Source organism: Copadichromis virginalis, linkage group LG19, assembly GCF_057382275.1.
Source record: "Copadichromis virginalis isolate Kocher_CV1m ecotype Utaka linkage group LG19, C_Virginalis_male_GT1.1, whole genome shotgun sequence".
NCBI lineage: Eukaryota > Metazoa > Chordata > Actinopteri > Cichliformes > Cichlidae > Copadichromis > Copadichromis virginalis.
Window position 1 is genome coordinate 29,371,740 of NC_140636.1, and position 209,226 is coordinate 29,580,965.

Genomic DNA, 209,226 nt, shown 5'->3' on the forward strand with positions numbered 1-209,226 from the left:
TTTGTTCCCGACAAAGAACCATCCAAAAAGAAAAAGGGGAAGGATGAAAAACACGTGGACACACAAGAAAGGTAAACAGCAAGTTTGATAAAGGACGGAGGAAGAAACACAACACTTTCAAAGAACAGGTGGAAGGATGTTGGACAGAGCAGACAAAGGCACCACTCTTTTTCAAATGTGAATAAGGTGTTTAGTAATAATTGAGCTCCATGTTCCATGTATCTACTTTAGTTAATATTTTTCTTAGTGTGAAATGTTAACAGATATGCTTGTACACTAACTTGAAGAAAAACATAAAATGTAAGTGAAAATAAGAGAAAAATGTATCTGTATAAGAAAAAAATCATATTACATCTTGAGTCATGCCTTTGTTTTACTGGCCCACCTTTCTAATGGATAGCAAGCTATTTCATTCCAGTTTGTTTCACTGGTATAAGGGCTCTCTCATTGTAATTAATATCTGTGGAACAACAAACCGTCACGAGTGCGTGCCTTGTCTCTGATTTATGAAGCATTTAAAAGGTTGCAGGGGGGAAAAAAGACAAAAGGTTCCCAACTAAATAAAGCAGGCCTGAGCCAAGCTCTCACAGCCAATGTCAGAGAGAGAAAGGAGAGGTGAGGGACTGAGAGAAAATTCATGATTAACTTTCATTTCCTATGCCTTATTATTCCTTGCCCAAATGAAATTTCAGAGGAGGAGATAAATCTTCCGGCAGTGCCCGCTTTTTGTGCACCTAATGTCCAGGAATAGCTTCTGCTCGCCATTCCTCAGCTTATCGCTTTAAATTCACAGCAAACTAGCTGTCTAGTTTGGCCTGGCAAACTATGAAAGTCTGCATCACGCTAGTTTGTGTGTGTGAGTGTGTGTTACTGTGAGGAAGACGAAATGATATCAGTCTGACCACCTCTGTTCTGATATTTATAGACATCTATATAAAAGGGTAAATTAGAAAATATCAAAGGATGATGCTAAACAATAACCAAAGGTAATGCTAACACATAGTAACTGCAAAAGCTGTTATATTGCAACAATTTTGTTACGCTTTACGAGCGTCATTGTGTGTCTGTCATGAACATGCAAATTCCAATAATTTTTATGCAGGAGCGTCAATAAAAGTGAACCCATGAAGCACACAAGCTTAATCACACTTTTCTTGGCTGATTTCTGAACGGATGCATGAATAAGTAAGTATCGATGTCATGACTCAACTGTCCCTCCTGCTCATTATTCTATTTTAGTGGAAAAGCCAACTGCCTATTGATGTCTCTAACTGTCGTCTCGCCTGCTTTTTAGAGCAAAATGGGTAACAAGCGCTTTCCTGTTTCTCACTTATTCCAACCAGAGAGTTAGATGGCTGAAGAGAAGATTTGCAAGGTAAACAGACTCAAAATATGATATGTGAGACTGCAAAGTTTTTACTATCTAAGTTTAACTTTAATTCACTGAAAGCTGGAAAATGTGTTGTTTGACCTCCTGGACAAACAACAGAAGCACACTTGCATCTTTTGAGGACTGACTGTGTCTCGCTCATGTCTCGATTCCTTCTGTCTGTTTGGTCCTCTGCACATGCTCATTATAATCCCTCTTCCTGGCTCGGTTCACTTTCACCCACCAAACTCATTGACTTCTACTGTGAGACGACATCGAGCATACATCAACAGCTCTTTTGGAACCTTTTTGATGTGTTAATAATTTAACAAGTATTACTTAGAATATTGGTGAGAGTTTACAGAGCTCTTTTACAACAGTGCTCTGTGGTTACAGCTTCTTTTTTTAATAGCAGATGTCTTTCCTTTTCTCACTGGGTTTTCCTAGCAGCACAGCAGCCATGCAGAGATGTTTTCTTGCCTCTAAATTAGGGCTGCCACGATTTGTCGACTAGTCACGATTACGTCGACTATCAAAATCGTCGACGACTGATTTAATAGTCGACGCGTCGTTTGAAGCTTTGTAAGATCACAAAAGACGCAGGAATAAGTGGCAGGATTTAAGAGTGTAATAACGGACTGAAACAGAAGATGGCAGCATTGCATGTACAAGGATGTCAGCTACCGTTAAACCCCGAAGAAGAAGAAGAAGAAGCAGCTGTGTCCCAGAATTCATAGCGCGGCCCAGCGCAGTTTCCAACAATGGCGGCAGCTAGTTAGTTTTAATGTTACTCTTATTATTCTTTCTGGGTCACAAATTAAACGTTTAACATATTTTCAGGCGAGAATGTAGCTGTGTAAACCTCAAATATCTGCTCAGTTTATCAGGACACCACATATTTTCAAAAGCGCTCCAACGTTTTCGGAGACATCTGTTACCCACTAGCTCGTTAGCGAGCCGGGGGCTAGGCTCACTAGAGCCGTGAGAACACCGGACTCCCCGCAAATCGTTTTCAAACCCACCGCCGTCTTTCGCTACTCAGGTTAAATATATATGAGTCACTTAGATAACTTAAAATGTTATTGTTTGGCTTTTTTTTTTGTATTTTATTTGTTCCTGAGTAAATCAGTTTGTCTGAGATTAAAGTTATAGTTTTTACACAGCTGAATAAACGTCAAGCAGACAACTGATTATCAGAAGTGTGAGATGCTCCAGAATATACTCCAGTGTCCTGTTATATTTTAGATAGCAAGGAGTTTATTAAACTTCACCGAAACAATCTGCAAATTTCATTAAAATTTAATAAACTATCTTGTCTTTATTTTTAGTTAGCACCTTAAAAGCTTAAAGCTGTAAGCTAATGATAGTTATATAAGAGCAGATGCTGCTGGTGCAATAAGCTGTAGTTTTACATCCAATGGATGATGATCTGATTAGTCGACTAATCGCAAAAATAATCGGTGACTAGTCGACTATCAAAATAATCGTTTGTGGCAGCCCTACTCTAAATCCATCCACAGCCTTAACAAGAAGCTTTTGTCCTGAGTTACAGCAGGATTCAGGGACAGTTGAGCTTGTACGGGTGCATTGTGGGTCATTAGCTTGTGTTTGGCACACCTTGTAGCGGTTGGTTCAAGCTGGAATGAACCAACCACTCAGGTATCCTCAGGGTATCTTCAAGGCAAAATTAAGCTTATGATAATCAATAGTTAAATTGTGTAGTCACCTTGAGGTAAATTGGAAAAAAATCACAACACACATTATCAGGTCCCAGCAAGTCCTTCAGCGAAAATATATTGGTTGTTTTGTTTCTACTTTATGATATTAACCCTTTAAGTATAACTGAAACGAAGTGTAATATAGTGCAACAATGTCCAGCTGCCCTAAAGAAGGACAGATTTTCAGCCAGATGTAAAAACATGTATGGGAGGAAGTTTTGCTCACTATTTGCTTGTCTTTGAGTCTGTTTTTTACAGCCTTGCATTTAAGGTAAGTTTGATCGCAGGGCGATCGTGGCTCAAGAATTGGCAGTTCGGCTTGTAATCGGAAGGTTGCCGATTCGAGCCCTGGTTCCGACAGTCGCGGTTGGGCAAGACACTTCACCCATTGCCTACTGGTGGTGGTCAGAAGGCCCGGTGGCGCCAGTGTCCGGCAGCCTCGCCTTTGTCAGTGCGCCCCAGGGCAGCTGTGGCTACAATGTAGCTTGCCATCACCTATAGATAGATAGATAGAAGTTTTAAATAGTGAAGTATGATAAGGTAATATTTGATATTTGTCTAAACTAGTACATAACTTGTGCTTTGTGCTGTTCATCATCAACATTAACTCATATAAATTTATATTATATACTGGAAAATAATCTGATTTTACACAGGTAAAGCCAGTTTTGGTTGTACCTCCTTACTCCTAGTCTGCTAGACTGGTAAGTTTCATCCTGTGTTAAGATCACTGCACATTAAATATTGAAATATTCTCACATTTGACATTGCTTAACTTTATAATTCAACAGTAGGTTTCAGTGACAGGTTTTCCATTGTGCATAGAGGATAAACAATGAAAGAAAGGGGATGTTTTTTCTTTTCTTTTTCCATATCAGCCTTTAACTTTAACCTACATTTGCCGGTGGGATAACCTCTCAGAGAGTTTGCTCTCGCCTTGAAGAAAGAACAGCAACCACTTTTCCACATTGCTTTAAAATAAATTTGCAGATTTTCAGCAAAAACCTTAACAAAAGTTCCCGATCACATTGTCAAACTTCTAAGCAATGACTGAGACTACTAAAGCTAAATTATTTGTTTTGTCTTCTGAAGGAGGATATACTACAATCAGGCTGCAGTCAAGTGATTTAACATTTGAACATTTAAATCAATATAATATAACACAATTCAATTTGACTGAATCTCAGCAGGATGCTGATTACTTCTCTATATCTAGGCTTACCATAAACTCACATTTGATTAGGGCTCTGTTGTAAAGACTGTGAAAAATATAATTAAGACACACTGCAGAATGAAACGGGAAAAGTCATCATGAGCCTTGGGAAATTTTGTGATCCAGTTTATGGTTTGGAAGTGCCCGAGATTTGCTTGCCCAGCGCCTGCTTTGTCAGGACAGTCATATTTCCCATCGTTCATTGATATTCATGATGCCTGAGACTGAGCCATTTGTTCACTTTCTGTGCCAACTACGGTCCACCCACCAGTTATGAAAATTTATGGGCATGTTTGGAGACCGTGGAGACTCATTACAATATCAAGGAGAAACAGCGGACCAAGTATATGTCGTCTCCGAGCACCTTTGAATTATCTATCTTGCCTCATCCTCCAGCCTCGCCTGCACATACGGTGCACTATTTGTGTGCTTGCTCATACTGTACCGCTGCAGTGGGAGGATGGCTCACACCAACAGGCACTTCTGTCAAATATGTGGAAATACATTCAGCTTGGCATTATCTCTCTGTAATTATAGGTATGGAGGAGATCTGTACACTATCGGTGCTGCAGGTGGTAATTAATCTCATACATAAATGGAAGTGATTGACAGACAACAATGGACATGTGAGATAAATATAGTAGCTCTACCTCAATTACTCTTACTTTCTATCAGGTGGCTACGTCTAATGAGTGAGCATAATGATTGACTGCTTGTGTTTGTTAATTACCTCCTATTTTCAGTGTACTATAAATAATATATGCATTTTACAATAACAAAATACATCAGTACATCAGATTTTGGTTTTCAGATTAACCTGATTTACCAGATTAAGATTGGTGGTTCAGGCTCTCAGTCCATAGGGGCTGGACCCTGGCGTGCTGCAGCACATAAATGGAGGGATGTTTTATTTCTTTCCCTGTGTGCATATATAATTTGCGTGTGGGTGTATGTGTTTTGCATATGGCCCCCTGTCATACTGTGGGCAGCAGAAACAGGGTCCCTGTGGCTCGCTGTATGTACTGTGTTTGCGTGAGTGTATGTTTGTGTCCTTATGCCGCGACTGCTAATTCTGCCTGCAGTTATGTCTTTGCAAATCCCCCCATATTCGCAGACATTTGCAGCTCTCTTCTGTTTGACTTTCTTTGTCTTGGCTGCCAGTTCAGTCAAACAGGTATACACGAGCAGCGTATCCGCTGACACAAAAACAAGCGAACAAAAACAGAAAATGTCTCTGTGCACGCAGCGTCGGCAGATGCTTTTATGAGTGTGTTGGCAGTATCTGTGTGGGTGTGTAATTGCCATCAGACTTGGATCAAACAAATTCATAGATTTTGGGAAGACTGAACTTGTTGATGGTGTGTGCTGCCTGCAGCAGGCTCATCTCAGCAAGGATTTGAAACGCTGCTTAAATCTGGGAGAGAGGATGGGCAGGGCGCAGAGAAGGCCTTTAAGGGATGTATCACGTTCTCAGGCCATTAGCCTTCTGGGGTTTTTGTCTGCTGCTTCTTGGTTTCTGTTGGTGGCACGGTCAATAGTTAATTAAAGGCTGACACAAGAGAGGAGCCTTCATACTCCTGGAGTGTGGAACGGTTCTGATTTACTTCACTTTCTCTTTTTTTACTTTTAATTTTATGGTAATTTCTGATTTCATACAACTTATTAAAACTAGTTTCTGCTCACCGATAATAATAATAATAACACTGCAGGGACTTAGCTACTCAGTTTACATCCAAAGCTGATGATTCATGTTTTACACATTTGTAAAATTTCATTGACTTTGCCCTAATAGTTTAGCCTTCATGTCTGAAGGCAAATGGTAAGTCATGATGGAGGATGGGTGTGCATTCTGCATGTTTGACTGTTATTCGGGAGACTGGAATTAATGCCACAAACTTATAATTAAAGAAAAAAAAACTGATTAAAATTACCAGGAAAAAACATCGTACTGTCAGTACGAGAGCTGACTCTTTGTAACCACCTTACCTTGTAGCTTATGTATTTCTGAGAGTTACTTTCTCATGTTTTGCACACATTTACCGATCAAGAAGCACACTCTTCTACATAAATTTAGACTTTAGAGTTAATTTAACTAAAGAAAAGTAAAATCCACATCCTTTTCCTGTTACTACTGGAGTCCCCCAGGGATCTGTACTGAGCCCTCTTTTATTTCTCATCTATGTACTTCCTCTTGGTCATATCTTCCATAAATGCAATATCAGTTTTCATTATTATGCTGATGGCACCCATCTCTACCTGTGTATCAAGCCTACCTGTGCTCTACCACCCACTGCCCTCTTTGTTTGCCTCCAAGAAATCAAATTGTGGTTCTCATGTAACCTTCTCAAATTAAACAGTGATCAAACCAAGGTCGTCCTCATTGGCACCTTGTATTAATGTAACAGTTGACAACTGTTCAATTTCTCCTTCCCCTCAGGTCAAGAGTCTAGGTGTCATCTTTGACAGCGTGCACTCTTTTCAAGAGCATATCAGTAACATCACTGGGTCCTCATACTTCCATCTTCATAACATTAATCACCTCTGTCCATCTTACGTTGATTACACATTGATTGATTACTTTAACTCTCTTCTTTTTGGTCTTGCTCTCAAGTCCATACATAAACTTCAACAGGTCCAGAACTTTGGTGCTTGCATCACGAGATCTCTTTCCATTATTCACATTACGCCTGTCCTTCGGCAGCTCCATTGGCTTCACTATTGTGATGATTTCAAACTTCTGCTCCTCACCTTTATGGGAACCCATAACCTCATTCTGCAGCACCTCTCCAAAATGCCATTAATACTCACAGTTTTTTTTCTCCTTCTTCTCTTCATTTCACCTACCTACATCTACTATGTGGTCTAGCCTTCAGTTGTTCTGCTTCTCCCCCCTGGAATTCCCTCCCACCAGATATTTCCAGCATTAACTCGCTCAATTTTAAAATCCTGTCTCACAATGCACTTCTTTAAACTGGCTTATTCACTCTGATTGTCTTCTTCATGTAGCACGAATCTTCTGTTTGCAGTGATTTTAAATATTTTACATCAGTTTTTTTAATTTGACAGATATTTTTGTCTGTTCTTACTATTCATCACCAACATAATTATCCAGAAACAGACAATCTTGAGTTTACAGGGAGTGCAGAATTATTAGGCAAGTTGTATTTTTGAGGAATAATTTTATTATTGAACAACAACCATATTCTCAATGAACCCAAAAAACTCATTAATATCAAAGCTGAATGTTTTTGGAAGTAGTTTTTAGTTTGTTTTTATTTTTAGCTATTTTAGGGGGATATCTGTGTGTGCAGGTGACTATTACTGTGCATAATTATTAGGCAACTTAACAAAAAACAAATATATACCCATTTCAATTATTTATTTTTACCAGTGAAACCAATATAACATCTCCACATTCACAAATATACATTTCTGACATTCAAAAACAAAACAAAAACAAATCAGCGACCAATATAGCCACCTGTCTTTGCAAGGACACTCAAAAGCCTGCCATCCATGGATTCTGTCAGTGTTTTGATCTGTTCACCATCAACATTGCGTGCAGCAGCAACCACAGCCTCCCAGACACTGTTCAGAGAGGCGTACTGTTTTCCCTCCTTGTAAATCTCACATTTGATGATGGACCACAGGTTCTCAATGGGGTTGAGCTCAGGTGAACAAGGTGGCCATGTCATTAGTTTTTCTTCTTTTATACCCTTTCTTGCCAGCCACGCTGTGGAGTACTTGGACGCGTGTGATGGAGCATTGTCCTGCATGAAAATCATGTTTTTCTTGAAGGATGCAGACTTCTTCCTGTACCACTGCTTGAAGAAGGTGTCTTCCAGAAACTGGCAGTAGGACTGGGAGTTGAGCTTGACTCCATCCTTAACCTGAAGAGGCCCCACGAGCTCATCTTTGATGATACCAGCCCAAACCAGTACTCCACCTCCACCTTGCTGGCGTCTGAGTCGGACTGGAGCTCTCTGCCCTTTACCAATCCAGCCACGGGCCCATCCATCTGGCCCATCAAGACTCACTCTCATTTCATCAGTCCTTAAAACCTTAGAAAAACCAGTCTTGAGATATTTCTTGGCCCAGTCTTGACGTTTCAGCTTGTGTGTCTTGTTCAGTGGTGGTCGTCTTTCAGCCTTTCTTACCTTGGCCATGTCTCTGAGTATTGCACACCTTGTGCTTTTGGGCACTCCAGTGATGTTGCAGCTCTGAAATATGGCCAAACTGGTGGCAAGTGGCATCTTGGCAGCTGCACGCTTGACTTTTCTCAGTTCATGGGCAGTTATTTTGCGCCTTGGTTTTTCCACATGCTTCTTGCGACCCTGTTGACTATTTTGAATGAAACGCTTGATTGTTCGATGATCACGCTTCAGAAGCTTTGCAATTTTGAGACTGCTGCATCCCTCTGCAAGATATCTCACTATTTTTGACTTTTCTGAGCCTGTCAAGTCCTTCTTTTGACCCATTTTGCCAAAGGAAAGGACGTTGCCTAATAATTATGCACACCTGATATAGGGTGTTGATGTCATTAGACCACACCCCTTCTCATTACAGAGATGCACATCACCTAATATGCTTAACTGGTAGTAGGCTTTCGAGCCTATACAGCTTGGAGTAAGACAACATGCATGAAGAGGATGATGTGGACAAAATACTCATTTGCCTAATAATTCTGCACTCCCTGTATTGACGTCACAAGCAGTTTACTGGGTTACCTTAAGCAGCCACTATATCGAGCAGACATGAGAATAACAATGAAATAAGTTAGAATTCTGAAGGTGTTAGAATTTGTAAATACATAAGCAGTAAACCTTCACAGCAACGGGGTGTTTTCACAGTAGATATTTTGACTTGTCGGAGCATGAACAGCATAATAACACTAAAGATGGCTCCGTTTCATGTCTCTCTAAACCATATCAATAAAGCAGCATAAACATCCACATTAAATTCAGCCAATATTAATTACCCCTGTGTTTTCCCTGCTAAGACACATCAAAATGTTTGCCTGAACAATACCCTCTCAAATGTATGTTCCTTCGCATCCCTTAAGTGCTCTTTGTGAGTTCTCCATACCTCCACTTTCTCTTCACCGTGCTCTGGTTTATTTATCTACAGAACACAAGAGCTCCTCATGGGAAATAACAGCAATTAGACCTCTGGCTGTCAGATCCTTTGATATTTACTTTTGATGGGCTGCCCTCTATATGTACTTGGTTTGATTGGCTCGCAGCCTGCTGGCCGCTGCGGTTTGATGGAACGTAAACCATTGTTCAGCTTTTTAAGATCGACAGGCATTTTGGTGCCAGTTTATCCTCCATCGGCCCTGAATATCTCAGTTGTTACTGACCACAGAGCAATCCAGGGTGCCCTGTTGATTGCTTGCCCACAACACCAGTTCCCTTTCAGTGGGGAGCAAACATCTTTCAACTAATGATCTACTTTACATTTGTTTTAATTAGGTGTATTTAAATAGCTCCGAGCAATAATTAACTAGCCAGAGCATCAAAGTGGGAGTAAGTGATTGAGTAAGGCTTTTTTCTGTTGTGGTGTGTTGTTGTTGTTTTGCTTCTGCAGCTCGTTCCATCCGCCAGGGCATGGTGCCAACACTGCATTAAAGAGGAGCTTGTTCTTTCTCCCCCTCTTCGTCTCCTCTGAACATCTCCAGAGGAGAAAGGGGCCGCCTCTGGTAGCCTCCCATCACCTGTGTGACAACAAACAACCCTGCTGCGGAGCAGGTGCAGAGTGAACGGATGGGACAGGCTAACACAAATATGATTGAAACGACAGATGAACAACTGAAGGAAAATGGGAGGGAAAGCATGACACAGGGAAGGAGGGGAAAGGCGGGAAGAAAAGAGGAGGAGAAAAGAGGTGAAGGTGGGTGGATGCTTCCAGGGCACGGCGCAAGATGGTGTTTGAAGTGCTCCGGGGTTCTCTTCCCTTTATTGTCTCTTTTAATGAGCCTTTTATGTTCTTGTGTATTTTACACACCATGCGATGGTCGCTCAACGCCTCCTTCACGGCCATCTGATGGATCTGTTCTTTTTTATCCCGCTATTCACCACTGCATGTAAATTTAATTATAAGCATCTGGTTAGCGAATAGAGCTAATTAGCAGATAGGGGCTAGAACATCAGGTCAGAGGCCCTCCTCTCCCTACCACTCATCCACTCACCCTCTTTCCCTCAGGCAGAGATTATGCCGCTTTTTTGGACCGATGTCTTGGCTGTGTTTATGTTTCTAGTTATCAGTTTTTAGGACAGAATAGATGCAGCAATAGCAATTTGCGTGGAGAAAAATAAGGTTAGGATAGCTGAAAAGCACTTCAAAACATAACTAGGACCGAGCTGTCAGGAAAATGAGATGAATAACATTCAGAATTCAAAGGCACTGTGGACTTATAGGAAAACAAGAAGTGTATAATTAGAGGATATTGGTGAATTCTGATTGAGGTGAGCGCATAGTCCATTAAAAGGGTTAAGTAAAAAAAAAAGGAAAAAGACAGTGATTCCAGAAAGTCCAAAGAAACACAAAAGTTTGCTTTCAAAGATTCTGTGTGATTTCAAACAGTGTTCGCTCAGAGCCAGGAGCTTCTCCTTGGGCATGTTTTCCACCAAAATATTGCCTATAATGATGCAGCCTGCAGGGCCTAGAGGTATCCCCACAGACTTTTAAATTAAGCTCTTTTTTCTGCACTCTTAGTACTTCAAAACTTAAAAGAAGCCCACCCACTCAGCGAGATATTTTCTTTTAGTTTAGCTTGTGGATAGATGGTCCTGTTATATTTTTTTCCTTTTTCTAAAAAGTCAGGGCTATTTGTCTTTTCTAAATTGACAAAGACTTCTTGAAAGATTGATTCATTCATTTGTTCGGTGGTATTTAAAGGCTCGCAGGAAGAATAAATGCGCCCCCAGTTTCTGTACCATGAAATGATCTGACAGCTGATGTTCAAATACTGATTCTCTTACTGTCTCTTTGTCATGTGATGGAAAGCTTCGACTTGCCCCATTTCAGCAATCATTGCGTCCTTTAGCAGCAGGTTATAGCTCATTGTCTATTGATGTTTTGCTACCAGCTAGAGCATCCGGGGATCTTTGGGCTGTTATTTGACCTTTTTTATCAGCATAAAATCACCAATTAGTGGTTAACATGAACATTAGCCCCCTGTCTAACCCCTCTGCCTTCCCGAAGCCCTGAAAGAAATAGCCTTGGTCAAACAATGACAATTCTGTTCAATATGTCAGTTTAGACCCCACTAAATAGATGTGATGTTTTAATGAGGAGCAAAGGGACGAGACAGGCGAGATGGAGGAGGGTGGGAAGCAGGAAAACATGTAAGGAACAGGAGGAAGTGCTTTCTTACCTTGAAGGAGGACACGAGTCATTTAATTGTGTTGTAATGGAGGTCATTGCTTACATGGTCTCTTGGCAGCCACCAACCCCTCGGTCCCCCCAGCCAGTCCCATATTCTCCAAGGCTGCATGACTGAAATGTCGGACGTCTGTTGAAAAGATGAAGAGCGATCACGGAAGAGGGTGAAACAGAACACAACATGGAGGACATCTAAGTCCTTGTTTCATTTAGTCCTCTGGTCACACGGGGGGGGGGTGGTGACTGACAGTAGAGGTGACTCGCCTGTCTGCTCAGCTGATTGTCTTGCTGACTGACTTTGTCAGTCTTGTCCTTTTCTTTACAATACTTGAAAAAATTAAAGCTAAGTCTAAAGAGAAGCTTAGACCCAGAAACTGAAGTGAAATAAGGTTGCACTGTATGTATTTGTAAAGGCACTTTTGGACAAAGAGGTCGCTGCCACAGAAAAGAGGTCAAACTCAATATCACACAGGGAGTTAAACAGGAAACACACAGGACAAGTTACTTGTTTTTTTTAACCTACATGTCCTTATAAAAACAACAATTAAAATGTTTTTTGCGCAATGGGCCGCAACTTTTTGATATAACCAAAACAACACACAATAAGTGGCAGCCTAATGGCAAATAAAAGAAGTGGTTGTGGACTTAACGTTTTATTTAATTCATTGAGAAAGAATTGTGTGACATTATGAGCGCTCCACCTCCCCCTCTCCCTGTAAATGCAACATATGCAGAGGCCTCAAACATTAGGCGAGGGGGCAGAATGAGAAAAGGAAGTGGAGAAAGCATAAACAAGTCAGGTCTGGCTGAGTGAGCAAGCTAATTAACTCGAAAAACTATAAAAATGTAAATTGCAATTTGCTTCCGTGGGCATCTAATTAAAGCCACTGGAATGTTAAGGACCAAATTGAATTTGCTAAAGAAGAGGAAAAATATATGATTTTGCCACATTGTCAGGTATTGATCGCCTACAGTGGTCTCCCTCACAGCAGAAAGGGAGCGAGTGAGAGAGAGACAGAAAGACACGGAGAGTGAGGTGTGGATGTGAACGGGAAGCAAAGAGAGAGGAGGGAGGTGATGCAGAGAGGAGGGTGCTGATGAGGAGGTTTGTACAGCGAGAGCTAGGGAGACTTCTACGGTGAGCTAAGTGTTCCTACAAAAGCAAAACAGTTTGGCAGAGAAAATGTGACAACAAAACACAGTGCTCACCAGAGACAGAGGATGTAATCAGAGCCAAATGGCCCTCCTAATACTCCACAGGTGCTCAGCGCAGACGGTTACCTGATACATGGAAAAATAATATGAAATTACTGGGACCTGCTACAAATCCTCATAAGGTTCACCAAGCCTCTTAGATCCTCCATGGCCCTGGAGTTAATTGTGTTAGCTTAATTGGTACAGTGTATGTATGATACTTCGTTGTAATTATTGTGCATGGAAAATTATTGTGGTTTATCTCGTTATATCATGTCCTCTGGGCATGTGATTAGTGTGTATACTTGCTGAGCTGGCGTGTGCACGCCAGCGCGTGAATATATCTTTGCTGGTGTGTGCGTGCACTTGCATATGCCCATGCATGCAGGTAAATAAAAGATTATCCCTCGTGCGTTACCGCTGAAAAGGAGGAAAGCAGCTGATTCTAAATGCCAGTCCATTTCTCAACCTCAAACTTGAGGTGAATGAGGGCAAAAAAAAGAAACCCAAAGGGAAAGCTAGCCAGCAACTACACACACTTTATCTTTTACACATTCTGTTTTTATTTTATGGCTGCGCAGCTCTGAATATTTAAGCTGTCATTATACCAGATGGGCACAGGAAGGCTGAGGATTGTATGGTTTTTATTGAGGTAATAAACAATAATCACTAGCTTTGCCAACAAACAGAGCAGGCCAGCTGAATGCTGTGGCTTTCTCTGCCATGGTGTTAAATTCATAAAGCTAATGAGAGGGATTCTCATCCAGCAGAAAGGTGTGTTGTTGGGTTTTTTTGTGGCTTTGCATACATTTTCGTCACCACATTTAAGCCCCCTTTTCTGTTACCTTTCATTTACCCCACTTATTCCAACTTATGTGTGAAACAGGATCCATCAAACAATGAAATAGCAGCTATAGAAGCTTGGAAACTATTTTTTTCCTCCTCCCGCATCCAAAAATAAAACATCCTTTCATTTAAAGTTAAATATTCCTTGTTTAAAGGGTTACAGTGGAAGTTAAACAGCTGTGAAGCCAAAGGGCGCAAATGTAGCCGATAAGAACGGAAGCTTTGATGGACACATTTACAAGCTGCTATAAATCCTTCCTTTTTCTTCTCTCCCTCCCATCCTTGGCCCACCAGGGTACCTGTCGACGGCTGCAGTTTGCTAGCCCAGTAAAAGTTTTATACGTGCAGAAGATAGAAATGATCTGTCTGCTGATGACATGACTTATGAGCTGCAGTAAACAAACTTAAAAAAAAAGGCAATAAATAGAGTGAATCCGAATGGCAGCTTTAATAACACATTAACAAGAGTTGCTGCCACAAGACATGCTACTGTATGTTTAATGTAAGAGTATTTCATGTGAGCGTACACATTTCTGTTTAAGGCTTGAGGCTCCAGCATAAAAACATTCTGAATCCCCCCCCCCCCCCCCCAAAAAAAAACAAAAGAAGAAAAATGTACAGAATAAACAAACCTGTCTTTGGCTCTGCTGTGTCTCTTTGATAAATTTGGGGTCTGGCAGTGTAATGCTAAACTGTTCAAATAAAGAAATCAAGGTAAAAGCTACAGTTTACCATGCAGTTATGAAAGCACTTATTCTTCTCATCCTTTATATTTGTTTTCACTAAAACTGGCATTCATTTAATTTTGCAGATGCTACAAAGTCACATGGCACATTGACTGATTGATCCCGGATGAGACCCCATATGTTGCAGCTCTGGCTCATGGGTTAGCAACACAGAGAAGGAAAGAAACTAAGTTTTGTATTTATTAAGAGAATGATCAAATAATGTGGCGCGAGGAAAATGTGGTCCTGCAGAGCCTGCTGACTGTGAAGAGGAGAAATATGTGAATTTTAAAGGGGGAACTATATATCAAATCCATATTGTATTTTTATTCAAGCATTTTATATTCTGTTAGAGTAGAATTGTATGTTATCTCACACTGGGCCTTGGCACAGCCTCTCAGTTCATCTATGTTTTAAACAAACCATTAAAGCTCCTCTTCTTTTAAGACTATGCTACTTTTAAGCTAGCTTTCTTCTCACTGGCTGCCCCTTTCAAACAGGTTTGAATACCAGCTGGGTAAAGCCTAACGACCAGAGGTCTGTGCTTGTGTTGACTATAGCCATGTTTAGTATGAGCACTCTGTTTCCTCCCACAAGCCAAAAATGTGCATGTCAGATTAACTGATGATTCAAAGTTGGCTGTAGATGTGGATGTGAGAGTGTGGAATCATCTGTGGCATTGCATTAGCCCTCTAATGGACTGGTAATTCTACATCTTGCCCTGTGATGGACTGGTACCCAGCCCCTGCAGTTCCAGCTAAGAAAATAGATGAATATCAGATCAAATTTCCATGAAGTGCCCTTATTAGTCAGTAACAGTTTAGCCTATCTGAAACAGCTAACCAGGTATGCTGATATACTCATGGATGTAACATATTTCCGGAGCACCTTTGTTATCTGTATTTACTTTACACTGATTTAATCTTCGAAAAATGTATTTTGTCAGTTGCAACCCATTTTTTTTATTACACATACACATTCATACATACACAGTTATCGATCACAAGTGAACCACTCAGGGAGAAACCTGATTGAGCACGACAATATAAATTTATGAGTTGTAGCAAATGACAGTTAACGATTGCTTCAACATTGTTTTTTCAGCAAGTGAATAAAGACATATTTTTCCTCTCTGCTGGTTGTGGCACCTCAGGGCATTTCTTTTCGCCAAGTGCATTCCAACTTTACATATTTCTTGCCTTAAGAGTGAAATAATTTATTACGACAAACAACTTATTAATAAGAAATCAATAAGAGACTCCCAGGAGTGTTTTGCACAAAACGTTAATGAATTTTTAAAAACCTGGTAGGTGAAACAGATTGAAAAACTGAAGAAAGTAAACTAAAAGAGTGCTGAATGCCACATACAGATTATGAAGTAAATGATATGGAAAAAATGCAAAATTTATTTATATTTTGTCTGCATCCAGTCTTGGTGATGAAATTGTTTTGTATGTAAATGTGTAAATGTGTGGGTGAGCAGAGAGGGAGGGTGGAAGTTAAAAAAAATATTGGTCCTTCTGGAGAAGCGAAGCCATTATATATCATATTTATTGCTCCCCACATATCATTTTAATTTACATTTATGGCGTTGTTGATATCTGTTAAACATGTATTGATGTGTTGTGAGTTTGTGTTTCATATTGCCGGCCTCATTTCCCTTTATTTGACCTCCAAGTGCCTTTTGACTGCTGCATGTCTGGAATGAAAATGAATACATAAGTCACATTAGTGGCATCTCCACTTTCCCATGTTTTTTTTAACATATTATGTAGTCATACAATAAAAAGAGGATGAATGTTTGCATAAAAATTGTAAGGATTTTTTTTTATACAGTGCTATGAAAAAGATATTCACCCCTTCCCAAATTCTTTCTTTCTGTCACACCTACATGTTTCAAATCATCAAACACATTTTATTAAATTAGACAAATATAACCTGAGTAAATACAAAATGCAGTTTTTAAATGATGATTTCCTTCATAAAGGGATCATGAATTTAATTCTCTACGTTTTGAAAAGGAGTTCAATCTCACTATCCACACCAAGGCCCCATTACTACCAGACATGTTGAATCAAGAAATGGCTTCGATACAAACTGTCTGACAAACTAACCCAAATGAACTCAGAAAAACATCTGAAGGACTGCACGCCTCATTTGAGTCAATTCATGTCAGAGCGTATGATTCAATGACAAAGACAGCGTTTCATAAAAAGATCACTTTACCAACAGTCAAACATGGTGGAGGTGGTGCGATGGCCGATTACTTTTTTCAAGTAACGAGTGAAGTAAGGGATTACTATTGCAAAAAAAGGTAATTAGATTACTGTTACTTTCCTGTAAGCATGCTGCGTTATTGTGTTACTAAAACCTTGATTTTTTCTGTGAGAATGTCTCATGATTGTGACGTAAGCGAGTGCGACATTCGTGGCAACAGCTGTGTGCAGATCAACAATGGATAATACATCGAGTGCGGGAGAGAGTATGAGTGTGCAGCGTTTAAAGCGTGGAAGTACTGACCTTACTTTGAGTTTGATTCCGTAAAAAGTAACAAAAACATTAGCGTCCGCTGTTCACTGCGTGGGAAGAAAACCTCTTTTTACAGTGAAAAAATTCCTTAACTTCCAAGCAAGCACTGAGTGCGCTGCCACGTAATGGGAAATTCACAGACAAACTTGTGGATTCTTCAACTGACTGCTGCGGCACACCTGCACCAGGGCAAACATCCGCCTTCTAAACAGGTGAAAATAGAGCAACAGAACCGCTGAGTGTTTGATTTTATTTATTTTCTGCTGTGTTTCACTTGCATTTATTTGAAAGACTGAGTGTAAACACAAAAATTTTTTTATTTTATGTGCTGGAATGTGCAGAAAATAGGTTTAAATATTAAACAAATTTCTTCCAGTCAGAGAATGTTGCATATAATTTATTTTTTGATTGATGCATAAAGTTAAAAGATTAAAACTGATAAAACAAGTTTTAAAAAGAGACTTTTCCATTTGATTACATTTTGTATGATGGATTATGCAGAAAAAGTAGAATTGGGCTAAAAGATCTCTTGCTTTATCACCTATTCAGGTTGTAAATCGTGTTTTTAAAAAGTAACTAAGTAACTAAGTAATTAATTACTTTTGAAAATAAGTAATCAGTAAAGTAAAAGGATTACTTTTGGGGGGAAGTAATCAGTAATTAGTTATTGATTACCTTTTTCAAGTAACTTGACCAACACTGTTCAGGACCTGGACAACGTGCTCTAATTGATGGAACCTCTACTACAAAATCCTGCAGGAGAATGTCCAGCATATGCAGCAGAACAATAATCCAAACTCACCACCAAGTCCACCTCTGAATGCCTACAATATCTAAATTGAGTGACTTAGTTAAGTCTGGATTTAAATCAGATTGAGATACTCTGGCATGACCTTAAACAGGCCATGCAAGCATATAAACCCTCCAATATGACCAAATTAAAACCATTCTGCAAATAAGAGTGAGCCAAAATTCCTCCGCAGTGAACTGAAAGACTGACTGCCAGTTATCACAAATGCTTGACTGCAGTTCTTTCTGCCAAGAATGGCACAACCATTTATTAGGTTTAGGGGGCAATTACTTTTCACACAGAGAAAGGAAGGTTTAAACGGCTTTTTTTCCTCCAATAAATGAAGTCATCGTTAAAAAAAGAAGAAGCATTTTGCATCTCAGGTTGTCTTTTTCTAATATTAAAATCTGATTGATCATCTGAAACATTTAAGTGTGACAAATATGCAAAAAAAAATCTCTTTTCACAGCACTGCACGTGTAAAAGTTTAGGCTTCAGCTCAACAAGCCACCACCACAATTTCACAATCCCTCTTCAGCAACTGATTTAATTTTGTTCTGGAATAATGTGTCCATCTCTGTTTAATTTTTTTGGTGTAGAAGACAGTGATGATCAGATACAGTGCTGCTGGCATTCACTTAACAGTCGCCCATTTGACGTGTAATTTTGCTGAATCTACAGGGAGTGCAGAATTATTAGGCAAATGAGTATTTTGTCCACATCCTCCTCTTCGTGCATGTTGTCTTACTCCAAGCTGTATAGGCTCGAAAGCCTACTACCAATTAAGCATATTAGGTGATGTGCATCTCTGTAATGAGAAGGGGTGTGGTCTAATGACATCAACACCCTATATCAGGTGTGCATAATTATTAGGCAACGTCCTTTCCTTTGGCAAAATGGGTCAAAAGAAGGACTTGACAGGCTCAGAAAAGTCAAAAATAGTGAGATATCTTGCAGAGGGATGCAGCAGTCTCAAAATTGCAAAGCTTCTGAAGCGTGATCATCAAACAATCAAGCGTTTCATTCAAAATAGTCAACAGGGTCGCAAGAAGCGTGTGGAAAAACCAAGGCGCAAAATAACTGCCCATGAACTGAGAAAAGTCAAGCGTGCAGCTGCCAAGATGCCACTTGCCACCAGTTTGGCCATATTTCAGAGCTGCAACATCACTGGAGTGCCCAAAAGCACAAGGTGTGCAATACTCAGAGACATGGCCAAGGTAAGAAAGGCTGAAAGACGACCACCACTGAACAAGACACACAAGCTGAAACGTCAAGACTGGGCCAAGAAATATCTCAAGACTGATTTTTCTAAGGTTTTATGGACTGATGAAATGAGAGTGAGTCTTGATGGGCCAGATGGATGGGCCCGTGGCTGGATTGGTAAAGGGCAGAGAGCTCCAGTCCGACTCAGACGCCAACAAGGTGGAGGTGGAGTACTGGTTTGGGCTGGTATCATCAAAGATGAGCTCGTGGGGCCTTTTCGGGTTGAGGATGGAGTCAAGCTCAACTCCCAGTCCTACTGCCAGTTTCTGGAAGACACCTTCTTCAAGCAGTGATACAGGAAGAAGTCTGCATCCTTCAAGAAAAACATGATTTTCATGCAGGACAATTCTCCATCACACGCGTCCAAGTACTCCACAGCGTGGCTGGCAAGAAAGGGTATAAAAGAAGAAAAACTAATGACATGGCCTCCTTGTTCACCTGATCTGAACCCCATTGAGAACCTGTGGTCCATCATCAAATGTGAGATTTACAAGGAGGGAAAACAGTACACCTCTCTGAACAGTGTCTGGGAGGCTGTGGTTGCTGCTGCACGCAATGTTGATGGTGAACAGATCAAAACACTGACAGAATCCATGGATGGCAGGCTTTTGAGTGTCCTTGCAAAGAAAGGTGGCTATATTGGTCGCTGATTTGTTTTTGTTTTGTTTTTGAATGTCAGAAATGTATATTTGTGAATGTGGAGATGTTATATTGGTTTCACTGGTAAAAATAAATAATTGAAATGGGTATATATTTGTTTTTTGTTAAGTTGCCTAATAATTATGGACAGTAATAGTCACCTGCACACACAGATATCCCCCTAAAATAGCTAAAAATAAAAACAAACTAAAAACTACTTCCAAAAACATTCAGCTTTGATATTAATGAGTTTTTTGGGTTCATTGAGAACATGGTTGTTATTCAATAATAAAATTATTCCTCAAAAATACAACTTGCCTAATAATTCTGCACTCCCTGTATGGTGTAATTTTCAGTATATATGAATAATTACCCAAGTTTTTTGTTTTGTTTTCGTTGTTTTTTTTTTTAAAGGACATAGAAATTATATATTGTTTTTAAATGAGTGCTTCAATGGTTTTACAAAACAAAGATTATGCTGTGATGTACACTATACTGTTAATGCTTTTAAGTTAATTAGTTCTGCATATTTTAGATGAAAGAAAAAGTAATGTTTCATCCTATTATTTATAATTTGTAATAACAGCTGTTTAATAGACTGTCCTAGCTTCCACTTCTTGCATTATATATCAATTTACGGCACAGTAGCATCTTTTACATAGTCTACACGGTCTAGCATTAGAAAAAAAAGATCTATTCAATTTTACATTACTGACCAAACAAAACCAAAATAATGTAAAATGAAGATATATAAAGGGGATGTTAGGATACTCTCTGATACAGCCCACATCCTTAATAACACTACAACATATGAAGAGGAAATAATTTTTCTCTAAAATAAAAGCAGGTTTTATGTTTTACATAAAATACTAATTTCTTCTAAAATATAATTTACAAAAAAAGCTATAGCAGCTAAAGTATTACAAGGAACACATGGGGTATTTTTATGGACTGAAAATTACAACCAAATTGACCAAATACGTTACATGCTGCACACCAGACTCTGTTGTTTATTTTATTATTAACTTTGAGCTCTACTTCTATAATTTAGCCATAGATTTTTAATGAAACATGCAAGCAACCACCGCAGATACACCACACAGACACATACACAGAAAATGGCAGACTATGAATCAGCTGCTGCAGCTGTTGTAAAATCTTTTTGTTTGTACTGGAGGGCATCGGGCTCCATGCGGCCCTTTGTGCATCTGTGTGTGTTGTGTGTGCCTTGGAGGAGATGGACAGACTCTCCCTCTCTCTCCCTCTCTCTCTGCTTGCAGAAAGACCATACAGAGCCTTGGTACAGAAGGACACAATGAGGTGGCAGCTCCGCTTGGCTGACCAGGCATAGCCGGAACAGGAAGAGAGATTACCTCCCAGAGGGTCTCTTTGGGTGCGTGTGCATGTGTGTGCTCACATGAGTGTGTGAATGCATGCATGTGTGTGTGCATGTGTGTGTCTATGACATTGCCTTCCAATTAGGGACACATTCCTCTCTTTGCCACCAGGGTCATTAGAGCATTATCTTCCACAGCCCTATCGCTGCATACTTTCTAAATGTTGGAGCAAACAATGTGACAGGGTCAGTTCAGGTATTTTTAATACATAGTGTGTGCACTTTGAGATAAGATGGTACAAGGCTATACAGAGTCTGGGTTGAACAAGCCTTACATTTAAGGTTAGTAAAAATAGTAAAGCTGTGATTTAACAGCTCTACTATTTCTTTAAAAACAAAAACAAAAAAACACACGATACTATTGCATGCATAGTAGCAGGACTGGGATTGTATTTTTCAGTGAATTTCATGTATGTTGTGGCTGAAGCCTGTCACTGCATGAGCAGAAGGTAGCGGTGGGGAGGTGGGGGGAATCAATGACGCAACAAATATTGATATTTATGTTAAATAAATTAAAATACTCTAGGAATACTACAAACAGGAGGGCTCATCTCATAAGCCATCCTGAAACAGTTAAATAATTAGCAGCAACGCTACCTCCTTATTCAAGCTTATGCAAGCTAATGGCTATCTTGGTTTTACAGGAGTAAAAACAGGACAGCGACTTCCTCAGTAGCTGGCTGGTGATTATATTTAACTTTTTCACATTCTGCTATCAACCGCAATGTGTGGTGACTAAATGGTTTGGGGTATTGCGCACTCATGCAGCACTGCAAGATAGGTGCACAGGTCACCTGATAGGAGGCGAACTTTCTGCGAACAGTCCCATTCTCACTTGGACCAACTGCAAGGAATCTCAGAGAGATTTGCAAATAACTGCTGTCTAATTTATAAATGTTGCTGATCTGTCTGGATGAGTCTTTGTCAATGAGCACAACTTTAGGGAACTCAACTTAACTGGCTGCCTTCTGGTTGCATGGTTATATTCCCATAGTTGGGAATAGTTGCAAGTAAAGTATTGTGATAATATTGCATCGTGGGGTATTTCACCTCTAGTAAGAAGTGGATTACACAGCTGATACTCCAAAGAATACATAGCTGAACATCTGAAAATAGGTAAAAGACACTTTCACCTCAGCTGCTGTGCCTCTCTGTCCCACTTTATACTTTTTTCTTGGCATCTTAGGCAATCAGATAACAATCACTCAAGTATTTGCCTAGATGTGCAGTCGAATGTAAACACTAAAATGGCCCGATGCTTACCCAACAAGGATATATCAAGAAAATGTAAGCAGTGTAGGACGTGATGGCTCTTTTTCATCTTATCTTATGACCTTTCCCAAATTGCAAATGACTTTGTCCTCCTAATTGCAAAGGCTGAAAGAAACCGTACATGTGTATTAGTTCTTATTTTTAATTTTCTTCGCAAGCGCTCCCAAAACAAATCTGGTGCTTGAACGGCGACAGACGGTCGTAATAATAACTGTGTGCTATACTGTAACTGTCCATGATGCTCTGGCATTTGAAATCTCTTTTTTTTCTTCAACATATGGTTGATAAACTCTTTAAACTCACCCAAGTCAGAGGAAAAAAGGCAGGACTCTGACAGGCACACACACAGAGTGGGAGTCCAGCTTTCATAAAGGATAATAACTACTCTTTTAGCTACTCCGTTTTCTGTGACATAGCGCCAAAGGCTAGATAAAATACCACGCGTTTCCCACTAACCCGATTTTCATGACGCCGAACGTACATCTATGAACGCCATGCAGACAAACAGACAGATAGACAGAGAGAGCAGTAGACAGACGGGACATGTATCTGGAGGGGAGAGTGGTATTCTGTGAGGATTGATAGACTCCATATTGTGAGCTAATGATCTCCCTAGGGCGCTGGGGAGAAACGATGAAACCAGTCTCCATGACACTGTCACACTCCCTATGTCACGCTGCCACCTTCATCTCTCAGTCTTTTCTCTCCCTCACTTGCTCTCACTCTGTCTTCCTCTCAACCTGTCTTTTTTTCCCCCCTTCCTTGGGGAAATGCATCGATTCACCTTTGTTTGTACTGTCACCCACACATATTCTGCTGTCACGGCGAGAAGCGGAGTTCACTGAACTGATGGAGCTGATTTAGAATAAGAGTCATAAGCTGTCCCCATTTCCCAAAAATGTAACTCCGTGACATCTATTCTCATTTAGTTCAATCTGGACAAAAAAAATGACAGAAATGTCTGTAGGAGGTGTTTAAAAGATGGTTGAGAATAGGTGGGAGATAGCATCATACTCCAGGCTTTGCAGACATAATAGGGAAAAGATCTTTTTAAATCAATTGTCAGCGCTCTTACAATCACGGGCACAATGAGCGCATTCACCAGTTGTGTTGATGGAAAAGCACAATCATTTCCTGCAATCTGATTCACACTGCCTTGCCAAGCTGTCACCGCTCCAATAAAAAACAAAGCGGGAGAGGAGGCAAACACACAAAAGTATAGGGGTTTAGAGCTAACTGGAGGTGGAATCTTACCTGTTCCCTCTGACACGTTATATTCACCAGTATTGTTGCTGAATTGTTGCTATTGGAAAAACCAAAGAGTGTGTTTGCATGTGCTGTGCACTAGACAGATTATGAAAGAACAAACCCTTGTGCACAGACCCAGACGCACAAGAGCAAGACACTAGGTGTGACAATGACATTTTGCGTCTCTTTCAAACTGTATTTTTGCCTTTGTATAGTCATTTTTCGTGTCTTTGAATTGTTGCTGTTTTGTATCTCTTTGTAGTTCATGTTGGGCTGTTACACTGCGATTGTTACACTGACCTCTCGTCTCAAACGGAGGCTGCGGCCCACACGCTCCCTTACTCCTTGGTTTCCATTAGAGATGGACCGATCCGATATTACGTATCGGTATCGGTCCGATACTGACCTAAATTACTGGATCGGATATCGGAGAAAAATAAAAAATGTAATCCGATCCATTAAATATCACGAAAGCACCTCACAAAACTTGCAACACGCCGTAACTCACCTCAGAACGTTAGCACGTCGGAGCAGTATGCATCACGTGATAGAGCGGCTGTGGCATGCGGGACCTGTCGGTGGTCTGGATAGCATGTGGAGCTTCGCTAGCAACCCGGCATTTCATCTCTGACAAAGTTACCCCGAGAGAAGTAAAGCAAGTGTGTAAGTCCATCTCTGAATGTTTGTAAAGCATTCCTGCGTTAAGCTTAACTAGCGACTGCCTCTCGCTCTCCGGCTGCTACTTCAATCATGAAACTGCTTAATGATCAGCTGATCGGCTTTTCTGTCGCAAGTCCGTGTCTCTTGTTTGTTTTTGGCCCACTTTGCACCAGAAAGAGGAAACCAGCGGCTGAACAACAGCAGCACGTTTAAGCTTGATAAGCTGTTGTTAGGATTTATTTAATATTACTTTCTACACCAGGATCTTTTTCTACGTAGCTGACGCTGGTAACTGTGCAGGGGCGGATCTAGCAAAGTTTAGCCAGGGGGGCTGATAGGGCATTAACAGGGAAAAGGGGGGCACAAAGACATAATTTTCTTTCTTATTCTCATTTAAAATGTCGAGCTTTTAATTATTTAATATTTATCTGAATCTTACACCCAAAGTTTTAATCTGATGTAAAATGTATAGAAGTCCATTATTGTATATAGTAACTGTTAAGTCTAATATACCCTAGTAAGCTATAGTACTTTTTCCTTTGGGAAGGTACCATCTGTGCAGTCTGCAATTTTGTTGAAGAAAGATGTTGAATCTATTTAATATTTCTTGAAAAATAATTGATTTCTGTGCATTTTTTTTTCACACTGCATCAAATTAAGGTTGATTACGTCGATTAAGCATCATGAGGTGGAGCGTGAGGGGTGGTTCCCTATTTTTTATTTATTTATTTTTGTTGTTGCTGGGAGTTGGAACCCTATTAGTTAGGTTGCTTAATATTTATGCTAAGTACTCTTTAAAATACCAGAATAGGGAGGATGGTGCAGGTTTGAGTTTATTAGATTGATCAGTATTGCTGAACTATGAAATATTTTTTTTGCATACAGGTATAACAGAATAGCTTTAGTGTAGTTGTTGTTTTAAACTTGAGTATGAACTTATACAAAATGCAGCAAGATATTTAAAAAACAGTTTTGTTGATTAAAAAACATTATATCGGATTCATATCGGTATCGGCAGATATCCAAATTTATGATATCGGTATCGGTATCGGACATAAAAAAGTGGTATCGTGCCATCTCTAGTTTCCATAGGCTCCTCCAGTAATCTATCTGTAGCTGTGCCTGTGCTTGTAGTGAAGACAAACAGGCTGAAAAGAAAATGATTTTTCCTGGCATCTCCGCATCAGCTCTCTGCCTCTTAACGCGGGCCTTGTGCTTCTGCCCTCATCCGGCTCTGAAAACAAATAATCTCCTTTCGGTGCTGACACCTTGGCATCTTCAGTTCATTTCTACTTTTCCTGTGAGAAAAAAAAGCCCAGAATTACAGTTTTCTCAGCTTCACCTCTCGTCACCTCGCCTCTCTCCTTGATCAAATGTACACAGCTAGGGCTTTGTTTTGATTACTTTGCAGCCTTCATATTGTCGACTTGCTTTATACAGATAAGGACGCTTAAGAGAGAATGACAGAGTAGGTGAGCCACAGCCGGTGACGTCTGGGTAGTTGTCGGCTGTATTATGTCTCGGTTCTGTTTGAAACGGCTAAGACTGTCTGAATTTCTCTGCTATTTCAGCCATAGTCTGTGCACTCCAGTGTGGACATGACTGACAAAGAAAGTGCAGCATTTGAAGAGATTTTCGTACCTGGCCTACTGTTTGAGAGTGCACAAACGCCCTCTCTACATCTGACTCAGCATGCCATTTTTTGATAATGGTTTGCTTTCCTGCGTCATTCTCTTAGCTTCTCTGACATTAAAAAAAAGTGAGTAAAAAGTGTCATTATGCATGCCATTACAAATCTCAGAGGAAAAATAACATTGATTGAAGGCCCAGGGGACTGTGAATCACTTACTGAACAAAATCCATCTCAGCGGCTTCATCTTGTCACATGCAGGTGCCAGCATGTTGTCCTGTTTGTGCCACAAAAATAATGGCATTTCTGAGTGTCTGGAAAACATATTTTGTTTCACTTGAACGTTAAATTATTCTACACTGCAAATTGAAGTAAAGTCCTCTGAGTAAAAAGCTTTAGTATTTCTGCACCAGACATTATTTTTTAGCCATAAAGTTTACTGACCAGACAATAAGATTTTAATATATTCTTTACCGTCCAATCACACAATAATCATAGGATAGACTATTTGACAGTGTTATTGATCAATAACAGCTCTGCCATTAATTTGTCATGCTTTCTAGATTGCACTTTAGTTTCTCATAAAACCACAACCATTATATTTCATGCCTACTCATGTATTTATCTGCCAAAATATGCAGCCTCGACCAGTAAACCGCTATGGCAAAATAAAATGCTTTTATAGCAACTCTTCTCAGGAAGCTTTAATCACTATAATTTCCTGGGCCCTTATGACTGCTTGCTTGGATTGTACCAGTTGGGGAAACTGATCAATATGGAGGATATAACCTATACAGGGCATTTACTCAGTAATAATGGCTCTTTAATTTGCTAGCTTTGTCATACACTGTGTCAGACAAACTGCAACTTTCTCCAGCGATGGATGACACAAATTATTCTTCTTAGAAAAACACCAGTGGACGGATGTAAATGTGAAGAGGGGGCCCCATTGAGAAGATGATTGCTTCCACAGACAGATGATAAAAACAATGAAAGGCCAACATCTTGCCCAGTTAGTATGGGCTGCTGGATACAGACATATTGATTCACTGTGTCTCATTTTGGACACTATACACTTAATAGCACAGTGGGTGTATTTCACATGAGTGATGTCTAAGTTGTGAAGTTGTCTAAGATGACATATCCAACATTTGACCTTGACTCACACACTTGCTGCAGCATTTAACAAACATTTACAACTTGTCAAGCATTTAACAATCTCTTAAAACCCATATTTTACTCACAATAGAAGGTAGAAAACATCAGATGTTTAAAAATAAGAAAATGCATTTGTTGCTTTGAGCACTGATAGTGCTCTTTCAGATACCCAAGCAGCCAATTCCATTCACACAGATGAAGTTATGGATCATGTTCACATAGGGCTTCTTCTTTGGATAATAGAGCTTTAACCTGCATTTGCAATTTCTGGAAGTGTTCCACAATTTGTAGATGCCATCTTTGCAGAATGATGAAATTTGCCCGTCTTTACTTCTGAGAAACTCGGCCTACGTGAGATGCTCTTTATACCCAGTCATGTTGCTGGCCTGTTGCTAATCAACCTGATTACGTGCAATTTTCCTAAAGTCATTTCTTTTTTGTACCTCTTACTTTTTAAACATTTTTATATTTTGATTTTACAGTGTCCCAGATTGTTTTCTGAATTTGGTTTGTTTCTGTAATTTGTCTATATTGAAGACAATAATTAATATACATAAACACAGTGTGTTAAACTAGCTAGCTAGCTAATAATCCTGCTAGCACTGGAATCATCATTGCAGATGAAAGTGTAACCTCCTCCTACTAGCAGAAAAGGGATTGGTGATCATTCCCCGTCTGCATCACTGCCTGGATGGAGATCAGCCTTCCACCCTCAACCTTTAGACTATTATAAAAACACCATCCAGGTAGCTAGTAGTGTAACACTTGTAAATACACACACTTGTGCACTTAAAATAGCAGGTAGATATGCATGATTTGAGTCACAGTAATAATGTTCTTGAGCACATGAACGGTACCAATTGCTTAGTTGGGGGGAAAACTCTTTGTACATGATAGCATCGCTTGGAAAAACAAAAGTGACAACTGGGAGTAAAAGTCTCTGTGGTGTTTGCTATACTGCAAATGGGACTGTAAATATGCATCATTAATGAACATCTGTTATGGTCCCTACAGAGACAGAAATGGGATAAACAATTTGTTTTGGACTGTACATATTGTAGATATTACAGGTGGGAGGAGATTATTAATTAGGCAGTGCAGCAGTTTGTAATAATTTCAAATGATGAACCTTTTCAAACAAAGCCATTAATTTGTGATCTCCCAGGTTGTCTTATAATCTACTTTTATATTTTTCTATCTGACAATATTTTAAAGTAAAAGGCAAAAAAGTTTCCAAAAGTCGGGGTTGCTATAGTCTCCAGAATTAAATTGATCTTCAGCAAAGTGGATTTTTAGTACATTACCATCTTTCTTCTACACACACACACACACGCACGCACGCACGCACGCACGCACACACACACACACACACACACACACGTATACACACTTATTCTCACTGCTAAAACAATTACAGGTAATGTCACCTCAGAAAACAATTTAGCCCATATGGTTTTCACTGCCCTATGCATAGCCAAGAAAACTGTCCTCATGAACTGGAAAAATAAAAACAATCTTAATTCTAACCAATATAGAAATTATCTATTAGATTACATTAGTTTTGATACAGCCTCGGCCACCACATCAGATCAATTGCTCTGGGCTCCTTTGATCGGCTCCATCACCTAGTGGGGGTGGGGGGTCATAGTTTGGTCCCGCCTTCAATGTTGTGATTGGTGTGGGGGCAGGGACAGGCTTAGGGCGTCGGGGGGTTCCCCGGAGGCATCTTCCTTGGGGGGCTCAACCCGGGGTAGCGGTCATGTCCGGTTGGGGGCCTTTTTCTGACCATTTCCTCGTGGCTGCGTGCAGCGGGGCTAGGGGAGGGTCTGTGGTGATGGACGTGGGTTACTGACCTGGTAGCCTGTCTGCCCCTGGGTGGGTCCGGGATGGGCGTGAGGGTCTGGGGGCGCTCCATCTCTGGGCCGGGGCCCTGGCTGGGCCTCGGGGCCTTGGGTCCTGGTTTGTGTGTTGCCGGGGTTGTGGGCGGGTGGGTGCATGGGAGCCCATCCCTGGCGCAGGGTGCCGCCGGCGTGTCGAGTCGCCTGTGGGGCTCTTCAACCAGTGGGGGAGATTGTTACACCTTGCAGGAGCTTTCTTCCCCTCAGGAACTCTCTGCAGGAGGGGGAGATACAGGAGAGGTGGAGGAAGATCTCAGCCTGGGCGTCTATTGTCTCATGTAGTCTGGAAGATGAGTGGATGGTGGGGTGGGTGCAGTTTTCTCTGTGGTGGGGTTGGGTGGACTGTCCCGGGCTCTGTGGGGCCGGGGGGCGCTGCTGCGCTGGGCCCCGGTCTGGATGGGCCTGGGCCCCCCTTTCCCTGGCGGGTCGCGGAGTGTGGGAGTGCCTACTGGGGTCAGCGGGGGAGCTGGCCCCAGGGAGGGGTCACCTGCCCCCCCCTTCCTTCCCTCCCCATCTCCAGCTGCCTCCCAGGATGCAGAGGAGGCTACCCCCCCCCTCTGTCCCCTTCTGGCTGCCTCTGCCTCAATTTTATCCCACAACTTAGACATTCACATTACTCACACCCTCATTACACATACATATAGGATCTTGGGGGTGGGCACGATACACGGAGTCCAAGTTACCATCAGGGTGTACGCCTCACCCCTGGCGTCGTTGCCCACCTCTCAATTTTAAATACATGTAGACATTGAGGGCTAGCAGGAGGGACTATGCGCTTACCTGCTGCTCTCTGGCAGGTAGCTCTATGCCCTCCTGGGTTTTAATTGCACCTTAGAACACACATGCATCAACACTACAATGAGCGGGTGGAGGGAGGTTTGGAGTCTTCTCTCACCCCCATTCTCTGCGGCCTACTGGAGCGGGGGGGCTAGGAGGAGTGGGCCATCCGACTGCGGTCTGGGGCCTCCCTGCTGCTGCGGAGTCGGGGCGGTCTGCCTCTCCCCACCGCAGGGAAAAGGGTAACACCACCTGGGTCTGGGTGCAGTTCCCCCCTCCAGGGGCAAGGGTACCTAGACCCGGTTAGTAGAGTACGCTTGGGGAGTGTGATCGTGTATACAGCGTCCCTTTATGTCTGTCTCCACGTCGGTTGAGTGTGAAGTACATATGAGAGCATGAGGGTGGGAATGGATGTTTGTGTCTGTGTGTGCCTGTATGTCTGTGTCTATATGTCAGGTTGGGTATCAGACGCCACCTCTCTGGGGACATCTCGGGCCCTCCAAGGTTTGGAGGCCTATCTCCACCCACCACCACTTCCCCTGCCGGTGGCGGACTCCCTCAGGTATCGGTGCGTTGGTGGTTCTTTGTATCTGGGGGTGGGTGTCCGGGTACACACCGGCTCACTCCTTGGCGGCCGCTTATTGGGGCTCGCTCGGGCCACTTTGGAGGTGGGGTGCCCCCGGCCTCTCGGCCTGGGGCTCGGTCACTCAGGCACAGCTGGCTGCCGGCGGAGCTCACGGGCGCGTCACTGCAACTCCCCCTGGCTTCTGCTCCGCGGCTGCTAAATGAGCTCTCATCTGGGACTCTCCTTAGCTCTTACTGGGACAGTGGCGCGGCTGCCCCTCTGTGGGTCTTCCTTGGTCTCTTGTGTTCTGGGTGCCTCTGGATGTCTGGAGTTTTGATCTCCTCCATACCTGCTTGATACCATAGAGGACAGGGCTGTGGCTCCCCACACTCTCTAGCAGATCATTACATGGAGAAACCTTTGGAATGCAAGCATGCTGATCCACACAGGTATGCACACAGGTGTACACATGGGTATTCACAGATGCGGACTACAGCTTTCTTGGCTGCTGCCTCAAAGCACACTGTGCGCTGTCTATCTTGCGTGCTGCACAATATCGTTTATTATTTAGTAACTATTGATATCTATGACTAGCTAGTTTATTGTGATGGTGCTTTTTTTATTATTATTATTATGTTGCTCTTTGTTGTTTGCTGTCTCCCCTGTTTTTTTTGTTTTTCTTTCTCTCCATACAGGTGACCCAGGAGTTTTTTTTTTTTTTTTTTTTTTTTTCTCTCTTCCCCCCCTTCTCACCGTCTCTTCTCCCCTTTGGTTTTCTTTCTTCCTCTCCCCCTCTTTCTTTCATTCTTTCCCCCTGTCCTATTAAAAAAAAAAAAAAAAAAAAAGGATGACAAAGGATGAACTGAAGCTCCGCCATCACGTGATGTCACATGCTGCTGTTTCTGATGTCACTTCCAAAAAAAAAAAAAAGAGAAAAAAAACAAAAAAAACAAAACAATTACAGGTAGTTTCCCTCTGTGTTAAGAGAGCGACTGAGGTGTTCTTGTTCTATAATTACGACTCTCATCATGCACATCCCACCGCAATGCCCCACACCACCATATCTGCCTCAGCCACTTTGTTCAATGGATGTCAGATCTCACTGTGTGGTCTATGTTGAGAGACCACTGTATTTAAAGCACTGTAGGAAGTTCTGAAACAGCAGGGCCACTCGGTTCCTTTGTTCTAATTTCCTCTCTTTCTCTGAGAGGAAAAAAGACAGTGCCAAGAAGGCACTGTCTTTTTTGTGCAGTGACACTTGCTCCTTTCCTCCTCTCTTTATTTTCTTTTCTTTTTTCCTAACCTAGTCTCTTTAAGCTTCTCTTTTTATACCCCAGCCAATCTGTATGCCTCGTGTGCTTTCACACCCCATTTTCCAATGCTGGCTCTAGGTATTCTCACTGTGGAGAAATCTGTCTGTTTCATTTGGGTGTGGAAAGAGTATGCTAATATTGCCTGCTAATGCCCATTGGGTGGGATAATGGCAGCCATCACTCACTGATGCAGCACAAAAACTGACAATTTGCTCTCCTTACGCTGACAAACAGCATATACTTCCCACCGTTCTGTCACTCTGTCTTTTGTTTTTTTACTCCCTTTGTTCACACTGAATCTGTCTTCCCCCTTGACTGTCTCTCCAAGCCTCCTTACTATTCTGTTTTCATCCACCGTTCAGTCTTTCAAGTTGGTATCGTACAACAAGACATAGGCCATGACCCTTGAAGGATGCTATTGCAAAAATGGAAACTGCACTTGGATCTAAAAGCTTTACAACTGATCGTTTTACTCATGCATAAATTATTCAGTCAAGTCCTGAAAAGAGGGACACACTAAGAGTCATGGCTACAATTACAAGTCAATCATCCTACAGGGAATTATTTTTTGCTGTGATGGAATTATTGGCAGGATAAATGGCAGATATATGACCAATATGCATGCCCTTAAATCCTACCACAAATCAAAAAGGAAATATAGTATTTCTTCTCTCTGTATACATTTCTTAAGAAGCAACTTTACACAACAATGCAGGATGTTTAAGTATCGACCTGCCAGTGTATATAATTTCATTCGACAGTGAAACGCTGTTCTTTTAAAGCTCAAAATCAAAGTCATAGTCATTGTATCTTTATTGGGTTATTTCCTTTATAAATGCTTGAAATTCCCATAAACTGAAAAGTGATGACAAGCTGCAAATGCAATGTGGGAATATAATCGCTTTTCAAAGTTAATAGGTAAAGCAATTTCTTATTTAAATGCTATACTTTGCGTACTATATCTTAAATTTATTGTCTTAATTCTGTAACTCTCCTATATACAAACCTGAAAACATTTTGCAACTTCATTAAGCTCATATGTTCATATATTTTTCATTTACCAAGGACAAAACATGAAATCTCGTATCAAACTGACACAATTCTTGTACAAGATCACGACAGTTGATGAGAAGTGGGTCTTTGCACCACCTTTAGCTAAGAGGCCACACATCAGGTCACAAGAGTGAACAGAAGCATGCACTGAAAGTTTTCTGCACACCAACAAATTCACCATCCCCTCTACATTCCCTCTATTTGGAGTTCTGCAACTTTTTCCTCTTCCTCTAAATTAAAGTTAAAGGATCAGTGGTTTCTTAGAGTGAAGGAGAACCTCAAGCATATAATCAAAAAAGGACTTTGTATTGAAAAACAGTGGGAGGACTGTTACTATTATATCAGAAAATGTTTATTCCCTAACCTATCGGCCAGTATTGGAGGTTGCTGGTTGTTTCCAGGTAAAATTGGCCATAGAGAACACAATGCACCCAAAACCTTCTTGTAATTGCATTGGACTCCAGTAGATTGTCACAGCTGCCCATAGTTTTTATAGAAGATGCCAAATTGTCTACAAACACTTTCCATTCTAATCTCCAGGCTGCAGTGGAATTTGAAAAAGTGTGACTCAATCACTTTCACTTTCAGATTAAAAATTACAGCCAACAAATTTCAAGAGGTGCAACTTTCACTTTGATATCTCTTTTTCTGGTTTGCAGTGCACTTTTCACAATTTCAGTGCTGCTTGGTAAGCAGCTTGGAATTTTTGCAGACAAAATCTTCCATGCAAATTACAGGCAACCACAGCAATGTCTAGCTGGAGGTTTGCTGGCTGATTTGTGTAATTACTTTGACAAGTGACCAAAGTACTCGCAAGGAGCTGCACTGTACACCCCTTTTTGACCAGTTTCACACTGGTGCGATCACTTGCCAATTGGTCTTGGAACATACTTTTCCCTAGCACCTGGTGATTGCCAGATGGTTGCCAGCAGGTCTCTAGGTCTGTGTAACTTCATGGATAGTGCAACTTAACATTCTGATCACATGTAGCATCTGACTAGTGTTGGTATATTATGTTGCATGCATGGTTGGTTACTGTGCTGCGCAGATTACAGATTATTGCTAATTAAATTAAAGCCACGTATGGTAACAGCACATGTCGGACTATTGATTCGTACCAGAAAACAGCTTTTAACCCCCTGTCTATAAAAAGGCAGTTAATGAAGAACTGATGTACACATATGAAATAAAGGATAAAAAAGCACTGAAAACAAACATCAGCCACTTTTTACGAGGGGGGCCTCGAGTAGGAGGCAGTGGTGATAATAGGCGAGAGCTTGCAATATGTTTCTATCAATTAGAACTGTGAAGGTATCTGGCATGTCTGGTCATTGCACACAAGGATAAACTGCAGAGGCTGATTTGCGTAATTACTTTGACAAGGAGCCCAGAGGTTGGCCCAGAGAAAACATCACATTGTCCAGTCTGTTTATCCAACTGCACTGACTGATATGATAATGTAGTGAGTTGTTTTAAGTTGCACCATGGGCAAAATCTGAACTCTAATCTGATTACAGTAAAACAATATCACCTCTAAGAAGAAGGTGTTTGTTTGTTAAAACTTTGGAGCTGATTTGGATTAGGATTCAGGAATTTTGCACATACACACACACAAAATCACAAAGTAATCATGATCCAAGATCTGGATCAGGATTCTGGATCCAAGGATTCAAGTTATGAAGGAAACTTTCAGCCTTTCATTGTTTTCCAGTAGCTCAGTAATAGCCTTGCTACTGAGGCATACTGTCTAAGCACCACTTTGCAGCTTAAACACAGTGATTGCTGTAAATTGACATATCAAAGATGCCTACAGTATGAAGCTATAAGTAGAATAATAGATGCTTTTTGCCTATATAAAGTCTGAACAGTAAATAACACATGAGTCTGGGGAAGGAGCTAAGCATAAGAGAATTCAGGTGAGGCACAGAGCTACCGTCTGTTTGTATTGTTTAGAGTCCATTTAATGCACAAGGTTTCTAAGCTTTAAAATACAGCTATTGTGGAAATTGATACAAAGATTGCACATAAATGTCCAACAAGGTGAAATAAACATAAAGCAGCATTTGCTTGTCTCATGTGAAGCTCAAGGCTGTCACAAAATGTCATTTTCTGCTGTGGCAGCATGCACTTTACAGCAAAGCTTAGCCTTTTCCCATTAACCCGACTGATCTGGGAGCGGATTCGTCTGCCCTTTAAAATCGCTGTCTCCAGGGTAACTAAAGCAGTTACTCTTGCACCTGTTAAGAACTGAAAAGGAAGAGCAGATGATTCACCTGAAGCCAGACTGCAATCACCTCTATTCATAGATTAATAACCTCCTATGGTTCTAGACCGGCAGCATTTCAGTGGGTGTTCTGCATTGTTGACGGGGAATGCTCAAACAGCATTGTACTTGCTCAGCAATTAGCTGAAAATGATTGCTAATTTTGATGGGGAATTTGATGTTTTGCTGTTTTCAAATTTGTGTTTGGTTATATCTTTGTTGTAACAATGCAAAAAATTTTATACCATTGGAAAACCTGTTTATTTCCCATTAAATGATGCCACATTTATAAGATCTCTGGGTTGATCAGCAGAATTGAGCATGTGGGTAACAAGCATAAAAAACATGCCAAATCTTCTCTGCCAATGCCAAACAGCTTATTACGCTATTGACTCTTGTTTTTAGGTTCTGGTACCCCAGGTGCTGACAACTAGGTGCCTGACTGGCACCTGATTATCAACACCAGTGGGAAATGGACCCCACTACAGTGGTCAGTTGAAATCTGCTGCCATGTTTGACTGATCTGGATGAGGCCCATGCCATAGAGGTACTTCAAACTGGTGTCCTGCAAAACCACGTTGCAGAATTATTTGAAGTGAGCCCTTGTACCATCACCAACTCAAAGGTCACGTTCCTTCTAGCAGGGGATGTCAGAGACAGGCTGCAAAGTCCCAAGAAGACGACACAACAAGAAGACAATTTCTCCACCCTGTGAGTTTTCAGGAACTGTAGGCAGTCCTCTACAGATCTGCAGAATCTCCCTGACTGCAAAAACAAGGCTTGTCATCACTGGGGTCAATCTACGTATAGAGAGATATCAAGATGAGATTCTGCAACCAGTGACAATCCCATATGAGTCTGGGACTGAACTCGCCCCCACAGAGCAGGGAGTTCTTCCAGAATTTGGGAGTAGGGATCAACTTGAGCATGTTCTTCATGCCAAAGTAACCAACACAACCACATTGGCTGACTTACAACAAATGGGATGCAATCCCACAGCAGTGTGCGAACAAGCTGATGACCAGCATGTAGAGGGTGTGCAATGCTGTTTGATTGTTGATGACTGTTTCCGGTCTGCAGCTGCATAGGGCCCCATTTATTTTGGACTGTCTCCCAAGTTTAAACTATTAAATAGCAAGTCCATAGAATTTGAGTTTTGCCTAATTAGTATGTTTTTGATATGACTTTTCAGGAATGTATTGACAGGTGTCCTGCTTCTGTAGTTGAAACAGAAAGCGTACTGACATCTCATTATATAAAACATCAGCTACATGTTTAGTTATCTGTCTCCTTGTAGTCCTCTGAAACATCTTTTTTTTTCTTTTTTTTTAGGGGTGTGACCACCAGCCCTCTTTGAAGATTTTAGTTAGCTAGTAATATTTTTTTCTGTCTGAGAGAGCAAAACTTACGTCACTGAAACACAAGAAAACAAAACAGACAAGGACGAACAAATATCGTATATTGTATTTATTGATTTTTTCTGACTTTTTTGAGGTTGTTCCTGCAACTTTATATTAATGTTGCACAATACTGTAATTGCAACTGACCAATAACCTTTGATTTCACAGCTCTGTGATTCAGAGAAAAAGAGCATAAAAATACAATATGGTAGTAGTAAAAGTACGAACAAAATTGGAGACCGGGTGGAAAAACTTTTACCCAGGAAATTGGGGTCAAAAGTAATAGAAAAGTTGATTTACTATTTTTGGATGTTGTTGACTGTTTTCACTGATTTTCAGATTTCAGGAGTAATTTTAGACCCTGTTACAATGTTTCACAACTATATGTTGGAAAACCATTTATCCAGAAAGCCCTAAAAAACACACTTTTCCCATGTTTGTTGTTTTTCCCTCAAGTCACAATATCAGTCAGCTGATCAATTGATTGTACTAATGGATCTGAATTAACTATGATGTTGCAGAAACACCAACAGGGTGATAGCAGGTCACGCAGTTCAATATTCAGTGAATTTGTCATGAGAAGAAGACAGTTGTTGGGCGTTACAGTAATGCCAGTGGGGTTGCTGAGGGTCACTGATCTGCAGCCCCGCAGTCCCAGAGATGGTGGCTGTTGTGTGACTGGAGCAAGACAACACTACCCAACTCTGCAGGGTCAAGGCACAAGGGACTACGGGGTGCTCTCCCTTCAAATGTGACAAATACGATGTGACATGTCAGTGCGTGCTCAAGAACATCGCCCTCTTTCACTCATATTGGTGTATTATTTTTTTTGCTTCTGTTCCTTTCCTTGGTACACAAACACTCCCACACACTGGAACAGACACATACATCCAAAAAAAAAGGAGTTCACTCTGTCTTCCTCACAAAAGCAGACACAGAAACACAAATACACTCAAACAGGGAAATATAGTTACTCACTCTTGCATGAATACACACACACGGAGGTACACACACTCTACTCCCCCTGTGGCTGTCATCAAAAGCAGCCACTCTGCCCTACACTGTGTAAAAGTAACAGTGGCTTTTCGGAGTCGTTTTTCCCTCCTTCAATAAGACATTTTTGAATGTCATGCTCTCATTGTCAGCGTAGCGTGTAAGTGTACTCGTGATTTTGTGACTTTCAAAGTGTGCAAATAAAATATTTCACTTTTTTTCCCCATTAGCTCTAAGAAGACATATTCACTTATCCAAAAGGTAACTTTTTTATTCCTTTAATTAAAGGGATCTCTTCAGTGTCATCAGCAATATTTGCTGCCTTCTCTAGATAACAAATTACTCTTAACATAAATAATGATGCACAGATTAAACATGTGAAAATAGAAACGCTGGTGGTTGTGAAAGAAAAAGCATCAAAGCAAGTGGTGACACTTGGAAAATAACCCCAATTTGTATTTTCTCCTTTGATGCTGGTAGATTAATTGTGCTCATTTCACCTGCATGTTTGCTTGTCCTCATAACCCCCACACCCAGTGCCGTGAATTCTGGGAAGTGTTAATAATATTTAAAGTTAAACGCCATCTGTTCCCAGGGTCTAACCTGAATACCAATACGGCTGCAAATGTTGCAATTAACAGAGCCAAGATGTCAGAAACACCAGAGAGGAAGGCTTTAAGCCTCCTGCTCCAGGAAAAGAGAGGCAGATGTGATGTGAGCAGAGATGACTTTTCCAGTTCTCTCGGGGGGGACACACACTCCTCTTGTCCCCTTTTCACTACCTCCATCTGCCCTTATTTGATGAGATTCTCAGTATCATCTTTACTTAGGGGAATCTGCTTTTTAAAAATACAGGCCTTATAAAATGCTTGTCTCTCTCCATTTGAATGTTTTAAACAGCGAGCACAGGCAGATCAGTCAGGTGAATGAGAAGGCTGCTGTTATTTTTTTCCGAAATTAAACCAAATTGCATTTGCTCCGCCGTACGCAGTTTGTCGCCACGGGGATGTTCTGTATGCACATGTGCTGTTGTGAATGACGAAGAGCAGGATCCATATGAATAGTTTGATTAAAACAAAATGTAGACTATCAAACTGTGTACAATGTGTTAGACTTACGCAAACGCGGATAAATCTGAAAATGTAATTTATGGGCGGAAAAGTTTTATCATCCACAATCCTGTTTTTAGATCATTATCGAACTGTTTGCTGTCAATATTTACATTTCCTCTTCTTCTTTCACAAACAAAATGGTGCATTAAAGTCAGGATCTGCTAAAGCTGATTTGGCCATGTCACATCGCGCTTTCACTGTGATTATGTTGTTTTTCAGTTGGCAGACTGCATAACGAGTGACATATCGTTCTGTTTGCTACCAGCACTTGCACACACATGCAGGCTGAGACTGCGAGAGCCTCAGACCCACAGGAAGAGCAGGTGATTGAACATTTAGTTGACTTACATTATGATCTACAGAAACAGCCGTCTTCTAAGTAAGCTTTGACCACTGATTTTTCCTTTTTACCCAAATTTGGGTTTAACATCTTTACATTTTTAACTTAATCTAGAGCTTAACACACTTATTAGACCATCTAACATAAAAAAAATAAAAATAAAACACAAATATTTTAGAAATTCTAGAAATTTTACCATTTAAAATATCTTTTTAGTTAAATAGCTTGCACATACTCGTTACAAAAACACTAGAAATAATTTTTATATTATTTGGTGGTGGTCTAATGTGAAATAACCCAAAATTCGTATGTATAAATGGTAGAAAACAAAAAATAAATGCAATGAAATAAATAATAACAATCAGTGACAGAAACAAGCTTTCATAGACTTCTGAAAGAGATAAAAGAAAATCTTTCAGTAACAAGACGACACAATTTCCGCTTCCTAAACATGTTTTTATGCTACAAATTAGACTTAAACTCAACATATTTTCTAAAAACACAACGCCTGCCTGCATTCGACTACATTCAATTACATCTGATTACATTCAACATCCACTAGTTAACCAAAACAAAGCGGAAGAAAAATAGAAAACTGCAATGCATGTCAGGCATGATCCTTGAAATTTCATCATCTGACAGTTAGTGGCAAGGCTTTTAGTATTGACAAAAAAAAAAGCTCACCTTTCCTCACCCACACATTCACACGCCAGCATAAAGCAAGAATTTCAAAAGTGAAAATACATTTGAAATCACTCACCCTGGCCTTCTATTCACATTAAGCTGGTGGTTTTGACCCTTAAAGATGAGCTCTCAAAAGCAGATTCTGTCAATATCAAACTTCCTTTATCCCTTTTCCTCGCTCTCTTTCACTCCCCGCACTTCACTGAGTCCACAGTGGAGTGGTGGGGAGAAGAAGCTGGCTGTCCCGGTGGGATCATTGGTGTCACTGTTCACACATTCAGGTTCGTGTGACATTGACCTGTGGGCGACAGTGAAGCTGCTTTCTCTGGAGACTTAGGTGTTGCCAAGGCTGCTGAAAGCACCACCAGCGAGGTCACACTGTGAGGCATGTGGCATTTGATGCATTTACTTTAATGATTCAGGCAGAAAAAGTCTAGCAGTCCCGCTGTGACCCAGTGACCCGGAATCTGTTTAGATTAAAGTCTGTCGATGTTTGACAGTATCAAAGAGAAACATGCCACATGTGAATCAAAAATCTGTATTACCAACGAGAAAAATAATCAGGAGAACACTTATCAACCAGAGTGCTTTGATACTATAAAGAATTTATTACCCATATGTTTATAATCTGGGCATGTGTCCGATTATTGCTGGGATGGTCCAGTGGGCATGTTAGATTGTATGCTCTTCGGGGATGCAAGCCATGACTTCCAATATCAGCTGGCCTCAAAGCTGCTTCTATAATGCATGAAGATCAATACACTGTGGCTTTGTGACTGAGGCCTTGCAACTCTGTGCCCATATCAAGTATTCTCGGCAACTGCCCCGCCGTTTGAAGAGATCTATGCCTTTGGATTTATCAGGGCTCTGGGGATAACAGACTACAGGCTGGATACCCAAACTGCTATTGTTTGGTACAAAAACAAAGCTCGCAGTGCTGTGTTTAGGGTATTTCTGACATTTGCAGTTTTACGACAGTATTTGATGATGGCTTTCAGAGAGGCATTTTCAAGAGATCAGAACAAAAGGGGCATTACACCAGTAATCCATCGCTTCTCCAAACTTTGTGCTCTAAAGCTTCCCCATTAAAGAATATGGTTGGTGTTTTTATTGGATTATTTATCTATTTTTTTATAAATTGTTTTTACGTCATGGTCATAATGGAAGCTTGGGCAGTATCAGCACATCAGACATCTGAAGCTACAGTTTCAAGAAAAAGACTAGTAAAAATGTGTGGTCTGATCTTCATAGTTCACAGTAATAGTCAAACACAACCTGACTACAATGATGATACACAAACTCACTTGTGTGCTTTTAATGTCTTTACTGAATAAAGTGATCAAACAGTCCCGGTGCCGGCTGAAAAAAGTACTGGGAACAGTCAAAGCTGGTCAAATCTGCTTCTCTCACATTCTCCAAAAGCAGTTCACCCCCCTTCCCCTGGTGTGGTGACAGTTTTGTATTACACTGAAGACACTCCACGCTCAGCATAGATTAGTTAAAGATTCCCTGAAGATTTTTATTTTTTATCTTCAAGAAATGAAACCCATTTATGTTCAGCTATTTTCAGTGGAATACATTTTGTTCATCTCCTACCTCTCAAAATTGGTGTAATGCATAAGTACATTTATTGTGAAGCCTTATGTCCAGAAGAACACATTACATTATGCAAGTGATTTTTCTAACACATCTACATGTCGTTAAAAACTCCTCTGGAGTGAGAGAATGGATGTTTATCGAGTCAGTCAGTCGTACTATTTCATTTCATATCTAAACTTTTCAAGGTCAGGGTCATGGGCTGGAGCCTATTCCAGGATACACTGGGCACCTGGCGAGTAAACACAGTGGCCCTCCATATTGAGAGAAACCAGGTAATAGACTTGCCCATTTGGCATCATGCAAACTCCAAACAGAACCACCTGGCTTCAGACTGGGGTTTCAGTGGCCATTAGGACACTGTTCTGCCAAAGAAGTTATCAGTGTTTGTTTTCACATACAGCTCATAACACTATTAAAGCAGAGGAATATAAAAGCAGGACTTCTGGTGCTTAAAACTGTATATTTACTGATGTTTACTTTTCAGTGCACTTGTTCTGAACCTTCTGGGCTTGTGATTCTTAGACTTATTAAAAGCTGAAAATCTCTACTTGTGATCAATTTCAATAGGACTGCACTATTTTAATAGCACTCTTAAGTCCAATAGATAATTTAGTCCTCCCAGCAGGAATGTTATTAAAATATTGCAGTGATTTGTGTCCTGCTCTCTGCCATGTCCTTACTACACAGACTCACACAGACACACACAGTTTGTGGGAGAGATACACACATGGCCATGCTGGAAACAAAGGTAGAAACACCAGGAACATGAGGGGAAAGAAGTAAGGATGTGGCAGAGATCAGGACACAAATCACTGCAATATTTTAATGATATTCCTACTGGGAGGACTAAATTATCTATTGAACTTAACCAAGTTATTAAAATAGTGCAGTTCTATTGAACTTCGCTTTTTTTTTAGGTCTTAGTATCTAATATATCTCTTCTATAGTATTTCTATAGGACATAAATATAGCTTGGGTTGTATTTTTCATGTCTAGTTAATAGTCATAAAAATGTAACGGTGGGAAATAGAACATGCAACTATCCAGATTCACTCCTACAGTGGAAGGCATTTATCTCAGCCACATACCTTGTATGCTTTGTGTGACTTTCACAACCTGATGAAGTGTTATACCCAACAAGGCCCTGGGCGCTCTTCCCTACTGCCTAATGGCCTACTCTAATGGCTGTTTGTCTTGTTTCATTGTAATTGGGGGGCAACTGACAATGCAGCAAAGTCTCTGCTGTCGCTTTTTACTACTGAGATTCGTCTGCTGGCCCCCTCTGGGTCCTGTGCTTTGTAGGTACCAGTTTCTTCTCTAATGATATCATAATTGCTGTTTTCTCACACAGTGGACAATGGTTGCCAAGCCTGAAGGTGGCCTAGAAAATGAGCTGGAGATCAAACCGGGGACACCACGACAATGAAGATAGTGCAGATGCATAAAAAATAAAGACATACTCATCAAAGGAGAATGTATTGCGGTCCCTTTTTAATGCTGATGTGTCTCCCTCATTCTTTCCCTACCAGCCAAACCATATGGTTATCCACAATGCATCATTAGTGTAAAAAAGAAAAGCAAATGTGCTTTCTCTGTGTCAGTCAATGTCACTGCAGTCCTTGAACAGGGTGTAAGAAGCTGAGATATTACCTTGACCCGTGTATTGATCCACACTGTTAGCCTGACATCCAGATGCACATTTACATACATGTACCAAGATGAACTAGCAATATTTTTCTTTTTTACGCTCCTTTCTTGAAAGGTCTGTTTCTACAATTAAAAAAAAGACCAGCTCCAGTCCTCTCAGCACACTCAGAAAAGTGAGATAGCGCAGCCAGCGCTGTTTGAACAATCATTTCTCAGTCCAGCTGAATTCATGCTGACGCTCCAGTTTGCTCAGTTTGCTTTCTGAAAACTCCCCTCTTCCTCTTTTTAATCCTCTGGGTGGTGAGGTAGTGAGATGGTGAGGGGGGAGTGGAGAAAGAAGGAGAGACCAGCATTGAATGCTGACAGGGACATAACTTGCCTACCCTGCATACCTTGTTTACAGTCTCCCTCCCTGCTGCTATACCCTCCTCTCTCAATGGAGCCATAAAAAACAAATAGGGGCTTTTAGAGAAATTGCCTGTGCACTGAAGATTAATAACAGTTGCACAAGTTCACCCAAGAAAGTCTCCAGAAGCAAAAACGATATTGGAAGATTAAAAGTGCCACATCCCTAAATTGGAATGATTCAGTGCTCGGGCCGCTCTCTAACCAGCTTATTGGGAGTCAGGGCTTTGGTCTACCTGCCAGACAAAGAGCATCATTAAGTATTTACTTCTGGATGAGCGTCTACTGCATGATGAGCTGAGGGTGTTATCGATCCCGCGTGTCTGAGATTGAAGTGGCCTGGGAGTTGTGGCAGGAGCACAGAAAAGACAGGTCATCCTGTTTGAGTGCAGGTCAGCTTTTTGACATTTGCAGCAGAGTAGATTAAAAAGAAGCGATGAGAACACCAATTTGCCTTACTGACATCAACAACATTGTAGATCTTTTGACGGGTTGTTTGACCCATTCAATGCACATTTACTATGCATTATCCCTTTATATTGAAGACTGTGGATTAACCCACCAACCAGAAAGAGTGGTAAGAGTTTGTCAAATCAGTAACTTTTGATGAACTTACTGCTTGTCATCAGCAAAACTGAGAGGCTGGTTGATGAACTAAGAAGAAAGGAGGACAAGATACACACCCCTGTTTGCATCAGTATGGCTGAGATGGAACAGGTGAGGCTCAGAATAGTAAAGAACCAGTCATGCTGCCATCCCATCTACACACTGGTGTAAGAAAGCTCAGACATGACCCCACCTCTTAAGGAAACCAAGGCTGATCATTTTAGTTGTTTTTAACATAGATGAGGAATAAAAGTCATGGCAATTGTAGACATCACAAGCCCATACAACCCAAGGCTCTGCAACAGGTCCAGAACATCACAGATAAAAGCATTAATGAGGATGAGAGATGTCTGAGCCTGAAGGACTTTAAAATTATCGAGCAGTATCTTTTATAAGAATTTTTCACAACGACTGAATTCATCCTCAACACTTCACCATGAAAAACTCTGTTTTATTAAAAAAAAAAAAAAACATGTTTTCTAATCATGGAAAAACTATATCTGCATGCTCTTGAAATGAACCATCTAATGTCCATCATGAAAAAAAACCACACTAAAAATAAGTTATTTAAGAATAGCTCATTTTTATTTTATTTTTGAGTTTCCAGTAAGGTCAAGTAGCCTCGTTTCCTTCGTCGCTGTAACAGTATTATCGTAATAACATTATATATTACTAAGGGAAAAAAAAAAACCTAAATCTATTATTGTGAATATTCAGCCCCTGGTTAACCACGACACTTTGATCTGCATATTTTCAGCGGCGCCCCATAGTTTCTATGGTAACAAGGAGGCGCACACGTCTCCGGGGCAACCGGGTCTAAGCGTCTCAGAAGTTGATAGCAACCACTACAGAACGCAACAGGCGTCAAGTTTTTAGAGCCGCGTAGAATAATTAGTAATTGCAGCAACACTGCCCTTCGTTAATTTGGACTTCCACCAATAAAAGCTGTGGCAATGTCGATGAGGAGGAAGACGGAGCTAAACGCAGAGGGCTTCACCGTAAAGGCCACTTTGAAGAACGCAGTGGTGAGTGTAGTTGTTTCAGTTAGCACTAGCTATAATAGCAGTGGGGAGCGTTCATCCTGGAAGCCCAGGGATGGAGAATTTACGGTTTGCATTTTATAAGCAATTTTGTGAGAGAAGTGCCAAGCCCATTACGGAAGAATGTATAGAGCTGGTTACAGTTAGTCACATTGAATGTCATTATCATTGTAACTTTACCTGCTACAGCTGGAGAGAACTGGCATATAGTCTTATATTCAGGAAGTAACTGAATCTAATTCACCTCATTGGCTAGTTGAATCTCCTCTCTTCGCGATTGGCTTGTACTTGTCATGTTTCTTTACATTAAATAGTAAATGGACTTGTACTTATATAACGCTTTTCTGCTATAACTGAGCACCCAGAGCACTTCTTTGACACACTGCTTTTATTCTATCCTTTTAAATGCTATGTCTAGCATTAAACATAACACAACTTTCTGATTAGTGGACAATCTGCACTACCTCCTGACAAATGTTTGTCTCTGTCTGACAAATGCTTAAATATGACTATAGGGATCTGCTAGAAATGGTGTTAGACACATTTTAACCAATTTAAAGTTATTTATAAATGCTATGGGAAAAGAAAACAAATGTTTTCAAGATATTGATCTAATTCCAGCTGAGATCATACTGCAGTTTTAGACTATTTAAGCTGTCATTCACAATTCAAAGAGCCTCCTGTCTGCTTCTTTCTCACACACATACTGATGGACAACTAGCAGTAAGGAACCTGGCAGTGACTAACAGCAGGGAACAGGTGACTGTCAAATTTTCAGAATAAAAGAACACAGTTGATCAAAAGAAGACCATTTTATCCATCCATGTTCTTCCACTGAGCCATTTAAGGGTTGCGGAGGGACTGGAGCCTATCTCAGCTGTCATAGGGGTGTGAGGTAGGGGTACCCTCTAAACAGGTCGCCAACCTATTGCAGCCCTTAATGAATAGCCAATATGCTTTAAAATTTTGTAATCTACTAAAAAAACCACAGTTTCACACAGGAAGCGTTGCTGTTGATTACAGCCCGGATAAGTATAAGAGTTGAACAGGAGTCTCACCTTTTCTAAATAAATGTCTTCAGTTATTTAGTGGATGTTATCATGATGCGTTCATGCTGTGAAATTTAAAAGAAAAATAAAGCAGCCACAGTTAACTTCAGACAATGAGCACAATACTCAGATAATTTTGAAAACAGCAGACCTCAGTTATACACATTTATCCACTTCAGGGGGTACAGATTTTCAAAATAAATACCCCCTATTGATTTATGTTTTTAATATCAAGTGCTATCTCTCTTCAGCTTTTCAGTCTACCTATTTATCTCCAACTTTTTTGCAGCAAGCCACAGAGTCAAGACTGGTGGTAGCAACAATCCTACCGCCATTTTTCCAGAAATTGCATGGTCTGTTATTTTTTGCTCTGCGTCAAAATCTCTGTGCGCAAATCAACCCAGAGAGTTGAGGTAGCAATAGGAAAAATCAGAATGCCTGAACAAACTCTTCAACCATTATTCTACTGTATCTGTCTTCTATGTATGTGTGTGTGTGCCTAACCCTTTTGGTCAGACAAGCCTGAGTGGGTTTCACACAAACATGGACATTTGGGAACTCTAAAATTATCCAATAACATTTATGGACTAAAATGACACGTATAAAGCCCATTCAGAAGCTATATGGCAATGATTAGATGCTATGAAACGCAGAAACCGTGTGCTAAGAAAAATGCAAATGCTGTTTTTTTATAACAGCATTTTCCTTTTATAGACTAACGGGCTTGTGGGGTGGTGGAGTTGTGTGTAGCACGTGGTTTGAGCTTAAAAGCTTATAGTTTTGTTTTTGATTGCCTTGCTACAAATAGAAAAGGAACTGCATTTATTTTTGTACATCCTCTTGTCTTACACTGAGAAAAACAAGAAACCTCCTGAATCTTGATTTCCTTGTCGAGAAGTCCCTATTTGGGACCTCAAGTGTAGTTAAACTGTTGAAGGGCTTGACTAATTTCCAAAGAAAGACTTTCTTCTTCTCATTTACTGCAAATGAAGATGGATCAGGAACGTGTAATAGGTTGTATGGCAGTAGACATTAGTCTCTATTGACTTCATGGACTTTATTGATTGGTCAGTAAAACTAGTTTTTGTCTGGCCAGAAATAGATTATTATTTTAAATCCAAATCTAATTTTATTTGGGCTTGACTGCTGTCTTGTGCAGAACTCCATATCATTTTACTTAAATAACTTATAGTTTACTGGAGTCTTTTTAATGAGTTTTCCAAAAACTACTGTGTCTGAGGAGTAAAGTTATGCTGTGCTTTGCTATTCTGGGATGTCTCACATTGAACATTTAAATGTCTTTCCTTTTATTTCAGTGACATATACAGGGGTTTTACTGCATCACAAACAATTTCAGTGCCCGGCAAAGGAAAAAAACAGTGTATTAAAATATTTTTAAACATTTTTAAATTACTTTTCTTTATCAGTTCCCTGAAATAACAGTGAAATGCATAGACTTCTGTTAAGCAGATAAAGCAGATAGACTCATTGCTTTAACTATATGCAGAACAGTGTGCCTAATCAGATGCATAATAATGACCCAAACGTATGTGGTATACATATAGCCATGCATATGCATTTATGCTTGTTTAATTAAAACATTGTCAAACTTTCAAAGAATGAGGCCAGAATTAACACTTTACAGTTTTTTTTTTACTCTTGGGTCCATATTATGTCAAAAAAGGTTGAAATCCCAAAAAGGGTGATCTTATTGGTCAAGCCTTCTGTTTACAAATGGAAGCAAATGTAAAGGAAGTTGGTAAAAGGCTGAATGTGTGTTTCACACAAAGGATAAACTGCACCAATGACCAGCACAACATAAGTAATGATTCATTTTGAATGCTGAGTGCAAAGCTACTCTAGTCCAACAATAAAAATTCTGAGCTAAAATGAGCATAATAGGTCTTCTTTAAACACAAGCAGTGGTGTCATAGTCACACATTGTCAGATTACTTAAATGTAGCTTTAATAAAAGTTGCTCCAGTTCACCCACGAAAAGTCTCCAGAGTCAAGCAAGGCTGGAAGATTAACTGGAATGATTCAGTGCTCAGGCTGCACTTTAACCAGCTTGTTAAAAGTCAGGGTCTTGGCCTACCTGCCAGACAAAAAGGATCATTAAAGGTAGGGTGTACGTTTGTAGAAGCCAACAAGAGTAAACTATATTTTTTGAAAGCAAACAGCCAAATGATCCCACAACCTTCCCCTCCCTCCTGACTTCAGGAGCGTCTGCTCTGTCATTGTAAATACAGGGTGTATCAAAAACAAAAAACAAAACCTGTCCCTTTTCAAAGGGCTATTGTTGCCTTTACAGTCGTTCTCGGTTGGCACAAAGGCAGTGGCAGCTGGTTAAAGGCAAAGCATGTCAGAGGCAACCACAATGTTTATATTTTGCTTAAATCTGACTGTTTTCCCCCCAAACGCTCTGACAATTAGCCCTATTTCCTAGAGAACACAAAGCTCTTCATTAGAGCTTATTTCTTAAAGGGTGCATACTAAAAAACATGACAATATGCTGAATGACATGCTGAATTAGTAAAAAAATGAAAACTTTTCTTTCATCTGTAAGTTCAAAGAATTCCTTACATTTAGATTTATTGTTGTAAAGCTGTTATGTTGACAGCTTTGAGTTGGTTCATGGCCGTTTATGGTACTGTATTGGAAAGTGTGGCATTCTTGAATGAATATGAGCATCATTTTAAAACATTTTGTCAGAAGGTTTTTGGTTCTCAGGTCTGAGACATCTTGCCTATATGTGATGAATATTTGCAGAAGGGCTGCACATTTCTGATGACAATGACAAATACTTGAACCTGAAGCCACAGCTGCCTTTTATTTTTTTGTAGCCGCGTCCACCTTGAGATGCAAAAGAGGCTGTGTAGAGCTATCATTGACTCGCTCTTCCTTTCTTGAAGGTCATAAACAAATCTGTTGTCAAGAGCTTTCATGAGGAAGGCTCCTGCAAAGCCCTTTAATATTCACCATCTCCCCAGAGGATCTGCTGTGTCTGGAACATGAATGATGCGCGCACACCGGCATACCACTGGCTAAATCTTCAACAAAAACCATTACATTTTTCAGGGGCTTGCTTGTGTCTCTTGCTCCCTGTTTTTTTTTTTTTTTTTGTCCCCCGTGGTCACGGACATTTCACTCCAGAGAGGGCAGCTTTGCGGAGAGCTGTGATTTGTAGGTAACGACAAGGCCATTTCAAGCCTTGAAAGGATATGGGGACTTGAAGCATAGGCTTATTATGCTTTAAAGTATTTGTGGTTATAGAAATTGAATCAATAGCACAGGCCCCTGAAACCCTTCCACCGTTTTTTTTTCTTTTTTCCAGTGATTCATCCTCAAGCATTTAAAGAGAAATAAGATGCACTTTACATTCTGGTGGGAGGTCGTCACTGTACGCTTCATACAGAGAGGGCAACAAAGCTGTTATTTTCTGTGTCAGAGGCTTATTCTGGCTTGATGACAAAAAGAAATACCCAAAACAAACAAAAAAAAAAAACCAAGAAAAAAATAACAGGTTGGAGAGCGACTGCAAACAGCTGCGCAGTGCAGAAAAATGAATGGATATGACTACACACACTTTACATGGAAAGTAATGCCCCCAAAAATGGTGTGAGTGAATGATACACATCACAAATTATTTTCAGCATCGTATGGAAATATTTTGTCATAAAATATTGTCATAAAAGAGAAATAAAGCATGAAAACAATAATTAATATACTCTTCCACCACATTCTTTACATATATCTTTATATATATCTGGCACAGGTGTAATCAGTCCTTAACAGTTAGAGCTTAGTTTTTCGTTCAACCGTTTTAAAACACAGTTAGCATCTGGCTCGTTAGCGCTAATGCTTCGCACAGTGGAGCTATGAACTGTATTTGGGATTATGATTCCAAACTTTGTGGCACATGTTGTTCTGAGTGGCAGAGTGTCCCGTTACCTTTGCCTCACCTTCTTCCCTGTCATAAGGAGAAGCTGCTTGAGCCCAGAGGACAGTCAATTCCTCCTCTCAGGTGTTTTTGGTTCAACTTTGAGCTCCTGTTCATCACCTATGCTGTGGCTGAATGGAATGACAGAGCAAGTATTGCAGTGAAATTCTGGAGATTCACAAAACTAAGTAACTATGTATATACTTGGTAGAAGCAGATTTCTGTAGTCAACCTTGTTTGAGTTGTCAGAGTCAGAGATGTGGGCAACCAGTCAAAGGTGTTTAATCAGGGCATGTTATTACATCTCGCTGCATGAATACCATTCTGAAAATAAAAACATTGGTCAATAACTATTGAGCTCACAGATCTGTCTTCTGGGTTGGGTATTGATTTATCGAATACTGAAGATTAAATTAGAGTAGAATATATGACCTCTGATGATTGTCATGCCCTGAGAAAGAAAAGATTCATTCTTATATCTGGAGGAATAAATATAATTCAATAAATATTAACGTTAGCCCGCGACTTTGTTCCAGTTTTGAATTTTGGCCCACTGTGTATTTGAGTTTGACACCCCTGCTTTAAAGTAATGATTCTTTTATGAGCAATAAAGTTTTTTAAAAAGCACCAGGCAATTTTTGGAGGTACCTTTTTTTTTTTTTTTTTTTTTTTTTTTTTTTTTTTACATTTGCACAAAATCAAGATCTAAATCTGGAGATTCGTGTGCCAAGGGACGTGCCAAAGGATGTGCAACTAGGGCAGGACAATATGGCCAAAAATATTTATCACGATATATATTTGAAAATTTGCGATAACGATATAACTGACGATATAATTGACGCAAGACAAAATACCCTACTCCACAACTTTATTAGTGCAACCCCCCCGGGCCATATCATACCATGAACGGTATGATATGGCCCAGCCCTAGGTGCAACCACTCTTTCTCAGATTAACTAATACTTAATACTTCATAAACTTAAAGAAATAACAGCACAATAACCAGCTGCATCTTCAGTGTGTCCCTACAGTTCCACCTAGTTTTAAAAAGTTTTAATTTTTGGCTAACATATGAAACACAAAATGATGGCATGTCTTTTGGAAACAATGTGTTGCATCCTTGCAAGTAGAAGAAGAATCAAGGGGCTCAAATCCATGTGGTCATCCAACACCTTACAGCGACAGTTAATGTTGGTTTTTCCTGTAATATGTCACCTGTCTGAATCTCTGCAACGTAATACATGTTCAAGTACATGAACACAACCCTCTCATGCTCTGCTGCACAGTTCACCTTAGAGGGCAAATTGATACAATCTACACTAGAGCCCAACCTCAACTTTTGTGTAACAAGGCTCTGCAGATTGCTGAGATGATAGATTTTGAAAAATCACAACTCATTTACTGCTTACTTGGTCTCTATGGTAAAACCAAGGCCAGCAAACAGTGTCCCCAAGACTCATACAAGGCTCCCCACTATCCGCTAACTCCAATCCCCCAGTCCTGCCGTCATCCTGCCTTTTCACCCCACTAACCTCAGGGGACAGATAGGATACTCCATGCCAGCAAACGTGACCTCCATATCTTATCCTTCCCCCGCAGCATAATCATTATATACCTGAGCAGATGTCTCAGCCCCTTATACAGTCTCCCCTGCTATTCTCTTGCTCTCCCTTGTTCTCTCTTTCTTTCATTTCAGAACCTTTATTCAACCAGCCAGCACTCTGGAGATGAAAACATTTATGTAGAGAAACAATGGGCTATCAGACTATTACTTCATATGCACTCTAAATCGTAAACTAAATCAATTAAATAATAATGACAGTAAATTAAAAAGCAACAGAGCATAGATGCATTTTGATTTAATTGTATTGTATCATAGTAATTTGCTTTAGTGGATAGTTTGGAAGGATGCTTTGTAGAGAGTGTGTCAGAGATGTGTATATGCACATCTTAGCTATTTGTTTTCGATGCTCTAGCCCCAGAGTGTCATCGTAATAAATGAATCCATCTGAACAAATTAAACAAGTGACAGCGTCGAATTGATCCTTGATTAGGGCTTTAAATGAATGTAGAATTTCAGTACAACTCGATTAAATGTAATCTCACTTTAAAAATGTGATGTAAACTTGGTTAAAATGCTGTCTCAAATTTGATTTGTTTAGAAGATTTCAAAGTTTTTCTAATAGCTTTATGTGCATTAGTTAAAGCTTGATTTAAAATGATTAAACCCGAATCACTGAAAAACACCATAGGGTGGAATAATCATAGCAAACACAATAAGACAACAATAAGAGTCTGAAATAAAAATGAGGCTATTTCAGATAAACGATAGCAGCAGTTTTTTTCCTTTTTGACCAAGATTGAATCCTTGAAATTTTTTATGAAGATGAATCTGCCTATTTACTACTCTCACTTGCCATCAAAATCATTCTTCCCCATCACTCTGAACACGTTTACTGACACAGAGACTCATAATGTGCCCAGCATGAGCCATAAATTGCCCATGCAGCACAATCAGGTATTTTGTGTCTGTGTTGTGTCTTGCCTATGCAAGGCAAGGCATACTGAGCAAAGTTGGATGTCCTCACCCATCTGCTTGGCCGCCACACTTGAACTGCCTCCCGGAAATGTTTTCTAAACCAGCAGTACTTGTAGGGACACATGCACTATTTTTCCGTATCCGTCTTTCCCTTCCCTCGCTCCCGTGTGTTCATCTTATCAGCACCACAAGCCTGCAGTCCATCCCAGCAAACAGCTGGGTTATTTGAGGAAGAATTGAGTCATGGTACAAAAAAGGTTAAATTGGCAACAGACTCTGGAGGCCTGCTGGCATTTCCATTACTATCGATCAACCACGGAGCCTAAAGGTCTTAAGCGCACAAAACATTGGCTGACTTGGACATCTTACAGTTTTCCTCATAACTTAGTATGTTGTTCTTTGCATGAAATACTGCATAGAAATGACAATACATTTTAAGCATTATATAAAGATGAAATCCATGAAATGCCGCTAATTTAAAGTCACCTTAAAAGAGAAAAAAAGTTTACTTCTGCAATGCCCATTTGAAACTTTGCTTTGATCCTGGATTTTAGATCACATTGAAAATCTACATTCCTGCTCAGGGTAAATTTGGCAGAACTTACAAAAAGCAGTTTCTCTGATTCATGTTCTCTCGCCAGGTATCAACAAATAGATTAGGTTATAATTGATAGCATGGCGTCTGAACTGCACGTCTGCTGAAATGTCTGTGACCTTTTCCGCGATTGAGGAAAAACACCGTCAGTAAACTTCAGTCAGATATGTGGAAGTATTTCCACAACATTCTATCATGACCTTACAGGAAGTGCTCAGCTGATTATATCTATTATGTTTGCCTTCCTCTGAGCTTGGTTGACAATTATACTGGCCTCTGTGTTTGTTATGTTCTCCTTCATGCCCTTGTAGCTTGAATTCTAATTAGATAGCGTTTAATAGCGAATGTTTATTGCTCCTTGCAGGGCCCCTATTTTCGGCTCAAGAGTTAATTAGCCCTATGTCATGTGATAACCATCACTGAGGGCATTTAGACCTACGCCATTTCTATGAGCAGTGTCCTTGTATAAAAACAGCCAGTTTTTTTTCTTTTTGTTCGTTAGGTACAAAATTGCTAGAAATGATCAGGAATCACCATAAAATGTGTTTTCTTAACATATTTTGCTTAATATGTTGCCAGTGAAGTCTGTTCTAAGCTGTAAGACAGGGTATTTTACAGCTTTCACATTGATTTTCTCCCAAATGGTTGTGAGTGGAAGTTGCTGGAAGTCACTGTAAAATTGATTAATAAAACCCCAATCAAGCAGGCCTAGAAATCAGTCAGTGATAACCACTGGGTCACCAGAAGAACCAGTTCTGTTTACATGGTACATGCTCAGCTTAGGTAGCATTATTAGAAGACATAGGCATGGCACGGGTGTGGTCTCTGGCTCTGCGGCAGTGGAGGGGTGGTACAGTAGGCTCATGAGGCTGTGCCGGGAAGACGGTGGGGACAGGTGAGAGGGATTACAACTAATGAACTCTGCCCCTTTTTAGTGTGTGGTGTTTAAAGGAGCTGGGAAGCTGGCCTTGCGGTGGAATATATACAGTGCAGAAGCAGTGGGAACGCAGTATTTAAAAATAAAGGTGCTTAGAAGTGACACTTGAACACTGTGTGGGTCCTGATCATTTCACACATATATTTTCATTGATATCCAAATTATACCCAGCTTTGTCTTTCTATTTAGTTAGGTTACAAGAATATCTTAAAGACATTAAGGCCTGCAGGACCTCTAACCATGCTTACTTTGGAAGGCATTACCTTGGCCTCCAGTCACATTGTGAGGAATATTGGAGTTATTTTTTAGACACAAACTGCTTACTTGTGGTTCCTAGGATAAACTAAAGTATTTTTAGAAGTCCTTGTCACTTAACAGTCATCTTTAAGACCTTGCTCACACTTAATTGTGGAAAATTCATTTAAAACATTATTTAATAACTGTTTTAGCCATCCCCAAAACCGTATATATAAAATCTGATAAAAACAATTTTGCAGACTTTGCCATAAAATAAAATCCCTTTTCCTTATAGTTATAACTCAGTCTTTGTTGTTTGCATAGTACCATGTCCCTGGCCCATTTTGGCAGGTTTTTGCTGAGTCTACCACATGTTTGTTGTGCTTCAGGAACAATAAACAATAACAGTTTTCACTCCAGATATCCTTCCTGAGCCAGCCTTCCCATTTATCAAGGCCTGGGACCAGCACTAGGTTTTTTTTTCCAAGTATCAAACCAAGGATCTTTCACATGTGAAGCAAATGGATAAACCACACTAAGTAGCCACTTCCAGAACCTTTCATGCTACTGCCTAGAGTTGCAAGGTTGCTTGATTACATAAGCAAGTCAGATTTACAGGTTTGTCTGAGGGGGAAAAAAAATCAGTGATTTGAATTCTATTTTGCAATGAGTAGGCTTGTGTGTGGTGGTTCAGAGTGAAGGTGGCTGACTGTGAAACTTTAACATGTCGCGTAATGCTAGCTTTTGCTCACGTAATGTGTTTTTCTGTTTGAGTTGCTGTTTGGTTTATGCAATAAACCTTCTTGATTGGGCTTATACTGTGCTTTGAGCAGCTTTCAAAATATTTACTTCATGATAGACATCTGAAAATGACTGACAGTAAGGAAGCAAGAAATAAATCCTTTTAAATAAACCTTTTAAATCGCAGTGCTCTTTTCACTTTCTTTTTTTTGCTACATTCCTTTGCACAAAGCCATCCAAAATGTTATACTGACAGTATTTCAGAAGCTGCACCCTCTCTCCGGTGTCCTCTTTTGGACAAGGTTGTATTGTCGCACCGCAGTCCCTGCTCACTCCTTTAAGTCCTTCATCTTTGGTGTCATGAGGAATGGCATGGTCAGAGCATTTCCAGGCATATACCGGTGCTACTCATAAACCATAATAATCTATTTTATGTGACTTATATGACCTAAATACCAGTCCTTAAAATCATAATTAGAAATGCTCCAAATAGTTAATTTCCATTCAGCAGGATTTGAGTGGTGTACATTGTGTGCCCATTAAACTACTATTAGTTTCAGTCTGTGACCACATTTTTTTAAAATCCAGTTTGTCTGCATTTTGCCATCTTTTTTAAGCGTGTGCTTTGGCTCATTATCAGTTAAGAACTCTTTCATAGCTGAAAACAGTATTCATAATTTTACCTCAACATTAAGTCATACTGTTATGTGTGTGTGCATTTAGAATATACCTGCTTGTGACAGGGACAAACTTTAATATAAATGAGGATGCGATCAAGTGTGGTACACTGATGAGATATTAGATGACATACACACATCCTCCATCATTATCACCCGTCGCACTGACTTGTCCTTGCCAGAGGAGAATGGCCTCTTCTGAGTCTTCTAATTGTCCGATGTTAAGTGTGCGTTATGAACTTGACTACAGGGTCAGATGTGACAGCTCGCATACTGCCTACATCAACATAATGGGGACCAGTGGCAAAAAAAATCAATGTATCTGACAAACACAGTTGTTCCAATCCAATAATACCAAGTGGTGGCCTTTGTTTCGCCACCCCCTACTTTGAAAATCTCCATCTCGCTAAAACATTGGCCTGACCTTTTGAATTTTGCTGACCAGCACAGAGACCAAAAATGCCTTTTTATCTGTAACCCCTCAAGGACAATAACAAAATCTGCTATCCATTAGTGGAACACAGCAATTGAAACCATGTTATGATTTTTAGAAAACAAATGTGTTTAAATGTAAAAGAATGTGTCTGTCACAATGCTTATTAACTAGATGCTTTCTGTAAAGAGAAAAGGGATGGTAGGGCAGAGCAAAGCAGCACCAGCAGCGCAATGGATGCAGTTTAAAAAGCACAGCAGCCAACATCATAGATGGTGCTCCAGGGCTGTGGTGTTCTTCACCCGGTGCCAAGAAAGTAAACCTGCAAACCCTTTGAGATTAGAAGCAGTGTGTATGTTCCCTTCGAAATTCCACTGAGGATTACTCTGCTATTTAGCTCATGCCTTACATCCAGCTGAGCTGAAGTGCTCCCAGTTGAAGGTGTGCTGGAGGCAACAGCTCTGCTGCAGCAAGCTGGAGAAGGCAGGGAAAGGGAAGAGCTGGAAGGGAAAAGTACTCTGATACTGTCAGAAGTGATCCACATCACGGCCCAGCAACCCCCCTCTGCTCCAGCCACTTCTGCTCATTACGATCGTCGTCCGGAAACACCAAGCAAATTCCACTAACGAGTGTTTGATCAACACGCCAAGCTGTAGCAGAAGAAGACAGGCAACCTGTTCATGACTCATTCCCCCTCTCTCTCTCTCCTTCTCTGCCTTTCTCTACCTTTCTCTCTCTTCTACTTCTGTCTGTATTTTTCCCTCTATCCCTCCCACTCCCTTAAGACAGAGGAGAACAAAGGGAGAGACAGAAGAAAAGCAATATAACCTCTTGGCCCTTATCTTCGGAGCACACCAGAGCATGTCTGGCCTCAGACAAGGCTTTGCCTGTCCTTTGAAGGAGCTCATCTCCCTTTGATTTCAGCCAAATGGTTCAGCACAGTGACAGATGCTCAACTTTCCATCTGCCACTCTGACACCCATCTCTTTAGTGTTGTTGAATCTAACTGACTTTGTTTGGACTGTCTGTCTGGCTGTCTGAATAAGGTTGTGACATGGATGCTGATGTGAGTGTTAATGTAAGATATTGTGGCTAAGACCTTCAGTTATAAAAGATAAAAGAAATTCCCTGCCGCCTTTTTTCTTTTTGAGGTCGTCTGGACTGTCTTGGTTGTACTTTTATGATAACACTTTAGACTTTTAGTTGATGCTCTGATACTGAGTGATTTAATGAGGAGTCTTAAGGGTCATCATCATATTACCTTGACAATATTCCTCTGAGATGGGCCAGAGAAAGACATAAAAATTCAAGCCAAGGAGAGTCAGGCAGCCTTTTTATGAGAGGAAACTCAAGGCAGTTGAGGGGAAAGATATAGAAGAGTGATAAAATTCAAGAGGGAGAGGATGACGTAGCACATCCCGTAATGGGTAAGTGTTTTATGAGTGAAGGAGAATGTGCTGCTCAGATTGAACTTCTGCTGTTGCTAAATGAACAGGAAAATAATCTCTTCAATGATTGCGCTGGTGTGGTTTGTTTCTGACATCTTTTATGCTGACTGTAAGCTAAATCACTGGTGTTTGAGAACAAGACTGGAGGCACACAGTTTGCTATTGTAGCAAACCCGTTATTTACTATTCCTCATTCACACAGCCTTGATTTATGCCTGTCATCAAAGGTGTGAGATAGAGGAGGTGGCGCAGCAAGACTCATACTAATAGCCTAGACACCTGTTTCACTGTCAGAGCATCAGCAACCTGCAATGCAGAGCAAGAGGTGGAGAAGTAGGAGGAGTGATTGAATAGAAGGTGGGTAGCTAGATGAATGGATCGCACTGTAAGAGAATGACACTGAAGTAAATCTCTATGACTTTAGTAGAAATCGTGTTTTTTGAATAAATCAGCTCAAAAGCCAGGTGTTGCTGGCACAGCAGGCTTTGAGGTATGGCTTTGCTTTAGTTTCTTTTTATTTGTTTGTTTGTTTGACTGTCTGCATGTGTTATTGCCTCCCTGTAGCTCAACTAAAAGTGCCGCCTCTCTCTCTGAGAGAGCTGCTGAAGCAACAAGCTCAGTGTGTGATTTGAGAAGATGGAGAAGTGCCTGTTTTTAAGGCACTTGGGCAGCAAAATGTTTATTTTTTTCTTTTGTATTGGAGGGACTGCCATTCAAAGAAGTATCTTTGCAGGAGGTCACAATAGTAGCCCTCTGGTCTTTTATTTTTCACTGTCTATAACCCAAACAAAACTTTTTGCCTAAGATGCATTTGTGTGACTTGGTGAGTTCAGCTGATTTTGGCAAGCTGACCGTGTAGGGTGTTTGGTCGCAGTGATGTAGCCTTCAGTGTGCTTTCTTCCCTTTAATTTGTATAAAGGTCAAATTTCAGACCTCTGGTCTCTGTAAGCAAACTTCCAGCTTCGTTTCTAACAGACGGCCTTACAGGCAGCAAGACTGATTTCCAGGAATAGAAAGTCACACTGGGCTTGCGATAAGACCAAGGGCCTGGGGTTCGTTTTGCAATACATACTAATCACCTAGATAATGTTCTTCAGTGTTAAACAATATTCCCATATCAGAGGTAGAACCTGTATCGCTTACCATGTGCAGCCTGCTTATCTCCTCACGCCTCCCAATGCTCCTCAGGGATCTGTCAGTGCTGGGCTACCTGTGACACCTGGGAATGTGTGTGTATGTGGCTGTGGTGTGTTGTGGATGAAGCTGCAGACTGACCTGCGCTCTCCTGTCTCATCTTTATGGCTGTCTGTCTGCATCTCTGTGGTGAAATCGATGGTCTCCTGCTGCTCTGGGTCTGTTCTTTTCCTGTCCCTGCCCCCGGAGGCTTGTTAATAACCCTTCCACCGCTAACATGCCGCTCCCTTTCTAAAGTATGTGGTCATACCTGTGTTTACCTGTTGGCTGGTCTCACCATTAATCACCTCATCTCCTAGCTTAGGCTTCTTCTAGCCTTCTTGCACATCTCAGCATTTCCCTGGTTGGCTATTTAATTTCCACTAATGCGTCCTTATCTGCTGAAGTGGCTGTCTTCTTACTGCCTGCAAATAAGACACGCGGTTAGGTTTAAACTTCTGGATGAGTCATGCAGATGTTTCTGAGCTTTGGCCACAACTAACAAAGCGTGTTGTTATACTGAGTTCATGAACATTAAGTTTCTGTGAGGTGGTTTTCAGTTAGTCCTCTTTTAAATGCAGATATGAGGATGGTTATTGACAAGAAGCTAGTTATTCAGTGAGTAAAACTGGAAGGAGAGTCAAATTCCTGATTCTCGGCAGCAGAAGTGGCAATGGAAGGGATCTATAGGTCCTCTTGTGTGTATCATTAATTTCACGGCCTTGAGCTGATGATGCCATAGCCCTGACACTACACACTGCCCTGTCACACCTGGAGAAGAGAGACACGTATGTGAGGATGCTGTTTGTAGATTACAGCTCAGCATTCAATACCATCGTTCCCTCGAAGCTGGACAGGAAACTGCAGGATCTAGGACTGAGCAGCTCCCTCTGCAGCTGGATCCTTAGCTTCCTGTCTGACAGACGCCAGGTGGTCAGACTGGGCAGCATCACCTCATCCCCCATCACACTGAACACTGGTGCTCCACAGGGGTGTGTACTGAGCCCTCTCCTGTACTCACTCTACACCTACGACTGCACAGCCACTAACAGCTCCAACATCATTGTGAAGTTTGTGGACGACACTACAGTGGTGGGTCTTATCACCAACGGTGATGAGACGGCTTACAGGGAGGAGGTCAGCGCCCTGAACCACTGGTGTCAAGACAACCATCTCACCCTCAACGTCGCAAAGACAAAGGAGTTGATAGTGGACTTCCGGAGGTGCAGAGAAGTACACACCCCCATCACCATCAACGGCGCTGCTGTGGAGAGAGTGAGCAGCTTCCGGTTCCTTGGCGTACACCTGGCTGAGGATCTTACGTGGTCAGTACACACAAACAAAACAGTGAAGAAGGCGCAGCAGCGCCTCTTCTTTCTCAGGAGACTGAAAAGATTCGGCATGAGCCCCCGCATCCTCAGGACCTTCTATCACTGTGCCATTGAGAGCATCCTCACTGGATGCATCACCACCTGGTATGGCAACAGCACCGCCTACAACTGCAAAGCTCTCCAGCGAGTAGTGCGGTGCTCTGAACGGATAATTGGAGGTGAGCTTCCCTCCCTCCAAGACATCTACAGGAAGCGGTGCCTGAGGAAAGCGGGGAGGATCATCAAGGACTCCAGTCACCCCAGCCATAGATTGTTCAGACTGCTTCCATCAGGAAGGAGGTTCTGCAGCATCCGGTCCCGTACCAGCAGACTGAGAGACAGCTTTTTCCATCAGGCCATCTGACTGCTGAACACGTCATAGACACCTCAGCTTCACTACTGGAACTTCAACATTATGCACTCCACACTGTATATAAATGCCACTTGTTTTGCACATATTCAACTCTGTATATTTTATTATTATTATTATTATTATTTTATTTTATTTTTTTACTATTTAATTTGTAAAAATGTGTATACATACACACACACACACACACACACACACACACACACACACACACACACACACACACACACGTAGGAAAATATTTAGTATACACATCCAGAAATGCATACACTATTATATATTGTACATATATTTATTAGTTTCAGGTTGGCCATTCTTGTATTTTGCTCGTTTGTGTTGTTGTGTTTGCACATCTCTGTTGCTTGTGGGGCTCGCACACAAGAATTTCACTCGCATGTGCTGTGCCAGTGTGCCTGCACATGTGATGTGACAATAAAAAGTGATTTGATTTGATTTGATTTGATTTGTGTTTTAATACCTTCAGGTGTTGTTACTGATTGGAGCTGTAAACTCACAGCATTGGATCAGCGCATGTCCTGCTCTTTTAACAGTCAGAAATAAAATAAAAAGTCAGCTTGTCTTACAGAGATGTTTATATGCTTGTTTCCATGTATGTGTGTGTAATGATGTGGTCACAGTGACTCAGTTACGTAAAAGTCGATGCAGTCATGTGACTTACGGTAAACTGTTTGTGAGGGAATGGCTGATTTCCAGCTGCTTGATCCAGCCGGATTACCGGCTGGGATGCCTCATATATTTCTGTTTATGAGTTTCATACATTTAAAACACATACACAACTCAGAGCCAGCCACAAGCCAGCAGCCTTGGTATGAGCAAAGGATCCAAACATTTATAAAGTGGCACACAGGCGGAAATAAATAGCTAGAAAATGTCAGCATTAAGCTGGAGTGGCCCTACATGCACGAGACGGATGCAAACAAAGTGAACAAAACGTAAGCCCTTCATTTTGATGTTGCAACAATCAAAACTTTAACAAAGTCCACAACTGAACATGAAACAGGAGTTCAAAACATACAAAAGGAGCTTAAGATTCACCAAGGGGATGCACAAACAAAGGAGCAGAAACAAAGTAGCTCAGCAGACTGCAAACAGAGAACAAACGGGAAGACATTTCTATATATACACACACAGGAGTGACTGATCATTAGACATAGGTGGGAAATGGGAAGTAGTCAAAAGGGCATTAATACTGAAACATGAACACATGAAACATGAAAAGGAATACTAAACATTAAGACCCTGAATTGGATAAGTGAATAGGAAAACAGATGAAAGGATGATACAGATATTGGCCAATTTTGTTTGTTTGCCTTCCATTTTAAAACACTTGTATTATTAAATGTTCAGAAAATCATCTGCATCAGTCTGATCAGCATTGCACCCTTGATCTTTATCATTCTGTATTTTGCTAAACAAATGAAACAAACACTAAAGTGCAAAAATGAGAAGTAGCACTAAAAGATCTATTTAAATAAAAGTTGTTTGAGTCCATCTGCATGACGGTTTATGTGGGTTCAACACCTCTTGTGCATATGTGTTGCACCATAAGTATTCATGTGGTCTTTCCTTTCTAAAGTTTAACCTCCCAGGCTCAGTGCATTTGGTTTTCCATTCACTTAACAAGGAGCAGGAGCTAACATTTTCTGCCTTTTCCATGCAGGCTTATTCACTGTGTGCCATCATCTCAACTGTGGTTTGGTGATATGAATCATCCAATAGGGCTCCGTAAGCACAAGGCTGCCCTGCTGCCTGGCTGATAAGTGGGCCACACAGAGAAGATGGAAAATACTCAGGGCATTCTCCCTCCCTCTCTCTCTCTCCCTTGCTCTGTCTCGCTCGCTCTCTTTTCTCTCCCTCGCACAGCTCCTCTTTCATTTACACTCGTCCTCTCGCACTCCTACCTCAAACTCTTTCTTTCACATCCCCTTAACGTCTCCCCGTGTCTGTGCTGTTCTTTTAAGTGATGGGGTTAAACTAGAGGAGACAGAAAACAGTGGGGCGCTCTTCAATGCTTGACGATGCTTTTTGAAGTTCTTCTTTAAAGTTGTCCCTCTCGAGCACAGTTCAATAGTAGGTGGCTGTCACCTGTTTCATCCTCATGTCTTTGTAGTGACATGAGGCGTGTAGTGCCGTCTTTACCTTGCAGTGTCGTCATTTTTCATTACTAACATCCCTGCCCTTGTGCCTGTGTGCACAATATTGTTGACGCAAACGCCTGTGACACAATGACAATAAAGCAGCACCTCTATGTACCTGTGACTCAGAACAAAAGAGTCTGTTACCTTTCATCAGTCTGTGGTTTTCCCGTCCAGTGAGGCCGCTTTACCCATTTGTTCTCATCCGACCTTGTCTCTCGCAACACGGCTAATTTCTGCACATAATGAAACTCACTGCACTTGCTGTTTGGTCATGAGAAATTAATGAAGTGTTGCACAAATATTGTGCATTTATTCTTCTGAAAGGAATCTGCCTCCCACCAGTCTGTGCTTTGCCCTGCAGAGGGAATGAGTTAGCAGAAATATTGTGTTGAATGATTGCTTGGACATGGCTGTGTAACACTGGCTCCCTAACAGCCTAAATACCTCCATTATTTTGTCTTCTTGCTCATTTAAATTTTCAGACTAAAGTATGCATGTGTAACCCAGCGTCGCATCCCTTGTGACCAGCGGGCAGGCAGTCGGCTGGGCTATATGGCGGCGAAAAATGCTCTGTAAAAAAACCAAGCTAATTTTGTTGCCAGTGGCAGCGATGTGCAAGCTGACCTTATCAGGAGAGCCTCTGCCTTTCTGTTCCATCCTCTGTGACTCACTTACCCCGCACCCTCCATCGGGAATAGCGGCCTTGTGCATGGAAGTAGGTTTCAATAACTTCTCACTCAGGAAATTCAGAGAGAGAGAAAGAGCAAGTGAGAAAGCTAGCAACTACCTAACTCCCTTCAGTGAACAGGTGATGCAAGTTGCAGTGGCACCTTTTTCCCCATACAAATGCAAGGCAGCAAAATACCTTTCTCCCCCCAGCAAATTGCAGAAAGGTGATGGGAGATGAGCCACATTTCAGGAATTCCAAGAAGTGCAATAGCAAAGGCAATCCTGAGCTGTCAATAATTGACAAGCCTTCACCAGACATCTATCAGAAGAATTCAAGGGAGTTTTAAGGTGGTGTTGGAGATGGAGAGATGTGAGAGAGTGGTGGAGCTGAAGGCCCAGGCAAAATGATGGATCACCTACACGCTGCGGCAGCCCCGCCATGCTGAACTCACCCTCAGAATTGATGAGCCACACCTATTGTCTCCCTGTCTCCCTCTTCCTATCATATCCACAAGTCTTCCATCTCCTTCCCCTGCTTCCTGCTTCTATCCCGTATATTCTTCTCTGTCTTTCTGGTTTTTCTTATTCCAGTTCTTTCCAGCATTTTCAGTAGCTGTCTCATGCGTCACCTTTATCTCTCATTTTTGGGATTTTTCTCGGCTCAGAACGGCCCTTTGAGAGGCGATGCAACAGTAAGCACGATTGCTTTGTGTACAATAAAGCCCATGAGTGCGTCAGCTTATTTGACAGGCATCCATGCATTTTCCTGTTTTTTCTGATTATTTGATAAGGAAAAATGATAATACTCCTGAACCAAAATAACCTCCATTTGAGAAATGTCTTGGGAAATAATTTATATACAATATACAATATCGCATATATTGCTATATTGCCTGTTTTTGGGTGCTCGACTTCACTCTGTATGTCAACATTATGAGAACCATACTAATAAGGTTAGAGGGAGCATCTCTGTTTCTCATGATGACACCTTTATAAATGACAGGAGCACAAGGCCCTGCTGCTGTTCAATCACACCTCTGCTCGGCTTGCCCGTGGGGAACTCAGCATGTGTGGTGTGCGAGCGCGTGTTTGTGCTTTACTGCCTCGGTGGTTCTAACGGCAGCCAGGTTTACGGTGAATGTAGTTGGAGTGGACAACAGCATTAGGGAGGAAACAGATCTGGAGGCAGAGTGAAGACGAAGGAGAGAAATGACAGCCTGGAGCTCATCTGACCAGCACTGCCTTGTTATGACTCTCTGATATGTGCTCCAGGGGCACACAAAACAGACACTTATTGCCTTACACCACCTCTCTCTGTTCTGTAGTCTGTTGTCTTGCAGACTCTCTTTATGGCCTCTACAGAAGGGCGGGAGGTTATCTTCTTGTGCAGTTGTCTGCCTTTTCTTTTTTTTTTCTCTGTTTATGCCAGTGTTTTAGAACAGGGATGATTTTAGGTTTGCAAAGAAGGTTTCTCACATTTTCTATAACATCAAATCCTGTTCTTATATGACTATTTTTACTTTGATTGCAAGATAAACCTAAATCACAGAATGAAGAAAAGACCAGGCTAATATTTACAATTTATCAACACATTTTCGCAGATATACAGAGTTTCTCACACATAGACGTTGCTTAAGTTGCTTAAGTGAGGATTGTATAGCTTTCCTCATAGAGTATATGTTAGGAGTCAAATTGAGATAAACAAAGTTAGTGGCTAGTTATTTTTTGTGGGTTTCCTCACAGCATGCAAAAGCTTTAGAAACACTTCTGAAAAATGGCAGAAAAGCAGCAGGCAAATAACAGGAATGACATCTGGAAGACAGCAGGTGGTAATCTCCCCACAACGCTATTCCTCTTATAGTTCTCTGTAAGCTGCTGGGAATGGTGGCCTACATCAGCAACAAAGGGGAAGGGGCTTCTGTGTTTGGCAACATTCATATGCACACATGCATATGAATGTTGACGTGAACTGTCTGCCGGTGATGATAATTGAAGAGAAAACAGGGAGGTGACTTTGAAGCTTGCAACACCTCTGCTATGAACACAGGCCACTGAATTGACTGCAGCGTCATCATTCCTGACCATAAAAGCTGCTCAGCCAGTCAATGCAGTCTGGCTTCATTCTCTCCTCGCTGGACAGTCTGAGCTATTTTTAGCCTCCCCGTGCAGCGTGGCTCAACCACCGCCGTAGCTACCTGGATATGAGGGCTTTGTCACTCCTGCAGGCTGGAGCAGCAGTGATCTTGCAAGCCTTACAGCTTCCTATTTCCTCAGCTATTTCCTCAGCTGGAAAAAAGGAAAAAAAAAAAAACTCCAACAATGAAGAGAATGAGAAAACACACAAAAAAAAGAGAGAGAAGGCAAACAGATAATAGTGGTGTGTGCTTCAGAGTCTAAATGAAACAACAATCCCAGTGTTGTATTAACTTATGTGATGTGACAAGGCAGAAATAAAATTCTAATGAGGCAAGCTGACACTTTCTATTCATGAAAATGCTAAGTTAAAGCAATCCAAGCAATTATAGACTAATTGGTTTTGAATCTAATAAAAAGGAAAAGTCTCTTTATAAGGGCACTGTTGATGGGATTATTCGAAACGATAGGTAACATTTATGGTAATGTAACTGAGTTTAAACTCAAAATAACAGCCTGATAATAGGTATACATGTTTGCTGGGATTCCTTAAGACTAGTAGAGCAACGGTACTGCAGAGTGCCTTTTCTTGTGTTTTACATGCATTGTTAGTCACAGACATTTTGTTTGGGTTGTCTTTTTCCTGCAGGTATACAAACCTGTGCCTATTAATCAGCATAATATTATTCAGTATTCCCTGGCATGGTAAACAAATGCTCCAAACGGATTCATTTGAAATGACTGTGCTGCAATCCCACGGTGCATTAGGGCTGTTTAAATGCACTGAGCGCTCGACGACACTCACCTGGTTTCTCTTTTTTGTTTCTCCAGAGTCTATTGATCCTGGCACCCACTACATCGTATTGCACGCGCAGCTTAAAGTTTGATCCACGTTGCATCATTCCTTGGTGGCAGTTTTACTGAGATACATTTGGAGTTGTAATTTTTTTATAGTCCTGCTCCGAAGCGAGAGCCAGGCAGAGGTATGTTTTCGGTGCAGTTTGGTAAATGGCCTGTATTTGTATAGCACTTTTCTAGTCCCTAAGGACTCCAAAGCGCTTTACACAACCTGTCATCCACCCATTCACACACACATTCACACACTGGTGATGGCAAGCTACATTGTAGCCACAGCTGCCCTGGGGCGCACTGACAGAGGCGAGGCTGCCGGACACTGGTGCCATCGGGCCCTCTGACCACCACCAGTAGGCAACGGGTGAAGTGTCTTGCCCAAGGACACAACTTGAGGAGGAGCTCGAACCGGGAACCTTCCGATTACAAGGCAAACTCCCAACTCTTGAGCCACGATCGCGATGATTGTCTGTCAGCAAGATTATGCAAAACCTACCAGGCTGAAATTCGTGAAGCTTGGTGAACTCATTGGCCTTGGTAAAGGATACGCTCTCCTAGTGCCCTTCTAGTATTTAAATTGAACTCAAGTCACCAACAGGCAACACTAGCGAGTGATGTAACATGAAAACTTTGAGTAGCATGTAATAGCTCGGATCCTCTTTAAAATCTGTCAAGTTGGACAGCCATCTGAGGATGTCCTGCCAAAGATAACGCATCCCAGACCCACTTTTCTGTGTGTGGGTCTCTGTGGCATAATTCAGCTCCTCCAAGAGTGGTAATCTGAGGATTAATGACATCCACACATCTGACAGTCATGTGGCAGTGTGACACAGATGGCAAGGAATGCACACAAGGGACACAGATGGGGAAAATAGTGACTCTGGCTTTCTGCCATTCATCCACTACACTGTGTTGTTGCAAAGGTGTAATATTTTAGTCTTAACTATAAACAAACAAATGCAATCAAAAAATGAACCATTCACAGGGGAGGTAATGAGATGAACATAATATGAAAATCAAAAAATCTGGAATCATAACACATTTTTTTTAAACCCTACAGATGTTGTTTAACAGTATTTGTTAGTTTTGTTCAGATTTGCCCATCCAATAAAAGAAAGACAGGATACATACAAACACATACATATACGGCGATCATTATTGTAAGATTTAACAAATCTAGCTGCTTCAGCTGAAATAGTCTCTTCACTCATATCACTGAGATGATGTTTGGAAGTCCCCAAAATATGTGTCACCTATGAAAACAATAATAGGCTATGAAAAAGTTCAATTTCTTGTTTCCCAGTTGTACTGTAACATGGGACTAGGGCTGGGGCGATTTCCTTCATAGCCTTATCGCCCCCCTGTGTGATCACCAGTACCCAGTGCTAGTGTTGCCAGGGAGGGGGATGTTTTTAATCTCTACCCATTATGGTAGCACTACCCACCCTCTATAATACACAGTGTGTAGCCCAAACACAAGAAAACCCACACACAGCCTGTGTGTGTGTGTGTGAGAGAGAGAAAGAGAGAGAGAGAGAGACAGAGAGAGAAATAGAGAAAGAAAGAGAGAGACCATGGGGAGATTATTTGCCACTTTCAGCGTGATGAGAAACACGTGAGGATATACCAGCAGGAGAGCCCCATTCACATACAGAGATGAATTATTCAGCAATTCAGTCTATTGTAATTAGTGACCATAAACAGATGAATATCGAAAGACCATGTAAAGTCATAATATTAAACATGGCTTTTTTATGCTTATTTGTCTTTAGGTCTATAGTACCGCTAAGTCATTCAGCCTGTTTTTATATTGGTGTGATAAAACTCTTTACTATTCTTTCAAACACACACATTCGGTGGAACAAACTTTAGTAGTTGGGCTAAACTAGCATCTCTGTAAAGACACAGGACAGAAAGGCTGTTGTCTCTCATTTTGAGATGAGGGGAACACATCAAAGATCGCAGAGGTGTGAGCGTGTTACCGTGCGTGTCCACGCCGTTGTCACAAATGACTACAGTCAGGCATATTAAATTTCATTTTAATCTGATAATAATAATGATAATCTTAACTGAATGGATTAATGGGAAAGTTGCTGTGATTGGCCAGCTATCTGCAATCACACCAAGCATGGTCAGTCCCCAGAGATCATCATCCACCGGCACAGGTCTACATGGAAATTGTTAAAAAATAATTTTCTCTACTTGCTCTATTTTGTAGGGGTGTTGCATTTACTTACATATCTTATGTGGCGCCACCATCAATGGATCCCACAGCAATAGTGGCAGACACTCTGGCTGATGTGTTAGGAGTCCCATTGGCTTTCAGTGGCACAGTAATAGCACATATCCAATATGGAGGCAGAGAAAAGATGATCCTAACAATGCCTCTGGCAGTGCCTCTGGCTACATGGTCAATGCAGACACACACAAACGCACACACTCGCTCTGTGTTTTGCCTTCCTTGGAGGAGCAGAAAAGCAGGCACATGTGTCTCCCCGAATTACTTTAAAGAAAAGGCAGTGGGAGTGATTCTATTCTTGTAGGAGAAAACACAGTCAATTCTGATTTCATAAAACAACACTCTCACTCACTGTGCATGTCTCCTTCTGTTTAAATCTTTATTTTGCTCCTTTCTCTTAATTACCATTTTCTCTTTTCTGCCTGACCAGGTGGTGGGTCCCAGAGCTTCCAGGGTTTTTCATGAGTGCCCTGCCAAACCAAGCACATTCCGCAAATACTACGAGCGTGGGGAGCTTCCGATTGCAGTGAAACATGAAAACCGAGGGAACAGTATTGCATGGAAGGTAGGGACGCTACACTCTGATAAGAGATGACTTATCCTTGTGGTTTTCACAATCTAATGTATTGAAGCAAAGGCTGTAACGCTGTATGTCAGAAAAAAAAGATACTTTAAATAACCTTTGGGAGCAATACAAAGCTAATAGCAGCAAATTAAAGTATTGACAACCTCAGCAAGGCCATCCTTTGATAATAACCCCAACAATCTCAATTCTGGAATGAAATACAACTAAAGTCTTTTTTTTTTTTTTTGCACTGTCTAACGTTTCAAACCATCCTTGCTGTCAAATACATGTGACGGTTGAATCTGAAGACTTGATAAGTGCTGTGCAAACACCGTTTATCGTCATCATTATCGACTCGGCTGAGGTGAAGATGACAGTTTCTCACATATTCACGGGCCCAGTGTGGGCTGTTATCCTGTAGGAGGCAGTGTAGATTAGCTCACTCGAAAGGCTTCACCTGTCCCACAGCACCAGTCAGAGAATCCATCAATCACAAACTCCATAGGAACTCAGGGCAGTCGCAGCAAAAACTCAGGGAGTGACTGTGTATGCATTTGCAAGTTTATTGTATATGTGTGTCTCAACACTCCGCTCTGAACCGTTGCAGCGTGGGTAGAATTGATGCATTTTGGGTTTTTTTTTTCTAATCACCATGTTGCTTTATTTCAGCTCCCACTATGCTGCCAGCTATTCCATAACTTCACAACTGCATGCAGCCGCTATGCTTAATGGCATTTATTCATAGTAAGCAATGATAAATGAATCAAGAAAATTATGCCCTTCCTCTTTCTTTTTTTCCTACTTCAAAGGGAGAAGGAGAGGTGGGTGGGTGAGTGAGTGAGCTTTCTTGCTAGTTAGCTGTCTGTCTTCAGGTGAAAACACTGTAAAAGCATCTCCCTTTGAATGAATTATTTATGTAAAGTGTTCAAATGAATCTATGTGTTTGGAAAAAAAGTAATGGATTTCTTTTGTGTTTTGCCGATGAAAAAAACACTCAGTAAATGGGATGTGGTGTATGTAATTGTTGCTGTCATACTCAGTGCTGCTGTTATGCTTATTGATCCTCCCTCCCAGCACTTACACACAGCCTCATCATTTTTTAAATCCTCGGTAAGAGAAGGGTTTTCCTGGGTGCTCGTTCACACTTAGGGCTTGCACTTTGAAGCATCTTTGGCGGTTATGTTCGTTTTGGCTTTCCTGAAGTGATCTTTTAGTCCAGGACTAGCTTTAAGCCATGTCTGGGAAACCTGCTGAATATGACTCATTTTAGCCAGCCTCTTGTTTACTGGAGGCAGCCCATGTTGCACTGTATGTGTGGGTATACTGTAACAAAAAGTGCAGCTATGATCGGAGTAAGTGGAGAGGGGTTGCTGCGTGTTTGCACTGAGCTGCCCTCGGGGCAGGGGTTCAAGACGGCAGCTCAGGATCAATCCCGGTCTGAAAACACAGCCCCCTAGCAAATAAAAAGTCTGGGGAAGGTAAGTAACAGAGAGAGCCTTTCGCAAAGAAAAATGACTGGTATGTTTATTTAGCTTGTGTGCCCATGTATACAGACTGTGAGCATATATGTGTATGCTGTACATATCTGCTTTTACTGTCACCTGATTAGTGTGTGCATTCAGGTCAGCAGTTCAAGCCCCCTACAAAGATGTTTTTATGCTTATTTACCTCTGCAAAGCAGCAAACATCAACGCCACTCACTTCTCAAATTGACCACAAAATAGACAAACAGGCTTCATGCACAGCCAAACAAATCTTTGCCATCAATATCAGCATTTCGCTTGTAAAGGTGCAGACAGGTAGTTCCTTTTTTCCCTATTTCCACTTACAGTACATAGTCATAGTCTTTCTGAGCAGCAGGGTGAGCAGCATGTGTTACTGGCCTCTCAATGAATCACCAGCTACACGTTATTAACATTTCTCCTCTTACAGTGTAGTAGCCCGGCGCTGGGGCTGTAGGCAGTTGCACGAGTTAATATTCTGGTGGAAAATCAGATATGTCATAACTTACTGGCAACACATTTTGTTTCTGAAACATTGCTACGTGGCAGCGAAGAGGGGGCTATTCCCACTACTGGTTTTCCTACGTGTATAAATCCAGAATAAAACAATAACTACTCCCAGTTTTGCTCCTGTGATCAGACATTTTTGTGCGATTGTTCATCATGAACATGAAGCTTATTTGAAAAAAATATTTCAGATTTTGCCTTTAACCTCTTCTTCTTTGTTGTTTTAGTTTGTTTGTTTGTTGTTGTTGTTGTTTTTACATTTTTATTAGAACTTGGATTTTCCCTATTTAGCCAGCTAATTAGAGTACTTTTATGCTACAACAATGCATGTGACTCCTTTGACAGTTAGAAATCAGAGAGGAGACTCTAACTTACTTTTTACACATGGTTGTGAAATAAAGCAGGTTGGTGTTTTTGACTTTTGGAAACTTCTTTACTGTTAACTGTGAAATGTCAGACCAGAATTCACTCATGCTTTCCTTTTAGTCGGTTCAAGTACCGCTAAAAGAATGTCTCTTTCACTCACTAAATGCTTTCTTCAAGAGTGACTCAATAGATAAAACTCTCCTCCACATCTCGCTGGGCGGGCAGTGTGGAATTGTGAGCACTGCTGTGCATAACTGCAGATTATAGCGTTCACTCACAGGGGAATGGGCTCCAAACCAACCAAATAATTTAACAGGTCTTCATATAAATTAATGTTCATATTTTAAAAAGTGTGTAATTGGGTTTTTAAGGAGTAGTTGGTTGGTAACTGAAGAACAAAACTTCTTATAAATGCGTGGAAATTATTAGGCACGGGTGATCCATTATGATCACAGAGACGTGTGGCTTTGTGACTGTATGTGTAGCTTGCCGGTGTATGTATGGCTTTATAATGTGTGGTTGAGTCTATATGTTCAGGGGGAAAGCAAGTGAACCAAATGTCAAGGGCAAGTTGAAAAAGGGAAGGTTGTATCTGAAAGGTAATTTGGCTCTCCAGAGGTAAAAGCCTCAGCTGTAATGGGGCGCTCAGGTAAAAGCTTTACACGTATGGGGAACATGTGCGGCAGGTAGATAAGAGAGTGTCGAGCGAGTTCCTATCCCTGTCTATGTGTTTTTGTGTGCCTGTGTGTTTGTGTGCCGTGTTTTGTGTGTGTGTGTGTGTGTGTGTGTGTGCATGAGTGCTTGTATGGTTTGTGCTTGTATTTGGCCACTGCCATAACGTAGCAGCCAAAGGCCTGGAACAGCAGTGTAATCTACAGCAATCCCTGGTGCCAAAAAGAGAGCGACAGAGAAAGAGAGGGAACAGAGAGAGGGAGACAAAGAGAGAGAGAGAGAGAGAGCTCCACAGGGACTCAGCAATCAGGAGACATGGCAGCCGTTTGGCTCTCAGTTATAATGGATGAGTTGAGGTCTTCCCGCGTTCCCTGCGGGGCTTGGTTTGACTCCCCATCTCTACCCTCCGCTGTGCTCTGCAGGCTTACAGGCAGACATCGTGGCACTCAGATACATGCACACGCGTTCACCTCACATGTACTATAAACCCCCTAAACAGACTTGTATATTTCATTTCATTGATTGCTTATCTGTTTTATCTTGTCCCTTGATCTTATGTTCAGCTCTGTGTTTCTCTTGTATGCTTCCAGGTTGTTGTTTTATTTTCCTTTTTTTTTTTTTTTAAATCATGCTTGTCAGCCCCCTCCCCTCTCCCAGCCCATCTACTTTATCTATTCCCTTTTGTCCAAGGCCTGTTTAGGGGCAGCAGGAAAAAGCCATTTTATAAAAATATCAATGCAAACCGGATTTCTGCTCGTCCTCCGCCACCACACTGACTTTGGCCAGTATAAGGGGGCGTAGAGATGCTGGTGGTGGGTATGGGGAGGGGACAATCAATTAATCTGATCAAGCGCTTTAGGAAATGGAGAGCGTAAGCGCTCCTAGGGGACGGATATCCATCTCCTTGGGATGATTGAATTACGCACAGAGTGAGAGTTGGAGAAGAGGGAGGGCTGGAGAAATGAGGTGGTTAGGGTGACCGAGGATGAGGGTGCATGTGCTTGAGAGATGCAGTGGGAGTGCGCGCTTGATACAAATGAAAGATAGACAGAGAATGAAAAAAGAGCACGGGAAAAAGAGTGGGGTGCACGAGAGATGAGGTCATTGCAGATACAGCAGTGGAAAGGAGCCTTCCTCCCTGCACATCCTCTTTTTATACCATCTAACTATTTGCATTTTTATGTGTCATACCTTATAGTTGATGACCCCCTCTTTTTGACAGCTGTATTACATATTATCGGTGTATTCTTTTTCTTGGGAGTCAATTTAGTAAACTACTGCTTTCGAGTGATTTTTCACTTATTTAATAGCAAAGTGAAACACAGTCTGCGTGTGCACCAGCAGTAAGGTTATGGCATTTGTTCCACGGCACCTAAATTAGCTATTACATGATTCATAGTTTTCATGTCTCAGATTATCATTGACAGAAGGTTACTGTAGCATGATGCTAAAATTATCCACTGAAGTTTTATTCAGACATTAGAAACCTTAAAGTAACCCATCTAAGAGCAAATACTTTTCCCAGCCAGAAGTACGGCAGCAAAGCACTTCCCCAACAGCTGTTTCATAAATAAGCTTCAGCAAGTGGGCTTTTCCATTGTTTTTTAAGATGCACATTATGGTGCAACATCTTGCTTGGAAATACTGCTCCTTTTGCAGAAAATGACCTTCTCTTTAATTTTGGTGAATACATACCATACCTCCCTTTCTGCTCCTTGGCAATGATGTCTTATCTGCTGTGGGCACTAGAGCTTTGTCAGGGAACCTTTGAATAGACAGAATAAAATGGGGTTAACCATGCGTTTTCTACAGCTCCCTGGCTGAAAGCTGGATACTCTGGGGGGATAGTTCTGTGTCATAAGGAAAGAGATGAAACACAATAAGAGGAGAGAATATGAACAAGCCCCCCTGGGCTTTCACTGAGAGAAGAGAGAAGAGAGAAAGAGGGAGTTTAGATTAGAGAAGTGGAAAAAGCAGCATGCATCCTCGCTGAAAAATGAGAGACGAGAAGAGAAAGGAGGAGTAGATGAAGGAGGTGGAAGGAAAAGGCCTCCAACCAACAACGCTGGCTAACCATCAAGATGTGCATGGGCTGCCTCCCTGGAGGGAAAGAATTGCCGAATGACTGCTGGGAAGAAGCCCGATGAGCTGCACCACTTCCATGCTGCTGGTGTGACTGCAGGAATGAGGGGAACTGTTGGAATGGAGGCATCCAGTAGAGAGAGAGCTTGTCTGTGGATCTTGAACTGCTACACCGCCTGCCGCCCTGAGCCATTACTCATAGCAGACGAACGCCGCGTGAAGCTGATGATGGTTGTTTAGCCTGTGGGCCTTCCACTCTTGCTGTGATACGAGACAATAGGAAAAATGAATTTTGGGAGAAAATGGTGGATCATTGGAGATACTTTTATTTCAGAAGATGACTTACAATATGACTCAGTATAAAGCTGTTTAGCTCTTTGGTCCTTCCTCTGGGTCCTATACAGGACTCAGAGGTATGGCCATGCAAATGTAAGCCAAAATATTAAGGAGAAAAACATTGTTTTTAGATGCACTGTTTAATTTTGGGCTATAAAATTAAAGAAATCCAAAATTCACATGTGTATTATATTTTACTGGGCTTTGTCTGTTGAGCTTTTTCAGTTCACAAATGTCAGTGCATAATTTGCCTACAGTTGACTGGTGACCTGTCAGCTGGGAAGGGCTCCAGCTCTCCTGAGACCCTAAATTAAGTAGTTAAGAAAATTGCTGGATTGTACATATTTAATAAGTTACTATTTGCATGGTTAGACATAAATATTTAGAAATCATGCAATGCAAGAAATTATCTGGAGATGTTTCATAGTGATGTTTGTTATTCATTTTTTTTAGTTTCCAGTGAAATTATACATTTTAACAATACATATCTCTAAAGGATGCAGGGCTCTAGACTAACTTTTTGACATGGGCGCACCGGTACGCCTAACTTTAAAAATTTAGGCGTACCGGCACAAAAGTTAGGCGCACTCAAATTTTTCAACCGCATCGCTTAACACCGCAGTTTTACATGTGCACTTTCTTTGGGGGGGGGGAAGTCCATACAGACAATATTAATTTCTAAATTATTAACTAACAAACTTGTGCTTAAAGTGCTTTGTCAATATTGTAGAAAATGTTAAAAACTTAATCATCATCTTGGCCTCCTCTGACGACCTGTTTGCTGCTTTCTGCTGCTGAAAGGCCGTGGGGAGAGGGGACACTTGGGCAGTGCATTTACTGCAGCATATAATGTGTTTTCTGGATACACTGTGCTTTTTCAGCATTCAAATATTGATGGCACCGTGTCAGAGCACTGGCTATGAATTTCAGACAGATCAGGCCTTAACTTAACAAAAAAGTTATCAATAGTTCTTTTCATCTTTTCTTATTACCCACAGCTACAGTACATCCACTTCTCTCAGGCCTAGGCTGCTCACTAGGGCTGAGTATCATCACTGATTTCTATAATCCATTCAATTCCGGTTCTCAAAGTCCTGATTTGATTCAATTTAGCCTCAGACAGTCAGAAATATTATAATTCTGATCATTTATCAGTACTGATACACATGAGACTTCATCAGAATTGTGAAAATCACAGCAGATGCCTTTGTGTGAAAGTAACTGAGAATAAAACACAGGAAAACATGAAGGAGATTTTCCTGGTCTGGCTTTTTATAGCAGATAACCTTAAAAATATTCTGCAATTTTGCATAATTTTAAGAAATTTAAATTTCTTCAGTATTGAACAGCAGAAATTAGGCTTTCTTGTCCGAGGTCATTTAAGTGAAAAAAGAAAAAGCGCTGTAAACAACGCTAGACTGTTCGGTAATAAGCGAATGAATAATGCAGAAAACAGATTTGAGACGGGAAACTGTTCCTGAAGTACAGAGAGAGAGAGAGCTGTGCAGGAAGTGTGATTTTTATCGTGGTGGAAGCAAAACAGCAAAAGTCAGAGGGAATTCATGACGACATTGATCAAATGTGAAGCGCAGTTTGCTGCTTCTTTTGCTGCAGGCTCGGTGAATTTTGGTTGGAGAGAGGCAAAACCTGCAGCTCAGAATCAGCGCAAAAAGACGTAAACACAGCGCGGACCCGAAGAATCGCTAAGCTCCGACAGCGTGTCCGTGTTCAGGCCGTCGGGTGAGAAAGCCGAGAAAGACGAAGCTGATTCTGATGTGTTGGGTCCGCTCCGTGTTTAGGTCTTTGTGTGGAATCCGTTAATGAATTGATATCGCTTTATTCAAGCTACTCACCTCTCTCTTCCACCTGCACTTTCAACTGGACCACGGCCAATCAGAGAGGTCCCGCCCCTGACTATCTCTGATTGGTTTAGTCCACGATAGGGGCATAATGTGTGTCTGTTGTTGACCACACGGAGAGTTACAGAGATTTTTTTTTTGTTACCGGAACAGTTGGTCGCACCTGTGCGACCAAATATTTATTTTTAGTCGCACCACTGAAAAATTTGGTCGCATTTGCGACCAAATTGGTCGCACTCTAGAGCCCTGGGATGTCATCTCAAAATGTATTTTTTCTCAGACTCTGAGCCACAAATGTCCACTTCAGCACCACTTACTCTAAACTCTCCAGTTTTATACCCATTTATATTCCCACAGTTTTTACAGAGAGGCTTGTTGCATACTGTTCACCACCTTATTTATAACACGTTTGATTTCTAAGTGATAAACGCTATTTCCAAAATTTCCTCTGTAAAAGCATTCAGCTTAATGTGTCAACAAAACTGAACAGTGTTTTTTAACCTGGTTTTATGTAATTTTCTGGATTCTATTCCTGAAATGTATGCACTTTTGGACAAATTTATGTGGACAATGTCACAATTGCAAATACTGCAAACACTTTGCAAATATTTTTACAAATACTTTCAAAAATCCTTTCTGATTATGTCTTAGAGTGGCTCGATCAACTTCTAATTCATTTTTGTGATCTTTGGAGTCACTGAGAATCTCTTCCCCTTTGGCCCACTGCTCGTTTCCTCGTCTCCAAGCTAACATCATCCCTGTGGACACCCTATTGATCCCGGCCCTGCTACTGTCTTCCCCCCTAGCCTCCCATGCCTCCAGCACCAGATGCAACCCCACACAGCTGGCTTCCCTGTGCAGATGGTGACTAAAACAAATGCCCACGCACTCTCTTAGGGAAACATAGGATTGTGATTCCTTCTAGACAGATGGGAAGAGCCATGGATAGCTTGGGGTAAAGACGGGAGAGGGAGGTGATAGATGACATCACAGTGAAGTGAGGGAAGGAGATTGTGGTACGGGCAGGGTGGCTACCAAATTAGACAGAGACAGAGGACAAGACAGAGAGGGACATGGTGTGTCTGCCAAGGCTACAAATCATGTCCCCGAATGCAGCACCGGCACCGTTACCCCTCCCTCCCACAAAATAAGCCAGAGATCTATTGATTGGCACTCGTATTTGCTAGCGGGCTCCAGCTCAAAATGGAGCCTTTAATTAACTTAATGGACCGGCTGCAGCTGTGTGCGAGCCAGTAAGGGAGGAATAGAAATAGATAGATTGGGGTAGAGAGGGAGTGTGAGCCAGCATAAAGAATAAGTGGGGTTAACTGCAGACCCCTTCTATAATCAGTCAGGCGGGCCAGGACAGAGAAGAAGGTAAGACTGAAGGGACCAATGTCCTCCCCGTTCCTCAGTGTCCACCTTTCCTTTTTGGTGCTGATTTTCTTCGCCATTCTTCCAGTAGCGATGTCTACGACAATATGACATTTCCCCATTCAGACTGACCGCTAACAGTACTGGCATGTCTGTGTTAGTCAGATATAGCCTTTACACTCAGACTCTTCGCTGCCTGCTTGAAGTCAGGAGTGACCTCGAAATGTTAGCCCCCTTCCTGCCAAGCCCATATTTCTGCACACACGCTGCCCACTCTGTTCAACCCACCCCTCTCTTCCTCCCGCTCTCCCCTGCACCATTCTTATTCCTGTCCACTCATCCATTCTGTCAAAGGTTAATTGGTTTGGAAATGATTCGATTCATTCTCAACGTTAATGCTGTTATCATGCTTTTGTTTGAAAAAAAAAAAAAGAAAAGAGAAAGAAAAACTACCCCCCACATGCACTTAAGCCTAATTTAAAATAAAGGGGGGAAAGGAAAAAAAAAATCCAATTTAATTTTTTTTCTTACTCTAGCTCTGGCTTGTCCCCACAAGTCTTTTCCTTTAAATTATGGCAGAATTTCATTACCTTGAAAGCTTTTCTGCCTCCTCCCTCTCCTCCCCTCCCTGTCTCCAATACTTTGAATGGATCAGGACTAATGTCTTTCTTGTAACCTCAAGGTCGGAATATTTGGATCCATGGAAGCGCTCAAGGGTCTCTGTGATTAATGCACTGTACAAAGTACCTTGGAATAATGCGGTGGCTGATGACTGCGCAGAGTGATCCGTATACACACACGCCTACATCTGCTGGAGGTAGTTGTAGATAGAGGTGCCCCTGTCAGTGCCCTTGATGTGGATCACAGGAGGCATTGATATTCAAATAGGGTTACCTAGAGGCCTTCTCTCAGTTCCCCTGAACAGTGCCATATAGTACTTGCTCCCCCAAAGAGCGTCCTGCTTTTCTCTCTGTAGTGTTGGAGCTTTTCTTACATGGGCTTTGTTGGGCATAACCAGGATCTCTTCCCTCAGAGCTGCTTATAAGGATGACAGATTTTTACTGGGGCCACCTCATTCTCAGTGTAGTCCCTGTATACGAAAGTCACTTTGGGGCCTCAACAGCAGTGATTTCAAAATTCATTTAACTATTACCTATCAGAAAATTAATTAGACATCTAAATGTCAAGAAGATAATGTTTTTCCTACACTTGTATTTACAATAAAACAGCCAGGGCCTGATTACTGCTTTGGTGTTGATGGGTTTTTTCTTCATTTTTTTTTTGCTGACGCAGCTGCGATGTCTGATAAAAATGTGATTTTCTCTGTTTCCATGGCCACCTTGCAGAGGTCTTCACAGTGGCTGCTGTGCATGCTGTCCACGCCCTATTGATCAGAGAAACAGAGGCCTGTGTATTGAAGTTGTTTACAGGGCTGCAGATGCTATCTCCACTTCTGTTAATTATTTACATTCGGTTCCACAAATCTGATCAATAGTTAATTGAGCCAGCGGGAGTTGTCTGGGAGAAAAACAGAAACTTTGCGGAACCGAGGGACACAATCGCCAGTGCTGTAATGTAAAGGCCCTTTGTTTTCCCTCATAGTTTTAAGGACAGTATTACACAAGATTTGGATTTACTATATGCTTCTATATGCTCTGATCTAGCCTTCACTGCCTTAAAGCAGAAATAATTCTAAATGGCAGCGTTTTAAGGGAGTAGAGGACTCGTGGCCATTCTCTTGATTTAACTGCCATTTAAATTGGCAAGTGCAAGAAGATGGCTTTACCCTTTGTCTTTTGTGGACTTTTTTCTGGAAGTGACACCTGAAACCCACAAGCACACTTTAGTAAAGTGTGCATAAAACATAGTATATCCTACAAGTCTTCATACCTTAAAAAGCTTCTTTGCAAATACAATATATGGGGGGAAAAAAGCACTGGGCCACCTGCACATGACACCTACAGAAGCTGCTCCCCATGAAACTTTATGCACCATGCGCCTCAGGACTCAGCGACCCTGCTCTGTTACTTTATGCAGTCTTCATGGCTGAGTTGCTGTGGTTCCAAGCCTCCTTCCACTTTGCATTAATGCCAGTTACAGTTGTGGAATATATAGGAGGGCAAAGATTTCACAAATGGATTTATTCAAATGGTGGCCTCCTATTACAATACCGAGCTTGAATTAATTGAGCTCTTTAGAATGACCCATTCTGTCACACGTGTGGAGACATAGGCTTAATTTTATACCCACTGTGCCAGTGGGACTGAAAGCAGGTTGCATAGCACCCTGCATTTGGAACACATTTTGCGCTTTTATATGAAAAAAATATTATTTGTTGACTTCAACAGCGGTAAAGTCAATAACATGTTCATCAACTGTTAATCAGAGACCAGAGCTTTTAATTCCTTAGATATTTCAGAGTTTGATCAATTTAAACTCTAGTCAGAATGCTCATTAAACAAAATTCATGTTCTTGCAATTTGTAGATCATGATTTGGAGATTCATATTCATACTCAAGTTCAACCAATATTGTGGGGATCACAAAATGGAAATTAGAGCATCTTGAGCTCTGACATGGTAAAAGACATACATTTGAAAACAGCATTATATATTTAGTCATGGTGAACTTCAACAAATGTTGGGCTTTTTATGTCAAACAGGAGCAATTTTCCTGTGAGCTTTGGGCAGTAATTTTATCTATGAAGATACCGCTTAGCAGCCAAAATGTAGGATTACTGTAGAAAAGTGGGGAAAGGCAGTGAATGTAAGCTAAATGGGGTTCAACAAACAGTTGCACGTATTACTGCAGAAGTGGTGCAGAACATTCTGGCTTTAATTGTAGAAGACAAAGTAGCAGCAGTTATTTGTATTTAAAACATGCGAGAATACATCTCTGTCAGTCTCAGAGGAGACTTAATTTAGGAATTTAGCACACAGCTTATCCAACATTATCCATCCGTCATGAAACTGTGGTGCCAAATCATAACAATTTTTAAATATTGTTTGCAGAGTCATTAAAGTTGTGCTCCACACACATGTTCAAAAATTCAGAAATTCTCTAATGGGTATCTCACATGGTTTACGCAAAAAAATAAAAGAAAGTCTAATTAGTAAATGTATTTTTATATTTTCTAATTAGCAGATTTATTTTTATATTTGCTAATCTGAAAAACTTAATGCCCTATAATAATATAGGACATGTTTTTCATTTTTGAAATGCATAAGGGGAGAAATGCCTTAGGTCTTTCGGAAGTTGTTATTGTCCACAAACATTGTTCGCACTCTTTTCTCCTTTTCTTTGTTGACAGGAAAGCTCTGAAGCCTAATATCGCTTCTCTTGATTCCTGTGGACTGAAAATTGCAATCAAAGGCAGCATAGTGTGGCGTTCTTTGACTGTGGACTGTTAGAAATAATAGCTCTGGGGTGCAACCAATTCACATCATTGACCTGGAGTGTACGGTGCATGCAAAGTCATGGCAAAATTCAAGGGTCAAAATATTTATTCAGTCTTGAGAATTTTTAATGCTACAATTTTTTTTTACAATGTTCCCTAGTAGGAGAAAACATTTATAGTGTATTAAGACACAAAAGCAAAAATAGTTTCTTTTAAAATCTTGATTTTTTTTTAAATGACCACAGAGAAATTTCACATTTTATTCATGAAAAAAAACTCTGTACCTTAATCATACAGTAATACAAATAGAAGAAGACTTCTTTCAACAGGAGGATGAGATGGGAGTGGGGGGTTAAAACTTAATGTCTTCTCCACGCTATTCGAACTATTGCCTCAAATTGGCGATATTTCCAGCTGCATGTGCATTAACTTTCAAAGAGGCAGTCTGCATGAAATCATCATTCCTTGAAAATACCGCTTACCTTTTTTCTCCGAAAATATTTTGGGCATGATGTTTAACTTATGCTATATCCGTACAGCGTCGAGCACCACAGCAGACAATCAGTAATACTGACATACTCAAAGGAAATAAGTGCACAAAGAACTGTTGGTTCACTCGACTGTTAAGGGCTCTGTTATTTAGATCAGAAGCAGATGCAGCTGAATTCATGTATGCGTGTAAATGTAACTTGTGTGTCTGTCTGAGTGAGTGAGTGACAGGAACTGATTAAGGTATGCAGTGGCAGCTCCGTTTTAGTAATCTGTCCCACCATACCTCAGGGAACGAACACTATGCGCCAGGATCTGGCTGTTAAAGTTGCGAGGCATATAATGCATTATGAGGAGAAATTCATCTCATTGTTTCTGTGCCCGTTTACCAGTTTGAGCTGCACGTATGCCATTGTTAACTGACAAACATGTCAATGACTAATCTCCCTGGGTGTTCGACCACCGCACCTTGTATTGGCTTTGGCGTCTCCTTATCTCGCTTCTGTTTCCAGCCTGTCACTGATAAGAGGGAATGGAGGGAGCAGAAGCTGGGTAAAGAAGAAAAATGAGAAGAAAAAGAGAGGTGTAGTAAAAAAGGTAACCGAGAAAGGCAGAAATAGAGGAAGAAATAGGGCATGATTAAGGAGAAGGGTCTCTGTGGTGACACCCTCCCCACCCCCTCCTCTGTTTTGTGCTATATAAGTTGTTGTCATTGTCATTTTTTTCCTGGGAGCAGATAAACACCATATCTGTTTTGTCCTCATCTACCTGGGCTACAATATTGTAAGCAAATCTTGAGAGAAAATACACACTGAGCATTCAGCCGTCCTCGGGCGTCTTTCGGGTTGTCAATTTTATTCTGATTATGTGTGTGTGTGTAACTAAAGTGCAACCACACACCCTCACAAAACACACTCCAGTCTATATTTCTTAGCGAAAGTGGGAAGGTTCGGTAATTTGTGTTCAGATGGATGAGCAATGGAAGAGGACAGCAGCGCGGTGGCAGCCGTGACTCTTACTTCAGTCTGAGTCTGACCTGACCCAGCAGTATTGCTAAATCTGACTTGTTACATGGCGAGTGCTCTGGCACACCTCGCCTCGCTGAGACAACCTCTGGCCACAATCTGGGTGTCTTTGTCAGCTCGTAGCAGCTCGGCCTCCAGAATTGCTGAGGTGGTGGATTTTCCTCTCCTTCCTCACTCATTGTCAACCCCCCCGCTCCCTCCTTTATTCCTTCACAGCATCCACAGGTCAGCAATTTTTTTTTCTTTGCTGTCACCCATTCACACTTCCACGGACCAGATGCTTTCTCAGTATCAAGGGACTGCATAGTAGTAGGGAAGGAAACTCCCTAGATCATTTCCTTGCTGGCAATTAGCAGCACACAGACGTCTCACTGTTTGAGAGACCTGACAGAAACGAGGAAAGAAAAAAGGGAATGAAAGAAAAGTATGACGAGAAAAAGAAGGGGAGTGCTGGGAAAGAAAGAGAATAAAACCATACACAGAAGGTCTTGATTAAGTGGTCTTTTAAATGCGCGAGTGGGTAGCAATTCAGCAGCTCTTTAGTCCCGGGAGGACCTGTCTCAATTACCCTAATGAGGCAGAGTGACTCTGGCTTTCCTGGAAGGGTATGGGAGGCAGGGAACCCAGCAAAGCCATGCAGGAGAGGCAGGGGGAGCAAGAGTCTCGACGTGTGTGTGTTTGTGTGAGGGGGAGCACGCACTATATGGATGCCCTGTGAAGTTAAATGGAGCGTGCCGGGTTCCCAATGAGCCAGTGTTAGCTGGCAGACTGACACACAGTAACCTCCCACTGTGCGCATCACTTTTTCATCTGTGCTGTCGGGGAAGGGTAGTTAACCCCAGTCTGCCCTGAACTTTAGCCTTCACTAAACCAATACATATTTTCAATAAAGGCCAAGCACTAAGAATGCAGACATCCCAATGAGTAAGCCTACATCTGTTTCTACCCTGCCTCGTGAAGTAAGAATGAAATAATTTGCCTTTATGACCAGGAAAGCCTCGCTGTTGCTATGAGCTACAGGTAAAACTGGCAACTGTTTGAAATGTAATAAATGTTTCCCTGTTTACTGACATAAGGTAATGGAACCTGGCTATGTGTTATGTATTACAGTCTCCGTATTAACCTCATGTATCCAGCATTTCACCAGCACAGAGCACAGGTTAGCTTTTGAAATGGAATGGCAATCTTAATCAGTGCAGCGATATCATGTTTGTAAAATGACCTAAGAGACAGTTTTTCGGGGTTTTTTTTTTTTTTTGAAGATGAGAACAGCATAACCCGAGCCATATGCAGACAGTTGGTAACTTCTAACTAAGTTCAAATAATCTGCACATCCTTGAAGAAGATAATAAAACCACCAAGTGTAAAGTAAACACAGACATTTGGAGATTGCTTCTTTCATGAGTGAAATTCAAGGGTCAAGTCCAGGGCTGAAAAGTGCCAAAAGCTGCCATTCCTCGAAATGAGGCTTGCAAGGCATTAACCCATAGATATCTATAAGTAGTATGTTGTTAATTCAGTTTTATTTATCACGTCAAATCACAACAACAGTTGCCTCAAGGCACTTTGTATTGTAATGTAAAGACCCTACAAAAAGAGAACAGAGAAAGCCCCAATAATCAGATGGCTGCCTATGCGCAAAAGCTTTGGCAAAAGTGGGAATGAAAAAGTCCTTTTTAACAGAAGGAAAGTCTGGCAGAACCAGGCTTGGGTGTAATTTCAGTGGTCTGCATTTATAGAATTCTTATTATATTCTTTCCCCCTCAAGTTATGCTCCTACTATTCTGGTTTCTGAAATGATTTTAAACTTCCTCTGCGTGCATGTCAGTGCAACAGTATGATTGATGCATTTTATGTTTGCCATTTTGGTTGTTGATTAGCTTTGTGGAAAAAGGGGCAGGACAGCCACCATCTTTAGTGTTTCAGAATTCTTCTTCAGATTTCTACTCAGGATTATTTGAGCCATTTAAAAATATATATATAATTTGTTATAATTTGTCATTTAGCCAGCCTCAGCTGATTTCTCAGTAATATTAGCCTTTTGTCTGAATTTAGTCTGAATTTGAAAAACTAAGATTGTTAAAGCCAAAATGCTGAAAATTAAATTCTTAAAACACTTTTGTAAAAACCTGTGGGCAACTTTTATCTGTTAAATGCAGTCTGTGATGATATTTTATTTGATATTCTAAAGACAACTAAACACTGTTATTAGTTATTATGCCTTTTTCTCAGTGTTGGCCTATTTGTTTTTCAGCCTGGCTCTCTGTCCTTCTGTCAGTTTGTTTGTATTGCATTTTTATTGCAGAGTAAGATATCTTGGCAACCACTGGCCATTTACAGTCATATGAAAGTTTTGATAGGACCCTCTGCAGTCTGGTGAAAAACTGAATACTCCCCATGAATCAGTAGTCTAGAGAATTGCTTTTACCAGAAATAACATAAAGTAATTGTTTTCTTTATGACGTTATCGCGATTTCACATTGCGGAAGAATTGTTACCCAATCTTCTTTAGAGCTTCGTTTCGCTTCATTGAAGTTTGCAGACATTCATTTATGCACAGGTCTCTTAGGGTCCCACCACAGGATTTCAATCAGGTTGAGGTCTAGGCTTTGAAAAAGGGGCCATTGCAACAACTTGGTTCTTTTTTTTCAGCCATTCTGTGGTAGATTTGCTGCTCGAGATCTTTGACCTGTATACAGAGGAGTTCATGGTCAACTCCATGACTGCAACGTGCCCAAGTTCTTTGGCTACAAAAGAGCTCCGGACAATCGCCCCTCCACCCACCTTTTTGACAGCTGGTGTGAGGTGTTTGTACGGAAATACTATGTTTAGTTTCAAACATGGGAAAGGATGGGATGGGGTGTCCACTCCTGGGAAGATTGTGCAATTGTGTCAAGACACACATGAATGCTTCAGACGAGCAAGCTGCCAGAATTTCTGCTTTTACAGGAGCACTCACACTTGCTGATCAGTTAATTAAGTGCATTTAATTATCAGCACCTGGCTGCTACTTACCCTCTGAATTCCAATGGAAGCAGTAGTCTAAGGTGTATTTAGTTTTTTGTTTTGCAATTTGCTTTTGTGGGCCCTAAGGAACGTCGATCTAGCATTATTAACAAGTCAAGAATTTCGAATTATATTTTGGATTATGAACTTTTTTTTATATATATAAGTGGTTATATATGATTGTTACTGTAAAAGAGAACCTTGCACATTGTATTTAAGGATGCATGCTCTGGTCAGCAGTTAATTTTAAAATCTCCATGAAAAACTTTCAGCTAATGCATGCAATAAATATTTGTAAAGTTAATATAATGTAAAGGCCCCAAAGTCTTTGAGGATAAACAGTACTGAGGAATACTTTTAGGGGTTTTTTCCCCTTTTGTTTTAAAGCACTTCTTTTCCTTTACCGAACATGGTGTTATTGTGAGGCTGGAGCCCTCACTGATAGCCCTGTCACCTTTCACATTCAATTGCTGCAAAACAACTGGAATCATTTGTCATTCTTTCTGGGCCACTGAGTGAAATATGACTCATAGCTCTCAGAAATGTTGAATTTGAACAAGCACATTGCTTGGTCTCAAATCTCCTCCTTCTTTCCTTTCTTTCCTCCGCACTCTCAGTCATACAGAAGAAATGGCTTCAATTTAGACACTCCTAACGGTCTCTCTTAATGGCTCCTTGTAATAGAAGTTATTTATGGGAAGATTCATTTTAATCTGTCAGTCTGGGGAGTAAAAAATCTGCCCGTGAAATGTTTGTCCCTACAGGCTGCACCCTGTTGCTGACCGGAACACTCCTCCTCTAATAAAAGAAGTAAGGAAAAGTTGTATGCCAAGGCCAGGGATGATTTAGCTCATTAAGTTGGGGTTTGAATTGCAGCAGAGCTCGCAGGGCTTGGCTTTAGGTGTGAAAATGTCAATAGCAAAGAGTGCCACGTCTCCCTTGTCAGCCCTGACGGAAGACCAACAACCGGCCAGCCTGCCATTTGTCTTCCTGAGTGAGTTTTCTAATAACCGTAATGGCTGTGGCAGTAAATTACCAACAGCCTGTCACAGAGAACATAGTGCAGCATTTAAATCTAACAAAGAGCACCCACCCTCCATCTCTGCTTTGCCCCGATTTTATTTTTAAAACTTAGGAACTCATTCCCTTAAGGAGCACTTCAAGCTAATAGAGAATAGCCAAACCCACTGCAGAGCTCAAGTATATCACATCCTAACCTGACAGAAAATCCTTGAGTCTCCTCTTTTTAAAAGCCTAGAATAAGATATTAAGCACTGCTATGACATGCTTCTTCTTTTATGTTAAGCAGACAGCACTATAATACCAGTTAACGATTTGAATTATGCAGCAGTGTCCTAACTGCATACCTCACCTGTCTGATGGAGTCCCACTTTAGTGAAATAACACATTAATGCTGATGGCTGATTGGAATTATATGTCATCTTACCCTTGACCCCCATCATTGTGTGCCCTCACACAAGCCAGTGTTTTTCCATCCTCCTCCTATGGAGTTGACTGCAGTCCCTCTGTGAGATGAGCACGCTCGGTAATTGGAGCAGTGGGAGTCGATTTGTTCACGTCCTCTCCTTCAGTAGCAGCAGTTTGCCAGTGGGCAGCCCGTGGAGCGATGCCATCCTGTCATTTGTCAGACAGGGTGCAATTTCCCGGTCCTCTGTTTCCATCCATAACTGAAGGTGAGGGCAAAAAAATGGTGAATGATGGCGACTTTAATATGGATCCTGATGCTGTAGGAGCTTACTCCTAGTAAGCGGTGGCAAGCAAGACTCATGCACTCTCAACTTTGTGGCAAATTCCTCAGCACAGTGCTCAGTTCTCAAATACTCACCATTTAAAAATGACGCATTTGTCAGTGATGTGGTGCTCAGCTGATTATTTTTGTTTGCAGAACTGTGGTATTCTACCAGCTGGAGGGAGGGTATGTCATATTTTTTTTAAAGGAAAGCTGCCTAACATAAAGACTTTGCCTCTTAGGAGAGAGTTCAGTCATTTTTGTCCTATGCATTAACCTCTTGTTATACCTCCCTGTAGACAATTGCGTTGATTCCCTGAAAGAAAGGCACAGAATGATTCGGTCCAAAGGTTAGATAACAGTATTAACTTTTGAAACAGACCTTCTTTGGTGTCAGTAATTCACAATATTGGATTTAGTCTATGTATTTGGAGCTGTTTTCCGCTGCCGCCGCCGGTTTAACACAAAATAATCTGTCTCACTAGCAATCAAGGCTCTTCTTTGCAAAGCGCCGTAAAACAAAGAAAGCATGCAGTGTGCAGCTGTGCAGCACGATAAGCGTGTAAACTCTGCTTCCAAAACTGAGCTGACACACACTTCTATCTATCCATTTACCAAAGCCAATTATTTTTTCAATCCAAAGGTGCCCATGATACCTCTCCTCATCTGACTGATGCAGCAGGGGGAGAAGACATCTAAAGACGACCAACGGGTGGTATGGGGCAGTGCCCTTCTGATTCCGGGGACAAGCTCTGCTGTTTGTAATTACAAATTGATGTCCTTTGTAGCTATGGGTTGGTGTGATCTGTGTGTTGGGGGAGGCAGGCATCTCGTGAGGCAAGGCAGCTGCTCTTCCTTTCTTCCCTCCCTGCAGTAAAGGGTTTTCTTTCAAAGGAGCCAAATGTATCCCCTTTCAGCTAGGCAAAATGGAGTCACTGTAGTTCATTTGAGCCTTCAGATAAGATTGAACAGGTGTTAGGATGACTTTCCCACAAATATCTTTTCTTCTCCTTTTCTCGGGAATTTGGAGCTGCATGAATATGTTTTTGTGTGTTTTCTGTGCCGTTTTGTGATTCATTTATGTGTCTCAGCTGAATCCAGGATTTTTCTGTTTGTTGCTTTTTATGCAGTTATTTTTATCTTTATTTTACTAGGAAAATATGGCTCTGAGTAGAAATACGTGTATCCCGGTGAATTTTCCTGAAACCATTTTTATTTTCTCTTAAACCGGCAGATCTGGAGACATGAGTATAGCTGAAAAACACAATTACCGGTAAAGGAAACAGTACTTTAGATGTTTATCACTTTTAACTGCCGTCATCAACAGAATTAGATTTACTTTGAGTTTTTACTTTGAGTTTCGGTGTTTTCTTGTTACCATGACATCTTAAAAAATAGGAAGTGGATTTGCACAGAACATGAAGAGTTGCAGTGGTTTTTACTCTGTTTATTGAATGACCAATAACAGCAAGAAGTGCTTATTACTCTTTTGTAATGCTTCATCTGAAACAAATAAATGTACCCATTAAAAGCGCTTCCAGCAGGTGAACTTGTTTTTATTGGAAAGCTTATAGACATAAAACATGCAATGCAAATAGAATTAAACTGTCAGTCCACAAAGAGAGCTGCTGCCTTGTTTATACACAGTGCTGTGAAAAAGTATTTGCCCTCTTCTGGATTTCTTAGGGTTTTTTTTTTTTTTTTTTTTTGCATATTTCTTATAAGACAAATCAAATCAAATTCAAATTTTATTTGTCACGTACACAGTCATACACAGTACGATATGTAGTGAAATGCTTGGACAACTGCTCGTGACCTAAAGAAAACAAAAAAGGAAAGGCTATGAATAAGATAGGAAATAAATATGAAAAATTAAAAAGGGTAAATTTAACTAGGAAGGAATAAAATATAAATTAAGGTTAAAAATGAAATAACTACAACACAAATTAGAATGAAGGGTAAATTTAACTGGGAAGGAATAAGATAAAATATATAAATTAAAGTTGAAAATAAAATAACTGTACAACAAAATACACAATACACAATATAGAACTATATAAGAATGTATGAAGAAATCTAAATATATATAAATATATACACAATAACAGCAGCTGTACAAGTATTAACCGGAAATGAAGAATATAGTGACCAGTGTTGTGCAAAACCAAAGTCCAGAAAGTCCAGTGTGTGTGTAAGAACCATATGTGTGGGTCAGTACTGTGTGGTGGTGTGATTGAGAGACCGTATCGCCTGCGGGAAGAAGCTCCTCCTCAGTCTCTCTGTGTTGGTCTTCAGGGAGTGGAATCGCTTTCCTGACCTCAACAGAGAGAACAGTCTGTTGTTGGGATGGCTGAGGTCCTTCACGATCTTCCTGGCCTTGGTCCAGCACCGCCTGCTGTAGATTGAGTGCAGGTCAGGGAGCTCGGAGCGGATGGTGCGCTCAGCTGACCGCACAACCCTCTGTAGAGCTCGTCTGTCCTGCATGGTGCTGTTCCCGAACCAGGTTAAGATGTTTCCCGCCAGGATGCTCTCTATGGTGCACGAGTAAAAGTTCCTGAGCACCTTGGAGGGCAGTTGGAAGTCTCTCAAGCGTCTGAGGTGGTAGAGACGCTGTCGGGCCTTTTTCACCACGGTGTTGATGTGACAGGACCATGACAGGTCCTGCGTGATGTGAACTCCGAGGTATTTGAAGCTGTCCACTCTCTCCACTGGGCACTCGTTGATGACGGGGGTCTGGTAGTTCCTCTCCTGCTTAGTGCTGAAGTCCACTATCAGCTCCTTTGTCTTACTGACGTTTAGAAGGAGGTTGTTCCTCTGGCACCAGTTCTCCAGATTCCTAATCTCCTTCAGGTAGGCCGTCTCGTTGTTATCAGAGATCAGGCCCACCACGACGGTGTCGTCAGCAAACTTGATGATGGTGGTGGAGCTGGTAGTGGCCACACAGTCATATGTGTACAAAGAGTACAGCAGGGGGCTCAGAACACACCCCTGGGGGGCTCCAGTGCTGAGAGTGGTGGAGGCTGAGACATGTCCGCCCATCCTTACTGCCTGTGGTCTGCCAGTTAGGAAGTTGGAGATCCACTGACACATAGATGAGCTGAGTCCCAGATGCTCCAGCTTGGTGGTGAGTGTGGAGGGAATTATGGTGTTAAATGCAGAGCTGTAGTCTATGAAGAGCATTTTAACATAATTCCCCCTTCTAGTGTCCAAGTGAGTGAGTGATGTGTGGAGGAGATGAGAGATGGCATCGTCTGTGGAACGATTTGGACGGTAAGCGAACTGTAGTGGGTCCAGTGTGTCTGGTAGTGAAGAAATGATGAAGTCTCTGACCAGGCGTTCAAAGCACTTCATCACTACTGAGGTGAGGGCTACAGGGCGATAGTCATTGAGAGAAGCAGGGTGGGGTTTCTTCGGGACAGGAACAATGATGGACTCTTTGAAGCATGTGGGGATCACCGACTGAGATAAAGAGATGTTGAATATCTCAGTGAACACAGGAGCTAGCTGGACAAACACAATCCAAATAAATACAAGATGCAATCTTTAAATGAAGATTTCATTTGTTAGGTGAATGCTATCCAAACCTTCCAAGCCCCTTTGTGAAAAAGTAATTACCCACTAAACCTAATAACTGGTTGTGCTACCAGCTAGCTATATTCTTGGCGATCAAGCGATGGCAGTAACTTGCAATGAATTGTTTCTGGAGGACTTTTGGCCCAGTCTTGTTTGCAGAATTGTTTTAATTTAGCCATGCTGGAGGGTTTTCAAGTATAAATAGTATGCTTAAGGTCATGCCAAAGAATCTCAGTCTGATTTAAGCATTACTTTCACTCCAAAATGTTCATTTTGTTCTTTGAGCCATTCAAAGGTGGACTTGCTCATGGGTTTTATTTTTTTGGTGGGGTAGGATATATAAAAAATACTCAAACCAATAAGAAATCAAGAAGGGGGCAAATACTTTTTCGTAGCACTGTAGTTTCATGCTGCTGTTGAATAGTATTAAATGGAGTGAATGAATATATAGTATGAATAGTGATGTTGCTACAAGGCCAAGGATCCTGGAGTCCTGAAGTAGACCGCCATTAAGAGTGAGCGCCTGTTCAAGAAAGGCAGTCTGTGCTACTACCAATGCAATAAGGATGCACTGTGTGCGACCCCCAGAAGAGATTGATCAATAAGTCACTGCAATGAAGTGGCACATCGATTACACCAATGACAGGGCATTTACAGGTTTAATCTGTATAATGAGCGTAACCTTTTTCTTTCAGCCACCTGCTTTCTGCCTGGCACGGACCTGTCCAAGGCCAGCAGGGACCAAAGATGGGGTGAGAGCAAGATAAGATGAATGCCTCTGTGCAGGCGTGCTGTGTGGGGGACAGGAGTAAGGGTGAGAAGAGGGAGATAACATGAGATAATGCAAGAAACAAATATAGGAAAAAACAGGAAAGGGAGAGAGGAAAAGAAAGACGTTCATGTGACTCCTGGGTCTGTGATTGTGTCACAGCTGTAGGTAAGATTGTGGTGCAGAGGGGAGGATCATCATCACCACCCATTCGTATGCAGCGTAGAGGCCACCAGTGATTAATGTGTGCCATGGGTAACTCCAGGCTCTGCAGTCTCTCTAGCATTTACAGTGTGAGGCTCTCTCCTCCTCTTGCCTTCACAAGCCTGAACAGCTTCTTTTGCTCTTTCCTTGTGTCTCGACGCAGTAGATAACATCTGCTGGTCTACTTTTGTTTCTTAGACCCACAATGATAGATGTTACCAATGTTAACAAATTTGTACGGGACCTGTCTCTTCTTCTTATAAAGTAACTAAAATACTCTGTCAATTCCTTCTTTATTTAACCACAGTATATGTTGGTGTTTTTGGGGGTTTTTTGGTTTTGGAAATGACTTGTTCGCGTATGGACTGCATAGACGTTAAACCATCTAAAACAGCTGTCTTTGCAAAAAAATTCCACAACGAGCAAACCACAGAGAAATGATCGGGTTTCAAAAGCATTAACCAAACCGTTCTTGTAACCTTTTTTAGGTGTCTTTTCAGTGAAACATCTTTATTTTAAAAGTTTATTACTCTGTGCTGTAAAAAAACAAAAGGTGGTTGTTCACCACTGTGTTGTAATTTTTGTATTCGTACTGTAATCTTAGTTACAGATTTAACTAAGAAGCAAGGTGGCGACCAAATCTGAAACATGAAAGACAGTGAAAGTGAACGCAACTTAATGCCGCTTTGGGTGAAATTACCATCGACAACAGGAAGTGGGCGGGACCTGAAATAAAGTTTTCTGAACTTACAGTGAGAGTGAAAAATACTGTTAAATGACTTATAGTTACCTAAGCAACTGGAGCCTGGGGAGTCTGCAAGCTGTAAAGCGATGTGCAACAAGTGACTCACTTCCATTGTGTGCACAGCTGAAGTTGTAGCTTATACTGAACAGTTTTAAAAACCAACTTGATGCAGATGGTTAATCGCTATATGAATTCCAGGCTGTACAGTGCTAGTTAAACCTTAATGCTTTTCAGCTACACAGACAGTGGAAACCACGTCAAACATCTGCAGCAGTCAGACTGTAAATGTCAAATAACTAAAAAAAACACAGCAAAAATACAAAATTGAGCACTTTGATATTTTACACACAACTTTTAATTTCGGTGTTTTGCTTTGTTTGCTATACTTATACAAGTCAAGTCAAATCTGGCATCGCTGAAAAAGATGATGACTCTTCTATACTGAGATTGTAGAGTAGCTGTCTGTTAGTGCGCTGAGATTTAAACTAGTCACTGTACATCATTTCCTGTGTTTTCAAAGCTTATTGCAGTGGGCCATTGACTTTTTCTTCCAGTCTAATGGTGTGCATAAGCCCGACAAGATTTAACGACTTTAATCTTGGACTCTACATATGAATTAAACCTATTAAACAGAACTATCAAATAATGCAAGAAATTAAAAAAAAAAAAGAAGGTAAAATCAGAAATCATGGTGGCGTTGTCATTTAAAAGATTAGAGCTCTAAAAGACTGTCTGCTAAAGAAATCACAGCATGGTAGACGTTCTTCCCTATGGATGACGGAAAAAATGTCTCCGGGGCACAAAGTGCTCTGAGCATGTTGTCAAGGGAATATTACTGCAGTGTTATGATGTGTTTTTATTCTGTCAGTCTCATCCCCAAGGGCAGGAACCCCACTCACAACTGTGCTGCCTGCTGGTTCACTTAGACAGAAATGCTTCGACATATGCAGCACACAGACATGCAGACACAAACAAGCACAGCCACAGACAGACGGTACACACAAGCACTGTACACGTCCCACACACCGAAAGTTGATTGCACGCAGCTGAAGCCAAGTTAAATGCTGCTTTGCCAGTCCATCTTTGCTTCTGCTCCCTCCCCTGCCCTCATCCCCTCCCCACTCCTCATCTTTCTGACTCCCAAGGACAAGGAGACCTGCCGTACAATGGGACACCATTTATCACTGCAGGAACAATTACTGGAGACATTTCATTGTCAGAAAATTTCAAACCATTCTTCCCCATCCCTCTCTCTTTATCTTACTCCTCCTTTGCTTTCTCGCTGTCTTTCTTTCTTCTTTTGCCCTCCTGCCACCCCCTCTTTTTTCTCTTCTTCCTCTCCTCTGCCTCTTTGCATGGCTCCCAATGAGCTCCATTGCAGGTCAGACTCCCATTAGCCCAAGCACATCACTGTAGATTATAACACAGAGGCGGTGGTGCTCTGTATTATATCTCATCTAAAGGCCCTGACAGACTTTTCTCCCTCTGTTTCTAACAATGTGATCCTCTTTTTTTCTCAAGGAAAAGGCATGGAAAATTGCCTCTGATACTGTATCTTCAGCCCTGTGCTTTAATGAAGCCTTTCAGCATGGCACAGTGTGAAGGAGAAGGAAGAGAGTCAGTTGTCCAAATCTTTCTTTTTGATCATACATGCAGGCCTAGTCCCAGTAAAGCACAGCAGAGCAAAGCAGGGAAGGATTTTAAATGCCAGATACGAATCAGATATGTCATGTGCCGCTTGTGCTCGAGTGTTTTTCCCCCCTTTGTTTTTTTCTGCTGTGTGCTGCACAGATCCACAGCATTTTAAAAGTGGGTTAAAGTAAGTTTTCTATATTGATGACTCAATTGATGCTCAAAGCCTTTGCAATAATTGTAAAGGGTGAATGAACCACACAGCCTTGGTGCGTCACCAACTAAAAGGTTAGCATGAGTCTCTGCCCCTTCTGCCTTAGCAATTTGAACAATCTGATAATTCAACTCTGAAATGACTACTTTGTGCTTTGCCTTTATTCCAATTAAACCCTTTAACAAATATTTCATAACCGTACCAGGCTTTAGGCCTGGAAACAATCTTGGGTTCAGGTCTTTCTCATGCTTTCTTTATTATTTTTCATCTGCATGATGTTTTCATTTCTATCAGTCAGTGTTTGGATTTTACGCGGGAGTGAAATACATTTTAGCAGATGAGCAAGTTCAACCAAGCGTGGAAACAGCACCTCAGGTTGCCTGCGTACCATCCTTGACTTCCATCGGTGCAGAATGGAAATGGGCCCTGAGTGTCAAATGTGCTGTGATTTATCTGCAAGTGCTGATATGATCACTAATAGATCGTTTTTAATGACTAATGACATTTGAAAAGTGCTTGGGTCTGTGCTGAGGCATAGAGGGCAAATTACCTTTTTACAGCACAGAGCATTGTTCTCCCTGTGGTGAAAGCAGCACTTCTAAGTCAGAGTGGATTCATGCTGAGTGTATGTATGTCCATTTGTGTCACTGAGCTGCTGGGAGACCCCAAGGCACTGCCCGAGGGCTGCTCAATGGGTTCTAACATGTCCTTGACAGCCTCCAAATCTGTCTCAGTACTGGCCTTAAAGCCACAGGTAAGCCCACAGGTTAAGCTCACAGCATAATGCATACATGCATGTGTCCAAGCACACAGGCAGACCAGTCCAGTGTGTGGCTTAATGATCCCTGCATGATCTCTACAAGGCTTCTCCTTTTTTCTTCAGTTTGCTTATTTTTTCTCTCTATATATTTCCTACTCAAGACAAAGAGACAAATCAATTGTGAGATGTCTGTCTCTTTTCATTATTTTTTCTTTGCAGATAAGCTGAAATTAGCAATGCTGATACTAATGTGTAGTTCATATATCAAGGAATGGCTAATGGGGACTGTCCAGCCTTTGTAAGCAACTAGTTCTACTTGTGTCTGAAGTTAAACAACTACAATTAAAGTTTAATTTAAGTATAATTGAGTCCATTGTTAGCTTTAATGTCGTGACACTTTGCGTTTGCCAGAGAAAGTCTGGACACAGTCTGGCCAGAGAAAGTCTCTGTGGAGGTGTTGGTGCATTGATCTTCCAAAACTCACAGTTTCTAGTGCTATGTGCCAGTTTAATATTTATTTATTTTACAATTTAACATTTTAAGCCAGATCGGGATTGCTATTGGCATGCTTTACTCTTAATGAACAATATCATATTCAATAAAGTTTGCAGTGTTTAAATTACAGCTATGAAGTGTCTGTTTTGTTTTGGGGGTTTTTGTAGAGGGCATTTTTGCTCTCAGAGCAGCAGCTGGTTTCAGCTGCGGCTCGACACCCCAGGGAACTCGCAGACATTCCTACAGGTCTGTTTTTGCAATAATTTTGTGCTGACAGGGGTTAAAAAGTGTCAGATAGAGCAATATAGATCCGGCTTGCCTAAACAAGCGAGAGGACAAAGAACTCGCCGTCTGCCTACGGTCTTCACTGAATACTGAAAAAAGACACCAAAAGATCAAAAGTAAAATTGGGCACAGGCTGTTATATTCAACACAGCCTGTTCTTTTGTTAGCATACGGCCCACAGTGTTTTAACCAAAGTAGAAATTTCCAGTAACATTCAGTAAAACTACTTTGACCTTTCTGCAGCTTTAATACTGAAGTTGCCAGACAGTAAAGTATATGGACAGTGCTGCAGTACTGGTATTTTAATTTCCAACCCATCCTCTGAATCCAAGAATAGACACAAACCACAGACTATCTATACAGAGTTTAATATCACTGAGAGGTCTAGAACAATGATTTAGAGCAACTAAATAGATGCTCCACATAATCAACTTTGCATATTTGATGTGAGGCACTCTCCAAAGTGGGCAGGCTTTCAAATGTAAATTTTGCCTGCAAACTTAAATCACTTAGTGCATTTTACTTGAAGCATATCTTTGACAACAATAAATCACAAGGTTGCTGCATCCATTAGCAAATTGGCTCTGCGGTAGACGGAAGAATAAAGGGAGAGGGAGTCAGAGTGAGAGTGTGCGGCAGCGGTCTTTTATAATCAGCTGTAACAGTTTTAGAGCTAGACAGACACTGCAGCACATGGACACCCATAAACCTATGGCCGCATACATCACAACAATAGGCTCATTGATTGGCTAGCCTGGACAGTGGGTGGGATGCACAAGCTCTAAGTGATGCATGCCACAGTCAGCTCTGAAGAGTCCTCTGTTTTGTCTTGGACCCTGTCACGCTCACAGTCCTCTCTGTGAGATGCTCGCATCAGATCCCTCAATGGCCGTCCTTCATGGCTCACAGTTTGTAGCCAGCGCACATTCTCCCTGTGTCTGTCCACCGTCTCATCCCCATTCTGTCAGACTCTCTCTCACAGATACATTTCAGGACACTGGCCTTGTCTTTTCTCTTTACTTTAATTCGTGCAGTTTTGTTGTATTTGGATAAGAGCAGGGTACACTGTGTCCGTCCTTTCAGAAACATGCATCAGACAGAGTAGCTGGTGCATTCGCGAGCACAAAGGGAGAGAAAAGAGGAGGAGAAATGGGGCCAATTAGAAGCCTGCAGCTAGCAGTCTTCTGATACTACTGGTCTAGGCCAGACCTCTATGTGTGTGTGTGTGTGTGTCTGTTTGTTTCTCTTTGTGTAGGTGGATTGTTTGCAGGTACTGTATGAGAAGGGATAACTGAAAAAACAAAACAAAAGAAAGACCAGGAAATCCATTATTTCTATTTTGGTGTTCAACATTACTACATTCTGGCTGACATATGATTTATGGAAATGACTGTTGGGGGCTTTGAACCCAGAAGCTTTGTGTAAAAAAAAAAATCCCTTGTTTTCTCTGGGGATCAGATATGATACCAAACAGTGGTTGCCAGGTTTTTGGTATTATTTTTACTATATTTCACTGAGTATTTGTCTCCATGCTGCCGTGCCAAACAAAGTAGCATAAAATGAGTCCAGTGCCGTGGGAGCTGGGTGGATATTGTCTGCTTAGACCAGCTATGTAGTTAGAGCACAAATGCACCGGGAGTAGTATGAAAGCAGTATGGATCCATGGAATGGATTTAAAAGAAATAAATGTAAAAATTCAGAGGAGAAGGAGATGGAAGGAGAGAAGAAAACTATTAAAAAATCATACTGTGAGCGTTTTTTCCACACTCTGGTATGGAGTCAAATCAGACTGCCCAACTCTACATTCTGTATGATCAAAGTTAGCAGATCAAACAACCCAACTGGCAGACAACTCAGTTACCTATCCCAAGGCTTCAGGAAATATTGCTCACACCCAGCAATTACTCAGGTGTGATGCAGGGAAAATTTCCAGCCATTCACTGGAAGGTTGTTAAAGGGGCTGACCAACAATATTTGTCTTTATTATTTGAGAAGAGAAGCTTGTGTTTATATGCTGTCATTGCTCACTGTTGATTTGTTCCTGCATCCTCCCTGACTTCATATACTATGTATCTTTACAGCCCTAACTGCATCCTTGTTAATTAACGGGACCACAAACAGACTCGTTCCTGTTAGCTGTGGCGATTGCTGCATATTTCCCCAGACGCCGTCTGACTGGTAGATAGAGGCACTTTCTCCTTCACAATATGTTAATCAGCCTCCTTCATCTCAAGCTCTCCATCTTCTCTGTGTGTCTTCAAAGTCAAGAGGAGACCCTGTTCCCTCCTGTCCCCTGGCCCTGCTCAATCTCCATCTGCAGGTAGCTTAATCTGTCTTAACTTGAGAGCTTTGCTGCTTTACTTGGGTACTCACCAACCAATTACTATCCATTTCAAGTGTAGGTCTCATCAGGGTGATCTCACTAAGGAAAAAAATGGACGTTCTCTTGACCTTCTGATTGTCGTGATGCATCAAGTGCCAAGGCAAACATGAGAAGCGGCGAGCGCTGACTAACTCATCGTCAGCCGAAAAAGTGCAACAGTGTAGTCATCCCTTAAATCTGTGCTGAAAGTGCAAAGGACTGTGTAACACTTTGGGCTTTATGTGGCATGGAACCTCTTTATTTTGGAGTGGAGCGTATGGCAGTAATCCGACCTACAGATAATAAGACGGCATGTCATAAATCCCCTTAGAAAACTAAGGCAGTTAGGCTCATATTTGCTCATTCCGTCAGGGCACGCACTGTTTGCTGCTCAGAGGGGATTGTCTCCATCCGCCATCCTTTTCTTTTTTCCTTTTTTTTTTGTTCTAAGACTGAAAACTCATGAAATAGTCAGACTCTCTAAATATCAGCTGGCCTCATATACGCAGAGCAGACACCCACCCAGTTTTCAACGTAGCTGAAGTGTGAACTCTGTAAACAGAGATTGTCCTTAGAGAGCGAGAAGAAGGAACATTATCATAAGCAACTGTCAGATTTTGTCTTTGCATTGTTAAGTAGAGAGAAAAAAAATTGCAGACCATGATTTAATTAAAGCTAGACAGAGGGCACAGGAGGAATGAAAATATGATGGGGAGGGGGGGCATCTAAGTTAATAAAGTAGTGCGAGTGAGTGGGTGTGGGTGCAGTTATTGTCAGGCTCTTTTGTGGATTCTATATTTTTACCTTTGGGTAGGTAGAACAGCTGTGGGGTTATGTGTGTTCCCTGCGGCAGGTTGAAGGCGAGCAGGAGTCGGTATGCCAATCTGGTGGCCTCTTTCGGTCCTGCCAGTCCGCCCAGATCTTCAGGGCCCCCTCTGCTTTGCTTCTCTCTGGCACAAGGGCTAATTAAAACATGGCTAAATTAACAACACATTCACTGGCTGGCCTGCCTCACTTATTTGAAACCCTCCTCCCCTGCTTTCTTTTCTTTTCCCCCCTCTGCCTACTGCACACGCACAAACACACTCCCCCTCGCCTTTCCTCGTCCCGCTATCTCATTGAGGCTGCCGACTGCGGGAACATGTGTTTACCTTAAGGGGTTTTATACCAATTACACTCCTGTGCTCTCTTTGCCTGTTTTGTTTTCCATTTATGTGCTTATTTAATTGGCATTCAGTGTGCTGTAATTCTATTAGTTCCTGAAAAGGTCAGGGTCATACGAGAGCGGCTTCTGGCAGGCTTGCTCGTGAAATACCTAATACTGAGAATGCTGCGTACATACACAGAGATAATTTTTTAAAAAGGTGGCTATGCTCGAAGTAACTTCAAATCCTCATGCAGTATTAAAAATGAGCTCTGGATTGTTATCAAATCTGTAAAGTGTAGTTTGAATATAAATATTAGTTCCTACTGATCTGAGGTAATTTTTTATTCATGACTATTCTATACTTGAATTAAAGATTATTAAACATTATTATATGAGAGAGTGCTTGGGTTCTTTCCAAGTGTTTTGTTTTTCTCTATGAACACCTACCAGCCCTATTTATGGTTACACTTCCCTCCCTTTCCTTTTTTGGTAACAGTATTATGCTCAAATAACACTACATGTAATTCTTCAATGGTAATAACTGCTGAATGCATGCAGAGTGTGAGTCACCGATAAAAGCCTTAATGCTGTCACTTCAATATTAGCTGCAAGTCCCTCTGAGATTGTACGCAGTAAGGCACATTTCTGCTGTCAGGTCATCATCCAAATTACCCAGAAATTTTGAAGTATTTAAATTTTAAACTCCCATAAAGTGGCCTACATGGCCCCGGCTGCATTTGGCTGTTAATATTGAATGAAGACGAACAGATCAGCATGTGTAATGGGAACTTGGCTGAAGACGTGGCGCGAGCTGACGGGGCATTTCAGATGATTCGTCAGAATGTCGGCTGACCCCGGCGACCAGTTATTACAATTATGCAAGATGAGCTTCAGACATTTGATGGGAACAAAACCTGACAACCTGCAGTGTGTGTATGTGTGTGTCGGGGGGGGGGGGTTGTTCAGCTTTTAAATGCATTATAAACACATAGTAGATTATATCATTATAAGTGGTTGACTCTGAGGATGGATTAGACATTTTATTTTTCAGTTAGAAAAAGATCATAACATATAAATTGTTTTGTGAAGAGGAGATTCTGTAATAGCAAGACCGTGATTGTCCCGCCCCAGCCCTCTCAAAAAGCCGTTCAGCAGCCTGAATGCAACACACTGATCAGGCACAACGTTATGACCAACTGTCTTATATTGTGTTGGTCCCCCTTTTGCTGACAAAATACCCCTGAACTATCAAGACATGGACTCCAATAGCCCCCTGAAAGTATGCTGTGGTATTAGGAAGTAAGATTTTAGCAACAGTTAGCAAGCTGCTAACTTGCAAGTTAGCAAGTCCTGTAAGTTGCGAGATCCCTTCTTTCCTTCAATAGTTCTGGCGCCTGGTGTTCCCCATTTTAGTGGCACACACACACACCATCCACATGATGTAAAAGGAAACATGAGTCATCAGACCAGCCCACCTTCTTTTATTGCTCCGTGGTCCAGTTCTGATGCTCACGTGCCCGTTGTTGCACCCATTGTTGCCGACTGACTGGCTTACGGATATGCAGCCGCATATACAACAAGCTGCAATGCTATGTGTATTCTGACACTTTTCTATTTGAACCTGCATTAACTTTTTCAGCAATTTGAGCTACAGTAGTCTGTCTGTTGGATTGGACTACACGGTCCAGCCTTTGCTCCCCACATGCATCAGTGAGCCTTGGCCTCCCAAAATCCTATTCCTGGTCCTTCTGTTCCTTTCTTGGACAACTGGTTCTTACGTAGTGCTTTTCTACTCTACCTGAGCAGTCAAAGCACTTTGTACAATATACCTCATTCATACATTCACACCCATTCATACAAGCCCTTTTTTTTCTATGTTTAAGTGCTTCTAACGTTCACAGACAATCACGCTCCAATCGTCAATGCGTCAGAGAGAAACTTGGTGTTAGTATCTTGCCCAAGGATATTTGGCATGCAGACTGGAGCAGCAAGTGGTTGAACAACCAATCTCCCGATTAGTAGATGACCTGCTCTACCTGAGCTACAGCCACGCCACACGAGCCGCAGTACACTGATATTCAGCAGAAAAAAGAGACACAATCAACCATAATCATTCCATGTACTTTTTTTATGTGAAAGTACTTTTGTCTTGCTGCTCTGCCATGTTAAATACATTTTTACTAACAGCCTCCATCATCCACCTCTCTCTGTCTCTCTCTCTCCCTCTCTGAGGATGGCGCTGATTATGGTTAATTATGTTGATAAATGGTAGTGCTGAGGGTACTCCATCAGCATTTCATAATCTGTCTTCACTCTCTTCTTTTATCATGGCTAAGCTGTGCCAGTGTGCAGGTTGATGCAAATGGTAATGGTGCTTAAATACTCATACACATCATGCTTGAACTCTGACTTGTATAGGCTCTTAGAACTCAAGTCTCTCCACAGGCCACTAAAAGAATAAGAGGAGTCTTTGCCTACGTTAAATGATGTGGGCAGTTAAATTAAAATGTAAAAAAAAAAAAGGTTGTGCAACTCAACATGTTTTTAGCCACAGTTATGCAAAAAATACTTTTTAGTGAGAAGGCTGTTTGACCAGTGTCAATGTGTCCTCCTTTATTTGCCTAAAGCAGCAGGAACGGGGGCTAATTTTAGTCATGGCAAAAAATTTGCCTTCGTCATAATTCTGCTTTTTGTAGCAAAAAGTCTCCTTTTGTAAAGAGTAGTGAAGTGCTGGTTCAAAACAAGCCTGTTTGGAATGAGTACATGTAATTATACATTGTCTTTACACGACTGCTGTAGTGGTAAAATAGATTGTAGGACTGCTGCATATTTTCTGAATGTAAGAAATGTTTTTCCTGCATATAAAAATGTCAGTGCCCAACAACAGGTTTTGTTTTTTCATCAAACAGAATCAATCAATCAATCAATCAATCAATCAATCAATCAATCAATCAATCAAACTGAATTTAATCTCAAAATTCTCAGTTTGTTTATCAGATTTCAGATTTTGTTCTTACTTTTCCGAGATTTTTTTTTCTGTTGAGAATTCAAACATTTTCTGGAATTCTGACTTTTTCTAAGATTGCTGACATTTCCTATAAATTCATTTTTTTCCCCTAAGAATTAAAGTTAAACAGACACTTTGCTTCGATTCAAGTCGTACTGGTTGTACTACTATGTAACTACTAGCTGCAAAGGCGAGAGCGTTACTCAAGTAATTGTTTTAACAGAATTTACAGAAATAAAACAGAATGCAGCAGCTCCTGCAATCTGTAGGAACTACACTTCACTGATCATTCTGCAGTACCTTAAATGTAGGCTATTAGTAGACCATACCAGCGGTCCCCAACCTTTTTTGCACCACGGTTTATGCCCGACAATATTTTCACGGACCGGCCTTTAAGGTGTCGCGGATAAATACAACAAAATAAAACTAGTACCAGTACTGAAAAAAAGATTTATTCATAACACACGTGAAAAGACCCAGGAAAACCGAGTTAACGATAAAAACGATAACAAAATAACGCTGAAAACCGATAAAAAACCTGAAAACCATACATTTCACACCCGAGCCTCAACTCTCACGGCCCGGTACCAAACGACTCACGGACCGGTACCGGTCCGAGGCCTGGGGGTTTGGGACCGCTGAACTATACAATTTATAGATGTTCCCTGAATGCCTGACATTGAGCTGTTATGAAAGGACACACGTAATGTTACTATTCTGAGGAAGACACACGCACACGCAGTGTGTGCTAATGCTAATTAACACTGCTGCTAATGAAGATAAAAAGCCTGAAGAAATCCTGAGGAACAGAATAAGCTAACTGAGGCAGACATTGGTAAATAGCTACTGTGGACTGTATGTGGTGAGATCTGCTCTTGGATCACTGTGCCAAAGCAGTGTTTACCACAGAATGAAACTCTGCTTGTAGTGGTGCATATTGTGTGTGTGTGTGTGTGTGTGTGGGGGGGGGGGGGGGGGGGTGCAATTTACTGAGGTTTCCTAAATGGATCATATGCAGGCACTTGGTGGTTATGAAAAAACTAAGAGAAAAGAGCTATTCTCACATTAACTACATGAGGATCCATCCAAAGATCTTCAGAGTCACACTGCACTTCCACAGATCCTCAATAATAAACCTACAAGCTGTGATTTAGGTAAGAAAATTGGTTACTGAGAAAACAGACACACATAAAGAGATTGCATAGTAGCACAATTTCATAGGGCTACCACTAGGGTTGAAAAGTGCAGACAGGTTAAATGTTCACAAAACCTCTGTGATAAATACATAGATAGAAACACAAATTGAGATTCCTTTATTTATTGAGATCTGGAACAATTATATAATGGCACAAAGTACACATACATGCTGTAAACTGAGATTGACAGTCCTTTGTGAATGTAGATAAACAGAATAGCATATAACTTTAACTATCAATTCTTAATAATCCATTTCTCTTTCTGTGGTTTGTTAAAAAGTCTCTTGCAGAAAGTGTTTTTTTTTTTTTTCTGTGCGTGTTTTTCTGTGGAGTGAAATTTTTTCCGGCAATCATGCAGTTATTTTAGAGTTGGCTGGGTCTTCCTCTGACATTGCTCTTAAATGTGCACTCTTAACATTCGAACAAGGATTATGCCCCATCCCCAACCTGCCTCTCACTTAATTGGCTTAGATGAATATCTAAAGAGCTAAAGCTGGGTTTAAGCCATGCAATTAGCAGACCGCTGTTATTGAATTTGCATGAATGCCACAGATGCTGTTTGTGTGTCATAAACAATGTTTAAATCATAATGCATATGATGGATACTCTGCATACTGTAAAATGTTTATTTATAGAAAAGAAGGGGCAAGAAAGGGAGAGGTGGTGTGAGAAAATTGCCTAAAATTCAATATGCTGTGCAATTATCATGTGTAATAGCCTGTAAAATCCTAATATCTATTCAGCCACTTGGAAAGGCATGAAGAAATGGCCCGGCCACTTAGCCCACTTTCTCTGGCCCCTTCCCGGCCATGACAGACGGTCCTGTCTGGAGAGCAGAAAAAAATAATATAAGCCATATTTCATTCAAAGGCCCTACCATGTATTCTCATTCTTTCTGTTTAACAGACCCCCCCCCCCCCCCCCCCCCACTCCCATTTTCCTTATCCTTCCGATTTCTCCAGTGCTATATTGGTGATTACCTCCGGTGAATCAGCAGAGGTAATGGGGACTGTATTCTGGAGGCAAAATGCACTGTGGGGAGGTTGTTCTTCAATTTTCTCAATGCTCCGTGCTATTTATTCCAGGGGTCCGGGACATGCTGAAAGTCAATTTTGGACCTGTTAATACTTCTGTGACATCGCCTGTTGTAAATGTATCTATGGATGTATCTCTAGTAGTGCACAGTGCGTAGCATATATATTCTCCAAAAGACTATTTTTGAATATCTTAACCAAACATGAAAAAAACATCCTTGCTATTTGTGCTGTATTAAAGTTTAGGGCAGCATATGCAGGTTATTTGAGTTTAATTTCTAGCAAGAAAATAATGTGCCAAGAGTGACAACCAAATCGCAGTAAGAACAAGGATTGATGAGCAGAATTTAAACCAAAATTGATTGAATCTCTGCAAAATTGTTCTCATTATCTTCCCCTCTGCTGCATACCGAAGATTAGGATAAAGGTAGAAAGTAGCTGTGGGAGACCAAGTGTATGGATGGCATCTGCTTTTTGCATACAATTGGGAGCATGTGGTTGTAGCTGCAGGGCACCATCCAGACCTAGCAGGTTGCACCTACGTGTTTTGGTTTTTTTTGTTATTGTTTTTTTTTTAACAATAAACCTGTCAGAAGCATACCAATCTTCATCTCCTACCTGTTTGTTTTGTCATCTGACAACTCCTGCAGAAATGATGCTCTCCAACACACACACACACAGAGATGTACCTCACACCACAAACAGCAGAACACAAGCAAAAGAAGCACTAATTTTTTTTTTGCAGTACTATTAAAACTCAAAACCTGTCTAAACCTGTCTGTGCCTGATGTGATAGTTTGACTGCTGTTGTTTAGCAGCTTCATATCACTTTTCTCGGAGCGAAATTGGCAAAAAATTCCTATCAGAAATGAAAGGAGGGACCATTTCCTTATTTGCTATCCTCTCCACCACCACCACTACCATCATCTTCCCAATGTGTCACTTCTGAAAAGAGCAGGGAGCACTCACCCACCCCTGCTAGAAGATTTCCTCATTCTGTGGCAAAATGATAAGCTCTGACTTACTTCCTCCATGTGGGTCAGAGAGTCTTGGGGACGCACCGCTTGTATTGCCTTTTGTAATTACATCAGCTTCACTGCACTGTTTCTGCTCCCCACACTCTGTTCTTCTTCCAAATAACAAATACATTTGTGGTTGTATGTGCATGCATGCATGTAGGAGTGAGATGGGTGTGTGCGTGTGTGTGCTGGGGATGTTTGAACAAGCATATTCCCTGTACACCATCTCCGGGCAACAGCTATTTTTCTTACATCCAAGCAAACATTAAATTGAAAAAAGGCTTTTGGCTTTTCAAGTACATATATCTTTATTCTATCCATCCGTTGTAGTGCCACCCTCCACTGGCTATAATGGTTCCCCTACTGTGACTCTTCACTGTCTTCTACGAACTGTAGAATATATTTGTCCACTGTTTTCTTCCCAGAAACAGACAATCTTCGCATTCTCCAGCTGTGTGTGTGCATGCCTGTATTTTTGAGCTTGCAGTGATGAAAAGAGATTTTATGACATTGCAAGTAGTTTATTTGTATTTTATTTTTTGGACAAGTGAGTGTTTTACGAAACAGCATGAAGAAGATCCACATGTTATGTCAGTCTACTTAGTTTTGTCTCCCAGGCCAGGAGTTGGAGTGTGAAATGAGAACCAGTACTTGTGGAGAACAGTTTCCCATTAGTTCAGTTCCTGGTTGCTTATTGATTCCGCATATCGGTTCGACTTGCACTTGTGCTACAATCAGCTAATTTCAGTTAGAGTGCCGGTCTGCAGTGTGGATGTGAACATCACTTCATTACTTTTATTTTTATTGCACCAAAGGACGAGAGTGCGTTGGTTAAGACCAAAACACAGCCAGGACAGAAACAACCGTATTTTGCTGCTAACACAGCTTCAACTCTTTGTAAGGTAGCTAAGAACGAGTGAATGCTGACCCCCGGCCCATTAGCCAGACCCTGAACTTCAACTGGTAGCAAATGGATGAGTAGTCTGGATGGGTGGTGCAGCTTCTGTTTCTACCTATTTGTGTTTCTAAAGTAGAATCACTGTGCCTGTTTGTGCTTTCATCGTTCCTTTGTGTTGTGTGGTGCTTTGTGTTTATACCTAAACAATAAGAGAAGGATCTTTCTGTTCTTGTTAGGTTAGGGATTTGTGTTGGTCTGTGGGACTGTAGCCTATAAGTTTAGAATGTTCTATGTAATATGTGTAATACATTACTTTTTATAGTAATGACTCTAATGTTGATCACAACAAAGAGGGGAAATACCTCCAACATGCACAACCATTTACCACACAGCATGCAATTAATTTGCACAAATGTAATGTCTCTGATATGCTGCTTAGTGATGGTGGTGACTCTCAAAGCAGAGCCAACGAGAACCCACTGAGATAAGGAATCGAATCGATAAGTAATAATGATAAGGAATTGGAATTGCTAAATTTTCAGTACCCATAATGCTATAGTAATCCTTTGCTTTAAATTAACAGAAATTTTGAGAGATCAGTGAAACTAAAACTCCTGTTTGAGCAACAGTGATGTATTATACAGTTATCTTAGACGTTACCCTAGCCAGCACACTCTTGAACATGATATGTTCAACTATTAGCAATTAGCCACATCAGTCGTCTGTTATCATCAAGGTAGCAGCTAGCAGCTGTAGTTAATAATAAAACAATAATGTTAATGTGGGAACCAAGGAAGCAAATAATATCAGTTCTGCCCATCTGTAATATTAATAGATGGTGTTAACGTCACAGGATGGCAAAGTTATTTGTGTTTAAAAAGTGTTACATTAACTGGATGGAAAAAGTAGCAGCCTCTCTTAGCAACTTGATTTGATTAGCAACAGAAATATAGATAAATGTAAGCAGAAGCACAGCACTACCTCAGACATCCTAAAAATATGTATTCATTGCATTACATCAGACAACTTGAAAAATGTTATTAATTAATGTTTTTGTTTATATCGTTTTAGTCTTTATATTATTTTATACGGGTTTTTGTTGTTGTTGTTGTTGTTCTTTTTTCCACCCTGTGGTATCATAAATGGTGCTGAGTATAAATTGTTTCCTTGGTATCAGTATCATCTTTGAAATACTCAGTGTGCAGAGTATTTTTGCCTGGCCTTCCTGAAATGAGCAATAAATAGATCTTAACTAAAATGTAACAGGTTAATGCTCTTTTATGCATTCTTGTAGTTGTGTCTCTGTGTGGAGATTTGGGTTGCTGTTCTTGATCAGAGTATCTTTTGCAGGTGTTATAGTTTCTTTGTCCTTTGTTATGAAAGGGTTTGCTTAGGTCTGAGTGGCCTGAATTTCATCATCAGATTGTACCTGGGTGTCTGAGGCTTTTTTGTGAACTCTGTGACATTTTTGGAGAGAAAGTTCATTTTGCATGTGAACCCTACAAGCAGACTTTAGGCATAAGTCTGATTGAAATAATTCCATCTATACTTTAAATATTATAACAGCAATGGCTACTCATCAGCTATAATCTCTCGCTTAAACTGGGTGGGCAATATAGTTCTTTTTTAAATGTCTTTAGCTTCCAACTTCTTTGTCTTTGATATTTTCTTTTTGTATGAAAGCTTGCAAGAGTGGAAGAAAATTCTGTCCTTTCAGTAGTGCTGGGAATTGCTTTCCATTTAGTTATTGATATGATTATCAAAAGATAATGGTCCGGCTGTCCCAAAATATGAATCTTGCAGTAGTAGCAGCAGCAGCAATTCCATGTGTACTGGTGCATTGCTCTATTTCAAAAGCTTCCTTTCATCCCACTCGTAAAGCCCTGCATGTAGAGAGCATTAATCTCTCTGAAACAATCCTTTTCTTTGAATTCAGTCCTTCTGTCAAAGGTCTTGAGTGACTGTGTTGAACTGCAGGGCGGAAGATGCTATCATCAGCACTGGGGAAAGACATCTTTCTCCCCGCAGGTGGATGACGAACTGTGTGTTTGTGTCTGTGTGTGTTTCTTTCTGTGTGTAACACTGTAAGTAGGGCTTTTTTCTCTTTTGCTGGCCGACCATCACAGTGCCTTTTTTCCCCGCTCTTGATTGTCACCGCACGCGACCATGTTCTGATTTCTGGACCATCACCTCTGCAGCTGGCTGCCACTCATAACTCAAAAGGCTGATTCTATGTCATCTGACAAAGAGCTTTGCGCTGACATCACCACTGACCCTTGACAAAAAGGGCAGTCATGTGCTCACATGGTAAAACCCTGGTCAGCTTTGAATGTGACAACGCCTCACTTCTCCATGTTAGCGTTTACTGACCCAGCAAGTATGCCACATTTGTGGAGTCATGACTCTGTTTTGCAGGGCTGACTCTCGAAAGGTAAGAACCTCCAACCACGCACACCCATATTTTGTTTTCAAACTCCATTGCGGTTTATTTCACACCTCAAACATTTAGTAAACAATTAAGCAAATACAAGTAAACTGCAATAAATTACAGGTAGTAATAAAATATACTGCTAATTCTTTTACACTACGTCCGCACCTACGCAGGTATTTTTGAAAACGCAGCTGTTTCTATGAGTTTGGGCCTTTCGTCCTCACGTAAACAGTGTTTCGAATCACTGGAAACAGAGATTTTTAAAAACTCCTTTTTTGCGTTTACGTGTGGACGAGGAATACAGAGTTCGTCACGCAACGTCAAAGGTATGTGCCTTTTTTCACGTCACGCTGTGCGGCACGTTATTGTTTACTTGAGATGAATTGCAGAATGGCAGATAGTCAGATTAACAGTAACAGTATTTTGTCTCTATCTTCAGGTTTTATACACACACGCAGTTACTGTCCCTCTGTTTAGAAAGGCAGAGGCATCCCAGTGTCATTATTTTACGTGTAGTTGTTTTTTTCCTGTGTAATAATATTCAACATTGCTATCAATGCATTTTTCAAAAAATGCCTCTCTGTGCAAAAACATAAACAACTGTGGGATACTGTTTGTCTGTGATTTGAACCGGGGGAACAAATCGTGGCAGGATCAGCCTGATGTTATTTGTATCCCACTGTAACTTTACTGTATAAAGAGCTAACATCTCCAAAATGTCAGGAGTAGTTAGTCATTACAAGAAGTGTTTGTGAACTAAAAATCAGGAATGTGGGATACTGTTTGTCCGTGATTTGGAGAGCCCAGCGCGTGCTCCGGACGCAGGGAAAACCAATTCTGCAGGGGAGACCTACCTTGGCACTTGTGCCCCACACTTTGGGAACCTCTGCTCTGAGTGATGCTGTCTTGTGCAGTCCCAACATTGGGCTACTGCCCACAGCCTTATCAATCTCCCAGCTTTCCTGGATTAGGTTTAAATAAAACACCACAGTCCCACTTGACTTTTATAGCTGCCTTTCATCTTTTTTTCTTCCTTGTCTCTTTCCCCTCACCTTGATAGAAGCAAAAAAATATATATATAAAAGAATGGGCTATAATCTGCCTGTGAGGGTGAACAAAGGGACACAATTTTTATTTTCTTTTTTTCTCTCTCTTTTTATTCATCAATTCTTTCTTCCTTGCTTTGGTCCTTACCTGTTTTTGTGCTTCGTTCCTTTCATTGTTTCTTGTTTTTTACCCTTTACTTACCCTTTTTACTCTGTCGTCTGTTCCTGTCTTCTCCGTCCTTGCAGCCTCAAGAGCTCTGCAGAGTCCAGGCTCTCTTTGATCTCTAGTCCAGAACACAGGATGAGAGTTATCCGCTGGCAACAACAAGAACATCCCATTAGGAGCCGGACAGAGCCTTGACAGACACTCTCTGTCACTGCTGCTGTGACTACTGCTGCTGCTGCTGCAGCGGCTCGGCTCGAAAAGCACACTGCCTGCTGCTACCGATGCTCCTTAGTAGCTCAGGGTGGGCATTACTGGCTCAGTACACTTGACGCACAAGCTCAAAGTGAGGTTCACTTGTTGAATCGAAAATTTTAAAATGCAGTCTTTTAATTATTTTTTGGGTTAGTCATGGATGTGACAGCCATTGGTGTTTGTGGCTTTGAAACTTTGACTGGGTCCCTGGTTCAAGGTGTCTTAGCAGAATTTGGAACTTTAAATTAGGCAAGTACTCCCCAGGATATTCTCTTGATCACGCAATTTCTCCCCAAGGTCCATTTAGATGACCTATTTTGCACTTTGGTGACTGTTTCAAAGATATTATTTAACATCTTTCAGCCAACAGTTCCATTTTACACGTGACACAGACAGAAATCGACCTCTGTGCCGATCTCTCTTTTGCCTGATTTAAGGCATTACATGTCATAATGTGCAGATCAGTCAGACAAGTCAAGTTTGAAATGATTTAAAATCTATATATGTCTACACCCCAAGGCCATCTCCTTCCACTGATATGATAAATCTAAAAATGAAGAGTGATAAGTAATGGATGTTGTATTGGTAGAGGGCAGCTTCCTTCTGATTGGATGTGAGATGTTTTGCAGCTTAAATATGATGCATAATTGGGAAGATGTGTTTGGCACAGGTCATAAGGATAGTGAGGCATGTTAGATGTGTATCATGCCGTGCAGCTGAAGCTGCCAGCTGAAACTAGCTCACAGACTTTACTCCATGTAGTGCAGTCTAATGAACAGCTCAGGCCAATACTGAACACGAATCTATTCTCTCTGTAGAAAGACATTTATTCAACACCAAAATGTAAATGTGGTGGAAGTAAAAGCTGGGTTTTAAAAGGAATTGGTGGGCCTAGTTAGCCCTCAATTGACCAAGCTATTTGGGTCCTTTATAACTTCATGATATTTTGTGCAGAAATCCTTTTTTCAAGTTTACTTTGTGTCTGTTGTAACTGTACTGCTTCCTTTATCTATGAAATATATTTTAAAATGTTCTAATGCGGCTAATTATTATTTCAAATTAGTTTTATGCAAAAAGAGACAAAATACACAAAATAATCTATTCAGATAAAGGTGTTGGTATTATATTGGTATACTGAAACGGTGTATATATTAACTCTCTGTTAAGTCTATAACTGGATTTAAAATTCTTCTCTTCCCATACAAGCCTTGAATAATCAGGTCCCATTATATTTTATTATGATGGGTCCCATCGTAACATATTATTCTGTAGTGCACTTTGCTCTCAGACTGCAGGCTTAATTGTGGTTCATACAGTTTCCAAATTTTGAGTTTCCTATCTGCCACCTCTCTTGTGGACCCAATTTCCAGTTTGGATTCAGAGTACAGACACTCTACTCTTAAGATTAGACTTAAAATGCTAGGACTTTGGCTGCTATGGGCACTGAGCATGCACCTGTCATGGTCCTGAGTCTGAGGACTCAGTGTTTTGTTTCCTTATGCTTTTGTTCATTTCGAGTGTGTATTCTGTTGTGATTTTGCCATTTGTTAGGTTTCTGTTCTTTGCCTGCCTGCTCCCACTTCTCTGTGTTCCCTCTGTCTGTCCATGGTGTTATTGTGTCTGCTCATGAGTCTGCCTGTCAAGTTCAGTGTCCTGTCTGGTTCTCTGTGTCTGTTAGTTTCCTGTTTTATTCTGAAAGTTCTTGTCTCATGTCAGTGTGTTCAGTTTTACCTCTCCCCTGTCTCGTTAGCCTAATTGCTCCCAGCTGTGTCTCCCTCCTGTGGCCCATTCCCTGATTACTCCCCGTGTATTTAAGCCTTGTGTTTTCCTGTGCTCTCTGTCGTGTCGTCTGTTTAATTCCATGTAGTCTGCATTATTCCATGTTTCTTAGTGTCTCTCTGCTCCTCGTTTCATGTCCTCCCTTTTGCATTAGTTTTCCCAGTTTAGGTTTATGTTCGGTTCTGCTCACACCTTGGTTTTGTGCACTGTAAATAAACCCACTTGCACCTCCGCCATTGTCTGCTATTGGATCCTCCTTTCTCACCCTCCACACGACTGCCGCCCCAGCCGTGACAGCACCTCTTTTTACTCCCCAGCTGTTCATACGGTATACCACTGCTGCATGTCATTAAATTGTTTTTTTTTCTCCTTATGCTCTCCCTTTTCTTTTCTCCTAGCACCAACCTCCCAAAAGGTTAGTGCAGATAGCTGTGTCTCTCTGAGCCTCGTCCTAATGGAGGTTTCTTCCTGTTAAAAGGGAGTTTTTCCTCCCACTGTCACCTAGTAGTGCTCGTAGCAGATCATCTCATTGTTGGTGTTTTCGCTTTGAGACTGTAATAGATTTATTCCATTTCAAATCATCACACTTTTAAAACCATCCATTAGTCCTAACCCCAACCTAACCAAACGCTAAAGCCACACCTGCCACAGGCAAGCAGGGGCCAGGCGACTGGGATGATAGCCGGCAAAATGAAAGCTCCAAGAAATGTAACATATACAACCATAAAAGGAACCATAAAATCGCATGTGGTGATTTCCCACGATGATTTGAGATGGAATGACCCACGACTGTCTTTACTGTCTAGTAGTTCTGTCTTTATCTTGAAGCAAAAAGGACCTTGACGTAGCTGTTGTTGTGACTTGATGCTATACAAATAAGCTTGAAACTTAAACATGAACAAAAGTTGTATGTTTCTTCTTGCTAAGAATGAGGTATTCTTGAGTAAATTATGTATTACATTATGCAAGCACCATTTTAACACCAACTGGTGATCAGTAATATTTTGATCAACAATAAATTACACTGAATGCATCACAGTGTTTTTTTCCTCCTTTGTTACTTCTCTAATTCTATTTAAAACTAAATCTAAACAAACATCTTGTAGATGTGTAATAATTTAAATACTTTTTACAGAATCACTAAAAAAAACAACAGAAAAATGCAACAGGCAAAACCTTTTTCTTTCAGTGTTTCCCATTAGGGGTCGCCACAGTGGCTCACCTGCCTCCATCTCACCCTGTCCCTGAGCCTAGCATCCTCCTCTGTCACACTAACTCTCTACCTACCCTCCTTCACTACATCCACAAATTATCTTTGTGCCCATCCTAATGCAAACCTCCCCCATTTTTCTGTTTTTTCATCTGGCACTATTGCAACAGTTAAAAATATCACAACGGGACATTTAAATATACGGCTGAGGTCACAAATGACCCCTCTTGCTCACTTGAAGTTTAATAAAATGAAAGCCAAATCCATTATAAACCAGTATAAACATACAAATGATTATTTTTTTGATTAATTTTTCCTACTTCACTGTATGAGACAACTGACCATCTTGGCAACAGAGAGTCAAGGTCACATTCACATATGTAAACTACCCGTTTAGTTGTTTTTATCCAGTCTTTGTTGACTGTTTTTCTTGAAACGCACTGAAAGATTGTCGCTCAACCTGGTAAAGCTCCCTTGTTATCTTAAACAGGCCAAGCATTCGTCTTGGTCTCTATTGTTTTGGCTTTGTGCACAAAATCAATGGAGCTCATTCATCACATGCTCATTGAAAATGAGCATATTTGTTTGAACATTTGTGAGGATTCGTCTGTGTAGTTTGAGGCAGAGGAGCAAGATTTATCAAAACTGCAGACAGTAGATGCTGCAGTCACGGTATTTGCTTGCAGAAAAAGTATGGTTCTGTCCTCATATCTTTCCAAGGCGTCTGACACGTACAAATCACAGACACATACACTTATGCGTGAGCAATTAATGCATGCATACCCCACATGCACTTGCAAAGTCATACGCGCAGACGCACACACAAGGAGAAATACTCGCTGTGGTTTCTGTTTCCGTCACAAACAGCCGGTGATGGATAGGCCTTTTCCATTTTAAACAGGGAGAAAACACATGCCCCCGGGGACCCTTGTGTGTGGAAGTACTTTGAAGTGTCCACATTTAATTCTTCTGTATGATAAATGAGAGGAGAACTGCAGTTGTAGCCTGTGAGGAAAAGCTCTGCTTGCTCAACAAAGGGAGCGGTAACAAATGTAGCGATAGCTGATAAGCTGACTGTGTCTCTTGCTTGTTGTTCTGCTCCCTGCAGACCCCCACAGCCAGATAACAAATCCATCCTATCAATCAAACCCATCAATGGCTGGCTGCAGATTAGAAACAGTGATTTTGGGGCTGATTGGAGGCGAAATGCTGATTGCACCTCGCTCTCTCCGACTTGATTACACTCTGCCCGTGTGTTGTCAAGCTCGGCTGCTGAGCTGTAATCACTGGAAGCTAAAAGCAGACGCTGTGGCTCTGGTAGACAAGATGCAGGAACGGTCACACCGCTAGATTGTTTTAAATATCTGTACCTCACATGCAAGCGTACGTGTAGGTCTGGACTTTTATAACTCTAACGAAACCTTTGATCACATTTATTTTGTTCCACGACTCCTGTCACGGCCTCCTGAATCCCTCCAGCTTTTCTCCACTTTTCTGGCCTACTTCCATCGCAGTGGCAGAGGGTCCCGCACACCGAGCGGAGTCCTAATCCGAGCTTTATTTAGCTGCCTCACCTTTAAAACTGGAGCAGCTTCCACACCGTTTTCTCAGCTTCTTCTAACATTACTGCTCTCAATCCCCTCCACTCCTCCATCAGCGTCACTCTGTTTACATTTTGTCATCCGCTGCAGTCGTACAGTGCCTGATATGTTTTGGCAGCTCGAGTGCAGCTTGCAGAGGCAGCAGTGTATGTTTTGTTCAACACAAACGGCATGAGCTGATTGAAATTGGTAAACACATCCACCAGAGGATATTACCAGCTTTCTGCTGGCAAGTTTGAAATGTATGTGGCAAATTAATTGGTTTACTTCCTTTCTCGTTTGGAGAGGAATAATTGTGATGGGCTCTCAGTGGGACTGCGAGAACAAGCCAAATTTATTCTTTGTTTCTTATGTAAACACACAAAAAAACTGTTGAAGCACAAACTTTGTAATGATTTTCACGATGACAGTTTGTGCAAATATGCCTGTTTTAGAAAAGCCTGCAGCATTTCTTTCCTCCCTTTTTTTGCTACATATTCAAATGACACATTGTGGAGATATTATCTGAATTTCAGGAGCGGGACCACTCCTCCTTCATGCCCCCTCCGGGCTCAGGCTATAAAAACCCCCCTTCTTCAATACCTGCTGTTCTCATTTTCAGTACATGGGGTTCTGCCTGGCCCGAGAGCCGTCGCCAGTCCCCTTCAAGGCCTTCCCCAAACCGCAGCACTATTCACACTCCTCATCCCTCATCGCCCATCGTTACCAAGGATGTGGTCCCTGCTAGTGAAATGAGAGCTAAAACACTCATTTGAGTTTTCTCTCACCGTGCGATGAAGACTTTATCGGGAAAAATGGAAACGCTCCAACAGTTTGCAGCTTGTAAAATCTACCGTGAATATTCGTCACCTTTAACAACAGTGTTAATAGAAACAGATTCTCAATGGAAACACTGTCTTACAGGGTCGCTCCTTCGGCTCGCCTGGCTAATGTTTGTTACACTAATAACAACCTCCTGCTTTTAATCCTCAACACCCCATTTAAGACGACTGCGTACCTAAATAAAGTTCTTTTCATCTCAGCATGTACTTGTATGCATGTTTTTATGTGTGTGTGTGTGTGTGTGTGTGTGTGTGTGTGTGTGTGTGTGTGTGTGTGTGTGTGTGTGAGAGAGAGAGAGAGCGGTTGGTTCACATAAAATTCATAACTCACTATGTCCCAGTTTTGAACTATCTTTGAAGCCACGAAATTGTCTCATCCAGCCTGTGTTAGGTATCATTTCAATTGACACCATGCACTCGGCTACTAGTGTTTTGAATTGAGCATACTTGCATGCTTGTTAGATGGAAACAGCTATCAGGGGAGATAGCGAGAGTGACTCACTCCTCTTTCCCTCGCTTATCGTTTGCCTATTCCAGTCTTGCTCCTCTTATTGTGACCTCCAAGGAAGTCAAAATATTCTCATCCTTTTCCCTTTAATTTTTTTCCCCCCCTGTCTCGTATTCGCAGTGAGCTCACGCAGCATGCCGACTGATTTTTGGAAACATTGTGGCCACAGGTGTGCTGTGCACCTGTGGCACAGTTGGAAACAAGCTTGGATTAGTATGAATAAATTATTACTTGTCTGTGCTGTGCGCTCATGAAATGTTTCTGAAATGTTGGAGAGGTGCTGCTATAACAGCTTATTTTTAAAAAAGAAAGAAAAAAAAGCTGTGTGTAAGAGGTGCAGCATCCACCCAAACACAGTTTTGTTCAAAATAAAAGACAATATTTATGTCAAAGCCAGAACTTATGTTGCTGCCACTGTGTTAATTTAGTTAATGAGGAGACGTCAACAGTTTCACAGAGAACAGGAAGCTGGATGTACAAAAGTGCTTCAGTGGTATTTTAAGTTAGCAGCAACCTACAGTCAGGTGGGCACCAGCTGTTATTTCTCAGGATTTGTCTAACTCAGCAACCTCTACAGAAAAAAAAACGTTTGCACACATCTGTTCAGGCACGATTTTCCTATGTGTATTGTTATCTTTGTTCTGTGTGTGGAAAAAAATTGAAAGCTGAATTCATGTTTTTTTTATATATAAGATGAATCTCGAACTAAACATGCTGAGCATCTCTGGCCAACTATTGACGTTAGTATCGACTTTACAGTTTATGCATTTATAGCAGTAAGAGTGATTTTGCTATCCACACAGTATGTGTCATGTTGATGGTGAACTGACCTTTCCTACTTATTGACTTGTGTCATGGCGGATTCATCTGATCTTCATAAAAAAACCTCGGCCTCCACACTCGGGGGGGATTTAAACAATGACTGGGAAATGCTCCCCCTGAATAACAATTTAATCCAATGCTTTATGTACCTATTATTTGATAATCTAGGAAGCCAAACCCCTATGATGCGATAAAGGTCAAGGAATACCAGCTCTGTACCACTCTGGAGTTACAGAGAGATTAGCCTTAGTGATAATCCTAATTGTTGGAGAGCAGCAGACCTTCTTAGGTAGAGCAAGACGCTTTGAGTTGATTTCCATTGATAAAATAAACAAAATCATACAAAGATCATATTCTGTAATTAATAGATATTTAGTGGATGGACATGTTGAATGAATCGGTAAAACAGTTCTAAGTCACAAGATTTGTCTGGTTCTTTATTCCTTTTCTAAACTTCTTTATATTTTTATGAGCTGGTTTGATGTGTTAAAGCAGTGGCTGAAATTTTGGTCTAATAAAATGTTCTCAGTGCTTCCGCTCAGAACGGCATCTGCTAGCTTACTAGAGAAAACTCTGAATATACGTACTCTATTTTATGTATAATAATTACTATTATTTTGTTGGGTAAAAAAGGTGATTTTTTTTATTGTTATGTTATTAGTGTTAAATCATGTTTTAAAAGGAAAAAGTAAGTGGTGGAGAATTTCCAGGGCTTCTGGTTAAAGAAATATCAATGACAGGGAGCACTGATGTATTACTACAATCACATCGCATTAATGCCCGGAGTTAGTGTAACATTGTCATTATCCTGAGTTCTAGTGATTATTAATCGTCTGCAGTTTGATTCTTAGTTTGCCTATTGTGTTCTCAGGAATGATTTCCTGTGCCATTCAGTGGTGCATTATGGGTAGCCTCAGTCTCTCACTGAACCTGCTCCTGTGTTTGGCCAGCACGTCATAGAGTGGGTGGGAGGTGTCCTTATCTTAGATAAGGCCCACCTCTCCGACACCACTTTAAGGGAGTCCATGTCATGGTTCTGGGTCGGTGACCAGTGTATTTTAATGTTTTGGACTTTTTGTTTTTGGTTTCGTTCTCACGCTGTCTAGCTCCTTAGTCTTTTAGTATTTCTTGAGTTCTAGTTCTAGGTTTTGTTATGTGTTCCCCTGTGTTCTGTGTTTCCTGTTTTACTTTTTACTCTGTCGTCTGTTCCTGTCTTCTCCGTCCTTGCAGCCCCAAGAGCTCTGCAGAGTCCAGGCTCTCTTTGAACTCTAGTCCAGAACACAGGATGAGAGTTATCCGCTGGCAACAACAAGAACATCCCATTAGGAGCCGGACAGAGCCTTGACAGACACTCTCTGTCACTGCTGCTGTGACTGGGAGGCACAGCTGTCAATTAGAATCAGCTGTGCCTCCCTCCTCTTTTGCATTCCTCGTTCCCCTCCGTATGTATATATAGTGTGTGTTACCTATGCTCATTGTCGGTCCGTCTGTGTCACCTCCCTGTGTCACTCTGTGTCTCATCCTGGCGTCATCCTGTGTTTCGTCCCGTGAGCTTAGGGTTCATTTTCGTTTGCTAGTTTTTTCCCAGTCTAGGTTTGTCTTAGTTTTTGTCCTCGTCACCACCGTTGCTGTCTGTACTTCCACCACATGTCAATAAAGCTCCCTCATTGCATCTCAGCCTGTGCCAGGCTTTGGGTCCGTTATTCTTCACTCCACACAGCTTGCCCCGGCAAACCATGACAGTCCAGCTCCATCTCCACAACATTGCTGGTCTTGTGGATCAGTTTACTGAGTCTGTTGTCATCTGCGACCCACAACCTGCTGCTCCAGCATGCAACGGCATAGAGCAGGGGTGTCCAACTCCAGGCCTCAAGGGCCAGTGTCCTGCAGGTTTTAGATGTGTCCTTGATCCAACATAGCTGATTTAAATAGCTAAATTACCTCCTCAACATGTCTTGAAGTTCTCCAGAGGCCTGGTAATAAACGAATCATTTGATTCAGGTGTGTTGACCCAGGCGATATCTAAAACCTTGAGGCCTGGAGTTGGACACCCCTGCTCTATGCCGTTGCATGCTGGAGGATGTCACTGGCCATTAGTTACGTCCTGTGTTATTTTGATAGACATGTGTCTGTGCTTTTGCTTCCCGTGTCTCATTATTCAGATTTAGTTCAGCTGTATGTAGTTCCCAGCTGTGTCCCCTTTGCCCTAATTACCTCTTGTGCATTTATTTCCTCAGCTTGCCTTAATTTCATGTTGTGTACCGAGTTCTGTTTCTGAACTTCCTGTGTTTTCCTGGCACTCCTGCACTGCATGACATGTGCATGTATTTTGTTTTGCTTTCAATAAAAGGTGGTTTCATCTGCCCAAGAGTTTGCATTTGGGATTGTTCACCACAAAAACGGACAAAATCTGACAAACACGGTATCCTGAGCCGTCCTCAGTATGCTTAGCAAGGTTTGTAAATATGTGATATGTGTTATATTGCTGCAAAAAGACACGGAGGATATCAAATTTATTCACAGCTTACTATGATCATAGCAACAAGACTTCTTAACAAAATACCAATCAGGAGATAAATGTTTCTGCACACACTCAGATACACTGAACTCTGCAACTAATTTAATTTCCTTTTTTAAATCTCATGTAAGAAAATTTCAGAAAATTTGCTCAGTCATGATGATGTGGCTGCAGACTGACTGTGCTGTAATCTGAGATCTACCAAAGAAGAATGCATGCATATAAAAATGAAACAGAATCTGACTTTATTTGTGCTTTTTCTCTTATTTTTTTTTAATCTTTTCTATCTTTTCCCCAGTTTGTCATCTCTTTCATCATCATCATCTTTTTCTTTTCTCTTGCTAATCTGACCCTCCCCATCTGTCAACTTTGGCATCGGTACACTATCTGTTTATTAAAATGAATAAAAAAAGAAATTGACTAAGAAGAGGCATCTATAGAGAGTTCATAGAGCAAGGCAAGAGTGTTTGGCTCAACAGATCATGATCCTGCTTGCTGAAGCTGCCGAACAACACAGGTTATAGAAAAAAAAACCCTGACCAACACACAATGTACAGTCAGTGTTTGGTTAGTTAATTACATGGTGGAGCCCAGACTACACTGTTGTGCTGTGTGTGGTTATTTTTAGTGCCGGTTGGTTCACACCTGCCTCCTGCATCCCTCATGACTGATAGCTCTTCTAGGGTGTATTTCTCTCCTGGGCCTATCTTTTAGATGCACGCACACTGGTTTTTTTTCTGTCATGTGTGAGCTCTGTATTCTTTTTTGGTCTTGTGTAATACATTTACGGCAGAACTAATGGATGCTTGTTTGGCTACTCTGACTGTGCGGTGAATGACTCACAGTGTTAGCAGCTCCAATAGGAAACCTGTTCTCCTCTTAAAGCTGAAATAATTGACAGCACCTCATCTGCAGCTCATCTAAATACAGCAACCTGTACTTGTGTTAACAGGAGGCAGAATCCAGGTCAAGTCATTATGGCATCATCAATTAAAATAGCATCACTGTCAAACAGCTGCAGTGCAGGCTGTTTCGTGCCTGTTCTATGAGGCAGGCTTCACTAAGACAGCAAGATAAGATGACAGTGTTTTTTTGTTTCCGCGCAAAAGTTCAGTTGCAGGTACAACACCAGTGCGTCACCAGGCCAGGATTTGATCAGCTACTTTAGTTTGATTAGATGTCTGCTGCTGCTCTTTTGGAAATGTAAGTTTACACACAGCAACTCCTGCCCCCTCCAAAACCTTGGACCCACAACCTAACAGTCGATGTAATGGGAAGTGTCAGCGTGTTGTTTGTTACATCAGATCACATGTGACATAGTCCACGGCACTTACCTCAGGTTCAAACCTCCCAAAACAACCCCCCGCCATTTTCCGTGTCACTTTCACACTCCCTCTATAGCCTCTATGTCCCCAGAGTGTGTATCAGAAATAATACTGCCACTGAAAAACGGCAGCTTATCATGTCTGTGCACACTCCCGGGCTTCATATGGAGTCGCATGTACATGTATTCACACACCTCACACCAAATGGCGTCCAGGTATTATGTATTTAAAGTGGCAACCTGCTGTTTTCTGTTCCTCCTGGTCTCCTGTGGCTGTCAGGGGCCTCTGATACCGCTGTTTAATGAGCAGAGGCTGGCCTGCTTCTGTTGTTGTCTGTCTGCCGTTGCAGCGCTGACCAGAGGAGACACGCAGGTCTGAGTCCCAGGGCTAATTGCTGCTGCTGGGCTGATAGTCTTTCTGTGCTCCACTCTCATTGACTCCCCAGACTCCGGAGGGATTCCCTCAGGCACCCAAAGACAAACAAACCTGGGCGGACAATCAATAGCGGATGGAAGAGTTAGCGCTCAGCACAGTGTCTGATTAAGATTCCCCAGGAATGTATGTGTTTATGTGAAACAGTGCGAGCTTGCAGGAGTGTTTGCTGATTGTCCTCACTCTGCCGGTGCTAACTGGAATCTTCAGTCAGTCCCTAAGTGCTTGTTTATGTGCTTTTGATTATGAGCATCAGAGTTCACAACAGCAGCAAATTAATGCTTCAGGTAATTATTCACGCAACATCGCAGGTTCACAATGTAGTCGTGTGAGAGCAGATCATGTGCTAACAGTGAAAAGTAAAACTGCGTGTGCCACTTTCTGTTAGCCCCAGGTATTACTTTGACTTTTTCCTCTCCTGTGTGTCATTTTTTTGTTTCTGCAAGTAAGAATTCATTTTAAAAAGTCGCATATTACGTTAAAGCATAATTTAAAGCTAGGGGGGAAAGATATCACATAGGTTTTCACATTTTGGTGTAGAGTTCACATCTTTTTACATTTAAACTAATTGCATTTTGTGGGTATTTTTTTCTATAGGCTGTAGTTTTGTATTATTCTTTTCCATTTACTCAAATTAGGGTGTTTTTCCTCCCTTTTTATGTTATTTAATTCCATAATAATAATTCAATTTATCTCATTTACAGCTGAATGAAATATCCTACTTTATGTCTAGCATTGTTTCTAATGTAGCAGTATTTAAATAATACATTGGGAAATTCACTGCCTGCTATGTCCAGTGTTAATAGTTAAGGATTTTAAAGTTGCTTCTACAAGGCCAAGTGTACTGGTTAAAAAGGGGTTTTGTGATAGTGTTTTATTGTGTCTGCTGTTTGTGTTATTTCTGTAGCCTCATCCAGAAAAGCTGCTTATGGCATGATGTGTCCCTGTGTACCACTGACTGCCACTGGCTAGTGAGCAGCACGGTGATGTAGTGTCATCTCGCCTCTCCTCACCCTCTCATCCCCTGTCCACCCCTGCTCTCTGGGCTCGTGTTTGCTTTTGTTCTTGTCTCCAGTCAGCCTGACTCACGGTGATCATCTTGACCAAACGCGGGGAAAGGTCAAGGTTGCAAATTGCCTCAAAGCAATCAGCCTTGTCTCTCGCAAACTGTGCGCAAACTCTCCATCTCTGTCGCCATCTTTGCCCTGTCTCCATCTTTAGTCTGTCCTCCTCCATCTCTGTGTTTACCCGGGGTGGGGGGGCAGTTAGCTGTGCGACAGGGAGGTTTGGCAGCTTGAGCGAGGTAAAGGCGGTCAGCCCTGCTTTGAAGTCTCGGCTCTGACCGGCAGTGGGGCGAGGGACTTAAAAGCACACAGTGTCACTGCCTGGGTGACATTTCAGCACAGAGCAGCGTGGCCCAGTAGGGTGCGCCTGTACACACCAATCATCAACAACATTAAAGCCACTGACAGATCAAGTGAATAACACAGAGCACATTGTCACAAGAATTCATGTGAACATGCACGTGGTCACTTAAAAATTATTTCAGTACTTTGGAGTTTTAGGAAGGTGACTTTATTGTAATTCTTATAGCCTTTTTTGCCTGTGCACTAAAGCATATATTGATACACACTTGGTACCTCGGTGCACATGCTGTGTGAGCCACGGCTAGATGTAAGATTTGCGTGCATTTCGTAACTCAAGGACAGCTTCCTTTGGATCACCTGTGCATTCGAGTTCATTGTGCCTGAGTGGCTCTAGCCCAATAGCTTCTTACACATGAAAGACTTCACTTTCACGTGTCACGCAATAGACACAAACACAGCTGAACAACATCAAAGTCTGCCAGCAGCCTGTAGCCGGACAAATGTCTTCATCTACCACCTGATTGTTTCTGCACGTCTCTCTGTCTGTCCTGTAAATGGTGTAAACAGGTGTTAACATGTCAGCCCCCACCGGACGCCACATGCTGTGGTGTCGTGATCTTCTGAACAGCTGTCCCCTAGCAGTGTGTGCGTGTGTGTGTGAGAGTGTGTAAGTGAGTGTATGTGTTCACTGTGAGGGTTATAAATGAGGGCAAGAGGAGATTTAGCCCTAGTTTTGTGCAGAGCCAAGGACAAACAAAGAGAAAGGGCAAAGAATGAGAGGGGGCCTCACGGCTGTAAGCAACACATTCACCAGCTCACCGAATCCTGAAACTTAATCAGGACCTCTTTCACATTTAACACACACTACTCTTTTTTTACGTTTAAGGGAGTAATCCAGAATATAACAATGCTGTGAGAAAGTATTTGGCCCCTTCCCGATTGCTTTTTTTCCCCATATTGATCACATTTAGCCCTGACAAGGATAAGCGGTTTTGGTCACACTTGCATGTTTCAGATCATCAAACAATTTCAAAGATTAGACGAAGATAAGACAAATAAATAAAAATACGTGTTAAATTATGATTCGTTTATCAAGTGAAAAAAATGTAAATCTTCCTGATCTTATGTGAAAACAATTTCACTAGCCACAAGCAGGCCTGACTACTGTGACACCTGTTGAACTGCTTAAATATAACCTGACAAAGTGAAGAAGACTAAAAGATCTCAAGGAGAAGCATCTAACCACCATCTAATGAAAGAGCTGAGAAACAAAATCATTGGCATGATCAGTCTGGAAAGGGTTTCAAAGCCATTTCTAAGGCTTTGGGATTCCAGTGAATTATGGTGACAGCCATTGTCCCCAAATAGAGAAAACTTGGACAGTGGTGAACCTTCCCAGGAGTGGCCAGCCTACCAAAATTATTCCAAGAGTGTATCAGCAACACATCCAGGAGGTGACAAAAGAACCCAGAACAACATCTAAAGACACGCAAGGCTCACTCGCCTCAATTAGGTCAGAGTTCACAATTCAGCAATAAGAAAGACACTAGGAATAAATGGCATCGTTGAGGTAGTTCCGTCGCAAGCAGGACGCAGCGTTTACAAATAAAATTCAACATTTGTCTCATCAGTCCAAAGAACATTGGTGTGATAGTGTGGGTCCACGACAACCTGCTATAACTGATGGATCCCTGAATTCTGCTCTGTACCAGAAAATCCTGAAGGACAATGTCCATCCATCAGTTTGTGCCCTGAAGTTCAGGCACACTTATGCAGCAGCACAATGATTAAAAACACATTAGCAAGTCCATCTCTGAATGGCTAAAAAACAAAACAAAATGAAGGTTTTGGAGTGGCTTATTTAAAGTTTTGACTTAAATTTGACTTAAATTTCAAAATCTGAGCTTTTACAATTATAACCTTCTGTTACACACCCAAAGCTTTAATGAGACAAGCTTAAGATTAAGTACTTTTATTAAGTTTAATAGTAAGATTAATAGGGAGCTAATGTTACCTGTGATATAAATGTGTGTTTCTGTCCTCAGGTGGACGTGGAGACACTGGACTACCACCACTACCTGCCACTGTTCTTTGATGGTTTAACTGAGACTGCTTTTCCGTATGAGCTCTTCGCCCGCCAGGGAATCCATGACATGCTGGACCGCGGAGGCCCCAAGATCCTGCCTGTCATCCCCCAGCTCATCATGCCCATCAGGAGTAAGTCTGGGAGGGTGCCCGCACTCACGGTTTACCAACCACACAAAACAGAGCTCCTCTCTCACGTGACCCAGTGTGTCATGTCATTTTACCTTCGCTTCACTCTCTCGTTTTCTCAGGGAAATGTATAGTCACCTGGAGACAAATCCAAGTCAGTTACAGTGTTAGTAGAAGCGAGGAGCCGGATTTAACGTGAAAATCACATCTTTAAAGCTAATTAGAAGGAGAGAGAAACCACAGATGAAGTTTTAAATATGTGTAACTTGATGGTTTTAATGATTACTTTTCAGGGCTAAAGTCTGCTTTGCAATCACACAGAGTTATTATCATGGCAATTTTCTGTGATGTTAAAATATAGCAGCCTTTCAATTAGCTTTGGCAGCAAAATGTCCTCATCATCTTCATCATCATTTACATTACTTTTCCAAACCTTTGTATATGTAAATATTATTATTATTTTAACACTGATAGACAGCAGAGTAATCATCTCAGACTTGAACTGCAGCCTTAATAAATATTTTTGCATGTCATTATTTCATTATTCACTATTTGGTGGCAGCCTCATTAGCTTATGATCTCTGACACTAAAAGGCATTCCTTTTACTGAACCCATGAACTGGCTAGGAAATTGTTCACTGAGGTTTCAGGAGGAGAGAGTCATTGTACTGCAAGGCCTCTGCTTCTACGTAAGCAGAGGTCTTTTTGCAATCACAGCCAATGTTGGCTTCACTATACGGGCATGGAGGCTATATCTGCCGTTACGCTGTGGGAAGCAGGCAGGAAAGGACCCAAAATGCAGGACTCTCGGAGACGGAACTGAACTCAAAACACAGCTTTATTGCTGGAATTACAGATTACAAAACTAAAACTGTAACAAGTAACAAGTAAAGTAAGGAATTACTATTGCAAAAAAGGTAATTCGATTACTGTTACTTTCCCTTTAGCACGCTGCGTTACTGCGTTACTAAAACTGATCTTTTTGCAAGAGTGTCTCATGACAATGACGTAAGCGACTGCGACGTTTGTGGCAACAGCTGTGTGCAGATCAAAAATGGATAATATAATGAGTGCGGGAGAGTTTAATTCTGTAAAAAGTGACAAAAACATTACCGTCCGCTGTTCACTGCGTGGGAAGAAAACCTTTTACAGCGAAAAAAACCCCTAAACTTCCAAGCAAGCACCGAGTGCACTGCCACTGGAATGTGAAATTCACAGAGAAACTGCCGTATCCTTCCACTGATCTCTGCGACACACCTGCACCAGGGCAAACCTCCGCCTGCCCCACTCCTGCTATACAGGTGAAAATAGAGCAACAGGACCGCTGGGTCATTGATTTTATTTATTTTCTGCTGTGTTTTACTTGTATCTATTTGAAAGAGTGAGTGTAAACACAAAAAACTATTTTATTTTATGTGCTGGAATGTGCAGAAAATAGGTTTAAATATTAAACAAATTTCTTCCAGTCAGAGAATGTTGCATATAATTTAATGTATGCTTGATGCATAAAGTTAAAAGATTAAAACTAATGAAACAAGTTTTAAAAAGAGACTTTTTCATTTGGTTGCATTTTATATGATGGATTATGCAGAAAAAGTAGAATTGGGCTGAAAGATCTCTTGCTTTATTACCTATTTAGGGTGTAAATCCTGTTTTAAAAAGTAACTAAGTCACTAATTAGTTTTGAAAATAAGTAATCAGTAAAGTAACAGGATTACTTTTTTTCAGGAAGTAATCAGTAATCAGTTACTGATTACTTTTTTCAAGTAACTTGACCAACACTGCTGATGAGAAACTGAACATTTTGCACACAAGACAAGTGACTATCAGAATAAAACAGGAAGTGACAAGAGCACTGAGACTTGGACAAGGACATTTGAGCTTTACACTACAGGGGATAAAAAGACATGGAAGCAAGCAATAGCCAAACTAGAACATAAGAATCACATGACAGACATGACCTAAAGACAGAGAGTGAGAGAGCAAGGGACAAGAAAGAGAGAGAGACAGACATCACAGGGCGCTACAACAACACAGGAAACTAGACACAAGAGGACGGGGAACACAGAGAGGAATGATAACAGAAAACCTAAAGCCTAGATAACAAACTAAGGCTACAAACGGAGATCACAACTATAATAATGAAATACTAGGAACAGAATATTAAATAAACCTGAATCAAAAGTCAAAACACAAAATCTGGGTCATAGACTGGGACCATAAAAATGAATTTCCAACCGTGAATATCTAACTTTCACATTTGAAAATCACTCAAATAAAGGGCCTGGTAACGTTATAGTTAGGAGTAAGGGGCAAGAGTTAGAGGGTTAAGGAATCTGACCTTAATGAAAATGGATTTCTCACTTTGGTTTTATAGATAATATATATTTATTATATTTACATACATATCTTTTTTAGACTTTTCTCAGACTTTGCTTTGGAGATTCGATGCAACAAAAATAGAACAACATGCTTTACCAGGAAAAGAATCACCTGTCTTGCAGTCTGCTGCTACAGCCGCTTCTAATATTATACAACCAGTCCTGATGTGGCGTCCTAATTTGGTTTCGCTGTCATACAGTTCCTATTATTGCATTAACCCTCAGGGTGAAGCGTCCTTGTTTTTTTTTCTGTTTTTCTATTTTTCATTTGCCGGAAGACGCTGGCTCTAAAAGTATGCCTGATAATCTGCAATGAATGTGATGACATGCTACATTTAACTCTGTCATCATGCTGTGCCTCCTTACCTTTCCAGGCTGACACGTTTACACGCGTGCGCACAGTCTCTCTCACGAAAGGTTGTGCCTGAGGGCGAAGTGGTGTACGACTTCAAAAATAGACTTCGGAATTCATAGGGATGCGAACAGGAAAGGTTTCATGTGCAGCAAGAACAAGGAAGAACAAGGAAAGAAGAAGTTGGAGGAATGCAAAGTGTGGCTTTGTTGAAAGAATTTCAGCACATGCACAGGCACAAAGTCTCAAACACACACACACACACACACACACACACACACACACACACACACACACACACACACACAGAAACTCTTTTGTTTGGCGCCACTGCCAAGTGGAGTGTCAGTTTCAAAGTCGGAGCCTTTAAGTGGCGCCCAGTGAGCCTGCGGTAGTGTTCATGTCATGGGCAGTTGGCTGGGGGTGTGTACGTGTGTGTGCTTCTTGTTTATGTGTGGGTGTTGGATGTCTGTGGAGGCAGAGGGGCATGACGGCCAACACCAGGCAGGGCTGTTGGAGACACAGAGACACGGTGACAGACTGACCCTGGCAGAAAGTCGCACTGAGCACAAGCTGCTCGGTCTTAACTGTTTCACATCATACAGTGTAACAACTCCGAAGTGTCGTGTGTGCGTACGCTTTACTGCTTTATAACAACCCAGATTCCCAAAAGTTGGGATGCTCTGTGGAATGTAAATAAAAGCAGAATGCAGTGATTTGCAAATTTCATAAAACAATATTTTATCAAATGATTATGTGAAAATCTACCATTTTAAGAAAAAGAGACAGGCATATGTTTTTCGATGTGTAGCATCGCCTTCTCATTTAACAACAATAAATGAACTCAGGAGACCAGTTGGTGGACTTTTAGGAGAGCAGTGTTGTCCCAAATTTGGTCTGATGTAAGATTCTAGCTGGTCCGCTGACCTTGATCTCTGTTGACATAGTTTTCTTTTTATAATGTGACAAACATTTCACTTGTGGGAAGGTCTGGACTATAGGCTGGCCAGTTCAGCAACTTGTACTCTTCTACTACAAAGCCATGCTGTTATGATTAATGTGGTTTAGCATTGTCTTGCTGAAATATGCTAGCTCATTCCTGAAAAAGCCACCTGGGTGTGAGCATGTTACTGCTTTAAAATCTGTATTTACAGCTCAGGATTGACGGTGGCTTTCAGATGTACAGGCTTGTTTTTCCATCTGAGATGCAGCTTTTGTGGCTTCTTCTTTGCATGATAGAACTTCAACTTACATTTTTGGGTGGCACAGAAAACTGTGATTTCAGGCAGTGATTTCCATGTTTCTAATGCAGTGCCACCTAAGGGCCTAAAGATCACAGGCATCTGGTGTTGAATGTGAAGCTCGCCCTTTGTGCACAGAGTTTTCTCCAGATTCTCTGAATCTTTTGATTGATTTTTTTTTTCTCTTGTTCAAATCCACCTTCTCGTGTTGAAGCTGGTGAAGATGGCCCTTCCTTTCCTATGCTGTGAGATTGAGGGTTACTCCAACCAAAACCTGCAGCTGGTGGAGAATTGGTTCATGAGATGCCACTACACTAAGCAGAGCAAGGACTACCAGCTGCAATTCAACCCCGCTCAGCTGGAGTTTGTTGATAAATGAGATAACCAGTCAGTGCTTCAAAGTTTTTTGTCAATAAGTATTTATATTAATAATTAATTTAAGCACTGGTTTGCCTTCTTTTGCTTGCACAAGTGTGTTTGCAACCTCCTCTACCACCACAGATAGATTGTAAGTCTCTATACAGGCACGTGAAAGCAAAATGTCTATTTGGCCCTCTGTAATGAAGCACTCACTTTACACACAACTAATCATTATACACAGTGGTACTTGGCTACTCAGTAACCCAGACAGCATTTTATAAGTTCAAACCGCTCAGCAGTTTTGGCCATTTGCCTTCTGGAGGCCAGACCAAAGGTGATGGTTATGCCCCTAATGAAAACACACACTTCGCCCTGATAATGGAATTCTAAATGGCTTGCTCCTTATTAACTTTTTCGTTTATTAAAAATCAGTCCCGTTTTGCCATCCACAAGGCAAAACCGCCAGTCCGTGTCTCTGTTGCAGATTAATTACTTTTCTATGGCGTTGGAAAGAAGGAGGGATGGCAGAAAGAGGAAGAAAGTAAAAAGCCATCCACAGTTTAAAATGGCAAGATATATATTTTTTCTCCTCTGACGTTAATACATCTTCAATGTGGCTGGCAGACTCTTATCTGCAGAGCGACTGAGCCACATCAGGCCCTGGTGAATTTTGATGATGACTGCAGGTTACCCAATGAGAATACACAATGAGGAAGGCTCTGGCTGACATTATACTCTGAGGCCCCGGTCCTCAGTGACTTAAAGACTGAACTCTTTCCTACTGTACACCATGCTCCCTTTTGCTTGCTTTAGAAAGAAAACCTTACTGTGGGAAAAGAGGCGAGAGCATTTAATATATTTTTGTGGCGTTGACGCATTTCAGAAGGCTTTTTTTTTCCCGGTGTGTGTTTGAAATGACAAATGGTTTGCTATGAAACATCAATTTGTGTAAGTAAAGTCGTAAAAAATGGTTTTGTTCAGCCAAACAGATCCAAGGTGACTCAGGAGACAAGGCAGAATGTTTTTGAAACGCCGTTGTTTTGGGCTTTCTCTGGCGTCCTTAAACAAGGAGGAAGATTCTGAGCCATGCCTGCGTGCAGTTGATTGGCAGAGCATTTGTTCGGCTTTGAACTAAAATGAGACTTTCATTACAAGGAGATCCTCAGTTACGCCTCTGCACGAGAACATCTTCATCTGATCTCAGAAGTGTATTTATACCCCGAGCGAGAACAATTCACTGCTAAACTCTCCGAGGTGTCGCCCCTGCCTCTGACATTTCACAGGAAGCGGAATACGGGGTCAGCGTTGTTTTATCTCCACGCTGAATACGAAGCAGGCCTTAGCATGAATAGATGATTATTCAGATTTGTCCCAACACAGGTTTTAAACCAGCATTAATATATCAGGCCCTCGGCTGCCTTCCACTCTGGCTCTTTTAATTTTTTTTTCCTTTCTCTTTTTCTTTTTTTTTCTTTTTTGCAGTGAGGCAAGAGTGCTGATGAATAATTGAACAGTCCCGCGGTCCAAATGTCACAGCAGGGAAAATTGTTTGCGCTGGCTGGTAATTAGAATTTCATTGTTTGTTATGTAGGTTTGAAATTCCTGTCATTCCACATTCCACCTTATCTCGGTGATGGCAGATATCACTGCGCTTGTCTATCCGGGGGAGACACTAAGGCAACGATGGAGAGATGGCGTGAAGCACAATACATTTGCTCATTCAGCACACACTCATTCACTCACTCGCTCACTCACACACTCGCACATTGTCGCCGACACAGATAAAGTCACGCTCCTTCTCATTCTCCTGCTCTCAGATGGACACAAAGCAGTGGCCCTGGTTCACATAGTCTTTTATGAATGCCGTATGCAATATTCCTTGAACCTTTGAGCCTCATGTTGTTTATGTGACTCTTCTAACATTGCGTAACTTGGTTCGTGTTTTGTTACTGCCACATTCAGCACTGCCTGTGCTCGTGAATGAGGCTGACATTTTTGTCCCATTGCTTGTAAAATGCTTGCACTGGAATGTGCACTCATGTACGCGCACACGTACGGGTACGCTTGTGTGTGTGATGTGTGAGTGGTGTATGAGAGTGTGGCTCCGTGTGCTCGGGACTGCTCCATGTTTGCATATTAGCTGTTTTAACACTTGCACTGAGTGATGCAGTACGCTGTTCTCTTTGCTGCTCACACACAATCTTTTAGGGCTGGTGCCCTTTTCCTCTTTCTCGATTAGTCTTATGTGAGTTCGAATAAGGTGCTGCAGCTAGGTATGGGTAAATTACTATTTCTACTAATGACTTGAAATATATATTGATTCTAATGTACAAAAGACTTAAATAGCAGTCAGAAAAACAGAGATCCATGAATGAATGAATAGAGATTCATGGAAGAATTCTGTCATGGCAGAGATCGCAAATGTCCCTCCAATTCCTCTGAAAGACAAAGGGTTTAACTTGGCTGCACACAAACATGTAATCCCACTGGTTGGGTTAGTTACTGTTACAGGTTAGTTCGAGGCAGGTAGAACCACTTTCAGGCTCCATTCATTTAGACAGGGACTCACAGTAGCAGTTTCTGGAAGTTAATTAGTCATTATTCTCACTTCTGGAAGCCTTTGAGCTACATGCAGGGCTATTCATATAGTGTTGCTATCAATTTTGTTACAATCAATTTTGTACTCATCTTGAAGCATACACTGTAAAAAAAATGTTGTAATATAAAAGTATTTTACTGTGTATTTTACAGTTTTGTACTGTTTTTCTAGAATATCATTAAATTTACATAAATAGACTGTGATTTTACATTTCAAATGTAAAATAACATAAAATCACTGTAAATGTAATAAAACATAATTTTCTTGTTTTTTAAATATATTTGTCTGTACATATGCATATTTAGATTGTTAAAATACATTCACAAATGTATCATAATTTCACAAATATCTGTCCATTATTTGAAAGATTGAACTGTTAAATTCAAATGTAATGCTATGGAAAAATATATAAAATGATTCTTATAAACTTTTTTTACATCAAATAATGTTATTTAGGGCGATCGTGGCTCAAGAGTTGGCATTTCGTCTCGTAATCAGAAGGTTGCCGGTTCGAGCCCCAGCTCGGACAGTCTCGGTCGTTGTGTCCTTGGGCAAGACATTTCACCTACCACCTACTGGTGAGGCCAGAGGGGCCGATGGCGCGATATGGCAGCCTTGCTTCTGTCAGTCTGCCCCAGGGCAGCTGTGGCTACAACTGTAGCTTGCCTCCACCAGTGTGTGAATGTGAGAGTGAATGAATAGTGGAATTGTAAAGCACTTTGAGGGTCTCGAAAAGCGCTATATAAATGCAATCCATTATTATTATTTAAACCAACTGTTAACTGTATATTTCTGTACATTTAAGTATTATTATTCATATTGCCGCATTCATTGACCTTGTTTATAGGTAATTTCATTGTTTAATGAAATTACCTATAAACCTCTGTCAGTGCGCCCCAGGGTGGCTGTGGCTACAATGTAGCTTGCCATCACCAGTGTGTGAGTGTGTGTGTGAATGGGTGGATGACTGGATGTGTAAAGCTTTGGGGTCCTTAGGGACTAGTAAAGCGCTATACAAATACAGGCCATTTACCATTTATTTAACATTTTAATCACATTCAAATGTTCCTAATTTAATGTTTAAAAGCACTTGAAAAAGGCAAAATCCTATGTAAAATTTGGGCTACAAACTGTATTGTCATTACTGAAAATAACCGTATTTTATTTAGTTAGTTATTTAGTTATTTTCTGTTATTTTATAGTATTATTTTGGCGCCCCAGCTGCCGGAACATTACTGTGTTTTTAGGATTTTTTTTTTACAGTGTACAGTATATACACACGTGCTGCCGGTAGAAATTGTGTTCATGAGTTTGTGCTAAAAATACAAAACTCAGAGCTGCTTATGTTTATGATAATCTGTAGACTTTATCACGAAGGACAGCCTAAATAACTCCTCCACAAATATGCAGTGCTGTTTCAACACTGTCCAATCAGTGTGTGTGTGTACATATATATATATATGTATGTGTGTGTGTGTGTGTGTGTGTGTGTGTGTGTGTGTGTGTGTGTGTGTGTGTGTGTGTGTGTGTGTGTACAAACCACTGATATGGGGGTAATAATCCAGAAACCTTTTTTATTTCGTTAGGTTTTGTGACTCGAGGGCAGTGAAAAGAAATTTCACCTTTATTTTTTATTTAAAACGTATTTTTAGCAAACTTTTTCTTTTGGTGTGAAGCACTGTGCCACTCATTTTGTCATTTAGCCATGTTTCTGATGATCTTTATAAACAGGTTCAACATTTCAATAGAATTTTTGGAACCCCCAGCTTTCATGTTGTCTAAGTGCTAAGGAACATTCACATGTGGGTTTGCAGGTAAGCGGTCCATGTTGACAGGAAGAGAGGGATGCCATTTATTGCAGTAGTTTTGTAAGGATTGTCTATTACCTAGTTTTTAAATGTTTTTTTTCACTAAAAATAAGCAGTTGATGGACTCCCAGAACGGCTTTCTGGCTTCTGGTGAATGTCAAGTATTTCCTGCCTTTTAGTTCTGTTTTTAGCCTCTACCACCCGCGACAGGGAATGGTAGAGACCTGCTGTTAAAGAAAACTGCTACAACCAGTCCACACTGAACAGATAATCAAGCTGAAATTCTAAAAAGATCTCCAAAGCAAAGTCGATTCAGAGTCAGTCATTAAGTTGTGGCCTTTGTTCCCTGTAACAGAAACAAAGATCTCTTTAGTTGCAACATCAACAGTTTATGAAGAGGAGGAACCAGATACCTCCAGTTGGCCAAGATGACGAAAGAGCTTTCCTGTGAATTTGTGTCACCTCACGTTAAACAAACAATTTATTGTGTTTGAATGTTGTCATCATCAACATGACTGAAAGGCAAACCTGTTTGATTCCTATCTTGAGTGACTTGCCTGTCGACTGACATTTGTTCTGTGGCATTTAATATTACGACAGCTTTACTAACCAAAGTCAGTAGCATAACCACGAAGCAAAACCTGTGGCTACGGTTTCTCTAAATTAGCGTGGAGCAGTTGATATCCTCATTCATTGCATCTTTAAAGTCAAATGGCTGGCTTTAATACTTCTGCCGTGTCCTAGTATCTTTTACCAGATTGAAACTGTATAATAGCGGCATTTCTCTGCTATTCCTATTTTCCTCACCATCAACCACAGGCTCTCAGTGTTTTTGCACTCCGTAGCTGATTTCTTTGTTTTTGACTATTTCTTTTAAAAGGTTTTTCTTTTTTTCATGCCTTTCATATTTGTTTTTCTAAGTGCTTACAGGCAGAATAGTCAGTGTGATGGTATTGCAAACCCCTTTTTGTGAAAGTAGGCGTCAAATGACAGTTAAAGGTTTCATGAAGAGACCTAACTTTTTTTGGTGGGGATATACTGTTTTAGACTGCACAAAGGGAATTACCAGTGCTCATTCAAAGGGCCACATAAAATCCAAAGCAGCCGAAATAAAACAACAAGTATGAATATGCCAGTCTTAGAGGCTAATAACAAGTTATTTTCTAGCCCTTTCCTTTCTGTCTTTCATCTATCTTAATCTCTGATTTGACATTTGTCTTATGTTGTTTTCTCCCCCTTTTTTTCCTCTCCATATTTGTCTCTCTGGATCACGAGCTCTCCATTTCTCCCACCATCATTCTCTTTTGTTCTCTCTATCGGTGGGAGATGGAGTTAAGTGCAGCTGTAGGCCAAATAGCCCAGTGATTGGCTCTCACTTACTCCTGCCTCCCCAGTGCATTTGAAATCACTGATTGCAGACAAGCTAGTCTAAATCAAAGCTCTGCTTTAAGGAAAATTCTTTCAAGGAAAAGGGAGTCTGCTAAACCCATTCCCAACGCAGATCATCGCCTTCACTTACATGAAGAAACAATGTGTAAATTGACTGTATTTAACTGATATTGCTAACTGATATCAAATTATGTTGCTGCCCTTCAGATGCCCTGAACACAAGGAACCATCAGGTGATGTGCACCACCGTGAAAGTCCTGCAGCACCTGGTGATGTCTGCAGACAAGGTGGGAGAAGCTCTGGTGCCCTACTTCAGGCAGATCCTCACCGTTTTTAACCTCTTCAAGAACAAGAGAAGTGAGTTTCAGGCACCAAGCTCTGGAGTGTTTCAAGGACAGATGATGTGGGAGGTGTTTGTCTTTTGGAGCAGATCTTGTGTAAGCTTGTTCTAATATTGGCATGACTGCAGAGCAGCAGTCACGGGGGGAGGGGCATGAACCAGGTGATTTGACAGCCCTGAGAAATGCCACGTAGAGGTTAAGTGTCTCTTTTTATTTGAGTCCAACTAAAAAGGGATTCTGTTTTCTGCATTTTCTTTGCTGTAGACTCAAAGCTTCTGCCCTCGAGTCCTTTTTACTTTTCCTCCTTCCACTTAAGCATCCACTTGACAGAGAAGCTCAATTTTGTCTTTTCTGCTGTCAGTCAGGCGGCATTGTGCAGTGCTGTTGAGGAGGAGACTTTGTCCTTGCTCTCACTGAAAGGCTGCACCTGGGTGACACCAGGACCTGGGGAGATTGGCATCAGATAGGCAGGGCTCTTTGTGTGGCTGTGTCAAAGCACTTAGGATGGTGTGACATGATGTGGACCCATTGAAGGCTTAAAGGCACAACCAGCCCCAAACACCACAGCAGGGTGTGGAGACTGACATTGTGAATCAATCATCTAAACACAAGCTTTAACGGGAGAAAACACAAGGCTTTAGTCTCTTAATCAATATCCAATTTGAATCTGTTGTCTCTTTAATTCGCTTACATTTATCTGTTTGTTGAGATAGTGAGAAAAGACAAAGGAGGGAACAGGAAAGCCCGCCTTATTAGCGCACGGCCTTATGCAAATCTCCTCCGTAAATTAGCTGTCAAATCAATCCCCTAAACTGTTTTGAAGCGCGAGTTTCTCCGCCACACCAAAAGCTCCGGAGTCAGCCGGTGAACCTCACCATGAATATATCTGCCTGGTAGTTACCGTGGCGCTCTGTCCACCTGCCTCAACTGCTCCTCTGTCCTCCTCTGGCAGGCATCGATTAAATCCGAGCCAACCTCTCACCTGGCAGGCGTCTCTGCTATCCACCTCTTGAGACCAGCCTCTGCCAGAGAGAGGTCCATACAGCTGCCAAAGCACAGGGCCCAATCTGCTAAACAAGGACAGAGCTTCCTCTTCAGTAGTTTATAGGCATCCGGCAGAGTTTCTCTCCTGTAAAGTTTGACGAGAGTTGAGGCTGAAAATGTTACCAAAGTAAAGTATGTCGGTGCAAGCGAGCGTCTATATACTGTAAGTTCATAGATAGCTGGATAATTTCCTTGTGTTTCCCCCCCGATCACCGTCTGAAGCCTTAGATGAGCTGTCACAATTCATGTTCTGTTCTACCCACTCCCCTCTAGCAGAGAAAGATATAACTTCAAATACAGAGAATAGATGCTTCCCTTTTGGGAGGGGGGAACAAACACGGTGTGAACTAGAACTAGAGTTCTTTCTGCCTAATCCACAAATATTTCAGGGTTGTTGTTCTCTCACAGTCTTTCTCTGTGTGCCTTTGTCTTTGTTTCTCTCTTCTGTTTTATGGCTTGTTTATATCAATATCAAAGCTTTCATTGAAGTCCATCTATTATCTAATATTACTTATATACACCTCCAGGTCCATCCCACACTCAGTCGGCTGTCTCAGTGCCTCAGACCGAGCCTCTAGCAGACAGGCACGATCATTGTGTTAATACAGTAGAAGACACAGAAGGCCGGCTAGTTGTGTGTGGTAACTCCCACACTGTAACTCACAGAGCTTGCATGGCATCCCTCTTATCTCCTGCGCCACAACGGGACCACTGTCCATTTCATGCCAAATGTGTGTGTCTGTGTCCACATTTGTGTACGTCTGTCATGAATAGATCTGTTGTATCCCATATGCAGCTGTTGCCTTCAGTGCTTTCTGTCTCTCCCTGCTCACTGTTGTCTGTTTGCCAGCCTTGGGCACACAATGCTTTACTACACATCTATGACATGCCCCACATATACTTGCACATATACCATTGCACGCCGGTCCAGATGAGGCTACACAACCTGACTCTGTTTCTGTCTGCCCAGTTGTTCGAGCTCCGAATCAATAGGCTGACAGCCACTGCTGCAGGGTCAGGGCCACAGTTAGATATCACCGACATCTCATCGCGGGACAGATCCCTTAGGCTGTGTTCCCACGCTTCCGCTGTGTCGCTCCCACTCTGAGACAGGGTTGTGACCTGTTAAATTGGTCTGTATACAGCCCTTATCTGAGCCATTTTTCCAAGGTCAGAGACGGAACTTAACAGCCATCTCCAGAATGGACCCTCGGGTGTCCTTTCACTCAGACAGAGCGCTGGCCCTCTGACCAGAAGAACAGCGTTACAACCCACCAACCCACATGTTCAGTCTTTTTGGGGTCCAGGCCTCTGTCATTGTTCAAAGAGAGAAAAATATGCCTGTTTAACAGCCTGCTGGCTGCCATTCTTCCCACTGTCACAGTAATGCGTCATTTTGAAGTGCACAATAATGAGCAATCGCATAGTATCACCATCCTTGATGTACCCTTTTGTCTCCTGAATCAACGCTCTCAGCTTTTGTTTGCTTTGTGTCTTTTGTTTATCAACTGTTCTTTGTGTATTTGTCTACGTGTGCATGTGTGTGTGCATGTGTGTGTTTTAGAGACAATGTTGAGGACAGTGTAGGAATTTCTCCAATACGATTTGCATGGCTCTCTTGTTTTCTTGATGTGATGAATCTTATCCCTAATGAAATGCAACAATGTTCCTTAAGAAGGAGAGATGTGCTCCCTCATCCAGCAAATTCCTCTTCTGAGCTCAAAGGATGGGAACTCATCTGCCGTACTGTATATCATATCAGGAAGGGACTCTGCAGCGGAGTAAACAACATCGAAAATATATTGCGGGGTTGTGAATGAAGATGAAATGTATGCCAGTACTGATTTTATTTAGTAGATTAGATGTTGGCTAGATCAGTGAATACAGATTCTTTATTACTAAATTCCACTTTTTCACAGTCGGTTATGTTACCTTATGATAAATAGGACCTGGTGAGCTGAGCAGATGTAAAGAAAACTATGAACACTAACTCGAGTTTAAATTTTTAAAAAGTCCTGCATACATGGTGTCTTTTCGACACAAATCACTTCTAGTGGGACCCAAAAATGGTCACTTCAGTGCTCGAAGCATAGCTGGGACGTTAAAACAATTCAACAGACTGGTTATTTAAATAATCACCCCACAGTATACTCCCTAAACATTTCTGCTGTTAAGTTGTGCATTTATAATTCAATTAAAATTAACCTCGGTTTTCAGTTTACAGTAGCAGCCATCTCAAAGCACTTCTGATGATCCCCTATGAGCGAGCACTGGGGAGCAGTGGGAAGGAAGAACTCTGTTTTGGCAGGAAGACAAAGCCAGGTGCAGGGAGGGGCAGCCCTCTGTTATAACCGGTTGGTTATTAAGGGAAAAGATACAACTTAAAATAAGGACAAACTAAGAAGGACTGGCGAGAGCGAAGGATTTCAAACTGTGAGTTTATTGGGGATGGCTTATTTTCACAGCCAGCCTCAAGTGGCTATTTAAGTTGCATTTTTTGGACTTTCATATTTGCTTCATTTTTCAGCCCCAGATGTTGGTGCTTGGCTTCAGATGAAGTCTTCAAGTTCAGTTTTTTGTTCTTCTCTATCCATCCAACTCCTTTAATAGAGACAAAAGTGGATTTAACAGGGTGCTCCACATCAGTGGCAAGCATCTTGGTTGTGTGTTTATCGAAATTGCTCAATCATATAGCTTTTATATGCAGCTGTCGTATTAAAGCTGTTGTGTTTGGTGTAGCGGAGACTAAGCATTTAGAAATCTGTACGACCAGGAGGAGGGCCTGGCGTGCTCTGCCACAGTGAATGAAACATGAGCTCGCAGATTTGTCTGGTTCCCAGGGTAGCATTGTTGTTGTTGCCCTGATAATTTTCTTCGCTTATCTGTAAGGTGTAGGTCCTTAAACACCTATTCATCACTGACAAGCGCACTCTCGCTGTCTCTCTCTCTCTCTCTTACACACACACACCCACAGAAACACAGTTATTCACACTTATTGCTCACACACCAGTGATCTGGTTCATTTAGCCTCTTTTATCTTTCTGCTAGGAATGTGGCCAGCTATGATAGGGTCTCGCCCACATGCATTGCTGAGCCTACACACACAGACACACACACAGACACACACACACACTCTACAAGTTGTGATAGTGGCTCTCTGTCTTCTGTGTCTGGACAACTGGTGAGGTTTTTGTGTTGGTGACAGATGCAGCACTGTGTCTGTATCTTATCTCATGACCGCGCTCTATCTGAGTATCACATGACGTGGTCACAGGCACACTCACAGGTCACGTTGGGCCTTTTTTATTTATACGGCGGCTCAGTTACAGCCGATGTTTGGAATTGAATGGAAATAAACACGGGTAGGTGGTTCACCAGACAACCGCCACCCCCACCCCCTCCATCACACCCTGATACAAGGACATGGAGAGTCATGAGGAAGGAGACCTATTCCACTGTGTTCAACTATGATACTAAGAGAAAAGGCCATCTTGAGCAGAAACACAAGGAAATTAAATCCTTTTTTTTTTCCTCGGCTCATTTTAATAAGACAGAAGGCCAAGCGTATGCCTGTGTACTCAACCACCTGTGCTCCTGTCCACAATACAACATAATACTCCCATTTACTGCCACACCACTGCACTGTGGCGTGTATGATGTTGAAGCTAATTCCTGGGGATTCCCAGTCACAAACATTTGCTTTATTTAATGACCTTTTCCAGCTGCTGTTGTGAAAAATTAATTCACTGCCACGCTTTCGTTGTGTACATAGCAACGCTATGGAGGAGCCGCGCTCGCACAAACACACAAAAACACGCACATAAGCCTATGCCCCCATTATAATCCATCATCTTCCACAGGCACGGAGAGCTCCTTTTCCCTCAGTGGACATCAGAACACACACCTCATCTTCAGCTCCTCTTTCCACATAGCCCCCCTCCAACTGGAGATATCTATCAAACCATCACATCCTGCCGAAACCCCTCCGCCATTACAATACGAGATGAATGGGAGAAACAGAGAGCCAAAAGAGAAATGGAAGAAGATATAGCATGAGTGAGCAAGAGATGAAATCCAGGTATACCGAGTTGCCTGTCCTTACCTGCTGCATTGTTAGCATGCTTCACAGCACATAATGACTTTTTTTTCTTTCTTTCCTAAAGCTTAAGAAAAGACACAAAGTTGAGGAAAATAGTAGAAATATAGTTTTATATTAATGCCGCCCACTCCCCCCATTCCCCTCCCGCCTACCTCTTTCTATCTCCCTCCACTCCAATACTCCTTGCGCCTGTGGATATGCCCACCTGTCTCTGTTAATTTCTATTGTCAGCAGGTCTGAGGCGGAGCAGCCAATCAGTTGCGAGCGTCAGCCCTTGGGCCTGCAGTCACTCCGCGGCTCCAATTTAAAGGTCAGCTGATAAGCAGCCAGATTCATGCATAATCTGGGCTGCTCCGCAGTCAGACAGGCAGACTGCTCAATGAGCATGCACACACACACATATCCACACCCAGCATACACAACTCATTCTCTTGGTCTGATCGACCCTCAGAAAACGAAGAAGAAGACGTATTTCACGTGCCCTTTTCTCGCCGGAATAAATGCCTGCCTCTATTGTTCCATCAAGCCACATAATGTACTTTTACTAATTGTTTGAGAGGAGCATCTCAGAAAGAGCCCGGCTTTATGTTTGTTGATTTGTTCATCATTTGGTACATAGTGCCTTTCTTGCGATGTGAAGCACTTAGGGGAATTACGGGATCTTTAACAAAGCACAAAACCTGGCAGTGCGCTTAAAATGAAATAGAATTTGGTTATTTAGACCAAAATACTCAATTTTGCTCTACACGGGCCTGATATCCACTTACGAGGACATTATACTGCTACTGTTCTATCAAAATTTTAAATGAATATTCTCATATGTGACTCTTATTTTTCTTAAAAAAAAAAAAAAAGGTAAAAAAAAAAAAAAAATCTGGTAATTCTTTGTTTTTACATTCATTGGGCCCCAATATGCCCAAATATCAAAGAGAAATTAAAAATGCATGCTGTGGAAGAGTTCGCGTCTTAGGAGGTTAAGACTAATGTGTGACCCACCTGCCAGTAGGACACAAATGTCAAATTTAGTCAGAGCAATGAGTAATGAATAATATTACAAACTACCACCAGGGGAACCTGGCCTACACCCTGGGAATCACTGCAACAGAAGATGCAGAAAATGTTTTTAAGCTGATGGATGAAGTAGAATGGGTGTTTTTCATTATAGAAATACATCCACAGTAATTCCCTTCCCTGTGGTTCCTTGGAGTAGCTAGTTCAGCAATCTTCACTAAAATTTAAATCTTGGATATTTATTGGACAAGAATTTAGGCTCCAGACCAGTCTTCTAAAAGCTGAATGTTTAGCTTTTAGACAGCTAAGATCGGGTTACTGAACACAGTAACTTCTGCTTTGTAGATGAATGTGTAGGTACCGTATCCTTAGTGATGAAACATAAGTCTTCACTTTCAGTGGAGCTGCTCCTTTCATTCCCTCTAAATCCAAGAAGCACCCAATTACTTAATTGGATGAGTTATGAGGGTCCTTTCCTCACCCGATTCCCTCCCATCTCAATGAGATTAACACACTCTGTAATTAATGAATTTGGGGCACTGTGAAACGATTTGCAGGATTGTCCTGGCTCCGGGGGCCTGACATGTGTAACACAATTATCGAGTTGTCGAAACCAGACAAAAGAGTGAGATGAATAGGCCAGCATTAGCTGTGTTTGCTAAAAACAGGTGATCGTTCCAGTCACAGCCTGGATTAGATTCGTGGGCCACTTTGTTGTCATTCAGATTAGAGTGCATGTGTGACGATGGCTCCCGTGTATTCATACGTATGAATCCGCGTCCTCGCATGAGAATTTTTTGGGCTTCCTGACTTGGTAGTGGCAAGCAGAGAGCTCTCCTCCAGCTTCTTCCCACATCATCGTGTTTGACATCTCCGCGGGCAGGCAGCGACAGAGTGCTGGTGTGTGTGCAGACATTTGTCCGGCCCGCTTTGGATCAGCGTTCGCACCCTGCGTCAGGTTGGCTGTCGGCTTTCATAAGCGCACCTCCACGAATGGGTCCGCCGCTTGAACACGGAGAGAGAGAAAAAAGCACAGTTTTGCAAAATAAATAACAAATGGCATTTCTACAGGCTTCTGATTTTGTTGTCTCCGGCAAGGACACTCATAATAAACAATGAATAAAATAGATTTTATCACCTCTGTCTGGATTCGTGTGATACACCCGCATTTCAAACAGGTCACTGTTTGCAAAGCACTTGAGATGTGGCAGTCATATTACATCTGCGACTGTCATTTTTTGTCACCTCTGTCTTCTTTCACACAGAAGTTCCACTTTAATGCGGCCAGGAAAACCACTCGGTCACCCATAGTCATTCTCACTGAACCAAACAAAGCCAGCGTAATGCTGCCACAGTGTGCCCCCCCAACCCTACCCCTTTAGAGACCCACACCCCATTACTGCCCCTTCTGGGCATATTTCACTGACAGATATACCCCATTATTTCATCATATGCCAGCCAGTCTCTGCACTGTCTCTAACTGATGTATTTTGCTCATACAGTCAATAACACAGCTTTTTTTTGTAATGTTTCTATCATACAAGAGTGGTATGAACACTGGAATTTTATTTACTTATACCATGTAGGTTCTATTTTATTCTGTTGTTTTTTATTTTGTTTTTTCCTGTTGTCAGTCTGTCTGATCTGTCTGTCCATCTTATCCTCATTTACAGCTCGAGGGAACTTTTTTCCATTATTTTCTTCATCAACTGATGTTCAGTCAAGATCATGGTTCACTCACAATTTTTTTTTTTGTTTTATCATGACTCCAGAATTCATATTCCAATAATGCCATAATAATCAGCCTTATACAGACTCCAATAGATGGCTTTGGAAAATGTGAACGACAGCACATGTTATTGACTTTTAACTGTTTAATTTTCATATATTTTCAAGTTTTACAGCTTTTCATCCTGATAAAAGCATCCCTACATGGCCATTCATACTGCACCAAAGTAATAAAATAATACAATTTAACAATTAAATGACAGAAAAAGTCCTGTATGTTCCACTATTTCTTTTAAAAGGCTGTTTTCTGTGAATTAACAGAAACCTTTTGATTTATAATTACAGAACAGTCCGAGCAATGTGCTATCAAAACCTTTTATGTTGTTTTACACAATAATTTCTCACAATTTAAACTCAAAGAGTCATTCTGACAGATGCTTTTTTTTAAATACAGGAACATTTCTTTATCTGCTAGAAAAACCTGATAAAGAAATGCTGCTTTTTCTTGCAATCATATATTGCAGGGATCAAATTAGCAGTTAAACTTCGTTTTGTCTACAGAAAGGAGAGTTTCACTGGTTCTGCCCACTTAGGATTAAAGTGGGCTATGTGTGGCCTGTCATGTAAAATAAGTTCCCTGACATAAACTGTCATCTGTAAGCTGCACGGTGTTAAAGACGTACATGAAACAAATCTCTCAAATGTAGCACATGACTTCAGTATTCAGCTACGAGCTAACGGTGTGCTCAGAAATCAGTAGCGTCACTTGAAATGTTTTTCTCCATGGAATACGCTTCAAGCGCGTTGCCTTTTCAGTGCTGCAACATTGCTAATGGTTAAATTTCATTTAATAAAGGAAAGATTAATATTTAAATAGGCTGCTGGCGATGTACAGTATTATCATTTAGAATGCACATTGCACATTGTTTGCATAATTAATTCAGTGCAGCTTCATCTGTAAATAATATTGTTACCACACCAGTTGCACAGACACAGAAGACCGTTATCAGGATATGTGTGTGTGCTTGCGTGCGAGTGCAATAGGGCACACTGTCACTGCTGCGCAAACACTGAGAAAATTCCCACTTTAGTGCCTTATTTACTTTCAGGATCTGTTCTGTCACACAAGCGTGAGTGCAGGATACACACACACACACACTTTCTGTGCCCTTCAAAGTCAATAGAGGGGATATAAACATCAACGTCTACGTCACACTGTCACGTGGAATGTAGAATATGCAGTCTGCTTGGGATCATATTTTATAGGCAGATTCTTGACCTCTGCGGTGAAAGCTTTGCACATGCCGTGCACTTTCTAACATCTTCGCTTTGGAAACACAGGATCAAAAGATGTTAGGAGCATAAACAAAACACTGCTGTGGTGATTTATACAAATCCAGTATTCCTAGTTTTCTTTTCTATGTATGTGTTGGTGATAACAATGCAAGGTGGACCCTTCATCTAACGCCTTGCAACAGTGGCCACATAATTAACTTTATCTGACTTTCAGTACCAGCCAAGGCTTTAACATTATCTTTTATGCTCCGTGTTTGCTCCCAGTCCTCCTTTTCATAACCGAGCTGATGCATAGTTTTCGCTTTTTCCTTCAGTGTAGCCCAAGTGCTAAAAGCCTTGGCTTCTTTGTTCTGCTCTACTGTTGACCCAAGATAGATGAATTATTCACCTTGAGGTTTGTGGCAGCTCTTGTAACGTGCTGACCCGCCAACCCCTCTGCATGCCTGGGACACTTTACATTACTCCCAAAGGAGATGCACCCATGGTTCTCCTCCTCTCCCCTCAGCTTCTGTCTTCTCCACCACCTCCTCCCATCAAATATTTAGTCTGCGTGGATGGAGAAGCAAATCCCCAGCCTCTCTCGCCTCATTTCTCTACAAGCCTCGATGTTCTCCTTTACTGTGAACCACATCTATACTACACAGATGTGGTCTCACGGTGCTTTGATAGCAAACTGTTTCAGTATCTTCCTCTCACATTTTTCTTCAAAAAATTATTTTTTCTTTCATGGTTGTTTTTAAAAAAAACAAAAAAACAAAAACGAATATATGGAAATATGCTGCTACACCAGGGACATTTTATCTTAAAGGTCCAGGGAAACTTACTATTTCCTCATTCAAGGTAACTCAATGACCAATGACAAGTTAATAAGTTTCCATTTTAGCTAGTACTCTAAAGGTTTCACTTCAACAGAGGTGTACAAGGCTACTAAAAATACAGCATCTTTTAAGTAGTAGTACAATTCATCCCAAGGAGAATCTGTTTTTCTCAACAAAAAAAGTTCACAAAACAACAGTGACTCTGATGCAAGTGTAATATGTGGTGGAGCTGATGCTTCTACACACACAACTCACTGGAAAGAGGCAGCAGTAAGGAGGTGCAGACACAGGGTTAAATACATAAATCTACCCATAATCTTATGAATCATATGGAGTTAAATTTGAATTGTTTTTATTTTTTAAGCTAGGCTAAAATATGTATGTAATATGATATCTGCTGGCCTGGGGGCAGAAGGGGGCTTTTATTTGAGAGGTGACTCTAAAATAACACAATTCTCTCTTAAAGTTTTGAACACTTTTTCTTTTCTTTCGTTGTTTTCTGTAGTCTGAACTGGGTAGGGCTCATGGTTATTTGTGAGCTCACTCATCTTGGAGTTGCCTGGCAACCACACCATGACAACGAGAATCCCGGACGTCACTATAGGCGGTCAAGAAGTAGACAGCCACGTGAACTTCAAAAGCAATGAAATACAGAAAAATGCTGCTACTGTTATCATTCACTCTTTGATTTTTAGTCTTTCTGTTAAGTTTTGCTACCCGTGAGACGGTTGTGGCTTATTTGCCAACGTATGTGTGTGGTGTTTTACTTCTTATGTGACTCATCTAACTCTTCTCATCTAATGCCAAAACTATTATAGCATAACATGGTCCACAAAGATATTCCTTCAACTATTTCAGCTCTGATTGTTGTTCATTTTATCATTGAAATCCAATTTTGAAGAAATCACTGATTTGAAACAAAAGTTTTAAGGCTATAGCATGCATATATATATATATATTGTGTGTGTGTGTGTGTGTGTGTGTGTGTGTGTGTGTGTGTGTGTGTGTGTGTGTGTGTGTGTGTGTGTGTGTGTGTGTGTGTGTTGCACGCAGGTGAGCAAGCTCTGGAGTTGAGCTTGTGTTCAGAGCATGTGTGTTGGCCCCTGAGGGGTCACAGTCACTCTCTTGTGTTTGTCACCATAGTCTTTGTTTCCCACAGGCCTGCTATTCTGGGAAGAGAAAGGTCATCTTCCCCTCGGATACTGGCACCTTAAGGATGCTCATAACTGCACACTGTCTACAGAGGAAGTCAGCAGGTTCTCTGCTGATGATTTTTAGCCTCTTTGCTTTGTATTGTTTTATATTTGTATTTAGAGTAGAGAGTAGTGGAGGCAAACTTCTTATTACAGTAGGTTTACCTAATTTTATATTGTTGTGTTTTCATTTAGGATGCTGTGTATTTGCATCCATACATATGTGTGTGTGGGTGGCCGATGGCAAGCTGAAACAGATGCTGTAGGGTAATTTAAGGTAGACTGAGAACATCTGTGCTTATTGAGTACTGACGTATGCAGTAGTAGAAGCAGGGTCACTTACTTCCTTCTCTAGTTTTGTCTCCCTGTGTTTCCTGGACATATGAAGGCAAAGTAATGGGAAACTGATCCATGCGGGACCTCTTCCCCTGACCCTCTATATATAACAAAGTGACCCACCTATAGATTAACATGAGGCCTCCCCTCATTAGAAAGTACAGAGATTTAAAAAAAAAAAAAACAACTTTGGTGTAGTATGAATTTCATCACCTGGCTCCATATGTGCGGAGAGATGGGACAGCTGCTTTTCAGCCATTGGAAAATAGCTACTACGATACACACCTCCAGCTTTAGGGGCGAATAAGAGAGGAAGCCATATGTTGCTGAAGGTTATGTGAGACCATGCAAATTGAAGCTCAGCTCTCTTGGTCACAAGAATGATGCTTTCAGCTTGAGAATTGTAGTCTGGCAGTTTAGTCGCTGATAAATGCAGGCAGCAGTGCATTGATTGGAGCATTAAAGCGGGTGCGCCACCTTTTTCTCGAGAGTCTCCTGGAAACTTTCATGACACAGCGCCCTATCAATTGGGTGATGTGCATATTGATTAAGTCAGAGATACTTTAGAAGTCCTCACCAACAGGATACGTAAGAAAGGGCTAGATTTCTTAATGCTGTCGGAACAGCTATAGATGATTTAGATTAAACTGCCTGCTAGCAAGTATGATGTGCTCAATATTTGTTTGTGAGTTTTAGTCTTCCCTGTGCGTAAACAGAGACTTGGGTTCCCATGTGGCAGTATTCATACTGCTCAATGCCGCAGTCACCGCAGGGTGGGCTTTTATTAAAGAGTTGTAATGAGTGAGAGCCATCATAAGCCAGTTGCCTATTGATTACCTATAAAGAGCACTCAGTGGAGACGTGCTGTGATCCATAGATAATGCTTTGCACAGGGAGGCTCAACTTACTCTGGTTCCAAACCTCTGCATCGCCAGCCACATCTCAAATTTTGTTGAGCAATTCAAATGGATCTGGCAAACAGGTTGGAGAATGAGCCTTTGCAGGCAGGAGTACACAGCAGAGTGGTAGTGAGTCAGTTTAAGAGATTAAACATACTTACAATCAGCTGTTAAATATTTTTAAAACACAATTGCTATTTATTTGGTAGTTTGTAGCTCATTTAACAGCCACATAGTCATAGACCGGATATGGACTTGCTACAAACAGCAGTATCCCTGCTAATGCTGCCTCAGTGCTGGAAAAAAAATGACGTCAAAGCAGCCAGACATGTTTTTCAGGGCAAAATCAAAACCTCCCACAGAAAGCAGCTAACAAGAAGGCAATCAGGCAGAATAATGGAGTGGTAACAAAATGGGCTTTCAATTTGAACATCAGTGCGGGCTCAGCTACCGTACCAATAAGGCCTGAGCTTTGAAGTCACGACAATAAGACACACAGAGACTCGTGGGCATCCACATACACACAGAGCCAGGAACAACACACAGAATAAATACATTTATTCTTGTGTCAATAAAAAAATAAAAGCAATATTACATGTGAATGTTGCTATGCTAATGTATTCTGAGGCCTACTGCTAACAAACAGATGATTGATTGGTGAGTCTGTGACATTGTGCTTGTCTGTTTGTAAGACCACTGCAAGCTTTGCCTTTGTGACAAAATAGAACCGAGCAAAGGACGACATCAGTCTGGGAATGAATCTAAACAAAGTTTCCTTCTTGAATTTCTATTAGAGCCTAAATTTAATTCATCTTAGACAACGCACATAATGTCTTCCATATAATGTTGAGCAGAGAGGCAATTTCATTAATGACTTTTTCTATTACCCTAGAAAATGTTTGCATAGGCCTAATGGTAAAAATGCTCCTCTGTTATTGGAACTGTCTATAATTGATTTGACTGTCTGTGATTTCCACATTATTTCCCCCCTTTTTTATTTTCTTTTTTGTGTTTGTTTATCGCATTTGATAAATATTAGTTCTGTTAAAGGGTTTAATTAATGTATTACTAGCAATTACTACCAAAAGATGCTTTTGAGTATTTTTTATAATTGTAGTCCACCAGAATTTTGAGGCAAATGTTGGAATATATTGTTTTTACTGCTGTAGATCTTAATTGCTTTACATATTTTTGCTATCACACAATGACTAATAAAAATACAGTGCTAAAGATCATAGCTAAACTAACTTTTTTTAATGTTTTTGCTAGTTTACTCTTTTCTTTTCTTGCTTGGCTAACAACAGTATGGGTCAGACCGCTGTGTCACTGAAAAATTTCTCATTGTTTATCTGTTTCACAAGGTTAATGAACCATTTTTACAGAACAATCAGTGGAGTGAGAAATAAGTGGCAGTTTAATCAATTGATAATATTTTAAGTGGCTATATGCTGATTAAATCCTTTTTCCAAACGTGTCAGACCTAAGGTGAAGGGGTGTGGCTTTCCCCAAACAATTTAGTTTTTGGGCCTCATTTACAATATAACTGTGTGGCAGATTGTGAAGCATATAAGTATACTGCATAATGCCCAGTTATGAGAATTATAACCATCGCTATAATATCTTAACCACCCTCTTAAACATATAGCCCGCTAACTAAGAGCAGGGTCTCTGTGGGTTTGTGTGTGTGATTGCTGCATGATGCTGAAGCCTGTAAGAAAGACAGCTGCGTCCGTTCCTTGTACACAGACTCCAAGAAAGGGTTCTCTCTGCTGGAGAGGGAACAGTAAAAATGCATCATAATTTCTCAGTAATGACAGCGGAGCTGATAATGTCAGAGCTTATCAATATGAGCCTTAGTGTTTTAGCCCCAGTGCTTGTTTAATGCTGGGTTTCGGTACCCATCCCTAATCTGAGCTGATTGCTCTCAGTGGAGAAAAATATGGAGTATTCATTTTGTATGGGGGAGGGGGGGGAAGAGGAGAGCGATGTTGTATTGAGACCAAGTGTAAACTGGCAAGATTCAATAGAAATTTTCTTAGAATAACAGCACTGTCAGTTGAAATCATAACACAATCTCTCTTGTTGTGAGTATTAAGTAAAACCATGCCCCGTAGCAGATTTGCTGCCAGACTTAATCAACTATTGTTTGATGTTCTCCAAACTAATGTTGTGGCAAACCTGGGGCTTAAAAGATTTAGGCTGGCTTGTGCAAAACTACATGTAAGGTACAGAAGGCTTATGCTGCAGCATCCACTGTTTTGTCTCTTAGCTATAAGAGAGCCGGAGGTGAAATATGTGCTCTACATCCCCATGACCTCTCACATAAAATAGATCCCCAATCAAAAAAATAAATCGTCCAAACCATGGTAATTAAGGTTAGGATCTGATTTAGAACAATTACAGATGAGTGAAGAATTAGCTATGATACCGTCATTTCAATGGCATTGACACTGCTATGTTTGCCAGTACTATAGGGGGTTAATGGGGAGAGAAGGCATGGCAGTGGAGCTGGAATGGACAGAAAACACAGACTATTTGTAAGTACAGCTACATGCACATGTCCCCCTGGGGCTGGAGGCTGGGTGGTGAGATTGCAGAGTCACCCCCATCACTAGTGATCCATGCACACAAGCCAGCACCCTCTTGACAAAACACACAGAGCAAGTATTGTTGCCACACGCAGAGACATACACACACATGCCTCAGACAGTTCATTTCAATGCAAATAAGTGTTCACCCCTCTTCTGGGAGGAGTTCTTGGCAGACTGCATTTTCTCTTCTCTATCATATGGAAGATCTAGATTGTATAGTGAGCTCTCGGGCAGAACCAAACAGCTATGAGTACATATAGTGCATCGCCTGCTTGAACTGATTTGCTGAGTTTTATGTTAAGTAGAAAGGACTTTTTTATCCTGCACTTTGTTCATGGAGAAAGATGCAGCCATGCTCACGCAGCGAAGGATGTGTATTTACAATGTCTTAAATGCGCAGTGTAGCTTTTAATTGTTTGGCATCGCAGAGTTGCTGTATTGTTATGCTGATGTATGGTCCACTCTGCACTGTATGCCTGCAGCATTAAAGATGAAGCTACATTCTTCCGCCCTCCCAACGGGCCTTTGTCCTCAAAAGAATGGAAGCTCCTCGCTTCATCGGATAGATTAAATGTGTCCGTTATCACCCATTAATTACCGCCACCACTTCTGCTAGAAATAGGCCTGACCAAGCAACGGCTGTGGACGTGAAATTGACCCAAATACATCAAGATGAGTTTCCATTTTTTACCTCTTTAATCAGCTCTCATCAACAGAGACCTATCATTGAACCAAGTCATCGTTCACATTGATTTGCAGTTAAATGAGTTTTGCTGGGTTAGCATGCCTACAGTACATGTATGCGCTTATGTTAGCAAACGAACATGGACGTATGCATGTGTTTGGGCATATATGTGCATTTGTGTTTGCACGCTACTATGTGTGCTTGTGTGCTTTTTGCATACACAGCACGTGCATGTGCTGCGTGTTGGGTATTTGAGGTCAAAGCTGATGGACTGGGCTTCCTGAGAGACGTGCAGCGGCCCTGAAGGATTGACACTCTGTGACACCTCTCTCCGTCTGCCTGATTAGTCACCTCTTTGATGTAGCAGCCTATATCAGCAGAGCGGACATACCCGGACTCTCTCATCATTGCTCTTGGGGACTTTAACAAAGCCAATCTGAGCCATGAACTTCCGAAATACAAGCAGTATATTAAATGCCCGACCAGAGAGGAGAGGACACTGGACCACTGCTACAGCACGATCAGCGGGGCCTATCGCGCGGTGCCGCGCGCTTCACTCGGACTTTCTGATCACGTCATGATCCACCTAATCCCCGCGTACAGACAGAGGCTGAAGCTCTCCAAACCTGTCGTGAGGACCAAAAAACTGTGGAGCAACGAGGCTGTGGAGGAGCTTCGCACGTGTTTGGAGACCACAGACTGGGACACAATGAAGGCTGCTTCTAACAGCTTGGACGAGTTTACGGACACTGTCACCTCCTATATCCACTTCTGTGAGGACAGCATTGTGCCATCACGCACCAGGGTGAGTTATAACAATGACAAACCCTGGTTTACCCCTAAACTCAAAAAGCTGTGGCTGGAAAAGAGTAAGGCGTTCAGAAGCGGAGACAGGGACTGCTACAGAGAGGCCAAGTACAGGTTCACTAAGGAAGTGGACATTGCCAAACATCAGCACTCTGAGAAGATGCAGCAGCAGATCTCAGAGAATGACTCGGCCTCTGTGTGGAAAGGTTTTAGGAATATTACAAACTACAAGCCTAAAACCCCCCACTCCACTGACGACTTGCTCTTGGCCAACACCCTCAACGACTTCTACTGTCGTTTTGACGAGCCATCAGGCAGCCTTCACACCTCCAACGACCCCAACAATAGAGGCACTTTGGACACTCATTCCCCCACCTCTCCCCCCTCCATAGAGCCATCACCACCTTCAAACTGTTCACCTGCAACACCCGCCCCCTCACCCCACACAAAAGAGGATTTCACACCACCTCCTCCGACCACAACTCTTCATATTCATGAAGCAGATGTGAGGAAGCAGTTTAGGAGTCTGAATGCTCAGAAAGCTCCCGGCCCAGACGGTGTGTCTCCTGCCACCCTCAGACACTGTGCAAACGAGCTGGCCCCAGTGTTTTCTGGCATCTTCAACTCCTCACTGCAGGCATGTCATGTGCCTGCCTGCTTCAAGTCCTCTACCATAATCCCTGTCCCCAAGAAACCTAGGATCACTGGACTAAATGACTACAGACCCGTGGCTCTGACATCTGTGGTCATGAAGTCATTTGAGCGCCTAGTTCTCTCCCATCTCAAGACCCTCACGGCCCCCCTCCTGGACCCCCTGCAGTTTGCATATAGAGCCAACAGGTCTGTAGACGACGCCATCAACATGACCCTACACTTCATCCTGCAGCATCTGGACTCCCCAGGAACCTACGCCAGGATCCTGTTTGTGGACTTCAGCTCTGCCTTCAACACCATCCTTCCAGACCATCTCCGAGACAAGCTTTCCCAGATGAATGTGCCTGATCCCATCTGCCGGTGGATCACTGACTTCCTGACGGACAGGAAGCAGCACGTGAGGCTGGGGAAGAATGTCTCGGACTCCCGGACCATCAGCACCGGCTCCCCTCAGGGCTGTGTTCTTTCTCCTCTGCTCTTCTCCCTGTACACCAACTGCTGCACCTCCACCCACCAGTCTGTCAAGCTAATCAAGTTCGCAGATGACACCACCGTCATTGGGCTCATCTCTGACGGGGATGAGTCTGCCTACAGGAGGGAGGTTGAACGTCTGGTGTCCTGGTGCAGCCACAACAACCTGGTGCTGAATGCCCAGAAGACAGTGGAGATTATTGTGGACTTCAGGAAGCACACAGCCCCACTCCCCCCCATCATCCTGACTGACACCCCCATCACCTCTGTGGACTCATTCCGCTTCCTGGGTACCACCATCACCCAGGACCTGAAGTGGGAGCCCACCATCACCTCCGTCATCAAGAAAGCCCAGCAGAGGATGTACTTCCTGAGGCAGCTGAAGAAATTCAACCTGCCAACACGGACGATGATGCAATTCTACACTGCAATCATCGAGTCCATCCTCACCTCCTCCATCACCGTGTGGTACGCTGGAGCCACTATCAGGGACAAACAGAGACTGCAGCGTGTTGTGCGCTCTGCTGAGAAGGTGATTGGCTGCAGACTCCCATCTCTGCAGGACCTGTACACCTCCAGGACACTGCGGCGTGCAGCCCGGATCTCAGCTGACCCTTCTCACCCTGGACACAGTCTGTTTGACCTGCTCCCCTCAGGCAGGAGGCTCCGGTCCATTCGCACCAGAACCTCTCGCCACAAGAACAGTTTCTTCCCCTCTGCTGTTGGACACATGAACAATAACCATATGACTGTCCCCGCCACTAACTCATGACCCTACGCTGTGTCACTGCATCATTTCATGTCTGGCACTGATCACCACCTGCACTCATGTATATATCTTTCTACGTAGCACTCATAATTCTTATTCTCATGTATATATCTCATGTATATCTCATGCACATATCTTTCTTTCTACATAGCACTTTAATTCTTATTGTTTGCACTGAAGCACCGCAGCAATTTCCTAATGTTGTAAACCTCAACATCTGGCAATAAACCCATTCTGATTCTGATTCTGATTCTGATATATTAAGGCTCTTAAGTAGAAGACAGCCCGACACTTGCTAGCTGAATAGGGCTCATAATACATAATGCTGAAACACCATCTTCCATCATATGCCAAGCTTCAACACTTTTTTTACTTCCGTATTGCCACTTTTGGAATGTATTGCAGCTTGTTGGACTGTTGTCAGTCCTGCATGTGGATTCTTAGAAAATCTGTAAAATTTCAGGGAATCAAAGCAAAATGATTCTCTGTCCATCTACTTTTTTCATGTTTCCCTCTCTCTCTCTCTCTCACTGTCTCTCCCCCTGGTACTATCATCTTTACAAGCTCAGGGGAGCCGACAGCTGCCCTCTAACCCTGAAATCAGGCATTAGAGGAACAGCCTGACAATTAGTCTGCTATTGCCTCACTGGGATGGGATCAGAATAACAAGACAAAGAGCAAAAGAGAGGAAGATAGACAGGTTTAAGATAAATTCCTGCCTTGGGAACATTTGAAGACACCTATTAAGGGTTTTCCTTTTTTCCCAAAGTGGAGCATTATCATGACCTTAGCAGTATGTGACATTTTATTTCACATGCTTCATCTTAACCCTCTGGCAAAATATGCAATGCTATACTGACCCTACAGCAAGCTAATGCAATTATTTCAGTTGTTTATGGAGCCATATATATTCCAGAAAAGCAGGGTAAGATAAAATAAGTTGATGGGAGACAGCTAGTGACAGCTTCTTCTCCAAGCTGGCATCAAATTGGTTTTCTTTTTGGCTAATGTTAGCTAATTATTGCTAGCTTTTCTGCTAACAGTACCCAGTTTCAAGACTTGTCTTGTAGAAAAACACTCTGTAAAAGATCCAGTGCTGATGTGGCTAATAATCTAGCTTACCATTTCCAAATTACGTCATCAGTCACAAACAAATCCACATAAAACTATGTAGTAGTTAGCAATAATGCTGGCATGTAGATAACTGGAAATATAAATTGAACGGCTTTCCATTTTACATCATGAGGTAAAGCCTAGAGATCTGTTGAGGACCACCTAGCAACCACCAGTCACTACAGAAAAGGCGTATTTCCTGACCAATTGTGAGTCATTGCTGAAAGCGGTTATCTAACGCAAGCTATCTAAGAGACGTATACGGTGCTACACCAAAAACATCCTTGCGACTGATTTGTTCGTGAGCAGATTGCCACAGTCCCATGGTGTTTATACTGAAGATGGCAAGTGGTTTGCAAACACTTGCTAAGCGGTTATGAATAAAAACACAAGGTATTTTTTAGAAAATACAAAATAAATACAAACTTAACTGTCCATTTCTTTAAAAAAACATTAAATATGTATGCTGTACAATCCTTCACCCTGGAGAAAGAGCGGTTCAAAGAATTCATTAAAAGCTCAAAATTACCATGACAGTCCTACCCTTGATGATGGGTATGGTGTGTGTAAACCTCAGACCACAAATGTATCTACGTTTGTTGAAACTGTGTGCAGTTCCAATAGTATAATTCAGCTAAACCATTAAATGCTTTCTTCTTCTTCATAAACGCATACACTTTACTCTGAAAGTAACGTTTTTCAACATATGGACTGTTAAAAGAGCAACGTGAGAGATGAGATAAGTGATGGAGTGAAAAATGGCAGAAAGTTTCGACCTCCTGCTACACATGTGAAAAAAGTTACTTTATATGAATGTGTGTGTGTGTGTGTGTGTGTGTGTGTGTGTGTGCATGTGTTTAAGCGATCAAACTTCCTTGCAGCTCCGTCAGCTCCACAGTTGTAGAAAACATTTTACAAGATCAAAGCATTTAACACTCCCGAGCCCTAGGCCAGCTTCCTCCCAACCCATTTCTTCACACACACACACACACACACACTTACATACACAAACACACACACACAGACATACTAGGACATGTACTAGTTCATCCAGCCTTTACCCCTGCACGTCTCGGGGGATTTTATAACACTGAAGTCACATAAACATTCCACCTGGAAACGACCGCCACCAGGTTCTGAGATAAGCTGAACATAGTCGAAGCCCCTCAGCTCTCATCTCCTGAGCGGCAGCCACACCAGCAGCAGAGTGGTATCAGCTCGACCGCAGCAGTCACGCTCCCTCCCTGTCTCCAGTCTTCCCTATCCCCCCCCCCTCCCCTCCAGGTGCTCTTTGACAGAAATAATTGAGGTGGGGAGGTGGTGGGAGGTTAATGAAGCACTCCCAACACACAGCTGACCTTTCCCCAGCCCCTGCGCAAATCATCGCAGCACAGTTTTTTGGACATTTTTAAATGAAAGCCTTTAAATAATTTATCTAACTATAGTTCCCGCAAGGCCCTTCATTAGAGGTTGGCCGTGACATTTTCCTCCTCCTCCTCCCTCCCTCCCTCCCCCCCCATCCTCTCATACTTACCGCCTCACATCCAGTCCAAGAATATCACTGTTGATTTCTCTCGCCTTTGTCTCTCTTCCGCTGTCATCTCTTTCTTGGTCTCTGTGTCTTTTCCTCCTTCCCTCTCTTCCCTTCCCTCTCCGTTTCTCCCTGTTTGACATTAGCTGCATTAAAGATTGAGATCTCTGGTATACTCCACGCATGGCTGTGAAATGACAGCCAGGCGTCAAGACATGAGATGTGATTTTTGCCGTGGTGGAATGGAAATGGAGCACATTTAATCCTTAAATGTGCCGCGGGCCAACTGACAGTCAAATAGATTGCGAGGAGGAAACAACGGAAAACCTGAAAACTGATGAATCATTCGATCATGTACTAAACTAAACATGCACATTAACAAGTTTGCTCCTGTTTTGTTGCCTGTGTGAGTTTTCTTGTGTAATTGAGTAGCTGGCGTTACTTAAAGAGGACCGACTCTGCCATTAAGACAGACAGACGGGCAGACTTAACCTTTATGGCTTTACTTTACTTTGTCTCCACAAGAAACAGGATGGATGGCATTGATTTCTGCTTTATACTTGACTGTGCTGAAGACAGATTTGTAAAATCCTAGGTGCTACGAATGGGTGAGAATACAGGTGCAGCTACCAGGGAGGGAACCAAAGATATTAATTAACAAACTCTCTTGGAAACAGATGGATGTATAAGTGCGCCTGAATTGAACACAACATAGGCATGAATCAAACACAACAATAACAAAGTCACCCTCTCTGTCTGGTGCATTGGTGTGAAAGACAAATATCCAGATCAAATATATATTAAGTGAAGAGCGCTGTCGTATTACAAGAAATACAATTCGTCAGGTCTGTTTTGCTGATGAAACGGAGAAAAATGAGATGTGACAAGCATTTGAGTTATACAATATTGATATTAGTGGAAATGTTATCAGATACAATGTGTGAGGCAGTGCAGAAACCCAGGCTTCCCAGGGGATGAGCAGTAGTAAGGCAATATCCTCAGACACTCACACAGCTTGAAAGGCTTCTGTATAGCTGTAGGCAGTTTTCAAAAAAAAAAAGGAAAAAAAAGGAAAAGATCCCAGCAAGTCATTTAAGCAGACCTCAAAGAGTAAGTGTTATTTAACCTTTTTGGTAGCCAACACAACTATAACCAAAGCAGAACCCCAAGCAAATCAACAAAGCATTTGGCAACAAAGCATCAGGGTTTTCCTATTAAAAAAACGTGTAAAATGTAATCATTTTCTTAAGTAGTGTTTATTTATTCAGAGTTAAGTAAGGTTGCACAGCTCCCATCCCCACCATGAAAAAAAACCTGAGCACATTCAGCAGTTTGACAGTCTTAAGGCTGCCTCTGCTCTGCACACAGAGAAAAATATTCCGATTAAAAACACATTTGTTAGTTTGACAAAATGCACATTGGGTCTGGAAATGCAAATACAAAAACGTTATCCCTCTTGGTTCAAGAGATGTGTTAGTCTGGCAGGAATAGACAAGTCCGGTGACTAATTTGTGCGTTCCTCCATCTGGCGCGCCGGCATTACTGAGGTGGCAAGTCATAGCGACAGTGTCGACTGCTGCCGGTGACGGGCAGTCAGAATAATGATGTTAGCCAGTGGCCCGGTTACTGCTTGTGGTGCTTCCTCTGGGTTGCCTTGGTTAGAGCAGGTAATGTTTTAACTGAAAATAACACCACAGTAGGTTGATTGAGTTACTCTGTAGCACTTAAGAGCATCTTAGGTAAGGTAAGATGCTGGTAAAGGGTGGGCGACATAGCCTCAAAGTTATATAACGATATTTATTTACGATTATGATATTTGTGACAATATAGAAAGTAAAATACAGAGAGATACACAGTGATTGTAACTTGCAGGCAGCAGCGATTGTCGCTGATGGCAGAATGTCTAATTCAAAATGTGAATCAATTGAAACAAGGTGCCAGCAGCAGCTTTATAAGACAATAGCAGTGACTCACTATTATATACAGTGACAGTGACACAGCACATGACATGTTAGGCCTAGATAGTGTTTTCCATGGAAATTTAAAGTACAAGTATAAAATAACTGCCTAACACTTGAGTTTAATGATAACTAAAGTAATTTAACCTTGAAACTCTTCAGAAGCTGAACAGTATTTGCCACATAATAAGGATATTTTCTACCTGGGATACTTTATCTTGGGTCAAGCTTTTTAACCATCTCCTTCAAGCCCTGCTTAACCACTAGGTCTTTCCATTTCCTTATTGTGCTTTGAGTGCACTAATTGAGCACTCAAAGCGCTTCTGATGAATGCATCACGAGCAACTCAGGGTTTAGTATCTTGCCCAAGGATGCTTTGAACCACCAGCCTGCTGATCATTAGATGATTTGCTCTACTTCCTAAGACACAATCATTTATATATCACGATACGACATTGTTATTACTATTGGTATTATCACAGGTTGGTATGATAGAGTTAGAGGTTACTTTTGGTACTCAGGTAAAAGAAAAAGAGAGTTTCCACTCCTACTATATAAATCCAGACTGATGCAGTGATGCTATCTTAAAATAAATGTGTGATTAGATTTGTGGTGTCAGTTTACCCGACAGAACAAACAGAGCACAGAGAGCTGTTTTAACTGGTTCCTGATCAAAGACGGTTCTTTTAGCTTTGTTTTAACAGTCAAAAGCTAATCAGTGGAGTAACGTAACGTATCCATTGCTGTGTTTCATGGATACAACTGCCCGTGAAGGAACCCATATGGAAAAGAAATAGTAAAAACTTATATGACTTATATGTCATATAAACTTATATGACTAAATCATATAAGGCTTACATGATTTACTCATGAAAGTGGCCACTTTCACATTACTTTCATATATTGTTTTAGTAAGTATCCAAAACATACAAGTTTCATTATATAATTTTTCAAGGGATCTTATATCTGTTTTTACTCTTGTATGCTTTTCATACAAGTTTCACACAAGACAGATACACAAACCTTATAAGATTTATATATATCTTTTCCATATGGGAACATAGTATTTCAAACATATAAAGCTTTGATTGTTTCATTTGTTACTGTTGTTGTGTTTATGCACTTAATATTGTGCAATAAAAACTATTTCAGTTCGCTTCAACTTAATGGCAAAATAACTTTCTGCTTATTTTCTGAACAACATTCCCCTAGAAAAACATTCGATTTTTGGTATTCGGTATTTTGTCCGACTATGCGATTGCATTAGACTCCCTAATTGTAATTCTCTCTCACCATGCTCATTAGATCATTTGACAACAACACCATGAATCTTTTACTCACGTCATTAGTCAGGATGTGTTTTCACTCCTATAATAAATCTGTTTCTTTGCCACTGCAGTTCCCTCTTTCTCACTCTTGCTCTCTTGCTATATCAGAAGTTCTTTATTACCTGGAAACAAGAGCAGATTTATGCCTTTGTCTGGGACAGAGGTAGGTATGGTTTACAGGGTGAGTGGTGAGGGATGAGTTGTGTGCAGGATTAGTTTTCAGGCCAGAGGAGAGGGTTATCTGCCAGTCTCTTACCTTGTGCTGTAGTGGATGCAGACTGAGATATTAGGGAAGGACTGCTTCATTAACTCTCAGAGACCACAGCCATGTGGTCTCGCTGTGGCTAACTGTGTTGCTCACCTTGGAAGACTGCTACTCTTGCTCTTTTTTTCCCTCTTGCTCTCAGTTGAGTCTGGCCCTTTCTGGTCCCCCTTTAAGGCCAGGATTTGCATTAATAACAGGGGGCGCTAGGCGAGATGTGTAAATTTCACTTACATAAAGATGGATGGCTTAATCTACCAACAGGAAGACATTTATAAGTAATAACTCGGGCAACTTTCCACATGACATTGTGGTTTTAAATAACACGATGACGTTTGGATGTGTGTATTACAGAGTAAAGGCAAGTGAGACGGTCCATTTAGACTCCTCTAATGCGCTTTAAATCCAGACTGTAGCACCCAAGACTAAAGCATGAAAAGAAAGCTATTTGTATCTTACAAAAATAACAATGTCTCAGTGTTTTTATTGTTTTAACAGAGGTAGGTTAATGTTTTCACCTTGCAGACTTTAATATTTTCCCGTGGCTGTGTGATTGCATTTTGATGATCTCCTGTGTCGTGTGCCTGGCGATACGCTTTGCTTGTTTCAGCGGGTCGTGCTGTATTTCAGAGAGAGCAAAGGGTGAAATGCAGCGTTCGTTTCTGCCTCAAACGCATTGCTTCACCGATCTGCTTTCAAGATCTAAGCATTTTGAGTGTAGGAGTTTTTGCATCCCATTTTTCTCCTGGTACGGAAATGCAGACAGACACACACACCCAGGACTATCACAGTAAGTGATTGGATGTTAACCAGTCTGGAATAAAACAGATGGAAGGGCTGCGCTACAGCACCAAACACAGGAAATGGATTTATTCAGCCCCCCCTCCTCCTTTTTCCCATAATCCTTTACTGTCTTCTGGCCTCCCACCATTACACACTGACATACAATGATACACTGATCATCCACAACATTAAAAGCGCTGACAGGTAAAGGGGATAACATTAATCATCTCATTACAATGCAACATTTGCTGTGAAACCTTTAGTCCCGTCATTAAGGTGACACACACCACCCACGTAAATATTTTTGCTGACACCAGCAGAGGTCCCGTGTCTGTGCCCTGCTGGGTCGGAGCTGTTTTGGCGACATGAGCTGGATCTACACAATATCAAGCAAACGTTTTAGTAGTGTAGCTGATCTTTGTGCATTTAACCATTTCACCACTGTATCAAATGTACATTCATTATACTTTTTTTTACAGATTTCCCCACTATGAAGACATTGTTACTGAAAGAGATTTGAAAGGGATTTGAAATAATCCTTTAATTCATGGGCCAACATCGCTGTTTATGTAAGAATAATGTTTAATTAGCGCCATAACGATGTTTTCTGTCCCGCCTTTTCAATTTGAAACTGGGTGTAATGTAAATTAGGAAAAATACATTACAAGAAATTACTCAGACTCTACATCACAGGAAGCCAGGCGATGATCAGTGAGCAGCAGTATGACTTCATGCCCAAAAAGAGCACTGCAGATGTGATGTTTGCTTTGAGAGTGTTGATGGAGAAGTATAGAGGAGGTCAGAACGAGTTGCACTGTGTCTTTGTAGCAGGTTGAAGAGAGCCTGGAGAGGTGCAGGTATGCTCTGGAGAGTAGAGGACTGAAAGTCAGCATGTCAGTCAGTATGTATGTGGGCAAATCAGAGGGAGACAAGTGGAAAGGAAAACATGCAAGAAGAAGAAGGTAGATGAGTTTAAGTACCTGGGGTCAACCATCCAAAGCGATGGAAAGTGCACAAGAGAGGTGAAGAAGAGAGTGCAAGCAAGGTGGAGTGGGTGGAGATGAGCGTCAGGGGTGATTTGTGACTGAAGGACAGCAGCAAGAGTGAAACGGAAGGCTTTCAAGAGGGTAGTCAGACCTGCTATGATGTATGGTTTGGATGCAGTGGAACTGACCAAGAGATAGAAGACAGAGCTAAAGTTGTTAACGTTTTATTCGGGAGTGAGCAGAATGGACAGGATTAGAAAAGACAAGCTGAGTGGTTTGGAGACAAAGTTAGAGAGGCAGGCCTGAGATGGTTGGTTTGGAGATGTGCGGAGCAGGAATAGTGGATATTTTGTACAATGGATGTTGAAGAGCTGCCAGGCAGGAGGAAAAGAGGAAAACCTCAGAGAAAGTTCATGGATGTAGTGAAGGAGGACATGGAGGAAAATGAGCTGCTGTGAAAAGAAGAATACATCTTAGTCGTTGCTTATAGACAGCAGCATTTATGAGTTCTTTTAGTTCAATAAAATGCGAGAGAGAAGCACCAAAAACACAGCCATGTTTCTTTTTCTTTCTGGCTGTGAAGCCCACTTTGCTCACTAAAAACAAAAAGAAAAAAATGTTAATACTTCTTACCTCAGTCCACCAGAAATAACACCTATATCCTTAACCCAAAATGCATTTGGCATAGTTATGGCTGACTCTGTGGGTCAAACATTTAGGATTTATAAAACAATTCATCTGTTTTACAGAGTAATTTAGCAAGAGAGCACATTTTAGGCTTATTAAGGCCCTCCAAGTTGAAATAGGCTTCCTTTTAATGGAAATATCAAATCTGAGGATGGCTGAAATGTGCAACTGAAATTCTTGAGTGTAATTCAGTTGGTGCAGCTGTTGCAGTGCTTAATCAATGTACCTCGCCTTTCCCCCTCTGCTTTCTGCATATCAGCGCAACTTCCACAGAACTAATTGTGGAGATACTTAATGGAGATGTCTGGCTGCAGCAGCAGACTGCTGACCATAAGAGCGCGAGCTTTTATGTTAAAAGCTGCTGCTCCTTTCCACACCATCACAGAGAAGTAAAGAAAAGGTTGCACTGCTTTTGTGTACATGCTGGCAATTACTGCGTGCATGCGCCTGTTTGAGCTTGTTTATTTATCTGTGCCTACAATCCTGTCTTCAGATAACTTATTCACCCCTCCAGCTACTTGTTCCTTTTGCACAGTGACAGCCTTACACATCAGTGCTGTTGCCTTCTTTATTGTTGTTGCCACTCGCATTAATAATTCGCTTTTTTGTTAACCGGCTGATGTAAAGTGGGCTAATCCCTTTATGAGGGGAGAGAGTGAGGCTGAATTTGTCAGCGAGTGTCTGTTAATGAATCGAGCTTGTATCATCGGTATGCACAATGTGTTTTTGTGTAATGTGCAGGCGGGTGTGTGCGTTTTGTCTGGGAGGGGAGCAGGGCTAATTTCCACCCTGCTAGGGTCCTGGAGGACTAAGCTGCTTTTGACCTGATAAGCTCATTAGAATTCCACACTAATTACAACAGGCCCTGTTTGGCTGTCACCAGATGAGAACAACAGGTCCCGACCATATCAGCCTACCTTAGAGTGAGAATAAAGTAGGGGAATAGAGGAAAGTGAGTACAGAGGCTTGTGAAGAGGAAGAAATGAGAAGAGGTGCTAGAAAGACTAAGAGAAAGGGAAATTAATCGTTCAGTGGTCCAGGTAAAACCGATTAAGAAAATTTGTCAAGACTAGTACAAAGACCAGTAAGCATTCTTAGCAGAGAATCATATAACCTTGATGCAAACAAAGGAAGACAGCGGCAGGAGGAAGAGGGAGAGACAGGTGGGAAAGAACAAGAGAGAAAGATTGTAAATTAGCCGGGCCGCCGCAGAGCGTTTTCTCCGACTTGTCGAGGCTAAACTGAGGGCAGCAGGGAGTGGGGCCCGATATGTCAGAATCTCCCTGGCAACCAATCCTTCAGCCGCCCCCACCCCTGCATGCACAAACACAAACACACACACACACTCTCTGTGCACGCAGCACCCTGTAGAGGCTGGGCTTTGGGTGTTGTTTGCATCCAGGCCCAGATTAAATCTGAAGCAGGGTTTCTTCTCTTGCTGCCTTTTACACATGCTGAAATGCAGACATGGCTTTCTTTTCACACTTTTACACTTTCTATTCCTCCTTCGTCACCTCCCTCCTGCCATTCAGTCTGCCTCGCTCAGCCTTTCATACGCCCCCCCCCACCACCACCATCACCACCAAAAAATCGTATTTCTCGCGCTGTCTTTCTCTTGTAACTCAGGACTCAGTGCCTGCAGTCAAAAGGATCACTTGTCTCTATTCAGTGTGTGTCTCTTGTGTCTGTGTGCGCACTTGCATGTGTTCAGATGTGTGCATTAACGTATCTGTCTGTTTGAGCGTGGGATGTGCTGAGGAGGGGGAGCGGGGTGAAAGCACTCACAGGGGACCGTCAGCCTCGACCTCTATTATTCCTATCCATTTGCTGTTTCCTCTCACACCGCCGCAGAATGTGAAAGGGAATTATTAGAGTATGTCAATTTGTTCTCTGTGTCAATATGAAGCATCCCTCTAATCCCACTGTAGTGCCATAGTCAGTCATTCAGACACTCTGTCTGCTATAGTCCAAAGCCTGTAGAGCCGGAGGCCTCACTCATTAACTTGGCCTTTCTAAGAGACAGGAAGCCATCCCCGAGGCCATCGCCTGTTTATGTGTGAGACATGAGTTAGATTATTTGTATGAATCTGTGTGTGTGCGTCTGTGTGTGTGCTCACGTTCCCTTGTGTGTATGCGAGTGTATTCTTAACTTGTGTGTTTGTAATCGATTTGGCTTACTCTGGGGCAGCATGTTTGCTACCCCTCAGCAGCAGCTGGTGGGTGGGCAGAGCAGAGATGAGTGGGTTAGCCCCTGGCACACATCTGCACCCTGGGAGCAGTAGCTGCTGGCGCCAGCCATCTTTGGCTCCTCTTCTTCCCCAGGTCTTCCAAAGGCTGTGTCCCTCAGGAGATGTGCACGATTGCACATTGGTGTGCGTGCGTGTGTGTAAATGTCTTTTCTGTGTGAACAATCCGTTAAGATATGTGTTTTCCAGCTGTGAGAAAATTGTGCAGCCGTGTACGTGTTAATAGTTGTAGTGGATGTGTCATGAGGTTTGTGTGTTGAGCCACGTGACCAGCAGTGTGTCCCTGGAAGCTGCTGCCGTGTAGCCCGGATGGAGGAGGATGGTGACACTCTTCCCCACTGGGATGATACTTAATTGGACTCATTGTTTGGCTCTTTCTCTTTATTCACTTCCTTCAATCACTGCAACAGTACCTGCATCTGCTGCTCTTCCTTTCTTTATGCTTTTTTTGCACACGTGCTTCCCTTCTGCTCGTACGTTTTCAAATTAAAATGCTTTCTGCCACTGTCTACTTCAGTTCCCCTTCCCCTAGTCTTTCTGTTACTGTCTGACTTTTTCTTCTTCCTGTCTTCCTCTTCCTCCTGTCTCTCGCGCTCATCCCTCCTTCCTAATTTGAGAAACAGTGGTGGGATCGATTGGCGGTCCCAGCCTCTCTTTTCCTCGCCCTGCACAAATTTATTATTCTCTGAAAGACTCACACACTGATGGTCCCCTGGAGGGCCAGGTTGTACAGCTACCAACACACACACGCGTGCACACACACACACACACACACATTCTTACACATACGCAACCAATTTTAGATGCTGATGCATTATCACATCACTGTAGAGAAACACACACAAACAATGGCATACATGCTCACGATAACATGCACAGTGTTGCCTCATACATTATAGCAAGATGTACTCACACATGCGCATTAATTTAAGCAAACACAGACACCCTCTGACACAGAAACCAGAATAAGCTGGGGGATCCTGGTCTGAGTCAGCATTTCACGTCTGCTGGTAACAGTGTAGCTTTATGCGGATCAGTGATGGCATAGTTTTGTCAGCCTTGTGGAGATGTAGGAGGTTATATAATGACCATGATGAGAGATGTAATCCTAATCTTAAGTGAAAATATTGTATTTCGATAGAAAAGGCGGTCCTTCAGGACATGTTGGTTATAGCAATAAAGAATTTTCAAAGGTGGCGTTCTTACACACAGACAAGCTAAAAGATGTGGGTGATGGCCATAGTACCAAATATTGTAAAGATACGTGTGTGATGAAATTGAGTAAAATCTTCAGTTTGTTCTAATCTGTGGCTCTTCAGTGTCTGAAAGGCAGAAAGAAAAGCATGTGTGCAGGAGAGTTTTTGAACAGCGACGCAACATTCTTAACCACTGGGGTCATTTCCACTGTGAAACAAGAGAGCAGGACTTCTTCACTAATGTACTTTCAGTTAGATGTCCTCTCTAAAGTCTCTCTAACCTGCATAGGTTTACAGTCCTGACACCACGTATGCTGATACATAAACATAACCCACTTTCACCCAATTATGACCTGATTATCAATATGCTAATTAACTTAATAAAGAGCAGGTGTTATGTGAAGTTTATCACTTTTCAGGCAGGGTGTTAGACACTAATAGTCTCTTTCACTGGACATGAATTCAGCCCAAAAGGAGCAGAAATGATATTGATGATATCTGTGTGTGTTGAGGCTCTTGGGTTGTCCCTGACTGGACTTCATGAGGTCAATGAGAAAACGGAATTGCCAACTCATCATACAACTTTGTTGCTTTCATTTTGAAAGCAATGTGAAAATGTGTTGGAACAGCTCTCACCACATCTTGCATTTGCTGTTGATGTGACTGCACTAATGAATGAGCTAAATACCAAACTGCAAGGCAAGGTGGAAGCTTTCACAAGAAGGTTGCAGTTTCTTTCAAGACAAAGTTTAACAAATCCAGATTCAGATCCTCTCTCAGTGGAGATCACGTGTCTGCTGTCCTTCATATTTTAACCTCAGACATTAAACCTGACTCTAATGCGTTTGTTTAAGCCCAAAACAGACCAGATTTCTCTCACTTAGCACATAGAATTAGCACAGATTTTGTAAAAACAGGCACATTTTGTTCATAATTGATTTTAGGAACATTGATTAAACAGTGATAATAAATGCTGGTGTTTTTACTAGGTTCATTTCACATTTCCAGTGCCTAATTGTGGCGTGTGCTCTTACCAGCTTATTGGTGGTCCATTGGGAAAATTAATTGCCCTTCCCGGGTCTAGAGCATTAGCCATACACAGTTTATATAAAAATGTAGATTGGTTTAAATCCATGTGTTTATTGCTAGCTTGCAGTGTTTTCCATTTAAACGCAGACGTTTGAAATCCTTCAGCCCTAAAAAAATAACAAAAAAACCCCAATAAGAGAAAATAACAAAAGTGAAGAAAAATTAATTAACTCTGCACTCAGTCTGAATACACTTCACAACCTCTGAAGCAGTGACCTTTCAAACTCGTCACTTCACTGCACACCACATCAACCTGGATGAATAAGCTAAAAGCTGGGCTTCAAAAATAATTGAAGAACAATCGTTTTACCCTCCTTTTTTATGAATTCCCCACATCGCCACACAGGTGAACTTGAGTAAAACAAACTCTGTAAGTGTAAAAGATTTTGAGAGAATTTGAGCAGAATTTGAATTGTGGGGTTTACTGTCAGCAGAGGGACAGAAATGCAGTTTGTAAGTCAGTCCTCCCCGTAGACGCTCTGATTTGTTATTTTGTACACTTTGACCCGGGGTGTGAGCAGAGGGTTGTGTTTTGACGAGATGGTTATTAAGAATGCGCTTCTGATCTACGGGAGGCTGATGGCCTTCATCAGTTCCCTCTCTGAATCTGAGTGCTGTCGTCCTCTTCTCCCGCCCGTTTACGACTCATCTTTGACTCAGGCTGCAACTTCCAATTTCCACAGAGCTACAAATCACCCACACTAACTTCGGGATGCTGACTTGTCCACGTTCAAAGAAGGTTTGATGGTGTAAGCTAGGCTAATAGGCTGGAAGTAAGAGATGCAGGGAGAGTGCAGGTGGGTTTTTCAGATAATGAGGAACTTGTTTTCAAAGGTTTGGATGATGATACCACAAGCTAAAGCCAGATGGGTAGTAGGAGGGGGTTATATGACTTTCATCTACTTGAAGGCGAAAGCAGATCATTCTTTTTTTCATATTATGGCACAGTGTCTGCTCTATACTTTTATCCATCTATAGTGGAAAGCAAAGCTCAAATCATCCAAGGCCCTGAATGAGATCTGATCTAAAATTGCTGCTTTATGGCATACTCGACATGTTTCATTTCATTAGCCGTTTAAATTGCTCTAGCTGAGTAATTTACCTTGCATTTACCGCTGACCATCTTGACTTCGCTTTAAATACGACTCCCGATAGCTGCCTTTCATCAGCTTAAGTCTCCCTTAGATGTCATCTTCTCAGATGTTCAGTCTGATTGAGAAACAGAGAGAAAATTGAGATTACAGGGGAAAGTGTCACCTGCGTTGTGTTTGAGCTCACCGTGCGGTAATATCTCCCCTGCCTGATAATTTAAGGAAACTAGTTTGAATAAAACCCTGGCCACGTGAGTTCAACTAGCCCAGCGCGCTGCATGCAGAGCAGAGAGGCAGGATTAGTAGCTACAGTGGGTGAATGTATCAAAGCCTGTGTTTTTCAGAAAGCCCTGCAGTTATTGCTTACTGTTAGGCCTATAAAGTGGTTTGTAGTGTATAAAATAATCATAAACATTATAATCTCATTCTTGCACAAACATCTTATCATAAAACAACAGCGGGCATAAAACTTCATTAAAGGACAGAACATAAAAGCAACATAAAAGGAGTCCAATAAAATAATGATTAGGAGAATTTTAAACTCATGCATAAACTCATGCATAAAAAATTGGATTTTCGAAGATTACGCTTATTTTTGCCAAATTGCACCAGCTGAAACGCTTGGTTGCACATGACAAAGACAGATATACACATATGTGTGTGTAAAATATCTCTGTCCATCTAGTTTTTTCCGATATTAGTTCTCAGACCGTGAGGATGTGCCTTTGTTTTTTCAAAGCTGCCTTTGAAAAGTGGCATAAGAAGGACTGATGAGTCTGATAACAGCACACACACACACCTTGCAACGCACTTCCACATGCACTCTGCACGACACAAGCCCGTATCACACAGTGCCCAAGGATGGCAGACTTTCACTTTTAAAAGACTGTTATGGAAAGACCCATTACAGTGCAGAAGGTTTCAACCTCAATTATATGGAGAATATATAGTAGTCAGGTCGCTAATGAAAATGGAGGAGAGTGTCTACTCTTGCAAACAGCTTTCTGTGAAAGATGGGGAAGTAATCTATTCTCTTTACGAGGAGCAGTACTCCCCCCCCCCCCCCTCTGATTGCCACAGCTTTAATGAAGAGCTTACATACCTGAGGGGAATGATTCAGGAGCAAAGCATCAGGCAACTTATTGGATGTGGCTCTAAAATGGAAGTCAAGAAAAGCACAGTTTTACATTATTTGTGTGTGTGCGCATGCGCGTGTATGTGTTATTGATGCCTTCATAGTTTAGGTTGAGTTAGTTTTAAGAAGCAAAAGAAACGTAAATGTAGTGTTTATACTGAATATGTAAGCAGGTCAGTGAACACAGGAAGGTGAGAACAGAAACACTTCTCTGACAATGTGAAGGATGCATTCAAACAAGAGTAAGGGTGCGTCCTAGATCCTTTTCCTAGCCACCTTTCTTTGATCTAGATGGATACGTCATCGAGATCAAGGAAAGGTAGTTAGGAGACTCGATTAGGAGTTAGGAAAAGAGAAGAGCGGTGCACTGAGAATTTGAACGACCTTATCTGACGTGTGACCCTGGACATCCATCCAGTGTCGAAACTACAGCGAGCAGAAGATAGCAAACAAAATGTGCATCTTACTTCACCAGCGTCCTCTTACCTTGCTGTTTAATGCGGGTCATGTAAACAAGAACATGCTATGACAAATATCCCGTTATTATAAAGGTTGGAATTTTAAAGAAACAGGAACATTTTGGGACAGATTTGCTAACGTCTGCAGAAGCACAAAACTTATTTTGACATACAAAATCTGCTGAATTTACTAAAGAGGCACAGTGTCAGTTCTGTAACTGAAAGGTATGGAGAGGAGCATTTTTGTGGCACTATGGCATTTGTATTTGTAAGAGTTTCACTTTCGGGGGGTCGCTTGTGCGTCTTTATGGGGTTTTTTTTCTTTTTTTCTTGACCTTTTGCTCTTTTCTCTCCATTTGTTTCACCTGTGTTTCATTCCCACATGTGCCTAATCACCAATCACCCCTCTGTATCTGTTCTCATTTCCCAAATTGCACACCGTGAATTCCTCAAATGAAGCCGTTTGATTACCTAAGTGAAACAGCGTATGAATAAAAAGGAGCTGTTTAGAGTTCCCCTCTTGCTACACTTCATTTGTCTGTCTGAGGTAAAAAAAAAAAAAAAAAAGGCAAACCCATTCACACACACACTTCTGCAAAGGATGCACCTGTGCGTCCTCAATTATAGCTCTGCCAGCAAGCCTCCTCTGTCCTTCACATGCATTTCAGAAAGAGATCTCCTTCAGCATGGCAAACTAAGATTGATTTCCTGGTCGCAGGCAGGAGGCCTGAGGACAGAGGAGACAAAGAGGGTCAAATTAGTGAAATTGAAAAGCCCGCTATCCCGTCTTTCCCTTTGTCTTTGTCATTTCGGTCTGTTTATCCTCGTCATTCTCCTCTTTTTAGATTCATGTTTTGTTTCATTTTGGGGCTTTGTGTTTCTTGCTTCTTTTAATTGGCCAGTAAAGGCTCATTTTTCATACAGTCTGCCTCCAAGCCGTGCATTTGTGTCCTCTCTCTAGCACCACAACCCCTGACAGCATTTTAGACCTGTGCCATTATGATAGGGATGACTAGGTCTGGCTGAGTGAGCTTGTTGGTGGGACCGCTTTTACTATGGTCCTCATTTAGACATGCAGATGTCACATGCAGATGCCCCATTAAGACATCAGATTAATGTCTAAAAGCAGCCTTGCTGTATATTCACACAACGCTGATACTGACACTTTGAGCACACATGACGTAACATCTTCTCATCCTGTGTCTGGAAAATTACTCTGACCAATGAAAGTCAGAGTTATTAAAGCTAAATGCAGGGTGTAACCGGGAGAGATTTATTCCAGTTACAAGTAGTTGTTTTGGTGTCCTTAACTTTCTGGCTGCAAATCGTCTGGGTAACAAATTTACATTAAAAGCAGCCAGTGAAACTTTTCTTGGCAGCTGGTGGGTTTATTTATTTTATTTTCTGTCATTGTTTACCAGTCCTTGGAGGGTGAACAAACCCTAATCTTGGACACTAAGTAAGAGTTTCTGCAGACAATGTGCAATCAGTGTTGTTTACACTACAGCTGTCCTGCAATCGAATCCAATCAAGAAAGCTATGCCTCTGCATGCCTGCTCTACCTGTGGTTAAAAGAACAGCTTGTCTTGTTAATCATTTGTCATAAATATTGGTCGTGGTAATATCGACTGACGCACTCAAAACCAAAAATAAATAAATAAACAAACATTCTATCCAGACTAACACGAGCTATTACGCAAAACTCCGAATAAAGAGGGAAAGAAAAAAGAAAAAAACTCAAATCTGAGCTGCAAAAGATCAGGCCTGGGTTAATACACCAAGCCAGAGGGAGATAAAGACAAAGAGGCAGAAAGAGAGAGAAATAAGATTTTATTTAAGAGAACGCGCCGCTGCCTCGCAGACGCAGAGCGCAGCGATGTGAGGCTGACCTCTGGAAGGAAAGCAGCAGCAGGGGTCACAGAGGTTGATCCAATTCTGGGCAGCCAGTGCCAACACTCTGATTAAGAGGTGATGAAGAGGGCAGGCCGACCATCATCTCCACAGGTGGATTCACTTTGGGATGCATGTGGGCCTGGGAGGGGGCGGCACTGAAAGTTCAAGCACTGTAGCCAGAGGGATAATCAGCAAAGGCGCTAAAATTACTTTTGAGCTGTTGTCTGTATTTGCCTTATCCAAATATTGCCAGATAACAAAGGCGCACGTCTGCTCCACTTGTATCGCTCCCAAGCTTAAGCATTGTTTGATTTGCTGTGGTCAGGAGCTTAAGTTAGCTGGTAAATATTAACACCACAAGGAACGTGGCCTTTTTTCATGGTTGCAGGTCAGCTCGTTCTCACTCCCGAGGCGTAATATACCGACGTTTTGTCACGTCCCGTTCCTCAGGAACGCGAAAGGAGACCTTCGGCGTTCTTATGGTACGCGGCTGAAATCCAGTGCAATGACGCTCCCGCGGTAATAGACGTTCCAGCCCTGTATTCCAGCCCTAAACCTAACCTTATCCTTAGCTCTAACGATAACCTTAATCCTGACCTTAACCAGGACTTTAATGACGTTAAATAGCGTGTTTGTAAGCGATTTGAAGAAAAAGAGCGAACATGTGTAGATTCAGTCCAGACGGTTCTCATATTTCCTCATTTTTCCGAGGTCGTCATTTAGGAACGTGGTGGGTAGCCGAAAGCGTAATATGTCGACGATTTGTCACCTAGTGTAAAATGTTACGCTACGTGAGAACGTGTTGCGCAGGTTTAAGAAGTACAGTGTTTAGACAGGTTTGCACCATTTAATGTTAATCTTTATAAATGTTCATCTCACATGAACTATTACAGGCTTGGCCTTCTGTTTAAGGTGCACGTCATGTGATAGGAAAACTATTTTCTCTTGTCATTGTCGTGGGAGAATGGCCCACCCATCAGAGTATCAATAAACATATGTCTGTGTGCATGTGTGTATGTATGTGTGTGTGTTGGTGATTAGGGTGTGAGGGTTAAATGTCAGTGATATGGTGCTGGGGAGTTCCTCTGCTGGGTAAAAACCTGAGCGACTGCTCATCTCTAATTGGACCTATCTTAGTAACCTTTCCGCAGCCGGGGGTTCCCATTCATCACCCTCTGTCTGTCTGTCAGCCAATCAGAGCTGAGGCAGGTCCTCATGCACACTGTACTTCTGAACTAATGTTTTCATCTTTAATATTTTACATTTTATTATGTTTATACCTTTGTATTTATGTTTTTTTGGGGGGTAGGATTTTAAATTTAGGGGATTCCCTTAGCATCCTTCTCACTGACCTCACACTTCAGTACGCGTTATTGTTGCCAGCTTAGTGCCTGTGTTGCAATGCAACACTTGTAATGCAATGACTTTTCTGAGGACTTTAGGGACTTGCTCCCCTGCTTACAGGCCCAATGAGCAGCAGAGCAGCAATGCCCATACATAAGGCCCATTTATCTCACACAGTGAAATGTGTCAAAGACAAAGTAATAGTCTCTCTGTTAGTTTAACTTTCTTTTCTTATAATTTTATTTGATGTTGAATTAGTTGTTTTAGTGTGGACTGTCAGAAACAATAGACTGTTTATAAAAGAAGGACATAGCGACCACAAGGTCAACCATCTGTTAGCCGGGTCCTGTGAAGCGTCGATCTGAGGATTTTGGCTGTTGCTATCTTAAGCTGCATCCACACTGGAAGCGGCCCACTCGTCCCACATTGCTTTGCAGCTGACAGCTGATTGCTTATGGACTTTCCAGGCTCCGGTTGCTTAAGGAACCTTATTATGCAATTACTGCTAGGTCATATGTCAATCAATGTATTCTTCAGTGTCATTGGTAGTCACTTCTGTTGCTCACCTGGAAATTGATAAAACTTTATCTTGCACCCTACATATTTCTCATCTCCAGTCCATCTTTTATGTACACTATGGAAAAAAGGGACTTCCCAAATTCCTGACATTGAAACTGAGCCAAAACATTAAAGCTAGGCTCAGAAACCCTTTGTAAATTAATCCTTCTTATGTGGGAGCTCCTTTCCCATTGTCCTGGAAATGGATAATACTCCCGGTACAGCTTTGGTATGTCACCAAATTTGTTTTGCAAAGACTCCTAATCTATTTTCTCCACCATGTCACTTGTGTGTTACTTTCAGTGACAGTTCCATTGTCAGTCCAAGCAAAAAAAAAAAAATACCATTGCTGTTTTGCTTCTGTAGTGTTTTCTGCAGACATCCAACCCATAGCTACCTGTTTACACCAGCACACACATGCCCCCGTGTTCATTCAGCGTGATGCACTTACTGACAGAGATTATTTCGAAGAAATGTGCTAAAAGCTGGTTAAAGGTTGCATTAGAGAGAATATAGACACACATACAAGCTTGCAGCACATCGTCACACATACGGAAAGTTTTGCTACGTTTTTGAATCAGAGGGGGAATTGGTCCTGTGCTGTCGAAAATGCAGAAACGGGTAAGAGACAGACGTGAAACCAGACAGATGCGCAAACAGACAGACTGACAGCAGCAGCACACAAAGACAGAGGGGAGGCCTGCAGAGAGATGTGAGAGAGTGTGTTAATCCACATGGCGTAGCATTTCCTCTGTGGATCAGTGTGCGTTTGAACTTTTCAAGGGTAGGATGGCAAGGAGCGATCGGCCACTCTGTAAATGTCAGTGGATCTGAACAGCCGGAGCCCAGACAGCCTTGTGCCGTCGCCTGCCACTCACACTCTTCTTTATCCATCCTTCTCTTTTTTGTCTCTGTCTGGGAGCTGTTTATTTTCTCCTCTCCTTCCCCATCCTCTGTTATCCCACCCACCCTCTCCCTCTCACTTTCATTATTGTCTTTTACCTTTGCCTTGCCATTGCCTGCAGGAATATAGCAGATCCTGTAATAGACATGGCTGGTTTTTGTTTCTTTGTTTTTCTCTTTTCTCACCCTTTTCTGGATTTCTGCTCAGCCTAACTCCACCTGACTAGTAACCGCTCTGTTTCACATTACTTGGTTTCAGAGACCATATTGTATTCTGGCTTCTTGCCTTTATATTTCCCCTAATTTATTAGCCTACCTTTATTTTTCTCTGCTAGTAATTAGATTTTTTTGTGTGCGTGTCTTGTAGAAGATGCTGTTTTATTACATTCTTCCAAACCATCTTCAATTTCCAAGGGAATTATCAAGGGAGAGTCCCTTCATTTAATTTGTACGGAAATTAATTTGTCAGTGTAAGAAATAGGATACTTGCTAATCTGGTTAGGCCAGCATTTGTCCCACCCCCTCCCACCGCCACTTTAGGCCGCCTCTCTGCCAGTGTTCAGGAGCGAGGAGGCAGAGACAGTAGACAGACACGCCGTTCTTGGAGACGAGGCAGGAATTCAAATAGAAGTGAAGGAAAATACAGATCTTTTGGCGACAAAAGAAACAGTGAAAGGGGAAGTGAGAAAGACACAAGGAAAAGAGGAAGAGTATTAAAATCAAAATGCCAAGAGGCGGGGTCATAAAACGACTGCCTTTATTGAGCGGGGCACAGTGGGCCAGTTGCTGCCTGCGGGCCTTTTCTACTCTTGTACTGCACTGCAACTCCACAAGTCGTACTCATACTTCAGTTCGGTCCAATGAAGCTTCCCTGTTAGGACATTTTGAGTAAAAATGTAACAGTGGGAGGGTAAGGCGATAAATTAAAGAAATGGAATTTTTGATTTCTATTTGTGAAAATGATGTTTAGGTCTTTAGCCGCCAAAGCAGAGGCAGGGTGGGGTGGACTGGCAGGTGACGTTCTTTGGCGTTAGTCTGGCAGACTGGGCCTGTGATGTGACGGCTGGCACAAAAGAAGGATCTAGAGTACAAGGAGAAAGAGCCAAGGATAATTCAAACTTAACAAACAAGTAAAACTCTAGGAATTAGCCTAAGCGTTACACCCTAGCAGCAGAATAGTCTGGCAAGAGTGAATGGAAGGACCAGGGATATATGTGCACTGCAACTTGCCGCGCCCAGGCAGACACACAGACAGAGGTGAGGGAAACAAAACTGCCGACCAGCAGTGAAGGCACGGGGAACATGGTATTATATTTAACTGAGACCCAGGACATGTTGGAGAGATTACATCTCTCAGCCAGAGCGTTCTCACTCCCGAGGCGTAACATGTCGACGTTTTGTCACGTCCCGCGGCGTTCCTGAGGAACGCGAAAGGAGACCTTCGGCGTTCTTATGGTACGCGGCGGGTTATGGCTGGAATCCAGTGCAATGACGCTCCCGCGGGAGTAGACGTTCCAGCCCTGTATTCCAGCCCTAAACCTAACCTTATCCCTAGCCCTGACCATAACCTTATTCCTGACCTTAACCAGGACTTTAATGATGTTAAATAGTGTGTTTCTAAGCGATTTGAAGAATAAGAGCGAACATGTGTAGGTTCAGTCCAGACGGTTCTCATATTTCCTCTTTTTCCGAGGTCGTCATTTAGGAACGTGGTGGGTAGCCGAAAACGTAATATGGTGACGATTTGTCACCTAGCGTAAAATGTTACGCTTTGGGAGTGAGAACGGGTTGTCTCAGCTGGCCCGGGAACACTTCAGGATTAGCTGGAAGAGGTGGCTGGAGAGACCGAGGTCTGGACGCCCTTACTTCGGCTGTTCTCCTCTCTACTTGAATAAGGAGAAGAAAATGAATGGATAGAGATATCCAAGTTGTATCGGTCTTAAACTTAATGAGTGAAATGTTCCAGCGTCAGTGTCCACATACTTTTGGCCAAATAGCAAGTATTGTTAAAAATGTATGAACATAGAAGTGCTCGCTAATCCAAGAAATATGGAAATTTATGTGCATTGCAGTATCTATCAAAAACTGGAGAAAGAATGAGAGGAAGAAGAGAGAGAGAGAGAGAGAGAGAGAGAGAGAGAGAGAGAGTGTGTGTGTGTGTGTGTGTGTGTGTGTGTGTGTGTGTGTGTGTGTGTCTCAGCTCGGTCCCATCCCCCCTGGCCATCTCTCTCTACACTCAGGCAGTCTCTCTGGCTGTTGTGTGTTTGTCTGAGATATGGACTTGGATGCACCGAGCGACCGCCCACTCCACGCATTCCTCTGTAGTCCATCCGCTTCCCTTGGACGTTGAACAAATTGATTTGGGCGTTGATTATTCAAGGGGCACGTTTCATAACTTTTGACTGGCTTTTCTCCACCTCCCACTCCTGTGTTTTTCTCGCCGTGCATCTGGCTCTTTCTATCTCACGCCCATGTCCAGCTGCGGCGCTGCAGGATACCGCAGAAGGAGGCCCGTGGGTCATGTAGTAACTTCAGATTGCAGTTTGAAGGAAGTTCATACAGGGAGGTTTTGACTTTGTTCACTTTGGTCGCAGTTTGTTAACAACATATCACCTTGATTTGTGCAACTGCACATGAATGTGTTAACTTTTCTCAGTGTTTAATTATTTTATAACACTCCTGGTGATTAAAAGGAATCACTGTACCCGCGGCTGCATAAAAATCTATATGTGTACACTAATAATGAATATTCAAGAAAGATCGGACACCAACTAATAAACCATTCATCACAGGAACATGAGCTGAGGCAGAGCTGCAGACACACTCCTGCTTGTTATTAATATAAATGATCACCAAAAATGACTAATCGACTCAACTCTGTCCCTCTCTCTTGAGCCAGGAAGTCAAATGAGTTTCTCTGAACATGTAGCATAATTAAAAAAAAGAAAAGAAAGAAAATCCCAATTATGATCAAATTTACAAGGGATTATTTTCCCGTCGTCTTCAGTTCTAGGCGAAGCTTTTAAAAAGCTGCAACAGCTGTAAGTAGACCAGGAATTTAGTAATTACTTCCATAATTGATCATTTTCTTAATTAAGCAATCAACTTTTCAGTTCAGTGTAAAAAGGCAGTGTCCTGAAATTGTTGTTTTTGTCTGCCAAACAGCCTCTAAGACCTCTAGATAATTAATTAAAAAAAAAAAAAAGCCGGGATCAGAAAATGTGTCTTTTTTTTGGAAACAGAAAAAAAAGGCTAATCAGTTATCAAAATAGTTGCTGATTAATTTCCTGTTGATAAACTAATTTCATCTCTACTTAAAAGAACCGCCTGCGTAGAGAGAAAACCGACTTCTTTGACACGAAATATCACACGCAGCTAATTAGCTAATCGTTCAGCTTTATGCTGCTTGCATAAAGTTGGGTCCATCCATTAATAAAGAGTAAAGCTGGCATTAGAGCTAACCAAAAAAATAAAATAAAACTATCAGTTATTTCTTTAGCCACTGCTACCCTCATCAAACACCTTACACAGATCAGCAGTGGGAGAAGACAGTGAGCGAAGAGTGACACACAGAAATGAGCCACAGAGTAAATGAGAGCGTTATAAAGAGAAAATGAGGCACTAGTGATTAATTAACTCCTCTCGCTTCCTCGTCCTGTAAGGCCAGGATAATTTTGTGACTTTATACGACTGCCGCAGTGCTGTGCGCTCCGGCTCGGTCTCGTACACCATGAAACATAGATCAAGAGGAAAGTTTGAGCGCGGAGAGACTGTATTATATGAGCCTCTGCTTGATTGCTCTGCAACCAGAGAAGAGTGAGGGGGAGGAATAGCTTTGGCGAACTCGCTAATACATCTGATGTATTTCTTCCTCTTGAATGTAATGCACTCGCACACCTTATGCAATACAGAAGTACTTGAAGATATAAACAGTCCACTCTGATGTACGAATCTATCCAGAATTTTGCAGCTACTGCTTCCTGTTGAGCCCTTTGGCACTGTGTGTGTGTGTGTCTGTGTGTGTGTTTGCAGTGTTTGTGTATGTGCATGACGCGCCATGTGCATACGTCTTTTTATTGTCCTCCAGCACACTGCTGTAATCAGGTAAGCCTACCGGCAGTGTTATCTCTGTCAGGTACTGTTAACCACTAGCTAACTCCTCCACAGAGCTCCTTCTGTGTTTCATCCCTTTTCTAGCTTTTCTTTCCTTTTTTCCCCTCTTCAGCAGCCTCCAGGCTCTCTAATCTGCCTCCCCGATGGCTTCCCTTCCTCTCCTACCTCATCTGGTTCCCCTCTGGCACACTTCATCTCAGCGTCACCAGAACTATACATAAGCCTTTTTCTGTCTTCCTTTGGCTTCCTGGGTAGAAAAAGATCCGTGCTGTGTCATCTGGGATGTTGATATGCGTCAGTGGATTTGAGTGCACCCTGTGATTATGCTGTATAAAAAGGATCCTTTGCACAGTGGACTCACACAGTACATGTGTCACCTGTTTGCACCAGACCACATCAAGTTAATATAGTGTAGACTACATTGCTACTGTGACTCAGCATAAGCATTTTTGCTAATCCCATGCTGCCTGTTTTTTATTTTTTGTTTTTGTTTTTTGTTTTTTTCAGCAAGCAAGATTAAGTTTGAACGAGAGAGAGAAGCTTTAGCAAATCCCATTCATAACCATCAACAGAGAAAGTCGTACTATGATTCAGGTAACTCCATTGAATGTGTTCCAGAAGGCATTACCACCACAAACACAGTCCAGAGGTCCAGTTATGTGACTAGCATAACGAGACCTAGCAGGTGAAATTGCCTGTAGATCAAACCCTTTCTTGTACCAAGAAGTTTGTTTCATGGTTGAAGCTGGGGGGTTTGTGGGGATCGACTTGCCTGTGGAGTCAGCCTCAAGTGGCCAAGAGAGCAAATGTCTTAGGCGCTTCAATATGCAGCCCTGAAGACTGTCACTTGGTTAAAACAGGTTCCACATACACAAACACATTCATTTTCATAGCTAACAGAGGCTGCTGATGAAGCTAAAACAACTGTGAAACATATGTAGAGAAAACCCGAGTTGTCCCTAAACACAACACTGGCACACAGGGAGGGCCTGTGAAAAAGGAGAGGCAAAGTTCAGAGTGGGTCAGCATACAGGAGCTGTATGGTTAAAAAAAAAAAGGGGGGGGGGGATTGTAGAAATTTTATTTGTGATCCAGAGGGCAAGTTTCTTAAGAGGGTTGATCAGGTGACTGGGCACTGGAGGAAACACAGGAGACAGGAGTTACTAAACATTGATGAATAAGCACAGGAACCAACTCAGAAATCTAATTTACTACCACAGTGATGAGGACAGTCTGGTGCAGAGCCCGTCACAGGCAGCTTTAAACAAACAGCCTTCACTGAGCAGATTGCTTGCAGGTGTGTGACAGCAAACCTGCTCTACCCGAGGGCGGAAACCAGGCGGGATCAAACCACCTGCAACCAAACACAGAGAAATACGAAAACAGTCTTCCCCAAACCTGAACCACACACATTCATCACTATGATACATTTGTGGTCAGAAGTACATAAATACACTCATCATGGGAGTGAATGTCATGGTAATTTGGGGCTTTTTCCAGGCTGGAATAATTGTACAACATTCATCTTTGATGACAAACCACTAATCCACACAGGTTCAAAAATATATATACACTCACCTAAATCTTAGCCATGGCCTATTAACTTATCCTAGTGGTTATGCTTGACTACAAGTGTTAGTTTCACTTTGCAACATAAAATATATTTTTTGACAGCACTCATTGGATTGACCAATACTCGGAACAAAGGGAAAGTTCAAGGAACTCAGTGAAAATCTAAGGAGGAGAACTATACATTCCAAGATCATGAGTTCAAATAATTGTACACAAGGAGAGGAAATTTTGGTTAGGATGTTCAGGAGAAATCAAGGAACTACCAAAGCTCAAGCCTGACATTAATTTGAAGGGGCAACTTGCTAAGGTACATAGTAGGAGTGTGAGTTTATATTTGAGCCTGTGTATAGAACAGTTACAAAAAAATCAATAAAACCCCAAATTACCCTGAGATTTACTCACATGATGCACATGTAGTAAACCCCCAAAGGCTCATTCTGAGCCACCAAAGAGCCTGATTGCTAACAGCAGTTACTGATAACTTCCTGTAATTGATACATTTGGGGTCCATATATAAAGTGAAACATGAAAGTAGCTCTTCCACGTATCTTCCCCCCAAATTCAAACCCACCCACTGTCTATCCTGTGTGTGTTTGGATTGAAAATGAAAGCTGGCAGTAAGAGTGTTTGCCAAGGTGTCTCTTTGGTGGATAGATGATTTAGTGGGTGATTCTATGAGGAGATTCCTCTGTGGTCTCAGCTGGGATGGAGTGAAAAAGATAGCGAGGAGAGAGTGGGGCGGGGGCCAGACTGCCCTAGTCATTTGATGGAGAGGTGGAGTAGGACTGGGTAATAAGACTGCACAGGTGTCCGTGGGCACACACACACAGAAGCCTGAGCACATGCACAAAATGGTCCAGCAGATTAAATGCGCTGCAGGTTGTGTGAGACCAGAGAGCCAAGCAGAGAGAATGGGAGAAGGTGTTGTGTAAGCTCCAGGGCAGCAAAGTCTTCCTCTACCACTAAGTCAGCTACTGATCTCATTTCTCCCCAGATGGACTCCTAACACACTCCCATCAGGGGACAAATATATATTCTCTCTGTCTCTTTTGCTCACACATTCCTGCACCAGCGACCTTTTCTCTTTATTTGTCTCCCACTCTCTTGCTATGACTTCATCTGGGGCCCTTGCTCTTTGTGTGTGGGGTTTTTTTTTTTTGTAGTTTTTCTTTTGTTTGTTTTATTCCCTCTCCGTCTTTACGTTCCTCCTCCACACCTACACCTCTCGAACTCTGTATTCTTCTGTATGTCTGTCACATAATTTCATCCTATATCATGCAGTATCTCAAACACCATTGCCCTCTCTCCTCCTCTTTTGATCAATCATTGCATACAGGTGCTGTTAAACTGTGTCCTCTGGTGAACCGGCCACCCCAGAGTGTCCCTTGCGCCTGCCTCCATCCTTGCTCTTTGTCATCGTTCTCATCGCCTCAGCCCTCCAGCTCTTGCCCCAGTTTGTCAGCGAAGCAAAACTGGCTGAGTCTTGGAGCCATCATTCATCTACACCCCCCCCCCCCCCCCAACTCCTGACGCATTGGCGGCTTGGCTGGTCTCAGACAAATAGCATCATGGCAGATAATACAGCCACAGCCAGAAAAAGAGCCAAATAAATGGTCCCTTCTATGCCGACCTAATGGGCCTGCTTTCCACTTGGCCAGAGGACAGTGCTTAGCCTGGGTACTACATGGATACAAACGTCCGCTTGGAAAGAGAAAAACTCACAAGCCTCACAGGCACCTTATGAATAAAGCCTGTCAGCTGTCAACATATCCCTAGACAAATACAGTGCTTATCGGGGGGATGTTTATTGTGCTATTTGCATGGTGATGTATGAATGTGACATGAAGGTGTCTGTTGCAGGAGTACATAACGGGGAGATAATTCAAATCTCAAAGCCCTAATCACATCTAAAGCGCTATCACATATACGCTAATATTCATACGCATGCAGCACTCTATAACCTTTGCAGATCGGCGATAGATGCCAACATATTTCAAATAGTGCGTCTTATTCTGAAGTTCAGGGGGGAAAAAACCCAACAAGATGTCAAAAGAAAATGCATTTTACGTTGTACAGTTTAGCGCAGCTGCGTGTTAAATATTGTCAACGAGAACGAGGTGTAAGGAGACTGCATAATTAAACAAGTCCGGAAAATCCGTTGCATTGTGACATTTCATTTGTGGTTCTCACTGGAGATAGTTATGCCATATGTTATGAATTTGTCTCCTCTGTCAACGCACCAGGTGGTGGGATTATTAAGCAGTTATAATTATTGAGCTATCAGGGTGTATCACAACATGACATCAATATATTATTACTGCTATACTGTTTATCTATCAAAAACATAAAACGAGTTTTTCCTTCTTTCTTTTGTCATTTTGCAAGTCTGCGTTTATGGAGAAAAATGTAGAATATTGTAATTTTAGGCATCGTCATGGAAAAGCAAAAGCTTTCTACAGAAAAGCTAAGTACACCATTGCTGTTTTCATAAGAATTATGAGGGTGTGTAGCAGTGAGATCATGCTAATTAAATGTGTTTGGTTAAAGGATGATCAGGGAGTGTGAGCACCTCTATAAAAGGCAACGTTTTGGAAGTTTGTTCAGTTCTGGAGCATTCAAAAGAACAATCCTCCCAGGAGTTCATGTCCTATTGCCTCAAGGTCAGACTGTGCAATGTTCAGAGAAACTGCAAAAAATGTTAGAGCTTCATTTCAGACTGTTTGAAAAATTATAACTGAACAAACCACAAGACTTCTGGGACAATCGCCTTTGGACATACAAGACCAAAATGGATTTGTTTATGAGCACAAACACCTCAAACCAACTATGAATCGCAGTAGACTACAGGTTGTTTTGCAGGTACAGGACCTTGACACCGTGTAGTCATTGTGTTGAACATTAACTTCTCTGTATATCAAAGTATTCTAGAGTCAAACAGCATCTGTCCAACAGCTAAAACTTGACCTAAACTGGGTCACACAACAGGACGATGATCCCAAGCACGAGAGCAAATCTACAACAGAATGGCTGAAAAAGAAAAGAATTAAGGTGTTGCAATGGCCCAGTCAAAGTCCAGACTTCAACCTGATTGATATGTTGTGGCAGGACCTTAAGAGCGCTCTGCAAATATCTGTAGACCTCAATGAACTGAAACAACGTTGCAAAGACGAGAGGGAAACCCTTCCAAAATGGTGATATTCAGAAACCAGTGATAACAATTACATAACATGCTACATGCTATTGAATCATGCGGCATACTTAGTATTTCATAAGACTTCTTTTTCACACAAGTGTATCAGCTTAGCTTCATTTTAACCCAAATTTGGTTGTAATGTATCCAAGTTTTGCTTGCATGCTAGTAAGAATATCCTACATCTGGCTCTTCTGAACTTGCATTTATAGTCCCTCCAACTATAAATATAGTACGTAATACATGTAGCAAAGATTCATTTTTTCCACTGTTGTTTAAAAAAAGCAAAAGGCAGATTGCTTGACTTTTTTTTCCCTTTAATTGAATATCCCAGTTAATTGTTTATTGTCCTCATCACTTTTTTAAGTCCTTAAGAAAGTTTTTTATGACCTTATTGGAAGGACTAAAAAGGACATTGCAAATCACAGATGGGGAAAATGCAATCATTGCCGGTTTCTCATCTTGCTGTGATTAAGGCTTGATTATGATTTCTTTAGGGTCACGGAAAAAATCTGGCTTGGATTAGAAGAAAAAAAGTTGAGTGGCAGTAAGAAATCAAAAGTGAGAGTGTGCTCTGTGAAAGCCCATATCCACCTCCTTTACCCTGAAGGTGTTTTTTAAAAAAAACAAAGACATTTGCTTCTTGGAAAGGCAGTCGCCAAATAAAAAAATTAAATATGTCTAAATGAGATAAAGCCTAATCTGATCACCTACAATGGAGAAGAAATGGAGTTCAGAGCATCAATAATTTACCATGTTGTCGTTGCACTTGTAAACATTTGAAAGTGTTCGCACCATCATCGTCATCATAATCACTGACGATGACAGACAGGCCGCCACCATTACTGCTGATGCTGACTATTTCCTCTCTTTCCATCTATCACTGATGGGCCTTTTTCCATTCTCCTTGATCATGGCTACTGTTGTCGCCTTCTCTCCTGTAGCGTAATGACTCAGTGTGTGATGCTGGATGGTTGCTGACAGTGTGTCCTATGACTCACATCAGGGTGGTACTGCTGTCCCAGCACATCTCTACACCCCCTCATCCCGCCACCCTATGTGCATCCTCCTATGCCTCCTATACTCTCCCCTTCTGCTTCGGTTTGGGATGCACCTTCCTCACTAGGTAGGGGACATCCACTAATAATAAGTAAACATACGCACACACAGATACCTGTGCAGGCCCGTTGGATAGCTATATAGAGTTTACTGTGTTTTAATCAGTCATCTCCTATTTTCCCTCCCATGTGGAGTGTGATAATAAATAAGTAAATAAATAAAGCTGGAGCAAAAAGGGGAAAGCTGACAGAAGGCAAAGATGCCATTGGAAAAAAGGTGATGAGGCCGTATTAATGCTGGAAATAAGTTTGACTGTGTACTGAATGTGCTGGTGCTACAAAGGTATAAAATGTTGCGACACTTTATTACACACAGCTGCTCAGGTGTAAAACATACTCTTTAAACAAGACAAATTTTAGTTTAGATTCACAAATAGAGGAAAAATATAAATATAGAGTAATATTCTTACTCGTGATTGTCACGCTCAGATTATCGATCTGTAAGAAATGCTAAGCATGTCCCATGCTGCAGTGAGGTCTGCTTCACACAGACACCTTGGCTTGTTTTATGTAAATACCACACTTAAACTCTCCTGCTTTAAAGAGTTTGGGGAGTCATAAACCGTGACAGAACCCCAGGCCTTACCACTCCCTATAAAACACTGACTGTTTATGGATGCCTGTACCTGCAGCTTTCCACCAATAAACGCTTTCCTTTGTCCTTCTGGGAAGTGGACGGAGGAAAGGGAGCGAAAGGGGACTAGATTGTGTGACTTTAACCAGGAAGTGTTCCCTGTCTGTAGTTTTGGTAGATAGTTTGCCATCTGCAATAAAACTCTAAATGAGTGGAGAGGCATGTAAGTTTCTGCAAGTAAATGACATTTGAACCGTGACACTGATAGCATCTGTTTTTTGTTTTGTTCTTTTCTAACCAACTAACGCAGAGCATCTTAAGAGCTACTAAAGATTTCATCCCATTCCAAAATGGCAAGGAAACACTTGATATTGAACATCGATATTTTGAAATATGGAGCTAACCTCCAGGTCTGAAGCGGAGAGTCATAGAAATGCAAGAAATACGCATTTATCTCAGTAACCAGAAGGGGGCGACTCCTGTTTTTGCCAAAAGCCTTTGGCTTGCTTTTTCGGTTGTATAGACGTATATGGGAAAACAGCTTCCTCACACTGAGACCTCAGCGAGCACCTTCTTCATGACTTCATGGACTCACTCCCTAGTGTCGGGTCATTGATTGCTTTTGTGCTTACCGCTCACTCCCGGTCTCAGCTGAGTTGAAGACACAAGTGTAGATGTACACTAGATTTTTGCCATGATTTTAATATTTCAGTTTGGAAACACGAGACTTTGTGGAAAAAACTTTGAAACAAACTCTCAGAAATGTCTTTGTTTTGGGTTTTAACTTCTTCTCTTCCTGGACAACAGGTGTGGCGGTATTGTGTGACTTGCGACACCTGTTGTCCAGGAGAATGCTGCAGTGGCTTACTGCGCTTTAATGGTGAGCATAAATAGAGACCATTGGACCAATGCGGCAGGTATACTGACACCTTTATTCAGGATATGCTCATTGGCTGCTCACTGGACAGCATACGGTTTGCCAAGATGGCAACTCAAAGCTTCATAACAGGACTACATCCAAAAGTACTGCTTATAATATCACACAACAGATATATATGCAGCTCCCATTTATCTGATTAGGAGAAAGCATCCTCATTTTTCACTGGCTGAAAAACTTGATTTTCTGTCTGCATGGAGAAAAAAACAATAATGCACTTTTGTATTTATGTGCGTTGTCCTTTCTTGTAAATGTCATCAGTGAACAGCTTCCCCTCCCCTGCGCTTCTTTCTGCTTAGAATGTAAGTGGACTCAGTGCCGTCCGCTTGGTGCCATTGTCATTGTTGAGCCAAAGTTCTTTTAATCACACCGCTGCCCTCAACCCGCCGTGATTTACTAGCTCTCCCCATCCATGAGGCCTCTGCTCCAGCCAATTGCATTAAAGAGATAAATAACCAGACCAATAAAAGTGTTGTGAGCGGGCCGAATGGGTCCTGGAAAGCTCGCCGTCCATTTGGTGCTGTAAGCAACGGTGTGGGGGGGTGCGGTATCAGAGGAGGGGTGGGGCTTTTAGTGGAAGGTTTTTTAGGGGTGATATTGTGATTGGTGGTGGAGGTGATGTCATGTCATCCATCTCAGGGAGCCACTTCATTAGGCTAATGGAAGGGCTGGACCGCTCACTGTTCGTTCCTGTGCGTGAATGTGTGTGTGTGTGTGTGTGTTTGTCCTTCCACTGATGGCAGCTTCCAAGGCTAAAGTGGTTATGAAGGCTAAAGTGATTTTATTAGCCAGGCACATAGCCCATCACTGTGTATGGGCATAAGTATGTGTGTGTGTGTCCATGTGTGTGTCTGTACAGTCATAAGGCTGTACAGGTGCTATTTTAGGTGTGAGGAGAAAATACAGAAATAAACCCACCTTATTTTTTTAATGTTTCGACTGCAGTCACATTCCTTCAGTGACTTGCAAAAAACGTGAAGTGCAGGGAGAATACTCAGCAAACTTCAGAGTAACATCAATGAAGGACTTTGATTTGTCACTGACTTAAATTTGCACGTCACTTCAAATGTTCCTCTTGTGACGAGCGAAGAGGACAAAGGGAAATGCTCTTGGAATCTGCTGCACCGCCCGACCTCCTCCCTCTGCGTCTCGCTCTTCCTCTCCTCCTCTCTCTTTCCATCGCTTTCTGTTTGTCAGTTTTTCCGCCTGAAACCCACACGGGCTGCCATCTGGACTTCTGCTGCGTTTACAGGACGCAATTCCTCTGATTCGAGTCCGTTTTAGCAATTTTTTTGATTTTTCAAATTCAAATTCAAATTTTATTTGTCACGTACACAGTCATACACAGTACGATATGTAGTGAAATGCTTGGACAACTGCTCGTGACCTAAAGAAAACAAAAAAGGAAAGGCTATGAATAAGATAGGAAATAAATATGAAAAATTAAAAAGGGTAAATTTAACTAAGAAGGAATAAAATATAAATTAAGGTTAAAAATGAAATAACTGTACAACACAAATTAGAATGAAGGGTAAATTTAACTGGGAAGAATAAGATAAAATATATAAATTAAAGTTGAAAATAAAATAACTGTACAACAAAATACACAATATAGAACTATATAAGAATGTATGAAGAAATCTAAATATAAATAAATATATACACAATAACAGCAGCTGTACAAGTATTAACCGGAAATGAAGAATATAGTGACCAGTGTTGTGCAAAAAAACAATGTGTGCAAAAACAATGTCCAGAAAGTCCAGTGTGTGTGTAAGAACCATATGTGTGGGTCAGTACTGTGTGGTGGTGTGATTGAGAGACCGTATCGCCTGCGGGAAGAAGCTCCTCCTCAGTCTCTCTGTGTTGGTCTTCAGGGAGCGGAATCGCTTTCCTGACCTCAGCAGAGAGAACAGTCTGTTGTTGGGATGGCTGAGGTCCTTCACGATCTTCCTGGCCTTGGTCCAGCACCGCCTGCTGTAGATTGAGTGCAGGTCAGGGAGCTCGGAGCGGATGGTGCGCTCAGCTGACCGCACAACCCTCTGTAGAGCTCGTCTGTCCTGCATGGTGCTGTTCCCGAACCAGGTTAAGATGTTTCCCGCCAGGATGCTCTCTATGGTGCACGAGTAAAAGTTCCTGAGCACCTTGGAGGGCAGTTGGAAGTCTCTCAAGCGTCTGAGGTGGTAGAGACGCTGTCGGGCCTTTTTCACCACGGTGTTGATGTGACAGGACCATGACAGGTCCTGCGTGATGTGAACTCCGAGGTATTTGAAGCTGTCCACTCTCTCCACTGGGCACTCGTTGATGACGGGGGTCTGGTAGTTCCTCTCCTGCTTAGTGCTGAAGTCCACTATCAGCTCCTTTGTCTTACTGACGTTTAGAAGGAGGTTGTTCCTCTGGCACCAGTTCTCCAGATTCCTAATCTCCTTCAGGTAGGCCGTCTCGTTGTTATCAGAGATCAGGCCCACCACGACGGTGTCGTCAGCAAACTTGATGATGGTGGTGGAGCTGGTAGTGGCCACACAGTCATATGTGTACAAAGAGTACAGCAGGGGGCTCAGAACACACCCCTGGGGGGCTCCAGTGCTGAGAGTGGTGGAGGCTGAGACATGTCCGCCCATCCTTACTGCCTGTGGTCTGCCAGTTAGGAAGTTGGAGATCCACTGACACATAGATGAGCTGAGTCCCAGATGCTCCAGCTTGGTGGTGAGTGTGGAGGGAATTATGGTGTTAAATGCAGAGCTGTAGTCTATGAAGAGCATTTTAACATAATTCCCCCTTCTAGTGTCCAAGTGAGTGAGTGCCGGGACCCGTCTTTGAATTGTTTTGTAACAACCAGGGGCTTGCTCCATCATCTGAACTGTCCTTTCCCACTGAAATATCTCTCATCTTCTTTTTTCTGTTAAATAGTTAAATAGATGTTTAATGGTTGGCCTTGATGTGGGTCTGGCGAGTCTGTTCTTTTCATGCCTTTAAAGTTGAGATGAATTCAGTTTGTTACAGAACAAATTCAGTTTAAATTGATCAAAAGCAGCAGCACCTTAGAAAACTCTTTCAGCTTCCCTTCCCTTTTGTGTCTGTGTGTGTGTGTGTGGCTCTTATCCTTAGACATAAACCACGAGACATAAACATAGGATTGTATTAATCTGTTTATTCACAGTGTTTATAGACTATAATATGAGGTTAAATGTAATACTTGTGCATCCAGATTTTCACCATGGAGGTGTTAACGGAAAGGAGTAGCCACACTGTTCCCGAGCTGTGCAGTATGTTTTATTCAATAGCTTAGTAGTTCTCAAAGAAAGTAAATCTTTAAAAAAAATGATCGGCTAAAGCATATGCTCTCTGCACCCATTAAGATGTGTAAATGAGAGGAAGGGAAGGCAGGTAGCCCTAGCAAGGCGCTTGTATCCCCCACATATAGACACCTGCTACCAGAGCAAAAGTGCACGAGCCAAGCTGTTTGCTATTAATATTAATTCCTCCAGTATTCTGAAAGTCATCAGCCACCCTGAATAGGAATTAAACTATTCCCTTTTGTTTGTATATTTTTTGCACCATGATTAATTTAACTTCTCTGCATGCTGAGATGTAAGGAATGCGTGGTGTTGTGACCTCCACAGATGTGTAAATGCGCGGGGACATGTTTTTAAATTGTGGGCAAACACTCCACTCCTTAAAAAGGGTGAATCCATCCATATTCTTCTGTATTTTTTTATTTAATTTATTCAATTGTAGTCTGTTTTTAATTGTTATCAGGCAATTAAACTGATATTATTTATCTTTGCTAATTATTAATGATTTCTTTAATGTCAGTTTTTCAGTAGTTTGTGTAATATTAAATATTTATAAATGTATCATAGCTGATTAGAAACAGCTATTTTATTCTGAAAATATTTATTCTTTATTCTGAAAATGATTTCTTACCAGTTTATTATTGCTTCTATTATTTTAGTATTTGAGAATGAAATTATTTTTAAAGAGATTGTTAGTATTATTCATCTATATTTAAAGTCATTATGGGGTGGCTGATAACCATGTAAAATAGCCATAAACTATATATATTCTTTGCATTAAAATTAAAATTTTAAATCAAATAAATACTTTTTTATTTTATTTATTTAGTACGTCATTTTTAAACACTGTTTATATACCTATTGTAAAGATGCTGCAGAGATTTAGATTTGTTTTTTAATTCTGCTAATATGTATCACACAAATTAAAAAATAATAATTTGACATTGCAACCATTGTTGCACTAATCTAATGGCAAAAGCATCATAAAATGTAACATTAATAAAAATTAGCAACATTGTTATTATTTTATTTTCATAATAAAATCATTATTAACTAAACTTTAGATATGAATAATTGATTATTTATTAACAGTAGCCATTATAAAGTCGTTCTTTTATCTATATATAAGCTACGCCAAATTCCTGTGGGCTCAGACTCTATAGTACACATTCAGTTTCTCTGTGTACGTATGTTATGTGCTTACTCCTGTTTAAGTGGCCTTTGCATTTCAAAGCGCAGTGCGTGTTTGGCTTGTGTCCGGGTGTTCGCACTGCACACTGCGGTGGCCTTTAACGCCTGTCCCTGGTGCAGATCGATTTTGTGCCTAGCCAGCAGCCCGCTGCTAACCTTGAGGTAAGTTGGCGTAATGAGATCACATCTGACGGCATTGACTCACACCTGACAGCACTGACACTCAGCTCCCAGCCAGGGAGCGACACAGACGGGCAGAGTGGGAAAGGGTAGGTCCTTTGTGGTCGGCTATACTGTTAAAAGCTTTGTTTTGTTCTATAAAACCTATTGCAGTTTATGAAACCTTTCACTGGAGACGGAAGCTGGGTGAACATGTCCGTGGTCCACAATCATTTACTATAAAATCTCTGTGGAAGATGTTGAAAAGAACGGCAGGTACGTTTGGCATTCTTCTTCCACGAGAAAGCCAAATTTTCAGGATCGACCTCTGTATTATTGAAGCCTGAGCCGCCGCAGCCTCTTAGAGTTCAGTACAGTTGAATTCAGAGTGTAGCTTTGCTGCTGCTCTGTGGGATTTGTCTGTAGGCGGTGCTGGGTTATGTATGACCCACTGTCTAACCAGACTCGTGGTAAAAAGCATATTTTCTGGCCCAGATTAAAACCTCAGCAAGCCAACAGGGATCACTTATGCGCCTAAAACAATGTGAAATTTGATCTAAAAAGAATTAAAACATATACTGCCCATCAGTGTAATGTACCTGCACACATATTATGGGATGGCTCTTTCCTTTAAACCTGTTATAAGCATGCTGGGGCTGATTTCGAGATGCATGTATCAAGCTGGTGGTAATTGAAACAATAATGGACATGATAACAGCTTGGCAAATAGCATTGATCCATCATCTAAGATGAGCCCTCTTTGTGCATTAAAAGCATGACTAAATGGTGCAAACTGATATTGCTCTCGGTCATGGCTAGGTCGTGTGGGCTAATTGAAAAAGAAATGAGTAAAATGAGGGTTTTGTGATGTGTGGAAGTGTGATGAGCCTCTCACCTTGCCTCGCTCGGGCTTTCAATCCCTCGCACAACCTGGGATTAGCCGAAGACACGGCATGATTTTGGCGGAAGCGTGGAATTGGAATTCAGTTTCTGTATATCCACGCACAGATGTAGTCTACTAAGCCAGTGGGACCCAGATCAATAGGAATCTAACAGTTTTAGCACCTGAGCAGCTCAGGAGCATCCTCGGCTGGTTACGTCTTAGTCTCGGCCTTGTCTACACACTCCTCCGGCGTTACTTTCCGGGCTGCAACCTGACCTTGACACGTTTTCTCATCTGCCTGCTTTGCTGCTTTGCTGATGTCCAACTTTCACAGGGTTGAAGTGGTACTCTGCTTCACCTAGCCTATAGATTGAGCACTGCTGGGCTGGGTGAACACATGGAAAATGAGATCGCTGACCTACAGCAAAGGTTAGACTTCAGTAAGCACGAGCACTCAGATGAGGGCCGGTGCAGGAGCCGGGGCTTTAATAAACTACTGCTGACCATAAGCCTATTGTTTTACGTCTCTCCTCTGGATATCTGTGCATGTGTGTGTTTGCGTGTGTGTATGTGTTTAATGTAATGCCACTGGAGCTGCAGCCCTCATTGGGGCTAGCTGTGTTAAGCTGAAATGTTATTATTGATTACACACAGAGATTGTGATGGAAAAGCAACAGCCAGGGAATGAGCCCAGCTCCAGGTGCGTGCATGTTTATGTATATGTATGCGTGCGTGCGTGTGTGTGTGTAGGTGGATGTATATGTGAGCCACAGCTATGCTGTCCATCAGCCTAGCCTAATCCATTGTGGTGGTGGGGGGGGGGGGGACAATGGCACAGTGAGAGGGGAAGAACAGTATTTGAGGGTGAGGTGGTGTTTGTTGTATTTTTGAACATCCTGTGAGCCTTTCTTAGATTTTGCAAGTATATATTTTTAAGAAAGGACCCTTTTCCTACTTGCTCTCTAGCTCTTTCTGTCCTTGTCACATGTAATCACTTAAAAATGCTTATGTCATCTACACGCACATGCAGTAAACTCATAAAACTACATACAGTACTTAGAATTACACATATAAGAGCATATACAAGCCCCTTTTCACTCTGTCTTTCTGCCTTTCCTTCACAGACACCTGTGGTTACACACACACTAGCATACGTTCACTCTCTCTCACACACACACACACATCAAGTCTCACACTCTCCACCACAGTCCCTTTATGTGAGGCCTGCCTGGCACCCAACTGTGAGGCACTTTTAATTAGAGCCCTGCTGTTAAGCACAGACCTCCTCCAATGGTCCCATCCACTTCCCATCACCTCCTTCCTCCAACCCACACACCCTCCATTGCACACAGACCGCCGCTGTGCTCTCTTCACTCCTTGTCCTTTGAGACCTGAAGGCGTTAAACACTGTACCCAGAAGGCGAAGAAAATGCACGACCCCTTTCTCTAGCCCTTTTTAAGCTCAAATTCTGTAAACAGTCACATTAAACTGCGACTATATAACTATGAAAGAACAATTACAAACATTGATGGTTTTTAAAAAAATTGAATTTCATGGAATTTACTCTGTTCTGTTTGGTTTTGTTTCTGAATGAAAACGCTCTTTAGTCTGCCTGAAAAAATGGACTTCGAGTGCTATCGGGTTTGTGAGCAGGAAAGATATGCAACACATGCACTCTTGTAACACAGTCAGCTGTGCAGCAATGCTCAAAATATTCCTGGAACTCAAGCTGCTCCATCACACTCATAACCTGCATTCTTCCATTTCCCTTTTTCAGCAAGGCCAAAGCCCTTCAGAGGAAATTTAAAAAAAAAAAAAGAAGAAGAAGGAAAGAAAAACAAGTCTCTCACATTCATTGAGTCTCTTCAGCATCTGGCTGCTATGATCAAAGGGCTATTGTGTTGGGGGGTCTGTTCTCTAAGCTGCTTTCATTAGGAACCTCCATAACCAGGCGTAAGTTGATTAGAAACAAAGCAGGTGGGATGATGCTACGTTGAGCCAGCACTGGAATTTCGAGCTAAACTTCCCAAAGCCTTTGCATTGTGTGTGTCACTCAGTCCCTGGCAGCAGAGGGGAGAAGGGGATTATAACCTCACAGCATACACATAATGCACACTAACCTCAGTCAGAAATCTTTGGGCTGGGTAAGAGCGCAGCTCTCTTACAGTTTCAGAGGGAAAAATGAAGCAATAAGGAGGTCTGCTTATAACCCATTAGACCCAGTTTGCCAGCAGTAAATATGCCTCGAAAGGCCGCTGTCTGTACATTTGGAGGTAATTCGGAGAAACAGCGAGCGCTGCCTCCATCTGTGACAGCTCGTCTTCAGCTTGATGTGGGAAGACAGGTTGTTTAGGACCGTGGGGATTGAGGGATGAAGAAAGACCAGGGTGTGAGAGGAGGAGGAGGTGGAGGAGGAGGAGGAAGGCTGCAGCTGTTGTTGTGTGTAGTTTAGATTTGGTCTGCTGTGGGTTGGCAGAAATCACAGCAGAGCCAGAGAGGCATCGACAGATATATAGATAGATAGATAATTTCATCTCTTCCTTCCAGCTTCCTCACCTCGCTTTATGTGCTAAAGGCCCCCTTTAAACCCGGGGATTTAGCATAAAAGGCAGAAACAAAGCGGCGTCTCCAAGCCACCTTGCGTTTCCTCCTCCTCCACCTTCTGTGTAGCAAATGTCGCTGCACCGAGAATCCTCCGCTGTCTGCCTCTGTATCGACCTTTCGTCTTCCTCAGAGGAACATAGAGCCGGCTCCTGCTAGGGCCCTTTTCCTTCTGTTCATGGGGTGGGAGTTTTTTTTTATTATGATTGTTTTTAAAGATTTTTTTCCCCTCGCTCTCCCTCTGTCTCGCTCTTTGCCCAGGGTTGCGGATATTGCCAAAAGGAGAGAGGAAAGAAGAAGAAAAAAAAGCAGGGAGGGGAGAGAAGGGGAAAAAAAGCAAGAGTAGAAAGAGAAGTTATTTTGCTGAAGGACATTTGCAGAGGCTGCTTTTAACACCCTCACCCCTCCTCTCCTTCCTCACTCCTTTTCCTCCATCCCTGCTTAAACACACTTCTCCCCTTTCTGCTCTTTAAATATTGAGAATCGCTGAAAATTCTTCTGCTCTCTGCCTTTAGATGCTACTGGCCTCCCAACAGCTCACCAGGCGAGATGTGTTTGGATGGGCTGAAAGGCCCCAGATTGCACAACCTCTCTGCCCCAACTCCAGGCCCCAGGAAACTGGTCGGAGCTCCGCTGGTTCCCAAGCTGCACCTCTTCCCCGACTCCCCCGTTCTCTGTCTGAAGGCCAAGCTCCCCCTCTGGGCTGGCTTTGGCTGCTCATTTCCACAGTAACAGGGGGCAACTCTCCACAGACTTGGCTTTGTAACCTACACCAACATGCTTTTGTGCAAACACACACACACACGCAGCTGAAGCAGACTGCAAGTTTGTAAGAGTCACTGTACTCATTACCTCTCACTGCCCAGCTTACACACATCTCTGATTTTCTTTCACTGGCTGCATTATAGATGCTATTTAAAACTTTGCTAACTAGTAGGGTGCGGACGCCTGTGTTGTGGGCCGCTCCAAAATGAACCACTGCCTGAGTTTTGATGTGAATAAGAGCTTTTCTCGAATGATGCATTCCTCAGCGTATGCGACTATTGTAGTTGTTGTATCTCTAAAAGGAAAACAGTAAATAGCTGCTAAATAAAGCCAAAGCTGTAAAAATCTTAAGTGTATCTGGGCTAACTGTTGGTCAAAGCACAGCTGGAAACCAACCCCCCACATATCAAAAAGCGAGAGCTGCAGACTGAGATCATAGACATGTTACTGCTTAACAGTCCACTTTATGGGACTGGCTGTCTTTGTGTTTTAATGAGGAGGCCATGGACGAGTGGAAAGGAGAGGAGAAAGATGGAGGGGTGGTGAGGGTTGGTGGGGTTGTAAGGGAAGATGAGTGATTAGAAAAGACTGAGAAAGAATAAAGGATGGAGTGTTTGGAAGAGGTTATCGTGAGGTTTAGTGTCCCCTTTCTCTCTCCACGTCTAATTAGGAGTGAAAGAAGGGGTTGCCGGGTCCTCCTTTAAGTGCTGCTTTTAATTTTTCACATCACATCCTGATGATTCTCTTCTCTTCTCTTCTCTTCTCTTCTCAAATCTCTCTAAAGTCAAATGACCGGTTTGTTTTTCCTTTGTTTTATTTTATAGCCTCCAGAAATAAAATCTACACTCTTTCTTCAGGATATGTTAGTTGAGCAGGGCCTTAAATTGGCAACAAACTTGGACGTGTGTGTGTGTGTGTGTGTGTGTGTGTGTGTGTGTGTGTGTGTGTGTGTGTGTGTGTGTGTGTGTGTGTGTGTGTGTGTGTGTGTGTCATTCCTCTGAAAAGTGTTTTGAGCCTCCGGTGCACTGGCATGAGATTGGCAGTTTGCTGTGTGCTGATAAAGTCAACGTGTGTGTGTGTGTGTATGTGTGTGTGTGCACGCATTTAAGTGTGCCTGCTGGTGAAAAGGAAGGAGGAAGGAGGAGTGCAGCCTGGACACCTCAGGAATGTTTTCCTGATAACAAGTTCTTCCTGCGCTGTGTGCTCGGCTGTTGTACTTTTATGTGTTTTGCTGCACTGTGTGTGTGTGTGTGTGTGTGTGTGTGTGTGTGTGTGTGTGTGTGATAGTGGAGGGCAGGTTTCACTGCTTTTCAGTTAGCCACAAGTTTATTTTTAATCACAGTGGAGTATGCAAACATGCAGCCAAAGCGTAGCATTAAAGGAGTCCACTTGGGTCAAAGAGATGTAGATTTTTTTATCGTACAGATGTACGTCCACAGCTGTGGAATTTATTTAAATTCAGTAAACCAAAGACTCCAGGTCAGTTACAATCCCAGTTCAGCTAATGTCATTTTGAGCATTACCTGCAAGCCTCTTTGCAACCCACTGTGTCCGACATCCCAGAATAAAGCCGTGATCCACAACTATAAACTGCAGGGGTCCTAACTGAAATGCAGAGGATCAGCTCCTTTGTGTGTTTTTGAGGATTTTTACTGTCTCAGATTTTACTCCAAATCAAAATCACACAATCACATCAGTGAAAGAAGATAACAGCACAAACACACACACACCGAGCACATTCCTACCTTTGGAGCATGACTCCAGCTCACTGCTCATGCCTCATGTGCACCGGCGCGTGCTCTGTGCAGCAGCAGAGCACACACTACCTCGTGCGTCCTCTCCGCCGCTCTCCCCTCCGCAGGCCGCCTCATTAAACTTTCAGCTGAAAACTCTTTTTGCCGTTCGGTCCCTCGGCATAAGAGGAGTAAATTAAATTCAGTCTGTCCACTGGGTTTGAAGTCAGATGGAAGGATGGCATTTGCCGACTCGGTCTGCAGTCTCAAAGCAATGCGCTGTGGCCACAGGTGGTGCTTTGTGAGCCCTGACATCAGCCTCACAGTCTGAAATGACCCGGGCGCTCCTAGAATATACGCCATCTTTGTTTTGTTTCTCCTCATTCTGTCTGGTTTATGTCTTTGCTCGTCCCCTAGAAAATCTCGGAGATGGCATCGACTACGACCAGTTGGAGAAAGAGGACATTGGCAAACTGATCAACGAGACTCTCCAGATCTTTGAGCGCTACGGAGGACCGGACGCCTATATAAACATCAAATACATGATCCCCACCTATCAGTCCTGCCTGACGAACTAAGGAGAGAGGAAGGGGCTGTCAGCCATGTCCACGTCTTTAAGATTTAATTTACAGCGGCATGTTTAAAGTGCTATCAGTTTGTTGTTCTGTTCCCGTTTCTTTAGTGACTTATTTAGACAGCTGATGGAAAGTCCTCGGTGCATACTGACGTTTGTTTCAAAGCCTCTTTTAAAATGTATGAAAACATTAAAAATTCTGTTGCATCTAAGTAAATCATCCCGCAGAATCTATTTTTTTCGCCTTTCAAACACTTATGTTGCTGTTGAAGCGTTGGCCATCTTGGATTTATGTCGGCTAAAGAAGATGCCAATGTACAGCGACAAGACTTATGCTGGCGTCCACAGCTCCAGCAGCAGCTGTCTCCGAAGCACGTGTGTATTTATGATATTTCGAAATATAAATATAAAGTATTTTATATCTCCAGATCTGAAAGCCGTTATCGCTTCACCACAAAGGTTTCCTTTGAAAAGCTGATAATACTGTTTGAGATATAGAAAAGATTGGTTTCAGTAACGCAGAAACTGCGGAGGGGTTTGGGGTTGTTTTTTTTTTCTTTTTTGTATCGTATTGTACTACTGCACTCATTCTGTCACTAACCCAGCTGGAGACGCAGCCTGTCTGAACGTGCATTTATGTTGGATATTTGAACTCAAATACCCCACAGTGATCTTAGGGAACACTTGGTGTGTATGCGGGCTTATTTGTTGGTGTTTGTGCATGACAACACGCCTGCCTCGTTGTTTATCCGGACCAGCCAGTAACTCAGTAACCAGCTCTCTGTTCTCACACTGAGTGAAGCTCCCCTCTCTCGCTCTCTATCCTCTGCTGTAAACTTCTTCACAGACGCAGCAGAAGTTTTAGCAGCCATATTTCAGCACGCACATGCACATACACTCACTGACACATATACATATACAACACTGCGACCCATGGGGGAAAACACAGCGTAATTGATTTCTGAAACTCGCAAGGACACTTGCGCCATCTCTTATTGTAAGTCATGTCTCCAGCGAAAGCAGCTTTACAGGCCTGCGGAGGAATCTATTCTCAAGCAGAAGACAGGTTCATATTGCTCATATTTCAACCTCAGCACATCCTGAAAGGAACGTTACTGAATAGGTGTTCCACACTGCTGAACTCAAGTCGAGCTGCTCCTGCCTCGTGCTTGATCTGTGAAGTGAAAGACGTAAGGTAGTGCGGAGAGGTCCCATTTCGAGACAAAGCACATATTTCACCTTAATAACTGCAGCTGCATAGCAAAACAAAGATAGCAACGGTATAGCCACTTGACTACTTTTTAAAGGGGTGCGTTGTGGAGGGGGTGGGGGGCATACAATTTCACCCGTGTTCTCACTTAATGAGCATATCGAACTCTGAATAGCCTGCAGTTCTGTCGAACTGTATCAGTGACGCCCCGCTGTCCCGCTTCACCTGTCCAATTTTACTGAGCCACAGGGTAGCAGCTGGCCAGCAAAGAGCTTAGAGATAAAGAGGAGAACTAGAAGAAAAGGACAAAGTGAAACAGAGCGAACAATTTTGTTAAGCTTTTTTTCAAATCTTGGTTTTAGAAATGGGACTTCTCTCCCTTGTTCACCACCGCCCCCTCCCATCTTTGAACACCATGTCATGCAAGCGATATTATACGGATCACTTTGCTTTGTCACACTTAAAGGGCCAGGCAATGTGATTTTTTTTCCAATTAGGTCACATCACAGGCGCTAATCATACTCATCGGGAAGAAAGGGGACAGTGTGGAAAGGAACGCTTGAGAATATGGTTTCAAAAAGAAGATCAATTCAGAGTGAGCCTAACCATAACTTCTACTTTCCTAAACCCCTTTCACCCCCAACCGATAGCTGCAGGAGGTTTCTTCCTCTTAAAAGGGTGTTTTTCCTTCCCACATTTGCCAAGTGCTTGCTCATAGGGGGCCGTCTAATTGTTGGGATTTTCTGTCTATTCTTGAAGAGTTTTACCTTGCATATAAAGCACCTCGAGGTGACTGCTGGTATGATTTTAATTTTTGCAAAAATGACCTTCAAAGCAAGTAATTTCAGCAGATAATGTCCGTATGCAGATTCATGGATTTCTTGAGCTTTTGGTCTACAGCTACATATTTTTAAAGGTGTTAGATGATATGAAATATGAAGAAAATCTTATATATATTTTTATGTTCCACCTTCAGTTACTTTGATACAGTAGCATCTGCTGTGATCCTTACACCTATGAGGAGATCTCACAAGTGTTACCTTTATTTTGATACCAGGATGGTTAACACAGAGTTTGCAATTGCACAGAAACACTCAATTTATCTTCATAGGTTAAATCTAACCCCAAACTAACCTTAAATCATACTTCCACCTTAAAAATCGAATCATCTCCTTGCTTTTCCCCACAATGTGAACGTGTAAACATATTTACACCCCCACAATCCGAGTAACACAACCAAACGAACACACGCAGTAATGGCAACCCAACGCCAAGCAGCTACACTGCTGTAATTGCTCATGCAAGTAATAGAGTGAAGTGCGAAATGAACAGGAATGAAGGCAGCCATTGAGGTTATTTGCTCTATCAAAAGCATCGCCGCATGGCTGGTTCAGACCTACAGGCCAGAAAGACATGCATGACATTACCCGAATTCTTTCCCCCCCACCTTATCTCTCGTCCTGTTCTCAGACACGGAAAAACAAAACAAAACACAGCGGCAACAAATTTAGCACGGAGCTGAAATGATCCTGATCATAATATGCTGACCCTTCTCCCCTCAGTCATAATGAGCAATTGATCATCTTATGACTTCAGGTGCACCAACATTCACAAAGAAATAAATTGCCACCCATTCGGTGCATTTCCTCCAGTCATAGAGCGCAGGTTACAACAATCTGCTCCTCTTCCTTACAGCAGATACTATCTGCCGCTGATAGAGCCACATTATTATTTTCAGTTGAGCGGATTTCCGAGTTGTTTTGTTGCTCTCCTTTGGTATTCCTTGTCTATTTTGAAAGATTTTGCTGATAGCTCGTGGAGTCAGTGGTATTAATCTAACGTGTTACTTAACGACCTCACACCAACCATCCTGTTGTTGTTAACAGAGATAGCTGCAGAGATAGAGGGGGAAATCTGCTGATTCTGTTTGAATCATGGTTAGATGTGTTTATCCCAGTTTCTGCACAAGTCTTACACCCTTCTGACTGCATTTTGGAAAAACATCGTACTGCTCACTGGCATGTTTTTTATAGGTTTGTGCTGTTTTAAGGTGTCACAAACCCAACATTAACCATTCCTGCACACTTACCTTTGTCCTTAGTGGGGATGAAAACCACAAATTCCTCTGAACCACTGTTAATTTTGACAGTAAATTTTGATTTAGCTTTAATCACAGTCTTTTGAACAAAACACCATTTAGTTTAGTCTAATTTTAGTTGACAAAATCATAAGATTATTGTAGGTGAAGTTTGTGTTTTTCCCAGTGAGAGTTGCTTCGCATGTTTTAAAAAGTGTCTTATTTTTCTAGACATCAAATACAAAATGTGTCCATATATCTGCTTGTCTCTTCTTCCAAAGTGTTGTCGTGTTTTCATGAGAAACTAATTCATGAAAGCTAATTGTATAGGTCCAGCATCAATCAAACATCCCTTACAAACTTACCCCGACTTTCTACACTGGGACAGAACCACATAGTGTCAAAGCAACAATGTCGTCCAGCTGCGTTGTTACGTTGCAGGCTCTAGGTTGACTCCAGTAAGTCACATGTTACTGGGATGGCTTTCTCTAATCCAGGATCTCTCCTGATGGCCACTCTCTGTTACAGCTCAACTTCACGGGTCAACCATAGATGGTGTGGGGCCCACAGCCACTCGCTCCGCTCCAAGGTTTATTATTAGCTTAGCAAGCTCAGCCACTCACAACAGCTGCCGCCGCCGTGCAGCTACTCCCACCGAGGAGCACGCGCGAGCTATTTCACTGTCGGAAACACTTCGGTACGCCGACATGGGACCATACATACAGAGACGTCATCCAGCCACACAGATCAACACAGTTGACTACTCAGTCAAGTGAGTAGGTGCGTGTCTAGCTCGCACCCCAGCAGCAGCAGGATGAGACGCTTCTCTCAGAATGAACAGTGACGTCGTGAGAGCCGGCTCCACAGAGCTCAAGTTTGTCCTTGTGCATCTCCGTCTCGCCACATCATAGTGGTGGCAGGCCAACAAAGGCTTTTATACTGCAGTGAGCTGCGCAACAAAAGCTACACAAACACGCTGATAGCGTTTTGTTGACGGAGAGGAAAAAAAGGAGATTGAGAAAAGGCTGAGGAAGGAAGAGGAAGGGAACAATTATGAAGAGGAAAAGGCACCATGACAATGCCTGTGCTGTCTGTTTGAGAGAGAGAGAGAGCACGCTGAATAAAGAGGAGGACAGGGAGATTGGTTGCACCTGAGCTCGGAGACAGACGGGCAGCCTGAGATGAATCCAGCGCGCAGAGAAATGAAGGGAAAGAGAGGCTGTGTGGGCCACGTCGAGATGGATGAATGGAGGGAAGGGGGATGTTGTGTCACCTGGTAGAGAGAGCTGTCTAGCTCCAGCCAGACCTGAGATTTAGGAGCAGTCAGCTGCAGAAAAGAGAAATAAGAGACCGAAGAAGAAACCACTTGTTTGTCTGTTTTTTCCCCCCTTCGCAAGTGAAAAACAGAGGAGAAATGAGGCGACAACTGCCACTTAACAACATCACCACGCTCCCTTATCTGAACAAACAAGCTGAATGCGAATGTCCCACTTTGTGTGCAACATCTCCGCGTGTTGGAAATCAAATAATTCAGCCATGTGGGTCACACTTAATATGATAAAAAGCTGTGTTGTGGTGATGCATGCAGTAATGTAGCCCTGTGCACACTGAAGGATTGATTAAGCACTCGGGAAGTCTTCATCTGTCTTCCTCTTTATCACTTCCTTCCTCTTTTCATCTGGTCCCTTTTTTTTCTGATGTCCTGTCTCTCTTACTGCAGTGTTATAGTCTCAAAAGGCAGATTGTTAGAACCGGCAATGAAGGGATTGTGCTGTGCAACACAAATAAATGCCCCCCGGGGAATGATTCGTCTTGTTCTCGTCTGCCTGGCAGACTCCGTTGCTCATCCGGGCAGCTACTGAGCATGTGCGAGACAGGACAGCACAATGGTTTATCTATCTGCCTCTCCATGTGCCAGGTGTCTAATTCACAGGCTTAATTCAAGAGTGGAGAAATAATGTAAACACTTTAAAGCTCAAATTCTGTTTCCCTCTCGCAGCCCTCCACAAAACTCCCCTTAAATATGAATAAAAATATGCTAAAAACTCACATCCTGATTGAAGTGTTCAAGGGTTCAAGGTTCAAGGTTCTTTATTTGTCACATGCATAGTTATACAAGTATAACACACAGTGAAATGTAGCCTGACACGCTCCTCAACATGTGCAAAAAAATTGGGGGGGGTGTAGAGGGAGAACATATATATATGTATATAGTGATTCTCTTACCAGTGCTCATGATTGCCAGTGTGATCCTGTGTGTTTGCGCATGTGTTTATATCCCAGACCACACCACGGGATCGATCCTTCTCTTTGCAGATGTGATCAATGAGGATTCTCTGCCTCTCTCCCCTCCGTTACTATCCGTCTCCCACTTTCTCTGTTCATCTTTCTCCTCTTCCTCTCCTACAGGTCTTATCACTCACAAACACTCATTTCTTTTCCCTGCTACAGTTTGGCAGGTGCAAACAAACAGGCAAAAAAGCAAGTAAACAAATACAGGCATCTTCGGGAGGAGCGGCAACGAGTCCACGCTGTTAACAATTGGTACGGACAGATGAAGCATCAGCTGGACTTCTTTAAGCTGCGCTCACACCGGTGTGATCTCAACGAGGAATGAAACGAGGAGCGGGCGGCCTGCGAAACATATCCTCCGGCCTGTACAAGTGCCTCATCCTGCAAAATGGTAAAGAGTGGTTTTTGTGTGTCTGATTGATGATCAGCAGGTTCAAGGTGGGAGTTTGGAGGCGATGCTTTCCCATCCACAGCCCACTATCACGAGTAGTTCCAGCTGTCCTACACCTCTCTCCCTCCCTTTCTCTGTCTGAGTGACAACAGGCGAGCCAACAGGCATTTCCATCACCAGATTGCCAAACCACTGGACCATCTACGCTACAACACCCAAGGTGACCTTTAACAAAATAGAAAATAGTGTATAGCTGAAGGGGGGTGGTGGGGGTAAGAAGGGGCTGTGGAAACACACAAGAGCTTGAATGTTGCAGTGTCAGATTGAATTGTGATAGATTTTTTTTTCCTCATGCTGCCCCATGCTTTAGCACTTCAGCAGCTGGCTTTTCTTTCTTTAGCACATGGATATTTTCCTGGTCTGGTTTCCTGTCCATGAATTCTGCAACCACTTAGAGAGCACAAATCTAAGTCAGCTAAGTTTCAAAACATGCATTTTGCCCTTTACTAACCTTATAACGTGTTGAGTAGGCAGGCGTCAAATATAACGTGATGTATAGAGGTCTCTGACCCCATCGCTCGCATCTGTAATAGATCACAGGGCGACATGCAGTCGAGGTATTTCGAGCTAGAAATTCACACAAATGAGACCGCACTCACACCAGTCTAGCTAAGTGTATATATATATATATATAGAAACCACTCCAAAGCACCAGGGTTTATATTTGTAGATTAGAGGAATCATTGTAAACTGTTCTGAAAGTTTATATGAGTTTCCTCTTTAGATATACTCCGAAAGCTGCTGAGAGCAACTATTAGTAAAGAATAAACAAGAATGAAACAAGCAAAGGGAAAGGCCCTTCAAGCATGAATGACATTATACTTTGTGAATTCATTTCCTACTGATGTGCGAAGTGACTGACTGACAGTCCACTGTTATGTGTCATCGACTGTAGATAGAAGATGAATGCAGCCACCATGTCATTACACATTGATTTGGCATTTGGCCAGCGCCATTTCAGTTGAAATGGGACGTGACCATGTTTGGAAAAGAAGACTGTGCCAAAGCTAATGCTAGCTAGCTAGCTAGCTTGGCTATGAGTGATTCCCTGTGATATTAATGACATGATAGTTTTGGATAGGGAAAGGCACTTAAAATGTACTTATCAGAGAAAAACAGCAGCTGATTCCTTAAAATGTCCTTCTTTATCTGGTCTGTCATTTATTTTAATCCAAAAGGGGACATAATTCCCAAAATTAGCATCTTTCGCAATAGTCAAAGTTGGGGTCTTCGTTTTTTAATGTCTTCTTATTTGCAGCCACAGACAGTATAAAAAATGGATGTAACCATGATGTCGTCAGCCACTGGTCTCTCAAGTTGAAGCCTCAAGTTGAACATTTCGAAATGTGAATGGAAAGAGTGGGTCTGTCTGTGAAACTCATTGGCTAACAACTTGTGATTGGCAACTTTCATTTTATTCAGTTTGACCCAAAATAAGCGGCTGAGCCCATAAACCTAGCGGGAAAGCTTTTACAGAGTCACGACAGAAAGAAAACTGGTGCTCCAAAGCCTTCTACTGGGGGTTTACATTCACGTGACCATGTGACGTTGACTTGTCGGCCATTTTGGATCTAAAAATCATACAGGTTCAAGTGACTAAGGCCCCCAGTCATGAAGGCCAAGACACTGGTCCACAACCATCTGGGAAATTGCAATTAATTTCAAGAGGTAGAAACCTCTGCCAATATAATTTTTCCCTAGCAACCACTGGCTCCATCACATCGAATATGGCGGACAACCCTTGAGCAATGTGCGCATGATGTCACATAGGAACAGAGGTCTTTTTGCAACCACATCTGCTGGGCTTTAGATAGACTGCAGCTTCCAGCCCGCGTGTCATATCCATATTTTGTACCATCTATGACTCCAACATGCAGGGTCACCCCCTGTTGGTCATTAGAAGGATATCGGGCTTATTCATTACTTTCACAATGGCTTCACTTTTTCAGAGCTAAGAGGGCTTCTTGTTTTTTAACTATAGTGTATGCTGTGTGCTTCAGTGAATGCATTTTTAATATTACACGAAACTAAAAAGATGATGTAAATTAGCAGAACAGTTTTAATGCAACCGGTGCTGCTGTTCACTTATTATACTGTCAGGAAAAATTGAGTCTGATGAGCATTAAGAATTCTGACAGATGGCAGAGATGTTTAGCAGCACTGGAAACACATTTTAGTAGCAAAATGGCTGTTCAACCAGTATTTTCAGTGATGCTGCCCCAATTTAATCATTAATGTAACTCTCCACCATTGAAATATTTTTTCATAATAAATTATGGCTGTATTTTTGGAAGAATTGTCCAGAAAAAGTCAAATTACCTCTCAGCTTCTCAAAGTTAAGAACTACTTTTACTGCTAAAATGCAGTTTTTAATTACTCTGTCCAGAAATGTTTGGAGCTTCTCCTAACAATAGGCGATAGGAGCTACTGAGAGGTAAACACAGATACAGTTAAATATCAACATATGTGGCAATATTGACATTTAAAATAAGTGCCTACAAAGCAGTTTAGAGGTTGTAAATTGATTGACCTTTGCAAATCTTTACAGACCACTAAAGTATACCTAGAGGGGAAGTTCATTATTAGCCTGTCATCTGAACATGCCCCACCTTTGCTTCACTTACACTCGCTTACTCTTTGTCCATTGTATCTCCAATGCTTACATCAGGTGATTATTTGAAGACAAAAAAAAATACTGCATGGACACTGTTTAGTACCACCAAGCACAAACAAGTGTGAGGGAAACAATGCACAAGGAAGAATAGTGCATTTGTCATGTCACGCCTATGATACAAGTTAAAATGAATAATAGGGGCATTATGCGTTTCTCTGTATGTGCTGTGGTTGCTAGAAGGACATTTATTTCTTTCTCGTTGTGCTCACACCTTCCTCAAAATGTAAATGACCCAGATTCTGCCAGCAGTTTCTCCCCACAGTCCCCAAACTAGCAAGTCGGTAGAAAAAGAGAGAGATGTTGTACTTGTTTGTATGTATGCGTGTTATCAGAGCCCGTGGGTCTCTCTCTGTTCGCCTCCTCCAGAGCTGCAGTCTTTATCGCAGACAGCCTTGCCTCGACAGAGTCACCAGCTCTGACTCGCGTTCCCGTGGCTGTGGCCCCCGAGGCAAGCCGTGAAAAGCTGCAGGGGCCCTACCGAGGGCTCGATTGTTTCCAGCAGCATACTTTCATTCGAGAACCCAAGGTGCTCTCAAAGCTCATTGTGAGGGAGCTAACAGCCTCTCTTCAAAAGGGCCTAAACGCATGTTCATTAATTATCTGGATCCTTGTTAATTGGATTAATTGTTGAATAGAAACCGTGTTATTAAAAATGACGAAAACACAAGGGCAGGGGGAGCAAAAGGGGGGGGATTAATATCGTTTCTGTTTACTCTCGGGCTGTCAGAAGACACAAGCATGCATGGGCACACACACACACACACACACACACACACTTACGTATGCTATTGCTGCGTCTCGCTCAGTTCTTCTAACTCTCTGTTGCTGTTTCACACACGTATATACTCACGCACACACACAGGGCGTATGTGACCCATCTCAGAAGAATGAGCGCTAGGCAAGGTGCAAATTACCATGCACACCGTTGGTGATAAGAACTAAGCCCATTTTCAAAGTTCAGAATAAATGCCAGATTCTTTTTGATGCTAGAAGACTATGACTTTTTCCATCGCTTATATTCAAAGAATAAGGCAGGAGGGGGGAAAAAAGAGAAACATAAAGTCAACACCGTGAACAATTTAGCTATCTCCAAGTCACATGAAAATTGGGTTTCTCGTTCCTCTGCCTATCTGCTTAGTCTTATCCGCTGAAATCACTTATCAGCGTTTGACTTCAAGGGATGTTTTATCATCTGGGGTTTAAGATAGCCCTGTGATAATGCAGACTATTTGGACGATGGGACTAATATTACATATCCTGTATAATTGGTGGCAGTGTAAGTGACGAGCCTTTATGCAAAAGCGTTACTATCTGAATTTCCCTGGTCACTGGTTGAAATTATGATCAAATAGTTAATTCCAGACACTTCAAGTATAGAGTTTTAGATCGTAAAGTCCTTTTGATGTATAATAGGTAGTTCAAAAACAATCTGAAGCAGGATTTTGTCTCTTCTGAGCTCAGTTTGTCTGACCGGAAGCTCAGTAATTATAGCAGTAATGTATGTAGCTATATCCAAGAATGTGTTGCACCGGTTGTTGAGGCAACCATACCTGTCCTCCTGCTTTGACAGGAAGCCTTCTGTGGCATGCTCTTCTCCTAACTGCCCTCATCTAGGGCTGAACGGCCGGTTGCACGCGTTTTTCTTTTGGTTTTGAGCAGGCATTTTGGATGTAGCCCTGATGTCATACGGCCTAATATTGTATAGGTTCCCTCTTTGTTACACCAGAACAGGCGAAGAAATTTAAAACGTTCCTTTTTGATGAAACGTATAGTTAGGCTGGATCAGGTGACGGTGAACCCTCCCTTAGTTACACTGCAATAGGCCTAGGCTGCTGGGAACTTCACATGAAGCACTGATTGATTCTTTTTCACTCTCTGTGTTTTATTTACCTCTCTGCATTTAATTATGAGGTATTATTAATCTCTGACTCTTGTCCACGGTGTGTCTTTTGTCTTGTGTCCTTCCCCACGCGCTCAACAGGTCGCAGTAGATGGCTGCCCCTCCCTGAGCCTGGTTCTACCAGAGGTGTCTTCCTGTTAAAAGGCAGTTTTTCCTTCCCACTGTCGCCAAGTGCTCGCTCATGGAGTGTTGTCTTATTGTTGGGGGTTTCTCTGTATTGTTGCTAGGTCTGTAACCTGAAACGTAAAGGGCCTTAAGGGAACTGTTGTTGTGATTTGGCGCTATTATAAATAAAATTGAAAAACACATCAGGGTATGGACACCAGTCCTTTGGGGTCCTGACACTGGCAGACAGGCAGATTCTGTGGAACCTATGAGTTTTACAGTTGAGCCTCTGTGGATCCTGAATTGGATTTGAATGTGTGTGCACACTATCCTGCTAAGGGAGCCCACCGTTAGCAGATGGAATTGCAGTGGGACCGGTGGGTGCATTTGTTATGTATCAAAGAAAGATCCACGTGATTGCAACCAAGGTTTCCCAAGAGAACGTTGCACTACAGTGAGATGCTCAATGCTATCTGCTTCACATCTCAGTGGCTTTAACGATTTGGCTGATTGGTATGTTATGAGTGGCATATGTTTTTTGAGCTAATAATACTGCGGGACAATGTTAGTCCAAGCACATCACCACATATAGTTAGTGTTGTTTGATCAGTTTATTGGACATGCTGCACTGACTCTAATACCTTGGACCAGATTGTTTGTATTTCATTGCAACACAGTGGCGACAAAGTAAAGCCAGGAGGTTATGATGCAGCTGTTTAAGCACCCACTGTAGGGACTTTCTTCCTTTTTTTTTGTTATACAAAAACACAAGTGGGTGAGCAACAAGCGAACAAATCGAATGGCTGCCAAGGTCATGGCTCAGACATAGTTTGGTGCCTCTTAACCAACAGCTGTTAAAATTGCACCAGTTGTGGTTTATTTTCACACAAATCAGATCTAAGTTGAGGTAGCTGGTTGCATGCGTGCATTTCATCGATCAAGTATTTTAATCTTCAAAGGACATGTTGAAAGGTTCTCCCAAGGACAGGACAATGAAAAGTCTCTATTGATTACCAGAGCATTGATCAATCAGTCCCAGACGGATAACAAGATGTACAAGTCTTGAGTAACAATAGGCATGTTGTAGGATATGAACTGCAAGTTTGATCTTTATTTCATATTTTAGCATCCCAGAGTGGAGCCCACACATGAAATCCACAATCATCCTGATTCGTAGGTTGGTCTTGGCAAGTGTACTGCCTCTGCTGCACACAAACCCTGTGCATGAAGCACTCAACCCACGTATGACTTTTCAAATCAGCTGACTACTCCATAGATTAGGAGACCCATACACGTCATTACCGAGACCTGGAATCACACCAGGCCT

The 209,226-nt window shown here is 41.8% G+C and overlaps 1 protein-coding gene across 5 annotated transcripts; it reads left to right on the forward strand.

Moving 5' to 3' along the window:
- The first annotated feature begins 44,482 nt into the window (after nt 1–44,482).
- On the forward strand, nt 44,483–197,407 carry pacrg (PARK2 co-regulated). Of its 5 annotated transcripts, none has more exons than XM_085440908.1 (6): nt 44,483–44,713; nt 68,720–68,854; nt 124,882–125,053; nt 135,388–135,537; nt 179,104–179,190; nt 197,034–197,407. In XM_085440908.1, the coding sequence occupies exons 1-6, from the start codon at nt 44,642–44,644 to the stop codon at nt 197,192–197,194; spliced, it is 777 nt and encodes a 258-aa protein (XP_085297034.1). In that variant the 5' UTR covers nt 44,483–44,641; the 3' UTR covers nt 197,195–197,407. The 5 variants fall into 5 exon arrangements, with proteins under 5 accessions (XP_085297034.1, XP_085297035.1, XP_085297037.1 ...); XM_085440909.1 differs by lacking the exon at nt 179,104–179,190 and adding an exon at nt 140,426–140,643 and having other exon boundaries at nt 197,034–197,181; XM_085440911.1 differs by lacking the exon at nt 197,034–197,407 and adding an exon at nt 194,634–195,406.
- Nucleotides 197,408–209,226: the final 11,819 nt, after the last annotated feature.

Coding starts and splice junctions, on each gene's coding strand:
- pacrg (XM_085440907.1), top strand. CDS start 44,642: ATGTCGATGAGGAGGAAGACGGAGCTAAACGCAGAGGGCTTCACCGTA. Junction 44,714..68,719: donor CCACTTTGAAGAACGCAGTG/GTGAGTGTAGTT, acceptor CTGCCTGACCAG/GTGGTGGGTCCCAGAGCTTC. Junction 125,054..135,387: donor GCTCATCATGCCCATCAGGA/GTAAGTCTGGGA, acceptor GCTGCCCTTCAG/ATGCCCTGAACACAAGGAAC.